At 38.5% G+C, this 288,358-nt stretch overlaps 6 protein-coding genes and 2 long non-coding RNA genes across 12 annotated transcripts; 6 read left to right on the top strand and 2 right to left on the bottom strand.

Moving 5' to 3' along the window:
- Positions 1-24,785: 24,785 nt before the first annotated feature.
- On the bottom strand, positions 24,786-36,642 carry LOC148425769 (uncharacterized). Its single transcript, XR_015865071.1, has 3 exons — positions 36,273-36,642; positions 32,882-33,104; positions 24,786-25,070 (listed from the first exon to the last, which is right to left on the bottom strand). It is a non-coding gene; the product is annotated as an uncharacterized LOC148425769 (long non-coding RNA).
- Positions 36,643-50,461: 13,819 nt separating this feature from the next.
- On the top strand, positions 50,462-51,208 carry LOC148425768 (hepcidin-like). The gene is made up of 3 exons (XM_088411191.1): positions 50,462-50,529; positions 50,606-50,674; positions 50,746-51,208. The coding sequence occupies exons 1-3, from the start codon at positions 50,470-50,472 to the stop codon at positions 50,848-50,850; spliced, it is 234 nt and encodes a 77-aa protein (XP_088267317.1). The 5' UTR covers positions 50,462-50,469; the 3' UTR covers positions 50,851-51,208.
- Positions 51,209-56,969: 5,761 nt separating this feature from the next.
- Positions 56,970-57,598, top strand: LOC148425767 (hepcidin-like). The gene is made up of 3 exons (XM_088411381.1): positions 56,970-57,102; positions 57,187-57,255; positions 57,332-57,598. Exons 1-3 carry the CDS (start codon positions 57,016-57,018, stop codon positions 57,431-57,433), a joined length of 258 nt encoding a protein of 85 aa, XP_088267507.1. The 5' UTR covers positions 56,970-57,015; the 3' UTR covers positions 57,434-57,598.
- An 11,287-nt stretch (positions 57,599-68,885) lies between these two features.
- Positions 68,886-71,969, top strand: LOC148425766 (uncharacterized). Of its 4 annotated transcripts, none has more exons than XM_088411330.1 (5): positions 68,886-69,003; positions 69,124-69,208; positions 71,034-71,102; positions 71,643-71,705; positions 71,790-71,969. In XM_088411330.1, the coding sequence occupies exons 2-5, from the start codon at positions 69,158-69,160 to the stop codon at positions 71,895-71,897; spliced, it is 291 nt and encodes a 96-aa protein (XP_088267456.1). In that variant the 5' UTR covers positions 68,886-69,003; positions 69,124-69,157; the 3' UTR covers positions 71,898-71,969. The 4 variants fall into 4 exon arrangements, with proteins under 4 accessions (XP_088267456.1, XP_088267458.1, XP_088267455.1 ...); XM_088411332.1 differs by having other exon boundaries at positions 68,933-69,003; positions 69,092-69,208; XM_088411329.1 differs by having other exon boundaries at positions 68,965-69,208.
- Positions 71,970-76,165: 4,196 nt separating this feature from the next.
- On the top strand, positions 76,166-78,427 carry LOC148425765 (hepcidin-like). The gene is made up of 3 exons (XM_088409444.1): positions 76,166-76,341; positions 76,422-76,487; positions 78,243-78,427. Exons 1-3 carry the CDS (start codon positions 76,252-76,254, stop codon positions 78,351-78,353), a joined length of 267 nt encoding a protein of 88 aa, XP_088265570.1. The 5' UTR covers positions 76,166-76,251; the 3' UTR covers positions 78,354-78,427.
- Positions 78,428-99,974: 21,547 nt separating this feature from the next.
- Positions 99,975-172,810, bottom strand: rspo2 (R-spondin 2). Of its 2 annotated transcripts, XM_088410737.1 has the most exons (7): positions 172,330-172,810; positions 171,926-172,099; positions 171,746-171,888; positions 141,001-141,189; positions 129,637-129,780; positions 129,203-129,391; positions 99,975-101,479 (listed from the first exon to the last, which is right to left on the bottom strand). In XM_088410737.1, exons 2-7 carry the CDS (start codon positions 172,003-172,005, stop codon positions 101,364-101,366), a joined length of 861 nt encoding a protein of 286 aa, XP_088266863.1. In that variant the 5' UTR covers positions 172,006-172,099; positions 172,330-172,810; the 3' UTR covers positions 99,975-101,363. The 2 variants fall into 2 exon arrangements, with proteins under 2 accessions (XP_088266863.1, XP_088266862.1); XM_088410736.1 differs by lacking the exon at positions 172,330-172,810 and having other exon boundaries at positions 171,746-171,986.
- A 1,130-nt stretch (positions 172,811-173,940) lies between these two features.
- Positions 173,941-182,432, top strand: LOC148425763 (uncharacterized). Its single transcript, XR_015865231.1, has 4 exons — positions 173,941-174,015; positions 174,384-174,458; positions 178,485-178,586; positions 182,042-182,432. It is a non-coding gene; the product is annotated as an uncharacterized LOC148425763 (long non-coding RNA).
- Positions 182,433-204,532: 22,100 nt separating this feature from the next.
- Positions 204,533-244,197, top strand: emc2 (ER membrane protein complex subunit 2). Its single transcript, XM_088410992.1, has 11 exons — positions 204,533-204,601; positions 205,167-205,280; positions 207,782-207,846; positions 210,877-210,962; positions 216,224-216,281; positions 220,587-220,672; positions 221,121-221,180; positions 235,039-235,120; positions 235,348-235,458; positions 238,598-238,702; positions 243,655-244,197. Exons 1-11 carry the CDS (start codon positions 204,562-204,564, stop codon positions 243,739-243,741), a joined length of 894 nt encoding a protein of 297 aa, XP_088267118.1. The 5' UTR covers positions 204,533-204,561; the 3' UTR covers positions 243,742-244,197.
- The last annotated feature ends 44,161 nt before the right edge of the window (positions 244,198-288,358 follow it).

Raw genomic sequence — 288,358 nt, 5'->3', positions numbered from 1 at the left:
GAATGCGTGCAAAGCGTGCAAAAACCTTAGGTAAAAACATCACGACTTTATACACATATTAAAAATGAGTAACATAATCTACTGTACAGTTAAATTAAATAACATAAATATCCAAAGGAAAAATGACATTTACCTTTGGGGCGACGTGACTTGAGCTGGTGGTGGGTGGAGGCGGGGGGAGCAGAGACGAACCCGCAGATTATTTTTTTTCTTAAACGGGAACTTTTTTCAATTGAGAACTTTTTTTAAACAATGACTTTTTGTGTAAACGAGAACTTTTTTAAAACGAGAACTTATTTTTAAATGGCAACTTATTTTAAACGAAAACATATCACCGGTGATTTCCTTCTCTTAAATCCATAATAGAAGAAGCCTCTCTATTTTGTTGTTGACCGAGGTCCGTCCCCTGGCAAGGAAAGTCATACCCTTAGAAGACTTGCTTGCTTTAATAGCTTCCTTGTTCTTGAGAATTGTACTGATTGTCGAGCGGTTACGGCCATACTCGCTAGCAAGGTTAACTATGTGTGTGCCTCCGTATTGTTTTATTATCTCCTGCTTCGTTTCTATTGTCATCATGCTCTTACTTCTTCCTTTACCGCCACTTGCAATTTTAGAAGCCATGTCTAACAGATAAAAGTTTGGAAATTTATCCCAACACACCGACCAGCTCGCGCCATCAAGCAACATAGGGAATTCGGCCAATAGCATATCGGCATTTCTGTGATTGACGTGACGCTGGCCAAGAGCATATCTGCATCTCCGTGACTGCCTTAATCGACCAAAAGCATATCGGCATAAAGTTGCAGCAAAGTTGCAGCAAAGCGAAAAAAATAGTGCGGACACATTGACCGTTGGGCACGTTGGATGGTTCGTTAGACGAAAGGTTTTTGCATAAGAGGGGGACAAAAAATGGCGCGGTCCACGTCGTAAGATGAAAAATACGTAAAACGGGGGTTCATAAACCGGGGGCCCACTGTGTGTGTGTGTGTGTGTGTGTGTGTGTGTATATATATATATATATATATATATATATATATATATATATATATATTAAGCGAACCAAATTATAAGGCGCACTGTCAGCTTTTGAAAAAATTTAAGGCTTTTAGGTGTGCCTTATGGTCCGGAAAATGCAGTATTCAAAAAGTAGCAACCCTGTTTCGACAGTACATCCTGCCATGATAATAGGGTGAAAACCTAAAATATCAGTAAAAAGCAGGAGAATAAATACTGACTGTTAAAAATCCATCCATCTACTTAGCTGTGTAACATTACGAGGTTCTCTGGCTTGCTGGGTAAGGCCTGCACTGGTTGCCAGTCAATTGCAGAGCAGACAAAGATGAACAACCATTCGTACTCACTAACACACCTAAGAGAAATTTGGAGCATCCAGTTGCTAACCAGTCTCCCACCAAGCTGCCCAATTAAAAAGAGTAAATTTGTATCGATTCAAACAATTAAGCATACGAATTAGAATATTTTGAAAAATGTGAAAAATGAAATGTTCGCATTTATAAATATTTTCAAATAACAATACCAATAGAATCACATTTTTAAACAATACTAGCAATTTCATATATATGTAGCAGTAACACTGTACAATGTATTTTGATTGGAAGCCCCCTTTATTTTTTAGATATTTGTAGTTGTTAACATTTTTTTTTTGTTTTGTTTTTTTGGGGGGCGTGTGGGTTTGAAAAACACATAAGATTAGTAAAATCAAAAACAGGTAAGATTATGGTCTGCTTTAAGGAATGACTTAGACAAGTTCTTCCTATCAACACAGCCCTGTCTGTCACAAAATAGGGACACTTTGGGATATTTTTTCCCTCCTAGTATTATCATTTGGAAATGATTGTATTCTGTCATTTTAGTGATTTAAAATTAGCAATCCTATCGGAACTTGATGCAACACTACTTTTTATTTTCTGACAACAGTTCAATTAAAATAAAAAAATAAAAAAACATGTTTAAATGCTAAAGGGCCGCAAGTTTCTATCCAAAAATGGTAGCCTAACATATACGGCAGAACAATGTAGTTGCACTTTTAAAAAGTAGAGGCAAAACAGTCATGATACTCATGCATTAGACTCTAATCAATTAAAAATATGTCTTACTATCTGAAATTCATCAGCGCTTAATCCAAACAACCTTATTCAACTTAAATTACGGCAGTTAGCTTCGGTGTGTCATGGCATGATGTAAAATAATATTAGGAAACAAAACAGCCACACACCGAAACATATTCATAAATACGCATGTGCCTGCAGATTAAAAAAAAAGAACTATTGCTGGGCAAATTTCCTCCCTCACACATTTCGTACCACCACATCACTGTAAAATGTGACAACACACAAGTAGTGGAAAAAAAGAACTGACACCACTCTGAACATGAACACACTTCTTTAGAAATGCCAAACAAGTGACCAGTCTGTCTTCTAGAAGTGCAGTGCATCATTGCAAATGGATGTACCACGACAACAGTGAGACAATACCAACCCTCACCACATGCAAGAATAGCACAAAGGATATTGAGGACATTCCTCAGACATCAGGCAAACAATCAGAGGAAGGCAGGGGATCATTTCATCTGTACATCACATTATGACACTGTTGTTGGTTGTAAATCTTGCAGCATCCCACTAGACATGGCCAAAAGGGCAACATGTTGCTATTAGCTGTGAACAGCTTTCCTGAACCAGGAAGTAGAGCAGGGTTATTGTATGACCAAAGGAAACAGAGTCTTCGTAAATGTTCTTTGCAAACTGGAAAACGGTCACAAGGGTCAGTGACAGTTTTTTGTTTGTTCTTGTTTTCTAACAAGTAGCACTGTATACCATTCCTCTTGACTGAACTTCAATTTATTTTATTATTGCAAGCATTTGTTTTACATGAGACTGTTGACCCCGATGAGGAGTATGTGTTGGGATTGTGGATAGGGTTGATTGCTGATTATTGTTTTCAGGTTTGTGCATACGGAGTGGGCGGGGCTCTATTTGAGTTCATCCGTGTCCAGCTCTAAGCGGTCACCTGATTCAATGTTGGAATTGGGATGTATTCACGGTTTGTGACCTGCTACTTGCTGCTGCTACTACTAAAGCTGCTACTGCTACTGCTAATGCTTAATACTACTGCTAATGCAAGCTGTTACATGACTGCATGCGAGTTAATGCAATAAACAAAGTCGAGTTGCATCCGCCATCCCTGTTCCAGATTGCGTGTTTTCTCTAGGACATTTTTTTTTCAGAAGCAGGTGTTTTGGGGAGCTTAACAGGCTTGCTGTTTATGACCCCAAGCAAGGGTTGAGTTACTCGGTGTGAAACTCTACCATCACAAATGACTATGCACAAGTATATTTCCATAGTGAGCAAGATAGTTGCAGATAAGATAGATAGTCACTAGACACTAACATTTTCACTGGTAGTACTGGTGCTACCAACATTTTTAGTTGGTCGCATTGCACGGATTTTGGTCACGCTCTTTAGGGGGGAGGTACAGCATGACCATGTTTGCTGGTATATAGTCATCTCCTTTTGCATACTGCATAATTTTGCGTAATACTGTGTGATTTCAAATAACATAAAGATAGTAACTCAAGATATGAAGTTTGCAAAATATTTCACTGTAACGAGACCTGTCACAAGAAGTGACTGGTCAATTATTTTACATAAAGGGTCTGTTTCATTGGAACTCAACTTTTAAACATGTTAGAATGTTAATTTATCACCCTTAGCGCCCCCTAAAAATTATTTTTCTTCATTGATGCATTTCTAAGTTACTTATGCTGCGCTTTCAGCAATGCCGAGCCTGAGCAGATAAAAAGCATCATCTGTTCTGTCATGACTGTTTGTAACATTACACTAAGGGGGAACTCTTGTATTGTAATTACATCCTCAAATGCAATCTTTCCTGACTTAAGGCCTAAATGTTAGATGAACATAATGTACACGTACAATGCAATGCCAATTTGCAAATTCAGGAAACAACTCATCAATAAATTTCCTTAAGATAAAGATGAATATCAACAGAATTTGAACTTATAGATTACTCCAATTATTATTGTTAATTTTTTTTTCTGTCTGAGCTTCTAAAGTCCAACTGCTTTCAAATGGTCTGCTCCTTTGGTTATTAAATTACATGTTTTTGAACCTTTTTGTGAGCGCCCGTCTGTTTGGGGTCCGCTACCCATTCGGGTTTCCAGGTATTCTTGATTCAGGAACTAGAGTACCCAGACAGGAGACGGAACATTTTTCCATAAGGTAAGTATATCTCAAACGTTTTACAGTAATTGGTAATAATGCACTGGAAGGGAAGTCACTGAGTGCTATGTTGGGGTTAGTTGTAAGTGCTAAAAGCAAGACCACATCAACATACACAAATGTTAGAAACTCATATTAGTTAGTCCACAAGCAAAAAACAATACAGGTTTGTTCCGCCGATGTAGCTCCACAGCATCTATAACAATAATAATAATTATAATAATAGCGAAAATCATCACATTAATAATAAGAAGAACCATGATCATAATCATCCTCGTCATCATCCTTATCTATTGATGCTGTTCCTTGAGGCCTTTTGGCTCTATGGTGTTCAACAAAAGTGTGTGTGTCGCCTGTCTCCGTTCCCAGTCCAGCATCCGTCGCTCTGCAAGCCAAGGCTCCGGACATTATGCGCACCATGATATTTAAAAATCTCGTACAGTGGTGGTTTCGTCCCCTTTTTCGATTGTATGTAAGTGTTGTTTCATTCTGATTCTCAACTCATTTCCTGTTTCCCCAATGTAGAGTTTGCGGTATGATTGCTTATATTACGTTTCTGGTTTTGGGGCCTATGCCCATATTGAAATTCATTTCCCTACCTCAATATGGATTGTGTGTGTGTGGCAAATAGGGTTAGGGTTAGGGAAATCAAGGAAATATCGGCATCGTCATTCTGCACCTACTATTATACTGTCCTTAATTAAGTCAGTGTGAATCAATGTGTCTTTCAAATTTCTTACGAGCCACGGCCACCATCATGATCTTATAAGCTGGCCGGTGCAGGAGAGCGATTGCCGGCTTCTTGATGATTTCTTTTGCTACTTTGTTCCAGTCGCTCTTCATCTGACTCTGTCCCTCCGTCGCTCCCTCTTCCCAGTTGCACTAAATCGCCCAGACGTTCTCCTCTCGCCTTTTGTTGGTACTTTTGTGATTTCGGTTGTACTTTGTCTTTTGGACTTTTTTTTTTGTTTCGGCGCTTGGCATGCGCTTTTTGTTAATAAACTCTCTTTGACTATAACCTCCTCGTGTGTCGGGTTGGGGTCCTAACCCGATCGGGTTCCACGGTTAACAGTTTGTTGATGTTTACTAATTGAAAAAATAATTGCTGACTATCGACTATTGAAATAATCATTACTGGCAGCCCTATTTTTTTTCTTTTTGTTTTATTGCCAACCTTATTATTTGCTCGGTTAAGAAATGTAGTCAGCTCAGGGAAGTGAACAGAATAAGAATTTCATTGTGTGGTATTACTATGCACATGACAATAAAAATTCTTGAATTTCTTGAATCTCATTTAAGAGTGCTTTAGTTTTTGTGGTAGTTGTTGTAAGAGTCATATATACCAAAGACACGTGTATTCTTTATTTTGATTCAGCGACATACCAACCAATGGCAGACGAAGGTCTGATTTAATATAGTTATTTACTATAGTTACTTGATTAGGGATTGTATAGATGCAGGACGTAACTATCCATCCATCCATTTTCTAGAGCCGCTTATCTCCACAGGGGTCACAGGCTTGCTGATCCCTATCTCAGCTGGCTTCGGTAGTAGGCGGGGGACATCCCGAACTGGTTGCCAGTCAATCGCAGGGCACACAGAGACGAATAACCATTCAAGCACCCAATCACACCTAAGGACAATTTAGTATGTCCATTCACCTGCCATGCATGTTCTTGGAGTGTGGGAGGAAGCTGGAGTGCCCGGAGAGAACCCACGTGGGCTCGGGGGGAGAACATGCACACTCCACACAGGAAGGCCAGTGCCAGGTGGATTTGAACCGGGACCTTTGAACTGTGAGGCGGACGTGCTATTCACTGCGTCACCGAGCCGCCCAGTAAACAATTACAGTATATGAACAATAAATCGTTATTGAGTAAAATATCATTTTAATTGCAAATGCCCAAAACATATTTTCTAATAAACTTTTCTTTCCAACAATCTTATGTTCATTTAATTGTCCAGATATGGTACCATCACAAAAAATAGAGACGTAAGTATGCTTACTTAACATAATCATTTTATGCAGATACAGTACATCCCATTACAGACCAAAGACAGACATGGACTGCCTATATCATTGTTTCTTGCAGTACAGTCATGTCACTGAGTGTTATGCAAAGCAATAAAATTTCAACTGTTCTTTGAAAGCCTGTTTTAGGTAGATGTATGTCTTTCTTCAAACTAATAAAAATGACAATGAGAATGAAAGAATCCCTAACAATGGCCTGAAGTGAACAGAGCAGCAATTTCACTGTGTGGTTTCGCGCTCTACACGTGACAATAATTCTCTACAGTCTAAATTGTTGTAATAATGAATGCTGAATGTAAAAAAAAAAAAAACTATGCATTACCTTTGAGGAGAACCTGATAGTTGAAAAGAAATAATCTGATGCAATCCCATTTACACACACGCAAATGTATATATATATATATATATATATATATATATATACAGTGGGCCCCCGTGTTACGAACTTAATCCGTTCAGCGGCTATGCTCGTAACTCGAATTGCTCGTATGACGGGCAATCCAAACCTATGTTAATTAGTGAATGCGTGCAACGCGAGCAAAAACCTTAGGTAAAAACATCACGACTCTCTTATACATATATTAAAATTAGTAACATAATCTACAGTACAGTTAAATTAAATAACATAAATATACAAAGGAAAAATGTCATTTACCTTTGGGGCGACGTGACTTGAGCTGGGTGGAGGCGGAGGGGAGCAGAAACGAACCCGCAGAATTTTTTTTTTTTTTTTTTTTTTTTTCTTAAACTAGAACTTTTTTCAAACGAGAACATATCACCGGCGATTTCCTTCTCTTTAATCGGTTAATAGAAGAAGCCTCTTCATTTTGTTATTGACCGAGGTCCGTCCCCTGGCAAGGAAAGTCTTGCACTTAGAAGATTGCCGAGTGGTTACGGCCATACTCACAAGCAAGGATAACTATGCGTGCGCCTCCTTTGTATTTTTTAATTATCTCCTGCTTCATTTCTATTGTAATCATCCTCTTACTTCTTCCTTTACCACCACTTGCAATTTTAGAAGCCATGTTTAACAGATAAAGTTTGCAAAGTCTTCACAACACACCGACCAGCTGTGCCATCAAGCTAGATGAATGCGTTCGGCCAATAGCATATTGGCATTTCTGTGATTGACGTGACGCCGGCCAAAAGCATAACTACATCTCCGTGACTGAGACCGGGACTGTGACTTTAATCGACCAATAGCATATCGGCATCTCTGTGACTGAGACCTTAACTGAGACAGTGACTGTGACATTATAAGATCAATAGCATATCGGCGTTACCGTGACATGCAAGAATAGTTATTTGTGTTGATGCAGCATAGTGAAAAAAATAGTATGGACACACTGACTGGCATGACGAAAGGTTTGAGCGTAAGAGGGGGACAAAAAAACGCAGCGGTCCAACCGGGGGCCCACTGTGTACATATATATATATATATATATATATATGGTGTTCCGTGACTTTCACACATACGCCTTCTGGGATGTCAGACTCATGTGCACATGTACTACTGGACTGAAGATAGCTTGTGTAGTCTATTTTCCGGAGCTTTTAAATGTGAATAAACCCGCATCAGCCAATAAAACTTATTATGCGTGATGCTGTCAAAACCTTAAAAAAATAAATAGCCATGAAATTTTATGAAGTCCAAATTACAAATTGCGGTTTAAAATAGGAAGAACATCATTGTATTTCTTTACTATTAATTGAATATGAACAAAATAAAATAACACAAACATATTAAAAATGAAACAATAAAGAAAGAAAAAGCTTGTAAACACCAAAACAGACAGCGGTCACAATCCATCAATCTTTTCAATGTCTCCCGATTTTTCTTGACCTCTTCATGCTGTCTATTTCTCTTGGCACTGAGATGTACAGCGTATCTACTCGGGTGTTCCCAAAAGTTTATATATAAGTATAAGTAATATATATATATATATATATATATATATATATATATATATATATATATATATATATATATATATACACACACGATTCCACGGTTGGGCTCGTAAAGCGAATATGGCAGGCAACCCAAACCTATGTTAAATAGCTAATGAAAATTTAGAACCCCAGGTAAAAACATCAAAAATGTACATACAAAAAAACATCATGAATAAAAAATATACAAAGGATTTATTTACCTTTGAATGGCATTTGGTATGCCCATATTCCCTCGTAAGGGTAGCCTAGGTCAGGCTAGCTTCATCTTTCTTGATTCTTGATCTCCAGCTTTGTTTCCATATAAATCATCTTCTTACTTCTCTCTTTGAAATCACTAGCAATCTTGGGACCCATGGCTAACCCTTTAAATTTGAATTGAGCAGTAAAAGTCACTATAAATACGGTATTGTATCTACTCACGATAGAATAAAACTTTACCATTCCATCATCTTTAAACAAATAAGGCCAACCAATAGCAGACCAGCATCTTGGTGAGGAGACGCCGACCAATAGCAAACCAGCATTGTAGTGACGCGTTGCATGGAGGCAGTTTGACGGGCAACAGAAAATAAGTGTAATTACCTAAAAACGCCTGCAGATGGAGACAAAACAACACAAATACAGCCAACACCCTAGAGTCATGAAAGTTGTTTTTGTCGTAAAGCAGGAAAAATGCCATAAAGATGGGACGAAAAAACTCAGTACTCTACATCGCAACATGAAAAAAACATAAGCCAGGGACACTGTAACCCAGGGTCCACTGTATATATATGAGTGGTGAGCCTTCTCTGCTGGCTTGACATAACCTGGCATCATAATCATAACTATATTTTTTTCTATATTTTCTATATATTTTTCTATATTTTATTATATATATATTTTCTATATTTTTCTATATTTTTTTCTTCTTTTCTTTTCTTTTTTTTTAACTAAACATTAAATAAGGGAAGTAATCAAAGTCTCAGTCGCTGTCAAAGTTGAGTCAACAAGGAATGACACCACTCCCTTTTAATTAAGACTTTTGGTCTGAAAAGACAAATGTCGGTCATGCAGGTTTGCATAAGTTTGCCTGCAAGGCAAATTTAAGGTTTGGGTGCTTGAACTAATATGTGCACAAATTACGTAGTATATGTACTGTACTGCACATAAAGAGACCTTTAAATGTCCACTTCACAAATGCCACACGATAATCAATCATGCTGGCTGAAGTTTACATTTTAAACAAATAAATGACTAAGAAAATGTGTGATGGTGATTAAAAAGGTCTTTTCTAGGAAACACATTCCCTTTCACTTATTTTCAAACAATCAAACAATGCATGCCTCAGATTCCCTACTTTTCCATTAGTGAATTACATATGGGACAACTTTCTATGTATATTGATATATTGATGTATTGCAAGTCTAAAATAGGGAAAATACCTTTCAGGGAAGTAATCTCGAGTTGGATTGATCTTGAGTCGTCCATTGCTTTTGGTTTGCTTATGATAAATAAATTCTCTATGTATTAATGAGGTAACTTCAGGAGCAATACCTTCTTCCTGTTTGTTTTAATAATTTACATAAGAAAAAATTAGTTTTCAGTCTCATCTGTCGCTATTCATCTAATATCCACTTAAAGTTGCAGGGCTTCTGTATACTAATCTTTGTTTTGGTACTTAACACACAATAAATCCCAGTCACAATGTGTGTTTACGGATGAGACATGAAGCTCCTCCCTTATCCCCTCCCACACATCCTCTACTGAACAGCACTTTTACCCATGTAAAAATGACATTGGAAAGAGCTTCAGGAAGTACATATCTATTGAGGACATGTTCATTTGTTTAATATTTTTAGCACCACAGGGAAGTGAGTATGTAAGGAACAATTCTAGATGACGGGGGACATTTTAAAAATGAGCCTAATTTAAGCAACCAAAGAAAGATATGCATGCAGACCAAATAATTAAGTACATGTGAGTTAGATCTACAGTAATAAAATTGAATACAGGCATGTGTTGATTAACAATGTCAGAGGGGGGGGTCGCCATTTTTAATACCTCATTCTTATATACTCTCAGTACGTAGCAAGCAAACACACAACAAGCATAATGGACACAGTTTTCTCGGACATACACCAGTTTTCTGACAGTATACGACAATGATAATTTGGAAACTTGCATACCTAATTGTGTTTCATTCAATTTTAATAGTTTGTGGTTGCGGGCAACCAGTTCAGAGTTTACCCCGCCTACGACTCGAAGGCATGGATGGATGGATGGATGAACAGATGCATGAATGGATAGATGGCCGGATGGCGTATTAGTTTACTGTATGTGCTGTGATTCAATAGAAAGTATTGACTTGAATGGGAACAGTATACAGTAGTATTTATTTATGGAATAAAGAATATAGCCCGGTGGTAAATCCTGCACAAGAGTGGACGGGTTTTGTTTTTGGCGCTAGCATGAGAAAGTGGTGTTTGATGCCAGAGGGACACGCAGAGGAAGGACTGAACGAACCTTAGCGTTAAACTCAGAGAGTTTGCCGAGTGACTCAGTGTTGAGCGTTGCCACGGAGGGTTTGACGATGAGTCAATAGATGGGACAGAAACATTATGGGTCAAGGTGGGCACCACCATTACATTGTGTATGATAATGTGTGTGAGAAAATATCCGGTTAGAAAAAAAAAAAAATACAAATGCAACTGCAAATGCAATTGAACTAATTTACCTAGCGATATCCAGGTTTATCTACAGTGGCAAAATGGTGGGACCCTTTATCTATATACCACACTTCGTAAATACATAGGGATGGGCCAAGACACCAATCCCACAAAACAACATGTCTCACGAGACAGACTCCACGAGAACATGACAAGATTTTTGCAAAATCTATTATGTAAAATAATGCCTAAAATAAATTGTACACTTTTAAAACATATGATCTTTATTTAACAAAAAAATGAACTATCATATTTTAACATATGCTCCGCTATGACAGCCGTCTCAACATCTTAAGGCACTTCCGTAAACACATGAAGCACGCCCTCTGTCTGTGATGTCACGTTGTCTTATCTGCCAATAATGTATCATCCATCCATCATCATTCAACTGAAAAAGTAAACTATTACATATTAAATGTATCTGACTGCTACCGCAAGCCAATATGTAGCACTCAAGCGGTGTGAGCCTGTGGCTAATTAATGCTAAGAACTGTGCTAAATGCTGGCAAACAATACAATAAAATGTTAGCGTAATGTTGTTTTCTCGTGCCTGATTTGGCTATTGAACGATTTTACACGCAATATTATTTATATCGGGTGCCACGACTCTCTGTGAGTAAAACTTTGTCAAGTAACCCAGTTTTGCAACCGTGCTTCTGACAGGACCTTCAAAAGAAAAGCATTCCAAGACCAGTTGTGTCTGTACATTATTTGCTAAGGTATGGTTACTTTTCAAGCATTGAATGGCCTTCTTACCACGTTTGGCTGCTATACTGTCATGCAAAAAGAAAAGAAAAAAAAAAGAATAAAAAAGATCTTGTCTCATCCCATCCCTATTATTTGGTTACTGCCCAGATACTGCACCTGAAAATTCCAATGAAATGAAAGTTCCTTCCTGAATCTTGGTGTTTTTGAAGTCATGACGACATTAAATACCATAGTTGAAGTCAAGGCAGTAAAGGTGTATATATTGTATATTAGATTTCTGTAAAAGTTAGATCTTCCCCGTTGATGGTGTAGATAGATAGATAGATAGATAGATAGATAGATACTTTATTCATCCCCGTAGGGAAATTCACATTACCAGCAGTATCCTCAAGTCGAGATATAAAATATGAGAAATAAAGTACACAAGATACACATAAGTCCAGTACAGAAGTATACTGTGTGTGTATGTGTGAGGGGGGGGTTAAATAAAGTCCCGAATCAATTTAACCAATGTCATCATAAGGATGGTAGCTTTGCAGTGGCTATCCAGAAAAAAACATTCCCCCTGCCTGAGGTCATACAGCCACTGAAATCTCTACCCAAAAGAAGTGGCTTAGAGCACAGGACACAACTCATCCAGACTGTGTGTTTTCATCCAAGACAGACGCTACTGATCTAGTCAATAATGAAAGAGTTAAGCCAATGGACTAAATTTCACAGTCTGGTGAACTTTGAATAGAAAGAGCTGTGGTTGGGCACTTCTTCTGGTAGTGTGACACACACAGAGCTGATGCAAAACCCTCTTCAGTACATGGATGTGAATCATTTTAAATAAAGTGACTGGTGAGATTTTGTTTGGAGTTGATGCAATATTTATAAAATAGAAGAATGCACCTATTCATTTTTTAAAACTCTAAATCATTTCCAAAAATAATGAGAGCAACAATGCCTTACTCAAGTTATGCAAATTGGCATTGACTTGTCTGGTTAGAATTGGATCAGTTGCATCAGTGGAAAGATGCTGTCATATTCATCCAAATCTAAATATAACTGCATGCTCTTAAGAGGACAGGGTCGATATCAAAATGCATCTAATGGTTCTCAAATGTTAAACAATGTTAACTTTTGTTATTTCCTTTCTTTTTTTTCTTTTGAGGGGGATTTAGGTAAGTGAGGATTTAATGTTGTTCGCTCACACAAGACTGGAAAAAATGACTGCCAAGTGATGACAAACAGGAGTCTTCGAGGAAAGAACCTGCAGGCAGCTGGCAGTACATGTATGACTGTACAAGCTCAACAGCTGAATGGAAAATGAAACTAAAGTTCATCCCCCAAACTAAACAGTGCCCAGACCATGACTAAATTGATACCCAGGAAGAATTTGTTACGAGATAATTTCTTTGGAAATATGGCATATATATATATATATATATATATATATATATATATATATATATATATATATATATATATATATATATATATATATATATATATATATATATATGTACAAGAAGACATTTCAAAATTGGCAGTCCACTGAAATAGGTAAAAAAAAAATGTCTTTGCCCAATTCACATTCCACATAGAAATATGAATCAGAATAAGGTACAAATAAGAGCACAAAATTTTAAAAACTATTTTCACATGACTTCTGTTTTATTTTTCTTAAAATGTAAAAAACAAAACAAAAATCATTGCGTAAAACCGATGTGATATACCTGGGATAAAACACCTAAAGAAAGACAGATAGAGAAATAAAAAATGTAACCATGACGACATCATTAGAGCTATAATAGTCAACTTGAAGAGAATTTTGTGGTTTCTTATGCACATGAAAATTATAATTGTTAATTGTATAACGAAAGGCCCATGGGGGATTCAGGCATAGCCACCCACGTTACCTGATGGAAGTGTTCAAAATTCACCCCACCCCACCCCTAATTACAAATAATATGGAGCTTACAGGATGGAAAAATAAAGACCATGGAAACCCAGCACGCCACTCACTCATTGCACATAACAGGAGTATGCATTGCAGTACACTGAAGTGATGGGGCCTAGCAGATGATCATTCTCCCAATTAATCTTACCGTTCTCTCTCTTCTCCAATTAACTGCTGCTTAGCATTAAATCAACTACTGTACACAATGAAATTAGAACAAGTGAATACATCCAAATCCCATTAGCTACACAGTATACACTTCTATTCATTTTACAATTTCTCATATCCATTCTTCCATCCATTATCTAACGCTCAATCGGGGTCTAGTTGCGGGGGCATCAGCTTCCCAGACCAGACTTCACTCTCTCCAGTCACTTTGTCCAGCTCCCCCGGGGGGAATCTCCAGGCATTCCCACACCACCTGAGTAACATAGTCTCACCAGCGTGTCCTGGGTCGTGTCCGGGGCCTCATCCAGGTGGGACACACATGGAGCATCTCCGCAGCGAGGCGCCCATGCGTCGGGATGTCTCACGACCCACAGCTTGTGACCATAGGTGACGGCAGGAACATAGATTGACCAGTAAATAGAGGGCTTCACTTTTCAGCTCAGCTCCTACAGTAGAGCGGTACAAAGCTTGCATCACACAGCACCGATTCGCCTGTCGATCTCCATCTCTATCCTGCCCTCATTCAAGAACAAGACCACAGGATACTAGAATTCCATTTGGACCAGGATCGTATCCTCAACACATAGAGGCCATTCCACCTTTTTTTCATTGAGGACCATGGTCTCAGATTGGGATTGAAAGATTAAATGCTTGAATGGATGTTTGTCTCTGTGTGCCCTGCAATTGGCTGGCAACCAGTTCAGGGGTGTCCTCCGTAAAAAGCTAGGATAGGCACCAGCAGGCCTGCGACCCGCCGAATTTATTTTGCAAGCATTGTAAACAGTGATGTTTAATCCCACCAAAACCCATAAGAAACCCCTACCACCCAATACTCACCCTTTAGTCAGCCGCCAGACACCCACAGCTAAAAAGTTATAAGATTTAGTTGCACTGAGAACCACTGGGGCTTTGTCCATGATTTAGATGGTTTCCTCCAGATCTTTCAGATCTTTTCACAAATTAGGGTCAGACTCAGCTTTTGATGTTTTAAAAACAGTCATACACCAAAATGCAATTTCTTGACTGTTATGTTTACAAAATATTGACCTTGCCAAAACCAAACTACTAGTCAACCAACTGCATAGCCGAAGTATCCTACTTTGTTCCGAACAATTGGTTCATACTTTCAACTAACATAAAAACTGAAGATTGAGTCCAAAGGCATTCCACAAGTGTAAACTGGAAATTCTGCTTCACGCCAAGCTTTTGCATGAGCAAAAGCCAATTTACAATGAACACAAAATACATTTTAATCCGCAATAAGTGACAAGTTGAAAAAAATTGCTGGAGGAGAAACAGAGTCACACAGTACTGTTATCCTGATATAAATGTAAAGGGTGGCTGCAATGTCACAGGAAAGACCAAATTAGCAGTGATTGGACCTCTGTGATAAGAAAAACAAACGGGAGGTTTTTTTTTTCTTTTTCTTTTTCCAGCGTTTGTCTTTTGACCTGTGCTCTCCGGGAGAGCAGCCACACCCCACAGGGACCTCACATTCAACAGAAACACGAACAAGCAGGAGGCTCTGTTTAGTTTAACAGCCATTTATTATGTCAGAAGATTTTATTCATACCTTTTATGTAACTGAGCAGAGTGTGTTGCTCATGGAATCATACCTGCCATTTAGGGCAGTTTTTAACTCACCCCATCTTCTGTCAGAGCTCGAAAGAATTACAGTGAAAGGTATTCAAAGTTAACACGCCTCCTCCTTCTTTGGTATGACAGACTAAAGATAGATTAAGGGATCATCTTAGATAGTGTGATTCACCAATCCTAGTGTGTTTGCAAGGCTCGAAATATCCCTTTTTGAGACAAGTCTCAATGACTTAATTTGAGGAAAAAACTTGCAAATTTTGAGAAGCAATTTTGCAGGTTAATACCTGGGAGCTGAAACCTTATGAAATAATAGTGCCTTTCTCCCCACGGAAACCAATTCAAGTATTTTCTGATATTCCCCGAGAGTTTGCATACTCCCCTCTTTCACACACAAAAATAATCTGCCTTGAACGTTCAACCAAGTTCTTCCAGGGTACCGCTGCACTAGAGTTTTCATGTACCCACCAGGAAGGATCGAGCCCGTGTTGTTTTGGAAGTGGGGTGGTGGTGTTTTGGGTAGGTGTGCGCTTTATTCACCATCAGCAGTTGCCATTACATGACTCAGTAGTTGCTGTCACTACTGTGCCCAGTTTAATATTGTTAAATAATGGAATAAGAGAAAATTGATTGGTGGATGGATGATCTAGAACTGGCTCTCCTGAGTATTTACGGAGACAAAGACATCCAATGCTAGTTTCCTTCTCCTCAAACCCACGTGGGTTCTCTCTACCCTTACCCTAAAAACAGGCATGGCAGGTGTAGTGGACATTCTAAATTGTCCTCTTGTGTGATTGGTTGTGTGAATGGTTGTTTGTCTTTGTGTGCCCTGCAATTGGCTGGCAAGCAGTTCAAAGTGCTCCCTGTCTTACTGCCTATTGACAACTGGGATAGCCACCAGCATGCCTGCGGCCTTAATGAGGATAAGCGACTCTAGAAAATGGATTGATGGATGGACAGACGAAAGTATTGTTTCATTGACTCTTCTCTGCATCACTACCCAGCTCCTTGCTGGCCACAAAGTTCACTTCCAAAGTCCCTCGAACAGAAGCTATTCTGTGGCTGTCAAGCCTGGTCTGGTGCCTCACCTAGGACCTGATTGGAATAGGTGACCCTTACAGAGGTATAGAGCCCTATACAACACACCTACTAGGATTATTGAAACGCACAAACCTGCTTACATAGATGCCTATTTGAGTCTTTGTAATTTCTAAGACTGTGTGAGTGGAAGAATGGGGGTGGGGTAAAGTTGTGATTTTGGCTGTGTGTGTTTGAGTGTGAAGATGTGTGTGTGCAGGCCTATGTGTGCATGTGAAAGTGAGAGAGTTCTCAGTGTGTGCGAAAAAGAAAAAGACGAGAGAAAGAGAGAGAGACAGAATGAAAGAGAGCATGCGTGAGTGTCAGCTGTGAGGGGTGACCTGTCCAGACATTCCTGGACTTTGTAGTTGGTGACTGTCACACTGGCTCCAGTTGCTCTGAATACCACTGGACACCAATCATGTTAAAGGCTCCCAGTGACAGGAAATAGTTGACGAAGAACAAGACAGGACAACTGATATGTTCACAATCAACCTTCAGTGCATTGTAATGCACATCTCCAAGCAAGTCTTACACATGCATGGCAAAATTCTCTAATTAAAAAAATATGCTAAATAAGAAATCCAAGCAGGTAAGAAATAAATTGTCCTACCTAATTTAAAAAGCTTATTATTCAACTGGATAGAGAAAGGCAATACTAAATTAAGTGGAACTGCATATAGTTTGACCAAGGACGGTGGCAATTTGCTTTGATTTCTTTTCAAAAGAAAGCACAGTAGTACATTTTTTGCCATGTAGTTACAGTAAATCTCTGACAGGAAGGATGTCAGTTTGAGGAAGAGCCCTTTGGAGAGCTCTCGCTCCCATAAAAGGCCCTCAAGGATTCATGCCCTACTCTAATCTTTTCCCTAAGCTGTATGCCAGTGCTGATCAATGCAAAGCAGCAGGAAACTGACACCATGAAAAGATAAATACAAAACATGAAATGGACATCATGTTTTGGCTGCACACTACTGACAGAGCACGACAACAAACAGGAAGCTGAAAACATCATCAATATACACTATGGCTAACTACAAGAAGCTCAAAGTGGCACTATTTGTCTGCTGGGTAACTGTTCCAAGAAAATGATTATTATTTAATTGTTTGAAACTCACATAATTGACGTGGCTTCTCAGAAGGTATCCTCTGTGGTTTGGTTAATCTCGCTATATACACATATTGTATAACAAACTCACATGTACACAAACAGTTTTTCTACCACTGACTATTTTTGTGAGTACAATGCAGTTCTCAGGCTCATTTCCCATTGACTTCAAAATGAATTTTGCACAGACTAGCCTTCTACAACGGATTGATAACAAATGGTGTGTACTGCAATTATTCAAGTCACATTGCAGTGGCAGCACTGCATAACTCAACAAGAAATTAACTGAAAAATTATATTTCAGCAAATAATGTGCAATTGATTGACTGTTAATTGTGCCATGGAGGCAAATTAAGTAGACTGCACGGCTACAATGACTTGAAGCACAGACAAAGACACAGTTTAAAGAAATTGTTACTAGACTAATCGAGTGGTGTGGTTTCATCCATTTACGAGCATGCCGCTAGGCGACCGTAGTGTCGCCAAATTATGATCTATCAGAAAGAAGTCCGATATGTCCAATCAGAAAGAACTTTCGCCTCTGACGTCACCAATATCTGCATCTTTGGCAGGAAAAGTAGTGCGATGACGCAAATCTCCATTTTAAACTTGTTACGTGCAACTGCAAAATCGGAGAATTGGGCAAATCTCCACTTTGGTTTTGAAAGATTTGGTTTTGATAAAAAATAAATAAAAAATGCTAACGTATAGAAAATAGGGCAATATATATATATATATATATATATATAATATATATATATATATAATAAAATGTATTTATTCCTTCCCTGCATACTTGTAACTTTGCTCTCAGGCCAAGCAGAAGGCTCAAGCTACATAGCTACGGCTAGTTAAAGCGAACTGTTTTGTTTCTGACAAGTTGTATCTTAAGTGTTTTGGATTTTCAGCGACAGACGTGGAAAGTAACACCACCCTATAACATTTGTTTAAAGCCCGTTGCAATAAAAGGCCAATGAACTTATTTTGACAACTAAAACAGGCACCCCACGAAGTAGTCAAGCTTTGCGAGAGGAACAAGACTGCATCATGCCGCTAAAAAGCAGCTTGCTGAGGAGGAGTCACACAAGGAAGATCGTGTGATGAAGGGGCACGATGGAAGGCGATCACGGACGCAGCCATTTTGCACATTGCAAAAGATCGAGAATCCATACGTATATACCCCATGAGCACGATCATGCCTCAACCCAGATGCAAAGTGGACAAGCAGCTTTCCCTGCCCAAAAAGTATTAAAAAAATAATAATAAAAAAATGGAAGCACCTCTTCCAAACAGTTTTGTATCCTGTGATACAGGTTGCAATGTTTACCTTTAACAAAGTTGAAAAAAGTGTTGTTTTCACTTTATTATACAATCTTCTACTAGGCTACTTTTGTTTTTGTACTTCAAATCTAAGACGTACGTATAGGCTAGCTAAATTAAAAGCAAAACTTGTTTTGAGCTTTCTTTGTCATTTTTACTTCTTAAGAAAAAAATATAAGAAGGAACAAAATCAGAAATCAATTTTTGGGGGAAAAATCTGAGATTTTACTTTCAAGCAAAATCGCCCAGCCCTCGCAGAAAGAAATCATAATACCTTAAAAACTCTCCAAATTTGTCTCAGTGCATGTTCTCTGTATCCTTATGCTCGAAAGTCCTCACTCCAAGCCAACGGCGGATGGCCATGGTAGGAGAATCTTGGGCTAATTTTCCCACCGCTGAGAGCTGCTCACTTCACTGTGCTGTACATGCAGGCAGAGATGACCCTAAGTGCAACTTGCTATGCTAGTGTGACACGTGACTATTGGATGTCCCAACCACTTTTCTTCCTTCTGAGCGTAATCTTTCTGTGAGCTCCACGGCAGTCCTCGACAGCCAGCGGGTCATGACTCATCTGAATTTTTGGTGATTCACTTCATGATCTACTCTGAGAATTGGGCTTGAAAAAATGTGACACTTTTGACAGGAAATTGAGTCACTAACTTAAAGAATTATAGACAAGAAAATTAACCTTGGTAGATTTACGTACATCACGTATCTACGAACACGTTGGGATATTTTATTTACATAATTCCTTTTGCATTGCAGTGTCTCTGCACCCTCACTGTATAGTGTTCTCCTTTTCTTATCAACAATTTTGGAAGGACATTATTTTTTGGCACTTCCGCATTTTTCGGTTCAATAGTGTAGTAGATGTCTTGGAAAGTATTTTTTCCCTTCTCTTAAATCAGGGGTTCTCAATTTTTTTGGACTCGTGGACCCCCTTTTTTGAAAGCAAATATTTGCAGAAATAAAACAAACAAAAAAAAACACTCAATTTGACAACAGCAATATACTGTTCATCCATACTGAGATCTACAAACTACTAAATTACTTGGGACATTTCAAAACGATTACACGTTTAAAAATATATTAAACTGGTTGAATTGATTGCTTTATTGAAGACATGAATATGTTCACAATTTAATATAAAATAAAATGAAATTAACACAAATATATATTTTTATTAATAACCCATATTATTTCGCGAACCCCCTGCAGTCACAACACGCACACCACTTTGAGAACCACTGTTTTAAGTCATATCTTTGAGCACAGAGTTCCCTCTGATGCTGCAGAAGCTCACCTCACATCTTAGTTTTTTTGTTTTTTTTTAAATTTTTGTTTCTGTGTTCAAGCATATAATATTTTCCTCCTATCAGCTTTTACAGATAATAGGTGACAGTAATGATGGGAAATATTTTTAAAATGATTAATTCTGTCTCATTTGTCTCAACAGGTGTATAGACATCTTACATTTACTGTAGATTATTTGCAGTTCAGATAGTCATTATATGTTTTGTAATAGTGGACTCTCATTTGCACAAGTATTTCCAGCCAATAACAAATGGGAATTTAAATGAGTACAGTAAACAGTTAAGCTTGCTAAACATAGCTGGCTAATTGGATGATTGAAAATGTCCCTGGCTAAATTGGGATTATTTCAAGGCCTGCATACCAAAGGATAGGGCCATGTCAAACACAAGCTTTGGCAAAATATGGAGGCCAGCCATGGTTGAGCTCCATCAGCAATTCACACAGCATGAACAAGGTAATCCCCTTGAGGTGGCCCTGGAACATTGGCTTCAGCTGCTGGTACAAGTTGCCAAAGAAGTCAACAGGAGGACAGCCAGGAATCTCTTATCTATACCGCTACAATTTAAGGCAGGCAAGGAACAGTGAGTAACATTGGAAAAAGTACACTCATTCACTATAATATTATTATGAAAGGCCTGGACGATATTTTTGATAGAGATGATTTCCATGGTTGAATAAGGGACAACCTTCACTAGTTGGGCTCACTAGTTGAAAAATGTCACATTAAAATAAGGAACGCTGTCTAAGAACTTGTTAGGACAAGGATGGAGATCAACTTTCTGTGGATGCACACGAGGCGCCATCGGCTCCAGGCACGGTGGGCTCCCGAGTACAGATGGCACTGTTCCCCACTTAACGCCAAATGCGCCTTGTAGGTGTGGCATTGATCACATGTTCATGTGACCATTCAAGATGGCAAGGTCGGGGGTGACAGAGGCTAAAAGTGATCTCTTCCATCGCCTTGCCCCGTTTTGGTTTGTCTTTTTATTCTAGAGACCTGACCTGTTAAAGGCAAATGCAATTTGGCCAAAGATCAGATCATTTATTCTCCGGGAGAGCCACAAAAATATACTCACACAACACGGCCTAATCAGGGTATAAAGAGTGGACGCGTCATAGACAATAGCAGTGCCACTGGCCCCAGTCCCTCCGATTTGAAGCGCCATTGGGACATAAGCACTGAAATTATCCAACCAGTTTAATACTTTGCCACACTCCAAAAATGCCCATATGCAATAGGCACCAGTGGCAAAATACCGTTCGCTGTTGTCAAGCGCATTATATATACTCTTATTTTGCATTTCTTGGTTGAAGACATGATCATCAAGCAATCAACATTGATTAGGATATTCATTCCTAAAAGATTGAGCATCATTACATATTATCATCATCTCACAAAAAGATTTGAAATGAAAGTACAGTAAACTGTACTTTCACCAGCTTAAGTAATGTGGAAATACACACAATATGACTGAATTTGGTTAAATATTGAGATGGTATCAAGTTATAATTTTCACTTTGCTTTTCTAAATTGGCTGTGGTCACGGTAAGACGATGAAGTATAACAATTAAAAATCGCTTTTTTTTTTTTTAAGTGTCATCAACATGCCTTAATAAGGAGTGCAACAGTGACTTAATGCAACACTGATTTTGTCTAGCAGGGAACAGCGTGGAACGTCTGAAACATAAACAACTGCCACATAGTGAGCTCCTGCTTCCCATAACTTTGTAACGAACCAGCACAACAAACAGAACATTGATTCATGCTAACAGTCACGAATGCTTGAAAGAATTATGTTATTACTGCATTTCTTCTCAGCTGCTATCCCCTTGCAAGTTGTTTAGTTAGTCCCTGTAATACATCATCATCAACCAATTGAAGAGCCTTTTAATAAGTGCATCATTTTGATGCATAATCAGCATCTGCTCTCTTTGCATACCACATTGTTCAAATGTGATATATATGTACAGTATATTGAAATGATATCAGAAAGCCTCAATTAAACAAATAGTAGCACAAAGCCAAAATGATGGGGTTAATAAAATGAATATCATTTAGCTATCAAGAAAAAATGATTATAAAACTCTGGGTCAAGATTTATGAAAGCCGGTGTGTGTTTTTGATTGGAAGAGAAGTACAAGCGATATGTCAAACATTTTGTGTAAAGAATATACAATCGATAATTTAAGCACCGACTGAGTCGAACACTTTTCAGTGGCAAGATAAGGGGAAAAAGATTTCCCATGTGTCAAGAGTAAAAAAGCAACACTTGAATGCACAAAACCAGTGATAAAATTGATTAATGATACCATATTTTTTTTGGACAATAAGCCTTTTTTCTTATGATTTGAGCCCTGCAGTTTATAGTGTAGTGTGGCTTATCTGCAGGTTTTTTATTATTTGCTGGCCACCAGATGACAATCTACCAGTAAAGTAAATGTGTGTATGCATTCAAAGTGTCAATTTCTGGAACAACTATGAAATAGAACAGAAAAGATGTAATTCAATGGCTATGCACAAAAAGAGTTAAAAACAAATGTATTAAAATATGATAAATACATCTAAATTTAAAAGATCTTGTATGACAGTTTTTCAGTTGTAAATTTGATATTAACTGCATACGTTTGTGTATATGTACGTATATGAATTATGTGCAGCTTATACGCCAGTGTGGTTTATAGTCCAAAAACTAGGGTATATATGTTCTGTAATAGGTTCAAGTCTGTACACTAAAAGAATCAGAAAACCATTTTTTCCTAACCTCCCGCCTGATAACCTCATCGGAATCAGGATGCAAGCAGAGCCCTCTTACTGCTACAATCACTCATCGAAGTGGAGCCCTTCTGTAAGACATCTTCTATCAGTCAATAATCAAAAGCTAATTCAAATAAATGCAGCCTAAAGGCGTAAACATTTTGCCGGGCCATTAACCCCGCAAATAGAATCGGACTCACGCAAACCCTCTAAAATCTGTCTTCCATCACATCATGTAGTGATGCATAACATGTCATCAGACAAGCACTCACCTTTGTACTTCTCTCTGACGCTTTCATAAGCCTGGATGAAGTCCTGCTCCTCAGCGTCCGGAGGCAGATAGGCTGGTTCATAGTACATGGCCATGCCAGCACTCACCCTCTCCCTCCTTCTCCTGCAACTCTACTTCTTCCTCTTACTTTGAATTAGTTTGTATCGAAGCTTTTGGAAGATTGCGAGGAAGTCCTTGCTGTCCTCTGTCAGCTCTCTCAGTGGTGTGTGAACTCTCCACAGCTGCCAACTTCATTCCACAACCGAGCTTCACCCCCCCCAGCCCCCCCACCCTCAAAAACACACACACACACACAAAAAAGGGTATAAATGTCCGGCCCCTCCTTTTAAAGATACACTGACTTGAAGTGCAGGCAATCGCTCACTACTTGTGCTTGCACAGTAGTCAGAGCAGAGTTCAAAAACTGACCTCACTGGTAACACTTCAACTCGACTGGAATGTCATGAATGCCAGAATCCACTCAGTAGACATATTATTAGGTACAACAGGACAATATATAGGTCGGATTCATATATAGATCAGATTCATATACAGATAAGAGTTGTATCAAATATTCTATGTACTTCAATAACACAAACACCTTGAATTAAGTGGACTTAAGTGAACATTGCCATATACGTAAGGATGCCCAGATCCCAATCAAGTGATTGGAAATCAGGCTCCATCACATCATTTTCAGCTGATCGGAATCAGAGGGAAAAGATTGGTGTTAGGAGAATCTCATTTTGTTTTATTGTTGTTGTTTTTTTTCTTTTTTCTTTTTAAAGGCTAGAAACATGCACCACCATTCCCATAGGAAACAAATATTAACGTGAAAAGATTCATGCATCGAACCCTTTCCCTCTTTTTTATTTCCCTATTAAAGGAAAAATCCCTGTTGCAATATCATTTTTTCTGCATTTGCGTTGCATTGAAATTTATAACAGTGCAAACAATCCTGCAGCAAAAGTTTAGTTTGGTTTATACTTGGCTCGCTGGCACATGTTTTGCAGCATTTTACACTCAGAGCGGCTTTCCCCCACAGTCAGAGAATATTCTCCCATACTATAGGTGGCAGTAAATGAAATCTACAGCATACAAACAACACTGCTCTATAACAGAGGTAGAGAATCCTAGTCGATTCAAACGATCTAAACATCCTCGTCTTCCCTCCCCAACGTGGTGCTCACCAGGAGTTGTTTACGGTATTTAGATCATGGTATTTATACCAGTGTTTGTAATGGTGAACTTTCATAAACAATAGTTCATCCGGCATGTTGTCCGCTCGTAAAGAAATTCTGGAAGGTAGGCTTGAAAAATATGGACTTTTCGCGGAGAGGCGCGGTTGACCAAATAACATCATTTTGACGCGTGGAGCCGCGCAGAGGTCGCAGACGAGTCAAACTTAAACCAATCTTAACACTTGAAGATGGGATAAAAGTAATAAAAATGAAAGATGTAAGACGCAAAGTGAAAGACATTATGCAAGAAATTCATGTACCGGGAAATATGAAAATGAATGCTTATTGTAGATTTGGCAATTTCTTTATTTTTCTTTTTTTTAATTGTTGGATGGTTTCGTTTTTAACTTCAGTCATTGTTGATTCCACAGCACATTTTTTTTTCTTCTGTAATTTCTGAGGAGATTGAAGAAATTTGACATGCCAGCAAAGATTCTCAACAACTTCTACAGATGTACAATCCAGAGTGTCCTCTCCACCTCCATCACAGTCAGGTACGGCAACTGTACAGCACAAGACAGGAAGGCTCTCAAGCGTGTGATCAAAACCTCGCAGAGCATTTTTGGAGCAGTGTTTGGAGAAGTCTTCCCCTCACTGCAGGACATTTACCACACCAGAGTTCTGTGGAGACACACAACCTATCAGGGACAATACTCGCCCACAACACAACTTGTTTGGACAACTTGTTAGGCAGACTCTACAGGAGCCTGAAGGCCAGGACTGCCAGGCTGGCAAACAGCTTCTACTCACAGGCCATGCGAATCCTGAACAAATCCCTCATGCACTAATCTGACTCATCACCAGTCATTTTACCGCAGGCTTGTGCCTGCTTGTGCACCTTAAAAACCTGCACAGTGCAGGAAAGCTGTTATATACAGTACATAATATTTTGCACTCTTCCTCATATGTATACAGTCTTTTCATTCAACCTACTCCATAATATGCTCAGAATGTAAGTTTATTCATTTATTAGTGGTTCACTATTACTGCCCTTATTGTTCCATTACTGTTTTTTTGTTTCTGTTTTATTGCCCACCTTATTATTTGCTCGATTATAGAATGCAGTCTGCTCTGGTAAGTTAACAGAATAAGAATTTTATTGTGTGGTATTACTATGCATATGACAATAAAACTCTTGAATCTTGAGTAACTGTACTGTTGTCCCTCCCATTTGCATTCATTTGGCTGTAGTCTTACATAGAACCGCGGTTATATCAGAAGTGCCGGGAAGTCTAATTAGAGTGAAGCTTGTAGCTGACCAAACACTTGAAATTCCAATTTATAGGGCGGTTCAGTGGAAGAGAGGTTAGCATGTCCACTTCACAGTTAAAGGACCCGAGTTCAAATCCAGCAGGCTCCGGCCTTCCTGTGTGGAGTTTGCAAGTTTTCTCCAAGTTTGCATGTTCTCTCCGGACACCGCCCTATAAATTGGAATTTCAAAAATTACAGTTGTACAAGGCCTGCAACCCTTGTGAGGATAAGCAGCTCTAAATAATGGATATCTAGATAATGGATGGATGGATTTCAATATATTACAAAAGAGATGTAAGTAACAGATTTACAACGCTTCCATTTGTGGTCACCGCTCTCTTGCTTGCTGTTTCATGAGCACAGCTCCCGCCACGACCATGGGAGTTGGGGTGGGAGTAGATTACAACTCCTGCCCTTATTGGTCGATGGTTGCGCCGGGAGCCAATGACTTGTCTTGTAGGAGTGCTTGAGAGCTGTGCTTCCATCGACCAGATTGCCCACCCTTGATATAGACCCTCACATCTGTCAATTTCCTCAGAATCCACTCAGTCTTTTTTGTATTTATCATTTGGTCTATCACAACACATACTTTGCCTGATTGTGACCTGATTTAAACTGATCGCATGTTTTTCACTTCTCTCGCCCCGTTCCCCCTTGCCGAACTGCACGGCTCCAGTTCTTCCTCTTGTCCCAGCAAGGCACCTTGCTCTCTTGGCACCTACTTTCTTAGCAACACTGCCATTGTAGAACTTTCCGCTGAATGAACCTCAATTTATTTTGTTTATGTGATCATTTGCTTCACCCGAGACTATTTACTCAGATGGGGCTCACGGTATGAGTTGTGATTGCCTACACTTGATTTCAGGTTTATGCATGTGGGGTGGGCGGGGCTCTATTTAAGCATGTCAATGTCCAGCTGCAAGCGGTCCACTGATTCGATCAATGTCGGGACCGGGGTGGATTGCCGGTTTGCGACCTGCTACCAACGTCAAATAACTACTGCTACCAATGTCAAATAACTACTGCTGCCAACGTCAAATAACTACTGCTACCAATGTCAAATAACTACTCCTACCAACGTCAAATAACTATTACTTTCACGTGTGATCGCAAAAACATCAAGGTAATAAACGTTCGACTTGCACCCACCGCCCTCGTTCCATTTACCCTTCCAGAGGGAGTTAGTCAGGCTGAACGCATCAGCTCGACTAAAACTGGAGAGCCATCAAGTTATCACAATTAATCACTACTGAGCTCATTTGGCTTAATAATGAGGAGTGCCTGGCCGAGTGCCATCCATTCATTAGAAGGAAACAGAAAAAAAAAAAAAAAACATATGTTTTTTACATGACAACTCTTGTCCGTGGCAAGGAAAGAGTTTTTTTTTTTTTTTTAAATAAAGCAGCAGTGTTAGTATTGTTTTAGTAAGTCACTATTCGTGTACAAGATAGAGTAATTTCAAATGAAAAGTGAGGATTGTAGAGCATGTGCTACTACTATATTATGCAAAAAAAAATCAATCGGCCCCAGTTGTTTTTCTTTCTTTCTTTCTTTCTTTCTTTCTTTCTTTCTTTCTTTCTTTCTTTCTTTCTTTCTTTCTTTCTTTCCTTTTAGAATTTATTGCTTCACTTTTTTAATATTGTATAATTATGTGTCACATGCATTGCAAATTTGAAGGTAACACGAATGTAAGAAGAAGCTTATTTTCTTATTATTATTCTCATGCGACAAAGCTGCCACCAGGTGGCAGACTGATTAACAATACAATCCAGTTTACAACGTCCCTGCCTTATGTTTTTTTCACGATATGATGTGGACCGCTATGTTTTTTTTTGTCCCTTCTTCACGTCATTTTTTTCGCCATACAACATAAAAAAAAAAACTTTTGCTTCTCAAACATGGCAGTCAGTGTGCACGGTGTCTACTAGGGGCAATGTGTTCATTCGACACTACATGCGTCACTGCTTACATCACTACAATGCTGGTCCGCTATTGGTCGACGTCACGATTCCTTAAGATACTGGTCTACTATTGGTTGGCATAACGGGTTGCTAAGATGCTGGTCTGCTATTGGTCGTCGCACAGGGTCACAAAGATGGCTGCCTAAACACTTGATCTTGTTTGAGAGTGCTTTCAATTTATTGCATATTTATTGTGCATTGTAGTGCTTAATTCAAACTTTAATTGGTTAGCCATGGGTCCCAAGATTGCTAGTGATGTTAAAGAGAGAAGTAAGAAGAGGATTTATATGGAAACGAAGCTTGAGATAATCAAGAAATATGAAGAAGGCTAAGAAAAGGCTACCTTCACCGGGAAATATGGCCATAACAAGCTCGTCACGTCAAAGATAAATAAATCCTTTATATACTGTAGTTTTAATTTATGATGTTATTCATTTGTATATTATAAGTAAGTAGCATTTACTAAACTATTTTCATACCAATTTTTAATATGTATATACAGGATTCATACATTAGAACTGCATGGTGCAATATAGCAGTCAAGTGTTTCCTCTAAGGTGTTTTTCAAGAGAGGGAATCAACATTCATTAAAATAATTAAAATTTCAAAGTGTGCTAATATTTTGAGCACAAACCACTAACTGATATAATTAGCTTTTTCTCATTGAGACTCACAGAGCAAATCACTCCTTTCCCTTCATTGTGCAAGAGATAAAAATGTTGCAAACATAAAGACACAATTTCTGGTTTTCAAAGACACTGTTCTTGCGTGTGCTTATTCATGTAGCCCATGCACCTGCATTTACACAAATACAGTACACAAAACATCCCTGCACTACATCCTCTGCTGACAAGCAGAAAAAGTAAAAAATAATAAATAAAGGCACTACCCAGCCTATCAAAAGCTGATAAAAGATAAAATCAATATTTTATCTTTGAAACAAAATAGTTAGGTTCAGTCAAAACTGTGCCATATAGGCACGTTTATTGTAGACTGTGGACAATAAGTCTTTTTTTTTTTTTCAAACACAGCGATTGGGCTTCAAAATGACTGACAAACACGCATGTGGCATCCTGAGCTGCAGGCAGCACTATCCAATCTGTATAGCAGAAGTGGCACATCAACCTCACTAGATGTACTAGATATTTCATAATTGTTAAAACTACAACATTGCTCAGTCTTAGTAAAAAACAAAACAAAAACAAAAACAAAACAACAATTTACTCAAGTCATGTAGGAAAGCAACAAGCAAACTGATAGAATTCCTCATTATTACTGATAGCATGTTTTTTCTCTATTTTATGTATTTCACTTGGATATGACCACACCCCACATCCCAACTCCACAGAGTATGTCATCATTACTGCCTGTTTTTCAATGTGTGCCTCAGACGAAGAATGATTGAAATAAAGGGGAAAGTGGAAATGTCATGGTTGTAAAGACCAGATGAAATAAAGACATTCTGTCTGCTCGACTATGCAACTGAGTATAAATCATTTTGTCTTAATGCACTGTAACACCAGCGGCACAATGGGCTCTCTGTGTGGTCAATGATATTTGAAGTGTGGAAAATGAGACACTTTTTCCAGAGGATGTGATGGTCTTTAGGAAAAACACGTTGAGCCAACGAACCCCTTTGACAAAGTGCCACCTATGGGTCAAATAGTTTACTGCAGTAAAAAATACAGTTGGTTCAACACAGCATGATCTGTTCTGGAAAATGCCAAGATATTCTCTTCTTCATTTCTAGACAAATGAGGAAAAGTCAGCTTGTACTGATTAGTGAAAATCATGGACAGAAGAATGTGTCCCCATATGAGAGATAGCAATGTAATTTCATTCATAAATATCCTTTTATTCTGGATTCAGATCCCCAATCTAAAAAATGAGAAATAGAGTTACTTTGTGCTAAAATGTCAATCTTATAAAACAGTGCTTATTGTCTCATAGGGTGAAAGACTTCCGATTTGTCTGGCATACACAGAAATGCCAGGGGCACTTCAAGCAACAAACAACACATAGATTTGCAATCAAACATATAACCATGTATGTGTAATGGGCAATTTGAACTATAAAACTCCTTTTCACCACCAAGTCACTCAAAGAACTTAACACTGACTCTTCTTTCACTGACTGATGAAGCAAAATCGGGAGCATCTGAGGGTTCAGTATCTTGCTCAATGACACTTCAACATGGTGACTAGAGCCAAGGATCAAATCCACAAGCTCGGGGTCGGGAGACCAGGCCTACTGCAACCAGGCCTACTGCCTGAAGTCAGCTGGGATAAGCACCAGCAAGCCTACGACCCGTGTGAAGATAAACAGATTAAAAAAAATGGATGGATAAATAAATGGATGAATAAATCGATAGCAATTGTCAAAAGAAAAAAAAAGCACCAAGCGTTCCTGATGGTCGAAATCAAAGATTATCGCCAGCACTAGTCTCAAATAAAGTAGAAGGCAAAATGTTACAACTACATCTGTGATAATATGTAAAGAAAATAAATGACTGAAGCCCTTTTTGTTGTTGTACGTCACTTTGTCACAATAAAAAAATTTAATGAAAAAAATCTAAATTAAAAAAATACTACTGGTTGAGGTTTTATCAGATTTTTTTTAATTAAAATGACATTAATTGTATCAATTAATAACATCTTAATTAGTTTCTCTTTTTGAGTCTCTTGATAGCACTATGTAAAACAGCAATGTACTGCATTGTGAAAATGAAAGTTAAGAATAGAATATTTAAATTTAAAAAAGGACAAGAGGTGATGGAAGATCAGAGGAAGAGCAGCACAGGATATGCATGAAGGCTGCTGTAGGTGTACAAGTTGTGCAAACTTCCTTTCAGTCTGGCAGGAAAACACCACATTCCAAAACAGACTACATCAAAGACATATTGTCTAAAAACTGGCAGCAACATTCTTTAAAATTAGTCAAAAAAAATATACACATGGGATATGTCTATGTAAAGTGATAAAAGCAAAAAACTGCAATAGCATATAGACATACTTTCCCCACTTGTTGCAAAGATGGCAGTCAATTTGAACATATAAATGCTTTCATGGCAAAAGCTACAAAAACAAACAGATGAGTGCAGTTTTCTCCAAGACAAAAAATTAAATAAAAATGAAGGCCACCCAGATTTAAAAAAATAAATAAAATAAAAAAATCAAGGATAAACATGAACCTTGTTTTTTGCTTGCTTGTTTGAGCTCAAAAACAAGCAGGGATTTCCAAATGACACTGTTCTGGTTCTGCTCCTGGTATCAGTAAAGTAAAGAGCTTTCAATGCTCAAGTCAAAATTATAATGCTATATGTGGCTATTGGAAATTTGTTCGGTAGCAATAAATAGCTATCAGCTTGCTAGTTCGCAGTTGTACAATGACACGACCAGCCATGCAACAAACTCAAAATTATGATAATGTTAAAACACAATAAGGTTCATTACATCACCGCTGTTCATCAATCACACAGCCACCGCAAAAAGAAATGTAATTCAGTCCAAATGCAGATGACCGGGAGATGGGGCTTCCATGTTGCATTGCTCCTCATACAAATTTTCCATCAAAAAAAACAAAACAAAACAAACACTAACACTTCTGACCGTACTTTGCATCCGTAATCAACGAAAACTGAAAGTTCTACGTGTTCGTTCAAATGTAGCACTTGATCGGTTGGCAGGCAGTCCATAAACTCAACTATTTGTATACAAACATTATAAAGATATTTGTTTTGTGTTGATATTTGTATACCCAGCCCTAATATTTGTCCATAACATGTCACCTAATAATGTCAGGTAGCGGGGGCGGCAGCCTCAGCGGGGAAGCCCAGACTTCACTCTCCCCAGCCATTTCGTCCAGCTCCTACGGGAGGATCCCCAGGCATTACCAGGCCAACTGAGAGACATCGTCTCTCCAGCATGTCCTGGAATGTCCCTGAAGCCTCCTTTTGGTGGGACATGCCCGGAACACCTCAAAACACACCAACAACATCCAGAGCAGGGCCTTGCCACCAAGCAATTTTTTGACGACCTCAGTGACTTTAGCCCCGGAGATGGGAGATCCCACCTCGCAGTTTCCAGACTCTACAGGATTGAGGAGGTCTTCTAAATATTCTGCTCACCAGTTCACAACGTCCTGGGTTGAAGTCAGCAGCGCCCTATCTCCAACATGCACAATTTTGATGGTACACTGCTTCCCCCTCCTGAGCCACCGGATGATGGACCAGAATTTCATCTAACCTGTCCGGAAGTCGTTTTCCACAGCCTCACCAAACTCCTCCCACACCCGAGTTTTTGCGTCGGCGACTGCCAAAGTCACACTCTGCTTGGCCAGTTAGTACCTATCAGCTGCCTCTGGATGGCATCCCTTACACAATGGTGGTGGTGCTGGTTCATGTTTGTGTTTTGCTTTGTACACGGCACTTATATTTTCAATTTATTTTGCCTCGTTTGTTTTTGCATCCTCGCCTGCCATGAACGATGCGAGTGTATCTAACAGCTGTAAACTGCTAAACGTAATATGGCCCTTCTACCCCTTAACATGCATAAGTAATGTGTTTTCAAGCTACACCTCAGCTGGTTTGGACATGACCCGAGCCTATTGTCTGAACAGTGCAAGAAAGGCTACAACTTGATACAGTCTTATTGCACTTGCTGTGTTATGATGTAAAAAATCATTCATTCAACTACCAAAACTCAACTACTTAAAACTACCATATGGACATGGCTCTTCGGCCCTGCTCATTGAGCAATTGTTGCTATTGTTGCATTATTTTCTTTTTTTGTACAAAAGTACCTTATATTTGTCTTGGGAAATTCTTGTATTTTTGGACTCTTGCATTTTCGTTCTGCTGCATTCATACATCTGCACTGCATTTTTGCACAGCTTTAATCCATGAAGACTCTCCCTTATCACTTAGCTTGGTTTAGCTTATTTTACTGCTGTACTTTTATTTTCAAGAAATGTGTGTTGGCACAGCAATAGAACTCGAAATATTGAAAACACACCTTTAAGCATAACTTGTAAGAAGAACTAGAAACTAAATGATTATCAAAGTCAAATAAACCAAAATAATAGGACTTAAGTTAAATCGTGATGTTACTTTAAAATATTGATCACAATTGTAACTAAAATCACCTGCAACATTTCTGGCATGTGAATAATTGCGGGAACCATGTGGCTCGAATAACAGCATTGTTTATAAAGTGGGTCTACCTGCGATGCGGATTACCGCCCTCTCGGCTGGATCCAAAACTTCTCCCGAGGCTGACTTGGAGCGTGTGGCCCATTGATGTTTGGATAAGTTCCAGGGGAGTGTGTCACCAGGACTGGGGACACCGCTCCCTTCTCTATTGCCCTCGTCCAGCAGGATACGATTCCTGCGTCTTTCTTTTGAGGTTGCCATCACCAACCCACAGGAACGATCAAAGAGAGACGACTGCAGGAAAAAGCAAATGGCACACATAGACACCGCTCAAGGTCCAAAACGCTACACAGTCATGTTATTTGTCACAGGCCTAGCGGGGTAAACTTCAAAACACAGCGGCGACAATCTGACTGAAACTAAATCAATCGCCATGAAAATAAACACTGTGTCTTTTTCAATGATTTTTCAGATTTTAGGAACAGCATTGGCATATTTGATTCAGAAAAATATCATTTGTTTAATTTTAATTTAACACTTTTCAAGTTTAATTTATCATTCATTAAAGGAAATTGTGTATTAATGTCCTGTCAAATAATTATTGTTGCTTTTGTTATTTTTTTGTTGTGACTGTTAGAGCTCTATAGAAGCCTGGTCATCAGGTGTGTCATTGAAGGAAGACAACAAATACATGCAGAATAGCGGCTCTCTAAGACCGGAGTTGCCTACTCCTGCACTAGCGGCTCTGTGATAAGTTTTGCTCGGCTTTTGGCAATGGTGTTGTTACACCTAGTTTAGGGGGTATGTAGCCCCCCTGAATGATATAGCTGCTCTTTTTGGATCTTACAAGGCAGCTTTCAAAATTCTTCAAAAACGGCAAATGCAAGTGCACATTTGTTTTTTTTGTTTTTTTTTTTGTTTTTTTTAAATAAAAATTATGTCCATGGTAGTAAAACAAATGTGCTTTCTGTATCATTTTATGGGGTACAGGTGATAACATTCACATGGGATTGGAAATGGATTACCATTGACAGGGCACTGTGTCCTGCTAGGAGAAATCAAAAAACAAGAAGTGTTGTTGTTTTTGTTTATTTCTCGCCTTTATTTATGTATTTTGTAGTGACGGGAAAAAAATGTCTGTCAAGTAATGCTTGCAGCTGCAAAGCGAAGTTTGGTTGGGTGTGTGGTTCAGTAACTTAAACAAAAACCTTTGAACCATTCTGAAGCACCATACCTTGTGACTGATTCATGAAGTGGTTTTCTGGTTTAAAACTTGCATTACTTTTACAATACATTACAATTGTATTGAGGAAAGTAATTACTAGAAAGCGTAGCAAGCCATGATAGAAAACCAAATTAGCATGTCACAACTTTTATAATACTTTTGTTACTGATGTATAACATTGAGGATATTTTTCTTCAAACATTTTGTCAAATACATTAAAATTGAATCCCTGCAGATTCAAAAGTGTGTTGGAGTAAACAGTCATTGTGCTGTCACTGATAAATGTCTTTCGACTCAAATTCCCTTAAAAATATCTGTAATTCTTTGATGCTTCCACTCAACAGGAGCTGATGATTGCACCTTTAATATGGTTTTGGATTCAACATTAAGTCCCGTTGGTACAATGTTTTGTTTTTTTAACGGGAAATGATGAATGTGGCTCACTTTGTGACAGCACGTCACTGTGCATCACACTGGATACAGTTTTGCATAATATTTGTACATGTATTATTTGGGGGTTTTCCTTTTTTAGTCATTAATGCTAAAAACGCATTTACTCTTTATGTTTTAAAAACAAAATGAAATAACACTACGTTTATAATCTGATATTAAAACTTTTACACAGTATCATCAGTTTTTCTGGGATGCTTGTAAAATGTACTCATGTACTGCATTTTTTCACATCTGTACATTATCCTGATCCTGAGGGCTGAGCAACCCCCACTTCATAAAATCTACTGACGCCTCTGGTCCCTGGTCTATCTTTTGGTTAAATATTTACTGGTTAATGGGTATCAGAAGGCATCAACAGTGCCTGCAGAGAAAAAAACTAAATCATTTGCATCAAGTAAAACTCATCCAGTTTTCCATATTGTGTGAAGACTCGGTAAATAACGGGGAGGCAAACAAATACATTAAAGTGTCCTACAAGTAATCTTGACAGGTAATTACAGTAAGAAAGTCAACACAGTCTTTCAAATTACAATCATACGTCTTTGAAATAACATCAAAACAAATGCTATAAACTTCTATAAGCAGAGATAAGATGAATTTTAAGGTTAGAGATGGAGTTAACTATCAAACTTATTATTTCATATTCATATTTCACATTACTCTTTCGGAAAGTGCCAAAGCTGTTGTAATAATGTTCCAGTGACATTTCATTGACCCAAAGGGACACACAACTGTGACTGTCAGTGATGTCCTATTCTTCAAGTAAAATCATCAATGTCAATGATAGATTATGACACAGCACAGTACTGGTATGTATTTTCGACACTCCAAACAAAGGATGCTCTGCACAGCCTATATTTTTTTATTTTTCTGACTACATACCATAGTGTTTGCAAAGTTGCTGAGCAGGCTCAGGTGATCTTGGACTGATATGACAAAAGGATCTAAATGACTTTGAAAGAGGAGATTGTTGGGAGGACGCAGGAAGAACAAAGTCTGCTCTACCTGGCTCATGTTTCAGTAGGAAAGCAAGAAATATATTAGAACGCCATACCACTGAGAGATAAATGACAGAGTGTTCTATATTCAACATCACAGAAAGAAAAATTTGTCCTTCATCATGACTGTGTATGTGCTGTAAATTCAAGTTGAAGGTATTTGACATCTCTATTCATGTACGTTTGTAATGTTTGCTTATTTGATGTGTGTGTGTGTGTGTGTGCGTGTGTGTGTGTGTGTGTGTGTGAATCTGATATGTGTTTAACATTCCAAATAAAGCATAAATAAAGGTATGAAAGCTGTGACAGTTGTACAAGAAAAGACGACCTCAACAAATACATTCTGCTTCAAATGCCTATTTCTTCTTAAAACAGTATTGTGTTGTAGTTTGTGGCGTACACCACTGCAAGCTAAAAAAACAAAACAAAAAAACAATAAACTGTATGCTGACTCGGTGTTTAGCTTTTGCTTTTTAGTTTTATTGCAAAATAATGTTGACAAGATTTTGGAAACGATGTTATTATAACAAAACTATTGCCTGAAAGTTCAAGGTTCTGCTGTAATCTTGAGGTCATAATAGAACAAAAAGGCAACTGTACTAAGAAAAAAAAACTTGCAGTGAGGATTACAAATAATGGTTATTATTTTGGATCTTCACCGGTGCACCTGCAGCGCCCTAATCCTAATACATTCGGGAGGCCAAACAATTTACATCTTACTTTTTATCAGTCAATCTGCAATGTCATAGCATTATTCCAGTGGGGGCATGCCATGCGTCGTCTTACCTTGCTACCCGGCTGTATTGCTGGCTCAGCAACGTCTGGGCCATGGATGCATTTTCTTCAGAATTATCCGCAGGCTTTGGGCGACACTCGTCTCAGTACTCAAACGTGCGCATAACGTTCAGCATGTGTGGCAAAGCGGCCACTCCTTCATAGGGTGGCATGAGACACTGGGAAGAAAATGAGGCTGGAGGTGTCTCCAGTCATAGTCGACCTTCGTCGTCATCACACAGTAGCCAGCGAAACCAATAAACAGTCCGGTTTTTGTATCCGTCCATTCTTCGGTTGGAACGGGAACCGTAATGCGGTGACATTCTCCTCGTTTTGTTCACTGCAGAGGTGAAACGAAAGCGGACAGTCTCGGGGGGCACGGGGAGCCATGGACTGATATGTCGATCGAGTGCATTGAACTCCCATCGACTGGGTGTGTTCGTGCACGCACGCGCGTGATCGACGCTGAAGTTTGATTGGTTGATCTATGGTACTGGTTCTAAACATTAGCTTGACACACACATTTGGCTACATATACAGTAACACGGATCATCTCAGTACTAAGTAAAGCAAAACACTTTCTGGACCACAAATCACTCTTCATTCGCTACAATTCACTAATATTACCATATTTAAGCTACTGTGCAGAGATCTGGGACAATACTTATAAATGTACATTACAACAAGTGTCTATACTGCAAAAAAGAGCCATAAGGATAATTCATAACACTGTTTACAGAGAACATACAAATCATCTATTCTTAAAATCAGAAACATTGAAACTTACTGATCTGGTTCATTTTCAAACAACACAAATCATGTATAAAGCAACAAATATTCACAGACTGTTTTTTCAAAGAGAAGGGGGATATAATCTGGGGGGATCTGAATTTTAAACATCTCTGTGCTGGTACAACATTAAAAACATTCTGTATTTCAATTTGTGGAGTGAAACTGTGGAACAGACTGACGGGGGAGCTGAAGCAATGTCCAAGCATGAGCAAGTTCCAACAGCGGTACAAACACATAGTATTCGCAAGGTATAAGGAAGAAGAAGTGTGTGACAACTATTAGAGTTTTCATATATTGTCTATCTACTTGTTTATTTATTTTATTTGTTCCTTATTTTGGGCACATTCATGTTATGAGTATGTGATTAAAAAAAAAAAACAGGATAGGAGTAGGAGTCCTCCTACTCCTTTTCGAACATGTTAAGCAATGTTGTTTCAACGGTTTTCATTTTTCGTTTGTTCTTTTATTTTGTTTTTTTGTTTTTGTTGTTTTGTATAATCACATGTTCGAAATAAAGCATTCATTCATCCATTCATTCATTCAATAGCAATTGTACAGTGAAATTTACCCTTTGCTTGCCTTGTCATTATTGCTAGTTGCAACAGGGATCTTGCTGACAAGGCTTCCAAAAGCTAGTGTATCCACTGCGGAAAATGCCAGTATACGTCCACAGCTTTTTAGGTATTGCACAAAGTGCACTTAACAATGATATTTTTCCTGTCTTTATCTCTGACGGATTGAAAGTAATGGTCGTATGTCCATCTTGTGTACATATTGTTCATATTCAACCTGCCGTTTCAACTCAGCTGTAGTAGATCATCATGTAAAAATTTTGCCCCGGACAGTTCTTCTCCAATCTCGCTGTGTTTTGTGCGAATTTGGGGGGAAAAAGCACCACTTTCAGTCTAAAAATTAACCATGGTCCTAACAATGCTGTTCTTCCACGTGCCACAAATATTGTATAGTTCACAGTGAGTTCAAATTTGACTGATCTGTATAGGTAAACTAAAATGTTTTGTTAGTGTGTGTGTGTGTGTGTGTGTGTGTGTGTGCATGTGTGTGTGTGTGTGTGTGCATCCGCATGTGTGTAATTAAATGCGTGTCTATGTGTTCTTTTTTTTTTAGGAATGGCTACAGTTTGTGTTAAAGCAAGGAAAATTTAGGTAATCATGGCTATGAATAAATTCTGTAAATGACATAAAAGTGTGCATTTTCTATGGAGCAGTACTGGAAATTGTCTCAAGAACAGGGTTTTTTTTTCATTTGTTTTGTTTTGTTTTTTTTAACCACAATTACAAAAGTTCCAGTAGAAGCATGTGCATGTTGGTCTTAGAAGGGTCATGAAAGAATCTCCAAACAGTAAAACAGTCAAAGTCAGATAAATTATGTGTATATTTAAGGAATGTGAGGCGGTCATTCACTGTTAGTTTTGAAATAATCCAGAGATTGGTCAGTGTTTCTACCACATTTGATCAGATTACTGCAGTAGCACACAGTTACGGTCATTGGAGACCCATAGATCTTGAATCAAGAGAATGAGCAAAACTGTATCAACATGATGTGATATGTGAAATCAGCACCAAAGCAAGTACCTACAAAAATACATTTTCATTGTAGGCTCTACATTGTCCATAAAGATTTGATAGTGTGTGTGAATCATAAATGTGGATTGCCCATCTCTTGGGGGGCTGAAGTACTCCTAAACAGAATCCCTGAAAAAGTTAGGGTCCTACAACGCCAACATTGCAGTGGAAGCAGACAAATCCAAAATTGGTTGAACACCTACAGCCTTACCCCGTTGCTAGATCAAGAAAGATTCATATCATCTTTGACAAACAAGGATAGCCTCTCAAAATGAAGATTCTATTATGTCCATTAACAGGCATCAATTACTATGGGCTAACGACAGCTTTATTTATGCTAATAGCAAACGCTGCAGTGTAATAATACTGTGTTTCATACATGGAAAGCTTGGTAAAGCAAGTTAGCAAATGGTGAGTGACCATCCATCCATCCATCCATCCATCCATCCATCCATCCATTTTCTATAGCTGCTTATCCTCAGTACCGTGGTTGGCTTTCCAGCTGTATCTATCCCAGCTGTTTACGGGCAGTTGGCGGGGGACACCCTGAAGTGGTTGCTAGCCAATTACAAGATGGTGAGGGACATTTGTTTTTATTTTGGCTCGAATGTATGCCTTCACTTCAATTCACTTCACAAAAATTTTATTTAAATAAATAAATAAGTGTGAATGTCCAGCAGGTGGAGAGGGCTTTCTTGATTAATCAATAAAGTGAATAGAAAGGGATAATCAATATATGATTATCAATTCTAATTCTAATAATTCTAATAATATATCAATAATATATTGATATATATATATATATATATATATATATATATATCATAGCTCAACCTTTTTAGAGTATACAATAAATGTTTTATTGTGCGTGTGTGTGTGTGCGTGCGTGCGTGCGTACGTTTAACTTCAGAAGACAGCAACTAGGAAAGTTGCAAAGGGTTACTTGAACAACACTTCCCTCTAGCGAATGTCTTCGTCGTGCAATGGAGTTGAGTTATGAGCCATAGGTTGTTGAGCGCAAGTTTATGCAAACAAGCGTACCAAGCGTAACTGGTAAGGTTACAATGTGTAAGATTTAGACAGTTTTTCATTAAAAAGGAATAATAATCATTATTCATTAAAAAAAAAAAACTTGCAAATAAATGTATTCTTAGCGACCAACAGTGTGTTTTAAAAATCACCGTAGGTCTAGTTATCATTAAATTATATTACATGGGGGGTGGCACTCCTCCAGAGGCTGCCATGTCTGTTATAGCTAAGGACAAGGTTATATGTAGCACCTCCTGCTGTCCGTAATGAAAAATTGTCTAAATCTTACACATTGTCTTTTTAAGGCAGGTGGTCACCTTTTTGAAACAGAGAGCTACTGTACTTCTTTGGTACTGAGTAATATAAAGGGGTACCAGTTTCATGTAAAGACCCTGATCATGTTATTGATTCCTCACAATAATTATGAAACAGCTGTAGTAAATCAATAAGTAAATAAGTAAAGATTTGCAAAACTGCTTTACAAAAACAAATGCTTTGACAGTACAAGCTTGTTGAGCTCAGTAAAACATTGAGTTGTACTTAGAATTGATTCGACAGCTATTTATACTGTATGAGTTTTGAGCAAGGTTCTTTATATGATGTGTATTTTATTTCACAAAACCCTGTGGATTTGATGACTGATTGCTAAGTAAGAGAGGACGTAGCAGGTATGCAATGGTAGTCTCGCATGAACGTATTGGCATGCATATGCATGCAGGCTAGTCTTAGTCAAGATGCCAGGGCTGATTTTTATTTTTTTTTATTTTTGTGCCTGTCTAGCCCTGGCCACACTGGTGATCCGAAACGAGATTGAGATGTTATCAACCATATTAAGTGGCTCAATAATCAATAATTAAGATGAATACAACCCACCAAGCCACAGACACACAGGCATGCAGCATTTTCGACATGCACACGCAGTCTTTTTTTTACCCACATGTTCACACATGTAACTGCATTGCCAAACCTTATACAGTTGAGTTTACCCGTAGGAGTAGTTGCTCACCATAAACCACATTCATGCAGCCTACCTCCCCATTAATGGTGCATACCCAGACACCACATGCCAGTTCACTTCTGCTCCATGAGCCACAGGCCGCAGCAGTAGGCGAAGAAACAGATGTGTACCAGCTGCTTGGATGCAAGCCCTAGATACACTGCTACTGTATCGCACCACTCAACCATACTTAAACACAAACTCATGCACATTGTTTAACTTGAATGTCTGTGTAAGTAAAGTTGTCTTTAAAGCAAGTTGATGATGGAAGAACAGCTGACGTTGTATAAAAGATTGTAAAGACAGATATTGTGAAAGTAATTTAATATGCATATGCAAATGTTTTTGTGTTAATATGCAACTGGTTCTTATACTAAATTGAACCAAATTAGTACGTCATACGCATTAGTCAGTAAGTCAGATAACAACAACGATGCACACTAATTTGTGGCTTTATCACATCAACCGTTCATGTTTCAAGATTGTAAAACAATGTAAACATGCTGACTGCAGCAATTAAGCAATGAACTTTATTTATTTTGCCATTTTCCGTTGTAAAAGTTTGCACTGTGGCTATTATTAATTTGCCAGCTTGTTTATTTTTCACGTGCTTTATAATTTGAAAACACATTTTGCCATTTGCTTTTGACTAAAAATAACATCACATGTACTCAGGAGTGTGCTGGCGGCCTCTGACTGACAGGGATTATGCTGAAAGTAAAACATCAACAACAACTGTATACAAAAAAATAAATAAAGCCTACTTACCTACAGTAGATGGGAAAAATTAAAATGGTCAAATTTCATTTCATTGTCACCCCACGTCGTGGCACCTTCCTCTAAGGTTTAATGACTTTATGTTATGACAAAATATTTTTTATATTAATTTTTCAAACTAAAAATAATTTGAAAAATGTAAATCTCAGTTTCTGTAAAAAGAAATCCCCTGCATTTGACCGTGTGTGGCGGTAATAACTATTACAGTTGCAAATATTTTAATAATTAGTTTTGTCACACACTCAGTTTCCCTAATGTTTATTTGACCACTGCTTCACCATGTTTTTCTGGTCTTCATAACTTGCAATGACTGATGAGTGGATTTATTTCCTGCCTCCACAAGAGGGTACTGCTGTTTCATTTTAGAATTGAGCAAGCTTCAGCACGAATGCCGCAAACCGGGTGCAGGAAAAAGCACGTCACATCCTTATCATCATATCAGCAGAATGCCGTGATGGTTCAGTGACAGTGAGCATAGATATGCTCCATAATGTTTCAATTACTTGCAAGTGATGTGAGACATGCTATAGGGAAATTCTCAAAATACTCATGTTTGATCTTGTCAAACTGAAAATGAATGGTGATTAACGATAATGATGATTTTTTTTCAAGTACATTTGTCCCACAGGGTACATTACCGTGAGATATGTACTTGAAAGGAAACTTTAGTGGCATTGATGAATCTTACGTGCTTAAAAGTGTCTCATGAGACATGAGGTCATGAAAATAGCCTGATATTGTTGAGCAACCTCCCACTGCCACTGACACCCATGTTATAATTGTTGCAATAGGGTAGATGTCAATGAGAAATATTATAATAAACCAAACGTCCAACTGTTTTAAAATAAAGTACTTAGGTTGTAATACGTATTCATTCGTTTTCTGAACATAGTTCTTCTCATCATAGAAAAGTCATTTAAGTCAACTTTCAGCAAATGTTTTTCAACCTGCCAACCTTTTTCTTATTCAACCTACTAAACCATCTGAATCATTTGATGCTCAAAAACAAAACTAAATGAATGAAGAATAATACATGTAAATTGATCTGTAACATCAACAGTAGTATTTTGACCCAAAGAAAAGCTTATAAAACAGTGTGATGATTTTTCTAATCAATAATTTGATTTAGAAAAAAAAATCTAGTTGAAAGCGATTTAAAGTTTAGAACTCCTGTGCTTTGACAGCGGCACTGCACCACCTGGTGTCGTAGATTTGCATTACACTACACACTGCAAACGCAAAGTCTTCCTTATTTACAGTATTGTTCTTGCTTTCCAATATGAGCCATAACATGCAGATCCATGTGAACACAATCTGGAAGAGCTAACTTTGAAAAGCTCAATTTTGCTTTCATTAAAACAACCACACATCATATTAGAAAGGGTTTTTTTTTTTTTTTAATAGTCTATTGTACGGCAATGGTTCTCAAATTGGGATCTACTGACTCCCAGGGCCTGACTGCAGCCGTCCGTGGAATAATTTGGGTTTTTAATTAAAAAAAAATAAAACATAAAAAAACATTTGTGTTAATTTTATTTAACATTAAATTGTGAAAGTATTCATGAGCCTTTTTTTTTTGTTTTTGTCCTGCAAACATTTGCAATGGGGGTCCTTGGAAAATGTGTTTTCACAAAGTTGTCCCTGACTTCAAAAAGTTTGAGAAGGCCTGTTCCATGATGCAGATGCAACAAAATCAAGCTTATGAAAAGATAAAAGATAACCAATACTATTATAGAGTAAAATAATAATAATGACAACAAGCATGGCACTTGCTACAGGATTAGGATAATTGTTCCAGTGGAAACTCGGTAACTCACATGGACAGTGGGGGAGACAGGGTGAAAAAGAGTGGAACTTCCTGGGTTGTTAGGCTGGGAGCTGGGCAAGGAGAAACACAGACAGACTAAATTCATAGATTAAATGTTGCAATTGGTAACTAATCTCTCCGAATGTGCAAACGTTATGATTCCTTTGTAGTTGTGGTTCACTGGGAAACGTGTACATATCAAAAACTGAACATGAAGCAAGATCCTTCCAGTAAGGCATGGCAGAGAGTGGGAAAAGTGCTTAAGACTTTTGGAGCATTTCTTCAAAAGGGAAAACTTGTAGCTTGTATTTTGAATAAATTTGTCACACCACCCCAGGACCTGTTCTGACAAACCTCATACATAATATTTTTAACAATAATCTGATTTATTACTGCCCTGAATGGATTGTTTTCAAAGTTTGTTTCAAAGTACATTATATTTGTTTTACTTGTGTGGTCATGTGATGTGGCACCAGGTTAAAGGTGAATGTGCTAAGTTTTCTTTGCATTTAGCCCTGAAAGACCAGTGGGCACCCAGGGACCAAATTCAGATCTTGTGTCAGTATTTTGTTGATTGGAACTGGCAGGAGATTAACGTTAACATGTATTTGAACCGGGCCAAAAGGTACATTCGAAGGAAACCAATTTGCATTTGATGAGTGAATGAAAGAACTGAAATATTTTGCTCTTGAGCAAGGGCTGCAGCAATGATCACTAGTTGAATATCAATGTAATTTGTTCTCACAAGCTAACTACCGTATTTCTCCGTGTACAAGTCAACCCCCCCACCCCCCTTTTTACTTAAATTTGGGTGAATTCTACAAAAAAACGCAAGTGCAGTAGGACTCCGGTTTACGAGGATAATCCGTTCAGCGGTTGGGCTCGTAAGGCGAATTCACCATATGGCCTCATCCAAGCCTATGTTAATTCACTAATGCATGTAAAACCCCAGGTAAAAACATCAAAATTGTAGATACATATTAAAAAATGGTATCAAAATAGTATAGTAGGTGCTACGTATGTATAATATCCATGTATACAATTAAAAAACATCATAAATAAAAAATATAGAAAGGATTTATTTACCTTTATGTGACGAGCTTGTTATAGCCATAATCCCTATTAAGAGTAGCCTAGGCTAGGCTATCTTAGCATTCTTCGTACTTCTTGATTATCTCCAGCTTCGTTTCCATTACAAATCATCGTCTTACTTCTCCCTTTAACGTCACCAGCAATCTTGGGACCCATGGCTAACCCATTCAAGTCTGAATTAAGCAGTAAAATGCACAATAAATACGTTATTTTAAGCACTCAGACGGCATCCAGTCCGTAGCATGCCGCAGTTTCGACCGTGACACAGACCAATAGTAGATCAGTATCTTAGGGTGTCTTGATGCAGACCAATAGCAGACCAGCATCTGATTGACGCGTTGCAGCGCAGGCAGTTTGACGGGACCAGCAAATAAGAGCAATGACCTAAAAATGCCTGAAGATGGAGACAAAACAACATAAATACGGCCAACAACTAATGTTGGAACAATAAAACAATTTGAAGTTTCAATTCTTTATTTTTTACAAACATTTATTTTTGCCAAATAGATTCTCCCATTTAAATCTCAGAAGTCCTCTTCTTCCTGCTTGTCGTTTACGCAAACATCTTTGTTACCCTTCCACGGGTAGTCATCTTTGGACACGTCCACTATGTTTCGAATGGACGTCTTCGGAGATGATTTGCTCATCTTACTTGGGATGTTCTTTACCCAAGTGACAACCGTTGTAAGATCAGAGAAGTGGATGGTTGCCCTCCCTTTTCTCCCCCCACTTGCGGTCATTCATGCCAGTTTATTACAGCACACATTCAAAGGCTGAAGGAGACAAGTCAACTTGTCTTTTCCTTTTAGTAATGCGTCAAAGCCCACCAAACAAATTATCCACCCAGTCTCGTTGTTGACAACAAAGAGACAATAAGGCGGCGCTTGGCGAAAGTGCATTTGAAAATGAAAATCCGCTAAAACTGATTCATACAATATTAAACTAGAGGTATGTTTGATAGAGGTCTGTTTTCTAATTTATGTGGGTAAAACTTGATCCCCCCCCACCCCCAATATGTAGGTTGAAAACGAAAGAAAAAAACTCGACTTGTACATGGGGAAATGCATTCATTGTTTCTCAGTCCATTACTTTCTAGCATTGTGATCATTTTTGTTTCTTGTTCAACTGTCTTTTGTGTAAAATTATGGAGACTGTTTTTGTTTAATATTTCAACCTCAGTTCTGGACTGAGAATTTCTTTGGTCTCCACCTACTTATTTTTACTATTTGGTTCGACATTCCAAGACTCCCACCACTAAACACAACTACCGTATATTTAATATTATCCAAAACTGTTTGGTGTGTGGTGTTGCTGTGATTACAGCGCTGTGAAAATCATGTGAATCATTATAATGTTTATCATGTGTTCTGTATGAAATCATTAGCATTGTTTTGAGTAAGACACCCGTTTCTTTTCCTCAACAGTCAAAGAGTACAAAGCTTGACAACACAGATGGAGAAAAAACTTCAGCCATATTACAGTACACAGTATATACAGTATTCTCTCATCTTTGAAATGTACATTTTTATTATAAAGGAAGAATAATCATCATATGTAATGCCACATACACACAAATCTTTCCGTATGGTGAATGGCGCCGATCTTAACCACTTGGCTACTGCTGCCCCTTCTCTCGAGTGTGGACATTACTGCGGACTGTCGATGATAACTTCCAAGAGGAAATTGTCATTTTTTTGAGAACATTCAAATGTCCAACAAGATTACTATTTAGTTGAAATTGTGAGTCCGTTTAATGCCAGGATTTCATGAACAAAATCAACCAAATGGGAAACTTTATATTGTGCATATGAAGGTTCTTTCAAATGCTCACATTTAAAATTAAGCGCACGCCCCTTCTTCAAATCCCAAAGTGAGTTCTTTGGAATGGATGGGACAGAGTAAATTAAATACCATTTGGTCATCAGGTTGGTTGCGGTTCCTATCGTACAGTTAACTTGAAATTGTAATTTTAAGAGGTTTATATTTTGTTTTTCACTGTAGAAAATGTCATCTTTTTTTCTTCTGCGTGTGTCTATATAAAGATTTATGGTTTAGTGTTTTATCAGAATTGAAAAAAGTCACTTCTGCTTAAAAGTCATTTCTGAAGTGTTTAGACCAAGTGTCAAGGAGTAGATGTATATTTTGTAAGGTGGCCTCCACAGGCTCAGTTTGCATTGTCAGATGTCACAAAGTCTCAAAAATTTAAGATGCTAAACCCTGCAAGCGCTTTCACTGCTTTGACAGTTACTTTGTAGTAACTGGAAGTCTTTGAGTAAATATTACGCCAACACTATGGCCGCTCAGATTAGGATCTGTTTAACATTCTTTTTCGACCTGTTCAAAAGCAAGCCTACCTTCAGCGTTTCCGGTTCAACCCCACTTTGAAACCTCTTGACTTTGCCATTTCCCTGATACAGTAGAGGGAGCGTTTATTTATCAGGATTCTTTGAAGAAGGGGCCTGGAGAAAGCTCACCCAGTCTGCGTTCCCATTTGCCATTCTGATTCTAAATGTAATATGGCATGTTTGACAAAGTGAATGAAGGGAATAACACCGGTTGTCAGGTAGAAAAGAGCCAGGCTAAAAGGCCACAGCAATCAGGAACATTTGGTCGGGCGTTAGGCATGACTTCAATAAAATACCTCCAGTCCCACTTTTAAAAGCATTAGCCCTGGGTAAATTAAAAAGTAGAGTGCAATTAAAAGAAATCACTGTGTAAATGTTAGCATGTGGAAGTTGTTCTTTTTCCTTTCCCCCTTTTTCCCTCTTCTATGCTCAACAAAGAATGCCCCAGAGGCAGAGTGGCGCAGCTGCTGAATATTACCGCATCCATGTGTTTTAAATAAGACCCCATTATAATCCAAATCATAAAAAACTCAGTGGCTTCCTTTAAAGGGATCCTTCAAGAAGCATTTAAATTCATGTTAACCAATATTGGACCAAAGAGTTTGTGATTCATGGTCAAATAATAATTTGGAAAACAAAATTAAAGACTAGAATCACACCAAATATATGTTTTTAAAGCATTTGATTTAAAATGGAATTCAATGCAACAATTTCACACTACATATTTGCTGTCTTTGACGACATTACAGAAGTCAGGAAATCCCTCAATTGCATAAAGCAGCACACGTTCCCAAAAGATATTGATTGATCATCTGCAGAATGCTGAGTCGGAAGGTAAGGTGCCCCTTCCAATCGGTTCAAAGCTCCAAACTCTGTTTGTTTTCGGAACGTCGATGTTGATGTGTATCCAAATAGTTCAGTGGTCTCACAGATAATCTCTGGCCTCAATAGAGGAGCACATTGTCTGAATGTGTTGTAAACTACTTTCCCATAGTTCTTTTCTTCCAAACGTGGTTTCCAGACTTACTAACATTTCGTCCCGAGGGAAGAAGCATGAGAATTAACATGGAATGGTCTGTCATACAATTTTCAAACAAACATGAGGGAATAAACAGCTGATTTATGGAGCTCACTAACAACCTGTAGTTTTCAAAGAACCGCTCAAGTGCGCTTCAACTTAAGTCATTTTCAAAGAAACCAGACGACCAAATTGCAGATTCATTTTGTGGGACTCACTGATCCACAGCATTCTACACTCAACCCTTTAGTTAAAAGTCACCGAGGGTGTCGCCTCACACCAGGACAGATGAGTTTCCATGGGAGGAATGAGGATGTCTGGCCAAATCCACTTTTCCACCTTATTAAAATGGATATTTCCAAGTTGTCAGAGGGTGAAGTCTGGGTTTTGCAGACTCTCGCTGACAGTAGGCTTCCTCTCACCACTAGTTAGGTATCTCCTGCGGCTCTCTCTCTTCCACTGTGCGGTATAGTGGGTTCCCTATTGGTCCTAAGCCAGCGGTTGGGCAAAATGTTCACATTTTGCTTAGCAGCAAACACCAATTTACCATGACTCCACAATGTTTTGAGTTGGCGGGGCAATCCCCAAATTAACCATTGACTATTTGAAAAAAAAAAATTGCTGTATAATTTGTCACCCCATCATGTAAGTGCTTGTTCATGGTATAACTGGGTGTAAAACTGCTTTGCTTAATCAGCAGTGATCTTCATCACTCCGACCACTAGTCTGGGATAGAGTGGACATTGAGAAATTAAGCCTACTAAAGCTCAGCTTCAATTTCGTTTCCAAGGAAATTGAGATTCAATAATATTACATTATATTTGTGGTATGGGCACCGCAGGGATGTATGGTTAGCAGATCTGCCTTGCAGTTGAGAGGTTCTGGGTTTTAATCTGAGCCAAAGCCCTCCTGTCTGGAGTTACCGTGCTTATGTGAGTTTTCTCCTTGAAATTTGGCAACCTCCCACATTTCTATGGTGGGTCAACTGAAGATTCTGAATTGCTGATGTAAGTGTGATTGGTTTCTAATTCACATGTGCGTTGCCATTCACCAACAAGTAATTCTGGATGTAGAAGGCCTCTCTTTCTACAAGTTACCTGGGAACAGGTTCACGCACCTGCAAGACAAGCAAGAAATGGATGATTCCTCCATTTATTGTATTGGTTTATTCGAATGGTTGATTAATCAGACAAAATCCTAGTTTTGAGATGGCTAGAGTCTATTCTCTTGTCTTTTTAACCTCCCAGGCCAACTGCATCCAAGTGGACCACAGCAGCTACGTTAATATAACTGCTTCATTCCATCAGATTGCTTGGTGCTCAGTCATTCCTTTTGAAACACCCAAGGTACCATTCTCAAAGTAATACACTAAACAGAACAAATCTGCATATAGGGTTAGGGAATGAACGTCAACCAAGGTGGGTAAGTCTTCTTTAAAACTAGATTGACCAAAAATATCTGCCTCGAAGCTCCAATCGAACCATGATTGTACCACCATTTACTACACGAACCTTTCTTGCAGATTCCCCCATTGTTGCAATGGCAGCTAGCAAAAGTGAACCCCGCCAGCTGGACCTTACAAGTTTAATATCACAATCAATTTAAAAGGGTGACAGACAAAAAGTAATATCCAATCATTGCAAAGTGGACCCGACATACCACGGCAGTACTTTTTCCGCACTTAAACAGAAAACAACTGTATGCAAAGACTGTCTTGACACACAGCTCTCTACAAAGACTCATGTACCATCATTCATAAACACTTGTGAATATATGCAATCATCCATGTAATGCTAAGTAATCCAAGATATCCTTTGTGTAATTAATGCAATGAGGTGATTAATGTATGAAATTATTTTAAGCGTACCAATTTTGTCATTTTTATTTGATATTCTCGGATTCAAATCTCTCTCTCTCCGGCATGCCCGGGATCCTCATGAGAATAAGCAGTTGACAAAATGGATGGCTGGACTGATGGATTATTATGCAATTTAAACAATATATGAATTTTAAATAAATACTGTACTCTCATCATTATTAATGTAGCATAATTATCCATTATTAGTATGAAATATCTAAACCTGAGAAATTAAATTTAAACAAATAGGCTTTCTTACACTAATGTACATGGATCTTCCAATGTTAATTTAGTAGGTTCCTGTTAAATTCATCTAAAACAAAAACTACATGGAAATTTGTTATATAAAACTTAAAAGATAGGTTTAACTATTACTGTGAGGCGAGAGGGAGGGTACACCCCGGATTGGTGGCCATCCAATTGCAGTGTACATATAGACAAAAAAAACATTCATTGACATGTATTTATATATGGCCAACTTACATACTTATTGTAATAGGAGTTTTTTATTTTATTTTTTTTTTAACTTTGGAGGACATTGGAGAAGCTGTTGAAAATCCACAAAGCCTGGTTCACCATGACACTCTAATATTAATACATATATACACAAACAACATAAAAAACTTTTTGATCATAACATCCTTTAATCTAAACTGGAAGTACATTTTTGCCATGCACAGCACAGAAAGCAGAAAAATCCCCTCTCTTGTTCCAGCTATCAGTCGAAGAAAGACGCAAAGTCCATTTGAGAAGCTGGTAAATTTTGCCAGGCATGATGAAATAATCACCTTGGTAACTCTATATATAGCAGGTACAGTATATAGCAGCTTTTGGTTTGCTTTTGACAGTACTAACTCAACAGCGCTAGAGAAATAAAAATACTTGACAAGTACCACATATCTGTTGCAGTGATGATCATGCTTGCCTTGATTTTTATTCAGGAGGGTTGCACCTTCTCATCTAATAATAGGGTAAGAACCTGAAATAAATTTCTTGTTAAATCCAACTCTCTTTATAAGATGTGGTTTCAAACTGGATGAATCATAGGATCCTGACCAGCATTTGGTGGAAGCAAGAGATGCTGCTGCTGCTGAAACCCCTGCGGACCAATTGGAGGTATAAAGAATATTTTGATTCGTCAGGCTGGAAGAATGACAATATGGTCATGGCTTGTATTGTTCACACAGGTGGCAGGCAAGAGCAGGCAGAAACGCCACGGCGGATGCAGTTTTTGCTGTAACTGCTGTGGTCATTTGGGTTTCTGCGGCCTCTGCTGTGAATGGAGTTTCTAGGAATCATCCACATGATTGGATCAACTTAAAAGTTTTCCTTTTCTAATTTTTGTTCTGCCGGTAAACCATTACATTTGGTAGAGATGATCGTTGCCCACTTTTGATTGTTTGATTGATTTATCTGTTGTGTAGAATGTAAGTCTGCTTGGGGAAGTGATCAAAATAAGAATTTTACTGTGTAGTGTTGCTATGCATATGACAATACATATTCATGAATCTTGAATGCTGATATGATCAGTGATTTTATGCTAAGGCATATGTGTCAAACTCAAGGACCACGAAATGCTGATTCGATTTTTGCAAATTGTCTGCTTCTTTAAAAACATTTGTAGGAGAAAATAAAAACACTTTTTGCTCCCATCGTCTCTTTTGAACTGTTTTTACCCGCCCCTGATTTCAACTCTGGTCATCGTGAATTTATATTTATGATAAATAAATGAATGAAGCTTGGTTGCCATTCAAAGCATGATTGTTCTTTGCCCACAACTACATTTCCTGCATTTACTGCATACAAAATTCAAGTCAGACACTTGACACATGGTTAACTGCCCACTTCTTCTCACCATCATACATGTTAATGAAACAGAATTAATTCTAAGTGACATACAATATGCATAACGCAAGCCCCCATATCAATTTCATGCATTTATGCAAAAGTGGGTGGTCCCAAACCTCCCATGACTTCATTCATCTTTATCATATTTTCAAAAGGTTGGTGCAAATCAAAGATTTCTAAGAAAACAGTGACAATAAAGTATACAGTACAGGCCTACAGTAATAATTACGGCATGTTTTTCATTTTTAAGTAATCAAGAAGTAATAAGTCAATTCCAATGCCCAAGCTTCTCACCCTTTTGCTGAGGGAGAGCACATTAGGAAAACATGAGAGAGAACCCCACCCTGACTGAACTTCCGACTGAGAACCATGGTCTCAGATTTGGAGTTACCGATCTTCATCCCAACTGCTTCACACTTGGCTCCTTAAACCTTTTTGGTGAACGTTAAAGATGGCAGCCAGCAGAAGCTAACAGTACCTTATCATTCTCAAAAACCAGAGATGCAACGTTTGGACCATCTAATTAGAACCCATCAGCGCTTCAGATGCGCCTCGAAATTCATAAAGATCAGTGGTTCTCAATCTTTTTTCAGTGATGTGCCCCCTGTGAAATATGTTTTCAGTCAAGTACCCCTTAACCAATGCAAAGCATGTGTGGGTTAGTGGGAGTGTTCACAAAAACTAATAGTTATAAATAAATATTTGTTCACAGAAAAATATTCAATTTAAAGTGTCCTTTTTTGAAATCACATTACAGATCTGCTCACAAAATAAACAATTAACTTAATTATTAATACACGTTTGTCCACAAAAATAATCAGCAAAGTGTCAGACCTGTTCTCAAAAAGAAATAATTCTAAATAAATATTTGTCCACTGATAAATATTAAGCGTAAAGCATCCTTTCCGATTAGAGATCTTTTCACAAAAACAAATCAACTTCACTATTAATAAACTTTTTTTCATAAAAAAAATAAATAAATAAAAAATAAATAAAAACATAAAGTGTCAGACCTGTTCACAAAAATAAATAATTATGAATACATATTTTTCCACAGATAAGTCAAATTAAAGCGTTAACTTGAGAAACAACATGACAAGTTGGGTCGAACCATTCTAGTATGGGGGAGAATCCGAAGTTTTAAAATAAAGAAATTGAATTATCAACTGAAAATATAATTTATTTTATGAATGTATATTTTCCAGAAACATTTAATGAATTCAAACATTATTTTTAAAGGATTTTTGCATGTTTATCTAAAATCTTAAGTACCCCCTTGGAGTTCCTTCAAGTACCCCATTTGAGAACCACTGATATAGATAAAGAACAAAATCGTTGACGAAGGGTAGGCTCAGCGGAGTCACACTCTCATTGACTCGACGATCCTGCCGAGGGTGTAGAGCTGGTCCACTATTCCACAGTCGAAACCACACTGCTCCTCTCGAATCTGAGGTTCGACTTCCTGATAGATTCTCCTCTCCAGCTCACCTGAATAGACCATACCAGGGTCGCTGAAGCGCGTGATTCCTGTATATTTGGAACCAGGCGTGAGCCCATATTGGATTCTGACAGCGTGATCACCATGAGCAAAAATATCACGGTCACCCTATATAAAATTATAACTCAATTTTATTTCATTGCAGACAATCAATTTAGTTTTAAACAAAATTAAAAATACTTGGTACATTTAGACATGTGTACCAATATTAGTGTGAATAAATAAATGAATAAACAAACAAATAGTGTTGTTGCTTTTTTTAATATTCTTAGCAAGTTAGGTGCCCCGTCACTGGAAAGCTACTTTTAAGACAAAGGCCTCCTCCTTGTCCTCTGTATATGCCAAGAAGGTAGAACAAACAAACAAACAAACAAAAACGATTGCCATGTAATTATTTTCAAAGATGCCGCTTGTTGAGTCAACAACATATATATACTACTTATATATATATATATATATATATTATATGTAAAATTTGAGCCCCTGCGGGTTATAGTCCGGTGCATCTTCTGTGTTTTTTGTTTTTTGTTTTTTTTTGCTAGCCACCAGGAGGCAGTCCACCAGTAAACTAAATCTGTCATTTTGTGGAACAACTATGAGATTAGAGCTGAAAAGATGTGAATCAATACCTATATTCAAAAAGTTTTAAATATACAGTGATCCCTCGTTTTTCATGGTTAATGGGGATTGGTATCCCCTGGGAAAAGTATAAACCACAAAGTAGCGCACCCACTTTTCAAATTAAAAAAAAGATTTTTTTAATTGATTTTTTTTTTTTATGTGAAAAGCCTTCATGCTATACATATTATTTAAGACAAATATTACTGTAGTACACATATTTACCTCAAATTGTGAATGTATTGATGACTCTTTAATAAAGAAATAAATTCAATCATTTTAATATATTTTAAAAATGTGATAACTTTGAAAATTGTCAAATAGAGCCACGTAATCCATTTTATCATCAAAGAGCTTTATTATTTAGTCACTAAATATTTGGCAGCAACCCATTATGAGGAAGCATGCAATTTGCAATTTTTATTTTGTAAACATAAGTGTGGCTGAAAAGTATCTTTGTTGTCAAATTGAATATGGTAGTTTAAATGTTTTTTTTTAATTGGTTATGTTTGCACAAACATTTGCAATGGGGGTCCTTGGAAAATATGTTTTCCAAAAAGGGTTCCCTGATTCCAAAAAGTTTCAGAACCCATGGTTTAGGCCAAAGGAATTAGAAAATAGAGAGAAAAAAATAGTACAAAACAATATTACTCTGTAACCACAGATTTATGGCATAGCCAGAAATTTAAATTTGTTTTAGTTCGTAGTATAGCGTTGTCAAATGTGTTTTATTGCGTGTTTATGTGTTTTATTATGTGTTGTTGCAAAATATTTTTAAGACATTTTTTTTTTCAGTATAACCAGCAGCATGCTTCATTTTAGTTCTTCTAAATTGGTGAAGTGATAGGATGCAACCATTTTCTTCTCTAACAGGGGTCTGGGGTGAGACTAAATTCATGACTGATGATAAAAACTTTATACACACTATGGAGACAACCTCATCTAATCTCATGAATGAAGTATTGCTAAAATCATTGCAACCATTGCAAAAAGGTATTTTGTAGCACCTGCCTCCGTTTTCTGCAATAAGACAATTTGTACAAATAGACAATACCATAATGTTTGAAAACTTACAGTACCATATGGGCCTGGATGTTATTTCTCTGGAACTTAAGCTACTAGAAAAATTTATTTAATAGCTTCACTAGCAACTAGGCTGACATACACATGATTATTTTGGTAAATTAAGGAAAGGGAAAAGAGACCAGACCAAAGTCGGAACAGATAAGGGTCAATGAACAAGGCTGAGAAAAACTGTTTAATGGGTATGCACATCCTGATTTATTCGGCTCAAGTATTGATAATAAAAGTGAATAACATGTGGGAAGGAGCCAAAGCAAACATGCCAGGAAAATCCAGAATTGGTCAACCAATATTTGTTTTCATGACTCAATACAACATCAAAACATGGTGGATACTAAAAGGACTATCTTCACATTGAATTTAACCCACATGTTGACATGTTCATGTTTATTGCTCTAGTTTACAAGGGAGCTCACATTCAATTGTTTCAAATTAAAGAGAAGCATGGTTCCCAGGTGTAAAATAGCTTGAGAATCAAACACTGTCATAGGAATATTATCAAGACACATTTCTTGCAATGGAGACGTTTGACAGACCTATCAACTTTTGACTAGAACTTAGGGTGGGGTATCCATCGATTGGTTGGAGGGGGTCATGTTCCGTGCATGGGGGAATTTTTTTAACGTCATCTTACATGAATTTCGGAGTGTGCAAAATGGATGATGTTGCAATGTTTCATGGGGGGGGCTGCCAATGTACCAGGGTGCCCTCTAAACTGTGTGTACTCAAACAGCGTCCGTTGGCTCAGGGTTAAAAGCAGAGGGGGGCAATTCGTCGGTAATGACGGTGCTTTCCATCACACCGACATTTAGCTGATGGAACGCCAAATGACAAAAACATTTGAAAAACAACTGACTAAGCTCAACAGAACAGTCAATTTCATCAGTCATTGTAATTGTCACCCGCTGAGACCGTTTGCAATGGTTTATCATCCTGTCATATTTCAGAGAAATGTTCAAACTACCAACATTCTCGGTAGCATGAAAATGTAATCACAGTCACAATTGCCAGCAAGTGTACATACTGTACATGCACACAGGAAAACTAGCTGAGTACTCGAGCATTGGTATACAGCAAATACAATGGCGGGCTATGATTTCCACACGTACGCCTTCTGTGATGTCAGACTCTCGAATAAATAGCCCCCATGCGCACACGTACGCATTACTGGGCTACCACTACTAGGCTATTTTCCGGAGCTTTTAAACATCAATAAACCCACATCAGCCATTAAAACTTGCCATTATACGTGATGCTGTCAAAACTTAAAAAAAAATAAAAATAAATATCCACAAAATTTTATGAAGTCCAAATTACAAATCACAGTTTCATATAAGAAGAACACCATTTTATTTCTTAACTAATGATTGAAGAATAGACATTTAGCTAAAATACTGTAAAAATAAATAAATAAATAAAATCATAACATTAAAAATAAAAATATGCATTATAATAATTATAGGGCAGCACAGTGGCAGACTATTTAGCATGTATGCCTCACGGTACAGAAGTCAACGGAAGGCCTACATTCTTCCTGTGTGGAGTTTGTAGGTTCTCCCTGTGCCGCCGTGGGTTTTCTACAGGTTCTAGTTTCCTTTAGCATTCACAAAAACATGAATGGCAGCTATATTGAACACTCCAAATCATCCATTTATCCCCTTTCTTAGCCACTTATGCTCCACTTATCCAGAGAGGACATGCGAACTCCACAAAAAAGCCGGAGCCTGAATTGAACCCACAAACTACATTCTGAGGCGGACATGCTAATCACTCTTCCACTGTGCCTCCTACCTGAACAAAAGATTTACATATTTGGATATAAATTTGAATTTGCTCTCACCAAAAGCAAAAAGACACGCCAGCGCAAAAATGAAAGAATTTACCTCGGCCAAATAGGCCTGGCAAGGGCAGCAGTTTCCTTGTGTTGTGGACGGCCTAACGCGTGCGCTGTGTTGTGGCTTGTTGATAATCCTTGTGTGACTGGAATGCTGTTCTGCATTATACTTGACTGGTGAGACTGCATTTGTGTGAAAGTGTTCTCTATGGAGTCCGTACTGCACAGCGCTTTTGTTGCTTACTTGTTTATGTCTACAAAAGCCAAATTGTTCGCACACTCAGACACTTAACATATTTAATCACATGGCCCTCATGGGAGCCGGTTGGTGGGCAGCTAAAACTGTATTTACCGTAGAAATATTGAGAGCACAAACCCCAGAAAAATCCCCTGTCTTGTTCCAATCATCAGTTAAAGCAGGATTCAAAGTCCATTCCACAAGCAGGTAAATGCTGCCAGAGATGATGAAAGAGTCACCTTGATAACTATTTATATAGCAGCTTTGATCCTTGTGACAAGATTAACTCCATAGAGCTAAAGAAGCTGCACATATTCAACAAAAACCTCTGCGAAACTATGAAGAGTTTTAGTTTGACTGTGGCAGTGATCGTCATGTTTGCCTTTCTTTTTTTTCAGGAGGGCTACACTTTCTCTGATGATAAGGTAAAAATATCGCAGCATATTTCTTGTCAGAGCCAATTCTTTTTTTTTTCCTAAGACATTTCATACTAGATGTTTAAATCCTAGGGTCCTGATCGTCAAATGGTGGAAGCAAGAGATGACACAGCTGAGGAGATGTTAGTGGACCAATGGAAGGTATACAATGTAATAATTCTAAAGGCAGGATGAGTGATGATGCAAAACAGTGCTCATGGATGTGTTGTTCACACAGATGGAAGGTAACAACAGGCAGAAACGTTACAGTGGACCTTGCCGCTATTGCTGTAACTGCTGCACTTATTTCAACTCTTGCGGGTTCTGCTGCTCATTCTGATTCTAGAAATCATCTGCATTGTCACCTCAGTGAAAAAGATTTGTGTTAATTTTTGTTTTGCCTCTAGACAATTTCATAACATAGTTGATCATGCTTAGAGGTCTGAACTTGAGGACCCGCACCAAAAAAAAATCTGAATGCAAATAAACAGTATAATGTCTCAAATTGTTGTTTGAGTGTAAATTTAAAATATACAAATGACAGACATTCATTTTGTGACCATTTAATGAGGACACTTTCATAGAAGTGGCAGGGAGAGCAGACACTTGTCAGCCAACCAAGTTAATCATTATTAATTGATTAGACCGAGATGTTTAAAAGCTCACAATTTATAGAGCACAACCACACCAGAGCACAACCATAGCAGGATACAAAGTACTATACATAAATTAATAAACAGAACTATGGGAAACAAACTATACATTAATAACAACATAAAGCAAGGATGTCCAAAATTTTTGCAAGGAAGGCCCATTTTGGTGAGGTGAAAATATGTGGGGGCCGGCCTTTCAGTCCCATTTGCTTTAAGTTTTGTACTGCGCTTGTTTCCAGTCACTTTGTTGTGCTTTGCAAATTTCTTGGCAGTAGGGCTGTTGTAGTAATGGCAATATTGCAATGTTGAAATGCCGCAATATTATCGTCATCATGTTACATAAATAAAAGTAGCACACCTGTGTTAAACTAAATTATGTAAAAAAATTCATATTGTTGTATTGTAGTTGGATATCATTTTGTTCTTATCTGGAATTGCACTTAATATTGATTTTATCGAATACAGCCAGTGTCTTTGTAAATTTGGCAGACACCATTGTTTCACGTTTCAGTTAAAAAGCTATGCAAATTTGCCCAGCAAGCGATAGCCCTCTATGTAAACTTTATTTTTCTTTGATAGTTTGACGAGTTTTAGAATTTGGCTGGAAAGGGACACATAAGAGTCATGCTTTGAAAACTTTGAGATTGGTTTCGATTGGTTCGAGGAGTTAAGCGGGCTATGAGCATATTTCTAAAAGTACCCAAGAGCGTGGCCGCAGGTCAGATGTCACCTTCTAATGAAATATAAAATAGCTTGTTTGTAAATTTGTATTTTTTACTGTGTCCGACAGCACTGATGGGCTAAAAATGATTAATTTGTCGGATTCCGGAGGTTGCAGGCCCGTGGAACCTATGAACCGGGGCCAAACCTGTCCAGACATAAAAAGTGTAAATACAGTAAAACCCTAAAATGATGTAAAAACTCATGCTGTGTCGAAAGCTAAAAAAAAAAGAAAAAAATGTGTTAAAACGAGTTTTAAAAGTGGACGGATAGAGGGGCTGACTACCCTTTTGCAGGAGATCAAGCGAGGCACCGGCAACGGAAACAGCTTCATTCTGTCTGCCTTCACTTGTTGCTAGTTGCACGGCACATCATAGCAAACCCGCCTCCCACACTCGACCCACACCAGTTTGCATAGAGTAAACAGATCCAACTGAGGTTGCAATCGACATAAGCTTTTCACACTGTGCTGAGCCATTTGGAACACCAGGGGAGCTCACTGAGGAACTGCTGCTGCTGATCTTCTACTGAACCATCCACTGCAAGTGTCTGTGTTTGTGGACTGACTGCAGGGGGTCCATTAAATAATTTGGGTGTTTTGGAACTGATGTTTATCTTTTAACACTTTTAGATTTGTCCCTTGCTTTGCTTAATCTTTGTTTTTTGGCGAGGCCTTCATTTGGGAGAAGTTGTTGTCAGCGCGCACGTGTTGTTTCTTTTCTTTGTGTGATATGGTCCAATGTGTCTATGAGTTGTGTTTTCTTTGTTGGAATGTTGTCATTTATGCTAATATGCCCCAAATTAGTCGTTTGTTGGTCCAACTTCCTCCAACATGCTAGTTTCTATCTTCAGTATGCTAGTTAGTGTTGCCTTGTATGTTTTTAGCTCGTTAGCAATTTCTTTTGTGCTAAGTATTTCCTTTTGGTAAATGTTAGCATATGCAAATGTTTTACATTGATAATGTTATTCTTTTGCATCTAATCAACTTTTTGTATTGAAAGTAATATAATTTGGAATTCTGTTATATGATTTATTTAATGTATGCAAATTGTGTACGCTTAGTAAGATACACATTTTCTGCATATGAGTTATGTTTGGTGTATTTTCTTTTCTATATAAATGAGTGAGATCTTTAGTACTGAATAAATTACAGAGTTAAACTAATTTGCTGTTCGCTGTCTGTCTACCGAAATAGAAGCCATCGCAACATAAAATATATTTGTATTCCTTTTATTTTATATTTTGAGTATTCATGACTCTTTAATAAAACAATCATTTTAGCCAGTTTACTGTATATTGCATTTTATGTCTACAATTGTTTGACACAATAATTGGCAACAACCTTTTGGAGGGAATTGACCCGTTTTTTTATAAACGGGGGAGGGGGGGGGCAATTTGCAATTTTCATTTTGCAAACTTCGGTATAGCTGGAAAGTACCAAATATACTATTTTTTTTGGAAAATTTACTTCCTAAAAGAGGTCCCTGACTCCTTCCAGTTTGAGAACCCCCGCATTACAGCCAACAGGAAAATCATTCAAAGAGTGACCAAAGCTACCCAGAAAAACACTGGATGCTCTCTTTCCTTCCTGCTCACAATCAAAATCCCAACCTAAGAACTATGAGGTTGATATGCTTTGACAGTGTTGGGCAGTGTTGTTGCCACTCTAACTGTAGCTCATTACACTCATTACACACCCAGTGCAAGGTTGGCGAAGCCTAAAACCTGTACAAATCATTTAATCTTTGTTGTATTGTTTTGTAAACCTTTAAAGATAAGATACAAAATCTTTTTTTTCTTGTTTTTTAATCCTTTTATCAATTAGCTTCACGCCATAGGGATGCATTGTTTATGCTGTAGGCAAAAACAGTTAGTGCCTTTCACAAATTCAATGTTAATATTCAAATTCAAGATCAGTTGGCTAGGTTAGAGACATGTTTCAAAAATAGATTGTTTCTGTGGGGCTAACCTTAACAGGTAGGCAACATCATTTTTATTATGTATCTTGATACAATGACCAGAACTGCAGAAATTATAGACTATTATCAGTGATGGGAAGTAAAAAAGTACAAATACTTCATTACTATACTTAAGTAAATTTTGCCTGTATTTTCTACTTTCAGAAGTATTTTTTCTCCTGACAACTCTACTTTTACTACCTACATTTCCAACACAAATATTGTACTTTTTACTTGCTACATTTTAAAAAATGCTTGTTACTGTTTTTATTTTATTTTATTTTTTTTTAACAATTCACAATTAAAGACCTTGTTACTTTTCCTTCAGCATCTTTGCGCAAACTATGTAAACTGCGATGCGAGGTCGGACACTTATGGCAAGCCTTTTGAGCATTTATTCGATATCAAGGATATCAGCCATTTGCATTTTTCACTAGTTTGGTCTTTGCCGGCACTAGTTGGACGTACATCCAAACTAGTTATTAGCTTTGTCTTACTAGTTGTACAAAAACGCCGACTAGTGGCTAATTTTCAACAAGTAGTGGCACTTTTGTCCAACAAGTGTTGATTGGTTGTCCAACTAGTGAAATCAAGAAACACACTTGTAGTGCCAATTGCCCAGCTAGTTCGCTTTTTGATGCACATGTGGCACACTAGATTGAACTAGTCATGTTCAAAGTCTTACTAGTTAACTAGTAAGACATAAAAGCGTCAACATGTTAACTAGTCAAACACAATTTGTTCCTACATGTTAACTAGTGACCTCTGATTTCCTCCACTAGTTTACTAGTGACAGCCGGAACACCCACTAGTGACACTAGTGACAGACAAATTACTGACAAGTTAACTAGTGTGCTCCCCTACATCCCTTGATATCGAACTAGTGAGTGTCAAATGTTTTACTAGTTAACTACTGACGTGCCAAATATCCACTTGTTATACAAGTGGGACAGTTTGACCTCACTAGTTATACTAGTGAGACCCAAAATGCTCACTAGTACAACTAGTGGATGCCAATACACTCGTTTGTCAACTAGTCAAAGGGTATTTTTAGTTCAACTAGCTAACAAGTGATGCCCAAATGTTCACTAGTAGAACAACTGGACACATTTTGCTCACTAGTTGCACTAGTTACACCAAATGCTAATCAGGGGGCGGGAAAGTAAAAAATGATGACAACTCCTATTGGCTCTTAGATAAGTGCTCCACCCAGCAAAGAATTAACCCTGTAAAGCCTGAGTCTGCGTTTCCACAGTTGTTTACTGTCCTGGGCTAAATATCAATACAATATATTAGATCATGTGTCACTTTACTGGTTTATTTTTTTGTTGTTGATTTTTTGAAATTCTGAAACTCAAGACTATCCAACTTCATTTGTTAAGCACTTTAAAAAACCACAGCTGACCAAAGTGCTATACAGAAAGATAAAAACATTGTAAAAACAGACACAACGACTCAAAGACATAAAAGTTAAATCTGATAAGACAAAATGTGTGCAGAAGCTCAGAGAGGTAGAGAGGGACAAGACCGTTCAGGGATTTAAAAGTAAATAAAAGGATTTTAAAATGAATCCTAAAATGTACAGGAGGAAATGTGCTCATGTTTGCATGTGCCTGTTAAAAGACGTGCTTCAGCGTTCTGGACCATCTGCAGACGGGAGATGGCCGAGGCACTGACCCCCACATAACGGGCATTACAGTAGTATGAACAATAACTACGTAGATCTCTGCCGGAGCAAATACTTTTATGAGTTTCAGAGACTTATTATTTACTGTTCTACTGTATATAAGCCATCCATTAGTGGAAGACCAACATTTTAGTCACACAGGGTTCTTCTTGAGACCCACTCACCTGAATGTCTTTTCTCTTCTGTCTCACAAAACTAAAATAAATGCGCTATTATCAGGCTTCTGCTGTAAACTGTGTTGTAAATGCAGGTCTGGTAGAACTGGAGAATGTTTCGCAGAGCAATGGTGTCAGCGGTGTACTTGTTGACATCCGCACCTTGTCTTTCATTATCTTTACCATGAAAACCAACAAAATAAATACAGTAAAATACAAAAACAGAGCCCTGGCTCCTTACTTTTGAACAGAACCAATTAACGTGCCTACAGGTTTCTACGGTCTTTATTGAAATCTGATTTTTTTTTTTGACAGCATGTGTGATCTCTGTTAGATGTTGGAAGAAATTTTAATTGTTGTTTCACCAATTCTTTTCAGACTTTTCATGTCTAGACCAATTTAAAATACTTATGTAAAAATATTTAAATACACAAGAACTATATACAACAAATTTAACAACGATTAAAAAGGGTATATTAAAAATATTAGAGACAAATCTCTCAAATCATATCGGATATGATGATGACAAATGCTGTGCTTCTCCTCCTGATGTTCTTAAGTAACAGCATTATGTTGCTGAAGATGCCATCTTAAGGTCCAAAGTGAAGCAATTCCTGTGCAGCGGCGTCTTTCAGCAGTTGTCTCCACACTAAAAACGGCGCAACTGTTATTTCTAACGCACAGTCACAGTCACAACAAAGTTGTACTCCATGGATAAGAGCAAGGAAATACAATAATAACATACAAAAGCAACAAACAGTAATAAGAATATTATGTTCCAAAAATTGCACTTTTATATTGCTTTTTAACGGCTACGGACGTCAGAGCCAGCGGCAGATTTCATAAAGTTCTGCCAACATGAGGCTTCTCTTGGCGCCTACTGAGGACGTCAAAACGGGACACGCAAAACTCTGCAATCTTGAGAGAAAGTTTATTGGCAGAAAAATACAAAACGAGCATTACCTCTGAAAAATAATCGTGAAACTACATTTTGTACGACAATATTCCTTACGAATAAAAACAAAACGAACAACATATCTGAAAAATAATCGTAAAACGACATTTTGTCCGACAAGATTACTTAGAAATAAAAAACTAAATGAACAACATATCTGAAAAATAATCGTAAAACCACATTTTGTACGACAATATTACTTACAAATAAAACAAAAAGAGCTTTACTTCTAAAAGGGATTTTCTCCGGCTTCGTCTGTCTTTGGTTGCCACAAACAGTATCATGATTGGCTGTTGTCCTTACCGATGCATCCTGGGTAAAATAGGAGGAGCGACAACTCGTCCTATCGCCGTTTGAGTATTTATTCGTTCTTAGGCTTGATATCAAGCTAGTGAGCACTTGTAGGCGCTTGATATCAAGCTAGTGGGCGCCTTAGGCTTGATATCAGCTAGTGGGCGTTCTTAGCCTTGATATCAAGCCAGTGAGCGCTTGTAGGCTTGATATCAAGCTAGTGAGCGCTTGTAAGCGCTTGATATCAAGCTAGTGGGTGTTCTTACACTTGATATCAAGCTAGTGAGCGCTTGTAAGCGCTTGATATCAAGCTAGTGGGCGTTGTTAGGCTTGATATCAAGCTAGTGGGCGTTCTTAGGCTTGATATCAAACTAGTGGGCGTTCTTAGCCTTGATATCAAGCTAGTGAGCGCCTGTAAGCGCTTGATATCAAGCTAGTGGGCGTTCTTAGGCTTGATATCAAACTAGTGGGCGTTCTTAGCCTTGATATCAAGCTAGTGAGCGCTTGTAGGCTTGATATCAAGCTAGTGAGCGCTTGTAAGAGCTTGATATCAAGCTAGTGGGTGTTCTTAGGCTTGATATCAAGCTAGTGGGCGTTCTTAGGCTTGATATCAAACTAGTGGGCGTTCTTAGGCTTGATATCAAGCTAGTGGGCTCTTGTAGTGCATACTTGTTAACAAGTAAGCTCCAGTTGCCCACTTTTGAGCTTACATGTTCACAAGTAAGCAAAAAAATGCTCACTAGTTCACTTGTTTGACCTTATTTTAACGTCACCAGTAAAGTAGTGGGCATTTTTTTAGCTTACGTGTTTACAAGTAAGCACAAAAAATGCTCAGTAGTTCACTAGTTTGACTTTATTTTAGCTTCACTAGTGAACTCGTGGGCAATTTTTGAGCTTACATGTTTACAAGTAGGCGCTCAAAGTGCTTACTAGTTAACAAGTAAGCTTAAAGTGGGCAACTGAAGCTTACTTGTTAACTAGTAAGCACTATAAGCGCCACTAGCTTGATATCAAGCCTCGAGCATGTAAAGCCTGATAAAAAAATAAATAAAAATAAAAATATGCTCATAAGACTTGTCATAGTGGTGTCTACTGCTATCGTGTGGTCAGAATTTGTTTGAACTGTACGGTATGGTAATAGGCATGGGGGCAAGAGCACCATTTTTTTTTTCATTTTATGTTCATTTTAAAAGCCTAGCCACAGACTTCACTATTACTTGATGGGAAATGTGGCCCAGGGCAGATCCGTCGTGGGCCTATTTTCAAAAACTTTAAAAATATTTTCAAAACCAAAGCAGCTAGCGACCAATAACCCAAAACGGGCACCTACCTTAGGCATACAGGAGTCTCCATGAGCAGCGGCATAAAAAATTAAAAGTCATTCCCTAAGAAAATACATATTAGTTATTTTTTATGTAAGTATGACAAAACATAAAATGACTATAGTGCATTTTCAACCTATGTTTTAAACAGCAAATTAATCACTCAATTTTCACACCAGAAACGTTATATTTGAGGAAAGCATGCAGAAACATCTTAACTTTACTCAAGAAAAGCAGCATTTGCATTTTTCTATTTACAATCACAACTTATTTAGGTTGAATTCCGGTGTCAATATCGCCACAGCACGTCTTTCTGGCTATCTGGCCCACGCCCTTCAACAATCACTTTAGCCTGCTGGTAGGCCCGGGTCAGGTTCGTGGACTTGTACATGTTCCAGTCACTCGCCATCTCCTTCCTGCTCTCCTCGACCCTGCTCCTCCTGCCGGGCAGTTGCTCCAAGTCATTGTTCTTCCTCGCTTCTGAAGCCCGGGAAGGTTAGCACCAAAACAGTTAAAGAGGGACCTGCTGATGTGGAGCAAGATGGCGTTGGTCAGCCTGTGCCCCTCCCGGCACCTGTATCCCTGCCAGGTTGGGTGTGAGGCCGTCAGGAACTTGAGCAGGTCCCCGAACCTGCCCCTGTGGCGCATAGCAAGGGAGAGGAACTGGACCCTGCACTCCTTTTTGTCCTCCCCGCACATCAGCGAGTTCCACAACGACATCCCGAAGGACGCCATTGGGGCCATGGGGAGAGATGGCTGTCTCCTCAACCAGCTCAACCAGGGCGTCGAACATCACAGAGGGTGGGTCGCCCCTTTTGAGCTCCATGTCAAACTCCAACTTCTCTCGCTTGCAGCACTGAGCCACAGACGAGTTGGTTTGGACCTTCCTGGCCAGGTAGGTGGCGTGCAGATGGCAGTGAGGAGCAACTAGTCCATTGACTGGTCCGGCTAGTCGCCGGACAGTTCCCTGGCAAGCTCGGCTAAGATCACCTCATCATCCCCCTTCTCCTCTACCTTGGCGCGGTCCAGGAGATCAACCCAACGAGGTTCAGCAAGTGCAGGCACTGGGCAAGCCTGTAGCTCACCATGAAGTTCTGCACGCTGGTCCAGTAGTTGGTGCTGCACATTGTGTGGCACTTGCCAAAAGAGTGCTCAGTCAGATCAGTTGGCCTTTCGCCCGCACACATACTCAACTCCGGCGATCTTGAGGAGGATAATGTCCCTGCAGGAGGTGGACAGGGCATTGTATGATTTAATGCAGTATGGAGGAAGGGAGTAACTACCTACTACAATATTTAGCTTTACAAACTTTTTTTTTTATCTACCTTTTTTTTTCCTTTTCTAATTTTCCAGCCATGGCTACCTAAAAAACATGTTTCTGTTTCAGAAAGAGGTATATTATTGGTCTGTCTTATAAAATGATTATTTTTTTAACATTTAAATGTAACATAAAACACGTAAAATAAAAACAAAAACATGTTTTACTAAGGACGCAGAAATAGCTCTATTAACGTATTAAATGTTTTGGCCAAAAGCGGGCAATTGGCTTAAAAAGACCTTATTATTTGAAAGTAAAGTTACGCTGTTGTGTCGATATAAACTCCGACATGCCTGCCAGCACAAAACAAACAGTTATTTAAGTTGAAAGTTCTTGGACATAAATGCGTAAATCGGAATTGTTATACATATGAACAAATATTCGTCGAGATTATTGGTTATAAGAAAAAAAAAACTGGCAGTTATCATTCAGTTTACGTAAATAATTCAACATAAAGATACGCTTTTTGCACAACGTTTTTAAAGTGCACACATAGTGCTATTTTAGATAATAATTACCTTGAATCTCGACCGAATCCGTCTAGAAACTCCTGTCGATTTAGTCCTGTTTCCCTTGAAATTCGGCATGAGAATGTAGCATGTATGCGCAATGTATGCAAGAGTTGTACCGTAAAGTAATACTCAAGTCTGTGGCCTAGTACATAAAAAAGTCAGCTCGTAACAGATAAATGCATGTAATTTTGATATTTTCTTTGTAAATACATGCGTTCAAACAGTTGTACAGTAAATTCACTACTTTCATTTCAAATGGTCCGGGAGCTTAAGGGTTAAAGCTTCACGACATGCCATCTGAATAGTGACCAATGAACATTTTTGTCCCGCCTGCTCATTTGCATGCAGTCCACTCGTGATACAAGTTGGCGTTTAGTCACACCAGTGGAATTAACCGCAACATGTTACGGTGTAGATGTTCTCTAGTAAGGGACAAACGCCCACTAGTTGCACTAGTCAGGTTTTTATTTGACCTTAGTAGTTAGGTAGTGTTTTAAAAATCGATCACTAGTAAACTAGTAAGGCATATAATGTCGACTAGTAACACTAGTTGGGATTTTCACAACCTTACTAGCTGACTAGTGAGGCTCAAAACGTTAACTAGTTCACTGGTAAACCTGAAGATATTCACTAGTTGTACTAGTTGGCTTCATTTTGACCTTACTTGTTTACTAGTGAAACACATGTTTTCTTACCAGTAACACTAGTTGAGGCCAGAGTTACTCACTAGTTTACTAGTGACATGGATTTTCATCTCACTAGTGAACTAGTGGAAGGCATTTTGTCTCACTAGTCACACCCAGATATGAACTTGTGCAAGATTTGATCAAATATGTTTGACATTTTCCCTACATGTAGGGCTTTTGTTTTCACTAATTGACCCTTATGCAGTACTACTGAGCAATAATGCACAACTAGTACAACAAATGTTTAACATGTAGGCATTTTAGTTGTACTTGTTAATGTATTGGGCAAACTAGCTGTCATTTACACAGTGCTAGTTTAACAACATTTCTTACAAGTTGGAGCGTGTGCACCACTAGTGAACTTGTAATGTGTTGTAAGATGCAAACATGTGCATTGGTCAAATTTGATTTTTTCAACTAGTTAACAACTTGCGTGCGCATGCCACCTAGTGCCAAATAGCGTCAAACATGCTCATTCAAAGTCCGTACAAGTTCAGTATTGAGCCTGACAAGTGAGACAAAATACCTTCCACTAGTTCGCTAGTGAGATGACAATCTGTGTCACTAGTAAACTAGTGAGTAACTCTGGCAATAAGTAGTGTTACTAGTAAGAAAATGTGTTTCACTAGAAAACAAGTAAGGTCAAAATGAGACCAACTAGTCCAACTAGTGGATATATTCAATTTACTAGTGAACCAGTTCACATTTTGAGCCTCACTAGTTAGCATGTAAGGCCAAAAGCGGTTGCAAGTAGTCAAGCAATCTGTGTTTCAGCATTCACAAGTTAACATGTAACCCGTAAATGGCAGCCTAGTTAGCTAGCTGCAATTCTTCAGAACAGCTTGTAAGCTAGTGTCCAACATGCAAATAAAGTGGGTGGGCTAATAACAAAATCTAAATCCTGACTGGAGGATTGTAATTGTGTAGCCAATGGAATTTCAGAATGCAACATGTCTGCCCCACCTCCTCATTATTTTTGTGTAACTAGTTAACTAGTGAGCAGATTGGCATCCACTAGTTGTACTAGTGAGCATTTTGGGTCTCACTAGTATAACTAGTGAGATCAAACTGTCACACTAGTATAACAAGTGGATATTTGGCACGTCACTAGTTAACTAGTAAGACATTTGACACTCACTAGTTTGATATCACGGGATGTAGAGAGCACACTAGTTAACTTGTCAGTCATTAGTCTGTCACTAGTGTCACTAGTGAGTGTTCCAGCTCTCACTAGTGAGCTTGTGCTGCAAATCATAGGTCACTAGTTAACATGTTAGAATAAGCCACAGTTGACTTGTTAACATGTGACTGAAAATGAGTGACAAGGTAGAGTTTTTGTGCAACTTGTGTGACAAAGTGCACATCTAGTGTGGCTGAATGTCCAACTAGTGCTGGCAAAGACCGAGCTAGTGAAAAATGCAAATGGCTGATATCCATGATATCGAATAAATGCTCAAAAGGCTTGCCATAATGGCTGATATCCATGATATCGAATAAATGCTCAAAAGGCTTGCCATAGACACTCGTACACCACGTTCATATTTGACCAATCAGCCTGGCTGCCACTGAATTTACAAGAAAAAAAAAAACACGCAGGGATGTCCCACAACTGTCAGAGCTACATAACCTGGAGACCTGAGAAGATAGCAGCAGGTAAATAGCCTTTGCTAGAAACTAGCGTCGAATAAGACACGAACAAATAATCTGAATAAGCAAAGACTCATGAGGCTTAAATCCACAGCCATTCACTCTTACTCATGGCCTTATTTGAAGGATTTTTCACGTTCATTGGGGAAACCAAAACGTAATGGGATGGTTGCCTTCAAAATCTCTGTCGAATCTCAGAAAGCACGATAAGGTAAGTTTACGCCGCCACCGTTATAACTTTGGTTATTCGCTAGCCATCTTAGATATGTTGGCAACGTGGCTAACGTTAGTTAGCTACGCTAATAAAGATAATGCTTATGGCGTCAGTTAACATTTTTTTTTTTTTACAAAGGGCTAGGCCTATATACTTGTTGGTTTTATCTTCTACCAAGATAAGAAACCCCGTTTAGCAGGGGTAATCCATTTTAAACACAATTATGGGTATTTTTCTCTTATAATTTGATTGATTTAATCAGTGTGCCTGGGTGCCATTAACTTGGAGATGGCACCATAGAAATCCCTGAGTTGATCACTCAGGTTAAACCAGTGGTTCTTAACCTGGTTTTGATCGATCCCTAGGGGTTCAGTGGCACATCCGCCGCAGAGGTATTTTTTATTTTTTTTGCCTCAGCCGCAGAGGTCCACTCCTCAGTCTAGTGTGCAGTTATTGGACACAGTCATTGAAAGCGTCCTGCTCTGAGATTTCCTACCGGTCCTACTGAGCTAGCGCAGCATTGTCACCACAATAATAATTGTCAGCACAGTCTCGGCCTCTGCGAGTTTTGCGACAGCACCGTCGAGAATATAAATGTAAGGATTGGGTGGATGAGCAAATGAAACTGGTAGGGTTCCAAAAAGGTTAAGAACCACAGGGTTAAACCAAACAGAACAGAACAGAACATGTCGTTTCGCTAAATTGAAGAATTGATAGCATATGAATATTAGGCATCAATGAAGTCGTCTGCAGACAACTTTCACACATCCCAAAGGCAGAAACATGAAAATCATTTTGATCACATTTTATTGTATTATTATTATTATTATTATTATTATTATTATTATTATTATTATTGTTATTGTTATTGTTATTATTGTTATTATTATTATTATTTTATTTGTAAGTTTATTACTCTGTTTTGCAAATAAGGAGAGTGGCTTTTGAAAGGAATTGAGTACTTCAACTTGATTTGTAGTTTTACATTTTTTGATATGATTTTTGTGGAAAATAGCACAGTAGCTCCTTACAAATCAATTACCATTTGCTAAAATAATAACACAACAACAAGTCATCAGATTGACCAATGAATACATTTTGTATAAATAGTGAGAAAGTATTGCAAAGGTCATTAATTAGGAAAAACTGCAACTTAGTGACTCTGATGTAATATATAAAAAAAACAACACAGACTCACACACAAAACCTTATGATCACATGACACTCAATCAAACCAGTCAGTCGGTAGCCAGTCAACATTTGTGCTATAAAAACAGAAATGCAACTTTCAAACACATCAAGTTTTCAAGTTTTCACAGTAACACTTTCATCAGGCCTGGCAACATTTAACTGATTGCTTAATGGACTCTCAACTGGTTACTGGAACCTAGAGGGAATTTTTCAGTTAAAAAAAAAAAAAAAGGATAAACAAATAAGAAAAAAATCCTTCTATTGTTGGTGTCACCAGTTTGGAAATGATGCAAAGTCCAATCTAGAAGCAAGTACATACTGCCAGGTATGATATAAGAATGACCTTGATAACTACATATATAGCAGCATTTGGTCCATTTGATAGGTTTAGCTCAACATTGGTAAAGAAACGACACAATTGACAAACAAGACAACACTCTGGAACACGATGACGACCTTCAGCATGTCTGTTACAACGATCATCATGCTTTCTTTTCTTTTTATTCATGGGGGTTACACCTTCTCTGTAGACAGTAGGGTAAGCAAATGAAATAAATATATTTCTTATTTGATCCAATTTTTTTTTTTCTTAGATATTTCTTAGATATAGATATTTGTACGATATTTACAGGATCCTGACCAGTATATGTTGAAAGCAAGAGAGGAAGTAATTCCAGAGATCAGAGCGGACCAGAGGAAGGTACAGTAGATAATTTGATTAAGCAGGCAGTGATACATTCTAACACTGCTTCAGGCTTGTGCTATTCATCAAGCATACTTGTTTAATTTTTCACTGTATAGGTAGATTTAGTTAGATAGTTGTTCACTGAACTGTTTTTCTAATGACATTTTTATGCTGAATTACGTTAAAGTTGCATTTTTAGTTTATTCATTTAAAACTATTCATTAGTTATTGTAGCTTTTTTAATTGAATTTGCTCTTAAAACTTAAACTTAACATAAAATATTGCTTTGTTTTGAATTCATTACTTTTATAAGTGTTATATCTTCATACCTTTTAATGTTTTCTTCATTTTTCATTTTTTCTTTTTTTTCTTTTTTCTTTTCATCATTTTTCTTCATCACATTTTTTCAATAATGCGAAGATCCATAAATACACAAAATTATTGTTTCTCTCTGAGCACCATGCATAATGACAAAGTAGATGACAGAAGTCAGAAAACACTACTAGAACTAATATTTGTGAGAAAATTCTTAACAAATCTGCATTTCACAAATAGGCGCAGGAGAGGGGAGATTTTGAAGTCTTGAAATCATTTGAGATGCAATCAAAAGAATCAAAGGTAGGTCAAGAAACAGGTAATTGAAAGACAGAAATAGAATGAGTGATTTTGAACCACCATACTAATTTCCTTTATTTTGCACAGATTGACGAAGATGCCAGGCGCGAACGCATCAGAAATGAAAGACCTTGCCACTTGTGCTGTGGCTGTTGTGGTCGTCCGGCTACTTGGTGTGGTTATTGCTGTCATTGATCCCAGCAATTTGGACATCTTTATGTATTTTCACAATAAAACCAGACACAAAAATTGTTCTTCACTGAGAAATGTATTATTCTCATTCTTTACTGGCATTTGTTTTTGGGGGGGTATGCTCCATAACATGGACAGCATAACATGATGTAGCCCCCTCTTTAGCCTTTCATTTTTTTGTGCATTTTGCCTCAACAGAGGTTGTGGATGACCTGGAGCCGGCATCATTAATGACTTTATACACACACGCGCGCATGCACGCACACACACACACACACACACACACACACATATACACACACACACACATATATATATATATATATATATATATATATATATATATATATATATATATATATATATATATATATATATATATATGGCTTTATTGAAAGTATAAACATTGAACACAATTTTCATCAAAAATAAACACAACCTGAAGAAAAATAATCAATATATATTAATGACCTTAAAGGAGCAGTATGTAAGACTGAGACCGCTTTTCAGTACGGACAGCAGGAGGTGCTGCAGGTGCTGCAGTTACCATTGTCTGTTTTAAAAAAACATGCCACCCCCTATGTAATATAATTGAATAACTAGACCTATGATTATATTTAAAACATATTGTTGCTCATTTATGTTGGTCATCAATTTATTCCTATGGTTATATCTTACACACTGTCCCTTTACATTCAGTTATAAGTTCAAAGGAATAAAAAGACATTCACAACTTATCTAGTCCCGCCCCTTTGGTTTTTACTACGAGACAAAATGATATAATACAATAATAAATTGGAACAATCATCTGACCCAATATTAAAATGCAGAAACTATAAGAAATTTCTGTTAGTGATAGAATGAGTTTGAGCATGAAGTTGTTGTACAGTTATTAAGGTTTACATTTGTCTGTATCTTTGTAACATTGCATATTTAACATCTTTTTAAACATAGTAAAAGATTCACACTTGTTCAATTTGTTTTTATAATTATTCCATTTTTGAACACCTTTTACTGAAACACAAATTTACTTAATGTTGGTTCTTGTCTTTATCTTTGTAAATACACCTTGGCCTCTTAGGGCGTAACAACTCTCCCTAATTTTGAATCGCTTTTTGTACATCATGGCAAGACTGATTATTGTAAACTTTGTACATGATTTGTGCCGTTTTAAATTCGACTAGTTCATAGAATATAAAAAGAATAAAATTGATAATTAATTGGTTTGTTGGCTCTGTAGAATTTAAATGGTTAACAATTTGTATAGCATTTTTTGGGGAGTTTAAATACGTGGACACTACAAAAACGCAACAGCTGGAAGGGAAGAATCGGCAGGGGAAGCTGATTGGTAGACACACGGGAGAGGTAAACACAGACGGGTGGGCAAAATCAAACTAACGAAGGCTGACGCGAGAGGAACAGAAACAGAAACCACACAAGCAGAAAAGAACAGAATCCCCCAAAATAAACCCACAACCAAAACCCTACATAACATGACACACATAAATGTAAAATGTTTCATGATGTTATATATAATACTTTTTAATAATTTCATATCCATGTTGAAACAGTTGTTTTTTATTGGTTAGTGCTTTCACCGTATTTATAATTTTAGTATCATCTATAGCATTTAAAATATTTCGTCGAAGAGCTAGTCGTAATGAATTTATCAGCTTCATATCTTTTCACTTGGCTCTGGGATTTCATTTGCTGGAGTGTTACCAACATTGATCAAATATTCATTAAATTTGTTATGTCATTTATTTTTTCAATAATAATATTCTTGTCTTTTGTATAATATTCAGGATAGTTTTTTTTAGCGTGATTGTTTAAAATATGATTTAGTATTTTCCATGTTTCTTGTGTATTACTTCTGGTTTGTTCCTATAGTACCTGCTAATATTGTGTTTTGCTTGTTCTTAGAATATTAACTAATTTACTTTTATATTTCTTAAAATTAAGTTCAGCATCTTTTGTTCTCACATTTTAGAACAGTATTTTTTTTTCTTTTTACATGCATTCTTAATACCCTATGCCATCCATGGTTTATTTAAGATAGGATGTTGTCACTTTACTGTTCTTATTGGACAGTGTTTCCCATATTGTGGTTGAAATTGACAAAAAATCTTGGTAAGCAAGATTGGGGTGTACATTTGTGTATATCTCCAACCAATTTTGTTTTCCCAGTTCCGTCTGTAAGGCGGTAACGGCACGATATGTTCTATGCCTTATTTTTAATGGATACTTTTTTGTTTTACTTTTCTGTCAAAACATTTTTTGAATGACTGAAAAATTGGCCTGGTGATCACTTATATGATTTATAAGTAGTCCACTTCGTAATTCATTATCAATTTTATTTGTAACTCCGTTATTTATCGGTGTGATTTTGCCTAGTATACTGTTATTCTGCTACTTTATATAGTACTGTATACTGTTTACAAAACAAATGTACACTCACATTTACATTTGGGCAGGTTAACATTTTCGATCAACCTAAAATGAATGTCTTGGGGATGTGAGAGTATGCAAAATACCAGCAGAGAGATAATGCAAAATATTTAAAGCCTGAGTCAGGTCAGTGTCAGTGTGTATACTCCTCTACGCTAATCTTGAAATCACGTTGTCAGGTGGGTCACTAAAAATGTCCTTTAGAGACTGATTGTTGTGCAATCCTGATTGATTTGGCTCATGTACCCATTTATAAGGGAAAAACACACACAAAAGAGAACCAAAAATATTTGCTTGGAAAGACCCATCCATTTTTTTGTCTTCATGATTCAATAAAATATAAACACATGGAGGATATCATTAGGATTTTCTTCACATGGAGTTTAACATGTCGACATCAAAATCTTCTTAGCCTGATTTTTTTGCGAAAGTTTGGAAGTGATATAAAATACAACATCATACAATTTAAATGAACCTATCACTGCTCCCAGAAGTAAAATAGCTCAAGAATCAATAACGTGCCGGTCCATGTCCATTGTCCCAGACGTGCAAGATCAAACAGGTAATGGAAATTAAAAATAAATAAATAAATAAATAAATAGCATGTCAAGTATCCAAACAAAAAAGGTTTTTACAACTCTCTTGAGGCGCTTTTTGAGACCTGTCATAGCCATTCATTATTTGGGATGTTTATTTTGAAATCGGCCTTTGAAACAGGGTGTTGGCATTAATGTGAGATGATGTATCTTCATTTGGTAGGTCTTTTATGAAAGAGTGAATCACATACATAAATATACGTGATGTGTTTTGAGAAAAAAAAATATTATATGTCTGGGACATTAACTTTGAGTTAGTGAGAAAAACGTTGATTTTCTTCAATAATGTCCATTTTAAGGGCAATTAAAAAATAACCTCCTCAAGTGTATGAAAAGAGATTAGTAGATGATGCACAGTGCCACTATGGACTTTTTTTTATTTCGTCAAACTAGTTAGTGCTTCTCTTTGAAGTTGCCATCAAATGACGTGGAGTCCCTTGTCTCGAATGTCATTTCATACATGAGTTACATAAATTGACAAAGCGACAACTGAAATTGGGAAACACCAATAATATCACCATTTAGCACGACATCGAACAGAATCCAGACAGCCAAACAGAGGTGCCAACATCATTGCTGTACAATGCATACTGTACAAACGCGCTGTCCCTCACCACATGACAGGCACAACGTCAGCAAATAATGCAAATGTAATTTCAGTTCTGGGGTGTCTATTTCTACCTTTAATTGAATGTTTTTCATTCGTGCATTCAAGCAGTTCTGTCATGACGATGTTCATGTTTTGTTCATGAGCGGGCCACACCCATCATGGAGAAAAAAAAGTCAAAAAGGTAAGGTGAGTTTTGAAATGTCTTTTGAGTGATTGTGTAGTCTAATGCAGTCTTTCTCAAACAGAGGGGCGCGAGACTTTGCCAGGGATGACGGCCCACCACTGCATTTACCTACTATAGATGGCACGTCATGACAAATCAGTCTGGGACATACAAATTCCCAATTTTATGCCTTTTTATTTGGGATGAAATGTAAATCACCTGTAAGGAATGAAATATGAAACTTGAAGATGAAAAGACGATGGTGTCTCCCTGAGCATTTATGCAATAAATTGTATTTACATTTGTGAAACGAACAGCAAACCAACCTGAAAAATCCCCTCTCTGTTGTTCCAGTCACCAGTTGAGAAAGGATGCAAAGTCCATTCTGGAATCAGGTAAATGTTGCCAGGTATGATGAAAGCGTTACTGTGATAACTGTGTATAGTATATATAGCTGCCTTTGGTACGCTTGACAGAATAGCTTGAGAGCGAAAGAAACTGAATCCAATTGACAAACACCTCATAAATCTCTGGAAAACCATGAAGACTTTCAGTATGTCTGTTGCAGTGATCATCATGCTTTCCTTCCTTTTTATTCAGGAGGGTCGCACATTCTCTGTTGAGAACAAGGTAAGAACAAGACATGAACACATTTGGTCAATCCAATTACTTTTTGAAGACATTGTTTTTACTGGAAATTTAAATTATAGGATGACCAGTACATGGCAGAAACAAGAGACGAAGCAGCTGCTGAGAACACAGCAGACCCGTGGAAGGTATAATATATTATTTTGATAAATCAAGCAGGATCAGCCATAAATTAAATTGGTGCTCAAGGCTTGTGGTGTTCATTATGAGCACTGTATTAAAGGGGCTGTAACATGACAAGTCAACTTTGGGGAGCCTTTAACCATGTTCCAATATTGATTTCTCACCCTAAACACTCCCACCGTATTATTGTCCTTCACTGATGCATTTCGAAGCATCTTTCTTGCTTATCCTGTGATGTCACCCCAGCCCTACCTGTGCGGATGAAAATGGCTTGAAGTTTGCTTAAGGTGACAGGAGTGAACTTAACTAACCCACAGCTCCTTGCACCGTCTGTGCAGGTGAAAATTCACGCCGACCTTATCCACTTCTTTTAGTTTTGTTCTGGTCGCCGCCTAGTAAACAGCAAGGTGGCCAAAAAAAATGTGTGTTTGGGACACACAGCCGGACAATTAGTGTCAGTAGTAAATACCGGTAATTCACTCACGTGAGGAACTATTGTTACGAATACTGGGTTCCCACGGGGACTGGTTTTATAGAAGAATGTGTGTTAGTGAGAGAAGTACATATTGATGCACCTTTGCATTTTAATGTCAGTAAAACAGCTGTTTTTGACCCCGTTATTCATGCTGTTGAGAGTAGTCTTAATCAGCCACGACCCTCGTGAGGACGAGCGGTCAGGATGAGGGATGGATGCATGTTACGTGGCCCGACGCTTTCGCTGCAAGATGGCGCAGTAGCTACGCGGTAAGAGGAAACATGCCGTTTTACTTCCTGGTTAGAAAGATCGGCACCATAAAACTCATATTCAATGAGAAATTAAATTGCCAAACATAATTTATATTTACACATTACATTGTGGAGAGATCTTAAATATGTTATGGCCCCTTTAATACAGTATTCCAACTTTTAATAGTGGATGTTTAGGCATTTTATGCTGTGCTATGCAATCATTTCAAATTTAATTTATCCATCCAAAACCATTCAGTGGTTGCAGTGGCTTTTTTGTTTTATACTTTCAACTTAAAATGTTTCGTTTCAAATGAAGAAAAATCTTTATAGAGTAGCCATTTCATCTTTAATTTAATATCACTCTCTTTCTTTTGTTCTTTCTTTCTTTTTTTAAATTTAATGGTGGGTCATATGAATCCACAAGTTGTTTCCCCTTGAGCACCATGCATGGTGACAAGGTAGTGGATAACAGCAGTCAGAATAAAAATACTACAATGAATTGGGACTGATAAAAATTAAATGGTTTTAGTCGATCAGGCGTTAAGAAATAAACATGGGGAATGAATGTGAGTGACTCAAACTTTGCATTTCAAGGGGTGTGCTAATATGCATACAATGGCTAAAGACTATTTGTTCAAAACACCAGTCAGGTGGAAATGCAAAGTACTGTACATCGCAGAAACCGAGGTAGGTAGCCAGTGATCAAGAAATGCTTAACTATAAATGCCAGTATTTCCTTGCACATACTACCCTGGAACCACATTTTTATATTAATACAGGAGGGTTGTGCTTGGCCTATTACTAGACTAGGTGCAGAACTTTAGCAATGTCTCATCTGTTTTGTCAGAGAATCTTAACACATTTGAATTTCATAAATAGGAACAGGTTAGAAAAGTTGTTGAATTTTTGAACAACAACAAAAATAAGATGAAAACAGAAGAACCAAAGTGGATTGAAATACAGATAATGGCGAGACTGTAATGGAATGAGTGATTTTGAATTATGCTGATTCCAGTTTTTTTTGCACGCAGAATCCCTCTGATGCTAAGCCTGAACACATTAGCAATGAGAGACGCTGCCGCGTTTGCTGTGGCTGCTGTCAGAATCCGCCCACATGGTGTGGTCTCTGCTGTGAATGGTGATTCCAGCAATTTGTCATGCTGTGCCGTCATCAGTATTTTTTTTTTTTTTATCACAATAAACCAAGATCTAAAAATTGTTCGTCAATAATTTTCATCACAGAGAAACTGATTATTTTTATTCTTGATTGACCTCTCTCAGGTGAGCTCTAGCCAGTCTCAGCCATGTATTAGTACTGTAAGTGCAATATAAACCAGGGGTGTCCAACTCATTTTAACTAGAGCACAGGTGTCGAATTCAAGGCCCGGGGGCCAAATCCGGCCCGCCACGTCATTTTATGTGGCCCGCAAAAGCAAATCATGTAAGTTTCCATGACCCTTGCTAAACTCAGTTCCAAAACTTTAGCTTGTCGTATATAATGAAAAATAATGTTGAGATTTTTTGGTTTGTTCTGTTACAGTAATGTAAACAATAAATGAACAAACTAAAATGCTTTACTTCTGATTTCAAAACAACTAAGCCATCAATTTGTTGTGTACAGTAATAATACTGTGAGACAGTTTAAAATCGACTTGGTTTCCTCATCATATCGGCCCAATGAAGGAAGTTCTCGCTACAAAATGGCCCGCGACAAAAATGAGTTTGACATCCCTGAGCTAGAGGCATTGAGCAAAATCTATCCTCAAATAGGCCGGACAGGTAAAATCATACAAATACATCAAAAGCTGTTAGTCTCAATAATATGTAGATATTTTGCTATATGTGCCAGCCTGGTTCCAATTCAATGGGATCAATTCTATTTTTTTTTTTATTTCATATATTATTAAAAAAAACTATATGAAATTAAAAAATAAACAAAATAACAAAAAAATAGATAGTCAAATAACTTCCTTATTTGTCTCCTGTATCCTAATATAGCACTTTTCCTTTATTTAATCAATTCAATGCCATAGACTAGAATTGTAATAACAATAATAAATAAATCATATAAAAAATAAATCAAAATTCTGGTCAAATACGTCTTTTCATGGAGAGGAGATGACACACTTTACCTAATATGAGGCAATTGAGCACTGCAGTGATAACTGTGACCATTAGATGGCAGTGTTTTCACAATTATAACACACCTTCGTGCATGTGTAAGAATGAAGAATGGAAGTCAATCTTTCAATGGTAGCACCCATATTTACATAAACACAGCACACAGTATTCTGTTGGTTTTGTGGTGAGTGAAAAAACTTTACTTTGCCCATCACTGACTATTATTAATAGCAATTGTACAGTGAAATTAGTGTTAGCTTAATTTATCTTTAGGGGTGTGCCAAAAAAATCAATTTTATTTGGATTTGCCATTCTTATTTACAACTATTTAAATCATACAAATGGTCATTAAATAAATATTTAAATAAAACCGAAATCGATATTCTTCCTGTCGGCTTCCGTCCTAAACGTTGTGTCATGACATCACTACGCATTTTTTTCATTTGTGTGTTCATGTTATATATATATATATATATATATATATATATATATATATATATATATATATATATATATATATATATATATATATATATATATATATATATAAATAGAAGAATAGAATAGAATAGAATAGAAAAGAATAGAAAAGAATAGAAAAGAATAGAAGAATTCTATAGAATTCTATAATAGTATAATAATTCTATAATAATAATTCTTCTATAATAGAAGAAGCCTCTCCATTTTGTTGTCGAGCGAGGTCCGTCCCCCGGCAAGGAAAGTCTTGCCCTTAGAAGATTGCCGAGCGGTTCCGTCCATACTCAGAGCAAGGTTAACTATGCGTGTGCCTCCTTCGTATTTTTCATTATCTCCTGTCATCATCCTCTTACTTCTTCCTTTACCGCCACTTGCAATTTTAGAAGCCATGTCTAACAGATAATGTTTGCAACATTTTCTTCACAACATTCATTCCTTCCTTCCATTTTTCACTCATTTTCTCTCCTTCCTTCCTTCCCGACCAGCTGTGCCATCAAGCTAGATAAAGGCGTTCGGCCAATAGCATATCGGCATTTCTGTGATTGACGTGACGCTGGCCAATAGCATCTCCGTGACTGACTCCGTGACTGACACCGTGACTGAGACACTGACTGTGACATTGTAAGAGCAATAGCGTTCGACGATGCCGTGATTAGCGTCATCTTCCAAATTAATTGACGTGGCAAAGCCTAAATAAATGTCTGAACACAATGGCCGGCATGTCATATTGTTCGTAAGACGGATGGTTTGTGCACAAGTGCGGAAGGAAAATGCCCCAAATAAATATTGTGATCGTAAAACTTCTTTGCTGGGAGTGCAGGTGCTGTAGTCCCTCAATTTGGACACTGGGTGGCACCCACGTATATTGATGACAGATGACGTTGGAAGGTTACGAAAAAAAGTCGTAATGTCATGTGTGAAACTGTCCATTGTGAATTTCTTTGGGAAGATCAAAGTATGTAGTATAGTAGCACGACAAAGCTAGATGGCCATGTTAATGTGAACGCTAGTGAAGTGCTCAACATTCTGTCACTGAAGCAATTAGCAAGCTATTGGCCACTGGTTGCTTATGCTTGAATGTTGCAGTGCTCATCTACGCATTGCTTGAAAAGTAATACATTTTGTGCACTGTAATGTATTTTGTTTTCCTGTCACAGGGACTGCAGAGGAGGACTGAGAGATGTAGTTGTTATCAGGAGCAGTGTGGCTAACAACAGCTCGGGATGACATGCCTGTTAACCGTTCTATTTATTTTCTTTCATAAAAAAGCGATCAGACAGGCAGAACCATGAATTAGCGAAGTCTTTAGTAAACACAAGGGCATTGCAGTATTATGGACAGCAAACTAATGGGTTCGGTCCTATACATATTTGTAATTCTTGACAAAATACCCTTGAGGGTGGATTAAACTGCATCGAGGGCCAAATCCTGGCCCCAGGCCGTACGTTTGACACCTCTTAAACAGACAAACACATATTTATGTTCATTTATGTTATCCTGTTTTCTTCAATTAACATAATGATTTGGGGATTCAGGAAGAAGAAATAAAGAGAAAACCAGCCTGAGTGGGGTCAGCAAATACCCTCCTCCCCAGTCCATGTTGATATTTAAATCTCTGATATACATTGTCACACCCCCTGCTTTGTTTCCTACTTGACGAAATAAAAACATTAATTTGGCTAATTACTATGGTCCCCAAACATATATTTGCATCTCATGTACAATGGATTAACAAACACATCCTTAACTGCATGGCCACTATTTGTAGAGAGAAACAATATCATACAGGGTTTGGAGAAGATAATCAAAACATAGGGTTACTTGTGGGCCTGGATGTTGTTTCCGAGAGGCAAAATTACTGAATAATCACTGGGAATATTTCATATGATGACTTTAGTAGCAATTAGCCTGTCATACATGCGGTCGTTTGGTAAAAATAAAGTTGGTAAGGACCAAAAATGAGCTAGGAAAGACACATAAATTCAAGTACAAACAAGGACAGATGGGATCAGTGACCAAGACAGGGTAAGACTGGTCGATTGCCATTTACATGATCCTGACTTGTTTGGAGTGAGTATTGATAGAAATGAAACACACCATGGAAATTCGAGCCAAAACAAATATGTCAGGAAGTTAGGATTTACACCTTAATTCACATAATCCCTTTCAAATTTTGTGGCACTGCTAGGTTCATATTTTACAAAAAATACAATTTGGGTTGTAGGTTCATCTGAAAGTTCTGCACCTGTCCTGAAATTGAAAAAAAAAGTGCTCTATTCTGCTCTGGGAAATTGCCAATCCTTTACCACTTTTTTCTAACATTTTTCTCACTCAATAACGGTGTGAAGCTATCAGATCGGACCACTTTGTTTATACAGCACATCTAAAAGACACCCAACAGTTTAACAAACGTGCTGTCATTTACAGCAGCCTGTTGAGCCTGGAAAGGGTTCTCCCTTTTTGGTTTCCCTCAGATTCGGTGAGAGCTTTATCAATATCAATAAAGTTGACTTATTCTTTTAAAAAATAATTTACAGAATAACTGCTGTGATAATGATGGTGGAACTACCGTATTTTCCACACTTTAAGGCACACCTAAAAGCCTTAATTTTTTTTAAAAAGCTGATGGTGCGCCTTATAATCAGGTGCGCCTTATATATGGATCAATATTGAGGTTGGGATTCGTAGATGGGGAATGAACTGATAAAGTAAGTTTTGCCTATTTCTTTTGTGTTCTTTTCTTCTGTGTTTACAGTTGAACAAGGTAGGTCATATTGACATTGAGTTGTTATGCTATTGAGAGTTTAGAGTTATTATTTGAGTAATTACTTTGAGTATTACTATATTGTGATTGAAAAAGTTTTAAAATATGTCATTAATTGAGGGTGCGCTTATAATCTGGTGCGCCTTATATATGGAAAAAAGTTTTCAAATGTGTCATTAATTGGGGGTGCGCCTTATAATCCGGTGCGCCTTATAGTGTGGAAAATACGGCAATCAAACAGTGAAATTAATTTCAAATAAGTAACAAAAATAAGTCTTAAATTCAACTTGTCTCAAACTATGTGAATGCTGAGCAGAAATCCATCTGATTTTGCAAACAAACAAACACATATAAAATAATAAAGTAGCCCAGAAATCATCAACATGCATAAGATTTTTGCCTGCCTTACATTTTTTTTAGGTAGACACTTAATTGATCCTATAGGTTGACATTAGAGCCTATCTTCTATCGGTTGAGCAGGAGATAACTATAATTTGCTCCTCTGTCTCACCTGTGTTCTGGTCATCCATGGTTGAATCTACTCATGGAAAAAAAAAGGACATTCCTTTTTTTCTGTAGCAAATAATGATTTCAACTTTCCTCACTAGCCTGTCCAAGTGATTTAATGCTGCCTCACCAAAAAAGGACAGCGTAAAACAAGTCATTTGTAATTACATTCTAATGAAACATCTGGAGCAGTTTCACTACCAATGTCACGACCGTGACTAGGACAAACTCATAAAGGCCCCGAGACTCACAGAACCAAAGAAACATGGAAAGGACAAAAAGGTTTATTACAAAAAGTGCACACAACACGTGGAAAACAACTAAGAATATGAAAGTTCAAAGGATTACAAAGGGAGCAAAAGTACAATCAAAAGTGACAGAGCAAAACTGCATGTACTTAACTAATAACGGGGAGCGAGGCAAGCAGGTGGACGTCGGCAGAACCACAAAGTACAAACAAAATAATTATCCGGAAACTTGGAACAAACTCGGACAAAGTGACACCTAAAAGCTTCTTGCTTGAATAAGGCACTCGAGAAATGCGGGACAGGCATCAGATGAATAGTACAATATTCTGGCGATGTATATCTGCACACCTGAATATTCCTCGAGATGCCAGGTGTGCTGCCGGCAGCTCCACCCCCTAATCTGCAGACAGGTCACAGGATTAGGAACACAGAATGTGACACAATATTTATTAGCTGCAGGTTTAGCTTAGGCCATCAGTGCATAATTTCTCGGGTTGTTGAGGAGATGATTAAGACGTTGTTGTCTCCTCTACCCCCCTCTCTTCTTCCTCACTTATACATCCCACAATTGCTGATGATCACTGGTGAACAGACAAATTGCTCACAGCCACTGTTGTGGTTCAGTCCTACAGACAATGTAAGTTTTCTACAGTAAGTTTAACGAGGTCTGAGACAAAGCCAGTTTAGGTCATCTTGGTACTCAGTTGGGTTAGAATTTGCTTGGGACTTACTGTAGATAGGCGAGATAGTAATATTGAACATATTGGCGTAATCAGACAACATGATTCTCACTGGTGCGCTCCATCTTGGTCAGAGAGGCATCTTTTGCAGCAGGTACAGAATGGCATCATTTACTATGTTCAGATGAAAGGCAAACTGCAGGGGTCAAGTGCATGGTTTGAGGTGGAGTATTGGCAGTTGCTCCAGAGTCTTCATTGATGTGTGAAATAAGGTTGAGTTCATTAGCATATGGATTTGTAGGCTTAGGGGTAGGGCTGCAAAATCAATCAAATTTTAATCACAATCACTATATTGGCTGCTATGATTAATTAAGGTCCCCAGCGATATTAACATTTAAAAAGTCAAGCACTTTTTCTGATTACAAGTCAAATCAAGTACTTTGTCATCCTACCACCACGGGGCAATGTTTCCCACATGTTTGCATGACAAAAGCCTCAGCTTTTCTCAAGCTAATACAGTGAAACCCCGGTTTACGATGTCCCTGGCTTGCGTTTTTTTTCACTTCATGTTGTCGACCACGGTGTTTATTTGTCCGCTCTTCATGCCATTTTTTTTTGCATTACGACAAAAACTCCTCCTCAAACATGGCGGTCTGTGCATGCGTGACTAAGAGTCGCTCCGCGCTCATACGTGTATACACGCATTACCGCTTACGTCACTAGAATGCTGGTCTGCTATTGGCTGACGTCACGACTCCATAAGATACTGGTCTGTTTTGATACCAATTTTTAACATTTATATACAATACAATCTGTTTTTACCTGGTTTTACATGCATTTGCTGTTTAACATAGGTTTGGATTGCCCGCTATACTGCCAATTCGTGTTACGATCCCAACCGCGGAATGCATTAAGCTCATAAACTGGGGGCCTACTGTATAATATTTACCAGTGTGAAATGGCATTGAGTTTCTCACCTGATTCCTCATATATGCAGTGGTAGCTGTCATTTGAGACCCATTTTGAAAAATTCAAATGGAATAAATTTGGTTTGAAATGATCGAAAATGACTCCTAATTGATTAAAAATAGCTTAAAATTAAATATTTTTCTTGGGTCTAAGTAGGCTTATTTTTTTCATTGGTTTGCACTCAGCAAGTAAGTTAGCTATGTTGCCCTATGTGCCAAGTTTTTGCAATGTCTTATGGTGTGAATTTCTTTTGAATATGATTGATTTTATTTATTTATCTTTTTAGTCTATTACAAATATTTGTAAGTATCAAGCCTTGAGGCCTTGTTTAAATACTGTTTGTTGAAAAAAAAGGAGGGGGGGCAATAGATAGACATGTTTGATCAAACATGATGAATAATCTTGATTTCAACACTGACCAAAATAATCGTGATTATTTTTTTGGCCATAATCATGCAGCCCTGCATGTTGAACCCACCCCATTGTGCACCATCGAACCTCCCTATCCGCATGCACGGGCCACCCACACAACGGAGGCACAGACTTGGTCTGCGACCGGACAATTCCTAGTTAGTGTTCTTATTGTTTGTAGTAGGAAGTTGCTAGCTCCACTTTGATTCTATTACATTTCATTCAAAATAATCTTTACGGCGATCTGATCAGTTTGATTATTAATGGTCAATATTTTACATTTGATGCAAAATCTGTGATTAGCTATTATGTTATAATGTGCCAAATGATCAATGGTGTCACTAATCAGTTACAAAATGTATGTTGTGCGAATGGGGCAACCTTATTATTTATTTCCATGAATGTGACTGTTCAATTTATAGGTATAGGAATGTTTGCTGGAGAAACAGTTGCTAATTTGCAGTATTTACTTGGTGCTCTGTTTACGTTGACCATGTAATAATTACAGTAAGTTTTTGCATAGATGAGTTCTGTCTCAGGGCGCCACAATGGAACAGGTTAAAATGTTTGCCTCACTGTTGAGAGGCCCCAGGTTCACTTCCAGCTCGCATGACATGAGAGGAGGATGAGAAAGGGATTTTTAATGCCATGTAGGATGATATTTCAGATGGCAGTGATGAGGAGGACTTGCAACATTGAAGTGTATAACAGACAAGACCGAATGTGGAGAAGACAAAGACATTAGTTGAAAAGTCCAAAAGCACCTTTCTTTTTTGGAAATTACATTGGAAATTACAAATTACAATTTTAATTACATTTCTTCTTAAAAAACAACAAGATATTTCATCCATTCAATTAAACAAGTCTTAAAAATGAAAAATGTTCCCCTTTTTCCGAGTACAATTAACAAAATGCTTGTCGTGACAAAGGCCTTAACACACATAGTAATCTCTCTTGGCATATTCCTCTATGTTTACACAGTGGTGAACTTTGTATGACAACAACTTCTTTTAAAGGTTTGCCATTAAAGGTTTTCTGATGTCAACACTTTAATCCTTGGTTGAATTATTTAAATTTGAACGAAAAATACTACTACTCACTACTACTTCTACTACTACTAATAATAATAATAATAGTAATAATAATAATAATAACATTGATGATGAATTAAATGTTGTTGTATTTCTTGTTTGGTTTCAGTTTTATCCTTGCACAAGGCTAAGTTCAAATGTTCTGGTTTATTTCCAAAATGTAGCAGTCATAGAACACATGCGCCCTTGTTGTAGCTTGCTCTCAGAAGCAATGTCTGTGTCGTAAAGGCAATAAAACTTGATTTAAATGTTCAAGGTCGAGTTTGCTTTTTGCCATGGACAAGATGGCCCGGAATCAAAACCAGAGAAAGTCCCTTGTCAGTGCCAAACTTAAGTCAAGAAGTGATGCAAATCTAATTTAAGAAGTAAAGATTGCCGGCACGAGTTGTCTTTATACAGATAAACAGCATTTGCTGTAGATATTCGAAGCTGAGATGCATAAGAATTATTACTATTATTATTTTAAAAAGGCTTATTGAGCAACAAGCGTTCAATATCGTCACTTATTTTCTTTCAGTGAAGCTGTGCTTTTATTCTATGCTATCATTATAGCTTGCAGTTCTCAGTAAAGTCCATTGAATCATTCATTTCAATATATTTGGAAGTCATCTATGAATAGTGATTCAGGATTTTCGATGCAAGTCTGAGTTTAGTTGACTATGTTAATGGTTTCTCACAATAATCTGAATTCCGAACAGGACCCAGGTATTCTGTGAGAGATCACCGGAGTGCTACAATTAAAGATTTAAATAAATAACTGTTGTCTCATATATTTAGTATAATACTTTTCACATATTTTAAACATACTGGTACCCACATACACATAAGGTGGGGGGGTTCTACATCACAATTTCACACCTTGTTGGGGGTCTTCAGTCCCCATTAACTGTGAAAAAAGAGGGAAGACTCTATACAACATTAGTACAAGTAGAGACACAAAATTAATTCTGGGATGGATTTCAAGACATGATTTTTACATATCTTGAGTCGGCTGCCCTATATATATATATATATATATATATATATATATATATATATATATATATATATATATATATATATATATATATATAAATTATCTAATTTGGTCCAAGCCAAAAAACTACAATCACTTTTGAGTGAGACAGCATTCAAAAGCATTCTTTGAGGAGGAGAGCAAATGGCAGAAAACAATACTATACGATATATCCATCCATCCATCCATTCATTTTCCCTAACCGTTTACCCTCACTAGTGTGACTGGTTTGCTGGTGCCTATCCCAGCTGTCTACGGGCAATAGACGGGGGACAACCTGAACAGGTTGCCAGCCAATCTCAGGGCATATAAGGATGAACAACCAATCATACACCCAATCACACCTACGGGCAATTTAGAGTGTCAAATACACCTACCATGCATTTTTTTGGAATGCGAGAAGAAGAGTACCCAGAGAGAACACACTCGGCCTCGGGGAGAAAATACAAAGTCCAACCAAGAAGACTGGAATGAGCTGGAATGGAAATCGTGATTCTAAGGTGTGAGGCGAATGTGCCACCCCTGTATGAACTACACAGCAGAAAACAATACAAAGTAAATTGCAGAAAACGTAAATACTGTATACATTTTCTTAAAGCTCGAAATCACTTGCCGGTATTCTGAGCTACCTCTGTATACAGTTAGTGTCCTTGTAGGACAGAAGTATTCCTGAAGTATTCTGCATGTGTACTCATAGTATACTTTTAATTTCCTACTTTTTACTTTCAATTTACTATTAACAAGTACTTTTTGGTACACTGGTTCCAGACTATACTTTATAGTTGGACTCGAATGCAGTGTTCTCTCACTACATTGAGGTTTGGTTCTTGTGGCTTCACTCCATTGCGGATTTTCATTGATGACCATAAACCTTTTTGTTTTGTAGTTTTATGTTGCTATTTTTCTAGAAAATGTTCCAGTCAAAAAAGTATATACATATTATTTATGAAAAAAATAGTAAAACTTTCTACTTCTTGTACATGGATTTTCATTTATAATACAATAGACCCCTGGGTTACGGTAAGTTTTTTCATCCCCTTGTTAAGGCATTTTTCCCACTTTATGGCATCAACAACAATTTTCTCACACAGCCAAAAAATTCCAAACTTGGCAGTCTGTGTGTGTGCGTTTGCCTGTGCGAGTCACCCGCCTCACACAATGCTGATACATTACTATATGCGTCACTGCATATGTCAATAAGAGCAAAATAGTACCTCAGACCAATCAAGATTGACTTTTCTTTGCCGGCAAAGGGAGGGCTTGGCTCTCACTTTCATGTTTGCCAAAACCTTCGGTGGTCCAGCCATCCCCGCCTGTGTTCTTATTCTTTCAGAAAAGCATTGCACTTTAAAAGACATAACAAAAAGAGCCAGACGGGTGCCGCCAACAGTTGGGCCAAGGTTTCAGTTTACACTTTCCTGCATCAACAGCTTTATCTAAGGACTGGGACGAGATGAACAAGGACTGCATAGATGGATAGCAATGCATGCTATTCTAGACAAGAAATAAACACATAATGATAATGATCTAATATATGATTTCCTTCATAAGTGCTTAATTCAAACTTTAATTCATTAGCCATGATTACCATGGAAACAAAGCTAGAGATAATCAAGAAATAAGAAAGCACGCGCATCGTGACCCTTGCTAGGGAATATGGCCGTAATGTCTGATGAATTAAATTTCTTATTAAGTATAACATAATTAGCATTGATACTTTTTTATATCTGCCCTCTCCACCCCCGTCTACCTCCACCACCAGCTCAAGTCTCGTCACTCCAAATGTCTCATCACACCAAATGTAAATAAAATAAAATTTTCCCTTTATATTTTTCTTATTTATCAAGTCATTTAATAATTATATATATATATATATATATATATATATATATATATATATATATATATATATATATATATATATATATATATATCTTATTTAATATCTTATTTATATGCATACATATTATATATAAATAGTTTACGGGCTAGTATACTATTTTATTTCTAATTTTTAATACGTATATAAAACTTTTATATACAAACTCCCTCTTTTACGAACTTTTCGACTTAAGAGCGTGGACCGCGGCATTTTTGGCCCCCTCTTAAGCACTAACCTTTCGTCTTACGAACAATCCGACATGTCGGTCAATGTGATGGTACAATTATTTTCGCTTTGCTGCATCAATGAAGTTAATTGTTCACGCTTGTCATGGTCACGCTGAATGCTATTGCTCTTAAAATGTCACAGTCACTGTCTCAGTCATGGTGTCAGTCACAGAGTCAGTCACGGAGATCCTGATATGCTATTGGCCGGCGTCATGTCAATCACAGAAATGCCGATATGTTATTGGCCGAACGCCTTTATCTAGCTTGATGGCACAGCTGGTCGGGATGGAAGGAAGGAGAGAAAATGAGTGAAAAACAGAAGGAAGGAATGTTGTGAAGACTTTGCAAACATTATCTGTTAGACATGGCTTCTAAAATTGCAAGTGGCGGTAAAGAAAGAAGTAAGAGGATGATGACAATAGAAAACAAGCAGGAGAAAATAAAAAAATACGAAGGAGGCGCATGCATAGTTAACCTTGCTCGTGAGTATGGCCGTAACCGCTCGGCAATTTTCTAAGGGCAAGACTTTCCTTGCCGGGGGACGGACCTCGGTCGACAACAACATGGAGAGGCTTCTTCTATTATGGATTAAAGAGAAGGTAATTGCCGGTGATATGTTCTAGTTTGAGAAAAGTTCTTGTTTAAGAAAATAAATCAATAAATTCTGCCAGTTGGTCTCTGCTCCCCACCGCCTCCACCCAGCTCAAGTCACGTCACCTCAAAGGTAAATGTAATTTTTCCTTTGTATTTTTGTTATTTAATTTAACCGTACAGTAGATTATGTTACAAATTTGTAATATGTGTATAAAGTCGTGATGATTTTACCTAAGGTTTTTGCACGCGTTGCATGCATTCACTAACTAACATAGGTTTGGATTGCCCGTCATACTAGCAATTCGAGTTACAAGCGTAGCCGCTGAACGGATTAAGTTCGTAACACGGGGGCCCACTGTATAAGGTTTTTACCTGGGGTTTTGCATGCATTAACTAATGACCATAGGTCTCCGTTGCCTACCATACGACAATTTCACCTCACAATTCCAACTCCGTAATGAATTAATGTCGTATGGCGGGGGTCCACTGAAACTAGCAGCAAGTGCTCATCAATTGAGTCATAACCTAGAAAAAAAATATTATAACCATATCTATTGCAGGTTAATCACACAATTTTTCTTGATATTTTTCCTATTCCTCCTACATCACACCAGACCAAAAAAAAGATACATTTTACGTGTTTTTCTAACAAAAAAAAAACAAAATAGGCAAAAAAAATAATCCGTATAAAATCAATCTGTACTTTGTGAAATTTGGTTTCTGTGTTTATTTTTGGGTACGTAATACCCACAATAAACAAGGGGAACATTTCTACATCACACTAGACAAAAAACAATAAATTATACATGTTTTTCTAACAAACTAAAAAAGGGAACAAAAGCAAAAAAATAAGTTCAATATCTTCTTTGTGGATTTTGGTTCCAGCATGTATTTTTGGTTATGCAATACCCACCATAAACAAGGGGAACACTGTACTTAGCAACCTTCAAGACATATCGATGACCAATTTGCTTTCCAGCAAACTAGTTCTGCTAGTTCATGGTATGAGTTCTTTTGTGCGATTTACGACTCAGCATGACTGGATTGTTCACAACAATTATAAAGACCACAAAGGTCAAATAAGTGGTCGAGAGTTAATTTGAACCAGAATTGGTTTGGGAACACACAGAGATACATGTTAGTTAAGAATGATGATGCAACATTAAGAGAGGCCAACATATTCCAATTGACACCATGAAGAATGGCAACGGCGTGGTTGCTATTTAAGATGGTGTCATTGCTATTTCGTTTACTCTTACTGACATAGAAGTCCATGTATAAATATACACACTCTTGTACAGTGTCCAAATACACAAGCTACTCAACAAGGAGCCTAACAGACTAGCTAATATTACACTTATATGTCCTTGCAGGGGGTGAGCAACATGCCAGCCACAATTCGCGCCTAAGCGGATGCCCGTTTTCCGCCCCCATAAGAGGAGAATTTCTGGCAAACCACACAAGGTGATAGTAGATGGAAAGGGTAATGTTTAGCGTTTTCTTAACTCACACCAACACATAAACGCACACATGCACACGCACAAACCCACACACTGACTCATAACCACATGAGCACACAAAACTGAATGCAGCCAGGCAGCAATTAGTGGCCTGTTCATTGTTACCGCCAGTAAACTCCAAAAATTGAGTAGCTAGTGTTTGGGGGAAAAAATAAACGGTTAGGGGAAGAAACAAAAAAGTATGTTTGTTGATGGTTATTAATACTCAGAGGTGACTGAGATTTTTTTGTCTAGGGCTGCCCAAACTTTTTTGTCCCAAGATCTACTTTTCCAGCAGGCCAACCTCGCACTATCGACCGGGAGGGGGCCATGACCTTTGATAACCTAATAATCTATAGTGGGCGGCCAATACAGCTCAACACCAATATGATAAATTAATAGCGGTTCTTTTTTTTTTTTTTTTTTTAAGTGGTATCGCTAAACAATGGAGGTATAGTCATGATAAGGGTAAACTTTTTTTTCCCCAGAGCAGCTCCTGATGTAAAACAAGACAGTGCTGTTTTTTTTTTTTTTTTCAACTGACGTTCTTTCTGGCTTTTATATCATGTCATGCAGTCGACAAACACCACCACTGCGAGTGACTGGTCAACTGCGGTCAATACTTTGAGCACCCTGATTTAATTTTTCCTGATTTGGTAGGCCATTTCACTAGACATCACAAAATAGAGTGGTATGTTCTCCATGAATCAGAAGTGATTACCATTCATATGACTTTAAACAAAATTCACACACGTTTTTATTATATTCTCTTTTATTTTAGAAGCCAGTTTGCAGTGCAATTTTGTGTTCATTATTTAGCTTTTTAAATATTTGTCATGTTTTTCATGTATAAGGGAGGATTTGGCTCTCTGAGTATATCGGGATTTCAGAGAACTGCATCATAACAACATAAATCAGTTATTACATTCCATTTGTTAGTTACATCCTCCTAAAAATGCTAATTTTGCTCCTACCATTGCAGCTTCTCACTGGTGTTAGGGTGGACCAAGCATTCTGGATGTAAAAATATTACTTTCTAAAACAATCACAAGCTGTTTAATCGTCTGCATCACATCTTTCCAGGGTCAAACTGTTGCTATTGTAAAATATTCAGTAATTTGACAGGCCTGAGTTTCATAAAGTCTGTTAGTCTTTCCCAGTCAACAACGAGCTATTTCAATCTCAAATGACAGAGGTGCAATGGAAATGTTAATCAGATTACAGATGAGCCTGATTTGCCAATCAATTTTACATTCCTACCACTAACGCAACACAATTACTTTTAATGAAAATAGACGACCCGCGTGGCAAAACACAAGAATATATTAAGGAAATACTGTATACCGTTTGTGAAAACACACCTTACCGAGTTTTATTTCTGCCTACACCTGAATGCTGAGTTTTGAGCAAGTAACACTGCAGGCAGTATTTTTTTTTTTTTAGAGAACCTATAATGAATGTAGTAGTTGAAGTCCTGAAATAGAACTTTGGAATTGATTTAGGTTAGTGTTCCCCTTGACCACAGTTGTTTCAGACTCTCAACCAACAAATGAGTCATCACTCTTGTACAGTTAATCATTTAAACCGGCACCAGGCAAGAGCTTAGTGTAAACCAGAGACTTCACCGCAGGTCAAACTCAGCTGTAAAAGCTGTGAGCTATCCGCCTCCTACACTCCTCCGCAGAGACACAATCAACGCCACTAACCCGAGGTCAAGACCTTCTTGACAGCTGCGTTGATTAAACACGCGTGTACAACCCACACAATGACCAAGAAACTCCAATGTGCTGAGGTTGATGACTTTGCTGACTAGCCAGCGATTCAGTCCCAGCAATTTAGGGTTACGATACCAAGGCTTCTGAGCTCTATTTCCACCCACCTGAGTTAGAATTCCACGTGGCTTTTGCCTCGCTTCCTGTTTTGTGCTCATGAATGTATGAACGGATATTTCCTCTTCAGACCCTCCAAGTGAAGGCAAATGTTCCTGATTCATTGCTCCACATAATCTAACTTCGAATGAATGGTGGGAGGCAAAACATTCCGGAACAGTGAGACCCCCACGCCACCTCCTACTGTACTCATAGCCAGTAAAATGCGCTTACCTAAAATGCAACACTTAGCTTGAGTAAACAACCCGCTGCGAACCTGTGCCATGCCCACCTCGAGAAGCCACAAGTGTCAGCCATGGCGCAAATACATCCTTTCCTGGCCCTTAGTGAGCACATTATATCCTCTTCAACTGGTCTTAATACACTTTAATAAGACCTGTTTTCGATTATTTCTCCCTGGAAACCGGTAGTAACACGGCTACTCGGCACATATAAAATTGAATGAATGGAGTACAATTGCCAAATAGTCAGGAGGGGGAAAAAGAAAACTTGCGGATTTGTCCACACCAGCTGGATTTGGAGCCCAATATAATACTTAGTGCCCATGGCTCTGAAAGTACCACTATGAGGAAATATATGCCCAGCCCGTAATGTTTTTAAGATGTGTATGATTCAGCTCAGGTCATAAAGCACTCACATGTCACATCCTGTGTGGAAGCCGAGTGTGAAGCGGCTGGGGCTCTATTTCCCTCATGGGAACACGGACAATGGTTAATGTGTTGTATTTGGAACCAACATTTTCAGACAAACATGGGCCAACAACTTATTACGCCCATGGGAGAACAAACTATACCAGTTGAGTGAGAAACGCCTTGACTTGTACAGATGGTTATAAAAATCCATGTCCCCAATGCACCTGCTATTACCAAGCTGAGCTGCAGGTACACTTCCACACACACATAAAACTGAATGATATACACACCCCTGCAAAATTATTGGAACAGTCTTAGGCCAGTTTCTTGATTTTTGCTGTGCACTTAAAATGTTTCCGTTTGGCATCAAGAAATTGACATGTACATATAAAAATAAATAAAAAGTGCCTGAGACTTTAGACTGAGACTTTATTTAAATCTGTGTATGATACATAATTTAAAAAAAAACATTTTCAGTTTGTAACAAAACTGTACAGGTGATATAGTTGACCAAAAGCACTGGAACAGACTCTTAAAGCCATCATTATTTTCAATTTAAACCCTTTTGCATACTTTAAACCCTAACCCCAAGGAATATGAACCAGCAGGTCTCTGATCATTCGAGTATGCTAGTCTTATATTTTGGCTTGAAATGGTGAGTTCTAGTATGGATACATGGTGAATCTAACTGGCAAACGTCCTAAAGGCGCTTCTCATAAAGGAAAAAGAAGCAGTATACAGCAGCCTACCACATATACGTGAGGCGACTGCAGGCTAGGCTCACGACAGCAACAAAGTTGTCCAAGCCATAACAAAGCTCTTTCCCAAATTAAATTTGAGAAATACCCCCCATTTAATCAAACTTGGGCCGTTCGGTCCCTTTACCACCAATCTCCCAGGAGCCATTTAATGGGGTACATCTTCGAGGAGCTGTCCAGGATACAGCCTAACCAGATGCCCGAGCCACCTAACTGGCTCCTCTCAATATGGACAAGCAGCGGCTTTGAACCCCTCCCAGAAGACTGAGCTTCTTGCCCAATCTCTAAGAGAGAGCCTGGCCATACTAGTGAAAAATCCCCGGACACCCAGGGGTTGTAGAAGCCTTATCTTTTCCATAATTTGCTAAGGGTAACTCTTGTTCTCATTAAAGTAAACTTTGTCCATAATTGTTGATTTCCATTTGGTATATCTGTGCTTTTCATTTATTTTCTCTTATGGTCTTTTTACTTGACTTAAAAGGTGTCTTTTTCAAATACTACAATGTTATACTTTCACTTCCGTATTCTGGATGCTGTTGCTGATGTCACTAACCTTGGTTTGGGGCCTTTCTTAACAAACCTCACAACATTTGTCAGCTGCTATTTTTGTGTATCGGGCGATTTTAACGTGTGAGTTACTTTCTGTTAACATTTCAAAGGGCTCTTGAATGAGTTACCATCACTTTTGTAAACAGACTTTTTTTTTCTGCTTTCCATATTTGTTCAACTTATAAGTTAGAAATGTCACAGTCCTGGAGGGCCGGTATCCTGCCCGTTTTCATGACTTCCCTTCCAAAAGCACCTGGTTCAAATGATCAGGATAATTTTTAAGCTCACGCAGAGCTTGGTGATGAGCTAATCATTTGAATCAGGCGTTCTGGGGAGAGGAACCTGGAAAACACGAAGGACTCCGGCGGTCAAGGACAGGAGCTTGACATCTCTTCTCTGAGTAGTACTATTGCAGTCTTCACTTCATCTGAAATAGCGCAAAGACATTTTTTTTTTTTTAAATAATCTGCAATAGGACACACACAGGCAACCGAGCACACGTCAGTTACATATTCCAATAATTATGCGCGCATAGAAAATGGTGGGTTAGAAAAAAAGGTGCAACCTTAAAAGTGGTGTTTCAGAACTGGTGTAAATACCTCAAAAATTAAATCTGAATTAGATTGTATATTTTATGTCTCACAATCTTCTTTTAGTGTCAAAACCAGTGCAGTTTGAGTCTACAAAACCTATTAAACAAAATGGACAACATCTGGCAATTCTATTCATTGATATTAGGTCAATTTTATTATTACTATTGTTTATTTATTTATTTATTCATTTAGAATTCTGACATTTTGGCCGAATCCCTCAACCAATGTCATTCCAGATTTCCTTCAACTCTAAGGCCAAAAGGTGATTCATTAAAAGAGGAAATGACCAAACATGAAACATTCAGTATTAATTTAGTTGTCATTGGAACTAATGTGTCACTTGTGCCTTTACTTCTAATTTACTGTGAAATACATAGCGTGGCAAAGTAGAGGGCAACTCCCCGTTTTCTTATCCCACCATCCTCCACTGCACGCTCTCGAAGCGTGGCGCCAAGCGTAACTTGTTGTAAAGCAAAGACTGCTATCGTGGCAGAGACCACTTCCTGCTAGTGGTTGCACTTGTCGAGCCTTTGAAAGCGGCTGTATTGAAAAGGCTCAACACAACTAATGAAAACTCTCCAAGTCAAATTAAAAGAGTGCTTAACATATACACATTCAGATGTGGTTTACGACTCCCTTTGATATTTGGCTGATTGCTAACCAGCTTATCAAGTGTCCCTTTTCTATTGCATGTGCCAATAAAGTAGGCCTTTTCATACGGGATGCATTTGTAATTGCCTATTTGTAGCCTGTTTATTTTTGTAAATACTGTAAACTATGTAATTTGTGCTTTAGCGGTGGTCTTCTGTTTGTCGCAGATTTCCTTCATGAGCCTTTAATGTTTGCCCACTTCAGAAAAGTGATCGTATGGGGCAGGACGTGAAATCAGGGGATAGCGCTCATTAACCTATGACAGGCAGCAGATGACTTTAAAAGTCACTTTTGCATGATGCAAACACATCTCTTTCTGTGATATTCATCGTTTGTTTATGCAGCTCTTGAAAGACAAAAAAAGTGAGATGGTTATGAGGAAATGTAATATTGAGGCTCAGGTCAGCACATTGAGCTAGCGTTCCGCACATCTGCCTCACAGTCTTGCGCTTTCAAGATTCTAATCTTGGCTCTGACCTTCCTGTATGCACATTACATGTTCTTCCTATGCTTGTGTAGGCTTTTCTGGGCTTGCTTACTTACTCCCACATTCCAAAAGTACACATATGAGGTTCATTGAAGACTCTAAATTATCCATTTGTGTGTGAATATGCATGTGAATTATTGTTTGTCTACAGGTAATGTGAATTGCAGCTGACAGACATGCAATCCATGGTGTCCCCCGCATCTTGTCCAAACTCACCTGGGATACGCAATTTTATTCATGGCCTTAATGAGAACAAGTTATATAGAAAAGAAACGGATGGATATTGAGATATTGAGCAACGAATCTAGAAGGGGCCGGGGGGCAAAATGGTGACAAATCCAATTAATTTACCCATTTTAGCAATAATTAATATACAGTATTATATATACCGTATTTTTACTATAAATTTACCCATTTTAGCAATAATTAATATACAGTATTATATATACCGTATTTTTACTACAAGCCACGACTTTTTCCTCAGGATTTGGGCCCTGCGGCTTAGAGTGTAGTGCGGCTTATCTGTTGTCTTCTTTTTTTTTTTTTTCTTAGATACACAAGCACATACACAAGCAAATGTGTGTATCTGTTCGAACTATGAAATAGAACTGAAAAAATGTTAATCAATGGCTGTGCTCAAAGCTTTCTAAAAATATACTATTAAAAAAGTATATACCGGTATATGTGGAAATTGAATAAGAGAAAATATAAACTTTTGGGTAATTTTTTGACATGTAAATTTTATTTATGTATTTATGATTGTATTTATGAATTATGTGCAATGTGTTTTCATGTTCAGTATGATAATCCATCAAACAAAGGGAGATAAAAAAAGAAAAAAAAGATGCTATTGAAGAATTGATGTCGATTTTGAACTGCTATTTAAGTAATAGTATTCTGTTAGTGTTGAAAATATCCATCCATCCATTTTCTATAGATATGTCGGGACTAAACATGCAGGCATGTTCAGTCTGTTACAGAGTGGATGTTGCTGTTGGCAGACAATCCCCCCCCCCCCCCCCCCCAAAAAAAAAGATAAACTTCCATATCCCATATTTTTGCGTATATTCCTCACCTGGGGCTTATACGTCCAGTGAGGCTTATATATCTGCGGCTTGTATATCAGTGTGGCTTATAGTCCGGAAAATACGGCGTGTGTGCGTGTGTGTGTGTGTGTGTGTGTGTGTGTGTGTGTATACATATATATATATATATATATATATATATATATATATATATATACACACAAACAAAAGAGCTATATTGTTGAGAGATGCCTGTGACGATTTCCTGCATGCCAGACAGACAATATAACTATAAATGCACTTGTCACAGACGATGAACTACTGCAGTACACATATTAACTTAAATCTTAAATGATTAAACCTCATACAGTAACTGAACAGTTACCCCTTTCCATCCTTTGAAGTCTCGCTGCAGTCGCGTAATATTAGCACCGCCCAGAAGTCTAATTAAAGTCAAATCTGTTGTCATGCTCTGTTGGTTTTTGGTTGTGGATGTATTTTTTTTTTTTTTTGGGGGGGGGGGGGGGGTGTCCTGTTCTTTTCTGTTTGTGTAGTTCCTGTTTCAGCTCCTCTCATGTCACCCCGCTTTCGTCAGATTTGATCTACCCGTCTGTGTTTACCTGTCACTCATGTCTTCACCAATCTGCTTCTTCTGCCCATTGTTTCCTTCACAGCTGTTGCACGTCCGAGTAATTAGTGTGTGTGTGTAGGTGTGCGTGTGTGTGTGTTTGTATTTAAGCTCAGTTTTTGTTACAGCTAGTTGTCGGATCATAGTCACGTATCATCAGTCTCACGTCTCATCGCAAGTCCTTTGTAACCATGCCAGCCTGCCTGTTAGTGTTTCCTGTTCACCCGCGTCCCTGTATGTTTTGGAGTTTTCGCCATGCTGTTTTCCCTGCTTTTTGTTCTTGTCTGCCAGTCAGTCACCTTTACACGGTCCAGTGAATGCGTTTGCTCCTCTGCCTTGGGTCTGGCCAAAAGCGTGTGTGTGCTTCATGAGTGACCCAATGCGTCCAGGTCTGTGTAACAACGCCCCTCTTGAAATCAAGTTTGAGTGTCATGCAGGACTGCAAACTTGATTTCAAGAGGGAGATTGGCCGTTCTATAAGACACACGATTGGCTCCTGGCGCGACTAATTAGCCGCGAAAAATGAGGGACCACTGTAAATGTCTGATCAAGCCGCTCTTGCACTTCTGAGTCACTGTTCTAAAGCAGTTGAGGGAAGTAAAATGTTAACCACCCTCACATCATGTTTTTTTTAAGCCTCTGATCTGGCTGCTTTGCTGGTTGAAGTTTCCCAGTGAAAGTTTTGTTTGAGTGAAAACAAATTAGCCTTAACTAACAGTGTGCATTGCATTAGCTTCTGAAATAAGGGAACTTTCATATAAATTCATTTCATTTTGTGAGGATCATAACCATTTACTATGTGGAATGTGCAGCCCATAAAAAGCAGGATGAAACCTTTCACTTGAAAATTTAAATCATGAATGTGTATCACTGAATGTTCACATCACTGCAACACTATTTAGACCAATTTGTCCAAGTTCAATTCTTTGGCTTGATGCATCTCTGGTGTTTTGTTGGTATGACAGGATGAATTCCACAAATGTTTTTGAAATCACACAATGGTGAAGGGGTAAAAAAAAGTTGCGTGTAGCCATGTGAGGTTATAGACAATAACAAACAAGTGTCATACTGTCACATGAAATGTTTAATAAAACACAATGTACACAGATGCAGTCCTATGACCATACACTTGCTGGCGTCTAATTATTAACCTTCGAATATACAAAAGCAGAGTTGTATATATAATTTTTGCTTATTCTTTGAAACAGTGAAATCAGTAGATGTAGTTGAATGGATGGAATACAATAATACGCGTGACATTAGACAACACATTCGTGCAGATATGCACATTATGTCAAACTCAAAGAATATTAAAGCATATAAGAGTAACAATATGAGCCAAAAAGTAATTGTCACTGAAAAAAAAAAAAATCAAACTAAATTGAATCAATAAATAAATCAAATATATATATCATGTAAATGAAATAGCTATGTTATGGCTATGTTATTGTTTTTAATCGTTTCAACCTGCAACTTGGTATTACAGCCTCTTATCTCTACAATATTTAGAATAGTGAACAGGTCAATACTGAAAATACAGCAATAAGCTTTCATAATTAGAGAAACTATGTACACGAGTGTCTCTTGCCATGCTAGTCAATCAACTAAATTTCTTAATTTTTTTTCTTATGCACACTATACAGTCAGAGGATACAGCATACTGAACGTAAACAGTTTGTGCTGAGAATAAAATATTTAGCAACTATGCATGGTAATTTATTCAATATTACTCTCAAAAATGTACAGAACATAAAGGCCGCACATAGAAACAGTCCATATCCATTCATACAGAAATTTGAGGGTAGCTTTGACATAAATATAGAAACTGAAAACAATCTCTTTCAGCTCAAGGTGCCATCTTCTTGGTCGTCGGCCGACCTGTTCCTCGGACTAGTCTCCTACGTCTTTTATTCCCCCATTCCTAGATTCCTCTCCTCCTTCAGGCTGTTTACTGAACCTCCTTGCCTACGTCCCCCTGAACAATATAGCTCGTCACCTCTATTACTACCTTTCGCTTACGCCTCTCTCTGTTGGGCTTATTGGCCTTTACAGTGTCTGGTTTCCCCCTCCATCTTTGATCACCCTAGACAGTTATTGACAATGTTATTAAGGGGAAATGAGTTCAGTAATGTCAACTGGAAAGGTCCACAAGGCAAGGCATGGGGCGGGGCTGCGGATATTGAATCACCTAGCTGAACAGTGCAGTCAAGGGGAAGCAGCAAGAGGCCGGTGCGTGAAGTATGTTTTTAGTGTGTTTATAGTGATATAATATAGCGGACACACATTTTGCAGTTACCGAACCTGGAAATGTCCTGGTGGGTGAGGGTGGGATTTTAGTGGAGGTCTGAAAGGCAGGCGAGGTTGACGGTGTTTTTTTAATGTTTGTCAGTCAGAGCATGGTTGCAGCTAGCAGCTTTGTGTAGGTTCTTTAACAGTGAGTCCATCTTTTAAGTCTTCACTGGCTGGAGCGTGCAGAGGCCAAGTGGTCGCTGTGCTGGTTCTGGGCCCAAAATCGCAGCCTCTGCTTGGCCTTCTTCTTTGATTCTTTGGATCGATGCTTCCCCGAGCCACCTGAAGGCAAAAGAGGAACACGTTTCATTCCATCGATCAGCTCCTTTTTTTTTTTTTTAAACCACTACACAAGTTAATAGGTTTGAAGCCTTGTTCATTTCATTGGCTTTATATTCCTTTTTGGCTTAAAACACACACACATGCATACACACACTAGAACAACACCAAACAACATATTAACTGACACTTGTGTTACTTGTGGTTATCGTGCTGCCAAACAAGCCAGTTTGTGGATTGTCTTGTTCAATCGTCTGCCAAGATTCACAGCACCGTCTATTCCAAGTGTTTTCAATGGACTCTTTCGGAAGCTATTTCCTCATTAAGATACAATACCTAATACACATGAAGCTTTACACAAGTTGGATATGTTGCAAGCGCCAATTTTTGGGTCTGAGCAATGAGAGAAAAAGGGGAGAAAAGTGCATAAACTTGTGAAACTCAACTCTTCCCAACTTTGTCCCTCAGCCCGAGGTTAATCCATCCCAGGTTTCCACACTGAGACAAGACATGCTGGAATCTGACGTGCTGCGTTCATGGAAGCATGTGCGGTGAAGGTTTTGCACCCTCAACTCTCTGTGACAGGGAAAACGCTGGCTACTAAACCACAAAGCAGGAATCTGGCTTCCAAGGCCAAAAATAAGATAACGAGGTGTATAGTGCATGTGTGCCTGAGATTTACGTAAGACCGAGTGAGTGTGAGGGAATTTAAGGTAAACGATAATCTTGCTGGGGTGGGGGGGGGGACTTGGATGATGAGACCCAATCTGTGTTCTGTAGAAACCATAGAATGCTCCACGCCATGATTCACATGGGAGTCGGGTGGAGTGCGGGAGGGATTCTTGAGAAAAATAAATACATTTTTGGAAAGCCCTCAATGGCTTCTGGCTCTCATTATTGTACTTGTTCAGCTCCTTCTCACGAAAAAAAAAAAGGTAACAGTGTGTATGGCATTATCTGTAATTGCCTTCTCATATGTGCTTACACTTGGCCTTTCAAACACCCCCCCAGAACACACCCTGCGCCCATTCCTGGCGTGAAATTTGCACTTGTTTAAGCTGACACGCATGAGAAGGTGAGATATTGCTCTACTAATAGGCTCTCTCGATGAATAATACAGATGCATGCAAACATCAAACCATCTCTGAGCTATTTCCTGCAATTAATCTCAATTGGTTATTTTGAGCCACATTGCCAATTTAAGCCATGACCATAAAGCTTCTCACACACAGCTTACTCTGTGAGAACAACTTTCACATCACTTCCATCGAAATTGTATGCACTGGCGTGGAAGAATGTGTGCGGAAAACTTTGTGCACTTGCTTAACTGATGCCACTTTAGATTTTGAGCTTGGCTTACAGCACGAGAATGTTTGTTAAAGCGAACCTGGACCTGAAAGACATTTGGCTTACGCCAGAGTTTTCCTAGCCTTTTAAAGAGGCAATTTTCATTCAAAACACTGTTGCTAGGTGCCTGATAAACAACACTTTCAGTGAATCAAGTCAACGTAAATTATATTTGACAGCTATAAAGAAACTGGTGCACCATTAAACTCCTGCAACATGGAAAGCTCGAATACTTGGACACGAGGTTACATTTAAGCATTTACAACAACTGTTTGAAATGTAAATAAAGGTTAAAAGTTAAAAAATAGTTCTGATGTTTGGGGCTGGGAACTTTCACAATGAATGAATGCTTGCTTATACTTGTGTTTAATATCCACATCAAGCTTCTGCCTTACACAGGTGTCATGGCAAACTCATTTTATCAAACGATGAAAATTTACTCTAGGCCCAGCTTTGAAACTTTTGCTCATCTGTTTCCCCCCTCGTACATTATAGTGTCTTAGTCCTTAAACGACTTGACAAATCTATTGTCATGGAGTACAATTTTCACTGGGAAGACACCTTAAAACATTCTGATTAGTGGAAGAAAAAAGTCACAAAAGCGTTTACAGAATAAATTTGCTTCACGATCTTAGTTTAACCTTACTACCCTTTGCAGTAAATTCCTACAGTACGTCCAGTCTGATGTATGTGATTATTGTGTGACGTTTATTTGTCCAAACTCTGCAAAGTGGCTTAGTGACATACTGTACGTTCATTGGACGTTTACTCTAACTTCTCAGTGTTGGCAGCTAGAGGGCAACCAATCTCCACACAAGACACTTTCTAAACATTCTGATACAATCAGAGATAATCTGTTATAGGTTTTCAAGCGCTGTTTCATTTTTCCTAAAGACACCGCGCATCCTGTAGACTTCCGTTCTCTAATATTAAATGTGTTTAAGATGATTATTGAGGTTCACAGAACGTTTCATGTACATGAATCTAAATTATCAACCTATGTTGATCATTCCTCACAGACCTTCTACCATTCACAAATCCTGTGGAATGTGGCACGATTTTCTCCTGAGAGGCACAAAAAGTTCATAACGATTTCCTGTCTTCATTTTTACCTTGTCAGTGGAACATAAAGGACTGGATTAAAGGAGAATGGCTTTTATCAGAAAATGATGATCCCTCACATGCTATGTATTTCCACTCTGGCTGTATTTACACACCACAGCAGAAGCATAACTCATCATAGTTTAGTTTTCCTTTACAGATACAATCTTTTTCTGCCAACTTGACATTTGTATTTAAGCTGGAAATGAATGTAAATCAAACAAACAAACAAAAAAAAAACTCAAGTGGAAATCAAAATGTTTTGTATTCAAAATCAGAAGCAGAGCTTGTGGTGGGACAATTGTTTATTGCTGTCAGAAACGACCTTTCGTGGAATTCTTTTATGATTTTGTGCCTGTGTATGTGTGTGCTTGAAACAAACACATGCCTGTCATTCCTTGTATCCCACTGAGCACAATATCCTATGTCATCTACATAAACTTGAAAACTACTTTGGCGAAATATTCAGTTTTTTCTTCCCCTTTCGAAGGTTACAGCAATAACCAAGATAAATGCATGGGGTAAAACAAGTTGCTGGTAATTACAAAATCTTAAAAAACTGTTATGGCACTGCTGATTAATGCACTACAAGAGAAACAAAAGAAACAAGTATGAGTTTAGCAATTGTTTCTCACCTTTGGCAAAAAACAAACAGACAAAACAAAATGTGATGAAATTGTCAAACAACTGCCTTCCAAGGATATGAATTTTTTCAGATCACTGGCTTTTGCTCAAGGAAAAAAATGGTGAGTGTGTGAAGGGATAGGGTGACTAATCCACACAGACACAACTTGAAAATGAGCATGTTCACAATTTTACAGTGAAAATATCCATGGTTATGTTTATCAATGTGAATAAATAAACGGTTGGGTTTTGAAAATGGGGTTGAAGCTGCAGTACATTGCTTCTGTTGCCCCCTAGGCAGGGATTCTGCATTACAACAACAAAGCTGACAGCTTGATCTGACTTCACCTAGGCAAGGTAGCCACTGAGCCATCCATGAGTTGTGAAGGGGCCTGTTCTAAAAATAGATCAACAGTGATGGGACACAAAGTGTGAAATTTGGTGGAGGATATATTATGGTGTAGGCTTGCTTTTCAGGACTTGAGCTTGGCCTTCTCGATCAACATCCTGTGTGTGACGTCACCAATGCACTAACCATTACCAATGCACCAATTAAAATGGTCAAACATTCCTACAGTATAAACACACTCCTCAACCTTGTGGACCATCTTCCCAAAAGAATTGAAGGCGTAATAGCTGCAAAAGAAACTTGGTTTCAGTGAAAGGATCTTTGAATGTTTCAGGGTACCAAACGATTTTGTACAATTCCATGCTCCCAAGCTTGTGGAAACAGTTTGGAGTGGGGTCCCTTGCTCTTCCAACATGACGGTACACTAGTGCACAAAGCAAGGTCCATAAATATATGGATGGAGAATTTGGTGTGGGTGAACTTGACTGGTCAGCACCTGGTCAAAAATTCCTACAGTATAAACACACTCCAAACTTGTGGACCACCTTCTCAGAAGAAATGAAGCTATAATAGCTGCAAAATGTGGATCGACATCATATATATATATATATATATATATATATATATATATATATATATATATATATATATATATATATATATATATATATATATATATATATATATAATATATATATTTAAAGAATAATAATATGGCATTATTACAGTTATTGTTTAATGCATTGATTGCCTCTTCTACATTAGTATGTCCTACTGCATTTGAGTGCACCAAACATCTCATCACCACGTTAGCAGCGAGTTGAGACTTGCTGTGCTGTATCATACAATGACAGTGTACACGATGTGGTTACTTAGTGTCCGAAATCAGCAAATTCATGATTGGTGTTGATGTTGGTAGTTTAGTAATGTGATTGCAATAATTTAGGATAAAGTCATGTGTACAATGTGTACAATTCAAGCTCATCAAAATATAACCACCGCTCTCAGGGAAAACTTCAAAATAAAAGCTTGCTAAGATGACTGCAATGACATCCATATATTATTTGGTGTGTTTATTAAGAAGATGGCCTACATGCATTTAGGGCCATGTCACACTACGTTGTTGCAGTTAGCTTGGCATATTGATGCCCATTAAATAAACATATATAGAATTGAAAAAAATAATCCTTCCATATTTTTTTTTTAGGTATCTGCTTCATTTCACATCTAGTTGCTGAAATCCTCCCTTAAATGTGATGATAGCTTACCATGACTAATCGTCCTCCTCTTCCTCCGACAGGGAATGAACAAAACCAACTGAATGTAGTCTTCACAGAACGCACACATTTTTTTCATCGATTCATCCATTAACCATGTGCGGCCTGAATTATAGTTACTGTTCCGTATGGATCACGGCATGAATCTAAAGAAACATGACACTTGTGAACACAAGTGAACTGTTGTTCAAAAACCATCAGAGGGTGGTTGATTCTCAGTTTAGTGATTCCATGTGTTTACATGATTTGCAAAGTCCAAAATCTACCAAGCAAACAATGATTCAAAAATGCATATTTAAAGACTTGCTATTAAAGGCAATATGCACATTTATTTATGTTTCACAAAAATGTATCAAAGTGGTAGCCCTTTGCATTAATCATCCATCCATCCATCCATTTTCTAGAGCCGCTTAGCCTGACATGGGTCGCAGGCGCCTATCTCAGCTGGCTTTGGGCAGTAGGCGGGGGACACCTTGAACTGGTTGCCAGCCAATCGCAGGGCACACAGAGACGGACAATCATTCATGCACCCAATCACACCAAAGGACAATTTAGTATGTTCAATTCACCTGCTATGCGTATTTTTGGAGTGTGGGAGGAAACCAGAGTGCCCTGAGAGAACTCACACAGGCTCAGGGAGAATATGCAAACTCCACACAGGAGGGATGGAGCCAGGTAGATTTGAAGTCGGGTTCCTTGAACTGTGAGGCAGACGTGCTATTCACTATGCCACCGAGCCGTCTTGCATTAATCAATACCCAAGAAATAGCTCAGTTTAAGAAATGTTGGTGACCTATTCCCGAGTCTCCATCTCTGCACCATATGATTCTGGAGCATTATCATAATAATTTATTACTTTGTATTTAAGGAAAACTGGTGAGAACCTTTCAAGAACTTGAAGATTTCAAGTACCTTTGTGCAACATTTACAGATGACTCTCTGGACACTCAGCCGTTAGAAAGGAAAATTAAGGTTTCCGTCACGTATTGTCATTGACTGATGTCACTGTCATTTACTGATGATCCCATACACAACACATAGAACCAACAAGTCCATTAAATATAGTGAAAACCACAAACACCTTCTTCGAATTCTGTGAGATTGCAAATATCTTGGTTTGGCTATGTTACAAAGTAATCAGTTGTACAATACGCTTACACTTAAAGAATGACATGGATTCTCAAGTATCACTAATTCCTCTGTTTATTTTAAACGTAAAACCTTGCTGTGTTAAAATCAATCAAACAAAAGAAAACATAAAATATCCAGTCTTTTGAAAGGCTATTTTTAGCGGAGGCTTCACAAAGAAACAGTTATCTTTGAAGAGCCAAAAGTCCTATCAATAACGTGCAGACAGAACTGTGAGTAATTTCAGGAATTTTCCAATAAATTCTCGATGAGAATTGCTAAATATGACTGCAACTGATTAGTGACAAATACAAACGTAATGACTAAAGGCGTAGGCCTAACGATTTTATCCACTAACAGCGCTGGCTGCGCCGCATGAATCGAAGGCCTAATCTTACCTCCACTGCTTGTGGTTTGAGAGAAATCAATGTCTGACCTCAAGAAGGCATTAAGACATACCGTAAATGGGATCCTGTTCTGCTGTGAAAAAAACAAAACAAAACAGAAGAAAACACCCTCTCCTGTTGGCCAAGCGCCCCTCGCAGCACAAGCTGCTCATTAATATCCTACACAGCACAAAGGGAGGGGTGGACATGTTGTAAATCAACAAATTTGAAGTGGTGGGCTTAAGGAAGGTAAATTCATATTCATATTTAACAGGTCTTGCATAGGCTGTATGGAGTGCAGGCCATCATTTGTGAGGGGGAAAGAAGGGAACTACTGGCGCCAGTGAGATTTGATTTCAGTGGGAGGAATTGGATTATCAGCCATTAAGGGCCTCCTCACACATACATTTGTAACATTGTGAAGGGAAAAGGAGACATAGCCAGGCGGTGTTCTCTTTACTTCCACACCAGTGGCTGTCTGGGAAAAGGTTACACACCGTATACGCTGACACATCTCCCAAACTGCTACTCGCGTTGCATGTGATTTATAGGTGGCACTCAGCCTGAAGACATCAGGTGAGCTAAAGTTCAATTAGGTGTAGTCCAAGGCCCAAGGACTCAAAAAGGTTCAATGTTTTGCTTCATTTTAGAATTGAATATTAAATACAGATAAAGCATGCCAAAAAATGCAGTACAGTATTTTTGCAATACTTAGGCAAACGAATGCTGGGAAAAAGAAATGAGCCTCATGACAGGGAGCGCAATCATTTACAAGACGCTCATCTTGCCAACCTTCTGACAAGAGCTTCTCTGCTCAGTGTCACTAAACTCTAACAAGGTTACTGTGTGCCACACTCTTTCATTCGCCCTTACACTTTGTGTTTCTATTCCCCCTCCCATGCTCTGCTTCCTATCACTGGGCTGCCGGGCTAAAGTGATTTAAAACATTCACATTCCAATTCAAAAAGCTAATGTTGGGATTAGTTTGGTCATTATTTTCTCATCTAAAACCTGGTTCAGGATATGTGGAGGGATTAATGCATGTTAGCTCACCCATTCACTCTTTGATGCTTGTTCTTACTGACAAAAAGTTAAAGTGAAAACCGACTTGGAGATTAACATCTCTAAGCGGAAAAGTCCTGGCTAAACATGCATGAATGACAAGGTGATTAATATGGCCTATAGTCAGTAAGGACAGCATGATTTTTCCCCTCTTAGAGGGTTCATCAAAGCAGCAAGAATCTGCCGCAAATGGTCCAGCGGGGCCAAAGAACAGAGGATGACCCTGCATATTAAAGTATCCATCAGTCTGCCTAAAGTTTAACGTGACACTTTATTGCATTTCACAATATGTTAACTGTTCCCTTGTGCTGTTTGGGTTACCGCTTTTGGCTCCAGTGTGTAAAGGTGGATTAACAAGTATGATTATGTTCGGAAGAGCCAAAGGTTCTCTGCTATGACTTCCCTTACATACTTGTATTGTCCTTCGCAGACTCATTGGAAACATTCCTTCCAACAGTACAAGGGAAACTGTAATTCAGTGATTTGTTAAATCAGAACATTAATCTTGAAAACACTGTGACATGCTTCTCCATCCTTCCAACACGCACTTTGGAGGATAGATTGTAACTATGGTATTGTAATTTCAAAACTAAATTCAATCACGTTCATAGAACCTGTACTTTAGGTATTAAGGATCTTTGTCTGGATATTTACTGTGTGCAAGTAAAACGAACAATCACATATTACACAAAGGAATAATTTGAAAAAAAAAATCTCTTCAGGTTTATTTGTGTACTGACTAAAACTAGAATTGGCTCGGCTCGACTAGATGACTAGAATTTCAAAATGGCAGTCGTTTTTTTTCTAGCACATCATTTTTTTTCTATGTTCAAAGAAATACAGTTAAAACACTAAATTAACATAAACACAGTAAAAGTCAAAAACACTAAATCTCCTGAGTCTCATGGTGAATAAAAAGCCATAGAATGAAGTGGGTTTTTCAGATGTTTTCAATAATAGACTGGAGGTCCTTCCAAAGAAAGGGATCAGTGACCTAAAAAAAAAAAAAATCTCAATGAACTTTCAACACATTCTTAAATCATTTCACCCACTTTGCACCTGTTGCTGTCACTCAGGAGGGATGTCATTAATCGTCGTTGACTATTTCATTATGTAAATTAGTCGACTGTGTCATTGTCATTGTCGACTAATCACTTTTATTTATTTTACACGTCACTTGGTCATTTCAGTTAACATGAGTTTACTTACATCAAGAAGTTACACAGGAAGTGTTTGATTGCATCATTTCCTTAGCCGCCCCCAGAAGCAAAAACACATTTGCTTGGTGAGGAAGTGTTCTGAAAACATGGCTGAGGAGCAGCAGCAGCAGGAGCAGCAAAGTATTGCACGAGAAAACACTCTTAAAGGGAGCATTTCACCAACAACAAACTTGCAAAGTCCATGACATGCAGGCTGTGTCAACTTGAACACGTCTCCCATGGGAGAACGACCACAATGCATGCACATTTAAAACCAAAGCACCCAGGATCCACTGCCATTGTATCCTCTCTGGAAACTATGAGGTAAGCCCTACTGTAGTTACGCATACCGTATTTTTCGGACTGTAAGCCACGACTTTTTCCTCATGTTTTGAGCCCTGCGTCTTATAGTCCAGTGCGGCTTATCTGTATTTTCTGTGTGTGTGTTTTTTGCTAGCCACCAGCAAGCAAATGTGTGTATCTGTTGGAGGTGTCAATCTACGGAACAACTATCAAATAAAATTGAAAAATTGTGAATCAATGGCTGTGCTCAAATATAGTTAAAACAATGTTATTAGTAATATATACTGTATGTGTCGAAATTTAAGAAAAGAATGTATATAATTTTGGGTAAATTTGTGATGTGTAAATTTTATATACAGTAAACAGTATATGTGATTTTATTTATGTATTTATAATTGTATTTGAATTATGTAGAATGTTCACGAAAATAAACTATCAAACAAAGGGAGACAAAAAAAAGATGCTATTGAAGTAGTGATTTCGATTTTGAACTGCTATTTAACTAACAGATATTCATCCATCCATTTTCTATAAATATGTAATATGCAGGCATGTTCAGTCTGTTCAAGAGAGGATGTTGCTGCTGGCAGACAATTACAAAAAATGTAAATAACTAAAATATATTATATACTTCATATACCATTTTTTTGAAGATCGGATGTTATTATCTCCGGCTTATAGTCCAATGCGGCTTATCCGTGACAAAAGTCATTTTTTTTGCACATATTTGGCTGCTGCGGCTTATATACCAGTGTGCCTTATAGTCCGGAAAATGCGGTACTATAACAAATAGATTACATAATTGTATGTTTTACTTAGCTATGTATAGGTTTGTGGCTGTATAACTTGTTGAGCAGTTAATTCGACGCTATCATGCTTGCTTTCATTTCATTCCAATGATTAAAATGGCCGAGACTCTTAAAGCGGTTATGATGTCTCCAGCTGATTGTGTTTAGAGCAGTAAGATATGGATGGATCTGCTTCAATTAAAGAATGCAGAAGCTTATTCAATTTGTCTAATAACTGTTGTGAGGAGGAAAAAAACAACAACAGCGCCATTTGCAACTATATATACTGTTTAGATGGCATGTACATTTAATTTAAATATTAGTGTGGATATGCACAGGTAAGGGCGGTAAAGAGGAGGTTGATTAAGTAGCCTAATGTAAGTTTAGCTTGAATGTCGTTAAAGCAGTATGTACACTATGGACAATGTATAAAGCATGTGCAATATATACGGGATAAGACAAAGAGTAGTTAAAAGAGTGCAATGAATTTAAATAAATACAGGAGTACAGTGTGCAATGTATATATAATACAGGAGTAAAGTGGCAGTGACATTGTTTATGTAAGGGGGGTGAGGGGCAGCGGGAGGCAGAGTTCAGTAGGGAGACAACACTGGGGAAAAAAAATCTGACTGAGTCTGTTGGTTATATGGGAGTAGCTAGAAGGGTCAATGGACAGGATAGAAGGAGTCCTTCAGGGTTGGTGCTGTGTGCTTGATGCAGACAGTGTTTCTCTGGACATCCTCAATAGATGGCAGTGGTCATCCTTGGACTGTTTTCCCCACCCTTTGCAGTGCCTTACGGCCAGTGACGGAACAATACCCCATACGAGACTGTGATACAATTTGTTAGGATGCTCTCGATCAAAAGCTGACCAGGCGATCAGCAGAACATTTACCCTTTTTTATTGTCCTCAAGAAGAAGAAGTTTTATTGAAAACGGAGGTGTTGTTGTCCATGATAAACTGTCTGAGATGAAGGTTCCCATAAACTTGAAACTGGGGACACTTTCCACAGCTATCCAATTAATGAGGATGGGGTCTCGCTTTTTTTTTATCAGAAGTTATCTACTTTGCTTTAGTGGTGTTAAGGAGCAAGTTATTGTCAGTGCAGCATGTAGCTGAGTGCTCAAACTTTGCCATGTGGTCTGACGCTGCATCGAGTGTTCTCCGTAGCTCATGGATGAGGCGAAGCTCACTGATAAAATGGTTGTCATTTTGCAATCCAATGTCCAAAAAAGATGTTCTGCGCAAACAGACTCAAAATGAGAAAGAATATCACTGCTAGCTTGCAAAATCTGAAGAGATACTGAGCCTTGTGTTGTTCATCTGTTGCCATTTTAACCTGTCTGTCCTCACAAAGTGGTGGTGGAGTATAACCCAGCTGTGTTCAGGCAATAGGGCACAACCCGAACTGGTTGCCAGCCAAATCGCAAGGCACACAGAGACAACTAACCATTCACACTAGCAAACGCAACTGAGGGCAATTGTGGACGTCCGATATAGCATACCTACCATGCATGTTTTGGGGAATTTGGAATGAGGAAACCTAGCTACCCGGGGACATCTCAGGTGGGCACAGGGAGAGCCTGCAAACCACACAGGAAAGCCGGAACCAGAAGCGAGCCCGGGATTTCAGAATTGTGATAGGGACATGCCGACCACTCTTTCACCGTGCCGCCCTCATTAAAAAAAAATATTGATAATATTTAAAAAAAACAACAACAAAAAGAATCCATTTCAACAGTAGGGTGGTGGAATCTCGAAGATAGGATCAACTGAGGGCAAAAACTGGACTGGTCAGGCAAAAACTGGACTGGTCGTCATTCACCACATGGATGGACCATAATTTAAAGTGTTTCATCAACCTAGCAGGAATGTATGGAAGAGGACCAGAGCCACTGGAGAAAAAAGCGTGGGAAAAACATGGAGCAAACGCCACCTTGGAAAGTCCAAACAATGATTACAGTAAAGCTCAGAGCCATTGATTGGATGATTGACATGCCTGCCACATGCGCCATAATTAGTTTGCACAGAACCCTTTATGCTCAAATTAAAATGAGTTTCAGGAAGTATTGATTGAATGGAGACTAATAATAACTGTCTGTATAATTTCAGACCCTGAGAAATACAAATTTGAAAAGGGTTCCATCCCTTGATAGTAATATTTCAAATGCATTATTTGAGCTGCTAATTCATGATGAAAACAAATACTGTATCTTCAATGTTTCCTTTTTCTGTCAACTGAGTGTACGCAAAGTCATAAGTGCATGATGGTTTTTTTTTTTTTTTTTCACTTTTAATGGTTTCTTTCTTTTTAGATAAGGACTTGTATCATAAGTATAAATGAGCCAGGCAGTGAACAGCCATTAATGGCAGGCCCGCTCAGCCTGATGCGCCTGGAAACCAAAAGGGCTCCCGAGACGAGCAAGGCCCCCTTTGTGGTTTGCTATCTCTCGACTGACTCATCGACACATCTGGACTTAAGTACATGTGGCGCTCATGCTGCACGGGCACACGAGTAAATGAGGGATAATTAGACTTAGTTGACTTTAATGAATGGCTTAATGTTGTGTTTCATTTTATGTGATAAAAATATAAAGCTCAGCACTTATCAAAGGGAGCGTTGCGGCAATGCTCCTGAAGGCGTGTTGCTCTTGTGGTCTGATAGATTTGTAATTGTTGTATGGATGGGGTCAAAGCAAAATGAGCTGAAGATAGCACATGAGGGAACGGTTAAAATGTGACCATAGATTTAAAGATTAGGAACACACTAGGATACTCGGTAACAAATTGATTATTCCATCGAAGAAAAAAAAAAAGAACTCTGCCATTACTCTAATACTAAAGCTGTAGCAGTCCATTTGGATTTCTTATATATTGAAAGTCTTTGATCATCCAATAATTCTGACATATTTTGTACTGCTTCATAACTATCTGTATTATTTGCACATTTGTAATAGTATTACCACACTCAACACCTCTCAAGCTGTCATGTTAAGGTGTCTCATGACCTAGTGAGTTTACTTTCTGAGTCAGGGTTATAGTGGACTTTTGTGTAAAAAGACTTTGCTTTTCTCCAATTTCCGTGTCTTGTCTACTCCTGGGTCCAAGTCTTTCTCCTCACATGACAGTATGTTCTGACCATTTATGGGCCCAGTAGACTATGACCAAAGTATAACATTTCTTCGGAACCTTTTCCACAGCCTTCCACACAATGGTGTTGCAGCCAATTTTCCTTGATTTACCGCAGACATCACCAACTGCGCCAACCCATCCATCCATCTCCAATCAGTGAGTGATAGTCACAACGGCTGCTGCTTTCTTTTCACCATTCCCATCTTCACTTTGTGTCAGCACCAGGCTTCAACCACACTTCAGTGTCGCGTGTCCTGTGGCCGTCACCCGTGTCTGTTTCCGGGGTATGGGGCTTCTGGCTGATTTCGGTTGAACTCTTTCTTTCTCGTTGACCCAGGCACTTGGTGGCCCTGTTTCATGTCTTACTTTGTGGTCTGCCCTGTGGCATTGTCAGTGCCAGGCTCCCACCCTGCTCCAATATAACACCTTCTTGCCATCTTAACCTCTTAATTTTCAAAGGGCAAGACTTTGCGGCCGAGTCCTGCTGAACTGTTCTTTTGTGTTTGATCAGGGCATCAAGTGGTCCTGTATCTAATTTCAACCCATCCGGTAAGTGCCAGTGATGAAAGTCCCCGAATGACTTTGACACCTCAGACCTGTAACTTTTCTTTGACCTGTTCATGTTTTCCAACGCATTTCCAGTAGTTGTGTTTCCCTGTTTTGGGTGATGCCCATCCATCCTCCCATTTCTGTTTGCTTCCGATGAATGTCCTGCGAGCGCTGTGGTCCCTGATCCTGTATGCAGGGGTTGGTTCCCTGTGTTACCAGTGCCCTTGTGTCGTGTCTTCCAGTTTTCTAGCATGACAGCTCCAGCAGCTGTAATTCTTTGCTCTCTGGCACCAAGTAAGCACACCAAATGGTGGCCGTGAAGGGAAAGTACTTTTGGGATATAAGTAGTTCTGACTATTTTGTTACATAATGTACAGTATCTGCTGCTATGGGGGTGCTATGGTTCTTTAGTAGTTACCTGTATATACTGTATATTATGTCTGACAGTATTTAAAATCTTAAGTTCTCAGCGACACATTATTAGAACATTAAATAAACCTCTCGACCTATCTTGTTAAGCTATTGCATATTGACAGAAACAATCCACAGATGATGCAGTCAGCATCTCCGTTCACACAGCACTCATGCACTTGGAGTGCAAGGACATGCAAGGAATGCTCTTCGTTGATTACAGTTCAGTGACACAGTCATCCCTGATAAACTGACGGACAAGCTCCTTGCACTTGGTCTGGCACCCCACCTCTGCAACTGGTTGCTGAACTTGTTCACTGGCAGACCCCAATCAGTCAAAGTCCATAAACGCACATCCAGCACCAGGACTTTACGCACAGGGACACCCCAGGGCTGTGTGCTGAGCCCCCTGCTTTACACACTCTTTCACCTATAACTGTGTTGCCCCCCCAAAACAACACCTGCATAATTAAGTATGCGGAGGACACTACAGTCATCTGGCTGATCACTGGTGGGGCTGAGAGAGAATACAGGAACAAGGTGGCAGACCTTGTTGCCTGGCGTCGCAGCAACAATCTCCACCTCAACACGGACAAAACCAAAGAACTGATCAGAAAACCAAAGTGGCAGGTGAAGCCACACAAACCACTATTCATCAATGGGACTGAGGTGGAAAGGCTGAAAGCCTTCAAATTTCTCTGCACCTACGTCAGCGAGGATCTCACATGGTCCCACAACACTAACCTGGTCCCACAACCCTTGACAGATCATCAAGAAGTCCCAACAGAGACTGTACTGACTGAAAAAATTTGCCGTGTCAGCAAAGACTCTTGACAACTTCTACAAATACACAATCCAAAATGTCCCCTCCACCTCCATCACAGTCTGGTACGGCAACTGCACGGCAAAAGAAAGGAAGGCTCTCCAGTGTGTGATCAAGACCTCACCTGCAAGACATTTACCACATCAGGGTTCTGCGGAGAACACGGAGCATCATCAAGGATGGGACACACCCACAAAATGACCTGTTTGAAATACAGCCATCAGGCAGACGCTACAGGAGCCCGAGGGCAAAGACTCCCAGACTGGTAAACACCTTCAACCCACATGCAGTCCGGATTTCTCAACAAATCCCTCACAAACTAAACTGCCTCGTACAGCATGCATAAGCAATACCTTGCACTGTATGTATGTATATATATATATATATATATATATATATATATATATATATATATATATATATATATATATATATATATATATATATCACTACATTATTAGCACCATTGTCTCTGTTTGTTGTTTATTGATATTTATTGCTCAATTATGGAATGCAGTCTGCTGCTCAGGAAAGTGAACAGAATACGAATTTCATTGTATGGTAAAACTATAGATATGACAATAAATCTCGTGAATCTTGCAAAATTATTCAAGTTTGTATTTTCTGAGTTGACTTTCCCAAGTCAATTTCTGAGCCTAGTGTTAAGATAAGTTCTTGTTTTAGGCTTTCTACTTGTTCAGTTCTGCATCCTGTCTGCTACGCGGTACAAATCTTCCTCCTCACGTAATTTTTTATTTGAAATATCTGAATTACACCTAGGATTTGATTACTTCAACAATGCTATGCACTCTTTCACTGTGATATCGCTTTCTAAGGTATTGCCATTTTGCACCGTGACAGTATTTTGCCAAATTCATGTCACTAAAAACTTCACAAAGAATGCAGCCATCCTAATTCCTCGGATATTATTAAAACCTTCAGCAGCTGAATATAATTACCATTTCAACAATAGTGACAGACATAAAACAGTGAACATGGGTGTTCCCATTATGCAGTGGCCTTCATGCCAAAGTGTCGCTTATACATGTTTGCACACATTGATTCCCTAAGTCCACCGGGACGGCATACCTCTCGTTTCTGTGGGCCTTGTAACACAATGGAGCACAATATAGGAGGAACTTGTTCAGCCGGATTCATTCTAATTTCAGCACAAGGCCTTTCATCCCTCCTTTTCTCTGCTGGGAAAATTCATGAGGATATCCATCACATGTTTGGACCTGGAGCACAACTGTCCCAAAACAGGAACAGACCTTAACAAGAGAGGAGCCAAACTAAGTAAGGCAGGCTTAGGGACTAAAACCAAGACAGGGGCCAACAGGATCATGCGAAAACCCTTCAGCAATAGCCGGTGATGAGGCAATCCATGCAGGCTGATGCTTTTTGTTTACACTGATCGTTGTACTAACTCTGGAAGGCAATATTCAGTCTCCTTTGGTGATCCAATGTATATTGTTTGATAAAAATAGCTCATTAGTTCATAGAGTTGTGGAAGAAAGGAGAGCGCGTGTTTGATGTATTGTATTAGCAGAGCTGCTGCTGCACATGGTAAAAGGAAAAGCCCATCCAGGAAGAGTCTGATCCTCTTTAAGGCCTGTGCTGCATCAAACACTTGTCAAACACCAGGCAGATGGACAGCTGAGTGGCAATGACGGATCAGATCACAGAAACAGGCCAACAAGAATCACTGCTGCTCAGCTCATTTATCCAGACGGGGCTCTTACAACTCTTGTCAATAATCCCCCTTGCTTCTCACTCAAAACACAAACAGAGGGCTTTGGGCCATATGGCAGACATTTTCTCATTGATTTTAGATGTGTATGATTTCAGTGCAATTTCAAAGGTCATTTCAAGGTCTCACCTCGCTGAGGTTTGTGTATCCCAAAATGCAGCAGCATCTGTCAGTTTCAGTGCAGGAAAGCAGAAAGAATCAAATCAAAGAGAGACCGAAGCTTCAACTAATCCAGGAAAGATGTCCAAGGTCCATTGGGATCATGGACCAGAACCTTGCCACCCCACATGAATGGATATTTGTTTTTAAGTGTATGGTACCCTGGCAAAGTGCACTTTCTTGGCAGAAATCAACCAGTTATCAATTAGGTCTTGTCGTTTGCTTATGGCCTAATTATGGTGTCTCAACTTTTTTCTTAAGGGAATATCTAGAAAAATTACATGACGTGAGGGCCACTGGTATTCTATACCTTTCATCTATTTAACAAGCTAAAATCAATCCATCACTTTTCTGAAAAATACAAGCATATTACTGGGGTTAGGTGAAATCCTTGATGGCTCTAAAAACACTTGACTCAAAAAACAAATAAATAAAAATTGGGTCAAAAAAGACTGGCCAGACCTAGTTATTCGTTTGACCCAGAGAAAATATAATCTGACTTCATTCCATCAAAATAACTCTTTCAAAAAAGTAATAAAATAAAATAAAAAAAGGGTTCAAAAGGGATTGACCCCAGTACTCTGTACTTTTTGACCCAACTTTCTGGTTCATTTTGTTCAAAATACCTCCATTATTTTGGGATTGTTTTGTAAAGTACGACACATTTCATGGGTTTTTTTGGGAAAAAAAAAATGCAGTCAACTTTACAAGTAGTTGAATTGGTCCCTTTATGGGGATTGGGTTATTTTGGACCTGTTTGTGTCATCACCTTTCAAGTTGTGTGGTATATAAAATGATATCATTTAAAATCATTTTCCACCATTAAAGTCTCATTTTAACACACACACACACATATGTGCCATCGTTGAAGGTTCCTTTGTTCAACCCCAAATAAAATTCAACTGTTTTAGTAAACTTCCTTAAATAGTCACCTCTTACAGCACAGGCTATGGTCCACGGAAAGCCTTGATGGCATCAGAGAGATTGCATTGTTCAAAATTATCAGCCAGAAGGCATTGCATTGCATAGACAAGCAAACACCATCTTAAATCATGTAGCATCAACAAAAACCTGATGATTGCAGGTTGGCCTATGTTTTTTGTCACCAGAAAATATGTATAAGTCACCTTTTTAAGATGAAATTGTTCATTTGTGACATCGCCACAGTGTTCGTCTTTACTGTGATAGTGGGAGAATGCGTAGGGCTCTGATGCAAGCTCTCTCCTTAGCACCATAAATTCTACTTTTAGTTGTAGTGTAGTCCCCCCCGCCCCACCACACACACACAGACAAACTCAAGAAGAAAATCACAAAGATGTGCATACAAACACAGAGAGCTGATCTACGTATACTTGTCTTTTTGTTGTGTCTTTAAGACTCCACCCTGGCTCATTGCTCATGCACAAGATTGGGTCAGAAGCCAAAGTCTCGCTCTGAATCACTAGATGTAATTAAAAGCTGTAATGTCCCTATAAAACTGACGGCCAGATATAGAGATAGACAGCGAAAGAGGGTGGAAAGAGGAGGAGAGCTGAGAATGAGATTCTTGTGGCTGAATCTGAATTGCTGCAACTGTGCACCAGATGTTTTCGGGTCCCTTGTTCAGAGATTTCCTTCTTCTCTCCTCAAGTCAGATCACTGGAAGCAGACAGCATGCAGGGCAGCTCTCAACTAAATGCACCACATCCTCCTTCGTGACACGCGTGTTTGTTCCTCAGGCAGCCACGCTGAGTGAAATGTAACAAGCAAGCCAATGTTATTCCTATCTTAGACAGGAAAGTAGTGGAAACGACAAAAAAAAAAGTGCTGCTAATGTGGCAACTTATTGTCCCCGTGATATTGATTTTAGTCTTTTTTTTGTTTGTATGAGAATATATGCATATGATTCCTCATATGCACGGTGTGGAACATAATGAAGGTTTTGTGGTCGACTTGAGAATTGTCAGCCGCACTATAGTGGAGGTCTGGCAAGCTTGAGTTGTCTAAATATCAGGTGAAAAACCCTGACACTGCGCCTACTTAAAACAAGGCTTCGATCGACATACAGTCAGGTGACAAATTAGAGCAAGCAGCTAGAACAGCTTCAATGTGTTTTGGCTTTGATTCTAAAAGATTCCATGAACTCCACAGGAGCAATACAAAACCATAATTCTGAGGATATTTCCTTATTTGGTTGAGGAGAGAAGTCTCTCCAAAGTTGATCCAAAATGTCCCAATTAAATTAACTTCAAATGGTTTCAATTGACCGTTAAACCATGAAGCTGTTCACGTTTAATTTAAAACCATCTGCATTTGTTTCTGCTCTCATTTATTCATAGTTTGCCATTCATCGTCCATTAGCGGAGACTTTTGGTTTTCGGATGTGCTTTTTATTTTTATTTTTCTTTGCGATGCCAATTAATTGTGCTCAAATTACCATTCAACTCACAGAGTACACATGATTAATAAATGTATGTAATTTTGGTTAAAACAACTTTAAATTTTATGTATTACTTGCGCCCTGGGCCATAAAATTGCATCAACATATTGATGGGTGTTGGCAAACTGCTCATTTTTTATTTATCCATTTTTTTACCGAAGCATCTCTGAATAATAGCTAATGGTTGAATTCCTCTAGTTAAACAACAATATTATATTACAATCATTACTGATATTGCACAGAATACAAAGGAATTTTATGGTTACTGTAGAAAGTGGCCGGTAAAAATATTTTATCTTCCAATTTCGTCAGACGATGATGCGTAGGGCAGGACTGATCTTGCGGGCTTGAGTTTGATTATATGTCACAGGGTGTAAAAACAACATAAACTGCCCATCAAATGGAATACTCTCCAAGGTCTGTTTCCCAGCCTTAAACATGTCATGGGTAATATCAGCCCATATACTTCTCAGCAGGGGGAAATAGCTCCCATTTGCAGAGCATGGGATCATGGGAAACATTCAACATGTTCAGTGCATTTCTTGGTGTCTTCTCTCTGACTTTTTGCTACTTTTTCGTTTTTTTGATTTGCTTATTACTTATTGGTGTGAATGGCAAAAAGGAATATCCTTTTCGAAATCATAAATGACACAAGCAGTCCAAGTACATTAAGTAAACATCATTCATATTGCATTTATCAGAAAGTGTCATTTCAATATATAGCTACCATTTGTCGCAAAGAATAATCTTATTTACTACGTTTATGGCATGAGTCTGTGAAAGGCACTTGAGCAGAACCATAACTCAATTTAGGTGTGAAGGGTGTGAAAAACCCCTCTCCTGTCATCCTGCCTTGAAACGACCAGATGATAATAATCTAGAGTGAGGCGTCAGGATCAGTGCTAACCTTTTCACCTGCCATCTTTCATCCTTCTTACCCCAAATCTTTGAATAACCTCTACGTTTATGGCTTATGCCTTTGGAATGAAGATGGGCGCTTCATAGAAAGCCACTGAGATAACGGGGTGTTACATACAGAATATTGCATTTCTAAAGACAGTTGATTCCCAAAGACAGGAACTTACAGTATGCAAGCGGAAGAATTTAGTACGTTGAGAAGTAAATCAGAGTTTCTTGCAAGACTACAGAAGGGTTTAGAGTAACTCATATGTAACAATATGAGCTTTGGAACTGGACAGTTATGGATTGAGCAGTGCTGAGGACAAAATACATTACTAATAGATGGAGAGATGCTATTCTGCATCCTGATTGCTGTTGAGGTGCCCCTGATCAAGGCAGCAAGAATAACATAACTTACTGTATGCAAAGCAGAAAGACATGCAATTCTTTTTTTTCTGAGCCAAGTTCCTAAATTTTACAAGACATTTTACAACTCTAACTTTCAAGGCGTGAATATGATTAAAATGGTAAAAAACTACACTGAAATGGCTTGTATTCACATCTATCCTGACCTGACCATAAATAGCTCATATTCACAACTATCCTGACCTGACCAGAGAGGATACTTTTGAGTACTTCTAACTAAATCCTGATTAGGTCAGGGCTGCTTCAGTCATAACAGGCCAATATGTGAGCCATACATAATCACTTTGGCAACTGGCAATTAGTGTTCTTTTGCTGTTCTGGGAAAAGCGTCTCTCGGCTCCTGCTGGCAGGATGAACTGTTCCAAATTGTCTCTGATATTAGCCTGGCCAGATTTAACACTTTATCACAACCTATCATTTCAATGTTGCAAAAAGCAGAGCAATATTCATCATTCATAAACATGCCCTCCCAACTAAGTCTCAACGTTATATAAATTAGATTAAAAAAAAAAAAAAAATATATATATATATATATATATATATATATATATATATATATATATATATATATATATATATATATATATATTCAGATAGGTTTCAGTAGTAGTGTTGATTGCTGAATCATGTGCAGACCAGCTGAAAAGTGGAATTCTCGACTTTATTGGCATTTAAAGTGTGACAATGTGATGCAAACCTGTTGATATACTGTTGTACTTTTATTTTGAAGGTCTGACGCCAATAGGACTGCCACCTTCAACATGTCCTGCAAGGCTGTGGTGTCCTTGAGGAAGAAACTGATACTCTTAACTGCTCCCAGGGCGATTGAGTAGCCCTTTGCTCTACTCTGTGCCCCAAACTGTGTGTTTGCTGTGATGGGTCAAATGCATAGGTCAAATTTCATGTCTTTGTGTGTGTGCGTGGATGATAAATTTAGATGGCTCGTCATCTGCTGGCGAGAAGATGTTTACGTAGATAGGGGCATATTTTCCCATGTGCCTAGGTCAGGAAAAGCGCACTGCTGTGCGCTTTTTTTGGCCGCGCACTAATTGCCACATTCATACCTTCAAGAAATGTACTCACAATGGGTGGCGCAACCTACAAATAAGGGCATTCCTAATTTCTTGCTCCTCGACAGTGAATGCATTCCGCTATTGAGGAAACTGTCCATGGAGTCTGTGCTGAAGTCTAGCTCTTCCCGAGGGCCAAAAATCAAATTGCATGTTTTGAGTCATTTCACAGCCGCGGACAGTGAGGTGATGACTATCTCTGGTTGACTCGGCCCATTTGTGCTGACATGTGGGCCGGCAGTTGCTCATACCTGCCCCACATACACTCAACGAGTACCCAAAGGCAAAAACACAGGTTCTTTCAAAATAGCCTGCGGATAAGCCGCACACACCTCACTGACGATAACTTCCAAACCCACAACACAAGCTACAGTCAGAGCAACTTTCACAGTGCATTTCTATGGTACTTACTCGTGAAAACTCCAAACAATCGGCTTTAGTAATATTAACTTAGTCCTTTCGACGTGAAGTGGCTCCAAAACATTACCTGGCGACTCCACAAGACTAAAACCATGCAAGATATTTTTTGAGTGATAGAATGCTTTATTCAGATCACTGAGAATGGAGGGAAAGCAACAAAAACAGCACAGCTCGGCCACATCGGGAACATGAACGGCACTTAACATGACATGACCACTCAAACATTAACTGCAGCATACACACCACCTTTGGCGCATCACAAATGCATATGTATAAATAATCAAGAAAAAAATATTCTTAATCGGAATAATAACTAAGGTGCTTCTGATTAGATTAAATGATTCAAGGTTCAATGTGTTTATTGTCATGTGCACAGTGTAGAAACAAGTTTCTCTGTTCTTACTTTGCTAGTGCTGTGATCCCTAGCTATGTATTTCGCGGTTCAAGCTTCGCGGCTTCAATACATTGCAGACTTTGCGAAAATGCTCTATATATGTTGACCGTCATATAATGATAATGCCGTAGATCTAGTGTTTGCAATAATTTACTTCACAGCTTTGCAGCCTGCGCCGACCCAGCCTACAGTAATTGCTGTGTGTTGTAAAAGTATAAAAAGTTCATGCCCAAAAGAGACATGTTTTTTTTTCAGCCTCTATACCATTGTTTTCCTACTTTACGGAATTCACTTATCGGTGTAGGGTCCCGGTCCCAATTAACCGAGTCTTCAAATCGAGTGCATTCGCTATTAACTTTTAGCCCCGTTGTTTGCGATCCTCAGTTGACCACCATTGACACATTGATCGCGATCGCTGTTGAGCAAACTTGAGTCTTCTTTTTTTATTTTCATTGCTCAGAAAAACAATGTCTTCCTTACATTGTTTTTCAGGAGCAGACATTTTTGAAGCAGATGGCTCCCAGACAGTAATGGCCAGTGGGGGGAAGTTTGGGGTGCACAGCACTGCAGATTCACCCCAGACCCAGACTAGCTTCAGACAGATATGGGCATGGATCCCACCAGTCAAACAAATGCTCAGTGTCTGGATCTGGATTTACATTATTTCTTGTGCCAGACTAATACAAAGACTAGAAAGTAAATAAACAACTGCTTCGTCTCTGACATGTCCAATGGGCTTCAACATGGTCAAAAAATGTTTTTCTACGTTGCCCTCTGCAGGAGTGATGAGGTAGTAATCAGTCTTGCGGACTTCACTGTCTACATTGTAACTACATGGAAAGTGTGACAGGAGGTAGTTAAAATGCAAGAATATAGCTACCCCTTTATGTGTAACTACAAAGAACTCGTTACTCTACTTACAAACTTAAACTGACAAGCGGCCAGAGAGCATGTTGTTTGCATAAATAATACAGCCTGTAAACTGCATTTACTGCTCAATGCAATGTGATAAAATTGAAAGGCTCCTTCCTAGTTTCCCAACTTTTCAAAGACATATATTTCAATAGCAATAATGACCACAAAAGAGACAAACAAATCAGAACATAAGAAATCATTCCAAACAGAACAAAAACCACTCCACCATCTTACTAAAAGATCCCCATCCGTCGTAATCCAGTTTTCTCACTGTTTTATGCATAGCATATGTCAAAATGCCTGTGACACAGTTCAAGGCTGACATCCATGCAGTTTATCATTTGCATGCAATACTTTTTATGGAAGCAAAAGCGTGTACAAATGAGCATTGTGACTCAATCAAATATGTGACCAATTTGTGGTTGCGACATGCCCACGTTACTCAGAAAAACGACTGATGGCAACAATGCAAAGCATCTCTGATGTTTTATCAGCTGCCAATCTTAGATGTGTTGAGGAATATACAGCCTCAATTTATGTTGGTCTTTATTTTAGGAACTGGAAGTGTGCTGTGTTCGACACATTTTGTGGATGATGGCCTCATTTGAGGGTTTTATACAACGCAGCTTTATACACAATCACACACACCTTCATACCTCTGGTGGCTGTAAGATCATGCAACGTCACTTACTAGGAGGTTTAACAGAATTAAAACAACACTAAATTAATAACTTAATACTCGTCATTTCTGGAGCTATTGCATGTAAATTCTAAAAATCTAAATGAAAAAAATATTCAACTTTGGAATTATGTTTAATAATGGACAATGATAGGACAATGATACTGAAACCAAATAGTATGAAATGATATTGAATTTAATGAATGTGTGTGCCAATAAATTTATCATTGGGGAATTAATTAGAATTTTTTATGGGGCTGATCATTTCAAATCTGTAATTGGAATGACTTGGGAATCTGTTTTGTTGAATGCGTCTTGAGAATGAATACATTTTTTGGTGAGGATAGAAACTACATGTGGTAAAATGTCAAATTTTTGGTAAATTATTGGCATGTGGATTGATTGCACTGAAAGTTTTGAATTTCAAATAAGGAAGATGTGAACCTGTTTTGTTGAAAGAGTCAGCAGAAATAAATGCTTGTTTTTTCTGTGGGGGTATGGTGTTCACACATTAACCTTCAATGACAATAAACGTGAAATGCATCTTTTTTCGCACAAATCAGTCCCGCCCAGAGTGTAGGCCACAAGGTCACCCGACATCACCAAGGAGATGGAAAACTTTTCCTCCAGGAGGACCACTTAGGGGAAATATTTCCACCATAAGCTAATTCCCTGAGGCCAAATGACCATCATAAAGCCATTGTCGCCGTCCGGCACTTTTGTAATTTCTTGTTAAATCCACCTCCATGGTGAGTGACACTGCAGAACGTCACAGCTACCAGTAGTACTGACCAATGTACAATACACATGATCTCGCAACTCTTACAGTAACTATTACTGTTACTGCACGGCACAACACATACTACTTGAGCAACGGATAAAGGAATGGTACAATTATTTAGCCATTTTTAGCAATGAACACAAAATTTTATGCATAATTACTTTGCTAACTCATTTATTTTTCATGTACAAATAATACCCTAGGAAACTATTATATTCCACTTCCTCTCAACTGAAAATAGCAGATGCTCAAGATTACCTGAGCACATGTAATGCCATTTTCAGTCAGTAAGAGGTAAGATGTGCTTTTAAAGTCATAATTGTACATAAAAATTGTTATACATACATAAATTAAAGACAAATATGTCACTATAGCATTAGAATTCCAATAGCGATCTAAGATTGCTGAAGCGTGCCAACTATTTAATGCCCATCCAATGAAATAATGATTTCAGATAATTAAGTGTGGCAACAAATTTATGTATTCTCTTCTTCCAACCAGTTACTGTATCTCTAGATGCTCACTGTAACATGCTGGCATCAAGGTGAAGTATTTTGGTGATAAGCAATGTTTTATTTTCATTTGCTATTTTCTGTTCTGGTAAATGATTTTTGACTTCTAAAGCACTTTTCTACCCTAAGGTATTCAAAGCGCTTTAAAATGACTACTGCTGCATATAGGACAGGTACACATTTGCACCAGCCCTATTAGAAATTTGTACTCATATATTTTTTTTTCCTCCTTGTTTAACCAGGTAAGGCAATTCAAAGAAGCATTTCACTTGTAATGCCCAACTGAAGGAAATTTGGGTTTCTGTGCCTTGCCCAAGAAGATTTCAACAGGACAGTCAGAGCCATGAGGAGTGGTGACCCTTAGGTCACTGAACAACTACTTCTACCAATCTAGCCACAGCTGCCACCTTAATACCTCGTTCTCAGCCATTACTTTAAAGTTCTGACAAGCAGATCAAACATGCATAATTTATTTTGAGTAGTTTATCTAACTAAAGCCCAAAAGGCTGTATTGTTATACAGGTGGAAAGTTACAATCACCTCTTCCAGGTACTCCTTAAATTAGCGTTATACAGCTGGTTGGAGTACAATAAATTGAAGAACATCAAAAGTTTATTCAAATGCAGCTTGACAGTTGGATGAAAATAACGCATGATTGATACCATACATCTTCCACATTAAGGATGAACCCCTTTCTTTAGGCAGAGTGAAGACTCAAGACACTGTTATTGTGGCAACACCAGCTGAGAACAGTTAATGAATCCCAGCAGTGTGAGTGATGTACGCTGTTTACACTGACCTGCAACTTATATGGAACACATCAGCCATGGTTTACACCACTTTTAACATTTACTGTAAAAACAAGTTGCCTCTTGACATTATTCGCACTTTAGTTCCCTTGCTTGTGTTTAGTTCCTCAGAGTGATTAGATCATTCCAGACATAAGGAAAAGAATATGATCAGGACACATTGTTCCTGTACGTCTCGACTGATCTTGAATACAGCCATTCATCAATAATGTGCGGTGTAATTCAGCTGCTTAGAAATGCAAGCTTGGGTGATCAGATAAGCATTCCCTAAGTGATATATACTTACATCTGCTGCTTTGTTTTAATTCCTCTCTCTGTTTAATCCACATCGGGTTATATAATCCTCTGCTTAACAAACACTTTTGTCTATACCATCCAGAGAATTATGCAGATGAAAATGTTCATTTTTAGATTATTTTCCACATTTGACTACTATAAATCCCTCTTATACATTCAAAGCCTATATTTCAAGTAGGTCTGGAGATTTTTTTTTTTTTTTTTTATGCGTCTGGTCAAACTGGCTGCACAATGTCACCCATCACCTGCATTTCAGGCTTCTGGTGCAATATGACAAAAAATGTAAGGGTTGTGGAAAGTTATTCTTATCCAACGTCAAGTCGATGACTTTCGGTCTCTTTTACTTATTCATCCCATTCACCTTCGTAGAAAATGTAGGCTCCCATTTTCTTCGTTGTATTTATTTAAAGGAAAGAGTGTTGAGTTTCATTGGCTTTTGTCAAGTGGGGATTTTCACAAGCAGTTAAGCAGTGGGGAATTAATAACACATGCCAGAATCTGAAATGTACTTCTATTAAAGCATGTCACAAGGTTAGGAACTGCTGGGATGTACATACAATGACAATTTTACACACAGTTTTAAACCTACACAATGACGATGTTACTCTGTAAGTAATCAATCTGAGAGATTTACAGTGACCACGTTGGTAAGTAACAGTAGCCTTGAGAGGAATGAACACAGGGAGCCTGTCGCTCGTCTTTAAGAATTGAATGAACATAGTTCTGCAGTTCAAAAGGGACAATAACATTTCATCAGCACCTTTAAGTCAGAGATAATTTACTGCCGTAACCATGCACGCAAAAGAGGATTTTAATCAAAGATAGTAGTGAAGTCGCTTGAAAAGGTCAAGCATGCAAGGTAAAGGCATTGGGAGGTATGTGGGGGTTGGGGAAAAATTTCCTTGACAAACAGAACAGGCTTTGAGAAATAAATGTGCGGTGGAATCACAGTTTCCAGCAGCAGCAGCAGCTTCTGTATCATTGAAATATGAGAAACCAACAGTGTTTATTGAGGTTTATTAACTCCTCCGACACTTCACTTAATTATGCTTGCGTTCATTGTGCAGGAGTACTTTCCTTTATCTGTGATGCAATCGGCTTTCTTTACATGACAGCCACTTCTCTTACAATGTCTTACTTATTTAGTAAATATTTGCACTTGTCTTATCCTAATGCTAAGTTTACAAGCAAGTACGATTGTTTTGAGTACATTAAGGTTAAGTACATTTGTTTTTTGAAAGCACTGTAAACTGAAGTCGTCACACTAAAGGGTGCATTGAGCCGTTAAAAATGATGACTACAGATTTGACTTCTCATTCAGTGACTTGACACGCTCACTGTGTGCACCACAAATATCTCTCTAACTGACGGTGGAAACAGAGGCGCCCATTGAAGTATCCTGCAAGATCGTCCTTAAGAAGGGAGGTGGGAGAGTAAGGGGAAAATATACCTCGGAAAAAAAGTGTGCAGAAGCCCGCCATGGAAAGTGACTGATATTAAATTCACTGAAACGCCACAGAAAGCCTCTATCGCACAGAAAAAAAACAAAAAAAAACAATTTGGTATGTCGAAGTTACATGAGACAGGTGGAATTTTGAGAGTGTGGACAAGGTCTGTGCCTGGGATTGGAAGTAACCTATTTATGTTTGCTGTGTAAACTTTCAGTTGAATGTCGTTGCTGTATAGAAGTATGTCGAAGCTGTGTGACATCCTACCTTTTCTGCAGTGTCTCATGGCCATCTTGCACCTGCGGGACTCAGCAATGGTGGGACACGGAATTGTGTCTTTCGGGGGTTTTTTAACAATGTGCCGTGTCCGGGTCTCCAGACCCCACCTATAGCCGCAGGTTTTGTTTCTTCTGGTGCAAGCTCCCCATTCACTCCACTGTCCGACCTCACAGCCCTCTGTGGATACACACAGTGATGTGCAGGGAAACCACAACAAAATATCATTCAGAAGCAATCCACAGACCCCAAGTCAAGCTTTAGCAGTCGATGGAGCTTTCCTACGATTTTATAAACTTGCTTGTGGTCAATTTGTATGTTTTTTTTAGATAAGAAAATAGAATCCTATACTGTATATTTGGAACTTCTATGTGAACATGTGCATGTGTTTTTATTTTTTTTATTTTTTATGTTTGTGTAGTTACCTCCACACTCCATGGTATCCTCCAGTGGGGCAAAACCCTCGGGACACTTGTCAAAGCATCGGCCTTTGTGGAGGTAAAAACCTGACTTGCATTTGGTGCAGAAATCTTTACTGAAGCAAGACTCACAGTTCTCTATCCTGCACCCTGGAGAGAGAAGGAGACACATCAGGGCCCATCTGATCGGCCCTCTCATCTGGAGTTGATCGAGAGCTTTGGGGTTTGGAGAGGGGGGTTCGTAACAGGATTACATAGTCTATGCCTCAAAAAAAGCTGCCAGTGCCCTGTGAATCATTTCCCACCAATGCACGGTGAATCGAGTTATTTTTCTTCCTTTGAGAGAGCAAACAAAGTTTAGAAATATGAAGAATTGCCGATGAGGTCCTGCATGTAACAGTACTTTAGTTAAATGCTCTAGGTCTGTACCTAGGTCAAGTATCCATTAAGCAGAGCACTACAGAACAGTATTGTTCAGACCGCAACAGTATAATTCGAAACTGTAAACATTGATCTGGCTTGAATTTCCTCCATAGGGGAATGTGAGCCAGATTATCATGAATACAGAAAATACAGCAACATCAAACCAACAAATACAACAACATTAAACCAACAAAACAGGGTAAGCTACATAACACTGCAAACGGGTCACCAATCCGTTTTGTCGTGGTAAACATACATTTCAGTTCTCGCTCAATTCCTGTTATTGCATATAAGAGATCATTCCCTTTCCGCTATCTGCCAAACAGAAGATTATGGTGCGTCCCTTCATACATTTGGAAGTGTAGCACTTAGGTTTAGAGTTTAGGCCAGTGTCCTTGATTGGTATAACACGTATCAGTTCTTTTTATTCCTCGAAAATGTAAGAAGTGGTGTTCTATACTGAAATTAATAGTATAGTGTCAATGAAAGAAAGCTTAACAGGAAATTCACAATTTTGAACAACAGTATCTCACAGTTGGATGATAACATGCCTTAGAGTTATGAATAGGATATGATGTGCCACTGCGGTGCCAACCGTGGTAGTTTCTATAACGTGTGTCCAATTTTAAACTAAGTCGGCCTGCTGAGTGGATCTTTTAGCATTTACAGACACATACAGTATGGGATATTGTGGAGATGGGAGAAATGTGCACAGTTTGACTAAAGACAGTGATGTATTTAGTCACAAAACCCAGTACCACATGAAAAACACACGTGTTTTTGTCTGTGCAGTCTGCAGGTCATGTGGTGAAGAAGATGATTGCAAGACAGTGCATGGTGAGTCCATTATTTGTCAACAAACACATAAGCAGCTTTGTGTTGCTGTCTTGTCATACTTCACTTCATGTTTTTTTTTTTTTTATGCCACAAGAAGTGGTTATGTCAAAAGAGGCAGTGAACTTCAATGTGTTAAATGGAACCATTAAGGCGTGACACTAAGACAAGTTCTTTTCATCTTTTAACAGTGGCACCCAAAAAGGTGGTGCACCTTACCAAAATTGACCTTCAGAACCTTCTAATGCTTGGTAGAAACAAAGCTTATAATTTACAGCCATCCATTTAGACTTCTCAGATTTCTGAGATACAGTGTCACCTGGTCCTTGAGTCATGTAAATCAGTGCAACTGGCAATAAGTTTAGAGATTCGCAATTGATAATACATTGTGACCATAATTTTCCATTTGTGAAAGTGACAGATGCAAACGGTTGCACTTTTATCTGTGACCCTTACAGGGCCCAGGAAAGGGAAGCTTCTCACCATCGCACCCCTTAATTACACCATTTCCAGCTAACCATCAGGCCTCCTCCTCGACATTCCTCCAAAACGAGGGGGTCCCTCCCCGCATTACTTTGAACCCTAAAGTATGGCCTCAGCCCACTCACTCTGGTCTCACGATTTCCAGTCTAAACAAACCACGGACACACATGCGCAAACATACAAAGCAATCAGATATGGTTTGAGATACACCAACTGTGTGATAAAGGTTTTTTAACATGCAGAAAAAGTGATGCAACACTAAACATTGTGTCAATCAATAATCATAACGGTTTGTTAATACTGAATTATAAACTCAAAATAGTTCCACATATAAAGTGACTTTTTTCAATCCAAACTCAAATCTGGCTGCCAGAATTCAGTAGGAATGAGAAAAAGGAAAAGGAAATTTAAAAAAAAAAATACATCTCTCCTCTGCTACTCATCAACTCCTGCCAGAATGAAACTACGTCAGGCAGGTTTGATACAAACAGTGCACAATTCAGGGACCATTTGGGAAGCTAATAAATCACAAAGCAAATTAGAAAGCACAACAGTCTTTTACCCTTCGCATCTCCCAGGCCTGTCATCACCAGAGAGACTTTCAGCTCCCTAAAACAAAAAGGAGGAATAATAATAAGGGAGAGAACATCTGGCAGTACTCTCCAGCACTCACTGCCTGTTGTGCAATCTTCAGGTATTGGAGTCAACACAAGCTGGAGGACCAGTACTAAGCAAGATTAAACAATAACAAACTGATATGTAATAAATAAACAAACAACTGTTTAAGCCATACAAAACAAAATGCTTGAACAGATTTTTTCTAAGTAAAAAGATAAGATGAATGATGTGGATGGCGCATAGATGGGATTTACAATGCAGAGAGGTAGAGCTTGAGGGTCAAAGGTCATCAGAGAATGGAATGAGGAGGGAAAACATCATTATGACAGACAGTTCAGTTATCAGGCAAAAGGCTATCTAGGACAGTGTAGGCCATCTATGGCACTGGAAAATCTCCCACAATGACCACCAGCGAGTCTGCTGGCCAACTCAGTGGATTGCTCAGCAGCTCCACAAACAGATACAGGGGAGCGGGTTCATTCTCCCAGTAGGATTAACCTCTGGACCACCTTTAAAGGCTTCATCTAGGTGGCTCTGGGAAACTAATGAGAAATAATGAGGTCATCAGATCTCACTGATGGCCCGGTGTTCCTAGGACTTAAACATATTATCATCATTATCTTCCAGCCGGGTTCTGCTTGTGAGTTGTAGCATGAAGGCAGGAAGACGTTGGCACTGTGAGAGGAAATTCAAAATCTGTCGAGGCAATGCGATGACTGCAATGTCAACGGCGCTGCACGACTTTCGAATTCCGGTGCAATTTAACTTGAGACGTGAGTCATCAGGAGTTACTGCTCACACGGTCGTACATTTTTGGCAGAAGCCTGGGTCTGAGGAGGAAGTGTACCAATTGTATTTAAGGACATGCAAAACCGCATGTCAGCTTCAGTCAAATTGTGTTCAATTTCAGGCCAACAACGTCAAGTGTAATCATGCAGTTTATTTATAAGAATATGCACTGCTCAGAGAAAGGGCACTAACATACCCTGGAAAAGATTGATTTATCTCTCGAGTTCCAAACTGGGACTTTTACATATCTGAGCAGGATATGGTTTGTCACACCACTCACCTCAGACTCCTCCTGAAAGCCAACTAGACTTGATGTTGCATAGCAGGAGTGTCCATTTCCTAAAAAACCTGGCAATGTGAAAGGGAAAACAAGCCCTATTTTTTTCCATTCATTGCATCCAAGCTGAGTAGAACAGCTCTGACCTACTCTCTAGACCTGAGGTTTGGCTGACATGGAAGCTTTGGCTTGCTCACTGCCACTCAGCCATGACATGCCGAGCTATGGATGGCAAGAGTTCACGGCAACGGCCAGAGCTGCCATGTTCCTCCCAACTCATTCCATCTTGTTTTTTTCTGCATGGATGCACCTCTGCATGCCAACGTCAAACTAGGTGAAAAAAGGTGGCCTTCTTGTCAATCAAAATATCCACAAAAGGGAGAGACGATAGCAGGCTCCGCTTGTCTGCACATGCTAAGAAATAGTCAATGATATACCAAGATGTGCTTTGGTACCTATATAGCCAGCTGCAGCACACGCAGAAACATGACTGAGGTTCAGACAGTGGTCAAGCTCATGACATTTTTATAGTCACATAACAATATGTGTGTTCAATGTTTAAAAAAAAAACTTGCAACTGGCCGTCTGGCTTTTATGTCCTGGGAGTAAGGTCTGACTTGCTGGGATCATTGTTTTATCTGCCAAATCTGAAAATGTGGTTAGTAAAGCTGTGATGATTAAACGTCCCTTGGTGTAAAGTAATGAAGCCAAAAGCAACTGGTCGCTTTGTTGGTCAGGAAATGCAGTCGAAATACTCACAAAGTTCAGAATTCGACTGCAAAAAGAGAATAAGAAAGATTGAGGAAAAAAAAAAATCATTGTTGCCGAACCTGGGAAACCTGTATTTTACACTTTTTCTGATGCCCTGTGATGCATGGCTGTAGCTGTAGATTATATAGATTATAATGTCAATTACTCTGAAAGGGGTATTAAAAAACATGTTTTATTTTCATCGCTTTATTCAGAGAACAGGGCTTTTTTTTCTAATTGACACTGCAAAAAATATATATATATTTATGATTTGGTTTCTGGGTTGGTCCGAAGCATGTCAGAAAATATTGACCATTGCTGTCCAAAGTAAGAGCAGATGTTTGCAATTGTCTTGAATTGACAAATCAAGGATAATCAGTCTGTTTTCATACAAGTCCATGAGAATCTGACAATAACCAATCAAGAGGCTGAAATTCCTTTGGATAAGTCTAGATCAGTAAATAATTAATGAATAATCAAAAATAATTACTGATTATTTTAATATTAGATTACTTGTGGATTAATCAAGGTTTGCATCACTGCAAATTGCCGTATTTAAAAAAATCACAAAAACTGTGTGACACGCTGAAAAAAAAAACATATTTACATGTCATGACAATGGCAGCAAAAATAGAAATGACATATGGTATGAGTGGCACTACAATTTCACAGAAAGACCCATTTATTATCACTGTTTAAAATGTTGGCAATGCCATGCCCTGATCAGGGTGGATGTTGCTGGAAGTGAGAAAGAAACAGAATTAACACACTGTCACACTGTAGAACAGTACATTTGAACAGAAAACACTACATTATTGAAACCATGCTTCCTAGATGTTGACAATTCTGTGCCCTGATCAGGCTGGATGCTGGTTGTCAGTGAACATATCTGAGGTTTTTTGTGTGGTTACTGAACACTGCGGAGGGGTAACGGCAACTGTTTTCATGGCCAGCCTATATGTGTGTGAATAGCAGGAAGGGGGGGGGGGGGGGGGGGGGGGGGATTCCTGGAAATTGCACTCATGCTGACCCTCTCAACACATTGTCTAATGTTAAGAAAAAAAAAAGAATCAATAAGATTTTCATTGCTGTCTTTCTATCAGCCAAAGAATTTGTTTGCGATGACAAAATATACTTTGGTTTGACAAAATAATCTATGTAAAATGAAGGCATTATGAAATGTGACACAAATTCAAATGTACATATATAAAGCAAGTTCCTATGTGATGCTAAAGGACACTTATTTTTTCTTCTTACGGACCATGACTCGATGCTACAGTATTAGGCATCAAAGTAATTTAGCAGGAATGTGTATTGGGCCTTTTGGAATGCAAATCAAATCGGTTTGGATTCAGCTTTTTAAAATAAGTGTTTTACAAATAGTCATGTGCTTTTCATCTAGTATCCAATGAAACTTGGAAAGCTCAATACAAGTACAGAGTGAAATGTGGGTAGTTGGCAGAATGCAGTCATTGTTAACATTCGTTACTTGTTTTTTGGTAACCAGGGTACCAAACTGTTCACAATAAAGTAATCTAAAGCAACCATCCACTGTGTTTGTTATCGTGACCAATGGAAGCCCGTATAATTCAAAAGGACACTTTAGCAGATGACCAGATGTAAATGGACAGAATGAGTTACATTCCAGAACAATCCAAACATCCTCAATTCAGTCATACAGTTGACCAACCATGGTCTTGACTTGAGTTTGCTCTACAATATATGAATAATAGAGCCTTGTGAAAATAATGCTCTATATTATAAAGGCCTCTCTTCAATTGAAGACAGCTACGGTAGTAGCTGAAAAAAGTGACAAAAAAAATCGCACACCACTACAAGACAAATGACGACTCTTCAACAATCAGAATCAACGAAGCAAAAAAGATGGAAAGAAAAGAAGGAATTATACAGTTACAAGTGCCATGAGGAGCTTATTAGAAGACAAAATGGGTTGAGAAGCACAGGTGAAAAAAAAAAACAAACAAGCAAAAGAAGACACGGCCAACAAGAAAACAAGGCATACTGTGAGACAAAGCCAAACAACAAAAATACAGACCAGTATCATGAGGTAAATGTAAACAGGCCCCAACAAAAACTTTGGAACCGTAATGCCAAATTGTTTTTTTCCCTGTTGACCAAAAACATTTGGGTTTCACATCTGGAGGTTGACTTGGCTGTCTAAAATATTTAATGTTTCTCCTTCTGAACTTTAATGTTTTGGCGGAAGATTTTAGGTCACATTACGATAAATGATGAATGATCATTGATGATGCATATTTATTTCAACTGACAGCCACAAGATGACTTCTGAGTTCATTATTGTGCTGCCTTCATATGATATACTGTATCATCAATAAAGATCGGTGAGCCCATCTCAGAAGAAGCATTTCCAATTCATTTCTTCAGTTCTGTTCATCAGAAAATGCAAGAACTAACAAATAGGGCGTTGATAACTGCAACATGCACCGCAGATGCAAATATTCTGCGGAAATGTATTTCAGTTTAGAGGAAATTTCCCCTATGCTGCCATTCAGATCACAATCACGATTATTATGTTTAATTTGCTCTCTGTTGCCAGAAAAATCCAAATTGAAATCATTTTGCTTTGTGTTTATGAAGTCTATTTTAAAGAATTTTTTTTGTTGACTGTGACACATTTCCTCTCCTCAGAAGATAATCATTTAGATTGAGAAAGGATTTTTAGGCATTTTGAAATCAGTATGGTTGGGAGAAAACATGGAAAAACCTTTCAACGGTTCCAACATGTTCACGTTATTTTGCCAAAGGTTTTGGCACCTTCCATTTGGACTTGATTTTAGTCTGCCAGGAGTTTGGCTCAGAAAACCCTAGGTTCAAGATCCTCTCTGTTTTCATAAGAAACAGCCAACACCTCCTACCCCATGTAAACCCATAAAAGATCTCTCTCACACAGTTGCTCAATCTCACTCTCCCATTCTCTCTTTCTCACAATAAAATTGTAATTAGAATAGGCTGCTACATCAGGAGGTAAGAGAGACATTCCATTAATTGGACTTAGGAGTCTCTGATTGGCTGGTGATTATTCTAGGGCAGGGGTGTCAAACTCATTCTTATCGAGGGCCACGTTGCAGTTACAGTTTCTGTCAGAGGGCCGGGATGACTGTGATAAAATACATTTTGGGTGTATTTGTCACACTTCCTACTAGTTTTGAAATCAGAGAGAGGGTGAGGGCAAAAAGCGCTTGCTTTTTCCCCAAAACAATTTCAAATTGACTTAGAAATGTGATATTTTGACCGGAAACTTGAATTGGAATGGGCATTTTGCGGGCCGCGTGAGATGATGTGGTGGGCCGGATCTGGCCCCCGGGCCATGAGTTTGACACCTGTGTTCTAGGGTGTCCCATGCTTTTTCGCCTCAAGTCATATGTACCTCAAATGAGGATAAGTCCTATTAGATGATGGATGGATGGATGGATGGATGGATGGATGGATGGATGGATGGATGGATGGATGGATGGATGGATGGATGGATGGATGGATGGAAGGATGGATGCATTTTCCAGTTTCAAGTTTAGCAATGATTAATGATATTTCAAATATTGTCTGTTTTGGAGGGTTTATACAACTAAGATTTGGAAAGAAGCAAAGCTTAAAAAATTATTTTATTATTTTTATTGATCGTTCATATTAACAGTGTAGTGAATGTTCAAATAAAATGGACACTGTAGTCCATGTACTTGTCCTTGTGTTCTTTATAATTGAAAAAAAGTTTATTTTTGTTAAATAAATATCTTATTCTAAAGTTACCATATTAAAACAGTATCAATCTTTAAGGTTAATGCTTGATCACACTGTATTCACAACACAATTGATGGTGTGGAATCTGGAAAATTCAGCTATAATTGGCGAGATGTTCAAAGTGTAACATGAAAATGACTGCCAATAAATAATACAGTCTGGTGAAAGTCTCAAATTCGCAGGCTTGCAAAAATATTGCCAAGAGATGTCGACTTCATGCCAGAATACTTTAAGGCCATCGTTTCTGTGGCTCAAACAGCATACAATGACAAAACGACACTTTTTTTTTTTCCTTCTCACTGTTGTGAATACTACATCTGGACATACATACATACATACACACACACGCACACACACACACACACACACACACACACACACACACATATATATATATATATATATATATATATATATATATATATATATATATATATATATATACATATATATATATATATTATACCGTAAATTCCGGACTATAAGCCGCTACTTTTTTCCCAAACTTTCAACCCTTCGGCTTATTCAGTGATGCGGCCAATTTATGTAATTTTTCTAACGGCCGCTAGGGGCGCTCGAGTAGAAAAGGTAAGATTAAGACCGATGGAATATATGCGTCGAGGAAGAATGAAACTTCCTGTCTTGTGCATAAATTAAATTAACGTGAACATACCCTCATCATGGAAAATGCAAAAAAAAGGCATATGACGCAGGACAAACTCCATTCCAGCAGTGATTCCTGGGGGCACAACGAAGTATTTGCAGCCACTTGACATTCGCGTGAATCGTGCATTTAAAGTGGCGCTCCGTGTTGAATGGGAGAATTGAATGACTATCGGCGAGAAATCTTTCACTAAAACTGGCCGCATGCAAAAGGCAACTTTTTCACAAGTCTGCCAGTGGTTCCTGACAGCGTGGGGCAGCGTAAAAAAAAATCACCATCACCAACGGCTTCCGAAAAGCCAGTCTGCTGCGTGACGGAAAGGAGGGCACAGTGACAGCGAGAGAGAGGCTGAGGGAGTGTGTGACGACGTTTATATGACACTGTTTCATTCCGACACTGAGGAAGATGACTTCAATGGCTTCAATTCAAAGGAGGAAGATGAAGACGGCTTACCGTGATTTTTACCAGTATGTTCTTTTACCAGACCTGTTTTACCAGACCTGTTATACTGTGTTGCTAGCGTGTTGCTACCATGATGCTAGCGTGTTGCAACCGTTTTACTACCCTGTCAGAGGCACCGTTTGGGAAGAAAGTTATACTATTATTGTTAAGTTATATTATTAAAACTTTGAAAACTCTCTCTGTTGTACCGTCTTTCTTTGTAAATATGTTTACATGTTTTAATGTGGGCACATGCGGCTTGTATGCAGGTGCGGCTTGTGTATGTACAAAATCGGTTTTCCTCTAAAATGTAGTGGGTTGCGGCTTATAATCAGGTGCGCTCTATAGTCCGGAAATTACGGTATATATATATATATATATATATATATATATATATATATATATATATATATATATACCATATTTTTCGAACTATAAACCGCGACTTTTTCCTCTTGATTTGAGCCTTGCGGCTTATAGTCCAGTGCGGCTTATCTGCTGTTTTTTTCCCACCGGTCAAGCAAATGTGTGTATCTGCTCAAGGAGTCGGTTTATGGAACAACTATTAAATAGAATTGCAAAGATGGGAATGGCTGTGCTCCCCAAAAAGAGTTTTCAAATCTATAATTAAAAATAATTTCAAAAAATGTCAAAATGTAATTATTAAGATTATTAAGATTATTCTGCCCTTCCAAAGTGCAGTACCACCTTTGTTGTTGGAGATTTTTACATAGACTGAGAGCATCCTCTTCTGGTCACTTTGAAATATTATTTTTCTCAGTAGATGTGAGTTATCCAATGTGGAAGCACTGAAGACGACAGGTTAATGTTCGAGGATTGCTGATCTTATTTTGTTTTGCCTTGCACATTAATTATCCGTAAGTACACAAGTTGTCAAAATTGACACTGTTCATCTGTTTTGTTTTTCGTTAGAGACATTGAAAATATTATTTTTTCGTTGTTCAACTTGCTTGTTAGCTCGAGAGTTGCTATGTATCATTAGCAGATTACGTGTTTTTTTTTTTTTCTAGTTTTACGGCGACCTAAAGAGGGTAATGGTCAATAGACATTGTTCAAATAAAGCAGAGCAAAAGGAAAGGCAGTCTGGTTGTTTGAAACGTCGTTATCCAGCTGTCTAGCTGGTGAAAAACACGACGCTTCGGAGTGAGGACGGCATAAAGACCTTGTATAAAAGTTTCTGTTTGATATACAGTATTCAGTATATATGATTGTATTTATATTATTATGATTGTATAGAATATTTAGGTGCAGTGTGTGCAATGTTCACTAAATGAATCCATCAATTAAACAATGGAAGACAGAATGCTGTTAAAGAGAGGGTGTTGCAGTTGGTAGACAATTTTGAAAAATATATATAAAAAAAAATAATAAAACTTTCATGTACCATCTTTTTGCATAAATATTTGATGTCATGACCTGCGGTTTATAGTCCAGTGCGGCTTATCCGTGGCAAAGATGTTTTATTTTCAGTCAATTTTTTTGCTGCTGCGGCTTATATACCAGTGTGGCTTATGGTCCGGAGAATCTGATGTGTGTATTTAATTATATATATATATATATATATATATATATATATATATATATATATATATATATATATATATATATATATATATATATATATATATATATAATTATATATATATATATATATATATATATTCTTTTTTTTTTTCCAAAACTTTTTTTCAAGTGTCCTCCTTTCTTTGTGGAGGCGGGCTTCAATGTCACATTCTAGCTTGGGCCCATTCCCTGCAAGAGAGATGCCATTCCATATTCCTAGAACCTGCTATTTTAGCTGGGGATCAAACTGCCAAGGACCCCCCCCTCTCGGCCACCACCCTGCTATCTTTGCATCCAACCTGCTTGGCCCTTTCCACAGGTGGTAATCCCATGGGAATGAGGACACGCATTGCATCTTTGAGCTGTTGGTGGTTGGGCAACGTGACTATACTGCTGTTCATGAATAGGTTGATGTTTGCCAATAAGCCCCACCTCTGCGCCAGGTTCCAGGAGTGGGCTGTGGTGACCCACATCTGGACAGTTTAAAATCAGTTATACTTATGTCCACTAAATTTATACAACTAGTGAACCATTTAGGTAAAAATCAACACCCTTTACAAAGGAAATGTTTTGCATTTGTACGTGAGGCAAAAGGTAATCAAAGATACAATTTTTTTTAAACTTTTTTCCTGAGTGTGTATGAGATTACTTGGGTGATGTCTGAAAAAGATGTGGCGATAAATGCACAGTAGGCATGTATGACACAACAAAATGGACAGCTCTTACTTACTGGAACACATGTTGAGTTCGGGGCTGCGCATGCCATAGTAACCAGCTGGACAGTCATGAAGACATTCACCATATTGTCTCATCCTTTCTCGTCGCAGAAACAGGAACAGTCTGGGCTGGCAGTTTACACAGCCATTGTCTCTGGAGCACACTGAGCAGCCTTTGCAGATGGGGTATGCTCCATAGCTCGCTGTGGAATATAAAGGAAAGGCAATCACCAAATGAGAGGGAAAAAACTGAAGACCTTAAATCACACAAACAAACAATCATCCATCCATCATCGACAAGTTATGATGGGTCAGGGGGTGGGCAGACTTTGTTCTCCCCGGCCACTTTGTCCTGCACATCCTGGTCGATGCCCAGGGATACCCAGGCCAGCTAAGAGACATAGTCTCTCCAGTGTGTACAGTGTCATCCCCAGGGCCTCTTCCCAGTGGGACGTGTAGAAAACACCTCACCAGACAGGTATGCAGTGGGCATCCGAACCAGATACCCAAGCAACCTCAGCTGGCTTATCTCATCGTGGAGGAGCATCGGTTCGACTCTGTGCCCCTCCCGGATGACCAATCTTCTCACCCTATTACAGTGTGGGAGGAAGCCAGAGTTTCCGGAGAGCCAGAGGCTCGGGGAGAACGTGCAAATCCCACACAGGAAGGCCGGAGCCAGCTGCAATTGAATTTGAGATTCTGAACTGTGACGCAAACATATTAACCACTTCTCCATTGAGCTGCCCCGGTTAGGAACATACGTAGATCAATAAATAGAGAGCATTGCCTTTGGGCTCAGCTTCTTCTTCACTTCAACAGACCAGTGCAGAGTCCGGATCACAGTAAATGCTGAACCAATCAGCCTGTTGATCTCCCACTCCATCCTGTCCTCACTCATGCACAAGACCCTGAGACACTTGAACTCCTCCACTTGACCCAAAGTGGGTCAGAGATGAGATCGGTCTCTGTTAGTAATGAGATTCTGCTCTACTGTTTTCTAACTGAGGACCATGGTTTCAGATTTAGAGCTGTTGATCTTTATCGTAGCCACTTCACACTCAGATGTGAACTGGTGAGGGTTGGATATCATGGGCTGAAGAAGCAATAGTGCAACAATATCTGCAAAAAGCAAAGAGGCAATGCTGAGATCAAGCAATCGCTCAACCGTAATTCATATAGAACTTTTCATGCAAAAAAATGCGAGGACAAGCACCTGTAACCACATACACACAGGATAAAAATAACACAGAGGCATATGGTATTTATTGTGCATTTCAGTGCTTATTTATATTCAAAGTTTATTTGGAGATGAAGAGATTGCTAGTGATGTTAAAGACATAAGTAAGAAGGTGGTTAATATTATTATTAGGGAGATAATCAAGAAATACGAAGAAGGCTAAGCTAGCCTTGGCTAGGCTACCCACACTAGTGAATATGGCCACAAGCTTGTCACTTCACTTAAAAGTAAATAAATCCTTTATATATTGTTTTTATTTATGATGTCATGTGTGATATACATGCATACAACTAAATAAGTATGACTTAATATACTATCCCGATCCGAACTTTTTATATATGTATGCGCAATTTTGAAGTTTTTACCGAGGGTTTTACACGCATTAGCTAATTAACATAGGTTTGTATTACCCGCCCTACTGTGAAATCGCGTTACGATCCCAACTGTGGAACAGATTAATCTCGTAAACCAGGGGCCCACTGTACATGCTGACCAACCAAGAATCGAGGCAGAATAATCCAGGGTCTAATTAAAACATAATTAAAAAAAAAAAAAAAAAAAAAGTATTTTGAAGAATGTGTATAATCATTCAACTTTGGTGTTTATTTTATATATATATTTTTTACTTATATCTTGCTTTTACTTGCTATTATATCAGTGCATTGGCTACATAAACCAAAAGTGAATATTTAGCGATGAAAGAAACAGAAAATGTTAAATACAATAACACGAGCTTATACCGTATATTCAAATATGCATGACCAGACCAGAGCAGAGCAGAGTACAACACAAACATACAATTCAGGAATGTGTCACTCAAGCAAACCTTTTGTCTTCAAATAAGCTTTGATTAATTATGAATGTGATAATTATGGTGAGAGCTGGCTTCCATGATGTTTCAGTTAAGAAACTTGTCAAAAGCCCAAAAAGCCGCACTGACTTGTTTCAGCTGAAGTTGCTTGTTGATGACAAAAAGTCCAACATAAAGCGAGCCGCTTTCCTCAATATGACTTTCTGTTCAATGTCTTCTACATTGCAAAAAATCCTTAGGCAAATCTTGCTTTTTCAAATATAGGAAATGTCAGTTGATCCTCGCTAAAGCTTAAATATACCAAGGAGTGACCACACAAGTGCTGATCCAACTAAACACTCTCCAACGATACTTAAAAAAATAAACACTATACACACACACATGCATACAAAAATGGACAATCCTTAAAAGACAGATCAGAGCATGCCTGATATTTTGGTCATGGATCATCATATTAGATTTCGCTGGGGAGATTCACACAGATGAAAGTGAGATCTAAGATGGCCCAGGATGAGCATTGGTTTACAGCCAGTCAGTCATTTAAAGCTGCTATGGTCTCAATATTTAAAAATCATTTATTTTTGTGTGCTCAGAGAAGGTTTTGGGGGCTATGCTTATTGCCAATATACACAAATATTTGTATTATCTGTCAATATAATGGTCTTCACGGATGAGGCTTAGGAAATCAGTGTAATTCAAAGTTTAATGTTGAATTTGGCCCCCTGATTTTGAAATGCACCGCTCAATCAGACCCAAAAAAAACACTTTAGAGTAACTGGTTAACCAAGGTTTTCAAGATTTAGTTAAAACAAAGCAATGCTGATTGTCGTGTGTGTGCTCCTATCTATTGTGAAGCAAATGAAGGGGTGGGGTCTAATATGTCTAATGTGAAGGAGTGTTCAGGTAGCAAAGAGATAAACTTGTTGCACTGCATTGTAAACCATGTTGATTGGTTGTTCTGGTCCAAAATCAGAAATGATGATTGTCATTATGTGGAAATTTTCCTCAGTGACAATGTTATGTAGTAGAATAGGAAACCTCTCTAAAATGTCCAGATTGAAGATCTTCTATTTTATAGCTCAATTTTTGGATTTCATCAAATTGTGCAGACAAATCACTATTTTTTGGCTAGCGAGACTTTTTTTTTTTTTGTTTACTGCAGTTCATTCTGCTCTCTTACCCTTCCTTTTTTTTCGCATTGTAAGAATAACAGTGAATTTACATTCGTGCATAGTAAATGACTGCATTGACAGAAAATGAAAGACATCTTGGCCAAAGCAATGAGCTATGTGGCTGGAAAGCAAATTCTCAAGATTCTATTGAGGGGGTGCAACCCTTTAAGTGCATATGTGTAGTATCAGTAGAATCATTACAATAATTGTGTGAAGATGAAAGAATGTTATTCCTCTTTTTATTTTGCCCATTTTTTGACGCGTTCAACTCATTTCCAGTTCATTTGATTTACACCGTTCCAGTATCATATTATTCTAATTAATCATGCAACAATTGCTTCCATTTTTCCCATTCTAAATGTTTACAGATTTCCCACAATTCACTGTTTTCCAAGCACAAAATAACATTGAGTCATTTAACATTTCAAATTTACAGCTTTCACGTTTCATGTTTTCAGTATTTAGCTCATTCATTCAGTATTTAGCTCATTCAATGGATCATTCTCATCATCCAGTAATTTATACATTCCAATATTTTCCCATAATTCTATATTTTTCACCCTTTATTATTTCACAATTCATGTTCAATGGGAGGATTCCCCATTCTTTCCCAATGGGAGATTTAACATTTCATATTTTGAGCTTTCCGATTTCTCATTCATAATATTTAACTCTTTCATTTCACCTCATGGATCATTCCATCATTCCAATAATTCATGAATATGAATACTTCCCATAATTCCATATTTTTCACCAATAATAATTCATAATGCATTACCAATGGCATATTTAACATTTCCTCATTTCACATACATTATTCATTTAATTCCTTTCACTTTTTCATCATTACTAATATTCACATATTCCAATAATTCATAACTATTTTAATACTACCCATAATTCCTCATTCACTCCCACTGTTCTCCCCAAAATTTTGTAAACTTATTTCTTCGCCATACCTCATCTGATTTACACCATTCCAACTGTAATTGATTCCTGTCATTCCATGAATTCCATGTTCCCCTTACCACAATTCAAAATTTACCCAGAATTCCACTTTTTTCAGTTTTTCCCTTCTATCTTCTACTTTATTTGTCCCATTCAAACTGTTCCAACATTGTAATTTTCATACTTCACAGATTTAAGCCATTCAATTATTCCACGTCATTCCACCATTCAACTCCTCTCCCTTCAGCATTTTTGCCTTCACACGCACTTTCTTCAGGAATTGCACATTTTCTAGTCGAAAGATAAAATGAAAGGCTACAGCCATTCAAGCTCACTGTCTGGTCAGACAACAAGGAAATAATGGAATAGATTTTTTTTTCTTTGCATTGCTTTGTAAATTTAAGTAATGTGAAATGTTTGATACCAGATCCCATGTCCTGGACTGAGTTTGTAACAGTAAATGAGGAAAAAAGGAATAAGAATGGCTGGATAGAGTGTAGACAACCTCTAATGCTGATCTTGGGAGATTAGCTTGTATTTTTCTGTGGAAAGGTTTTGAGGTTCAGGCCACAGGTATGTCAGAAAGCAGGCTATATTTCACAGTGTCTGGAGCTGCATGGTCCCTGCGAGCAATACCAGCCAGTGCACACAAATGCACCAGCAGGTTTCAGCATTGTAAAATGAAAGCCAGTTGTGAATCTGATGTTGGAGATCGAAGAACCAAATTGAAATAAACCCAATTTAATTGGTAATCTAAAAACAGAAAATACCGATTTCAAACCAGTGAGATAAAATGATAGTCCGCTGATGCAATATGTAGAATGCACTCAGTAGAATGCACCCTTAAAGGCATTAGCAATATAAGCTTAGTCCTTGGATGGACGGCGGCTCCGAAACATCACCGTGCGACTAAAACAAGAGCACAAAACCACAAAAGATATATGTTCAATGGATTAATCAACATAGCATGACACAACTGCAGTAACTATGGTCGATTGGTTTAATCATTGAGGATATAGGGGAGCAACAACTTAACTCAAAAACATCGGGAGGGTGAACAGCTGAAGCTATCACACAGGTATAAATAATAGAGTAAATTGAATCTTAAGCCAAACAATAACAGAATTGCTTTGTGGAAATTAGTAGTTTGAAAGAAGAATGACATGAATGAAACAAGAATGAAAGAAGTTTGCTTTTAGCGCTGTTGTTTGCACTTTTTTTCCATCACTATATAAAAGTGGTGCATAATTACTGTTATTAGGATAACTGACCTAATTTGGTAGGTGCATGTCCTTAATTGTACATTGCACTGTGGCCTTTTGATATCTCATGGTACAGTACACCAATTGAAGTCCATCTTTTCAAATATCTTATGCATTTTGAAATGAATCTCCGTGTCTTGACTACATGAATAAAGAAAGAGGTTTTTGTGAGATTAAGTGTGTGAGGTTTACAAAACAGAATTTGTTCAAAACTGGATTGAGGTATACACACTATTTAAAAAGCCACTCCCTGCATTCAATAAACTGTGTCGTTTTTTGTTTCAGCCACAGAATACATTATATGTGAAGCAAAACAAGTCCCCATTTCCCACTTCTAACATTCTAAGTGAAAATCCCCTCTGAGCAGTGTTTTATAAAAGACAGAGTCCATGCAAACATCAGTGAAAGACCCCTAGTGCAGAGTTCTTACTCAGTGTGACAGGACTGCAAGGCAAATAACTTGTGTAAGGCGGTCTTCAGGAACCACATTAAAACATTTTCAAATATCCTCTGCCTCACCCATCAAAAGTCTATTTTGACAGCGAGATGATGTATTAATGTGGTGTACTACACAGAGATTGTATTTGACAGGATTTATAGAAGAAATGTGATTCAATGTGCACAATACGTTTGAAATAAACAGTATTTTAAGTCTTATTTGCCTTCTTTAACTGTCAAAAATGAAGACAAAAAAAACAACTGGAAAGCACTTGTCAAATTAGCTGTTAATAAAGTATCATTATGTTCTGTGTTGTTTCTGTCAAGGTTGTTATTGTCGATGTAGAATTGTTCTGTTGATTAGTTCTGTGAGTTTTAGCATATTTTACTGTAAGTTTATTTTAAAGTTGTGTATTCAGCTGTCGACTTTGTTTGTCTTTCATCTTTATATTAAATGATTATTTTTCTGAGTGCAATCTGCCACCCTGCATTTTGGGTCCACCACCTCACCAATCAAGTCAAGTTGTGATACAAAGCTATCTTCAATAATATGGAGTCCTATCTAAAAGAACTTAAACATATATAAACATATTTAACACATATTAAACTGGTTGACTTGATCGTTTATTGATGAGTCCTGAATAAATTCACTATTTAATATAAAGTCAAATGGACACACACACACACACACACACATACACACACACATATATTATTATAAACGACTAAATGTTGTTACTGAATTCATAATGTTCTCTCAACAGTCTCATTTACCAATGACTGTTTATATACTTTGTCTTTTTCTTACTACACCAGTTGTTTCTTATTCAGGCAATTCCAAAATGTTGTACTAGCTATGGACAGTTTTTGTTTCCGATGGATGGATGTCTGATTGATTTTCACTTTTCTCCCTCTTTTACAATCGCTTGTGTTTTCACCCAACAACATAACAACTGTTATTTATATGTCTGTTATACCAAGTTGCACAACTGCATATATGGATTGTTTTACAGGTAAACACAAAACTGAACCCGAGTGGAGACATTTGATGCTCAGTATGGTTTGGACGATCAATGTCTAATAATATACAGAACGTGCTGTAAAAGACTACATACCTGCTCTAATGCTTTTGCTCACATGAAATGTGGCTGCATTACAACAAACATTCTTCTAAATTGTGTATACAATTCAAATGTAAAAATAGTGGAATAGGTATGTTAATTTTGTTTTATACATATCTTTTGATGCCATTTTTCCCAGTTTTTAATTCATAACACGTCAGAATGAGTCCATGACATGATTTTAGGTCAACATGTAAGTGGTTTATTGTTTGCATGCAATTGCCTTTGAAAGGCAAAAACTAGGAGAAATAGCCTGTTTGAATTTGCTGCGCAAAATGGATTGTAGTGATGTATACAAGCATGGGCCAACTTTCCACATTCTTCTTGGTAGCAACTTTTTGGTTACTACATGCCAACTCATTTCAGTTCAAAAATGATTGAAGCTGACTCGCAAAGCATCTCAAATATTGTATCAGCTGCCGATCTCAAGAGTTAAGGAACAAACTGCTTCGATTTTATTTATTTTTTTTATTGGGGGGGGGGGGGGCGCTCATTATGGATTACGGAACCAGAGTGGCATTGTTCAGGCACATTTCGTGTAGGATTGCTTTGTCGATATAAAGGGTTAGTTCACATATGCTAAAAATACCTTTCCAAGTCATATGCGATACAGACATCGCACGAACATTCATCAGTTTCCTCTGGCAGCTGTGTGATAGTGCTGCATTACCACGGAAATATATTGGTATTCATTTAAAAAAACAAAAAAAAGCGAATTAAAAAAAAAAATCAGTTTGATCAAGAGAGTGATGGGGCCATGCAGCATTGCACCTACTAACTAGTTGAAGATGGCCCGAACCACACCAAAAAAAATTAACATAATGGTAAATAGACTTTCTCTTATATAACGCTTTTATACCTGACTTGTGAAAAGATGCATATGAAGTCATGCAACAGGCAGCAGCAGAAAAGTTACACTTATCGTATTTCTCGGAGTAGAAGTCATTTTTTACCCCTATATTGGGGGGGGGGGGGGTAAACTTATAACTGCATAACTCAAAACTCAAATTTTTTTCCACATCTGAGTTTGAATTTTATAAATTTACTCTTCTCCATCCCGTTAATTAGACTTTCACTGAATTTCCAAGTTGTCATCAATTAGAAAACATGTTCTGAATCATCCTCTTTTAACCATGTAGTTCACCTTTTTTGTTCAAAGTTAAGGTCTGAGGTTAGTTCAACGGTGTTGTTTTCTTACAATGGTAGACTATAGTTTATAATCTCATGTCCCAGGTCAAACCACATCAAGGGTTGCTGAAGAAGGTGGTCTTTCTGACCCAGCATAGATTATTCGGTAGCAACTCTTGAGCAAGAGCATCCATGTGTGTGAAAAGACAAGAAACCGTGGTCTACAGAAGTGAATCACATTTCAATCTTTGAAACCATGCTTTGATAGAAAAGCATTCATTGGCTGAAGGCAAAACCGAAATCTATTTCAGAAATGTCAAACTGAACTTTTATTTGTTTGTGTTTTTTCAGTGGCAAATAGTACAGTTTGTGACTTAGTTTTAAAGCCAAACTATCTGTAAATGCCATTGGCCACAAATGCCTTTTTTTTTATTGATCTTTTGTTTTATGACAGGTTCCTGTCAAAAGGCAAATGCCATCAGTCAGCATGTGCTTTTATCCTTGCAATCGTGATCCACTAAATATATTGTGTTTGGACAAAGCAGGTGTAGGAGCACTTTATTACACTGAAGAATTGAAGCACAGTAGGAGTTTATCTGATGACTAACGATGCCAGACTGTGTCTCTCTGGGTAGAAGCAAACATGTGGTTTGTTTCTTGCCAACTCTTAGCTTCTCTTGCCCATACATCTTTATTCAATCTTTCTTATAGAAAGGAAAACAGATGTTGCAGTGATTTGCCTGAGCTTAAGCCCCACTAGACCTATAAATCAGCTATGGAGTCAATACAAAAAACACATTTTCATCAATAAAGATGATACATTTCAAACCTAAGTTATTGCTGTATGAAATTGTATATTTCCAATGTGGAAATGTGGCCAAAACACCTTTAGGCCGGTCCAAAGCTCATGGTAGATACATATGGAAATTGTTAGTTCAGATGTGCAGTAAATTTTACAAAATACAATCAATTCATCAAAAAATTAGATTTGATTTGTAACTTCATTTATCTAGCACAGCAAAGATTAAGGGCCTGATATACTCAAAATCCCAAATAGCAACAGGTGTACAGCTGTGTTTGAAAAGACGCTTTCCATTTCAGGTGAAATGGCTCTATATAGCATTTTATGCATGTTTTGCCAATTGGTCAATGATGGCGATGATCTACAAAATGAGACAATACAGCGAACAACATTTTTCACATCAGATACGTTATTTGCTGCCATCCTTATCCAAGTTTTCTAATCATATAGAGTAGTCAGATTTCATATATATATATATATATATAATATATATATATATATACAGTGGGCCCCCGGGTTACGAACTTAATCCGTTCAGCGGCTACGCTCGTATCTCGAATTGCTCGTATCTCGAATTGCTCGTATAGCGGGCAATCCAAACCCATGTTAATTCGTGAATGCGTGCAACGCGCGCAGAAGCCTTAGGTAAAATCATCACGCTGTATACATATATTAATATTAAGTGACATAATCTACTGTACAGTTGCATTGAATAACAAATACAAAGGAATAATGACTTTTACCTTTGAAAAGGCGTGACTTGTGCTGTGATAAGCAGAGATGAGCAGAGATGAATGCTTGAAGTCAATACGGTAAATCAGATATGCTATTGGTCTTACAGTGTCAAAGTAACTTTTTCAGTCAGGGTTTTCTCTACTTCCTTCCATCCCAACCAGCTGTGCCATCAAGCTAGATAAAGGCGTTCGGCCAATAGCATATCGGCACTTCTGTGATTGACGTGTGACGCCGGCCAATAGCATCTCCGTGAGTGAGACCGGGTGACCTTAATCGACCAATAGCATATTGGCGTCTCCTTGACTGACTGATAATTATTCGCACTTTTTTTTTTAAACGGTTGGAATGTATCGACATCTTATTGATTAAAACACATTTAAACCTGTGACGATTTTTTGTTCTGCAATCGGCACACTTAATTTCATGTCAGATGTTTTACCCGACGTGAATTGAGCTGGGTGGAGGCGGAGGGGAGGTTGTGTGTGTTGTATTTACTAGGCACCACACTTATGGCTTGTTCGAGCGTCAGTTCACCGTTGGTTACAACTCACAGAATTGCAAGTATGGCGCTGTCCCAAAGCATGTTGGGAGGTCGCCGACTAACATGACATGCAGTTTTGTCAAGCAACCATTATATGGCACTGTTATACCAGCCTTAACAGGTTTCAGAGATTAACCTCTTGAGTTAATACGGCAACGCATATAGGCTATTGGTCTTACAGTGTTACAGTAACTTTTTCAGTCATGGTGCAAATCACGGCGATACTAAAACATCATCCTCTTATTTCTTCCTTTACCGCTGCTAGTAATTTTAGAAGCTATGTCTAACAGATAAAGTTTGCAAAGTCTTCAAAACATTCCGTTTTTCACTCATTTTGTCTACTTCCTTCCATCCTGTCCCATCAAGCTAGATAAAGGCGTTCGGCCAATAGCATATCGGCATTTCTGTGATTGACGTGTGACGCCGGCCAATAGCATCTCCGTGAGTGAGACCGGGTGACCTTAATCGACCAATAGCATATTGGCGTCTCCTTGACTGACTGATAATTATTCGCACTTTTTTTTTAAACGGTTGGAATGTATTGACAATTAATTAAAAAAAAAACACACATTTAAACCAATGACAATTCTTTGTCCTGCAATCGGCACATTTAATTTCATGTCAGCTGTTTTTCCCTTTAGCTGTACAAACACTACACTTAAATGGTAATATATTTAGACACCGTGAGTGAGACAGTCAGTGTGAGATTGTAAGACCAATAGCGTTCACGTTACCGCCATAAGTATCTGTTAATGATTGTAAATGACGCATTTGCTGAATATGTTGATGCAGTTAGGCGAGAACATTTCTACATACTCAATGGCTGGTTTGTCGGATTGCTCGCAAGACGAGAGGTATGCTCGTAAGCGGAGGACAAAAATCTCCCTGATCCACGCTCGTAAGGCGAAAGGCGAATTGTTCGCAAATCAGGGTGCTCGTAAGCCGGGGGCTGACTGTATATATATATACTGAATGTTAATTGGTGTTTTGGGGAAACGACTTAGTGTTCAATTAATATATTTTTTCTAATGTATATCTGAGCTGTGGGTCATGACCAAAAGAACAAAATCCAAGATACAAGCAGCCGGAATGGATTTCATCAGCAGGGTGTGTCACTTAGGGTGAGAAGCTCAGTCATCTGGGAGGGATTCTCAGTAGAGCTATTGCTCCTCCGCATTCAGAGGAGCCAGCTGAGGTGGCTTTGGGAACTGCTTATGATACTGCCTTGACACCTCCCTGGTGAAGTGTTTTGAGCATGTCCCACCGGATGTCTCTCGGATGACCTGGGAATGCTGGGTAGCCTCCCGAAGTGGCTCGGGAGAAGGAAGCTTTCCTTCTGCCACCACGACCCAACTCCGGATGAAGCAGTAGATGATGGATAGATGGATGGATGAATTTTAATCTGAGAATAATCTACAATTTTTGCTACAATGGCTGAGCCAGTCCCTATCCTTGGTGAATTCAACAAAACAAGTTGAATAGATTGGTCCTTCTTCTGATCGAATAAGTTGTTGAGTTTCTTTGGGTTTTGTTGTTGTTGTTTTTTTTTTGTTTGTTAAACTCCACTGATCGGTCATCAGCTCCAAAATCCAAATCATGCAAAGTTTAAATGGAAGTGTTACAAGAAATCGCAAATGAGCATATTACCAAGTTACAGACAAAAAAAAAAGAACAACACTATTACTTCGACAATTTTTTATGAAGCTATCAATCACAAAAAAAATCATTTGGTTTAACTTGCCCTCAATTCATGGTACTTGTATGAGAGTATCTATCAATCTAGTAGAACACTGCATTATAAAATGTGACAGCTGACCTGAAAAATGGCACTCAGAAAGGCCAGCAACAATTGCTACAGTGAAAAAGCGAAGAATACCTAGGGTTTTAGAATTGTTATTCCAATGTTTCCTGTATGTGCTTTCCAAATTGTAGTTTTGCATCAGTTATATGTAACCCCAAAGAATTTGATTTTACTTACTCTTTGTGTTTTGAGTGTAACCAACAATTGACTTTTACTTTGTTTTAAATTTTTCTGGGTTCAAAGATTATAAATTTTGTGTTAGAATAATTGTATACTCTATATGTTATCTCATATTTGTTTCTGCAACATGTACATTGATAGACATGGATATGTTCTGGTCTCCTGCAGCTATAAGTAGAAATCCTGCACCATGACCCAATCACAGGTTCCGCAACCTAATCACAAGGCGGAACAGAATGGGGTCTCTTGCCGTTCCTCGTAAAGAAGATAGCAGTCATTACATGGACTGATAGTGTATATGGACTTGCACCTACATCACCCACTATCATAAACTGACAAAATGCCATTTCTGCCTTAATGTCTCCCCTAACCTTTCAGCACAGTCAGAAGTTTTGTAACTAGGGCCAACCCTGATGAATAAAAGAGGGGTGGACAGAAAGTGTATCCAAAATGGGATGAAATCTGTAAAGGTGCACATCTGTCTGCTCTCCTTGTGAGTAAAAGCCCCTGCAGCTTTCATTATTATTACTAGTATAGGTCAGGACCAAGCACAGAGCCTTTAAGGACCTTGTGTGTTATCTTCAGCTGGTCTGATAATCCATTATTAAACTGTACATACTGATCTCTGTCATCCAAGTAACTTTTTATCTATTTCAATGCCTTCAATGCCTCTATTTCAATCTTCAATGCCCATCAGTACAGTATCAGCTATAGCAGTGGTGACCAAGTGCTTGAGAGTCACAATCCAGCCTGTCTTCGAGCTTTCCCTTCAACCAACACACCTAATTTAAACCAGGGTCATGATCAGGAATCTGCAAAGCAAGCCGATGAGCTAATCATTTGAATTAGGTGCGGCTGGATTGTGGCTCTCGAGGACTGAACTTGCCCCCTTGAGCTATACCAGAAGTGTCGAACTCCAGTCCTCGAGGGCCGGAATCCTGCATGTTTTCTGGTTTTCTCTCCTGCAGGTCTTTGCAAACACTTCTTTTTTTAAAATACTATTTAATTCTTGAAAACCATGGAAAAATCTGAAAACAGCGAAACATAAGTGAGTTATCTTCCTTGTCTAGTCTCCAACACATTATCAGTGACTAATGAATGGCTCTGGTAAATAAAAGGTTTCAGAAGAAATAGGGGAAGATTTGTATTTTAAATATTTCATTACATCCCGCATGATCCTTAAAATCTGCTCAAGCTGTGTGAGAAACATGTTTCCCTTCACGGGAGAAAGAAGAAATAGCTGGGCGGAGTGGCTCTGATTAGGCCACATGTTGGTAATTCACAACACATAAAACTCACACCTAATTATCACACCTGTAGCTCAACATGCTCTAAGGCTAGTAATTCACTCATTCATATATGTGAGTGTGTCTTTACTGAGGATTTGCATGAACGTCACACAAGAATGAATAGCTCACAGGAGAATATCACGAAACGGACGAGCAACGGTCTGATTATTTGCACTCAACCTTGCCTTACCATGTTTCTCACCCAAATTGCTGATCTGCACCATTTGTCATCACGTTGACAAAACGCACCCAAACTCACATCTGAATACCAAAAGGTGTTGGATGTGGATCTTTCCTATATATCAAAAAGTATAAGTTCCAGATGTTAGATATATGTCTTTTGACCAGGTGAATCACAAAATCAGATTGTGAATCGTTTAAAAAAAAAAAAAAATATATATATATATATATATATATATATATATATATATATATATATATATATATATATATATATATATATATATATATCCATAGAAGTGCCTTAAAAGTGTTTTATTGTTCGTTGGATAGTGCCAGCAGTAGTAGCCAAATCCACTGAGGAACTCAACGTTTCTTAGGCCATCATATAATTGAACAGGAAGATAAAACTTCTGAAATACTTTAATACAAAAGTAATTGGACAACTCAGTCGCAAAAGTTAATTTTAAGCTCCAAAGTTTTGTCTTGATTAAAATCTATTTAATGGCTTTAAAGCAGTGGCGATCCATGACTTTCACACGTACACCTTTTGTGCTGTCAGACTCTTGAATAAAAACCATGCGCACACGTACGCATTACTGGGTTACACAGGCTATTTTCTGGAGCTTTAAAACACCAATAACGCATCAGCTATTAAATCTTGTCATTATACGTGATGCTGTCAAAACTTTAAAAAAATAATAATTTATAATAAATATCCACGAAATTTTATTAAGTCCAAATTTCAAATCGCAATTCAATATAAGGAGAACATCACTTTATTTGTTCACTATTAATTGCATATGAATGAAATAAAATAGCACAAACATATTAAAATGAAACAATAAATAAAGAAAAGGCTTGCACTCACCAAAACAAACGGCGGTCACGATCTAGTCAGATCAGTCTTTTCAATATTTCCCGATTTTTCTTGACCTCTTCATGCTCTCTTTCACTGGGCACCGTGATGTACACCGTGTTGTATCCACTTGGGATTTCCAAAACTTTATTTTTAAAAGCACCGTAGCACATGTCCATTTTTTTTTCATGTTGTAAGTACTTCAGAGGTTGGGTTGAGTTACCATTGTAAATTTAAATTACCAAATTAAATTTGTGATGCAAAAATCATGGAAGAATGTGCAAAGTTTTGAAGGCAACAACAAAACAACTTCTTAAACACAACAATCACAACACGATCTTGCCGGCAACAACCATCTTCTATCACACAGCAAGGTTCAACAGCTTCTCCAAACTTCTCCCTCATTAGCCATTTAAAAAGACACAACCTAGCACTCCACTTCTCCCACCAGGACCAGGACTGAGATTTGAGGTGATCGTCAAAGGTCAAAAGTGGAGTGCCCTGCAGGAGACAGATGGCACTGTTTTGGTCTCAGTTTCACACAAGGTCTTTCACAAAAATAAACTAAACATCAAAGATTGTGTCATCAAAAAGACACTGGACCCCAAACATTTTTAGGAGTGGCTTGAGTGGCACAGTAACTCACTAATAATGAGAAATGGCACATGCATGTACTGTCTATGTATTAGTGTATTATTACACCATATGTTCTTATTTGGGTCTTCAAATGATGCTTGCGAGTTTGGGAATTTGGCAAAGGATCTTAGCTGTTCCCAGTATTGCATGCTTCTGCATGGAAATGTTGGATGCTGGTTGTTTTCTATTGATCTTGTTTTTAGGGTCAGTTCTTGTTCTGCCATGATTGGCAACTCCATACTGACTTTCAGTCCAGTCTTTTTTGGTATGTATCACAAATTCACGGAGGTTCAATGGTTTTACATGCACATTAACATCAACAACAATAGAGCTCATCAATTATCCATGCTGCCGTGAAACATGGCTACTGCCGTAAACAAATTGTGGTAATAAATACTAAGGATTCCAGCATATCTTAGAGGACCTTGCTAGAATGACTATTTTAAATCAAATGACAATTTATTTTCTCAATGTCTGTGCCTTCTTCACTTCTGCAGTAGAACATGCCATGTAGTGGTCTGTCTTTCAGTTACAGTCCATCTGGCTCCTTCTTGCTACTGGTGCCTTCTCATTTTGTAATTTACTATAGTCTGAGACAATCAATATGTTGGTCGTCCCTAGCCACCATGTTCTTGTTGTATTCTTATACACCAGTTTATTGCTCCTGGGTAGTGTTTGTGACGCTTTCTAGCCCTCTGGTTTCAGGCCATTAAAGAGCCCTTTCCCTTGCACAGGGATGACTGGTACTACAGTGGACCCCTGGATTACGGTGTCCCTGGCTTAAGTTTGTTCACGTTACGAAGTGGAATACTATGTTTTTTGGTCCCCTCTTCATGGCATTTTTCCCGCTTGACAACATCAACAATTACACAATTCAAATTTGGCAGCCAGTGTTTGTGCGTATGACTCTTGTGAGTCGAACCACACTCATATACACGTGTCACAGCATGCGTCACTAAAATGCTGGTCTGCTATTGGCCGGCGTCACTAAGATGCTGGTTTGCCATTGGTCGGTGTCACGATGTCACTAAGATGCCGACATACTAAAGACTTGATCTTGTGTGAGTGCTTACAATATCGTAATTATTGTGCATTTTAGTGCTTATTTCAAACATTAATTGCTTATCCATGGGTCCCAAAATTGCTAATGAAATTAAAGGGAAAAGTATGAAGATGATTAGTATGGAAATGAAGCTGGAGATAATCAAGAAATACGAAGAAGTTTAGGCTAGGCTACCATCGCTAGGAAGTATGGCCGTAACTAGCTCAAGTCACATCACTCAAAGGTAAATAATATTTAAGTTTTCTCAAATATTTTTCTTTATTTATGATGTTATTTAATTATGTTCATGTATATTATTTCCAAATAGAAGTTACTATACTATTTTGTTACAAATTGGTAATATGTATATAAAATTTTGATGTTTTTACCTGGGGTTGTATATGCATTAGCTAATACTAAGGATTCCAGCATATCTTGGTACTAACAAAGACCAAGCACTGCCTTTGTATTGTATTGTGTGTGTGAGATCTACGTATGGAGACTCCAGCCATACGACGATTTCACTTTGCCCAACTCCAAAACAGATCCGAACAGATACGAACAGCCATTCGTATGGCTGGGGTCCACTGTATTTTTATGCATACGTCAACCTTCTACTGGATGTGTAATGAGTGACATTTATAAAGGCAAATCCATATGTCCAGTTATGTTGGTGAGAGTATTTTAAAAGTAATGCAATATTAGTGTAATGCCTTACATTTCAAATACAGTACTGTTGTAATGTAACATTACTTTGAAATTACAGTAAGTAATAAGTTATGCATTACAGTATTAAAGTAACTTGCTCAACACTACCAACTATATACCGTATACATACATAACATGCAATGTACTCATGTATGTCATTGATGTGTATTAAATGTACTGTATTTCACGTCAAAATAGTTCTACATTTATTCAAGTATTCTATATAGGTTCTTCTTTCAAGATGGACCATACTAAGTAGCACTGAAAACTAATGCCTTAAACCCAACATGAACATCTCTGTTTGATAAACACATAAATCGTATCCAGACATCAAGCAGGTGCCTTGTGCTATATCATTTGGCTTCACTGTTATTTCATCACCACAAAACTGCTTTTTAATGGCTGGCATTACCCGGGCATTGTACCAATAAATGTATTACGTTGGCACTACAAACACAGCCCTTAGGACTTTTTTCCCCATCTTTTTTCTTCATCTATGCCATGTGGGAATAGACTCCTAGAATGGATGTCATAAGACAGAAGTGATCCAAAAAGTCCGAATGGATCACATAAATCAAAATGAAAACAAATGATGTGCAAAGTTAATTTCCTTTCAAAGAACGTTATGTGATTCTGTAAGTAGGAATGTAGAGGGCTGCCACTATAAATAATTCTGTTTAAAATGTATAAGGTCTGCGCACACAAAGCATGTTCTTGTAAGAATCTTGTTTCGAAAAAGATGGAACAACACAATACAATTTTTTAAAACAAAGACAAGTTAATATACGTATATCATCAAGGTTCAGATTAGAATTCAATTCAGATTAGAATGTGTGGGTAAGAACAATTCATGAGAGGGTGCGTGTATGATGCAAAATGTATTAATTTAAGATTTAAGCGTGCTTCAACGTGGATGAAAGTGGCCGGAATGATAAACCCAAACAGGCAATGCTACTTTTGCACAATGCTAATTGTACACATATACGGTATCATTTGCAGATGTTACACGAAAATCCTAGTTATGCCTTGGCCAGTGAAATCATTTAAAAATATAATGATGATCATGTGTTCATTTAATTGATTTCTACAATGAGTCAGTGGGTCCAGTGCACGCATTGTTTTCATATTTAAGAATGAAATCTGATGACATCCACCATTTGACTGAATTGGTCTGCCTGCCCCCGATCAAATTCACTAAAGTCACTTGAGATCACATGTTCCTAAACAGGCACACTGATCAAGATGCTCTCGTTTTTACATCAAATCTAGGAAAATGGAGCCCATTACGGCTGTCTTTTGCATGAGGTGACTCAGTGTGTTTGTTTTGTTTTGTTTGGTTGTTTTTTCTTACAAAGGTCTAACTGAATCAGATACAAACTGTGCCCCTCTTGTGCCTTCAGACCACAGTTGATTATTCTCACATCATCACAAGTAAGAGTAGACAGTCCTTGTTACTCATGCATATGGATGTATGCACGCACTTGCTAACTATCCCCATATTGTCAGCTGCACTTCTCTCCTCCTCATTACCACAACAAAGCAGTATTCCATTAGAAACTAAACAGCCAGTAAACACGTAAACTGTGCGACCCGTCTCTGAAGATAGCCAAACCATGTAACTTCTGCTTGTAACAGCTGTTTACTTAACAAGGACTGCTTCTTGTGCAAGCTGGCTCCAATCCAAATAAAAAACACACAGTGAAAAGGTCAGTTTTAGCACATGTGTATATAGTGGCATAATAATTAAATTTCATTAATATTGAATAACGTATTTGTTAATTTATTGTCACACATATGTCGTGTCATCCTTGAGTGTTTAGACAGTGTGCTGCAGAACTACTTCAAAGCTTCTTTTTATATTTCCATCTGTGGACCTCATCTGGAGGGATTGGCTAATGTCAGATACTGAGGCTGTTTTAATGGAAAGTCACCACAGAAAACAAAACAAAGGTGAGGTGATTAGGGATTGTGGGCATCATACATTACTTTAGTGCTTATTGGGTCATCCTACAGATCTCGTCAGGTGTTTCCATTAGTTTACCATGCAGCCATTGTTTATTTTAATTGCACAATTTAACTGCTGCACGAGCACTATCCTGGGCTATATACACAGCCCTTGACAAACAGATTATACCATAAAATAACTTTGGATCGATTTGAGTTTCTGGCTACCTAAAAAAAAAATCTTCGCCCAACTCTCCTCGCACATTTTATGTTCACCAGATGGTTATGGTCTTTGCTTGTCGTTTGGGTTCCAGCTGACAGCGAGGGCAGCAACTCGAATCTGGGTACCTCATGGATGACCAATATTCTTACCCTATCTATAAAGGACAGTCTGAACACCCAGTGGAGGAAATTTGTTTCAGCAGGTTGTATCCAGGGTCTTTGACCTCTCCCAGGGGTTGTGAGCCCATGGGAAAAGCCTTTTCAGGCTGTACCTTGACAGGACCCATGGGTGCAGGCCCAGCCACCAGGCACTTTGCGCGAGGTATGTGAGTCCTGTTTTGTTTCGTCTCTCATTTTGCACCTTCTTGCCATGGGTGACCTAGCCAAAGGCACAAATCTCTATGTACAATTGCCTCACAATATTGCATGCGCACAACAAATGGATGTTGCTTCTCTCCATTTTAAAAATGTATTTCGTAACAAATTAAATGCTGATATCATACCAACATGAAAACTGAAGACAATTTGATATTTTAGTATTAATTTCTAGCAAGAAAGATGCAGAAGACTAAGGGTCACCAACCTTTTTGAAACCGAGAGCCACTTTTAATACGAAGGGCTACCAATTTAAAAAGACACCGATCATGTTCATGATTGTTCACAATAATTAAGGAACAGCTGTAGTAAATATGTCAATCAAGTGTAATATGGAATGTAAATGTAATACATGTATAATTGTTTGTAAAACTCATAGAAAATCATGTCCTATCTCCTGTAAGCTATTTCCAGAACAGGCTTGCAGACTACTCGTGGTCTTTGGGGGCTATCTGGTGCCCGTGGGCACCACCTTGGTGACCCCTGTCATAGACATACATGATTTGCTGTAGAACGCCACATAAAATAATGTGGTGGTAAAGATCTGTTCTAAAGGCCTTGAGTTTGATACTGGTCTGTGTATTCAACAGACTGATACAAGTCTCATCAATTGACTCCCACAGATAGGGCCTTTTCATAACAACTTTTGTTCGCAATGTGCCTTTTATTCTGACCACTTAAAGGTATAGCAAATGACCCTCCAAGACCTCTTTACATCTGACAAGCACGCTACGTTTCCCCTTTCTGTTACCCGCCCACCCCCACTTACTCTCTGAGAGACAATGAGCTCTGCATCAAGGCCCAGTAATGACTCCCAGCCTTAGTCCTGATTAGAAACATGCCGGGTGCTTCTGCACTCCGCAGGCAGCCATGAGGCCACCTCACAACACAAGGCACAAGAGCTTTGAGATCAGAGCTTGAATAAACGTGTAAACCTCTCCCACTATTTCATTCAATTCTCATGTATACCGAGTAGTCCAACACTAATTCCGCATAAAAGCTACCATATGCAGTGCTGTGAAAAACGATTTGCCCTCTTTCTGCTTTCTGTGTTTTTTACATATTTGTCATTCACAAGGGCTTAAATTCATGAAATCAGTCCTCAAATAGGGGACTGCAGTGATAGCAATAAAATAAGTATTGGCATCTTATTTATTTATTTGTTAATTTCAGGAACTTTGATGCGTTTGGTTATTTTTTCCATTTTAGACTGACTTGTAGAAATGCTATAAAAAGTAGTTTTCTATTTTTATGTTGCTTTTTTTCTTTAGTGTGTTGAAAAAGGATACAGTTTTATTTTATTTATAGATAAAAATCTTATTTACGGTCAGCATGGCGAGTGAGGGGGGGCGAAAGATTTTCTCTCTCCTGGGGATGGGGCTGTGCAAAATATAACTAAGATGTTAGTATTACACTGGAACGACCCAGGGAAATGTAAAATGCAGCTTCTAAATGATGAGTTTATTGACGAAGGGTTGAAAAAAAATAAAAACTTCCTGAGCCTAAGTGAAAAAGGAAAATGAACCTGAACCTAAAAGCGAGCTGTGCCACGTTTAACATTATTTAACAGCAATAACAGAAATCAAATGTTTGCACGTTGGTGATGATAGTTTCACAAAACCTTAAAGGAATTTTGGATACACTTCTTAACGGATTTTTTTTTTTTTTTTTTTTAGACTTTTCAATATTTGTGTTTGTTGCATGAACTGCCTATTTTAGGTCACACCACAGCATGCCAATTGGATTTGAAGCCACACTTTGACTTGGCCACTTAAATACCTTAATTTTGTTCTTATTGAGCCATCCCGACGTGGATTTACTGGTGTTTTTTGGATCATTGTCTTCATGTATGAGCCAACGCTGCTTGAGTTTGAGGACACAAACTAGAAGCCGGACGTTCCCTATCTGGATCTTCTGGTAAAAAGCAGGAAAAAAAAAAAAATAAATAAATAAATATATATATATATATATATATATATATATATATATATATATATATATATATATATATATATATATATATATATATATATATCACAGCATGTTTCCTAGTCCTTTTATTTATTTGCAAGTTTTTGAAATTTCAAATAATTTAATTTATTTATTTTTAATGAAAAACGGTCTAAATCTTACACATTGTCTCTTTAAATGATGTGCCACCTTTGTGTCAGATGTAACAGGATGCAGGCTTTTCAAAAAGTTCTATTTTTGAGTTGTCAGTCCACAAAGTTTTTTCCAAATGTCTTGGGGATCATCAAGATGCATTTTGGCAAATGTGAGATGAGCCTTGGGTTCTTTTGTGACAGCAGTGGTTATTGTCGCACTCTTGGCGTAATCTCCGTTGGTCGATCACTTCTAGGATGGTTTGCCACTGTTCCCATTTTTTTTTCAAATTGTGGATAATGAGTCTGACAGGGGTTTGCTGAAGCCCTACAGCCTTGGAAAAGCCGCTCTTACCTTTTCTCGACTGATAGATATCAATCACTTTTTTTCCAAATGTTCTTGAAATTTTTGAGAATCGTAGCATGATGCATTTGTTTTGGGGATTTTGTAGCCTACTTTACTTTGTCTAAAATTGTATTTACGTGATTTTTTGATTCAACAAATGTGTTCAAAAACCAGATATGGTGTGGCCAGTGAAAATGAACTCAGCTGTTGCTAATATTAACCTTAAACTCCCTCTTAATCATGACACCCTCTTAAGAGATAATACCATACAGACCCTATAGCATCAGTGTCAAACTCTAGTGCTTGAGGACCCTAGACTGCTGTTTTGCAGTTTTTTTTTTATTCAAATAATTAGCTCATCAGCAAAACTCTGTAGGATCTTTAAAATTATCCTAATCATTTGAATCAGGTGTGTTTGCGAGAGAAGCATAGAAATCATATGACACAGACCCTCAGACTAAAGTTTTCATACCAAAGTCTTGGACTAGAGTATCCTGGTGAGCTTGTGTACTTTATTTATTTGTTTATTTATGTATTTATTTATTTATATTCCAGGATTTAGATTGGTTACAGCTTACACCGCCGGTCAAGGCACGCAGATAGAAATTATACATTGAATGGCATTATTTGACAAATTTGACACAGTTCCACATGAAGATCTCCTATTTTAGAGAGTGAGTGGGCATCAGTGGGGGTTACAGCACCCTTACCTTACCTAATCGCCATATTTGGTTCACAAAATTACAGGCAAGCTCTGCAGAGAAAAGCTTTATTGCATCTGACCAACTTACTTCCTCCCAATAACAAAAGCATTGCATGCTGAGCTGTATTTTGATGTGGTGTGTCAGCATAATTAGAGGTCCCATAAAGTCAGAGAGATGGGGGCGAAAGAGTCATGTCCATCTGTCAAGTGTTAGGGAGGTGGGCACGAGATTTAACAAGTCGGGTCCTATTGCTCACTGTTTTTAGGGCAGAAACTACTCCACTGATATCATTGTTTTCACACAGAGCCAAAGTATGTCTGGGTGTGCATTTGTACAAAAACTGCTAAAATAAAATAGAGGGAACACTTGGACTTACAGTGCTGTTTAAGAATTCCCTTTATTTTTTTGACCAGTTTATGTGTGTGTGTTTCTGCTCATTGATACAATGTCTCAAGGGACCTCATGAAGTTTAGAATGACCATGCCTTGCAGTTCGATGAGAAATTGGTAGTTATTCTCACTCACACAGAACACAATACAACATATGACAGAACTGCAGATCGCAGGCACTGCATTATCTAGAAACGTTCAACACTGAAGTAAAAAGTTACAAATGCTGGCAACTAGGATGAATCACAGTGAAACTGTATCGTTTTGGGTATTGTGCTTTTTGTTTCTTTCATGTCTTCAGTTTGGGTTGGTTTGAGGGTTTTTTTGTTGTTGTTCTTATTTGTTAGTGTTTCAGTCCACCTTGTGTCAGTGTCTTGTTAGTATGATCGGGTCCACCTGTCCTCATCAACCTGTTTCCCTTGTGTCTGCCAATCAGCTACCTGCTCCAATTGTGTCTTTCTCAAGTCTTCATTGTTGTCTCGTCTGTTTTGAGTGTATTTATTTTCCTGTTTCATTTCTCTTTTTATCTGGCTATTAATTTTGTTGTTCTATTATGTTAGTTCTGTGAGTTTTATTCCTGTGAGTTTTATTAACAGACTGAACATGCCAGCATGTTTAGTCGCAACATATTTAAGTGAAAGTCCATTTATCATTATTTTAGTGAACATAAAAACACATTGCACATAATCCATATATACAATCACAAATACATAAATAAACTCAAATATTCTGTGTGCTGTATATAAAATTTACATGTCACAAATTTACCCCCTATTTTATACATTCTCTCATTCAATTTAGACATGTTTTTAAAAATATATTTTTCAAACTCTTTTTGAGCACAGCCATTGATTCACATCTTTTCAGTTCTATTTCATAGTTACACTGTTAGTCCAATAATTGCATGAAACACTGCTTCTGCCCTCTCTCAATGTGTGTTTAAATGTGTGCAATATTTTAAAAATCTGATTAAAGACCTCAAAATTTGAGAATTATATACTCTACAGTAAAGGTGTCGAACTCCAGTCCTCGAGGGCCGGCATTCTTCATGTTTTCCGGTTTTCTTTCCCCAACACACCTGATTCAAATGATTAGCTCATTAGCAAGCTCTGCAGGAGCTTCAAAATGATCCCAATCATTTGAATCAGGTCTTTTTGAGGGAAAAGGTTTGAAAACGTGCAGGATATCGGCCCTCGAGGACTGGAGTTCGACACCTGTGTGTATTGGGTGTATTTACTGTGTATAGGGTATTGCTATATTGTGGATGTCTGGAATGTATGCCCCACAATGGGGGAAGGATTACTGTAAAACATTGAATAATTTAAGAGTCTTCAATTAACCTTACTTTCATGTTTTATGGAACGTGGGAAGAGTACCCAGAGAATGCTCCACACAGAGAGGTTCCAATGCAGACTTCAACCATGACCACTTGATGGTGAGGCATATGTGCCTTTTATTCTGACTACTACATAGATCACTTGTCAAACTTGACTCAAACACATTTTCCTTTTGCGTTACCCACCCACCCCAAGAATGGAACTTCATCTAATGAATATGAGACAGACAAGCTAACCGCTACTCAACCATAAAGCCCATATATGGTTGTTCCTTCCTGGAGTTGTCAGGCCACTAATAGTAAACTCATAATTGGCAATATTTTTTTCTGAATAAAAGCCAGACTACAGCTGCATCTCATTGTTTCCAGTAAAGAAGAAAAAAAAAGTATTTTTCTTGATAGTTGTCTTGGCTAGTAAACAGATTTATTTAAGTTCTCAGTTTGGTCCAGGTGTGTATTTAGTAAACAGCAAAATGGTGTGAATTGGACAATTTACACAATTCCCAGATCAGAATAATTTAGGGTTGCACACTGGCAGCCTATTGTGTCCGCACCATTATATTTGCACAGCTCGTCCCTGGATTCTTTTAGAGTTGTGTATTAGTAATGTGAGAGGAAAGTAATCTGGAAGTGCCTTTTACTCCAAGCCTGAGGGCTTCGGGCAGCTCTCCTACCGTGAAGCCCTTGTATGAGTCTTTCTTTTTTTTTTTTTAAATACGTCTTTTGTGTTGTTGTTTTATGTGTTAGTAATGATCCACGCATTAGAAATTTTACAGCCCAATAAACTTGAGACATTGGGACCAAATTGGCTGGTCATACTTCGTAGCTTTATGAGGAAACATATTGAGGTGTAATTGCCTCGAGGGAGCATGCGCTTGAGGTAACAAGTATACAGTAGGTGAGGTTTAAGCAGATCTTCCTTGCATTTAACTGGGGCATTAAACTTCTAGTCTGCAGTTACAGAATTTCCTATCGCCAGATTTACATGTGAGCCACATAAGCTTTTGCATAATGCGTTCATTTCAGATTTCCGAAAAATATGGTTTTACAATGTGGTAAAATGTCACTTAAAACAAAAACATCTGTTTGGCTCATAGCATAGCCAGCATATGAGATCCTGTCATGATAATGATTGAGAGTGAAAGAGAAAATCCTGTTGTGTACTGTACAATACCCTCCCAAAAAAGGAAAGAAAGATAATTATATGTACTGCTTTCATCTTTTCCATAAACACTTCTTGAGCATAACAATAAGTGCACCTAAGCAATCCAATGAAATCCAAAACAAGTAGCCTCCCGGTAGCTAAAAACGATAATGCAAAAATTACCAATATCCCTCATTTCAACGCAAAAAAGAAAAAATAACTGAACTGTTGTTTAGTATGGTAATAGTACTTGGCAGTGATGTAGAACTGCACTGCATAATACGTAAAGATGTGCACAATATAATGGGGGGTTAGCTACATAAGAGAGAAATACTTCATATGCCGCATAAAATTTAGTAGTTTGACATAGAATAATATTATTTTATGTCATATTATATCGGGTAGAACATTATTTAGTTAAAATCTCAGTAACAGTGTAAGACAGAGGAGAAAAACTTTATTTTCACAAAAGTAGGTAAAGACTTGATACAGAAGTCATATTAGATTTTCTTAGGTTGCGTGTACGCTAAATTGTGGCCATTAAAGCCTTCTTACTTGAATGTGGGGCAACTGCCAAAGATACAAATATGAATCCTCCATTTGCTCCCCCTACATGAATACAGTAAGTATTTTGTCCATTTGATTTGATTAGGCAATTATTCATGAATAGTTCATACCACTGCATACTTTGCCTCTGCCGGGACTTTCAGCAGTGTAATATGGCATGAGCAGACTGAAGGAGCCTTTCACCAGTTTCATCTGATACGCTCTAACTCCAAGCAGGAGCTGACGCTACGGACAAGGTTGACATGTGGAGGTTACTAGGTCAAACAAGGAGCTAGTCTTTTGACAGAGTTTGGAGGCAGGGTCAGACTAATGTGATTTATCAATACAGCACAGAAATGACTCATTGTCCGTCATTTTGACTGTGATAATTCACGAGATAGGCGGTGTTCATCATTGCCTAATGAGTGAGGAGGTGTTGGGAGAAGGTGAACAATAGGGAGCTTTAAAAAAGAGAGCGCATCATTGTTCTGTGCTTGATACACAGATTTGAGCACCGAGAACATGCACCTGCAAGGTAACCTTATATTTGTCAGTTCTGCAACTGCGTCCTTCTCTTGCTTTGCACACGCACACAAACACACACACACACAAACACACACACACACACATTTGGATTAATGTCGGGGCCTGAGAAAAATAAAAGACGAGTTCTGTTGCCGGAGCTCGGGCTCAGGTCAAGACTTGGCTCACTGTAATCCCTCTCAGGTGATGCTGTTTACATTCAGCTTGTTCCAGCTGATCTGCTTAAATATGCCTTCCTCATCCCCAAACCCCCACAACCTCCAACACACACCCCCTTTTCTCACCAGCAAAGATGATGAGAGTTAGGGAGGGCAGCTGCTTTTCCTCACCCATCAAAACCTCAGATCATTTTTCAGCCTTTCTGCGTAGCCATCAATATGTCAGTCAGCTGGTGCCACACAAGAATAAAGTCAACAAACCTTGACACTTTTATGGAAAGAAGAAGGTCAGGATGCAGAGCTCACATCACCTGGATTAGACGAGCATCATGTGAGAGAGTAGTGTCAACAGACGTGCTATGTGAAGGGCTGCCTTCCCTTTTTCCAAAAGCTACAGTGGCAATGTGGGTTATAAAGCAGCCATTGGAGCGTTTCCTCTCTCATCAACATATTATATTGCACAGAAGTGCTGGGTTCCAACATTAACACTGCCGACCACAAACTGGGGATTTTGTGTAAGCTTTCATCACACATAGGCCTGATTTTCAGGGCCAGGATGGAGAGAAAATGTCTGACATTTTATATTTGACGTATGTATGGTATGTCTACAACCTCTTCTTATCAGTACTTATATGGACATAACCTCATAATAAAACATACAGGGGTAAAACGCTTAAGTATATCAAGTTGACGCTGTTTCCAAGGCTAATGCTTGTCTAATGGCTGCCATTATTATTCTTTGTCGAAATAGGGACATAATCAGCTTCGCGTCATCCCTATTTTCTGTGGATTTTGGCATCAAAACACATTACTGTTACAATATGTCATGCATTTCTGACTCTGTGCCCTACACCCTGCTGGGGCACAGTTGTTTCATCTAAACACTTTCATCCTTTTAAACATCTGGAGATGCAGTTCAGTAACACATCACTGTGAATTGACCATAAAATTATTGCAAATTAGCTGCAGACGTTTGAGTCTTCACATTCTGGGCTGCAGATTTGAAGGGGTTAACAGTATCACATGCTGACTTTTCAACACTGGCCGTTTAAACATCTGGGTGTCTATGTTGCCCCTGGCAGTGCTACTCAAGTGTGATTTTATGTAGTCACCAGGTGGCATCATTAGCCAGGGAATAGAAATAACAAGTGCAGCCATTGTGTAGCCAATGAGCCCTTAACCGAGGGGCAGAATAATGGCACGAGGTCATTTACATTGCAAAAAAAAAACCACACTAAAAAACAAAAAAAATCATGGTCAAGCACACAATACTGAATATGTGATGTGCTATCTACATTTGGGACATCCACTCATCCATTCTCTGTAACACTCATCCTCACTTGGGTGATGTGTGTGCTGGAGCTCAATCTAAGAGTTAGGTCCACCCTGAATTGGTCATAAGCCAATTGCAGAGCACATTTGGACAAAGAAGCATTCACACATAAAGACAATTTAGCATTTCCGGTTAATATCTGAAAATGAAACTATAAAGTCTAAAGTCACCATTCCTATAACAGCTGGAATACATTGTGCTTATCTGAATCTTTTTTTTTCCGTGTTGTTTTTTAATTCAATACCTACCTAAAGAGATGTCTGGTGATGATTTGATACTGTATACCACATGCAAAACAAAGGCTGTCATGTAATGCACTAGGCAATCTTCAAAACAATTTTAATCAAAAACATCCCTATCATAGTCTTGACAATTTAATTTAGAACATTCAGCTGGTCTCCTTGAAATCCTCACAAAACAGTCAGTACAGTACAGCCTTTACACTTCACTTGGCTATGCTGACACATGCATGTGTCACATCAGTGGCAAAACATTTTCATGCGTGTTCCAAAAGGCATGAGTATTGTTATTGTTACACATAAAACAGTTGTGCTCCGCAAGAACAGTGTGGCCAAATTGAGTTTCAAGCGTGTCTGGGACTCAACACTGCTGAACGATTTGGATAGCTCCAGGTACATGCCAGACAGGCTGTGTATAAACCTGTCAGAAGAACATGGACTACAAAAATACTTGAGAGTTTTTAGCCTGGACAATGATCCCTTGCACACATCTGTGTGTTGCTGTGATAACAGCAAAAAAAAAAAGTTGGCAAAACCTAAACTTTTGAGTTGACTTTCTTTATTTCTACCACAGAACCAAAGTAGTTGTATCTGTCTTGACCTCTTCTTCAGTGCATCGCCCCTCACAAATACAGACGTGCATGGCACCCGAAAGAAGGAAAAACATGATGGCGATTCTAGAATATAACTGTATAGTATTATCAGGCTGAGAGGTCCCAAAGTTTTTTTTTCACAGGGCCCCAAATCCCTGGCGGCACCCCCACACATACACAAGTAGCAAGTTAAGCAACCGTGTGCTGCCATCCATCCATTAGGATGTTTGAACAGGACAAAAATACAAGCATGACTCCTAGACGCTATCTAACAGTCATTCAAGACAGAAGAACAGAGAGAGAAAGACAAACAGAAGGGCGAAAAAACGTGTGTGTGTGCCAGTACCCCGCAGTGCTTGACTGATTATTTGCAGATGGACAGTGGAGGGCTTTCAGAGTGTGGAGGTTCCCCCTGGCACGCAGTGCATATGATTAAATCTGTGATTGCCATACAATTTAGAAGCAACCCCCTCCCCTGACTTTAAATGAGTTCTCTTGAACATTAACACACAGCGGGAAGCGGCTGTCAAAAAGTTGGTGTGAAAAAAAAAACGACAAAAACTGCCCTAGGCAACACCCATTGGGCGCCCAAAGGATCCAATGAGTTATGTCACAAGTCTAAAGAGGACTTGTCTGGGGCCAACACTCCTAATCCCACTGTCTCCTCCTTCATTGAGAGTATAGATTAGTGTTTACAAAGAGGCTGATCCCCTCCTCAACTGCGCCTCTACTGAGCAATTGTTATGTGGGTTTCCTACCAACTGTTCAAAGTGGTTATGAGATCAATTAAAACCAGCTTAGGGGGCTTCAGTGGAGATGTGCAATTCATATGCCGGGGTGAAGAGATTTCATATTCATTCAATAGCTCTCACCATAAGAGCTCCCTCAGTCAAATGAGTTATGTGAAGCAATGCACATCAGCATCTTTTTGGACATAATCACTTTCAGTCCACATGGAGCATACCTTGAATTTGCCGTTCATTGATGTCGTATTCTTTAAACACTATAATAATGGTTTCACTTAACATTTTTTCCATTTCAATTTTAGCCGCTACCTATGTCCAGGGTATTTTCTGCATACTTTACACATACAGGCAGTGAAAAACGACCCAACCTCCTCATCTGTGGAATTACTTTTTTGTAAGCCTGTATTATGTTGAAAGATTGATGGTTGGAACAAGATGGTTTACTTTATCCAACTTTTCATTTCATATAAGGATTTACTTTTTACTCAAGAAAGGGCCAAATCAAAAAGAGGAAAGTTATTTTTTTTTATTTGTTTTTTTGTTTTTGTTTTTTTCACTCAGAAATTTGACAATGTTACAAGCCAGACTTTTTGAGTAAATTTTACCCGAACTCATAACCTTCCGGTTGGGAGACAGCTTCTCTACCACTTGAGCCATAAAGTTCATACGAGGTGCTAGTATATTACTGTTGTCTTCAAAAGGAAGTACAATAATTCTGCCTGACACCAGCAATATACTACATACACATAAGAGTGCCATGGCTCAGAGGGTAAGGTGGCAGCCTTCTGACCTGAGGTTGTTCCTCAACACTGAGGAAATTTTCGTTTTATTATATTTGATAAATTGACTTCAAAACTCTCCTTGTGACATGTACCTAGATGTATGAGAAACAACTTTTTTAAAGTAAAGATCTCCCCATTTTTTACAATGCATACATGCTTATTGTCTATGCCAAAACGCACCTCAGCACTGCCAGAATGAGAAATACATTCATTGCTTGCATGGGTTAAAGTTCTGTGATGCAACTTTAAAAGACGCATGTAAAATAACCACAGGTCTGCATTGTGAAACTAAGACTTAATTGCGTATGTGTTGGACCCTATAAAATGTCACTATCTGGATGATGCAGTGTAAAGCCGTAACTTTTACCTCTTTTGTTCCTCCTCCAGCGTTGTGACGGCGCCTGACAGTGGCTGTACTCCATACAGTTCAATACTATCAGCGCAAATGAGAAGAGTCGAAACTGCATCTGGACGGCGAATAAGTTGTCCGGACCCCGATTTAAAGAAAAAAAAAAAAAAAAAAAGAGGAAGAGGGGTGGGGGTGCCAGCGGGTTTGTGATGATGTCTTTGACTCTTTAAATGTTCTCCTGGAGTTCCTTTGAGTCCACTTGCAAATTTGTCAAACATCAGCCGAGATGCGACAGAGTATCAAGTCGCCAATTGGGATCATTTTATGGAGCGAGATGATCCTCCGCTGAGTGTGAGTGTCCTCGTTGGTGCGCTGTGGAGATGATCGCAAAGGAGATTATTGTGATGAAAGTGTAACGAAATCAACACCTAGCCCGAACAATGGCGTATGAGGTGATAGAATTTGCATGTAAAGTCACCGAAAGAACGAGTCAGTTGTGTGTTGATTTGTAGAAACGATGACAAGTAGACCAACCGAAAACAAAACGCCCCTTCCCTTCGCGCAGCGTGCGTAAAAGTAATCAAAACGTGCAGCCAAACTACCTTGCATCAGACGAAATGTTCCTCCGTTCCGGTTTCGCTTTTATTTTAGATTCCCCTGGAGTGCAAGTGCAGCTCGAGATCACGCAGCATCACTCCTTGTGTGACAAAACTTGGATTTCCAAGAAGAGAGTAGAGGTCCGGCCGGAATGCGTTGCAGCGTACTCAAAGTGAATGAAAAGCTGAATTCTCACCCTTTCTGTGTAATTCTTAGATTCCGTTCACTTGGTTTACTTTAAAATCTATCCCGTATAAAAGTGGACACAAAATAACGCGTGGTTGAATTTGGACGGAGTGAGAGCCGCAAATGCGTGGCCGGCGTACGTGTGAGTTTCCGCGCGCTGCTGAGGTTGAGCGATGACTGACTCCAGATTGGTCCTGATGCTTTCTGCCTCCTTCCTCATATAGAGCTGTGCTGATGTCACGCGTTGTGTTTCTTCTTATTTATGATGCTGAAGATGACATGTCGCGTATACGCTCCCCTCCAGCCACCCCACCCCCTTGTCTTGCACGCTCACTCGTGGGTGCGAGCCTGCTTCTGGGTGCGAGTGGGCGTAAACGAGCTTTTTGAGGCTGTTGGTGTAAAACAGCCTCAGGGCAAAAGAAAAAAAGTAGTTTGGGGGGCTGTCTCGATTTGGCATACCTACTGCGGGAGTCGGCCTAATTTAAAATGTTCCTGTTCAATCAGACATATGTCAAAGAAGATCCCACTTCCTCAATGCTGCCAATGCTTCCCACGGAACTCCCAAGTTTAGCCGCGGATCAAAAATGAAATAATGACATACGTTTCAGGCTAAAATGTGCTCCACTGACGATAGTCCAGTTAAATAATTAGAAGCTGGAGGTTAAAAGAAAAAAAAAACGAAGGATGTGCCTAATGTGCGTAATAAGATGAGTCTGCCAGTCTCGCCACGTCGTTTTATTGCGCGCCAAGGACTTAATCCGCCACCCGTTCCCGAAATTAATGTAAATCGTTAGAGAGGCTCAAGTACAGTCGTAGCGCGTGTATAAATCATTCAGTAATTTAGGGGTTTTCTTGAGTTCAAGCATTTAAGGCTGACCCGTGCAACCTCATAAATGGATGCAACCTCGGCCGGTCAGCTTCTCCTTCTGTCAGACTTACCACCTTGCTGAGGGAAAGACACGACGCTGTCTGGCACTCACCCGCGCTCCCCAGTGACATTCAAGCTCTGGCAACTTGACAACTTTGAAGCTCTTTCAAGGAAAAAAATGTGACTCACGTATTTTGCACTTGTGTAATGGAAGGTAATGACCTTAACGTTTGCGTGGCTTAAAAAAAGCCATTTAAGTTTTCATGCCTTAAAAACACATGCCGGTTGGATAGATAAACATTTGGGCCATGGTGGCATCCTATTTGAGCAAACCCAGCAATTACAGTCCTCTGGAAAACTGACGGACGCAGGTAAGGATTGCTTTACCCAATTCAGCCACTAGGTGTGGCACTTAATCTTTCATGTATTTCAAGGATTGAAACGCATTATCAGTACCCTCACGTCATCACTCCGTTCATTACGTAGACTATCGTGCCAAATAAACAAAATTCGTCAGGGGATGTTGCATGACATGACATATTGTCAAGTAAATTTAAAGGAGAAAATTGTGACTGGTTGCACTTAAAACAAGGAAACCTGTGATTTGAGATTTCTCTCCTCAGGCCATAAAACAAAAGTAAGTTTCTATTTCATCACTGGGACTAATGAAAATAACTTGAAACCCTCGAACAGTATATTAAAATAAGACCCGTAGATGTTTCCTAGCCAAAACCCACAGTGACCTTTGTCCTATCTTTATTTATTTATTCAGAGAGCACTGACAGACATTCCGGTTAGGAGGCCTGTTAGCTGCAGGCAGTGTGATTAGTTTGGGTTCCTCACTAAAATAACATCTGAAAGTGCTTTGTTAGGGTGAATGTGATAATTTATGCCTTCGGCACTTTTTATTTTCATGATGTGTCACTGGAAAGGGGGACGGCAAACCAATCACTTTATTCTCCTCTTACCTTCTTTTCTCTGCAACCTCCCTCCCTCTCATTGCAGTGTACAGATAAAAGGAGATGACGTCAGCATTTGGAAGACCTGGCTCCAAGCCCTCAATGCCATAACAGCAATGAGGTAAGCTGTTGTATACTTTCAACAGAAAAAACAACAATTTGTGTGGCCATTAAATCTGTGAATATCTGTGGGAACAAAGTACTTGGGATATTTTGTCTGACACTGGATTAGAAAATCACATTAACACATTTCTTTGCAAAAAGAGGTATTGTTTGGAACAACCTGCCCAACAACTCATAGGGATGTACAGAGGTTAGCTGGGCGATAATATAGATATATTGCAATACAAAGTGAAGCAATACCCGTATTAAAATACGACGTTCGGTTTTCAATATATTGCCTATTGGATTTGAAACACATTATTTTCATAACATTTTGTTATATTTATTTATTTTAATCAATCGGCTCCAGAGTGGGTTTCGTATCATGATTTGTTTCATATTGTGAATTTTGTTTTACATTAAATCACTCCAACCGCTTCAAAAACACGTTACATTTTACAGTACATTACCTTAAGAGTGAGGTGATGTTCCAAAGCAAAAGTGGTGGCAGAGGAGGCGGGTAAAGAGGAGAAAAAGATAACTTTATGATATGAGTAGAGTGTTTTCTTTATTTCTGACATTTTAGTCATATCTCGCACAGTGTTCGTCATTCGTAGTAAACTACTGTATGAGTTACAGAGAAGCGCAATAATATCTGAGCAGCCAATAATGAACAGTAGAATCTCGTGCTGCGTTTAATCCAAATGGAAAATAAGATTTCAAGTTTTGTTTTGTTTTATTTTGTTTTGTTTCTTTAAAATGCTAAGTCATTTTTGTTATATGAGAAAAAGAAAAACTGTACTGACCATTTCTTGAGGTTTTACTGTATTTGCTAAACTATAACAATTGATGTCACCTTGGTTTTTGTCAGATTTTTTTTTTCATGACAAGTAACGTCATAACCGACGAATGATGTCACAGATCTGTTTTGTTAATGGTGGAAGAGCACTGTCACCAGTATTTTATGCCGGCACGTGAGGCAGTGCTACCTATGTATTCCTGCCACATCAGTGCCATCTGCAAGAGTATTCTCAACTGTTGGAGACATCTTACCTCAATCAAGGGTGTGCTTGAAAAAAAAATAAAAATGGATGTGCTTTATTTGAAAAAGAATGTTTGATGTGTGTTCATAGATGTCAATGATGTGTGGCTTAAGAATAAAAAAAAAAGGAGTTTTAGTTTTTTTCAGCATACATACATACATACACACATACATACACAGTGGGCCCCCGTGTTACAAGATTAATCAGTTCTGCGGTTGGGCTCGTAAGATGAATTCACCATATGGCGGGCAATCCAAACCTACAGTAAATAGCTAAGGCGTTTAGAACTCCGGGTAAAAACATCAAAATTGGTTTTACATATTAAAAATTGATACCAAAATAGTATAGTAAGTGCTAAGTGTATATAATATACATGTATATAATCAGAAAACATCATAAATAAATTTTTTTAAAATGATTTATTTACCTTGCCGCTTGTTATGCCCATATTCCCTAGTAGCTTGAATTAAGCAGTAAAATGCACTATAAATACGGTTTTGTAACCACTCGCGATAGAACAAAGCTTTACCATGCCGCCATTCTGAAACAAGTGAGGCTGACTAATAGCAGACCAGCATCTCCGTCATGTGACGGCAACAGAATAAGTGCAATTACCTAATTTTTTTAAATACACTGCCCAATATATTGCAATACACCTTTGCTGTATCTCAATACATCGCAATACCTAGCACTGGTAAGAAGTCTGTTTAAAGATGAAATGCTGGGAGACATTTTTGGTGAAGGTGGTCCTCAAAACCAGGTCCAGTTAGTCCATCTCCATTGCAGAATCCCCATCTCTACAGCAGCATTGCCCTGGGGGTGACCCACTTCAGATCTTATGCTCCGGCCAGTGAGGGCAAGCCCAACGGCAGAATCCAATTTTTCATCGCCATCTCACCCCCTTTCCAAGCAGGGAGAACAGACAGGAAAGAAGATGAAAAAAGCTTCAATTCGATAGGCAGTTCAATTAAATGAACAAGTAGAATAATAAGTGGTTATTCACGTTTTAAACTATTCTACTGGTGTATCTCTATCTTTCATATGTAGGCCTATGGCATTCCGGGGCCCTGGCGCCAAATAGTTCATGCAAACCTCTTTTAGGCTCTTGTGACGCAAGTATTGTGACGAAACAAACCTTAAAAGTAAGTTAACGAGATAATAAGGTGCTGGGATGTGTAATATTTATATGAACATAGTCTTGAAATCGCACCAAGTGTACTGAAAGCCAATAAAAGTTGGCTACTGTCGGTGTAATATGATCGAACTTTCTCGTACTGACCGCAGACTTTTAATGGTATACCTGGGAAGACTAGAGAGCAATACGTTTACAGTGGTCAAGGCGTGACGTAATAAATCCTATTTTAAGGTCTCTGCATCACTGGGTGATAGAACAGAGTGAATATTAGTGATATTCTGAAGGTGATTCCTACAGTAATAACCCTGACAGTATGTGCATTTGAGAAGAGGGAGTAGAGTACAACGCCAAGGTTTTTTGCTGAGTCACTTTGGGTAATATTACATTTATCAAGCTTTAGAATGATGTTCTTAAACAGGTGCTGATGATGCCGATCATCATATGAATCAAGAACAAGATAAATAATTTAAAACAAAAAAAATCCACCATCATTGACACGCATAAACCAAACAAATAAAATAATTTTGAAAGGGTAAGTAACAACAAACTTTGAAAATGCAGTTGCATCAGTGTGTACACCCATTCATAATTATAGGGAGTTTGAATGTCTCACTTTCGGTTGTAGGTGCCAAGAGTAGTTTTAAGAGAAATTAATGTAACAATTTTATCCTAGTGACATTGCCACCTAAAATTCAACTGTGCTACAATCATACAGGTGCTTTCTTTTCAATAACGGGAAGACTAATAGCTATAGTCTACATATTCCATCGTTTCATCCATCCAACCATCCAGCCATTCATTTTTCATAACCACTCTTCCACCTTTTCAGTAACATGATTGATATTTGTTGATAAATACTTTTTTTTGGAGTCGTGGGTAACAACCAAACAGACACACACTTTTAATGTAGAGTCATACAGAAGGTGTAATTTATATATGATATGATATTATTACCATTTAGTGCTTTAACTGCATGTATGGTGAGGCACATTAAACGGAAGTGAACCCAAACATTTTCATTGCAATAATATATTCTATGCATTCTCACTAGTATACAGTAATCTGATTAAAAGTATGTTTGTGGAACATGAATTAGGCACCAAAATCCACCCGCTTTTATCTATATAGGATGAGCCATTTTGCTGTTGGCTGAAAATGAAATTGCAGGTGGCTCAATGCGAACCTCACATGACCCACCCTGGAGAACAGTTGAACCGTGACCTCAGCCTTAAGCAACTTCATTGTCGTTTTTAGACAGCAGCAAGTAGCAAAATGGCCGCCGTCAGAGATGGATGAACACAGGTGTATTTTGTCACTTAACGCATGGCATATTACACAATTGGGACAATCAGAATACCGTGTTTAGATTTCTGGGACTGCAGAGAACACACTGTATTGTTAAAGAAACTATGTGTACGTTTTAGCGATATCTACTGTAGTTGTCAACTAAATGAATGTAATGGTTTTGAAGCATTACGTAGTCTTACTGAGACCACACTTTACAAGCTCACTACCGCTACACAATCTTTACCTTAAGGTATTTGTAGCACAAAAATGGTAGTGAAACATGTCAACCTGTGTAATATAATTAAAAATTACAAGACCTTTAATTATATCTTAAAACATGCATGAATGTATTGAAATTTGAAGCAGGTTTTTTTGGGTTGACGTCCTTTTGAAAAGGCAGGACGATAAAAGAATTGCCAGTTTTAGGGAAACTGCGCTAGAAGAAGACAGAGGAAGCGAGTAGTAGAAGACTGAGTTATGAGAAGGTCAGATGTAGGGAAAGGCGGGGGTGGTGGAGGCGACATTAAAAAGATTGTGACCGTCTGGCTAATAGTTCTTTATGGCTCCCTCATGTCCTCAGAATGGGCAGAATGACTGGCAGAGATTGTGACCGCTAGTAACTGTACATCACTTCTGTGTGCCCCTTGAGCTGACATCCAACTCAAGGGGACCGCCACCGATGGTAAGTGTACCACTTAAACACCATAAAACCAATAGACTAAACAGCCATTCATCACTGCAGCTCTCACACACAAAGTGCATCAGACACAAGACTTTTAACTGTCTCACTCAATGACTGAATATGCACATTAAAACCTCATCAGGTATTACTGTTGCAAGAAAGCCTGACCGCTCAAACCTCCGCTGCAGAATGAAAGGTCCAGAAATAAGACAATCATTGGTGAGCTGGCTTTGTTGATCTAATCGAATCAGTAATTTGAAACAAGTGTACGACTGCAGTGCGTGTGCGGTGGTGGTGTGGGGTTGGTGGAGCACAATGATTAGGAAACATTTATCTTTGAGCAACTAAAGGTTTCCTGACCTGCCCAACTTAGTGTCTGGAAGAAAACAAATCATCAAATTAGACCATTTGGAGATCAAATCCATGTTTTTCTTGTTGATCGTGGGAAATGTGAATAAGCAACAAATGTGCAAGCAGTTAAGTGCTGACATTTTCCTTGTGTGTGTAATGTGTGCATTCTGTTGGTAAGCTCTGGGTGGCTGTGGGCTGACAGGGACCTTGAGCAGCTGGCCCAGATGGCAGGCAGTAAATGTTTTCTATACAGTGTGTAAGTAAATGATTTGTTGCCTTAAGGACACAAGGATATAACGGAGCGCTTTGTGTTGTTTGTAGCCTCTATTATCTAATTACAAAATCTCCTGTAATCGGGGTGCACTTATTCTCTATTCTTTTTTTAATGTACGCAAACTGGGTTAAGGGTGCTGTGAATGTGACTCAAACAATTGGAAGGTTGGTTGAACACATCAAATTTCCGACACTTAAAAGCTGAAGAGATACAAGTTGAACATTTAAGATGTCTATTGAGAATGAAGCCTGTCTCCTAAAGCAACAAGCCATCAATCTGTTCTGACAGACATGCCTGTTTTCACCAATGGTTGGAGCTGTGTTCAGGAAAATATCACATCTCAAGTTCAGAGTGTGTGCCTAATTATGATCTTCTGGATAGTTGCAGTACTTGGAACTGTCTACATACCACTAGAAATCACAAGGTCAACATCAAAAACACAATTTAATGGGATGACTGGACCCTGAGCTACACATTTGCAATAAGTCTAAGTGCAGGGGACTCTGGACATTGAGTAATGTTCACCAAAAGCCAACGTGAGGGTCCACTTTATTTACGTTTCTGAGCTGAGTCATTGTGCTCCAGTCTTATTTTATGGTTGCTCAAGTTCTACCTTGTCATTAGGCCTTTGAAGAGCAACAGAGGGATGAAAGCATTCACACTGTTAAACCTGCTCTTACTAGCTTATTTCATGTAAAGAGCTTTTTGTTGATGGTTCATCAGCATTTGCAGCCTTGTTCCTCTTAAGATGAACATTTAAGAATCTTTGACCTGAGTTCATGTTGACCGAGCCATTTAAATCATGGGATCGGGGATTGGATAGTAGCCTCTAGCAAAGGTCTAGGAGCAAACAATCTATGGCGTTTCTTCCAGTCTTATAGTCAGATCCTTGTTTTTGCTATAGATCCACTTTCTTAGTGCTTATGAAAATCAATATTTAGTGGAGAAATAAGTATTTTTATTTATTTATTTTTTTTTACACTTCACCTTGGTCAAAAATTCTGTAAATGTGAGACTGACTTCACACGTTTGACTCACATAAACTGCAGGCATATCTAGATAATTCTATGTCATTGTGATGATTGAGCTGTGACTTACTGTTTACGGAGAGCGTGAAACAGCAACAGCATGACAACAAGGACCAAACATGGCAAGTTGGCCACACTTGGGAAAGTCTCAAGTAAGTTTAAAGCCATATATTCTTTAAATCTCAAAATAGTTCCAGCTCACCTTTGTTTTGGGCAGGTCAAGTCATATTTAATCATCTCAAAAAGCAATCATCATAAGGGAAGGTCAGTAAGGTACCAGAAAATAGTTGAAATTGTGTCCAGTTTGTTCAAGACAACATATGTTTGCAAGATAGTTCAATAAATCATTCCCAAATTACAGACTGCTGCCTTTGTAAAATGCGATGGGGTATTAATTTTTATTTGAAAGGGTCTTTTTTTTTTTTTTTTTGTGAGCCAAACACGATGGCTGAAGGCTTTGACTCATTGGAACATTTCATGCTAACATGCACGTGAATCACACACCTTGGAACCAATGCACCTTACTGTACGTATTTTATACGTACTACTGCAATATACATACACAAAATGTATACAGTACAGTAATTAGTAGTTGTTGCATGCTGATAAGACACAAATAATTTAATTGCATTTGTCTTTTTAATATATAGTATACAATATGTGTGCATGTGTGCAAAGTAATGAGTGACAAAAGAGGGAATCTAATGTATTACTTAATTAACAATTTTCAAGCTTGATGTTAATATTCAGACATAAGCTAGATCTGAAAACACAGTACGTTATCTTTGAGTGAACATGTAATATGTAAAACAGGAAAGGGATGTGAGATGGAAGTTACTCATTCATCACATTCATTCCATACCTTCACAATACGAAAAAAAAAGGTAATTTGCACTTATTTGAGCAACTGATGACATACATAAATTTAAATTTACTTTCATCTTGACATTACTGTTTGTGTAAACAATTCAGAGTTGTACAGTATGTGGTTCATGACATCTTGCTACTTGTTTTTAAGCACATACACATACACACTTTGTTTACATCCACTTGTACATTAAATCTAGAGATTCCTCTTGATGCCGTGCACATGTAGCAAAATATTTGATTTCAAAATTGTTAATTCGCTACATCCTGTGTGTACTCAACACTGGGTTATGGGATGTTGTGGTGACAAAAAAAAGGTAGCAAGTAGACAAGGCAAAAGTCTAGCATGTATTCAAAACATGTATTTTTTTTCCTACCAAAAGATGAAGCAAAAACAAACACCAAAAAACATGGCACTTTGGACTAATCGAAATATAAATCATAAATTAACAAAAGTTCACACATCAGGATTTAAAATTGCAAACCATAATTATGAATGAGCAAAGGAGAACATGATAGGAACAGCGGGGAAAAATTAACTGGCAATGACTGAAATCCATTTCAAAGCGTTCCGATGCAAAAAAGGTGGTCAGCACCGTTTCTTGATGTTGTTGGTGTATGGCTTTTGCTTTGCATGGTAGGGTTGCTGCTGACACTTATAGTTGCAATGAGGAACTTGTTAACTTGTGTTAACTGACAACGGTACATTATTTGATATCCTACAGTTTATTTTGAAGCATTGGCTGGCTTTCTCACAATATTTGGCTTATTTTACGATAATGCAGGAGCTTGTCAGGTAGGGCATTCTTCTTATGTCTCATTTCACTTCTGGGCCAACAAGCTATTAAAATATATTAATAATAATAAAAAAATAAATAAATAAAGCCCCACAGTCACAATGTCACATTTTCCGCTCACTTTGTTTTGCATTCCAGGCTAGGTTCTTCTTTCCACCATGAGGGAGCGGACTCACTGGCCGTGCACCTGCCGGCAATTAGTTATCAAGGGCTTTTTAAGTGCAGTCGGAACAGGAGAACGACGCCAGGTTATTCCTTTGCCGCTCTGTGAGAAGTCCCAGTGAAAATGCCAGCAGTCTATTCCCGGGTTGTTTCCTTCCTATTGTATTTTGCTTGGTATTGGTCTTTTTAACACAGTTGCTGACCAAGTGGTGATCCTGGCCCCATGATTGCTAATGAAAGACTGAGTCTTTTAAAGATGCTTCTTTTATACCCTATAGTGACATTCACCTGTTTCCAATTAACCTGAATGGTAGTGGAATGTTCCAAAAAAGTGTTCTTTGAGCATTCGTCAAAATTCCTTGTCTTTTGTTGCCCCTGTCACAGGTTTTTTTTTTTTTTTTTTTAATGTTGCAGGTATTTTTGAAATGTTCAAATATTTGCATAAAACAATAAAGTTGATCATTTTAAGCACAAAAGTTGCCTTTGTAGTCTAAGCAGTTGAATACAAGGTGAAGATAATTATCAAATCATTGTATATTGTTTTTATTTCCATTTTTACACAACATCCCAACTTCATGGTAAATTTTGGATGTACTAAAATACCGTGACCTGGAAAGTCAAAACATCTCAATACAACTATACATAATTGTCATATTGGAAAGACTGGCATTCTTTAAAAAGGTGGCTTCTCTTGTGGCTTTCAAAACAGCTAGACTCCTTCAATTACTACATCTAGATCTCACAGACATTTCCTGTCCCCTTTCCTTCTCACTGACCTCCAACACTCTCACACACCTACCACATTTCATACAAGGGTCCCAATAAATATTCAAACTACAGCTGCACATTGCCTACAATTCCTGCAGCAATCAAATCGCTAGTTTCAAACCAAGCCTATCACTTAACCCTTGGGAAAATAAAAAGAATCACAAATATCACATACACAAACATAATACAGTATGTAACCAATGTGTTCAACCCAAATAGTTACATAACCCATTACAAAATAATTCACCCAACTAATGACTGTGTAGTGGTTCGTTAATCACATCTGGTTAAAGTTCTTTAAAATGACTCAGGCCAGTGAGTATGTAGAAGCACTTGGAACATTCCCGCCATAAATCTGACACCCAATGACTTCAATGATCACTCTCTTTAGTTGTATTTATACTGTATAAATCTCCTTTTTTATGGCTATACATTGTACCTCTCGAAAACTGCCTGAAAATGAGACAGTTGACATTGCTTTCAAAATATTTAGTTGTAAAATTAAACACCAGATATGCCGTAGATGGGGCATGCGGTTATGTCAGTGTATGCCTACACAGAGGCCAACAAATTTATATAGCCCTTGGTAATGGAATGGATGGGTGTTACCGGTCCAGCGGGGCAGGCCACAGTAACAATTAAATTTTTACCTGTTTAGGCAGAAGTGACGGATAAAGGAGGACAATGTGAGCTGCGTCCTTCCCAGATTTCGTCTGAGCGTTTTTTAAACGCAACACATACACAAAACTTTACTTATAAATATTTCTGTCTTTTCATTCACATCAGTCAGTCCTTCTTTCGGTAAATCTGTCTTTTATCAATCAATGACCATGTCCCTTTTACAAACCTCTTCTTTCACAATATCCAGTAATAACATTACATTTACATATTGTCTAAATATTCTTTTTACAAAAGTACACATTAATGACATCAACTATCTTCTTATTTGGCATTCCACACAATCTATTCTCTGTGTCTAATACAGTGGGCAGAAATGAAAAAGAACAATTTTGTTATGTTGCAACACCAACAGAAAAAGAACATTTCACAATTAGTTTATCGGCGCGCATCGAAGGAGGCCTCACGAAACAAAAATGGGCAACAAAAAGGAAGACAACGTGAGCTGCTTCCTTCCCAAATTTCGTCTGAGAAGCGGCAGCAAAGTCGTGCTCTTTCCCCTGACCCGGAACCATTCACCACTACTTCCGGTATTCTCTTTTCTCTAAAATAATACAACGTAAATCACAACAACATAAATATAGTGGCAGTTCAAATAACAAATATAAATTACATTTATAACTATTTCAAAATTAGACTTCACAAATATATATGTGACAACACTAACCCCAGGGTGTCACATTGGCGTATTAAGTATATAAAAAAATGCAGTGTGCATTTGATTTCACATGATCAGGATTTTTGGGGCTGATCACGATTGATAAATAAAGAATCAACAATTCGACCAAATGATGTGGTAATATGTATTTCATATTTATCAAAACATTTTTGTCATGGTTTACCAAGATTTGCCATCCCCAAACCGTACAGATAAATACAATGACCTCTAGAAAGCATTCAACTAGACAGACATTGAGTGAGAATTTACTCAAAACAATGAAACAACAAAAACAACGAGACAGAAATAAGATGATTATAGAGAATTACTTTACAGTGCAGAGTAAACACTGAAAATAAGGAAACCATACTATAGCCAACATTCCTATGATTATGAAATTAACAGTCCACTACTGCAAATAAAAGTCATAACATTTCCCCTTCATACATCATATAATTTGGGTTATCTATTAATGACATCATTGATCCCTCAGCAAATTATGACATTATAGCTGATCACTGATTTTACATAATATCGAAAATACCGTCTCGTCACGTTCTGATGGCGTCCCTCGCATTTATTACATTAATCAAGGTCTGACACGGTCAGACAAGGTCTGTCACATACTGTACTGTCATTGGGCCGCTTAGCTACATGTTTCTGGTTTTACAAGATTTAAATACTTGGATTAAGATTCCCTGCCAGATTCAGCTTTATAGACCCTGCAGATTATTAATTATTTTTTCTTATGCTCTATTATGTAGTCATGTCATTGAACATAGTGTGATTGCAACATTAACAGAACAGAGGCCAAAAACAGAAAGCTAGTTTGGTCAATATGACTAACATTAGCTGCCCCACAGCTGGTTAAGTCAGGGCATCAAAACATGTGGGAACTGATGTGTGACAACAAAATAGCTACAATGGATCATTATTGGGGACTTAACAAGAACAGAAAACATGCCAGCTGTCAAATGACTCAGATTTTGGTTGTGATGGGTAACACATGTTTGACTATTACAAAATGACACTATTAACAGCAGGGAGATGTTTCATGTCAAGGTCACTCTTTCATACAGTCTCAGATGCTGCCATTGTAAATGAAACGCCGAGCGGTCCTCACACCGGGGTCAGTGCATAAATATATGGATGCCAAATTTAAAGAACATTTACGTGTTAGAGACCAACCTTCTATTTTAATTTGTTCTCATCCACTGATTTTCAGCTGCCATCCGGAGAGTGTTTTTTTGCTTTCGGTTAACATCTACGCACAGAGATGCACCTGTTACTGACGACATAGCATACTGTAACAAATAAAGGCTGCACACATAAAGCAAAATTGTCCTTTGTTGTTTGTTTAAAAAAAAAAAAAATCTACTTAATATTTATTGTAGTTCTTTACTGGATTGTATGATGTCTGAATATTTCTGTTATCCAGAACCTGTTTTGCAAATACTCTTAAAATGACCAATCACAATTAGTGACACTCTATGATCGCTAATTTATAATGGTTATATTGTATTTTTTTTAAACTATCAACCAATTAAAATGATTACATTTGAATAGTTCTTGTTGCTGACTCTGATTCAAGCCATGTAATTAAATTATTGCTGAGCAGTGGTACCGGGTGTTTTGTTTGGCAATTTAGTAAAGTGGGGGCACATGTCAGTCAAGTCCAGGTCAAATACGATGATCAAAACAAACATGATCTGGTTTCCTCACTGGGGAGTCCAAGCTCACCCCAACCCCTCTAAATGGGAGCTCTAAAGCATAAGCCCCAAACACATAATGCCCCAAACTGCCCTAGGCCTTGGCCTGTACAAAAAAAAAAAATCCTGTAATCTAATTTATAAGAAGTCTGGTAATGCTTTACTCCCAGGAAGAACTTTGTGTATTAGTGCTGGGATGTTTTATGTCATTGTTTCAGGCAAGGCTGTAGCAGCGACCCCTGTCAGACCCCACAGAAAAAAATATTAAAGACTGAAAAATAGCATCTCGTCAGAGGGAGTCAGGGAATGGTTAAGAAACTACACTATTGACATTCATGTGCCCTTAAGTCGAGCAGACAGGCCTTGATGACTGGTTTTATTTTACAAAACCATGATCCTTTTCCTTAGGGGAGGGTAGATAATTTTCATTTCGACCCCTTAAACACTCTCGAGCTTTTGACTTCAGGCTAGGGGACTTCGGCGAGTCTCAATACCAACCTCACACATAGAAAAAAGGGTCAGACATTAGGATCTAATTCTGTTAAAAAAAAAGAACTATTTGGAGCAGCCATATCTGAAAATAATCCCCCCTCAGTATGCCTGGCCCGAAATTAATGCATTGATAAACACTAACATATGATATTGTTTTTGAGTCGCAGTAGTTCAAGCCATTTGGAGCAACCCCACTTTTAGCTTGGGTTGCAATTGATTTTACTGGAAAAATAAAATAATCATACTGTCTTTTCTTAAATGAGTAAAATGTGAGATGGAAAGATTTTCAGATTAACTTCCAAATGCACAAGACAATCTCTTAAACTGGTTGTAAGTGGGTGAAACTAACTAAGATCTTGTCATTATATACATAATTAGTGTAAACTAATGTTAGAATTCAACAATGGATGCACATATGGTTCAAACTGGTAGGTCTGACAAAGAATATTTGTAGATGTAGTACTTTATTGGCTGAAATACCTTTACATTAACACTTTCAGTGCCAAGCACAATCTAAAAGGCAACCCTTAAGATTGCCAGACGATTTTTAGCGTTGACGCATCTTTTTCATCTATTTTGGACAAAATGAGAAAAATCCTTGTACATACACTTTTTGACACAAATTTACTTCTTTTTAGTAGCATCTGAAACATATCACCAGTCCTCCCCGTCGATAAAACATGAACAAAAACAGTGAGACTGTGTTTTTAATGGCAAAAATACAGTTTGCGTGTGTATATAACATTACAACATTGCTCGATTAGCATATAATCAAGAGGAGCACTGGTCACGAGTGTCATCTATCCATTCATTACAAAATATAAAACTGGCAGACGACCTAAGTATTTTACATGACGAAAATTCTCATCGAGAGCACTGAAAAAAATAATTTCTTGTGGACAATATTTTAAGCAACAGGCACAGGCTTGATAAACAGTTCAAACCAAGACCGACATCTCCGTGAGGAGACGCCGACCAATAGCAGACCAGCACAGTGTTGTCACGCGTTGCATGGAAGCAGTTAGGCGGCAATAGTCCATGAGTGCAATGACCTAAAAAGGCCAACAGATGGAGGCAAAACAACAGAAATACAGCCAACCTTTTAGTGTCATGACAGTTGTTTTTATCGCAAAGCCGGGAATATACGGTAAAGAGGGGGAAAAAAAAAAAACTCTATTTCACGTCTCAATATGAAAATAATGTAAGCCAGAGGTGCTGTAACACAGGGATCCACTGTATTTGCTATGGTGCAGGGAGCTTTGGATGTTGGATGTCCTGAAAACAATATGCCACCTCAATTTTATTTCATTTCAACTTAATTTGCCTAAAAGGAAAATAGATGGATGTATACATCTTTCTAACAGTTTATATCTTCATCAAAGTCATCTCTCATCCATCAGTTTGTCAACCAACCTTCCATCAATCTATCTCCATCAATCCAAATTTCCTGCTATACGTATATAGCAGGAAAGATTTAAATTCAAATTTTCAAATCTAAAACTAAGCTATGCTACCTTAGCTTTAGTATGTCCAATATACCTTCCATGCATATTTTTGGAGTGTGGGAAGGCTGAGTCCTAGGAGAGAACCCACACAGGCACGGGGAGAACATCTAAACTTCACACAGGGAGGCCGGAATTGCACTTGGGTCCCTAAACCGTGAGGTGAACATGCTGATCACTGTCTGTCTGTCAGATCACCTCTCCATTCTTTTTTTTCTTTTTTTTTTTTTTAACTGATAGACCCCAGCCGGAACGAGGAGCCACAAATAGGTATCAACAATGTATACACACACTTGGTTGGGGCAAAAAAAAATGATTCACGTAGGAATCTTGATTCTCATTTAACACAATTTAAATAATTTAAAATGCCACTAAATCAATATCGAACAAAAATATGACAATACGCTTCCTGACGGCTTCCATACTTCACTGGAGCTGTGCTGTGCCATGATGTCAAACACTTGGTTCTGAAAAGTCTGTGCGGCAGGCTTCACAAAAACAAACAATGGAGAAAATTAAACCAACCCCTTCTCATTGAAAGCAACCTTGTCACTTTTTGCAAACTTGTGTGACCCACAAAAGCCAAACAATAGTAAATGTAAATGCAACATTTCTCCCCGCTGCTAACAAATGGAATTTGACTGTCACGGATCTGGTAACTTTTCCCTATTGCAGGTCCCAATCATTTCTGTCACCTTCTTACAAAATATAAAAGATGGCAACGTCAGAAATCGCTTTCAGACATTACTTTTTATTTTTCCTCTCTTCCTTCTCCCAGACGACTTTCCTCATTTAATACAGTTTTATTCCACCGGGATTAAATATTAATTCAGAATAGGAAGCAAAGGGTCTGTAATCAACACAATACAAAAATTAAGCAGGCCTATAAAATAAAATAAAAAAATGAAATAAAACAAAACAATGTATGCAAACTCCAAATTCCAAGCAATACAAAAAAAAATACTAATCACATAAATGAATGAAACTACTGTCTGTACTAAATAATGTTAGAATTGTAACTGATAATGCATCTGATATGCCCAGAGATGAACAAACTGGCAGGGTTCATGCTTTACCCATTTTCTTTGCCCATTTAAGCTGCTCACATGAAAAAAAAAATATTTTCATGTTTTGTTTGTCATAAATACACTGAGAAATGTTAAGATTTTTTATTTGCACAACAGTTTTTCACATATTTTGTTAAGCAATTTTCTGTGAAATGACAATGTATATTTTTCTACCATTTTTTTTATTTTTGTTTCGACTTTTTTCTATACAAAAAGCTATCAAATTTATTGCTAGCTTCAAAAAGAAGCAATTGTCTGCATGTTATTTTTGTGGGAAAGGGCATGTCAAAACTATCGATGTCAAATCAAAGAAAGTAAGAAAAGACACTTTGTCTCCCAATTATTTTGTCTTGCACACAAGACTCTAGTATTATGATTCTGAGTGCATCTATGGATTGAAAAAGAAATTATTTATAATTGAATCGTTTAGAATGGAAAATTGTTTCGGAAAAAAACATTTATTCTAAATCGAATCGGAGACCCACACAATTGGACACACACACACACACACACACACACACACAAAGGAGAATACTCCCCCAGCCGCTTATGGTTCACCCAAGGTTCAGATTTTTCAAACAGTCAACCTCTAAACAATTGTCTGGAATCCCCCATTTGAAAATAAGGCAACATGTTTACCTGTGAGAGATGTTAGGAACATCTTACAGCACTTAAAACTCGCCCTCTTCTAGGAAGAAAACTGATGGCTAATTGACTTTAAACAGGTGGTCTTTAAAGTTTAGTGAGGAGCACAACCTGCGGAGCACTGGAAGCAGTTAAACCTGCTAATATCTAATCCTTTAGATGTGTAGGGTCAAGATTTGGGTATTTGTGCCTGTGTTTGCTTGTGTGTGTATGTTTGGTTGTGGTAGGCAATAAACAGTTATCTGTGGAGCTAACAACCTATTCACGAAGTCCAAACTGCTTAGTCAAGGGCTCTAGGTAGATACTTTGTGTATTATGCTCTCTAAGCAAGGTCATTAATTGTCACTTTACTGTCAACAATTTATTCTCATCGGCATAAAAATTGTATGTGGAAAATTCTAAATCTTCACATTGTGTATAAGTGATCCTAGCTGCTTAGTTACAGTATCATGTGGCCTCGTGTAGGATGACCCATGGAAATCAGGACCGAGTTGAGAGACCCAGAGAAGGTATGGTACATCAACCTTATTTCGTATGATGAATTATTTATATAGAAATTGATTGGGGCAGCTTGGTGGCGCACTGGTTAAACATGACCACCTCACACTTAAGCAACCTGAGTTTAAATCCAGCTAGCTCCAGTCTTCCTGTGTGGAGTTTGCATGTTCTGCCGAAGCCCTGATAGGTTCTATCCTAGCAGGAGTATTGGGCACTCCAAATTGTCCTTAGATGTGATTGGGTGTGAATGGTTGTTCGTCTCTGCTATTAGCTGGCAACCAGTTCAGTGCTACAGATAATGGAAGGATGGATGGACATGTAGGGCATGGTGGTTGGGTCTGCATCTGTATTTGGACTCTTTTTCACTTAGGAGATCCCAAGCACGTGGGCATACTTCTTGTCCCCCTTGTTCAGGGTCTACATGTTTGGGTTGACCCTGGAAGACAAGACAGTAGCTTAGCTTCAAATTCTGACTTGGATGATAGGACCCGGCAGTTCTTTGTGCCTGTGCACCAAACACCAGTGCCTCTTTTTTAAGTCTGAAGTGCGTTCCTACAGGGGACTCCCAATTTGGGCAGTTGAATATTAGAGGAATGACCTCTGTGCCTCCTTTGCTCAGAACCTGAGTGGTGTTCTTTAACTTCTTGATCCGTTATAATGAACACCTTGTTCAAATATAAGGGTGTGCAGATGTGAGCTTGGCACCAAGAAACCCTAGGTCACAATTTGATGATTAAATTTGCGGTAAGGCCAACAAATTTGAGGACATATGTCTTGGCCACTCACTTAAAAGGACGGGTAGTGCTGGTAGCCTTTAAAAGGACGAGCAGTGCTGGTGGCCTGTTGGCTCTGATGATGGGGGGGCTGGGCTATTCTGATTGTCCTCCCTCTATAACATAGAGCAAGCATCGATGACAAATAGTTATTGGATGGTACCTCTTTTACTGAAGTGGGACCAGCATTTTTGTTCTAACTTAAGTGGAATCACACTCCTTAACTGATGCTTGGTGGCTTCGGCATCTGATTGTGATGCCTCCTGTACACCTCTCTTGTTATGTTTTGTTAGCATGTGCTACTGGGAGAAGGCTCTGGAGATGACCCAGGATACACTGGAGTTTCTTCCAACTGGTCTCCAGATCCCACTGAGAGAGGTGGACAAGGCGGCTAAGAAGAGGGAAATCTGGGCTTTCTGACCTAAATTGATGCCCCTGCAAAATACCCCAGCTCAGCGGGGCAGGGGTTGATAAAAGGTTTAGGGTTAACCCTGACCAAAAACACCCACTGTTCAGAAACAGCTGCTATGTTGCTCTCCTGCTGATGGAGAATGATACAAATAAAAGTGTATATTATTTGTAAGAGTTGGAAATATCTGCTCTAGAAACAGGTTCTTGTTTAGAAAAAGAAATAAAAAATCCATTCCAAAAAATGCCAAATTCTCTGTTGTGTACTTGTAGTTATTGATTGGAGTCTTTCTGTGGTTAATTCACATTTCTACAGTGCGCTACTAAGCCTAATTCATCAGACCTTTAGGATCAGTGGCAAATGACAGTTCTTTTAGTATTTGCCAACACACCTAAAGGGTTCAAAGAGAGAAGAAAAATAGTGCTCTTTTATTTTACCTACCCTACATGCATAGACTGCGATGGAAGAATAATGCGGTTAGGATGATTTACCAACTAATCAAAGTTTCAGATACACTTTAACAAATGTAACAAAAGTGATCATCAGTAATGAAAGAGGCACCATTAAATCCATGTGGAAGTCTTTTGCATTCTTAAGCTTGCGTATGTGTTCATGAACCTGAAAAGATCCTGGGGATAATAGGGTGTAAGATGCTTACGATTGTCAATGCTTGCACCTTTCCTATTCTCTACTAAATACCATTTCAAATCAAACACATTCACCCTCAAAACTTTGAAGATAACCATTTATGTGCTTGCTAAACTACGCAAATTGCAAAGAGTTCTGCTAGAACAGATCCCATCTATCTGATTATTTTTAAAAAATGCACATACCCCAGCAATGACAACGTTTATCATTCTAAAACTGATAAGGTTGACTACCCTAATTACTGTCATGTGGGACTTAGACCACCAGATACAAATTGTGAATGGCATTGACAAGCCTTTCATCGAGATTTAAATGTTTCTGCTGTAGGTATAGATGATCTGTACTTATAAATACATGCAGCACTTTGGCATCTGACAATAATTCTAGATTTGGTGGTAAAGAAAAATGTACATACAGCAAACTTGGCTCCATCCATTTTGAAAGGTTCAGTGAACTGAGAGAGCAGGCTTGAAAACAATACGCATATCTTGCTATTACAGTAATCAGTAAATAGATGGGTGCCACTCTTCTCAAGGGTTCATCAAGACAAGAGCATCCCAGTGGAGTATCGCTTTACATCAATCGCTGCATGGCCTGTGAAACCTCTATTTACCTCTGTTACCACAAGGTTTTTACAAGCCTTTGTGAGAATCTTGAAAAGAAACTAAATGTCCCAGCTTGAAATGGGTCAATTTGTGGAAAATGTTTGCAGACCATTACAGGTAATGTATTAAAGGTGCTGTTAAATACTTTTGGAACCACCCTCCTTGCAAGGCCTTCTTGTTAAGTCAATAAGGTCAAGCAAAGGGCATTTGCACTACCACATGACATGTATTGTTTAAAGGAAGTAAGACGGTAAACAATATTGGTGATCGGGTCATTGCTAAAATACAGTTTATAAGAGTGGCTGTACATTTACAAAGCACATCTACTTTAATGGGACTGAGGGACTTTGTTGCCTCCCTTTTAGCATTTAGTGAATTTCCAATCTCTTTTGAATAGATTTTACCAGCCTCTGATTTCAAACCTCGGGAAATGTATGACAAAAACACTTAATATAAGTGTACTTTCAGTGCTACATGTGACCAACAACAGAGGCCTCCATAGGATGCATATAATTTGTCTTGGAGGAACATGGTTAAGAGATTACATTGCCCTTTTAGAACCCACTTAACACCCAGTCAGAAACCCAAGAAAGACCATATGAGATGACACATGCGGCGACTCTGTGGAACCCAGGAGCAAACCCAAGTAGAACCCATAATGGGTAAACACAAGCGTGGTATGCATGGGTCACATATAGTTCAAACAGCTCAAACACAGTTAAGGCCTACTCAGAACCCACCTAAGACCCAGTAAAACAAAACCCATGTGAGTGATTTTTAAAAGGTAAAGTTTAAATATATATTTTTAATAACTATTTGTCAGAAATGATCAATGGAGTAATAATTGCCTCCATTTATATCCATTACATTTGAACAATTATGCACAATTATTTTGTTATTCAAGTGTAATTAGCTTGAAATGTGCTTCTTTGCAAATTAGAACCAAATGAAGGAAATCATTGTAAACGGCTACTTTTTCTTATTTCTGCAACAGAAAAAAACTGATAAAGCCTCTGTGAATCAGCAGAACAATGACTGTAGAGAACGTTGGACTACACGCTAGAACCCAATGGAAAACTTGTCATGCTAACACCAAATTCCAAGCACAGTGGCATAAATTAAGAAGTGTATCTTTGGGACCACGGATCCATATATGTTATCCACAACACCCTCATAGCCCATGTCAGACATACTGAAGTTGTCATGTCTATGTGGCATGGGAAAGGTGGAATCAAAAAAATGCAGGAACTGCATTTGGCTGTGGCGCAAACAATGATGATTTAATAAAAACTGAGGCAGGATCAAACAGGAACAACAATGAAATGGAATTGAAATGGAAACAAACTCATGGAAGGCAACTGGGAATGAAGACAGGAAGGTTGAGGCTATTCGGGGAAGATGATGTACTCGGACGGAATGACAGCAAGACAGCACGAAAAAGACAATGACCCAACAAGAACTGAAATGAAACTGGAGACTAAATAGCCACACAACTAACAAGAGGACACAAGACAGCCGGACAGGGATCAATTGGCAGAGGGAGCTGATTGGTCAACACACAGGGCCAGGTTGACAAGGACAGGTGGATGAAATCAAACTAATGAGAAGACAGACAGGAAGGCAGACCGGAGGGGAACAGTGACATAGAAACGTAAACAAAACCCCACAACTACAAAAGCCCAAAACCCGTGATAACAACAAAATCCCAACTGAACATGACAGAAGTTGACTGTGACACACAGCATATGTGGGGGGGAACACACAAAAGAACAGCTTTTCCATTGTAACAAAATAAAAAATGTCCCTGCCTTACGTTTTTTTTTTCACCTTACGACGTGGCCCGCGATGTTTTGATCATCCCTTCTTTATGCCATTTTATTCGCCTTATGACACCTCAAACATGGCGGTCAGTGTGCGCACATGTCTACTAGGGGCAACGCGGTCATACGTGACTACACGTGTCGCTGTTTATGTCACTGCAATGCTGGTCTGCTATTGGTCAGTGTCACGACTCCCTAAGATACTGATCTACGGGGGTCACAAAGATGCTGGTCTGCTATTGGTCGATGGACAAGGTCACAAAGAGGGCTGCCGAAAGACTTGATCTCGTTTGAGTGTGCTTTCAGTTTTTAATTCAAACTTTACTTTGTTAGTCATTGGTCCCAAGATGCTAATGACGTTAAAAAGGAAAGTAAGAAGATGATTTATATGGAAACAAAGCTGGAAATAATCAAGAAATATGAAGAAGGCTAAGCTAGGCTACCCTCACTAGTGAATATTGCCATAACCAGCTCGTCGCTTCACATGTAAATAAATCCTTTATACATATGTTTTTTTAATTTATGAAGTTATTTAATTGTATGCATGTATATTTTATAGTAGTAGCACTTACTATATACTATTTTGATATGCCTTTTTAATATGTATGTACAATTTTGACGTTTTTACCTGGGATTTTGCACGCATTAGCTAATTAACATAGGTTTGGATTGGCCCCCCATGGCGAATTCACATTACGATCCCAACCGTGGAATGGATTAATCTCATAAACCGGGTGCCTGCTATTCTTTCAGACATGTACCGTAGCTTGTTCATTATCAGCAACTATATTATTTATGATAGATCTATCCATTCAACTTTTTATTTTATGCTTGTTAATGGTCAATGTGTGCTGCATTGGTGTGGCCCCCAGTCCTTTCAACACTATTCTACTTATACACAGTGTGGCTTTCACTGGTGGCCACACCATGGCTTTTCCAGCACTTACCTTACATTTCCAAGGCACATTTTAGCTGAGTAACCAGCAACAATAAATTTATTGTGCTCAGGGATACTCAATCTTTATTCTTAACATCCAATCCGTGCATTAGGTGACGATATAAATAAGTAGCTCTTTTCGTACTTGGCCACATTGTAACCAGACCTATGCCATGGATTTTCATTCCTTCATTTAAGTGACTGAGTTTCCCACGCTAAATGACTTTTTGGACCCTCACCTCTCCCATGTAGGAGGCTGACAGACAGGGGGCCTGGAGGATGGGACCACCAAAGCGAAGTGCAGAGTCTCACTAAGAAAATGCTTTTCACCCCCTTCCTTTTTTAAAAAGCCTCCTGTTTAGAGTTAGTATCATATATCTTGTTACAAAGCTTCAACTTCAATTTGAGAGATGGACAAATTTTCACAGAAAAAAAAGAAATATATATATATATATATATATATATATATATATATATATATATATATATATATATATATATATATATATATATATATATATAAACACACACTATTAAAGTTGCTAATACGGCAGTGTATTTTAATTTTTCTCCCTCCATACATAATAGACATCCATTATCTACAGATTTATATCAGCAGTGAAGGCGAGACATCCGTCTCCGGGTGTTTTCCGGCAGCATGAAAGTCCAAATTGTAGTTGAATTTTATTAAAATGGGTAATTTGTAGACAGATTTAGACTGTTTGTGTGTGTTTGTATTGAACTGCTAGCCAGCGCACCTATTGCAAAATAACCCTGTCGGAGTTCCTCGGCCTTAACATCATTCACACAAGGATTTTTGTAAAAGGCTGTAGTGTAACTCAACAACACTATGATGTGACGCTTCAACGTGAAATCAAACAGAGGCCAGATGCACATACTGCTCTATTGAATACGACACAAAAAATCTGTCTGCAACATGGTGGTAGCATTAAAACCACTTTCCCACGGTATATGCTTATTTTAAGAAGGATTAAATGTAAATCAAATGTGATAAAAAATAAACCTGAATGATGATCAACATGGTCATTGAAAAGCTACTCTCCATGCTGCATAATGCAAGCGGAGCATTAGTGTTTTTTATCTATTACATTGAGAAAAAGAAATCTAAAGAAAACTGCTGTCAAAATTTGATTTTCTTGATATATAACATCCATGTTAAAAACCTTCTTATTACAAGTCACACCAAATGGCAAATCATCAATCAATTTGTTATTCTGATAATTTGACATTAAAATATCACACACACATGCACCTTCTGTTTGCTGAGGTGAACAGAGTAAGAATTTCACTGTGTGGTTTCGTGCTATACATGTGACAATTATTCTCTACACCCTACATTCACACATCCGCACAGATAGCAACAATATAACACTGCTTCAGGAAATGAATTTTAAGCTTAATGGGATTTTTGTCACTGTCTACGGGCCCCCAAAATTGTGTTAATTGTGTTAATAACTAAATGTTCACAGAATTTGTACATGGCACAGAAATCCTGAAAATGAGTTGAGGGTTTTGGGAAGCAATTCGGACATTTCTGTGTGTTGCCATAAAACAACCACGGGGTAAAACAAGAGCCATGGGAAATGCAGTAAAGAAGTATGTCATCACCCAGGCCAACTTACATTGTGTTTTTCTGGCCAATACTCAAACGGCATCTGTCCAGTTCTGCATAAAAGCAACGCCGATGCAATTGTAGAAGCAACTGAATCTTTAAGTTGGTGTAAGGCAGGATGATGCATATTCAGTACACTTTCAGATTTATGCTTAACTAAAAGTTGTATTTAAATGCATACCCTTTATTGTTTGAAAGGTCGCTGATTTCATTGTGTTTTCATTGGCAAGAAAGACAGAGGGAATACCATTTTCTTTTCCGTTCCAACCAAGATATAATTGGATCAACACTTTCCTCTGAAAATAGAATCCCAAAAGGATTTCAAGATTTACTGTGACTTGAGGTTACAACAGTTAACTCTAGTGGTACCATGACTTAAGAATGGAATTTATTTTGTGAAAAGGCCTAAAACTCATTTTACTTGGAACTCAGTCTCTTAATGAAACAACACCTTTTATTTGAATATTAGAAAAAACATTAATCATTCAATAATTGCTTCTTTGACATTAGGCTGTGACAAAAAGGTGAAAAAAGTGAAATGCTTTGAATACTTTTTTTTTTAATGATTTGTTTGCTTTCATCTTTGACAATTTGAAGTTGGTCACAAACTTAACACAGATGCAGCTCATCCATTCACAACACTTTCCAAACTTGAGTTAAAATGTATCAAATTCAAATACTTTTTATTTATTGATTTACTTATAATGGTTGCATATCTGACAGCCATGTTTTTGATTGATTCATCCATTTTGAAAATGCCCCAAGTGTGTTACATGGAGGACCCCCCCCCCCCCCCCCAACACCACCACACACACACAACACACACATTCCTCATTTCTAATGAGAAGTCAGTAAAGGCCCTAATTATCAGCTGTCTCTAAAAATTACCCTGACTTATTATCCTGTGGGCGGCACGGTAAAAGGGTGGTTAGTGTTTCCGTCTCACAGTTCAGAGGTCCCGAGTTCAATTTTAGTTCGCTCATGTCTTCTTTTGTGGAGTTTGCATTTTCTCCCCTTGTCTGTGTGGATTTTCTCTGGGCACTCTGGCTTCTTCCCACATTCCAAAAAGATGCACAGTAGGTATATTGGACACACTCAATTGTCCCGAGATGTGATTGAGAGAGTGAATGGTAGGTTGTCCCTGTGTGCCCTGCATTTGGCTGGGAACCAGTTGTCCCCTTAAGACTGCTGGGATTGGCACCAGCCAGCAGTGACCCAGCGGCTATAGACTTCCCGGACTTTAGGGTGTCCCCCACCTACTGCCCAAAGAAAGATGGGATGGGCACCGGCAAGCCTGTGACCCTTGTGAGGATGAGCTGCTCTAGAAAATGGATGGATAATCCCTGTGTTGTTTTGCATCTTAACAGTCAATTAGTGGGCCTTCTCTAACAAAATGATGGATTTTTTTTTACCACATATTTGTTCTTACTCTGGCCTCTATTCTTGTACAATGCTGTTTGAATTGTTCACATTTTTCTTCACAGACTGTGTGGGTAGTCATTGTTATATGATACTTTCTTTGCCCCAACTATATTATTCAGGCATGGAATCGGTATAATGTGGATTGATGTATTAAGAACATACATGTGGTGGTAAGCTTTTTTGCCTCGCAGCAAGTTTGAGATTTGAGACTATGTCAGATCCTTTCTATGAAGTTTGAATATTGTCCCTCTGTGGGTTCTCCCACTGATTCTGTCTACGGACTTGAGTATTACTTGATGTTAGATTTTAAATTTGAGTCATCTACAGGTAAACTAAGAGAATGCAATGATTTTGAAGAATGCACATTACGTACTTCACAGGCTTAGTAACACTGCTCTATGTTCATGAAGGTATACTCCTTTGGGTATCCGTAGCATAAAGATGGTAGTAGTAGATCTCAGCCTCCTGTTGGATATGGCCTGACCTAAATAACATGAATAGTGAAAACTAGACCAAAAATTGTACAGTATATTAAAAAAAAAAAATGATAGAACATTTATTGCATGCTATTGAAATTTGTGATTTTGAATGATTGCATTGTCAGGAAACATTATATCATTTAAAATAATTGTTCAAAAGTGTTGTTCAACGTATCATTCTTCCCAAGGAATATCACAGTTCCACAGAACAGAGAACTACGTCATTCACAGTAGTAGTAGAAGTAGAGAAGTAGAGAAGTAGTTAAGTTAAAAAGAACATGAAAACAAAAAGCAACAGTAAATTTACCTCCGCTTACCCTTTTCCTTGGACATAGTTTAAGAAAATAGTGTAAACCCGTGGCTGAAAAGTAGCGGATGGAAATCAGTTTATGGTTGTCAAAATCTTTTGTGAACTTTTCTTCCAAATAGCCATGTGTTTTTTAATAAATATTGAAGAGACAATTTAAGGCCAAATATCATCTGGTAGTACTCCACTAATGCAACTGTGTGCTAATGACCAATGTGCTGCTACCATGACATGGATCTCTTTGTTGATCTTGGCACCAAAGTAGCAGCGAAAAGAGCAAGACAGTCAGGAAAGCCAACTGTGGTGTTTCATCAATTCTTTTCAAAGTAGCAGAGAAAAGAGCAAGACAGTAAGGGAAGCCAACAGTGATGTTCCATCAATTCATGTTCAGGGCCGCCCATTTGGGATATGGGAGAGGTCAAAGGTGCACAAGAAGGCGTCTGTAAGCGTGCTGAAGTCATCTGTACAGAGTTATTCGCGGTGAGGTGAAAGCAACTTGGTCAGACAAGGGACCAATCAGATTCCAAAGTAAACATCATGGGGCTGGCTCCAGAGGGCTTAGTCCAAACATGGTTGCTAATTGCATTCGTCTTCATTTTCCCCAACTCACAGTATAACACTGATGAAAATGAAACCTAGATGGAACAGGAACTGTTTGAAAACCACAGAGAGCACCTCAGTCTTACCTCAGTTTTCAGTCTACAGCAGTTCGTTTTAGAGCATGCCAACTCTGATTGCTTCTGTCAGGAATCAAAATATAAAGCCTGTGAAGTTATTCTCCTGGACCATTTTTTCATACACTCGGACTGCTGTGGTAATTAAAAAAAAATATAAACAGAGTGATTGAAAAGTACAAAAACTGTGTTTTAAATACATTTTTTCATATGGTATAACATTTTTCTCCTTTTTGTGAGTGTTTTATGATGTATGGGAATTACATCTATGTTCTTGTTCCCTTTTCAGATTGACAAGCAGGGCAAAAACGTTTTTGGTGAGCCACCAATTCTGAAAGTACTCCCACTGAAAAGATGAGTGAGGCCTGTAATTTTTATCATAGGTACAGTTCACACTTTGAGAGACAAAATGGGAAAAAATAATCCAGAGAATCACAGTTTGATTTTTAATGAATTAATTGGTAAATTCCTCAGTAAAATAAGTATCTGGTCACCTACAAACAAGCAAGATTTTTGGTTCTCACAGACCTGTAACTTCTTCTTTAAGAAGCTCCTCTGTCCTCCACTCGTTACTTGTATTGATGGCACCTATTTGAACTCATCAGTATAAATGACACTTGTCCACAACCTCAAAGAGTCACATTCCAAACTCGACTATGGCCAAGACCAAATAGCTGTCAAAGGACATTAGAAACAAAATTATAAACTTGCAGTAGGTGGGGAAGACTGAATGTGCAATAGGTAAGTAGCTTGGTGTGAAGAAATCAACTGTGGGAGCAATTATAAGATTATTATAATTAATAGTCTTAATTAATTATAAGACCACCAATAATCTCACTCGATCTAGGACTCCATGCAAGATCTCACCCCGTAGGGGACAAAATGATAACAAGAATGATGAGCAAAAATCCGAGTACCCCATGGGGGGGACCTAGTGAAAGACCTGCGGAGAGCCGGTTAGGCTGGGACCATAGTAACAAGGACATTAGTAGACATAAGTAACACACTACGCCTCCAGGGACTCAAATCATGCAGTGCCAGACGTGTCCCCCTGCTGAAGCCAGTACATGCCCAAGCCCGTTTGAAGTTTGCTAGAAGAGGATTGGGAGACTGTAATATGGTCATATGAAACCTAAATAAAACTTTTTGGTATAAACTCAACTTGTCATGTTTGGAGGGGAAAGAATGCTGAGTTGCATCCAAACAATATCATATGTACTGTGAAGTATAGGTGTGGAAACATTATGCTCTGGAGCTGTTTTTCTGCAAAGGGACCAGGATGACTGATCCGTGTAAAGGACAGAATGAATGGGGCCATGTACTGTGAGATTCTGAATAAAAAACACTCCATCAGCAAGGGCATTGAAGATGAAACATCGGTGGGTCCTTCAGCATGACAACAATCACAAACACACACTACTCTGGCAACGAAGGAGTGGCTTCATAAGTAGCATTTCAAGGTCCTGGAATGGCCTAGCCAGTGTCCAGATCTCTACCCCATAGAAAAACTTTGGAGGGAGTTGAAAATCCGTGTTGCCCAGCGACAGCTCCAAAACATCACTCCTCTAGAGGCAATCTGCATATTTGAATGGTTTTGACCGAAAGAACAAGATCCAGAGTACAAGTGGCCAAAATGAGTTTCCTCTGAAGGATGTCCGGGCTCTCCCTTAGAGATGAGGTGAGAAACATGCTCATCTGTGAGGGGCTGAGTGTGGAGCAAATGCACCTCTGCGTGGAGAGAAGCCAGAGGTGGTTCGGGCATCTGGTTAGGAGGCCCCTCTGAGGCATCCCTGGTGAGGTTTTTTGGGCATGTTCCACTGGGAAGAGGCCCTGGGGACAACTCGGGACACACCAGAGAGACTATTAGGTCACGTCTGCTTGGTCAAATTCATAGCTTTCTATATGAATTACTGCGCCACTTATACATTGTGCAATTTCATGTGCCATTATCATGATGGTGATATTTAAGATTCGACAATAAGTTGAGCAGCTCTAATTTAGATTATTCCTCCTCTAAATGCCTAGAAAATAAAAAGAAAGCATTATCATGAATCAATTTTATATAGCTGTTTTCGGGATGCTCAAAGATACAGTACAATGGATACATTAGTCATGCACTAACACATTCATACGCCAATGGTAGTTGTCCAGTGTTAGTTAAACTAATATGTTTAGTTGAATTAACTTCCTCTGGAATGGTAAATGGAACAGGGACGAGGATGCAACTCGACTTTTTATTTCCTTAATTAGTATGCATTCATTCATGTAGCAGCTTATCACTAGCACAAGTGGTGGTATTATAGCAATAGCTGCAGTAGCAGCAGCAGGTTGCAAAGCATCAGTTCATCCCGGTTCCAACATTGACCGAAGCAAGTGACCGCTTGCAGTTGGACACTGACATGCTTAAATAGAGCCCCGCCCACCCTGAACTCACATACCTGAAATCAGTTATTTGTAATCAGCCTACCCATACCACAAACTTCATCTAATAGTTTCTGATAAAAAAAAAAAAAATGATCACAAAAACAAAACAAATTTAAGTTCAGTCAGCAGAAAGTTCTATAGTAGTAAGCTACATTATATAGCCATCACTGCTGTGGGGCAGGCTGATAGAAGTGTGGGTGCTGTTTTGCACCTACAGCCTGCCTGCCTGACCAACAATTGGAGACAAGGTGGGTGAAATGTCTTGCCCAAGGATACAATGACACATGACTTGGACAGAAGGGGATTCAAACAGCCAAACCTTTGGTTACTGGATGACCTGCTAATCCGCCTAAGCCATGGCCACTAGTAGCTCTCTGTTTGATTCTATCTTTTAATTGTATTGCTGTAAATAATAAAACAGTCTCAAATGTTTATTAATTTAACAACAACAACAAAAAAAACACACTTCTGTCTCCTTAATTGTCTTCTTCTGAATCGTTTTCCTGGGTCTCACAAGCAAATTCAGTCAACTTTGCTGATGAACCCTTCCCTCATCCGACTTTTTGGGTTTTTCTGTGACCATAGGAGCTGAACTTTTATTAGCTTGAAATTTATACCTACCTTCCAATGAGCTTTTGGACTCTCTTAACTTTTTGTGTGTCATCACTGTCCACAGCTCTGAATTGTAGTCAGGGGTGAACTGACTGACATTTTACTTAGATTGTTCAATTGGTGCAGTAAATTTAACATACCTTGCGATTTAAAGATTTCAACTACAGTGGTACCTCGGTACTCGACCATAATCCGTTCTGAGGTGGTGGTCGAGCACCGATTTGTTCGAACACCGAAAGCAATTTTCCCATAAGAAATAATGGAAAGTATGTGTGCACAAGTAAATGTGCACAAGCAGTACATGATAAAGATAAAGATAAATAAAGCATTATAAACCATTTTGTATAATTTACTTACGTTTTGGAGAGTGGTTGATGGCATACAGGAATGGATGTGGAGAGGACGGGAGGGAGTTACTCCTTCCATGATGACACTAGCTAACTGCGACGCGAGGTACACCGCGTTCATATTTTGCTATAATTTCCTTCTTCGGTTCAATAGTGGTCCTCATTGTTTTCCTCTTTGCCTTCCCCTTATCACTGTCTTTCTTTGGACCCATTATTAAGGGCTAGAGCAACACGAAAAAGTTTAAATCCGGGAAGAAATACTCGAACAAACGTCTTACTCCGCTGGCGGTCTGAGTTGAACTGGCGCTTACCCGCTGGCCGAGAAGGGCCGAGGAGCGCGTTCGGGTCGGCTCGGCTCGGCTCGGCTCGGCTAGTCGAGCACCGAAAATCTGTTTGAGGTCCGATGCATTATCTACTTGAATTTTTTGGTCGAGCACCGATTTGGTCGAGTATAGAGGCGGTCGAGTACCGAGGTACCACTGTAGTTGTGAAAAAAGAATTAATGAAAGGATAACACATTGCTTGCTTATTCAATTAGGGCTGCATTGCATCCCATTTCAGCAGCAAACAGTTTATATGTCACATTCTGGAAGATAAGCACACTTCCATTCAATATTAATAATTTATCCTCACATCGTGGGTGTGCTGGAGCCTATTCCAGCAGTCTTAGGGCAATAGGTCAGGGTACACTTTGACCAGTTTGCCAGTCAATTGCAAGGCTAACATACATTTCACAACTTTAGCCAACACACACAGTTTGAAAATTGGTGACAAACGCTCTCCTCTAAATGTGCAATACACTGTTTCGTTTGGAAATCACCTTGAGAGTCATGTCTTCAACAAATTTAAATTTTTTGGACATGTGCCACTTTCTGGAAAACCTTTATTCACATTTACAATTCTTGCCTATCATTCTAGCCTGTACGATTACCTCCAGACCTATTTAATGAAGAAAAAAAATAGCAACACTGTCAAAATGAAGTCAGCTAAAACATGAAAAAATCTGCAACGGAAAGTAAAGAGAAATGTTGCCCTTTTGGGGAGTGCACACGGGTTAACCTGCATTGCAGAAGAAAGACTGAAATGTTTTGGTTTTCCTCTGCTCTGCAATTCGCTGGAAACCAGTTGATATTGCACGCAACCTATATTACCAAAAACAGCCGGATGCCAACATGTTCAGGGTGTGCCCCACCTAACGAACGACAACAGCAGGTTTATGCTTGCGGTGTGAGAAAAAGCGGTTAATATAATGGATGGATGGATAAGTACACGATAACTTCAAATTTAACTTTTAAAATGGCGCAAATATTGTATATCTTGAGACTCATGTTGTGATGTCACGCCCACTTGAAGTCACATGACCATGGCAGTTTAGCTGCTAAAGAAAAGATGGCGTCGGTTTCGGATATGTACGATGTTGGCTGGGAAGGTAAGGCAAATATAAATTGTCGCAGAATTTGTATACGCTAGTACAACTATAATGTGGTACTCTTTGTATGAGATGGTCGTTAATATCATGCTCTAAAGTGTCAACCTACCAAAAGTAGTTTGCGACGAGTGATTACAAGTTCGGATTTGGCGTCGTTATCCTTGAATTAAAACATCGTTTTCACTTGCGTATTGTTTTTTTATTGATCGTTTCATTTTTTTGTGAGTTACATGGTGTAATTGATTAAAGGATTTCAGTCGCTTATGGTTTGTGGAACGTCAGCCTTCTCTTTATGCGACGGTTACTGTTTTCTTTTTCAGCCACAGCTATGGAGTTGGTAACGTTAACAATTCTTATAAATCCCGGTCTAGTAATCATTACAGTAATATAATGAGTTGAAATATAATGTAACTGTTATGTTGAATATCCGTGTTCGCGCATGTCTGTTTTACTTCAACTGCATGTTGCCCACTGTGTGAAAGGCACAACACATGAGCAATGCTTGTTTATCAATATACGCCGCTAATTCGAGTGGTGCGATTTATTTTATGCACTGTATCTTCAGAAATGCGGGACAAGTTGCGCAAATGGAGAGAGGACAACAGCAGAAACAGTGAACAAATTGTGGATGTTGGCGAGGAGCTCATCGGTGAACATTCATCTAAATTGGGGGATGACAGTAAGTCCACTGTTGAAACGTATTGCTGATTGGAAGTAGACAACTTTAGCAAGGCAATTCCCTGTCATTTAGATTCCGTTTTGCATTTTCTTTAAGGCAGTTCACTGAATTATTGAAGATGTATGAGCAAGATACATTCACTAATTTTTGTTGCTGTGATAGAATTAAGCAAAAAAGCATAGCAGATATTGGCTTTTGAAAGCTGTCAAACAGTATTCCCACAAAACCCGGCTACGGCTCTTTTAACTCGTACACTGCCATTGAAAAGTGTACTTGTCAATAAGAGTGTGTCAAAAAACAAAAGAAAACCAAAAACGATTCACATAAGAATAAGGATTCTCATTTACTACAATCAGAATAAAATCAAAATTTACCAACATTGATATTTAAAGATTTAAAAAAAAAAAATCAAAACAAATCCGCTTCCTGTCGGTTCCCGTACTCTGAGGCGAACTTCGTCATGACATCACCACACAGCCTGTTCTCGAAGTTGAACTTAAATGACGGAGGAATTAAATCGGTCCCATCCTTGTTGAAGGCAAAGATTTACGCTCTTACATTGTGATCGAAAGCAAGTGATTTATTGAGCCAGTGGAGCCAAGAGACGATATACTATCCCGCTTTACTACTATACGATATACTATTCCAGATTCGTCTTATTTTATACTATAAAACCTATACATTTTAATTCCAGCTTTTAAGAGTAGAAGTTGTCCACATGGTATTTCATGAAAACATGCATGTTCCTTACAAATCGAAAGTAAAAAACAAACAAAAAAAGCCACTTTATCTCCTTTTATTATTCTGTCTTTCAAAGCAAACAGAAGTACTTCTCACTACTTGGCACAGAGGACGTTTTCGGCCAATAGTCTAAACGAGCAAAATGGCAGAAAGCGTCTGTAAAAGCCATTGCTCAAATTCTATTGTACTCCGAAATTTCGCTAAAATTTCCTATATTTATTGCCTTTTTAAGTATTGTGCGAAAGCAGCCATTGAGCCCAGTAAAGGGTTAAAGAAAAATAACTGGTAGTAACTAATAAGTCACTCTAGTGCTAGGCTGGTTTTAATTATGTGCCCATAATAATCCTGTTCATCAAAGTGAAATGTACATTCTAGAAACATTCTGTACAGTTATTTAAAATAGACAAATGAAATACCTAATTTGGCTAGGTGATCAGTTCCCGAGTGAACTGTATACCTTTATATTATATGCAGCTAATAAGTTAAACTCATTTTAATTGTGTGAACCTAATATTTCTGTTCATCAAAGTGAAAATTACATTTCAAAAACATTTTTCAAGTGAAACTTGATTCAGGGGTAAAATCATAAATAGTATCGAAAGTACGATATCTTTACAGAAAATTCACAATTCCATTTATTTCCCAAAAAAATAAAATAAAATCCATTCCAATTTTTTTTTTAACTAGCTGTTATTTGTATCTGCACTCTTGTGGCCGTTTTACAATTGTGAATTAAAAAATGAAACGTCTGACAGATGCCTATTCTCTGCTAATTGTATAAGTAAATGTATAGAAATAGAAAATGACAATAGCACGCGGCCCTAAATTTCATGTAATTTCATAGGAAAATGCTATAATGGGATATATTGTATAGGTCTTTCTTTAAAATGATCTGTCTTTGGTTGTGAACATTTTTTAAGGAATTGGAAATTTTACATATCAAAAGTACCAGTATTGGTACTTGAAAATGGTGAGGACGTTGCATTGAACATCCCTATTATTATTATTATTATTATTTTTAATCATATTTTAATCCTTGGCAAAATGTTCAGACAGCAATAATGTGTACTGGTTTCAAATAAATTTGAATAAAAACTGAAAAAAAAACATTCATAGCTTGTCAAAAAAATAGCTATTCATATCTTGTGCATAACTTTATTAACATCCACACAAATAAGTTGTGTTTTAAACTATCCGTGCCCCATTCAGCTAATCGTGCCAAACACCAATTCAAGGATCGAGCTAATTTTACATTTTTCAATCTTTAAAATCACACTTAAATGGGCTCTTTGCTGCGATCAAAGGTTTCCAATTGCTGAGCAATCTGCAAAACAGCAGATCTAGAGAACAATTGCTGACTAAAGTACATGATCTATATTCATGTTTACAGACTCGTGTTCTTCTAATGAAGAATGTTTGATTTGCACTATTGAATTTTTTTTTTTTTTTTTTAGGGCAAGTGACAAAGTTTGATTTGAAGTTGATTTTAAGTACTCCGAGCGAATAATGATATGAAAAATGAGTTTTCTCCATGGGGATAAACTAAAAAGTGAGTGATTGAACAAGCAGATGTGCTGTCAGTTGCATTTTTAGGGGTTCACTTAGAGCAATCCTAGAAAATGTGTGTCGTGTGAGTTTATTTGCTTATTTGTGGATGACTTTGGCTAAAACCTTTCAGCTAATCAAAGAAGGTAATGCACCAAGATGAAGACTAGAAGTGGTGTTAACACAGCTTCTCTGTTTGTCTGTCTTCTGTCCAGTATGGATTATTTATGAGCAGGTGATGATTGCAGCGTTGGACTGCAGTCGGGATGACTTGGCTCTGGTAAGTTTTCATGATGTCTCTTATACACGCAAAAGCTTCACAAACAAAAATTCTCTCTCTGGCAGCCATTTCCCACCTGCAGCATGATATTTGCCAAATGTGTAAGGGATGGGACGATATATGACGAGATGTCTCACGAAACAAGAGTTTGTAATATAAAATAATGCTTAACAAATTTTCCTGTTTTCAAAAGGTTTCTTTTTTACTGAGCAGATCGCAACAAAATTCAAGCGCTAGTGCGCATTACCCCCACAGTGATAAAGTTGGCATACTTTATTACTTTATAAAGTTAACATACATAAAAACAAAACAACACCTTATATTCTGATGTCCGGCGAAACCCTGGTGGTATATTACAGTTCAGACACATTAGCACAAATAGCAGCACTTTGTAGCACCATGCCCTTCGTCCACAAAATGCAAAGGAGCGCAGGTAACAACGTTGAGGTGGTCCGTATCTTTTAAAGCGAACACTATCCAACTAATTGTGCTGTGTTCATCATCCCATCGCCACTGGGTTCAGCTGCCACGGATGTTTTCTGCTTGTTGATACCTAACCAAAAGTACAATAAGTTCGTAAGCCGTGACAGATACTTTTTTTTTAATTAGAAAAAAAATGCAAAACAAAGTTTAGGAAAGGGGATGTGTTGGTAGAGGGGGACAACTCACCTTGTGAGACCTGAAACCGCTTTAAGCAATAGATACTGCACAAAGTTAAAACAGGAAGTCCCATGCTAATCTTTCTTCACTAGAGCTTTCAGGAATAAAGTGGCTTTGCTCCTGAACAAAATTACAAATATGTTTGCCGATATTAATATAGCTTGTAACAATTGATTTTAGTTACAGATGTCAAGCTCCAGTAGGCTACTCCACCGTTAGCATCCTGCATGTTTTCAGTTTTTCTGTCTCCAACACAGCGTATTTAAATGATTAGGTCATCAACATTTTAAAGTTGCCATGAACAATTAGAAAAATATGACTTCTGAATCATATGCAGTGGAAAAACAGAATTCACTCTTGGTATGTTTGGCTTAGGCCTACAAAAATTGGGTTGACTCTAGCTCCCGCGAGACGTATAAAACAACCCCATTGCAAGCTGCAGCCGGCCTCCCCCAATTTTGGCCATTGAGTGCACTTTTACAATTGCCATAGTTTTGAGCCTTTGTCTTCAACTGTTCATCAAATTGACTTCAGGTTTGGGCTGTACCTGACCTGAGATCGCAACAGTGAAAAAAAAAAAAATCTCCTGATTTTTTTTATCTTATACGATGGTTGTAGGGCATAACATTTTCCTTCATTCTTCCTTTTCCACAAAAGTCGAAGCGCCAAATGTTTCACCTGCAAATTTTCCCCCCAAAAATCCAAACCTTCACATGTATATAATTTTATTTAAAGATGGTGAAGATCAGAACTTGAGCAAACTTTATTTTGGTCAAATGGTTTTGCCATGGCAAAACACAGTTTTCAATGAAAAATTAGGAAGATTTAGAAGTTCTTACTGTGTGAAAACATGACACTTTTCAAAGACATCAGCCCTGGCAAATAAATGATTACTGTATTATACAGGGTTTTTGTGGGGCTGGAAAAAACTCCTCACTAGCGCCCCTACAAATTGTAATAGAAGCAACCCCTGTTCAAGATTTTACTCTTGCCAAAATTGGAAGGCTTACACTACTGTTTCATGGAGTGCATTTTTTTCTCCAGAATATTTTTCACTTGTGTGGGCAGGCATTCCAGGCAACCATGGCAGTATAAACAAATGACAATTTACAGGAGCTGAGACCTCATAAAAAAAGAAAAAAAAAGTAGTTTGTCAGCATGAAGGAGAGGATCCGCACAACTTAGCTTGTTTGCTGCTACAGCGCTGGGATTTACATATTAGTCCATACAGCTGTGAAGCATGCTAGTTAAAGCGTTGAAGAAATTACCTAAGAGAATAGGGTCAACAGATTGATGAAGACTCAAAGCTTGCCCCCCCCGCCCCCAAATAAATTTCAGAGGTGGTTTGTGTGACCTGTAACATGGCACTGATTGGTGGCCTCTTCGAAAGAAAACCTAGCTTTGACGATTCCGAGGAGCGCAATCCAAAACATTATATCGCTCAGCCCTAGCAATGGCAATGATGATTTAGGAGAAGCCAGACCCCGCTACTGAATGAATGTAGCGGAAACACTGGACTGTTTTCAAAATTCGTAATGAGTCCACTGTGCAATACATTTCAGCATGCCTGTAGACATGTCAATATGGAGTTCCTGTTCTGTAGAATGTCTCAAAATCCACTAGATTTGCATCAGGAACCATCTCAATATGGATTGCTGCATTGTGACCAGACTTGCCATTTTGACCTCATTTTCACCACATGCGCACTGGCTATTTCAACTGAAGGTCATAAGACCTATGACCCTTCTCATGACAAACTAAAGCCCTTTCAAATAAAGTTCTCTTGAGTATTTGTGACCAATAAGACCTGTATGGGTAATGGTGCTTTTGCAAGTTGTAGACAGAATCACTTCATTCCCTGTGAATAAACTCTTAAATGACTGATTTAGGACAAGTCTCTCCTGCTTTGTTTTCCCAAGCAGCATGCTCTTACTTTTTCTTATAGTTTAAGTAAACATTAGCCTACTTTGATAAGATTAAAAGAAAAATACCTTTTTTTTTTTTTTAGTTTTTTTTGCCTGACTCCATTGTGTCAGTTTTTGTGTTGCAAGTCTCAAAAAAGCTCTTACATTTTATTAAAACCTTAAAAAAAGTCATTATACGAAATCCTTAAGATATTCTTCTTAATATGTACATATGAAGCAAAGGGTTACACGAGACACCAAGCCAAATGGGCAACCTGGGTAGAGAATAATCCCGAAGATATATTTTGGGTCGTTTGGGTTGGACAGTCTCTTATGAAAAAAAATAGGCTAAAATCTCAAAATTGCACTTTTTTTTTTCCCTTTTGCGCGCACGACTGGAGCATAAAATAGTTCAGGAGATACAGCCAACTATAATTGGTGTCTCTGTCTGCCCACATCCTTGCAGACCTGTCTACATGAACTGAGGAAGCAGTTTCCAGATAGCCACAGAGTGAAGCGATTATCGGGCATGAGGCTGGAAGCTTTGGAAAGGTAAGCATGGAGCACCAAACCCTTGAGCAGAAATGAAGACAAAAACATAATTTTTGTGAAATATACTTTAGGTAAGCTTTAGATAAGAAACAGTTGGCAGATTTTGAAACAATAGTCTGAGTCTGTGTATGTTCAGAAAGGTTTGAGGGTTTGCTGTATTTATGTTGGATCACTCAGCATTCATTTACTGAATTAACATGGAGAATGCTTTGACTGGATACTTTAGCCCTGTATAGCCCTTGAGCAGTTCGGGATTCCCGAGAAGGAAGTGGTCAAATCCCACTGTTATTCTCAGGGTCCCTCAATCTCTGTTTTGGTTTTTGCTGACGATTTTGTTGCTGGTACAAATGTGTGTGTCTTGGCTCTGTAAATGTTTACGTCACTTTTTGTGTTTCCCCTTCTTTCTGTGGATTCTTGTGTTAACAGACTTTTAAAGACATTTTAATTAGTTTTTAATCAGATTAAGGTATTAGAATACTTGTTAATTTAAAGGAATAAAAAAAAGAGTTCAAGGAAAGCTTCTAGCAATAATTCAAAAACAATCCCCACACGCCACAAAATTAGCGGCTCGCATCCATGTGCCATCTGAAATACTCCCAAGTGTGGCTGAGTAATTAAGTGAGTGTGACACAGGCAGCCATTCTCAATGTGGGGCTGTTCAGTGCTAATAGAAACCAGAGTTACTTCTGTCTGCTGTTGTATGTGCAGTGGAACACTGTCTGATCACTTACAGGACACTGCCTTTGACAGCCAAAATATCCTTGTTTTGGATTTGGAATTTCACTGAACTGGTTGTTGTGTGCCTCACTGAATATGATAGGTAGACAGTGGCGAGAAACAGTATGTGAACTCTTTGTCATTTCTTGGATTTCTGCATGAATTGGCCATAAAATGTGTTCCGATTTTAATGTATGTCCAAACAATACAATCGTATATTCTTGTAAAGTAATACTACACACACACACACACACACACACACACACACACACACACACACACACACACGCACACACACATAAAAAGACCCTTTTGATTTTGTTTATTTCCGCCCCATTGCATTGCTCAACGTGAAGGGCAAGATATTCTTTGGAGTGATCACAAAAATAATGGCCGAGTACCTGCTCAAAAATGGGTACGTCTGTCCAGAAGGCAAAAATACCAGGCTTCTCGGGGTGCCTGAAACATACCAACATGATCTGGCACCAGATTCAAAGAGCAAAACTGGAGAAAAGGGACCTCCATGCAGCCTTTTTGGATCTTGCGAATGCCTTCGGCTCTGTGTCTCACAAGCTCTTCTGAACTGCCTTCATATTTTTAACGTCCCGGAGACACTCACTACACTGGTCAAGCATTACTTTCAGGACCTGCAGTTCGGTTTCCCTACGCCTGAATTTACCACCTCATGGCAGCATCTGGAGGCCGGCATCATGGCGGGATGTAGCATATCTCACTTAGTCTTCACCCTGGCAATGGAAGTCATTATCTGAGCCTCAAAATGGGTTGTTGGAAGACAAAAGATTGGCTCCTGCCAGGGCCTCCCTCCCCTCAGAGCTTGGACGACATTACTATGCTTACTACCACCGTCCCATGCACCAGGAGGTTACTCAGAAAACTCGAGAACATCAGTTGGGCCTGCATGGAGATTAAACCATCTAAGTCACGCAGCATCTCAGTGGTGAAGGGAGTTCTGGCTTACCTCCAGCTCTTCATCGTAGATGACCCAATTCCCACTGTATCTGAGCACCCAGTCAAAAGCCTAGGAAGGCACTATGATGCAAGCCTGAAAGATAACAAAACAAGTTTAGCAGCTCTTCAATGACATCAATGCAAGCCTACTGGCTATTGACAATACCCAACTTCCGGGGAAGCTTAAGTCCTGGTGTTTCCACTTTGGTTCACTTCCCCGGGTGTTATGGCCCTTGGCAATATATAAGGTGCCTGTCTCAAAGGTAGAGAAGCTGGAGAGAAAAGTCACGGTCTATATCAAGAAATGGCTTGGACTCCTGTGCTGCCTCACCACTATAAGTCTCTATGGAGACAGTGCCCTCAAATTGCCCCTTACCAGACTTATGAAGGAGTTCAAGTGTGCTACAATACGACTGCATATGACCTTGGACGAATCCAGAGATCTGGTGGTTAGGAAAAACACATTGGCTACTGGCGAAAGTGGAAACCAGCAAGAGCAGTGGAGGCAGCAGCAGCTCTCAGACATGCTGACATTGTGGGGATTCTTGAGCAAGGAAGAGGAGGCCTTGGGCTAACAGCCAGCCCGCCAGCCTGGAGAAATGCCACTGGACCAGTACAAAGGAAGATGGTTGTGGAGGAAGCGCGGCATCAGGAGGAGGCAACAAGACGGGCCAAGGCCATCAATGGCCCTTGGCAAACAAGGTCTTTGGACGCAATGGGAGAATGTTGAAAGGAGGGAACTGAACTGGAGAGATGTATTGACAATGGCTGCGAGGAGCTTGAGCTTCACCATCAAAGCCACCTACGACGTCCTTCAACACCAACTAATCTCCACCAGTGGTCCGGCAAAGATCCTGCACGTGTCCTGTGCACCAATCCAGCCTCCCTAAGACACATACTCACAGGGTGCAAAACTAATCTCACCCAAGGACAGTACACTTGGCACCACAACCAAGTGTTGAAGAGCCTTGCTTCCACTCTGGAGGGAAAGCGAACTAACGTCAACACCTTACCAACATCTAAGACCTCTTGGGGAACTGCCTTTGTCCATAAAGGGGCCACAGCTGCCAGGAGCATCACTGCAGCATCAGATAGAAGGCAGCTGTCCCCAGCATGCGACTGGAAGATGTTGGCAAACAGCTGGTGTTCCCCTCAGATCGGCACTAACACCTTGAGCCCTGACCTGGTGCTCTGGAACCCTTCTTTGAAGAACGTATACATAATTGAATTCACTGTACCGTGGGAGGACTCCATAGAGGAGGCATACGAGCGAAAAAACGTGCGGTATTTCAAAGTGGCTGCTGAAGCTCGAAATCGCGGCTGGAATGCTGACATCCGGCCTGTAAAAGTGGGGTGGTGAGGCTTTGTGGGAACATCTTACACAAGACTTTAGAGGGACTTAGGAGTCATAGGACAGAGCCAGCGCACAGCCGTCAAAGCCGTGTCAGAAGCAGCTGAAAGAACCAGTCAGTGGCTATGGCTGAAGAGGAATGACCCCAGTTGGGCCCCCAAGTAGCTTTACAACAAGACAACTGCTAATTGAGCTTGGGACGTAAGCGCAGGTCTGATAACCCTGCAGCCTCTGGTGAGGGTGTATAGTAAAGGCCAAAACACCCCATGACCCAGTGGAACACTACTGATGATGCGTACCCTTAAATTTATCCCTTCAAGATCGTCACCAACCTTTCACCAAGTCCACCAATTGCATGTGCCTGCACAGGAATATTAGCATCCAATTCCGATTCTGGAAAAAAAAAATTGGACACAAGCTGTAAATATTCAAATCATGGGGTGGAAAAAGTACGTGAACTTTAACATTTAGTAACTGATTGCCCCTCCTTTTGCAGTAATAACCTCAACCAAACATTTTCTGTAGTTGCAGATCAGAGGTCATGCCACGGCATCTCAGTGCGGTTGAGGTTCGGACTCTGACGTGCAATTTTTTTCAGTTTAAACCGTTCTGTTGTTGATGTACTTGTATGTTTGGGGTTGTTGTCTTGTTGCATCACCCATCCTCGTTTGAACTTCATTTGGTGGACTGATGGTCTAATGTTTTTCTGCAAAATGTCCATTGATGACAAAAATCCGTGTAGGCCCTGGGGCTCCAAAACAGCCCCAAACCATGATGCTCCCTCCAATATATTTCACAGTTGGGATGATGTTCTGATGCTGGTGTGTCGTGCCATTTTTCCACCACACATAGAGTTGTGTGTTCTTGCAAAATAACTTGATTTTTGTTTCATCGGTCCAAAGAATATTGTCCCAGAACTGCTGTGGAACATCAAGGTGGTCTTTTGCAAACTTCAGACGTGCCGCAATATTCTTTTGTCAGCAGAGGTTTCTTCCGTGGTGTCCTCCCATGAAATTCATTCTTGTTCAAACATTTACGTATTGTAGAGGTATGAACAGAAATGTTTGCATGTGCAAGATAGGTTGTAAGACTTTGGTTGATGCTCGAGGATTCCTTCTCACCTCACTGACCATTCTGCGCAGTCCTTTTGCTGTCACACTAGTTGAACTCCATGGTGGATGACACCTGACTCAAATTAGCTCCTGTACAAGTCATTGACATAGGGCACAGGTGTCAAACTCCAGTCCTTGAGAGCCAGTACCCTGCATGTTTTCAAACCTTTCTAAAACACACCTGATTCAAATGATTAGGATCATTTTCAAGCCCCTGCAGACCTTGCTAATAAGCTAATCATTTGAATCAGGAGTGAGAAAACCAGAAAACATGCAGGATACTGGCCCTTGAGGAGTGGAGTTCGGCACCTATGACCTTGGGTAGGGGTTCACATACTTTTTCCACCCTGTGATGTGAATGTTTACATCTTGTGTCCTCCAACAAACAAAGCATAAACAAAACGTAAACAAAAATCGCAAAACATTTTTTTGTAGAGTACCGTATTACTTCAGGAGAATGATGATTGTATTTTTGTGACTTACATTAAAAACACATTTTATGGCCAATTTATGCAGAAATCCAGGAAGTGCCAAAGAGTTCACATACTTTTTCTCACCACTGTAGTATACATGTATAAGCACACATTACTGCATTTAGCTCTGAATGTAATTTGATGTTTAAAACATCAACTTTGATCTTAAGCAATTATAGTATATTTGATTCATCCACTAGTTTTGAGTATCAGTGTTCACATGTAGTATGGTAGTGTTGGTCAAGAAATAGTGGCCAAATCAACAACTTGGCTGCTGATCTAAGCAAATTTTAACGGCGCAATATAACCTTGTTTAAAGGTGAATCAAAGTGGGCACAACCTAACAGAAACATTAAAAACAGAGGGCTTTGTTTGCATGGATTTCATGACTCATTGTGAAATGATACAAGATTCTTACAAGGTTGGCTGTGTAACCAGCAATCTAGATTTAAATGAGTGTTTATTTCATACTTAAGATCACCGCTGATTACTGTATAGCCTTACTGTAATCATAGAAACATGCATGCTGTACACAGAAACTTGATTCGACCAAACTGTTTGATTTCCCCACCATCTAATTTGACAAGATTGGAAATGCATTGTGTGAAAACTGAGATTTGATTTTCTCTCATTTTGAAGGTATGATGAGGCCAACAAGCAATATGATTCCATTCTTCAAGATGACCCCACAAATACGGTAAGACTCTTGATTGCCAACCAGGCTTCAGTGACTATTTAGGGTGCCTCGAGCGAGACAGCATAGTTTCACTTAGACAAATAACGTATTTATTACATACCCGGGCTGCAGAATTAGTCGAATTTTAATCGCGATCACGATATTATCTATGATATTAACATTTGAAAAGCCGACTATGTAGTACATGTCAAATCGAGCACTTTCAGTCATCTTACAACCAGGGGGCAAACACAAGTTAAGACTCCATTAATCTTAAGAAATAGCAAGCGAGCAAATCCTGCAAGAAGGAGGGGCAGCTTGGTTTATGCTTGACGCATCCCGCGAGTTCAATGTGGCGGCATTGATCAAAATGACGTATTTTTGGCAACCACACCCGTTCGCGCAGTGTCTGCGCTGGTCCTAGATTTCAGGTTTCAATTCCACCTTAAAATTTAGATGACAATGTTTCCCACATGTTTGCATCACAAAAGCCTCTGCTCTTCTCACGCCCTAATATACCGTACTCGCTGTCAATTGAGACCCATTTTGAAAAATCAAATCAGCAAAAAAATTTGAACAAATTCAGTTCGTAATGAGCAAAAATGGCATTTTATCTGATAAGTCCATACCCACTTCGAGTGATTCTTGTACTGTTAGCAGGCTCCTGTTAGCACCGGAGTGAAATGGCATTGAGTTTCTCATCAGATTCCTAATATCTACGATCTTGCTAGCTGTCAAATGAGACCCATTTTGGAAAATCCTATTGGCATAAATTGGGTTTGAAATGACCAAATATTATGTTTTCACAGCTAAGTCCATACTTTCTTGGAGTGATTCTAGTACTTTTGTACTTTTTTTTTTTTTTCCTCGCAAAAAAACTTTAAGGCTGTAGCTGTTGTTACAGGCCTGTTGTTGTAGTATGTGCTTGGTTCAAAGGAGGCTTCAATTTTTTTTTTTGTTGGTTTGCACTCAGCAAGTTATCTTTGTGTTAATATTTTTAACTATCAAGCCTTGAAGCCTTGTTTATATACACTGCTTGTTTAAAAAAAAAAAGTGCAATTAATAGACGTTTGACCAAACATGATGAATAATTGTGATTACAATACTGACCAAAATAACTTTGATGATTTGGCCATAATTGTGCAGCCCTATTACAGTACATACACGTTTTTGTTTTTCTCTCTATGCCACATATAGTATGGAATGGGCCATAACCGAAAATGAGAAATTCATGGTTGGAAATTGAAACGCTGGGGATTTCGTTGCCTCATGATACCCAGTTCACATAGGAAATGGACCGTATAAGCACAGGGACTGTCCTGCACAGGCCTGTACATGATTGGTAAACATGAAATAAAACTGCATACTCAGGCTCTGAATATTATTCTTTATCACTAATTGAACACCTGCTTAAATGGGATTAATTTAATTTGAGTCGTAAATGCCATTGTTATATCGAACAAATACATGTTTATTCTTTATTTTTATCTTTGTTCTTTGACATACCAACCTCTAGAATGGAAGACAAAAGTCTAGTTAATTAGTTCGATATTGTAAACATAAATGACTAGATGAACCATATTGTAATGAAATAAATATAAATTTCACCACCATCATTTTTTTCGATGTCTCAGCTTCTATAGATTGGTAGGAAACCCACACCATTTATACATTTGCAGTTATCTGTTTACTGCATGTTTACTGCATTGAATCACTTTTTTTCTGTTAGTTTGAAATGTATGACTGTTTGAAAGCTCCATGTATACAGTTAGCGGCTAGAGCTAATACTGAAGCGTTCTACCATTTCATGAAATGACTGTGTAATTGATGTTCAGTTTGTTAGTCCTTTAACAGCATTTAAAACTGATTGTGTTTTGATGAAACAATGTTTTAAAGCAGGCGTCTCCAAACTCAATCCTTGAGGGCCGCTGTCCTGCATGTTTTCCAGGTTTCTTTCCCCGATACACCCGATTCAAATGATCAGGTCATGATCAAGCTGAGCAAAAGCCTGATGATGAGTCTGATCATTTGAAGAAACCTGGAAAACAAGAGTGAATGTTAAAGACATGCCAACATGTACACAAAGGTGCAAATCAATCATTGGCTTAAGAAGAATAGAAAGGCAAGGCTGGACCTTGCCAGGAAGTACTTCGACAAACCTCAAAATCGTTATATTTACATTAAGTTTCGGTTATGCGGGAAAGGCACATGTCAAAGAAATTTTGGGTATTCCAGAATCATCTTTTCAAAAGTGCATGGTAAACTACTTTTGATATAAATACCACCCTTGTGAACGCAAGCTATCGCTCAGTACTGGGGTTGGGATGGAACACAAAAGATAATTGGTCCTCTGTTTGGTGGTGTTAACCATCGACTGTTCCCCACCATCCTTTGCCTTTGTGACAGTGGTGCTGCATGATAAGCTTCATTGTCCAGTCACTTATCATGGGCAAGAACTATGGCATGCAATTTCTCCTGCAGGTTCAGGAGTTAGCTGGGAATGGGCCTGAGAAATGACGGAAAATTGGTGACCACAAGGAAGACTTGCAAAGCATGCCAGCATGCAAAGCAGAGATTGGAAAGTGAGCTGTTGTAATTACAGGCTGTGGAGTATATGTGGTACCCATTAACCAAAATTGTTGAATCAACAAAAATTGCTCAAGGTTTTTTTATTTCTTTTAACCAGAACAGTATCCATTTTTTATCCATACCATTGCTTTTTAACTTTCATTGTCCGTGGCAAAAACCTAGTGAAATTGCAGGGTCTTGTAAATTTGAGTGGCATTTCAATTCCAGGTTGAGGGGATTAAAAAACCTGCTTGCTCCCACATGCCTCATGTACACTTCCCATGTACCTATGTATTGAGCGCTCCATTAAAGGGACAGTAGGAGTATACAAAGGAGTTTTACAAGAGTAATTCTGATCCGGACATAAATTAGGATTTGTTTGCCCACTTTTTCATTTCTGCTCAAATCCCCTTTTCGATTTTTGCACAGCCCTAATAGCTGTTTTGTCAAGTGGAGTTACTTTAATATTTAGAGAGCCTTCAGGTGAAAATGTATGGAAAATGCAATAAGGTTCATGCTACAGTGATATCATATCATGAAAGGAAGACATTTAAGTAGAAGGATCCACAGGTGATTTTTCTAATCCCAAAACATTTATTGAAACAAAAGGTAACAACAATGATAGTTACGCCCCAACAAGAAATTTAAATGTCTCAATATCGCCATGTGCCCTTGAGCATCAATTACAGTTTGACAATCACGTCTCATGCTGTTCATATTTTTATGGAATAATCAATTTTAAAAAGACTCAATTGTGACAGACGTACTTCTAACAAGCTTTTTCATGATGTCAAAAGGAAAGGTGATTTGACAGCAGTAAAGACGCCCCTGTTCCAGCTTTTTGGTCTTCAAATTCCGAATGAATAATATTTGCCAGAAAAGGTGAATATTTACTAAAATAAAGTATCTTGTCTTGTTGTGTAAGCAATTGAATATAGGTTGAAAAGAATGTGTCAATCATTATATTCTGCTTTTATTTGTTTTACATATTACAACTTCATTGGAATTGAGTAAGCCAGTTGGGACTGTGTGTGCCTTTGCAGGTCCATATAAAAGTGGATTGTTTTTGCCATGACTTAAGCATTGCTCCCACTAGCTTTGGCAGTGAATGAAGCAGAGGAAGCCCCCCTTGTTGAAGTGCCAGTCCATGAATAAAGTAAGATGTGGCAGGGGAGAGCTTCCTGTTATTTTTTTGTTTAACTCCCAAACATAAGGAGGAGGGTAACGTAGGTAAAACAATGGAAAAGTCAGAGCAGTGGAAGTAATAATTTGATTCAGATTGATGAGAATTTAATCCACCTTTAAGTCAATTCCGCAAGTGGAATCAAGTGGAAAGCATTTTCATGCTGATGTAAATTGGACAACATAAGTCCTATATGCTTGCCATGCCAGCAGGCATTTGGGTTTAGGGTCGTGTACTATTTCCCCCAAATGGTTCTGTGATGATTCTTTGATTGTAAAATCATTTATCAGACAATGCCAATTTGTCCTTGAATCTCTTGGTTGGCTTCTTCATTTTAAGACTGTGTTGTTTTTTAAATAAATACACTTTAAAATGTTAATCTGTTTTTTCCCTAACTGTCTTCATGACTGTTGACTGGTGATGATGTAATTCAGATGATGACGATGTAATTCATCGTTCTGAGACGAATACTGTAAATTATTCTGTAAAGAACACAGAACTCATACAACCAATCATCGACACAGCCTTTAAGACAAATACTCTGAGCTAAATCCTGTTAACGTTTTATTCTTCAGGCTGCAAGAAAACGCAAGATTTCTATCTTGAAGGCCCAGGGTAGGAGCCCTGAAGCAATCCGGGAGCTCAATGAGTACTTAGAGCAGTAAGTCCCCTCAAATCATTCATATAGTTGTAAGTATACGGTATAGGGCATGCTTCTCTGGATGTGTATGTATGTGTGTGTGTGTGTGTATATATATATATATATATATATATATATATATATATATATATATATATATATATATATATATATATACGTACATACAGTGTATATATATATATATATATATATATATATATATATATATATATATATATATATATATATATATACTGTATGTATGTTGTTATTATATGTATGCATGTTCAGTCTGTTAAAGAGAGAATGTTGCTGTTGGCAGACAATTAAAAAAAAAAAAAAAAACCTAAAAAAAAATGATAAACTTCACATACCATCTTTTTGCCTAAAGATCTGCGTGAAGATCTGTTATTACCTGCGGCTTATTGTCCAGTATGGCTGACACACAGTGGTCTCTCTGTGTTCACAGGTTTGTTGGTGATCAGGAAGCCTGGCATGAGTTGTCAGAACTCTACATAAATGAACATGAGTAAGTACATCTGCTTTTTACAGAAGTAATTTTTGATATACTTGTGATTTCAATTAGAAAGCACAAACAAGCGTTTTCATCACCGTGCCATAGGCCCACACTTCACCATCATGGAAAAAATAGTACATTTAGAATAAATGGAAGTAATTGCCATACAAGGATGGAGCTACATGGGCCCCTCTTGGATAACGGTCGTTACATTAGCTGCGAAATAATGGTTGACAGTGCTCTCATTTCACTGCGTCCCTGCATCCTCAACATATAATTGTTGCGGGGGAAGCATACTTTCAAATCAACCTATGTCCACCAGATGCATCTTTTTTTTTTTTTTTTTTTTTTTTTTTTAACATCAAAATATTAATCATCGTCCATCTACTCTTTTACTCCGCAAAACTTGACTACTTACCGAACATTTTTGACAGCTTCGTCTGCAATGTTTGATTTGATTGCGTGAAAGAAAATAATGTCAATGGAGAAAAAAAAGATGACTGCTTTGTTTACATAGAATGCTGGGAACGCCGTGAGGTAAAGATAATCGAGTTGATGACACGTAGATCATTGTCACAACCTTTTTTCCCGGAGTAACTTCAAAATAAAAGTGTGTCAATGCTGTTCGTTTCATACATTGCTTGATATCCCACATTTTATTTCAAAGAACAACTGATCTGCACTTCCCCAATAAAAATTTCATCATTAAAAAACAAATTCACAGGGCTGGGTATTGGGTATTCGCGATTTATTGCGATACAGCCAAGGTATATTGCGATACGTATTGCTGTATATTGGGCAATCTTTGGTTTAAAAAAAATAAATAAATAAATTATATATATATATATATATATATATATATATATATATATATATATATATATATATATATATATATATATATATGTTGTATATGTATATTGGCGAAGACGTTGCTATTTTTGTTATTTGACAACTTCTCGCTACAGAGCAAGCATTCAGGCAATCCTTCTGCATTGGCAACGAATGCAAATGATTCGGTCCAGGAAATGTTGAACTGTCTGTTCTCCTCTGTTATTTTTCTCTTTTCCCCTTTGGGATCCATTGCTCATGGCCGCCGGTTTGTTTACAACTGCCACTTGCCTAGCATCCCGCCCTGCTAGCTAACGTAAACGTGTGTCTCAGGCTATGACGTAATTCTTCGTTGACAGAAATGTTGAAATGTAATATTTATTTTACTAATTTTTACAACATTGGAAAATGTTAAGAATGTTTTTGTCATGTTTGTCCCCCTACAGAAACCACATTAAAACAAAAAAAATATTTTTCTCCCCTATCTTTTTCCATTTTCAATCATTTTTGAAAAAGCTCCAGGGAGCCACTAGGACACCACTAAAGAGCCGCATGCGGCTCGAGAGCCGCGGGTTGCCGACCCCTGTTCTAGACCATAGGTGTCGAACTCCAGTCCTCAAGGGCCGTATCCTGCACGTTTTTCGGTTTTCTTTACCCAATTAGCAAGCTCTGCAGGAGCTTTAAAATGATCCGTATCATTTTAATCAGGTGTTTTTGATAGAAAAGGTTTGAAAACATGTAGGATGCCGACCCTCAAGGACTGGACTTCGACACCTGTGATCTAGACTGTGTTAATATGTCCCCCAGCAGTTGGGAATACTCTTTCAGATGGCTGTGTCACTCATATCCGTAGATTCAAACTGCCACAAGAGAATGACTCCTTCAGCTTACTCAGGCTTGCAGCGCTCCTTGCTTCTCCTTTCGGGCAGGATATAGACATTTACTGGGCAGTAACTACAGCACGAGTTCTATTTACTTTTTTTTTTTTTTTTTTTGCCTGCTAGCCCAGATGTTCAATGAGACATATGGAAGAATGCGGTGCCTGCCAATCCACTGTATAATAGTAAAACATTGTGAAAAATCCAACCAATGCTTCAAAAAAAACGTTACCATAACGTACAATGTACAAAACAAACGGCCTTGGTACGTTTAATTTGTTAAATTCAACGGTATTCGGTATCCTTGATAAACTTTACGTCCCAGAGTGAACAGCATTGAGTGTAAACATTGTTCTTTTGAGTTTTTTTTTTTTCCCTCCCCCCATGTAGTGCGATGTGGGCGACCAACAATTACTAGGCGGTCAACCGTGGTCGACTCATTGAGCACCCCTGATTCAAGGGATAAAATACGAAATAGGTGAGCCACATTAGATAGGTGGTTCACTTCAGGTTTAATTCACAATACCGATGCTAGATATGAAACTTTAGAAGGCATTAAATGAGGATATTGGAGGAATGTAAGGCTTTCTCAGCCAGGGGTTTGAATTGCCCTGCCTATGTTTGTTGTGTATTATAACTTTAATAGGATTACAGTTTTAAGTTGCCACCTACATACGTACGTGTCCTCATTGACACATTTGTTACCAAGGTGAGTGGCTAGATGGACAACAGCATTTGAACAAGCACTAATATGTGTCCCCTTGAAGTATTATTTGTAGTTTTACTCTGTGTGCGGTTGCATGTGTTGGCTCAGTGATGTCTTGGTTGCTCTGGTGTGTGGAATGTGCAGCATGGTAATATGCCTTTTAATTGAAGATTTCAAGCTTTTGTAGGGGAGGCTTTATAGCTATCTTAGCTGGAGGACCAGGGGTGAGCGGATTATCTCCTAGTTTATCCAAACACAAAAATTTCCCTTCCACCCTTTATCTCCAGGAGTGTCAATTTCTTTTTCATTGTTTTCTTTATTGTGGTTTTGAAAACTCCTCACTTCCCATCCTCTTGTTCCGGATGGCATGGCATTATCATCCCTTTTTTTCCAGACAGACAGAAAGAGAGGGAACTTGCTTGCTCAGGAGAGGATGGTGGCACATATTTTCCTCTGAGGGGGAAAAAAACAACAAAAAAACCAAAAGACTAATGCAAATAAGATAAATAAACCCTCTCACAATAACCTGGAAATGTATACATTATTTTCAGCGTTGACGTGTTCAACTTAAGCGAGTACATCACATTTGAAGAGTACAGTTATCCATTACTCAGTCAATATTACACATTTTCGAAATGTGGTATATTATTCTGTTTGTGAATTCTTAACTCTTAATTCTTGACCTCTGTTTGAGGGTCAACTCTTGCTTTTAGAGTATCGGTTTAAATAGGGTTGAATTTAGGGTAAGGGTTAGGGGCTAGGATATCCATTATGTCAATATGTGCCCCCACAAGTATAGCTATGTGTGTTTGTGTGTGTGTGCACGTGCATGGACTTGTTGCAGCCATGAAATTCTAAGTTAATTATTATTTGGCAAAAAACAAATATGTTTATCTGTTTGAACATTAAATATGTTGTCTTTGTAGTGTATTCAATTGAATATGGGTTGATTATCTTTGCCAAGCTAAGCCTGGCCCTTTTGAAGTGACAGTATGTAACATTTAGACCGTTAATCATTTTGAAAATCCACTATAAAATTCAATAAGGTGTAAATAAATGTGTTCTATCCAACCAGCACATATTTTTTATATATATTTGTAGGTCTAGTAATCGCTATTTATATTACTTGGGGAGTGCCACCCACCCAGATGGGGGCAGTCATTTTTCTTGTTTCTTCAAAAAGCGAAGGAGGAGGACTTTGGCCAATGTAATTCAAATCATGTTTTAGATGCCAGTTTGTTTTCGGGTGTGCAGCCGAGCAGGTTTCTGGTGTGTATGTCAATCGTGAATAAAAAAGGGTGAAAAAATGGAAATAGGTGGTTTGTTTGCCAATCATAAATAAAAGGAGACGCAGCACAAGTTTCATGACATGCACAAGGATCAATGATCAGTTTCGGAGTTAGAATGAAAGGTTATTGTACACTTTTGTACTCACGCACGAAACATAAAAAAAACCCACCAGCAAAGACATTTGAGATACAAGAATAATTCACCTTAGGCCGTTGATTCTTTCTATCACTGCATGCGTTTTGTTGATAATCCTCGTGTGCCTGGATCGCTGTCCTGCATTCTAAGACTGGTAAGAGTTATTTTCATTTTCTTTAAGTTGGCGGACACCCGGGGTAACTAACCAGTGTTGACATATTTGCCAAAGTTTTTAGGTTCCTGGCTACTATGCACTGATGGCGGATTTTATTTGAATTTGCTCGCGTGGTGTATGCTTTTAAATTATGGTCTCTCCAAGACGTCGTAGTGCCGCATGCTCCTTTCACAACACCAGTAAACGGCGACCAAATAATCTATAGTGCCACTTTAATACAAACCGGATTCGGTCGAAGTTGGGAAATTGTGTAAAATGTAAATAAAAACAAAATACAGCAATTTGAAAATCCTTCTCAACCCATATTCATTTGAATACACTACATACAGAGTATAATACATACAGAATAAATACATACAGTTTTTGGAGCAACATATGCTGCCATCCAAGCGATGTCCTTTTTATGGATGCCGCTGCTTATTTCAGCAAGATAACGCCAAGCCACATTCTGCATGTGTTACAACAGCATGGCTTTGAAGTAAAAGAGTCCATGTTCTCCCCTGGCCTGCTTACAGACCAGACCTGTCTCCCATTGAAAATGTGTGGCGCATTATGAAGCGTAAAATATGACAGAGAAGACCCTGAACTGTTGAACAACTGAAGCGGTTCATCAAGCAAAATGGGAAAGAATTCCGCATGAGAAGCTTAGAGAATTAGTCTTCTCTCTTCCAAAACGTTTATTGAGTGTTATTAAAAGTAAAGGTGATGTAACGAAGTGGTAAACATGCCCTTTCCCAACTTCTTCTGGATGTGTTGCTGCCAAAAAATTCTATTATTTGGCAAAAAACAATTAAGTTTATCAGTTTGAATTGTATTCAATTGAACATGCGTTGAGAAGGATTTTCAAATTGTTGTATTTTTTATTTAACATTTAACACAATTTCCCAACTTCAACCGAATCCAGTTTGTACAACTTACACTGTGGGGAATTGAAATGGAGGAAAAGGAACAGTTGAAAGGGGGCCAGGGAGGGTAGTGCTTGATGATGGAGAAAAAAATTATTCCGCTCATCACATTCTGGTATGGAGTGTTGTAATGGAGTCTTGTTAAAGGAAATACAGATTGTGCCCAAAAAAGAGACTGTTAACCTCCATACTACGGCTAGGAGATCATTGGCATTGAAAAGAAAGGTAGGCAGGGTTTTATTAAACACGTGTCATTTGTTAATTATATAAATCGAATCAAGTAGTTGCATTTTTAAATCATTGTTCCCTTGAATCAATCATATAGCACACATCAAAATATATCCAATAGACTCTATACAGCAGATAGAGATGTATACCAGTTTGATGTTAATGACTTGTTTCTTTCAGCCAAATTTGGATAGTACGTGTTGCATATACAAAAAAAAAAAACAACATGACAAAAGCTAAAGGTGTAATTTATTGAATCAACTTTTAATCCCATTTATAATTACATCCTTACTTCCTTGATTGTATCGTACCCTATGTATCAAGAAAAGTGTGGAGAGTGACATTGAATAGAATGCCATTGAAAATAACTACCGTATTTTCTGGACGATAAGCCACACCAGTATATAAGCCACAGCAGCAAAGTATGAGCCAAAAAAAAGAATTTTGTCACGGATAAGCCGAACTGGAAAATAAGCCGCAGGTAATAAAATGAGATATGGTGCGTGGAAGTTGATTCGGTTTTTTATTATTTAATTTTTTTTGTAATTGCCAACAGCAACATCCTCTCTTTAACAGACTGAACATGCCTGCATATTTAGTTCCAACATATTTATAGAAAATGGGTGGATGGGTATTTTCAACACGAACAGAATACGAATTCAATACTTCAATAGCATCTTTATCTACCTTTGTTTGATAGATTATTTTAGTGAACATAAAAACACATTGCAAATTTAAACTGCACAAATCTACCCCAAAATTGTATACATTCTCTGATTAAATTTATATATATATATATATATATATATATATAAAATATTGTTTTAACTCTTTTTGAGCATAGCCATTGATTGACATCTTTCCGTTCTATTTGTTAGTTGTTCCATAAATTGACACCTCGAACAGATACCCACATTTGCTTGTTGGTGACTAGCAAAATAATAATATTAATAATGATAATAATAATAATAATAATAATAAATAAAACACAGATAAGACACTGGACTATAAGGTGCAGGGCTCAAAACGAGGAAAAAGTTGCGGTTTAAAGCCTGAAAAATGCGGTCGTCTGAAATAGACGCATTCAGGATTTTTGGGGCTGATCTTTGAGCAAATTTAAAAACTGGTCATAAATCTTATCACAAGATGAAGCATTATATCTATAAAAGTATATATTAAAGAACATAATTTCCTGCATATAGCCTGATAAGCTGTTTATGGATTATCAACAAAAATCTAAAATATTTTAGCCACTTTTGCCGTCAATTACCTTAATAAGACATTCATTGTACATGTGAAAGTTCATTCAGGTATAACAAAACAGATTATTATTATTATTATTATTATTATTATTATTATTGTACCACAAACAGTACTGTATAATCTAAATGCATTTTTTAAAATTAAATAAATAGGGTAAATGTATGGGTAACTGTTCTATTCACCTCCAAAAGAATTACTAGGCTTACTGTCTTGCTTATTATCTCTGGTGTTGCGTGAGCTTCAGGGCAGCCATGGAGAGTAGCTGGTTGAGATGGCTTAGCAAAAATATGAAGAGGTAAGAGTCTGGCCCTGTTACAAACTTCTTATTGGGGCTAATGGAACAGACTCCGTTGTAAGCCAGGACCACTGCACAAGCACATCTGAAAGTATTTATGGTGAGGAAGTGGTAATTGTAAGCAGCCCCCAACTTTCTGAGCCCTCTGATGTCCTTTTTTTGTGAAACCCCCTCCCTCTGTTTTTTTTTTTTTCATTCTCTGTTCCCACCTTCCTTTCCTCTGCCTATGCTGTTAATCTTTCAGCCAGTTACTACGGCAGGCTTGAAATAGCTGTTGTGACAGTTAAATCTGGGAAGTCCTACTTATACCTTATTTCACACTATAATGTAAAGCATGAATGAAATGGCACGTCTCAGTCAAGGTTTATTTTTTGCAGTTCTTTGCTATTGTATTCATTGATGTCCTTGAAGAAATTCAGCTCAAACTCCAATAAATAGATTTGTACGTCACAATAATAACTTTCTTGCTGCAATATCTGTAAATACTAATACTGAAATGATACCACGGCCGCCCTTCACAAGCTGGGGCTACACAATGTAATTTACCACCACTGGTGTATATGACAAAGACTCAAATATCAGTAAAACACTGTGAAGTAATAGATGGCAGCTTAATCAAATCAAATTTTGTTTTAGTGTAATTTGCATATATCTCAGATGATAGGGGGCATTTAAAGTCTTTTAATTTTCTCACTTCTTTTGATCTTGAGAAATTTTGCAATACTTAGTGTCCCGGCTTAATTGGGAATATTCATGAGTGAAATTGATGGGTGTTTGATGTGATGCTTTCGTGACATGGCTGCACACTGTATGTTCAAAACTTTTAATCCCATTATTTTTTTCTTTTGTGTTTTTTTTTTTTTATTCACCATATGTGGAGTGTCTCAGGTTTTTAGTCTGACGACAGGTAGTTTTCCTCTTTTCCTTGTCAATAAAAACAGGTGGATTCAACTTGATGATGATTCAAATTGATGTCATTCAAGTATTTCTTTATTTGATAATGCTGTTTCTCATGTCATGTACCAGAGCTCAGAAGGGAAATCGACACGGTTAGAGTTAGTATTTTAGTTACATTGACACCTTGACGGCAGCCATATTTGGTCCTTATTGCCTCTTGAAGGGTGTGCCCTTGACGCAGATTCGTTGATAGGTAAGTCTGGATGCTCTTAGCTGTTGCAGGCAGCACCAGCTTGCATAAAATTCCAATCTATGAATGCCGCAATACAAAGTGTATAGGTGTCCCAATAATGAGTAAAAAACAAGACAAGCACTTTGTTTGTATGCCTAATCCTATTCACTCTTTCAGTGTTATGGACGAGAATTTTTGTCATGTAAAATACTTGACAACAATCATGACAAAAATTCTTAACTACGTTTTTTTTTTTTTTTTTTTTTTTTTAATAAAGGATTAATGACACTCATGGCCAACACTCTTCTTAATATCATTACAATCAAGCACTGTTGTAATAGTTATATACGTATATCCATATTCAAACTATTATTTGGCCATCAAAAACACATTTTCACTGTTTTTGTTTGTTTTATCACAGGGAAGGACTGTTGAGTTGTTTCAGATGTTACCAAAAGTATTTGTGTTAAAGTCACTATGCAGAAAACACATCTTCACACATAAAAAGCTTATTTTCTCCTTTAGTCCTAAATAGCTAGAATAAGGAAGAATTAGGGCTGCACAATGATGGCCAAAATAATAATCACGATTATTTTGGTCAATATTACGTTTACGGTTATTGCTGATTACTTATTATTTATACTTAAAAACAATAATAATACACTAAAATAAATAAAGTAAATAATTTTGGCAAAAACTTGCCGAGTGCAGACCATTGAAAAAACTGAAGCCTACATAGAACCAATCATATACTACAACAGACCCTTTAAGGTCCTACAACAGCCTTAAAGTTTTTTTCAAGAAAACTAGAGCAAAAGTACTAGAATCACTTGAAGTACGGTATACTAGGGGCTGAGAAAGGCAGAAGCTTTTGGCATGCAAACATGAGGTGAACATTGTCATCTAAAGGCTTTTAAGGTAGAATTGAAACCCGATATCTCCGGAGCGCGCCAGTGAAACCAACTTCAGCGTTGTCATCGCGTCCCGCTCTCGACTTCTCGCCTCTTTTCTTGCTCACCGGCGACCACCAATAAGCAACAGTTCAATTCCGACATGTTTTCTGTCCAGCGCTTTCACGGGGTACGGACATTTTAGAAGGTGTGTGTTGCGGAAAATCTGGCTAGCGCGGACACCGCATGAAGTGGCGTGGTTGCCGAAAAGACGTCATCTTAACACGTGGAGCTGCATCAAACTTGTGGTGCTCGTCAAGCATAAACCAAGCTGGGGACGCGCTTGCAGGATTTGCTCGCTTGCTATTTCTTAAGCTTAATGATGTCTTAATCTTGCCTTTGCCCCCTGGTGGTAGGATGACTGAAAGTGCTTGATTTGACTTGTGCTGGTAGGCAGCTTTTTAGATTTTAATGTCGCCGATTTTCATCTTAATTAATCGTGGCAGCCAATATCGTGATCGCGATTAAAATTAGAAAATCGTGCAGCCTGAGGTTGAACCTTACTTTCTTTTTCTTGGTAAAGAACGAAATCCAATTTTTCAGTTGGTACGACCAATGTCCACATAGTCATAGAATACAACATTCTGTTAGCCTTGAAAGATACGTCAGAATGCTTGAAACCAGCTAGCACACGGGGTTGCCCTCTCAGATAACGCTAGGCACTGAAATAGTTAATTCAGAACATAAATTCATCGCAGAAAAGTATTTGCATAGCATGTTTAAGAATGTTCTGTATAATATGGGCCTAATTAATACTAAGTGAATGGCAAAACTGAAGAGGTGTGATGAGAAAGGATGCTGTCGAAGTCTTTACAGGTTAGACAGCGAATTGGCAGCGGGGCATACAAATTTGCTGATCAAGCCACTGATGTTTGTGGGCGACATCTGCGTCTTAAGAAGCCTTTAAAGTCAAGTGTTTTAGTCAATTTTCTTCAATGTTATTCACTCCAAGTTTTTGTTGAAGGCTACAAAAGCTTTCAATATTCGTCTTTTCTACGTCTTTTCTAAATCACAGGTCCTTTGTGGCTCAAATATCCACAATTGGCCAGTTCTTCTTGACTTCCGTTCCTTTTTAGCAATGGCCACAACAATCTGGTATGTCCCTCATATGTAAACATGAATATTATGGTTCTCTTGTAACATTAAAAGAAAACGTTTTTAGATGTTGTATGTTCATAGCGTGCTAGTAAAGTGTGAAATCACCTTCAAGTTAACCCTTGTGGCATGCAGGTACATATTATGTACATTTTCACATTGTTTGCATTTTCAATCAAAGAGAGCGCATAAACACTTGGGAGCTCAAATTTGCCCTGGGTTTGAAAACATGTAAATGTTCAAAATGGCATTGTGCTGTGATTTATATCTTGTTGCGTTTGAGAGCCAACCACATACTTTATTCAAAACATGCAACCTACATTATTTGGACGTATAGACATCCATTATAATTCATAATTTTTCATATATCATAAACCTGGTGTATTTCACTGCATTTCCCGGAATTTTGGTATTTGTCTCTTCAGTGCCGTAGAGTCAACTGTATGCTAAGTTTTTTTGAGTGTTTACACCACTACACCAGCTGGTGGCGACAAAGCCCAAATTATAATTTTGCCTGCTAACCACAGACTGCAGAATTGCAGTCTGACTGCAGTCCCGTGACGCTTGACGGTGATTGCTGGTATTGCACGTCGTGTGGCGCACACTGCACGTGTGGATGCGCATGCACACGCGGATGCGCGTGCATGCGCGCGTAGACGCTCATGCACGCGCACGGCAATTGTTTTGTATTGCATTGCCGAAACTTCTGCAAAGCAATGCAAAAGATTTGTCGCTCGCGTACCTTGCTATTGCAAAATCTAGTGTTATGAACTTGAATTTGCGTATGTACTTCATAGCACAGCAAAAGTATTTGTGGGCGTGTTCATCCGGGCGCTAAAAAAAATCATGTGGTGTCCATCAGACTAAGTGGCCGGCCGCTTTGTGCTTCAGACACTGCCCAAACCCGGGGCAACTTCGTACGCCATTGCACGCATCAGTAACCCCGTCACCGCATTCAATGTATTTTTTTTATCAACGGAATTATTAACCACATAGTCGCAATGACTAATTTACAAGAGCAGAGAACGCTGGACCACGATCACCGCACAGCCACTCCGTGCAAACTGCGGACTTCTCATTTTAGCTGAAATGTAAAAATCAAAAGACGAGTCTTAAAAAAAAAAAACCCTGTGGGACAAGGAACTGAGTCCGATGTTGTCTTGATGACGATATCTGTCTTCAAGTTAGACCTGAGTTAGACCTGATCAACAGAGCCCTGCGCTTTGATGACATGTTGCACCGGCCATAACTTCATCATCTGAGCAAGCTTGTACCGATCCAGGATGTGTGGATCAAGTGGTAGAGCCGCCTGCAGATTATGTTTTACCCCGGCAGGGACATCTACATGGACGAGCAGCTGGTCTCGTTTTGGAGCCGCTGCTCGTTCAAACAATACCTACCAAGCAAGCCTGCCAAGTAGGGGCTGAAAGTGTGGGCAGCGTGTAATGTCCTCACCTCCTACGTGCTGAATTTGGAGGTATACACCGGGAAGGCTCCAGGGGCTCAGCGCGAACCAAATGTTGGCATGAGAGTGGTGTTGTGACTATGCAATAATCTAGACGGCCACATGGTGACAATAGATATATATATATATATATAATCTATTGTCATTTTTTTTTTTACATTGTTCTCCCTGGCTGCAGAGCTTGGAAAAAAAAGTTTGTGTTTGTATAAATACAATACAATTAGTTCTCTTCATACAACCAGTTTTTTATGACTTTTTATTGTTCTAAGGCTGGGGTAAATAAATAACTTACAATGTACATATGTATGGATAGGCCTGTTTCCACTGAACATTTTGAGTGGTTGGAAGTAAAAAAAAAAAAATCTTCATAAATGACTGAGTTATCACACTTTTATTTCACGTCCAAATAAAGTACCCTTGACATGAATTTTGTGAGGTTTTGGGGGAAAATGCTCCTGTCAAAAAAATTGGCACGTATTGTTACCACTTTTTGACTAATTCAAAGCTCCAATGAGGCCATATGAAATATTCACCTGGGAATTTAAAGTATTTATATAAATATATACAGTTCATTTGTGTTTGTAGTTACTTTTCGGACTTGTACTGTCCTAAAGGGCGGGAGGAATAAATAAATACATTATACACTGCATACGTATGAATAGGTCTGATGCCACTGAACATTTTGACTGGTTGGAAGTCAAAAAATATTCATAAATGACTGAGTTATCATACTTCAAGTTCACGTCCAAATAATGTACAGTGACATGAAGTGTGTGAGGTTTCTGGGGAAACTGCTACTGTCAAAAGAATTGATGTGGATTGAAAAAAAAAAATTTCACTATTTTTTGACTACCGTAATTTCCGGACTATAGAGCGCACCTGATTATAAGCCGCAACCCACTACATTTTAGAGGAAAACCAATTTTGTACATACACAAGCCGCACCTGCATACAAGCCGCATGTGCCCACATTAAAACATGTAAACATATTTACAAAGAAAGACGGTACACAGAGAGAGTTTTCAAAGTTTTAATTATATAACCTAACAATAATAATATAACTTTCTTCCCAAACGGTGCCTGTGACAGGGCAGTAAAATGGTAGCAACATGGTAGCAACATGCTAGCAACATGGTAGGAACACGCTAGCGGCATGGTAGCAACACGCTAGTAACACAGTATAACAGGTCTGGTAAAACAGGTCTGGTAAAAGAACATACTGGTTAAAATCACGGTAAGCCGTCTTCATCTTCCTCCTTTGAACTGAAGCCATCAAAGTCATCTTTCTCAGTGTCGGAATGAAACTGTTATATAGACGTCGTCACACACTCCCTTGTCATCCAATTCTCCCATCCAACACGGAGCGCCACTTTAAATGCACGATTCACACTAATGTCAAGCGGCTGCAAATACTTCGTTGTGGCCCCAGGAATCACAGCTGGAATGGAGTTTGTCCTGCGTAATATGCCTTTCTTTTTGCATTTTCCATGATGAGGGTATTCACGCTAATTTAATTTATGCACAAGACAGGAAGTTGCAGTCTTCCTCGACGCATATATTCCACCGGTCTTAATGTTACCTTTTCTACTCGAGCGCCCCTAGCGGCCATTAGAAAAATTAAATAAATTGGCCGCATCACTGAATAACCCGCAGGGTTGAAAGTTTTGGAAATAAATACCGGTTTATAGTCCGGAATTTACGGTAATTCAAAGATCTAATTAGACCATATGAAATATTCACCTAGAAATTGTATGTATATATAGATACAGTTCGGTTAGTTTTCTTTATAGTCACTTTTAGGACTTGTACTGTCCTAAGGGGTGGGAGGAGGAATAAATAAATGAAAAACTATATGTGTATGGATAGGTCTGATGCCACTGAACATTTTGAGTGGTTGTAAGTCAAAAAATATTCATGAATGACTGCGTTATCACACTTCAAGTTCACGTACAAATAATGTACACTGACATGTAATGTGTCACCAAAAAAAACGCACGCCACAAGGTTAAATGTGTTTTTTCCTAGATGGTAAATAATTACTGAAGTTATCTAGACAGTGTCTTAGTGCACGGATAAGGTATCAAAGACACATTGAATGTTTGGAAAAGCAATATATAAAAGTGATGCATTATTCATCATTATTATTATTTCTATAACAAATGCCTATGTCTATGTCAAGATAACATTGGTCATTTCAGTTTGTATCTGTATGTTGTTGCTTCACAATTTAAGTTTGAGCCTGGAAGCGGGTTCCTCCCAGCTGCAGTCCCTTCTGAATGTTTCTAATTTTTCCCAAATAGGGGTTTTGGAGTTTTTCCTTCCTCTTCTGGGAAATTTGTTCAGGGAAGGCTGTTGTGTATTTATGATGTTTTGGATGATGCTATCTGTGATTTCTCTTAACCTGTGAAGCCCTTTGAGACTGTGGTGATTTGGGGCCATATAAATAAGTTTGACTTGACTTTAAAAATCTAAAAATTGTCAGACCCACAGCTACTGTCTATCAATTGTGCTAATATCTTTCACAGTTATGGAAAAGCTGCATTTTGCCTTGAGGAGCTGATGATGAGCAATCCTCACAATCACTTGTATTGTGAGCAGTATGCTGAGGTAGGTAATCATTTGGACATCTGTCATGAAACAAAGGCAAACTTTGGAATAAAGATTGCATTTCTGTGAGGATCGTTTCCTCACCAACACCAAGGGGGCGGATGTTTTTGCTTTGTTTCAAACAATAATGCCCCCTGAAAGAATTGTTTACTCTCTGTCACACTGCCGTTACTATATAATGATACAACTACTATGCACAGCTTATTTTAACAATGTTTTCCTCACAGGTGAAGTATACTCAGGGAGGCCTGGAAAACCTAGAGCTGTCTCGAAAGTATTTTGCCCAGGCTCTGAGGCTGAACAACAGAAACATGAGAGCATTGTTTGGTCTGTATATGGTGAGTACTTCTTTGCATGGGGAGAAAATGAGATAGAAAACAGGACATAAGAAACAAAAATAGCCTTTTTTGTAGCTTTGTGGTTTGTCAGTGTTGAGGCTAGCCACTAGGTCTGCCAAGTACCATGCAAGTTAATGTATCCACCGGTGTATGTGTGGACATCTTTTTAGAGGGGAAGAAGGGGCTCTCAGACAGGTCACCTCATTGCTGACTCAGATGGTGAACGCAAGCATTGGAAAGTCTTCCCCAGTGGAACTCTTTATGTAATAATACCCCCTTGTCGGGAACTGTTTTATGATGATGACGACTTAAGTAAATAAAGTAGTCATGGTTTGAAAGAGAAAGCAGGAACCTCTGGGAAAATGATCCAACCAGGTGGCACTTTGATTGTAGTTTTGTCCGAACAGCCTACTGGTAATTTCATTTGTTTAAACCGGATGTTGTTTGCTATAGCCAATGCATCATCTGAAAGTGAGACCTGACATAAGAACACAAACGAATGGGTGCTTGGAATTAGAGGTGCACATGGGAAGCAGGTCTAACACAGAAAGCCCTTCTGTTTTCCTTGTGCAGCACTGGCATTCTTCACATAATCCAAACAATTTAAAGCTGCACACTTCTGAAACTGTCAGAAGACTCAGCAACAAGTATTAGGAATAGAGTTGGGCTAAATGGAGACATTTGCTTCCTTTAAAATGTACGTTTGCCCGAAGACAGAGCAGACCTCATAATTTCCTGACAAGTTATTCGGCAACATTTTGGTCTTAACTGAGTATTTAGGGTGAAAAATTATTTCAGTGCTTTTGTCACAATGTCTTGCTGGTCCACGTCTTTGACAGGTGCAAGAAGGTCAATGAAAGTGCACGGAACATTCACTAGCTTGTACCAACTTCAACAATTCCACAGACAAACTGGTAGGACTGACCACAGTTCAGCTGCGGCTAAGTTATTTACAACACGTGTGGGGATTCCCCACCATAATAGTGTGCACTTTGTCATATAGGGATAGCCTGTCTGGGTTGACCTCATCTAAATTGAGCTTTCCGTTGAGTTAAAAAAAAAAAAAAAGAACAGATCTACGCAACCCAAAGCCATTTTATTAAAAAAACAAATCAAAAACAAACAAAAAAAACATTGGTATGTACCGTAATTACAATTTTAGCATTCTGGTTTAGGGCTTTAAGCGGCAAACCAGGTAAACCATTTTGGTGAGCTGTGTGGAAATGATGGCAGGCACATTGGAGGGGAGCTGTCAAGTGATGCAGACAGTGGTTCACTTTAGAACTGAACAAGTTGGAGGGGGGGTATTTTACTGACATTGCATTTTCAAATGTATCATTTTTTTTTCTATTTCAAATCAGGCTTAAGTGCAATAATCACAAAGTAACAATTAAAAACATGACAGAACATGTCATGATACCAAGAAAACATGAAAAGCTTTTGCTCTAATAATGCAAACACACACAAAAAAAATCTCTGACAGAGGCTATCTTGTTTAATCGTTTTTAAAATGTTTCAACTCAGGCAAGACCTATGGAGGATCGAAAGTGCCAAAATTCAGTCAATAAATGTACCAGTCATTGATTAAAGTGTTATTAAATAATGAAATGCTTCATTAATTGTCATTAATGAAATGTTTCATTTTCATCAATGAAATGGTTCATTAATTGTTTCATTAATTCCATGAATGTTTCATTCATTAAATCTTTTATTTAATTAAAGAAGTGTATTATTTCATTAATGTCACTTTTAATTAAGTAATGACATATGTTATTAATGAAACATTTCATGAAATACACTTAATTAATGAAGCATTTAATTAGTTCAATTAATGTTACATTAATTAAATCCTTTATTTAATCAAGGAAACATTTATTTCCCTAATGGCACTTAATGAATTAATGAAACATTTAATCGATGACACTTTTAATTAATTAATGAAACATTTACATAAATTATGACCATTTTAATGGTGAATGTAAACGTCATCATGGAAGCATTCTGATCACATTTTTTAATCAGGAAAATGTTTATGAAGTGAAAAAAAAATGTTAAGGGTCAGAAAGTATATTCATCCTTCTCAGTGTGTTTCATTACTTTGCAATTGGACATAGCATTTCCTTAAATCTTTTTTTTCTTTTGTAAAAATAGGGAAAAAAAAACTGTTCCTCAACAAAATATTGTTTGATATTATTTAAAAAATCTCAAAACCCTGTACGTTGTGATAATAGAAATATGCTGCTAGTTATTTTACTTTTGACCTTGAGCTCTTCATCACGACTGATGTTGTCCATGAGGTTATTGTTGTTCTTGCATTTGCTCAGTTGCTGATGTAGCTGTCAATTTATGTTTCGATATGTAATCTTTCTGGTTTCATACTTGGGTCTTTCTCAACGCTGCACCTGTCATTAGAAATTAGTATGATTTGCAAAGCTCATTTGCCCTTGGTTAAAGTGCTGCTTCTTAGGAAGGCAGTTTTATTTGAGACCATGAAAGAGCGAAATAACATTCATGCAGCCTATTCCATCTGCTGCGCACAGAGTTACAAATCTGTGACATCCTCTAAATGCATATTGGACTATGTTAGTGCCTTGCGTGAAAGAAATTGCGTCTGGGAGTACGGATGACAGTGCCGTAGACTTTTTTTGTTTGTTTTCTTAAACTAGTTGCGTGCAGGTAAGTTTGACCATGCCACAGAAGGATCCCCCTGATTGGTGAGCCCGTGCACAGGAGCCGTTTAAAAATAAATGAATAAAACACAGCTTTGACGATCCTAAAATCGTGTTTTATGAGATTGTAATTTTGGTCACAAAATGATGTATTGCTCAGCCCTAATTCACATTATGCCTAATATTTTATGTGACAAAATACAGTATGTTGCATGCAAAGTTTTCTCTGACATCCGGTCGCATGAATCGATGTTGTGCAAATAAGGCATGTAAAATTCTCCTGTATTTCCTTGCCATTAACTCATTTTCCAATCTCAGGCAAGGCTTTCTTTTTTTCCCCCTTTCAAATTGCTGTTAGTGAGGTTGATTAAGAAGATGGAAAACTTTATTACAAAGTATTATGCTGCAATTTATTCTAAGTTTTATTGATATGACATCCTTTGTTCTCTTGTTCTTTTTTCTCCATCTAGTCTGCAAGTCACATAGCTGCCAGTCCAAAGGTTAGTGCCAAGGTGAAAAAGGACAACATAAAGTATTCTGCCTGGGCTGGCAATCAAATAAACAGAGCCTATAAGGTTAGTGACATCAAGGGTGTATACCTTACTTGCATCATTATTCGTTATCTGCCGTGATAAGAAAGGGGAATCAAGAATCGGGGCAGTGTGGAAATGAAGATCGTGATCTTCCGATCATGAATCTTGGTCAGTAACTTTTGCAATCCCTTTGACAAATGCCTCCCGAGCTGTTAAAAAATAAAAAATAAAATCTCTGCACTGCCCTCCTTGACAAAAAAAAGCCTACAGCACCAACCCCACCCCATTGACAATTGGTTTCCTATGAGGAAACTCCGACATCCCCCCAGGTGGCATGATCAATGAGCTCTGCAATGGACCGCAACGAACACAAAAATATTCCCTCTTTTTTTTTTTTTTTTTTTTTAAAGGCCCATACTTGTGTTTTTCTTTCCAAAGCTATGAAAACACAGCTGTCATTACGTTAGGACTTCACGGCATTAAGTGCAAAGACCGGCTATATTGTGACTGAATCCTGTTCACAGCCACTGTTTTGTAGAACCAAAAAGTATCCCTCACAACACATTTTATAATTTGTCCAGCTTGTTGAACCTAAACTAAGTTGCCAATCACTGAAGAGATCCAGAATTCCTATTGGGCGTGCTTTTAACATCTAGCTTCATTGTGTGAGCAATCACAGAGTTGTTGCAGCCATTGCTCTGTAGGCTCCCTGTTCCTTACGGTTGGGTTTGGTCTGTGTGGTACTTGCAAGAATAAGTCTTGTATTTATTTTATTGTTTGTTTATTTGCAACACAGAACAAAAGCATACGTAGATAGTTGTAAATGTCTCTGCACAGTTTGATGCTCACAGCTTGACAGCATTCCTACAGATCACATTTTAACAAGTCTCCTGATTTAAATTGCCCGTTCAGCTACCAGATTTTTCTCTTTGACCCTTTTTTTTCCTCCCTCAGTTTGTCCTATTTATATCCAATGTGCCTTTTGGTCTAGAAAATATGATACCTTTCGTTTCAAATGTCACCTTCCAAAAATTGCCAATCTCTACATTGCCATATAGATAGTACGTAGAGCTGAAAAGCGAGGCAGTCAATATTTATGAATGTTGATTTATTTCTTTAGCTTTTAATTTGATTGAAGGTGAAGTAAAGGTCTGGAAAGGCACTTCAAAAGAAAATTGAAACAGTTTGTTGAAGTCAATGGGTCGCCGGCTTGACACAGTTATTGCAAGTAATGCAACTAAATAATTGTTATTCATTTTATATTAATAGTCTGTGTTTCAATAGTTTTTCTCTCTTGAAAAGTGGGTGGCTTCGGTTAAAAGATGCGACTTGTTTAACACAATCAGATGTAAGTATCATGAAATAAAAGCTGGACTTCCTAACTCTTAACCTTACTTTTGTAAGAGACAGTATCTCCAAATGTCTAAGTTCTGCTAAAACCGTAGTCACAAATATCTTCAGAGGGTTATAAAGGCCGGTGAAATTTAGTTTAATACATTGGCATGCTCACACACTCATCTAGTCATAATCAGTGAATGTTTCACTGTTATGTTGTGAAAATGTACGCATTTGACTTCATCCCCTACCTCAATTTTCCTGAATGACTGCAATGCAATTTTCATTTGAATAGCTAGCAAGTGGAGGGAGATTTCCTCCTGGGTAATTGATTGCAGATGAACGCAATTACAATAGTTTATTTATGTCGCCAAAAATGCTTGGATGCTTGTAGTTTCACAACCATCTAAAATGACTTGATACAGAACAGGGCCCAAATGTTGTAATAAATATCAGGAAACCATACACTGCAAAAGTGCCCAATTGTATTTTCTCGTTCCATCTCATACTTGAGTTCTGGTTGAAGTTGCAAATACTTGAGCCCCTTTTAAGAGGCAGTGGTCTCAGTGTTAAAACATGCTTTTTGTGTTCTTGATGAAACATGATTTCAAGTGTTCTGCCTCTCTGCTGCTTACGATCATTTTTAAATACATTTGCTCATGTAATATTTGGGCTCATATAGTATCAGTACACCTGTGTATATGCATGTGTATGTAAAAAATACTTCTTTTTTTTCCCCCCATGGCTGTTAGAAGCAAATTAAATGACAAGGTGGAAGTATTGTCTTTATTATTTCTTCCTCACTTCCCATATAAGGACAGCAGATCTTTTTAAATGGAGTCACAGTGTGGGCCTCTGTTAGACAGCTGCGGGCTGCTGCGGGTTTGTGCTTGCTGATTGATGACTCCTTTAGAGCATTTTTCGTGTCAGTCTTCCATATTTATTGGGCTTTGGTACCTGGTTTTTGTCATACTTCAATAAAATAAAGGTGGGCAGGTGATTGCACATGAGAGCAAACGTCTGCAGGAATTCAAATCGGCAGGGTCACATTTCTTAACGGAAAAAAAATGTCATTAGCTCTGCGCTCAATTGACGTTAAAGACCTAAGGCACGTGTGCTGTAGGCGACGGGGCATTAAAAGAAGTCCAACAGCCGAAAGGCTTTATAGTTTCAAAACCACTGCTACGTCATAATTCTTTAATATGAAGCTAAATATTGGTGCAGAGTTATCTTGTCTACTGTGCCTGTTTGAAAATAGTTGTCACACTTCAGGCTGGGGAGATAATTGACTCAGATCCGCAGTTATGCCGCATATGCATCGAGGCGATGAAATTCAATGATCATTACAACAAACCCTAAATCCAACTGAATGAGTCACACTTGGAAATTTTGGAGCCAGTTGTACACCTTAGCCAACTGCTCTGTTTATGATGAAGTTTTGCTAAAGAGAGGGAAAAAACCTAAGGCCATGGAAATTGTTAGTTCAGTGACAGTTCCTGTTTTCTAATGCTTGAGCATAACTAAGGGCTTAAATAAATGAATGAGTACTGTGAAGGCCAGGCATGGCCAAATGGAGGCACACAGCCCGAATGAGGTATATTGGTTGAACTCACCCAGCAGCAGGTGTTTAAAAAAAAAAAAACACACACACACACACACACAACACAGAATCTCCTCAGCTGCCGGCAGCAGCCAGTCAACAAGAATACTTAGGGCAAAGGGCACTTGACCATTGGGCCATTGGATGTTAAAATGGTTGTCTCCCAACCCATGAAGTCCGAGTTGGATCACCGGGCGTCTTGACCATGTCTAGCTATCCTTGAGCTAGATACTCAACCGTGAACCCCCATGTTTCTTTTAATGCCACGTCAGGAGGTAAATGAGTAGTCCAGTGTAAAGTGTCTTGAGAAAAACGCAATACATGAATTGCCATTTTCTTGTGTGCGCAGTTGGAAAGGAGCAGTGTTCTGGGTGATATTGGTGTCTGCAATTCATTACAAAGTTTCCTCATTAGATTACGTAATTCTTATTGGCTCAACAATGGGAAAGAATTGCAGCAATACACAGATTCATGTTGTTTTGAAAGTTTATCAGGCCACAAGAAAATCAATAGTCTATGGAAATGCATTTTTTCCCCTTTTTAAAACAAACTTTTGGGACTTGTAACATTTTGGCAAAACTTTTTTAATTTTCAAAGACAAATGATTTTCTTGTTAGTGTTAGGTTCCACAGGCCCTCCACCGAGCCAAATGGTTTTATACATGCAGTTAAAAAAAAAACTCTAACCACTTTAAATATTAAAGCAAAAAAGGAAAAGGAACATGATGTGCTTTTATTTGAAATGCTTTTCTTTGCTGGCCTAACAAATTTGAATGACTATTTATGTTCTCTAATATACTGTACGTATTTTCATAAATTGACATAATTATTGGTGTATGCCACTATGTTTGAAAGAAAAACCTATAATTAATGTCTGCTCAAGTAACTTGAAACTGACAAACACACAATAAATAAATATACTGGAAAAGTACCCTTGACAAACAGGCATTGCTTTTGAATTGTGGTTCAATAAAAAGTTTTAAAAATTTTAGCCCTGAAAACGGCTGGATAGGTGCTCTCTCTGACCCGATTTGAGCACCCCACACAGCAAATCAACTGCCTCCATCTAAGCCTGTCTCTTGCATCATCTTCTCACTCCAACTATCTTCATGTCCTTTTACATGACATCTATAAACCTCCTTTTTGGTCTTCCTCTTGACCTCCTGCCTGGCAATTCAAAATTCAGCATCGTTCTACCTATAAATTTGCTATCTCTTCTCTGGATGTGTCCAAACCCTGCGTTTGGTGTGAAGATAGCATAAGAACTAGTTTAGAACAGCCAGAAATTGTTGTTGTTCGCCTTCATAAAGTAATGCCATTAAATCAAAGTATTCATTAGGCTGTGGTTGGAAAACAGTGACTGGCAAAGCACCAAGTTCACAAATGTCAATATACAATTGCTTTGCTAGGTCCCAAATGACAAAACATGAGCAAGAAACGCATTGGATTGAACATGCATCACACTGCAGTCTTTGATTAGTGAGTAAATTGGATTTAATTGCCTGACCCTTTCCCTCTATCCCGGAGTTAAGGATGCCCGCAGGTTAAGGATGTTGACATAATCGTTTCCTATTCTTTGAGAACATGCCCAGTCAGCAGGACAAGTTTAATTGGGTTGAAAAAAACGATGCTCATCTACACTGTTTATGGATGAGTAATTATGTCTGCATTTTGAATTTCAATCTTCAGCCCTATTAAGACAGTGCAGAAATTTGTGTGCGCAAAGACTGGAGGCCTTGAAAGAGGAGTCGAGGACTGATTCTTCTTTGAAACTAACACACAAAGCACAAATAAAATAGCATTTATGCAACTTTCCTATTAGAGTGTCTACATGACCTTAACGGATTGCCTAACAAGTAGCCCAAGTAAAATGATGACATATAGTTAAATTAGAACAGGGATGTTTCTGATGTTATTAAAGTGTGCACACGTGCGCTTTTGTTCATGTTTCTAATTGCATGTGTGAGGTTTTGTTTTATTAAGGCCCATTAACTTGAATACCCTCTTTCCGGCCATTTTCTTCCTATTCTGGTTCTTTTGTACCTTCTTCTGACATGCAGCTGGCTGGTCGTGGGTCCAAGGAGAGCAAGTGTTCTGTAAAGGCAGTGGAAGAGATGCTGGAATCTATGCAGATAACCATGTCCTAGATGTCCTCCACCAAGACCTTCCCTCTTCATCCTTTGGATGGCCACATGCTCTTGGAGCCATATAGCAGCTCAAATAGACTTAAAGTGAAATTTAACCTCAGATTGGTTTGTTTTGTTCTTTGCCCCTTTCAAGTTTGGGTCTGGTAATTGGCTGAAACTGATATGAGACACTGGCAGCATGTTGCTTCCTCCCAAAACGAAAACATTTGTCCTTTTCATCTGGTATGTTGTGGCACAATTCCCAAGTAGTCTAACTTATTTTATAGTTTTACATTTCAGTTGTCTCAAGCTAACAGGCTACAACAACATAGACTAGACAGAGAAAAAAAAAAAGAATACACTCAAAGCTATTTATCGAGACTGTGTGGAGACCGCTCTACACTAATGGACATGTAAGAAAACTTGCCTTCCAGTCAAATCTAGCAAAATGTCTCAATAAAAGTTGAACTGATTACATTTTTTTTGGCTGTTGTAGTTGTTGTGTTTTCTGGTACAGTTCCTTTTATTGTAATGTTTTACAAGGGTGCAGCTCATTGATACTTACTTAACCTATCCTGCTATCCCCGACCAGGATGGGGAACATTGTGTGAACAGACGATTCCAAAATCTGAGGCAGCAGCTGCATCAACTTCAGCGCACTGTATAACCTCCATGTCATTTTATTTGGAATACTGGAGAGAACATTCTGCATTGAATTGGAAAGGAGAACAAAAACATTTTCAGGACAGTCACAATGTTTTCAGATGTTGCCTTTTTATACCAGTCTATAGAAATGGAGCCAATTGATTTTAGATAGAGATTTCCACGTTGAGAAGTTTGATCATGCACTACCGCCCGTACATTTTCTTTACCGTTTAGTCTCAGATTGCATCTGATCTGGATTCTGGAGTCAATCCTTGGAAAAGGGGCGGGTCAGACCCGCGACCGGTAGCCATCCCATTGCAGGATAGGTACAAACAACCATTCACACTCAAATCCACATGTAACGACCACAATAAACCTGACTTGCATGTTTTTAGATTGTGGGCAAAAGCCAACGCACCCTGAAAAAAGACATGCAGAGAACATGCAAAGTCATGGGAAGGCCTGAGCCCAAATCAAACTCACAATCTCAGTGTTACTTGTATGAGGCGGATGTGCTAACCACTTGCACACCATGCTGACCTGGTCCTATCCATTTTTCCATAGAAAGTGCAGATTATGACCATCAACCTTAAAATGATGACAACTTGTTGATGCTTTGCTTTGAACCTATTCATGAAATGTTGGCAATGGGCCACAGTGAAACTCACTACTACTACAAACCTACTGAGACAATAGTGCCATCTGTAGTCCGATGGGAGAAAAAAAATTCAAAAACAAGTGATAGCATTCAAACAGAAAAAAAAGTGGTGTTTTCTTCTTTGAAACATTAGTGTGCGTTGATCGTTAGTTCCAACTTGTCTTTAGCTCTGGTTAAATGAACAAAAAGGGGTTTAGTAACATTTATCACAGCTCTGGCCTGTCATTTCTTTGCTATTTTATGTGCTTCTCCGAACATTTTGTTTATAATGTGGAAGAAAAAATGTCTTTGGCCCTGCAGTGGGATATTGTCAAGTTTGAATGCATCACTTCCTTGTCTGCACTGAAACAGTTGCCAACACCTGAAGGTTAGAGATGAACTAGAACTAGAAGAAAAAAACTTTTAAGCATCGTATACCAGTGGCTCATCTTATTTTGGTAAAACGATTCACTGTTAATGGCCCCTATAATACCGGACTCCCTGATCATTTCTCTTCTGAGGATTTAAACCTGTCCTCTGCCACTTTTTGCTGACCAGGTTACCTGATGAGCCCTGGGATAATATATGGACACGTTCAATTTCTATCCTTTAGCAGTATCAAAGGTGATGATTGTGGCATTCGGGTGCACGCAACGTTACTTGCCAATTATGGAACGGCAAATTTCAAGTTAAGTCTTGGTTTCTGAGAAATCATGGAGACATACTTTTCTGTGCCTGACAGGTCATTTTGTCAGTCATTTTGAAGCCTGCTATATGGCAGATTCCTCTTCCGTTAAGATGCATACATGAGGCGGTGTATTCATTCTACTACTATATGAGGATAATGAATACATACAGTATGATAGAGATCTTTTTGTGCCTCCACTGTTAAAAAGTCTGTCACATGTGGTCGAATATCTCACAAAAGCAATATTATGATTTAAAACACAGCGTTAACTTATGGGAAATTTACTTAGGATTTTGATACTCTCATTCATCATCCTGTAATCGTAGCTTGTGAAGGCTAAGTGGTTCTAGTTTTCATCTATTGCCATCGTTAATTCATTGGAGCAACATTTCCAAATCTTAGGGTCAGTATCTAAAATGGGTCATTATTTTTATTGTATTACCGACTGAAATATTATAAGCTCTTTTACTGAAATGAAGGCAGATGTTATGGGCAAAAGTACATTTTTACTGTCCTACTTATGAGGAATTGAATTCATATTTTGTATATTTCAGTCTCAGGTAGGTATCACATTTCAAATTTGGGTCATGAGTGACAGAAGTGGATGGCACGGTGGCAGACTGGTTAGCACAGCCGCCTCACAGTTCAGAGGTCATGGGCTCTGGCCGTTCTGTGTGGAGTTTGCATGTTCTCCCCGTGCCTGCATAGGTGTCCCCGGGCATTCTGGCTTCCTTCCACAGTCCAAAAACATCCAACGTAGGTACATTGCCTGCTCTAAACTGTCCTTAGGTGTGGGTGGGAGTGTAAATGGTTGTTTGTATGCCCTCCGGTTGGCTGGAAAGCAGTCCAGCGTGTCTCTTGCGTGCTGCCCAAAGACAACTACGACCTTGATGAGGATAAGCGCCTAAAGAAACTGGATGTGTGGAGTTAAAGAAGTTTACGAAAACCTTCATTCTTCGAAAATAGCTACAAAAATGAGCATTTATATCTTCAAAATGTTCAATAAAGTACCTTGACGCTGTATAACAAATAAGATTTTTTTGTAATTATTTAATTTTTTATTAAAATGACTAAAATCACAACTGCAGAAAATAGATCCATCAATTTCCAACAGCGCTTTTATCCTCATTTGGGCATTGCTATAGTCTATCTCAGTTGACTATAGGTGGGAGGCGGCTTACACACTGGCCTGGGTGTCCAATTGCAGGGAACATAAACAAACTTAGAAAGGCAACCCTTTATACTTGCATTCCCACCAAAGAACAATTTGGAGTTGTCCATTAATCTAACATTCTGAAATGTGGGAGGAAACAGGAGTAAACGGAGAGAACCCATGTGAACTGCATTTTGTGTAATCCAATAGAAGCATAGTAAAAAATAACAAAAATAATAATAATGGCTGCTTCTAAATCACGGTCAGAGATGTATCATTTTGACCTTTCCTGTGCTTTGCATTTTGAGATAAGGGGGAAAAAAAAACAAAAAAAAACCCTGTTGAATATTGTGCCAAGCTATCAAGTTATTACGAGGTGTTTCGTTGTTACCTTATTCATGAACACTGATCTGTTTCTTTAACCCACCATTAAATAAATATAAATGCAAACCATTTGATCTTGGAAGACATTTTTTATTTCACTCAAGACTTGCCAAACCACTTGGTGTGTTTATTAAAGTTCAATTTCAAAGGTGCAAACTGTGGGCATGGCATTTTGTGACAGCTTCGGGAGCATTTTAGTGTTAGTCTGTTTCAGCAACGTAAACGATATGGAATCAATGCAAAGAATGTACTCCTTTTAGCCTTTTGACCAGGAGGCAACAATCTTTAATAAGAAGCCAGCCAGGGGAAATACGAGACCTTTGTAGTTGTTCCTTTCTGCCAGAATCCTTGGCCATGCACATGTCTGCGAGCGCTTCGCAGTTCTCATCTTGTCTGCGAACTTTGTCACTGTGTAGGACATGATTCACATCTGAGAAAAGGCAAGTTGCTGGCTCCAAAACACAGCTGTTGCTTCCAGCCAAGACTTTCCAAACCACAAATTCCCATCTCCGAGGATCTTCTCAGCCAAAATGCTCGGCCTTATCCCACATCGCCTGGAGCCTAATTATAAAAGGAGGGAAAAACCAGAATTGGCTACTGATTGAGCTTCCTGGGTGAATGTTAATGGCAACCACAAAGGGATATTTTATACCCTGAGAGGGATTCAACTAAAGATGGGACAATGAAGATGTAGAGAAGTTTTGGGGTTGCCTTGGCGACATCTCATATGCCGATGTATTTACGCCTTTATACTTCGGTTGCCATCATCTCATTGCAGCTGGAAACAATGCAATAAGATTCTTTTACATTGCATATGCACTGATGTGTGAACACGTCCTTCTCAGGATTTGGATTAGCCACACACCACACTATCGAAGGTGGACTGCAGCCAAGATCATTCAAGTACTGCGCTTAAGTGCAATTTAAAGTACTTATCTTGCGCCTCGCTTCATTGTTACACATTCTGCGTGCGAGTCTATTGACATTCGGATTACTTCACCTTGGCTAGATTCTTCCTGCCATTTGCTCACCTGTGACACTGACAAAGCAGCAAGCCGCCTGGACCTCCACTGCCTGCCTCTGCAACCCTTGTGTTTTGTTCTTGCTCTCTCCACCAGCCACATTGCAACCATTTTGTTCATTAGCCTGTATAATTAAGGTGTCTAAATTTACTGCCTGTGCAGGTACAGTCCTCATCAAACCTGTTTCAGGGTTCCTTACATTTTTGTTACCTCCAGTGAGCTGCTTGACTCCAGTACCACTTTTGCTGCCTAGAAATGTACAGCTCGTTCTAGCTAGTTGCAAACACTAATTCATGCCCTTTAGCTTGAATGCCACTGGTTACGCTAATAATGACAATGTTAACTTGTAACAATATGATAACAGAAGAATAGGACAACCAAGCTTCTGCAGGACACCACTTTATCTGGCATTGACTCATAGGTCCTCCATAAGTGGTCTCCAGTTATCCCCAGAAAGAAGAGGAACTCAACTTCAAAGCATCATCTCATGACAGATGGAAACCTAAAATATACTGTCTAGTATATATTCGATACTGGTGCTTCTCAATTATATTTTGCAAAGCCCCCCCCCCTCGGAAAGAGAAAACATTTCGCGCCACGCCAACCATAACTAAGATTGTTATCAATAAAAAGTGTATAAGTATACCTAAAACTATCCTTTTTAACATTGACAAAAGAAAAAAGCAATATAAATCAACTTTCAACAACTGATGGCATTTTTTTTACAGCATTTATACAGGTTAAAGGTTTGTCTAAGCCACAGGTGTCAAACTCCAGTCCTCGAGGTCCGGTATCCTACATGTTTTTGTAAGTTTTCTGTCAAACACACCTGGTTCAGATGAATAGGATAATTTCTAAGGTCCTGTAGAGCTTGCTAATGAGCTAATCATTTGAATCAGGTGTGTTGGGGAAAGAAAAACGGAAAACATGCAGGATATCAGCCCTTGGAGTTTGACACCTATGGTCTAAGCAGAAGAAGAAAAAAAACTAAAAACGAGTGCATCAAAGTGCCAGGAAAAATAAAAAAAATGCCAATCCCTATTTTATTCCAATTGCACTTCAGATGGCAAAAACAAATGTTTTTTTCCTGGGGTCATCTAAGCCCATGGGGGTGGCCCGCCCCGCTTCTTGAGAAACACTGCTCCACACAGGTAAACATCACCAGCATTTACATCCTCAGTAGCAATGATACTGGCTGAACTTCCTACAAAATGACTGGATACTGTGCATTATGGCAGCATCAGAAAAGTGAGTCAATTCAAATGCTGTTTGTCACCCAAGAAGAATGTAAACCACTTCAAATCTCGAAATAAAGTATTGAAGCCCTTGAGGAATCTAGTAGTGACAATCCCAAGTAGGCAATTTAAATTCTGCGTGCCTTAAAATTCATACTATGATGTAAATCGAAAGCTTGTTAGAACCATTACATGTACTTGTATAACATTGTACATATTTAGTCAGCATAAGCAAATGCTCAACATGCCATAGTTTAAAAAAATACTATGTGGTAAATTACATTCCCCTCCACTTAGATACAAAGTTGGCCAATTGACCCAATGCTCTTGCTCCTTTGCTTTCATTATATACTGTAGGTTTGGCACAAAGAAAGTCATCAAAACATTCACCACTGTAACTGTGGTCTCGTGTACAGAAAGAGAAATGCCTATTGCAGTGGTTGCAACCAGTTCCTTCATTATCACACATTCGACAGTTTCAAACGTATTCAGATAATATTACCACAACAAATTCACGTGGTATACATGATATCTCACACTGGTTTGGATTGTCGCACTGATGTATCGTTGCATTGAGACGCCACAACAAGCAAAACAACATCTGTATCATGGTTTATGTATCATATTTTGCAAGACACAGGAAAGGTTACCTTCTCTGTGTAAATTGAGATTGCGGTTCATCTTAATATTCTCAATTACCATTGCCCATGCCTATTAAACTCCGACATATTGGATGGCAGTGCAACACAGATCTGTGCAAGTAATACTAGATGTAGAACATCATACATTTGTTGATCCTGGTCAGAAGTATTACTGTACTACCTAAACTCTTGTGAACAGAAAGAAAAATTACAAGTTTCTTAGACCAGTGGTATTCAAAATGGGAACATCATCCCCACAGAGCTTGACCATTGCACCCTTAAGACCTCTTGTTTTATGTTGCTATTTGCAGTGTTATTTCATTGTACAGCACTTTGGCTGACCATGGGCTTTTTAAATGTGCTTTATGAATAAAAATTTGACTCGGATTGCTATCTACATAGCAATGGATGCGTTTGTAAGACGGAGAATTTTTTGATTATTCAGGGGGTATGTCTACATTTTTATTGACTGACCACAAATCAGCTTTTTATGTATATTTAGATTGCGACAACAATATTATTACTAGTAATAATAAAGAGTTCAATGTGCTTCCTTTTACACTTTGAGCGCGTGTCCCTTCACAGGTCTCTCCATGTGTCTTCTACTCTGTAATGAATACAGTTCCATTTTTTTTTTCAAATGTTCATTTTACAGAAAGAAAGAAAAAAGTTCCATCTGGTGGAGCATTGCTCTTAAATTGACTTTGACAGACAGACTTTAAAACAGCTGACTTTGATACATTTCATTGCCAGAACCCTTGAAAGAGATAGGGCAAAGGGCTGGACTAAATGGTATAGAGTCAAATAAGCTGACTTATATTTTCTTGCCTTTTTCCTCTCCTGAGTGAGACGAGATTAATGAGTCCAGCCCCGTCCAGCAGATGCAATCCCACAGACACCGCCATCATTCAAACTGTCAGCTCTATCAATGGCACTTTAGCTCGGTGTCGTTTGAATAAATAACACCTCTTGATGACACACTCAATCTCATTACATGCACAGTTTTTTTTTTTTTTTTTTTAATTATACCACCAGTGACATCATCGTGACAACAAATCCTTTGGACAATACAAGGCATTAGTTTAGTCCAGCATACTGTGTGAGGTTCATAGGCAGTGTAATGGTTCACAAAGCTCACTTTAAACCTATGCCATTGCTATCACTTAATTTTAAATTGCCCTATGACTGACAACCAGTCTATAATGTAGGCTTTAGGCTCTTGGGGCCTCCTTTACATAGGGTGCGTGCGCAAAAAGAGAGAGAGAGAAAAAAACTTTCCACAATCTGGTTCAAATGTATTAAGTGTAAAATGACCATGTGTGATGATCCATAGTTACTCCTTGGCAGGATTAAATATGTTTGTTTTTTGTTTTTTATTCCTCTTGCTTTAGAGCAGTGGTTCTCAAAGTAGGGTCCGGGGACCCCTAGAGGTACTGTGAAATAATTTGGGTGTTTTGAAACTGATTTAGCTTATCTTTAAACAGTTACAGATTTGTGCCTTGTTTGGCTTAGTCTTTGTTTTTTGGCGCCGCCTCTGGCTGCTGTTGATAGTGCATTTTGTGGGAGCAAGTGCTGTTGGTGTGCACGCATTGTTCCTTTTCTTTGTAAGATATGGCCCCAGACTGCCTGTGAGTTGGAATGTTATCATCATTTATGCTTATATGCCCAAAATTAGTCACTTGTTGGTCCAACTTGTGACTGTAGATAGCAAATGTTAATTTTTACCTTCCGCATGTTAGCTAGTGTTGCCTTGTATGTGTCTAGCTTGTTAGCGTTTGTACTAGGTATTTCCTTTTGGTAAATGTTAGCATATGCGAATGTTTTCCATTGATAATCATACTCGTTTGCATTTAATTGACGTTTTGTACTGAAAGGAATATCCACGTAATTCAGTTATATGATTGATTTCATTAGACAATGTGTGTGCATTTCATAAGAGATATAATATTTGCAATGGGACTTACCTGAGGTATGTTTGGTGTATTTTCATTTCATACCAGTTTTATAACATCACTGAGTGTGAGCTGTACTACTGACACTCATTTGCTGTCTGCCGACCTAAATAGAAGCCATTGTAACATCTAGAAAGGACAGAACATTGGGTTATTAATAAAAAAAATCTATATTTGTGTTCATTTCATTTTATATTCACTTATAGTAACTTGTGTAATTTCCCTTCTTGACCCTTCAATGAAGCAGTCAGTTCAACCAGTTTAATATATTTTTAAAAATGTGATAGTTTTTACATTTGTCAAAATGCTTTTACTGTCTCTAATTGCTTGCTAATGAGGCGATGAAGCAAAGCTAAAGTGACATTTTATATTGCTGTTATTGACTAAATTATTGAAGATTGACCCAGTTCTTTATATAAAGACAGGCAATTCGCAATTTTTTGTTTTCTAAACTTCAGCATAGCTGAAAAGTATCAAATATACTTGTTGTCAAATTGAAAATGTTGCTGAATAAAAAGGCACCCATGTTTGACCTCTATGACTTTTTTTTTTTCATTTGCTTTGTTTCCGCAAACATTTACAACGGTGGTCCTTGGTAAATTTGCGTTCCTAAAGGAGTCCCTGACTCCAGAAAGTTTGAGAATGGATTGTTTCTATGACAAAAATGCCACAGTGTGTGGTGTACGGTTATACCAATCAGTCTAGAGGGAAGGACACATTTCATAGATAAGAATAAAAATCTAAATGTTTATTTGTCTTCTCAAAGATTCATCTGCATCATTTGCTCTGGCACCTTGATGAAGACAAAAAAGCTAAACTCTTCAGGACAACATTTGGTTTGAAATGTTCATCTAAACTCTCCAAGTCATATTTGAAGAAATTGAGATGATAATAGTGTTTTCAATGAAAAAAAAACCACAAGTTGTCAATAAACAGGGACAATATAAAATGGCTGCCTCGTGGCTTCAGCCATGCGGGGCCAATTGCTAGGGTTTTCAATATATGTGGTCAATACCGGAACTCTGTGTCCACCTAACTCAGGAATAGAATGTACGATGCCACCATGTCTTCAGTTCTGGACCAAAAAGAATAACCACTACTTTCAGAACTCCATTAAAAGGGGTTGACTCCAATACACAGCAAAAATAGACTTTTGGGTTTCGTGCATGTGATCTTTTCAGGAGGTGGCCTTGTGTTTTCAAGTTAGCTTAAAAACAACATAAGCTTTTGTACATGAGGCCCCCTGGATTTTCAAAATGATGGTGGCTCTCACGGTATGTGTTTGTGTCATTTCATTTAACTGATAAAGCATTGCACTTTTAGCCTCCAGCTGTCACAATATTTTGGAATCTGCATTCTATAATCTACTTTTGTGAGAACTTTTACGCAGCATCCCGACAGTGATGACATAAGAACGTATTTCACCGTAAAACTGTAAAACATCTAATGCATTTTTTAAAAATTGATGTCACATTTTTTTATGTCACCTCTACTATAGTTTGGATGAAGCAAATCCAACATTTAGTTGCAGCACAGTGTTGTATGAGCAGCTTCAACATGTCCTTTTTCTGATATAAATGCTTTGGCTGAGGACAGAAAGTTTTTGCATATTATAATCTGGTTTGTTTGCATCGACAATGCCAAGTTTCCCTGGGGGAAATTATATTGTATTGTTACTCTCTCTGAATGGAATTTGATATTTAACACATTGAGTTATGGGTTCCAACTGTGAGACGAGTTTGTTTTATCTCCCAAGTCCTTGATTGACTGACAAAACCAAAAGTCCAGCACTAACCTCAAATGCCCTTGACTGGAGTTACTTTCAACACTGAGGCTTGACAGTTAATTTGCAAGTATTTAGAGCACTGTGATCATACTGGAGCAATGAGGAGACTGTTATTTCACCAATTATGTTTGAAGCCCCTGTTCAATAAAGAGACATGTTGCTGTTGTGGTAGGGTCAGCAAACATAACCTTAAATTTACATGTCTAACAGCAGTCCAACAAAAATTAAATTACTGTGTCACTTTGAAGTTCAAAGGCCCCAAAAGTTGTACATTTTGGAGTTGGAACCATTCTATGAGTGTGATGTCATCATAGAGCCTGAACTGTCTGCCTCTTTTTCTTCAGGTAGTGTCGTTTGGGCTTTCTTTTTTCTTAGATGTTAAATTCACATTGATTTTTACAAGGAGCCAGTGTGGGGAAGCTTTTTTGCAAAGACATTGATATGCATCTTCTGTGACTGTTGTTGTCCATTTGAATCCATCAGTTTGTACAGTAAGTTGAATATTCTTAATTCTTTCAGTGCCAAGCGTGATGTGAAAAGGCAACACCGAGAGTGCCAGCATTTTAACGTTTTCCTTCTGTCAGGTTCATCTATTTGGCATTTGTAGAAAAACACTACTCAATGAAAAAGCAAAGACACATTTTTTTGCTTATTTATTCTGGCCACTCAACAGTTCTCTTAATACTTCCTCCGTGGGTATTGGGAAAGGTAGACTGGGCCTCCAGTTGGCATCACGCACCACCTGCAGATCTGACAAGGAAGTGCTGGCCACAAGTGTCATTCATCCATTCAATTAAAAAAAAAAAAACAACCTAGCTGATAAGAATTCTTGTTACTAAACTCTCTCTGATGAAAATTCTCGTCCATGGCACCGAAAGACTTATAGTCCCTTTGGCTGAATGTGAGTAGGAATGGCTGTTTGTTTTTCCATGTGATTGTATGTTGATTTGTTCAGGGTGTTTTCTGCCATTTGCTCAAAGTCCACTGGGACTGGCTGCAGCGTGGTGAGACTGATAACACCGTTTGATTAGGAGAGTGGTGAGACTGATAACACCGTTTGATTAGGAGAAACCACTCCAAGGTCTTTGTTGTCTTCTCTTAAATTGATAGGCACTTAGAGAACACATTGCATCTGAAGAGAACTCAGTGACATCATGTATTTAGTGAATAAAGTGTGGTGCTGGGAAGTGCTCGAGATGTGTGACCTTTTTTTTTTAGTGCCTGGCTCATCTGAACACACTCTGACTGACTAAACAGAACGGCACTGAAGTGGTCTGGTTTGAGGGGCCTGTTAAGCAGCAAGGGTCCTATGTTAGGAAGCTGTGGGGTGCATGGAGAATGAACACGGTCTAGAAGTTAAAATGAAATGGGAAATGATTGTATTCTGTATACGAAAATTGCATTTGTGACATTTAAAACCCAAAGAAGACAGTAAATCTTGGTGTCCTCATCAGCAATCTCACATCTCACAAACAATCATCAAAGCAATCATCTGTGTCATATGCAGGTGCTATTTTTTTCTGAAACAAAGATTCTCCACACAAGTTCTTTATATTTGTGATAACAAGATCTATAGACTGTGTGTTATACGTCTCTAAACAGTCAAATTGACTGTGTGATTGAGACATAGTGATGACAGTGAGGACAATGGGGAGTCACCATGGGTTTTATGTTGGTTTTTTTACTCTTCCCAAAATGTCTTTGCTGCTATTGAATAGCAGTACAAAAAACATTTCATCATTGTTTGCAGTTATGTGAACTCATGACCATTGATTTTGGCTGAACACTGAGACAAAATTTATTTCAAAATAAAATTTAAATGTATTATGATTTTCAGGTTCAGATTCAAGCCATCTCCCGCAGTTATTATCTAAGTCAGCACTGCAGTCAACTTGAGGATGGAGTGATTTGTCAAAACAGTGTAATGGTCACGTAGATACAGTATGTTTTTAAGCAGTTAAATGAATACTGATTAGCATGGTGCTCAACTTTTGTGTGCTTCAGTTTGTATAAAAAAATGACCTCATCCTCAACTAATCAATGAGTGTATTTAGTTTCCTGTTTCCTTTCAGTTCTTGTCAGGTCATTGCCACTGTCAAGGCGTCGTAATCTATGTTGCTACTAGTCCCTCGTCATCCTTCTGGTGTTTTCTCACATTTATAGTCTTTTGTAGAAAGTAAATTTGGGGATTTTTTTGGTTTGTTAACTTTTTGCAGTCTTTGACCTATTTTATGTCTTCTTTATATTAAATTTGTATTTTCGAGCACACCCCACCTGTCTGCCTCCCTGTTTCTGGGTCCAATCAATTTCCCACCATGTTCAGGTGTGACAGGTGCCTTGAATAAGTGCCTCATCCATTTAATATGCAGGCTATGGGAATTTTATATAAAGGAAATTTGTCTTTTGTGCCTCTTAAAAAAATACTGACAAAGCCATAAAAGAAAATTGCTTTATTCTTCCAATCCATTCATAGTAAAGTATTCATAATGTATTTGTTCGGTTTTCAGTCTGTTTGATTAGGTTCACTGGACTACGTGTGGTCTTTTTCATAATTGTTAATGAGCATTCCATCAGTATGGCCCTCAGCTAGTAGTCAGTGTTTTTATTTGGCTCCCCTGTCCATTTGACTTTGACAACCCTGCTGTAAATGTAGTGGCAGAACTTGATTTGAAACATCTTTCTCTCATCAGAGGCTTTGCAGGTGCTCACAATTTAATTGCACAAAATCAAATGTAAATATTTGACTTCGTTTGCAGCATAGTTAAAAAAAATTCAAAAAGAAAAATCAAATCAAATTGCACCTTTGCAGCAGCTTTGCAGTTGACTTTCATTGGGCATGTAAATAGAGCCCATAGTCTGCCAAACTTTTCCTGGGTCATCCCTGTGACCGGTTCCTGATGAAATGTGCCTTGAACATCTGTGTTGATTAAAATCATTTTGACCACTTGTCTCTGTGATTTTGTTCTTTGGGTCATGATTGACAGCCATCAGTGTGGGGAGGACCACTATTCTTCAAGTAAATCAAGAGCTTTATCTTTTGGCTCAGCTCCTTCCCTCCAATAGACCGATACAGTTTGCATCGCTGCAGATGCTGAACCAATCCACCTCCCCATCTCCTATTCCATTCTTCTCTCAATTTCTAATCAGGATCCTAAGTTATTTGAACTTCTTCTGTTGGGGCAGAATCTCATTCCTGACTCGGAGAGGGTACTCCATCCTTCTCCGAATGAAGGCGATGTTCTCAGATTTGGAGGAGCCGATTCTCCTCTCATCCGCTTCACATTTGGTTGTGAACCCGCGAGAGTCATACATGAACTTATTTCCAAGAGATGGGAGAGCCCACTTCAGTCCTCAGACTTGGCTATCTCAAAGTAAGGCATGCTGGTCAAATGTAGGTCTATGAAATATTCCCTTGACCAACTCAGAAGATCCCAAGTACAAGTTCAGCTGCACCGGTGCGCTGCTTTCCCATCCTGAGACCACTTGGCTTGCCAGTACCTGTCAGTTGCATCTGGATTCTAACAGGCCAATAATGTCTTATAGGACTTCTTCAGATTGATGGATTACCCTCGATTAATCCTGATGATTCAAGTGCTTTGGTGATATCCAGAGTCAGTGTGATATCATCTGCCCTTACCCAAGCTTCCATTGGCCTATCTTTATCAAAGAACATGTTAAGGATTTTTTTTTCCTAGTATCTGTTTGTATGTACATGCATGTTTGCACACACTGTTTCTATATGAATGTCTTTGTGTTTTCTATCTATGATTGCCAAAATTCCTATTTATGTATGGATTCTACTAGCTTTGAGGGAAATTCATATCATTCATTGCCTTACCCATGCTTTTTATTGTTTGTGTGATGGCAGGGTCCATGTTTTGACTCTCCCTGTGCAATTGAACAGGAACAATTCCTCAGTTCATATAATGGGATGAAGTAAAGTTTTAGTTTGATGGACATAGCTGAATGGTGAAGTGCTCGAAGACTGCCTTTACAATCCCTATAAACAATAAATGGTAGCTCTGTTTAATGAGGATTGAGTGTCCCACCCTTTGCTCATCTTTCTTTCTGTCCTAAAGGGAAATCTGATGACAATTGATCTGGGACTCTGGGGGCCTTTCTGAAATAAAAAAATCTTGCTAGGGTCCAACTAATGGATCTATAAAGTACAATGGAGAGGGTGAGAATACCTGCTGGGTCTTGGCAGAGAAACTCCACTATTGATCACAGCAGGGCTTTCATCCTGGAGCCAACCAGAATCTTCTTTCAAACCGCTGAGGCTAAATTCCACACGTGCATGTTTGTTTCTATAACTTTTAAAGCAGGGAGTAAGGGGAGTGCTAAAAATGAGGATGATATTCATTCCCACCAGGATACTGATCTATGGCTAGGGTCAGCCCAAAACAAATTAAATGACTTGTAAACATTTGGAAGGACATGAATGCTTGAGCTAGTGCATATTGGCCGAAACTCAAATTTTGTTATCTGACAAGTACCCGATGGACTGTTTTTTTGGTTTTCTTGCTGCTTTATGAGTTGTAAAACTTCAATATCAAACCAAGTACTCTGTGCTGTATTCTTTTTTTGACATCACAACTGATGAGTATAATATAGATGTAACTGTTTTCGGTCAGCCACTTTTTCCTGTTTTTTTGTTGTTGTTTTTGTTACAAAAACACACATTAACTCTTTCCCTCCTCTGCTGAATAATTGCCTCATCCGGATTTTGGATTATTGTTCCCATTTATCACACAAACTTTCCATGTTTCAGACCATCAAATCTGTAGAACCAAAACAATCAAAGTGCATATTAAATCCAGTTGTGAATGATTATTCAGGAAAAGAAATAATCTAATTCCTATGTGAAACGGTAATTTCCCTCTGAATATAATAACTGGTTGTGCCACACTTGGCAGCAATAACTGAAATTAAACATTTGTGATAACTGGTCACGAGTCTTTGGTCTTGCTCTGAAGGAATTTTGGCCCACTTTCTTTGCAGGATTGTATTAGCAGTCATTCTGGAAGGTTTTAAGCATAAACTGTCCTTTTAAGGTCACATATACCATAGCATCTCAACTGGACCCTCCTAACCTTTAATTTACATTTATTTTTTCAGTCATTCAGTGGTGGGTGAGCCTGGTATGCTTCTGGGTTTTGTCTTGTTGCAGACAGAAAGAGAACATGAGCGTTGAACAGCACAAAAAATAGTTCGGATGTTTGCCTTGCAGGAATTTTGGTAGATGGCATATTTCATTGTTTCATTAAGAACATGTCCAGATCTTGAAGTACAAAAACAGCCCCGGACCATTACACTGCCACCACGGTTTGCCTTGGAATGTTCTTTTTATTAACTGTTGTGTCATTTTTATACTATAGGCTACACATCTTCCAAAAGGTGAACATTTAGTATTTCCACAGAAAAGTTCTTCAGAGGTTTTGCTGGTCATCGCAATGTTTCTTGACAAATGTGGAACAAACTTTTGTGTGTTTGAGTGCGTGGGTGCGTGAGTGTGTGCGTGTGCGTGTGTGTGTGTGTGCTTGCATGTTAGCTTCTTGCCTTGGTAGTTGGAAGGGTGCCATTTTGCCAGTGTCTTACTACTGTTTGAGTCTTGAAGACTGAATAAAACTGAGGCGAGCGAGGCCTGCAGTTCTTGATGTTGTCAACCCCTTTCACACTTAACAGTCCAGGGGTTCCTGGTCGCGGGGGTTTCAAGTCTGAAGTTCCCCATGAATGATCTACAAGATTGCATTCATACCGAAGGACAGTGGAAGGTCTATATCAGGTTCAGGCAACCTAGAACATACAAGAAACAGCAAACCAGAAGTAACCAAGTAGCTTTTTCCCACAAAGAAAGCTTGCAGGAAACTGCACCTTGTCAGACTCCTTCCGGTCTGGTTACACAACCTATTTGCTCCTCATTTATTCATTTGGGAAATCCTTCTTTCTGGAAAAGTCTACAATCTTTTTTTTAATCTGTTATGTACAGTGGACCCCCGTGTTATAACGTCCCTGACTTACGTTGGTCATGTTGTGACGTGGAATAGCTTTTTTCATCCCCTCTTTATAACATTTTCCCGGTTTTGCAACTGTCATGACCCTAAGGGCTTGGCAGTATTGGTTTTGTTTCATCTCCATCTGCAGGCGTTTTAGGTCATTACACTTATTTTCAGTTCCCTTCCCTGCAATGTGTCACTACAATTCTGATATTGGTCGGCGTCTCCTCACGGAGATGCTGGTCTGCTATTGGTCGGCCTCACTCATTTCAAAATGGTGGAACGGAAAAGCTTTGTTCGATTGAGAGTGGTTACAAAACCATATTTATCGTGCATTTTAATGCTGAACTCAAAGTTGAAAGGGTTAGCCATGGGTACGAAGACTGCTAGTGATGTTAAAGAGAGAAGTAATAACCCTTATTAGGGAATATATGCATAACAAGTGCCACTCAAAGGTAAATAAATCCTTTCTATATTTTTTATTTATGATGTTTTCTGATTGTATACATGTATATTATATATACGTAGCCCTTACTATACTATTTTGGTACCAATTTTTAATATGTATGTATAATTTTGAAGTTTTTACCTGGGCTTCTGCGATTAAAACATCAGATACAGGTCTCATAGGGACCAAAGAACTGGTTCACGTCAAACTGCTGTGGCAACGTAGCCTTTGTTACCGTCACTTATTAAGTACTTCCCTCGTCCCACCCATGCAGACTTGACACATGCCCTCATTCTTCTCGCAGTCAGCGGTGCAGTGAGACAAAGTCATGAAAGGGACGTGACAGCCGCACAGTGAGAGGTAGGATTAAATTGAACCAGGCATCCTACTTCTGGCTCATATTTAAGACATTGAATCGTTATTGTGCCAAAGGTGATATATAATCACATACTTATGTAAAGTTAACTGTAAAAACTTTAAAATACTATGATAGAGGCCCTTGAAAACAATACTTGAGGTGAAATATTAAAATAGGCAAAAAGATCTGAAACATTTCAATGTCCGTTCATCCGTCTGCTGTATTCCAAGAGAGGATTTTGCACTTTTCATGGCGCTGATTTTCAACTCAAAATCCAAAAGTACACAAACTAACACAAACACGTTTGAAGTGATGGAATAGGAAGTGTTAGATCAAGACAAGCAAACATATAACTGGTATATCGAGAGGACATCTAAATTGCCATGATGACTTTGGGTACGTTCATTACCACAATGGTAATACAATGGACCCCCATTTTACAGCATCCCTGTACATTTTTTTCATGTTGTGGTGCAGAGTTTTTTCTGCCCCTTTTCATGGTATTTTCCCGGCTTTGTGACAAAAACGACTGTCATGACCCTAGGGGGTTGGCTGTATTTGTGTTGTTTTGCCTCCATCTGCTGGTGTATTAAGGTAGTTGCACTTATTTACTATTGCCGTCAAACTGCCTCCATGCAACGCATCACCACAATGCTGGTCTGCTGTTGGTCGGCGTCGCCTCACAGAGATGCCGGTCTGCTATTGTTCTGCCTCACTCGTTTCAAAATGGCGGAACAGAAAATGGCTTGTTCGATTGTGAGTGGTTACAAAAGTGTATTCATAGTGCATTTTACTGCTTAATTCAAAGTTGAATGGGTTAGCCATGGGTCCTAAGATTGCTAGTGAAGTTAAAGAGAGAAGCAAGAAGATGATTTATATGGAAATGAAGCTGGAGATAATCAAGAAATACGAAGCTAGCCTAGCCTAGGCTACCTTTACTCGGGAATATGGGCATAACAAGGGCCACTCAAAGGAAAATAAATCATTTCTGTATGTTATTCATGATTTTTTCCTAATTGTTTACATGTATGTTTTTATATATATATATATATATATATATATATATATATACATATATATATATATATATATATATATATATATATATATATATATATATATATATATATACACAGTGGGCCCCGTGTTACGAACTTAATCCGTTCAGCGGCTACGCTCGTAACTTGACCTGCTCGTATGACGGGCAATCTAACCCTATGTTAATTAGTGAATGCGTGCAGCGCATGCAAAAACCTTAGGAAAAAACATCACGACTTTATACACATATTAAAAATGAGTAACATAATCTACTGTAAAGTTAAATTAAATAACATATACAAAGGAGAAATGACATTTACCTTTGGGGCGACGTGACTTGAGCTGGGTGGAGGCGGAGGGGAGCAGAGACCAACCCACAGAATTTATTTATTTATTTTCTTAAACAAGAACTTTTCTCAAACTAGAACATATCACTGGCGATTTCCTTCTCTTTAATCCATAATAGAAGAAGCCTAGAAACAGTGACTGTGACTTTGTAAGAGCAATAGCATAACAGCATTACCGCGTTACCGCGTTAAGCGTGAGCAGTTGATTTTGCTGATGTTACATAGCGAGGACAGTTCTTCATACAAATTGACTGTCAATGCCTCGGGAAATCATAGTTAAAATCATCAAGAATTAACGCACATATCAAAAATTAGTATCGTAATCTACTGTACAGTTAAATTAATGAACATGAATATACAAAGGATAAATGACATTTTCCTCGGGGGCGACGTGACTTGAGCTGAGTGGAGACGGAGGTGAGCAGAGACCAACCCGCAGAATTTATTGATTTATTTTCTTAAACAAGAACTTTTCTCAAACTAAAACATATCACCGGCGATTTCCTTCTCTTTAATCCAAAATAGAAGAAGCCTCTCCATTTTGTTGTCGAGCGAGGTCCGTCCCCCGGCAAGGAAAGTCTTGCCCTTAGAAGATTGCCGAGCGGTTCTGTCCATACTCACGAGCAAAGTTAACTATGCGTGCGCCTCCTTCTATTTTTTTTTTATTATCTCCTGCTTGGTTTCTATTGTCATTATCCTCCTACTTCTTCCTTTACCGCCACTTGCAATTTTAGAAGCCATGTCTAACAGATAAAGTTTGCAAAGTCTTCACAACATTCCTTCCTTCCGTTTTTGACTGATTTTCTCTCCTTCCTTCCGTCCCGACCAGCTGTGCCATCAAGCTAGATAAAGGCGTTCGGCCAATAGCGTATGGGCATTTCTGTGATTGACGTGACGCCGGCCAATAGCATCTCCGTGACTGACTCCAAGACTGACACCGTGACTGAGACAGTGACTGTGACATTGTAAGAGCAATAGCGTTCGGCGATGCCGCGATAAGCGTCAACTTTCAAATTAGTTGACGTAGCAAAGCTAAAAAAAAATGTCCAAACACACTGGCCGGCATGTCATATTGTTCGCAAGACGGAAGGTTTGTGCGTAAGTAGGGGATAAAAAACTCTGCGGTCCACGCTCGTAAGTCAAAATGTTCGTAAAAGAGGGTGCTCGTAAACCGGGGGCCGACTATATATATATATATATATATATATATATATATATATATATATATATATATATACATACGTAGCGCCTACTATACTATTTTGGTACCAATTTTTAATATGTATGTACAATTTTGATGTTTTTACCTGCGGTTTTAAATGCATTAGCTATTCAACATAGGTTTGGATTGCCCGCCAGACGGCAAATTCGCCTTACGAGCCCAATCGCGGGACGAATTAATCTTGTGACGAGGCGGCTCACTGTATTTCATTTTGTATGTATTTTTGTTTTTAATGGTCATTGTTTATATGTGTGACTCATTACTTTTACTTAGCCTTTTGTCATATTGCTCTGTCAAACCTATGTTATTTACTGGGAGTCCTTGTTTTACAATGAAATTCCATTTGGCTGCAGTAATAAAACCAGAGGTTTAATGAAAGTCTGTCAATAATGTACACAAAAATAGTCCAAATGCAACAGTTAGATTAAATATCAGTAAGAAAATGCCACAAATATTACACATCCATACATGCATCATTACCTGAACCACGAGATTTGCGGATGTGCTGGAGAATATTCCAGTTACCTTCTTGGGATCGTGAGCCGGATACACCCTGAATTGATTACCAGCCAATCGAAGAAACGCATAGACGAACAGCCATTCATACACACAATTACAATCAAACGAAAATCAATTAAGTCATGATTGCATAGTTTCAGAGACAGTTTCTTTCATCTCCATCCAAGCATTCCATGCCAATGTAAATTTTCTTAAACTGGTATGAGTAAGAATTTTTCTACCATTGTCCTTGTTGCATTTGTAAAATATGTCTCAGCTATGTGATCATTTAGTACTCATCCAATATTAGTGCTTGTATTATTCTCTTTAAAATACCAGAGATATTACATACTTAAATTCTCAGTCATATGTTGGAGACTCATCTAAAGCTCAGTTACATTTTGTTATTCCTGTAGCTTCAACTTTAATATCCTGCTTTCAACAAATCCAGATTTATGGAGCAGCCATTCGAACATCCATGAGAGGTTTATGAACCCCAGTAAAATGTTATTCTGTTCAGTCTTCCAAATGATCAAACCACAAAACCTCCAATTGTGGCACTGACAGTCAGTTTTGACCTTTTTTTTCTGCTGTGGCCTGCTCCCATGGCTTGCAGTCAAAACCCGGAAGACAGACCTCCAGTACAAACCTTTGCTCATATGGGAGCGCAACCTCAGCCAAGCACTTTTTATTCCACAACAATCTGGCAAATACGGATACGGCCCATTGTCTTTTATTGGTTTGGGCCCTTTGAACTCTTGCCTTGAACACAGCATCTCCCATTCTAACCATGAATTACATTGGGTCAGACATTTTTTGGGGATTTCTATGTGGCCTTTGCTTTTCTATTTCCATCCATGTTCTAAAGCCGCTTGTCCTATTTGTCTGCAGTTAAATGAAAATTAACCTTTCCAGACATTTTTCTATCAATATTAAATTTAAAGGAATTAATAAATGGAGGCTATTACTGTATGATTTGGTTAGATTGGTTTATGCTTTCTGCTGGAGTCGCGCAGGTCCATCCAAGTATCAATAGAATCAATACCATAGTAAGAATAGTATCAATCACCAAGAGCTTATATGGATTCTTTACATTTATTTATTTCAGTTTTTTGTGTTCCTTTTTTTGCTGTTTGGGGATTGAATGAATAAATAAATGAATCAATCAAGCTGTTTTCAGAATGAAATGATATCATAATAAAAAATGATTAAATGATTGAGTTTTGGAACATTCAATTATTTTTTATTAAACATACAGGGTCTCCACAATGCAAGTATTTTCAAATAGTCATGACAATGAATAACACTTTACATTACGGATCACATGCTTTCTCTGAGCTTTTCCATCTACAGTACCAGCTGTGTATTGTATTTAAGCATATTATATAATCATATATTTAAAATGAATCAATTGGAGTTCAATAAATAAATACAAAGTTAAGTTGTAACTATTTATTTATTTAAATAAATAAATTATTTGAATAAATAAAGAACATGTCCAGTTATTTGGACACGAGCGTTCAAATTTATTTATCTTGCATGGTTTGACAAGCAGTGTGAAGTGAAAGGGAAACTAAAACAATGGTGCATACACTAGTCAGTCCAACCACAACGAATCGAATCAAAACAAGCCAGGCGAATATATCTAGACTAGAGCAACTTCAGTTGCTGAATATTTCTTTAATACTTTCTTAATACTGTTCCAAAAAAAGCCAGGCATAAATCCATTGCTTTTCCATTGTGGGGTTGTTATATATTGGTAGTTAAGTAAAACAATGTTTACCAATTTCTCCCTTATACAGTCCCACTATCCTAAACACAGTATTCTAATGAATACTACGTTTATGGGTTGTTAGACTATCAATTAAGCAGCATGCGTTTAAAACAGGTAGGCTGTTCGTATGCCTCAAATGCAATGCAATATTAAGAATACTGTTTCGACTATTGGGGAGTATAAACCATATTATTCAAAGATGTCAATCCCACATGATTGTAAACTACTTGTTTGCATTGTTGCCAAACGTCTCCCCCAATCTTTCAAGGCAGGAATAAGTTTGTACCTAGGGACCTCTTGAACGAATATAAAGAGAGGGTGCGGAGAGGGTGTTTCAGAGCAAAGTAGAATCGTACTTGTGTAGTCTTTTAACCATTCTCCTCATGCATGAGAAAGAAAAAAAAATACTTTGTCCTTCTTTGTGTATAGTTTCTCACAAATGTCTAACAGATGAACCTGACAAAAAATACTTGACTCATACCAGTGAGGACACATCATTTGTTTAAAAGGCAACTAACTTGCCGTCGCTTTAGTCACATAGTGAAACCTGGTGAAAATACAAGACAAAGACAAGGAGGCAGCAGCATAAATATTCTCAGAGATCATCCATTCAGAGCAGGCCAAGGCATCACAACACTCCTGGTAGAACAACAGTAAATTCTTTAAAACATGGAGTGACCAGAAGCACCAAAAGAATGAGAATTGGTATTGACAACCCAGCAAGATAAACGTTGCTTGGAGAAAGCAGAGCTCTTGGAAGGGGTCGCATGAGCAACAAAAAGCTGAGAAGATGAATGGATAGGCTCGGTAGCACCCACGTAGATGCACAGAGCCTGCGTAGCACACAGGAGCTCAGCAGATTCCCTTATGTCACCGGACAGTTGTGTTGTATACCTGCTGTTCAATGACGATTATAAGAACTCTATTCGATTCTATACAATTCTACTGTAAAACGAGCAAATGGAGTGCTAAAGCAGCATTGGCGACGGTTGGAATACAGCTCTATGAGTGGCACTAAAGAAACAGAACCAATAATAAAACATTAATAATGGCAATCATACTACTAACTGCACAGTGAGGATAAATGTTTCCATTTATCTATCCATGAAGCTTTGTGACGGGTTGGCGAAATCGGCTCTGTGTTGGCAGGTACAGTACCTCTCATGGTGGCAAGGGAGACATGAAAAAGAGCGGAGCTTCTTAACCAGCCAGGCGGGCTGTTGGGCAAGGAGAAACACAGAGAAAGATGGGCAGTCTATCTTATATGCTGTATATCTCGTTTGTAGTACTGATTAAATGGTAAAAGTGACCAAATAAAAAGCTGATGAATTTATGTTTCCTCCTGATGTCATCCCGGTTGCATGGAAGGGGGGAAAACTGGAAATGGCATGCAAAAGGAGACTTCAGCAGAGAACCAAACTTTGAATGTACACATCTTGAATATCAAAGAGATAATTCAGAGATGAAAGCATGAAGTGACACTATTGTTAATTTACTCACTGTGCATTGAAACATTTTGTACTGAGTCATTGTTACTGTATTATACAAGCTCTAATTGTGGCATTATTTTAAGCACTCTACACCCACTTCAGGTTCTTAGTGATACACTACCACAAGTAAAATTGTTTAGCTAAGGTTGTGCATGATGCAAATGCAACCTTTTGAAGCTTTTAACCAAGTTAAAATGTGATTTCCTTGCCAAAACCAGCCCCAAAGTGTTGTTTTTTATTTTATTTTATTTTGTATTTATTTATTTTTTTTTATTCACACATCTCTGATCATTACTGTTCTCTCAGTAGCTGACCTTACAGATCAGAGAAAACACAGGTAACTCAGACTCACGACATTAGTTACATCAACAATTAAGTACTGCCCCTGTACCGCCCTTTCATACTCATACTCGATACACATCCTCAATCTCTAGCGGTCAGTGATGCGCTGAGATGTCAGGAAAGGGGCTTGGCAACCACACAGTAGCACTGTCTTCCAGGTTACAATTATAGTCACCAAAATAACTCACCGTTCACAAGAAATTGAATCACCATTATGCCAAAGGTGATATATAATCATATACATGTCTATTGTTAACTGTGGAAAGTTTAAAATAGCATAATCGATGCCCTTTAAAACCTTATGAGCTGAAAATTAGTCCTACTCTGGCCCTCAACACACCGCAGTGTGCTCGCTGTGGTATTCATGTCATTTCATGATGTCTTCATAAAGGCGGTTTACTCTCTGCCATCAAAGCAGCAGGGTTGGGTAAATGGTCCATGAGAAATTTTCCCTCAAAATTTGTTTGCTGCTTTTTGACAGCCCCTCTTTGCTCACAAGACTTTCATCTTTGCTAACTGTCTTTTTGTCAGATTTGATCAGGACCACCATTTTTGAGCTATGATAGCTTGTGGCTTTTTGTGCAAGACGTATTCCAGAAAGAGCGACTAACAGCAACAAGGGGTGTTGAAAGAAGAATGCAAGAAAAGAAGAAGAAAAACAACCCCATATTGCTTATCTGAAAACGGAAACAAGAAAAAGAAAGTCCCAAACCAAGAAAAACAGCGCCATACACTTCTTTAGTGTATAACTGTATCTTGCCTTATGAAAGGGGAAAGTACCATCACGTACTGCAGAACAACAGCAACCCTCCAGACATGAATTGCCCCCAGAAGCAAAAGGGGCCTTATCTCATACTAAAGCTGCAAAAGAACAAACACTGACAAGGTCACGATGCCAGAGTCCACCCAAGAACATCACAATGAGAAGTGAGAGATGTTGAAACAGATGGTTTTCATATTGGCTTTGGGGCATGAAGTTGATGGCTGCTCTGTTGCATTAACGCAGCACACTGAGCTGTTGGAGGAATTCAATTTCATCGCTCCCAAATTACTCACAATTTGCACCTCAGCATCATTTCACATGGCTCGAGAGCTGAACTGCCAGGGGAGTCATCATCCATCCTTTTGCCCTTCAATGAATAATTAGTGGGTTTCAGTGTCCTCTGGAGGTCTATTAAAATGTAATGTACATTTAAATATGAAGCAGTGGCTGGAAACGCAAGAAAAGGATGCATATCCCACGAGAAACAGTTGTAGAAAAAAATGACAATCCAAGAAGCTTTTGTCCTGTTGGAACATTTTCTGTAAGTGGTTTGTAACAAGATAGGTGTTTCGTTGATGTTTTGAAAGTTATTTGATATAAGGAGAGAAAAAAATCCGCAGTGAATTTAAAACTGTAAATGGTGGAGGGTAAATTTATCAGTCCAATCTGTCAATTGATTGAATTTGGTTTATTTTATCTCCTTAACGACACAGTATTTATCCAAGTACAATTTTTTTTTTCTCTCATTTTCACGCCCCATATTAGAGGGCTCGACTTACAACCGCATAACTCAAAAACAGACTACAATTTTTCAACATACCTGTGTTTGAATAACATTATTTCAAATGTGAAATAAGTAATCAAAAATCATGTTATTTACTATTCTATATACCTCTAATTTGATAAAGTATGAATCCGTTTTAGAGTGATTGCACAGAACATCACAAAATGCACTTTCGTTAAAGCGCCACCTTGTTACCTCTTTGTTGTCAGCAACGAGGCTGCATGGGCAATTTTTTTCAGTGGACTTTGACGCATTATGAAATGGAAAAGACGGCTTGATTTGTCTCCTTTAGCCGTTGGACGTTTGCTTGAACAAGCCGGCATGGAGGTCGGCAGGTGAGGAGGAACAACAAAGGACAACGGTTCTCGCTCTGATCTAACAACAGACATGACTTGGGTGAAGAGAGCTTGGGATAATCTCCCAAGTTAAATGATCAGCAAATGTTTTCCGAAGATTTCAAACAAATTGGACATGTATGAAGATGACAACCGGTGGAAGAGTGACGAGGATTTTTGTGCAAATGACTAGTAGGAAGGAGAGGAAGTCTGTGAGTTAAATGGGAGGAGCTATTTGATGTGTCAGATAGTGATGATGACTTTTAGGGCTTTTTGACAAATTCTGTCAAAAATAAATACATAAATAGAAAAAAAATTGAATTTTCAAATAATTTTATTGTTGCAACATTAGTTTCAGCATTTGCGTCTATACGCACATGTACATTGCCTTGCACTTGTCTTGTTTCCACCCCACCCCCTCCCCTCCATAACCACAACACTGTCACGTCTTTTGCCTTTTTAGTTTGTGTTGATTTGCAGACTCTCTCCTTCCCCCGCATTGGGCGGGGCCATCGGACACTCACACCTGTTGTGCATCTCGTCAGAGGGCTTTATAAGCTGGCTGGCAATCACAAGCCTTTGCCGGGTTATTCCTTCGCCAAGCTTGCTTGCTGTTCCGTGATTCCCAGCGCTCTTGTCCTCACGTCCTCCCTTCCCGAGTCCTTTTGGTTTGTACTTTGTGCGTGTTATGTTTTTCAGTTTGTGAACCATTTCTGTTGCTACTTTGTTTGCAGCCGTTTCCCGTGAACTCACGCCCTCCGTGCTGCCCTTTGTTCCCATGGACTTTTGATCCAGACGTTCTCGTCTCGCTTTGTGTTGGTACTTTGTGACTTTGATTTGCTACTTTGCCTTCGGACAGTTCTTGTGTTTTTCTCACGCCTTGTGCGCTCTTTTTGTTAATAAACTCTGTATCACCACCTCTCGTGCCTGGTTGGGGTCCATCCCCATTTGGGATCCGCGTTATTCGTGACAAACACTATGTTATTCAATATACGATTAAGAAATGCTTGTAGAAGTACCTTAATTTCGTTGTTTTGATAACACACAATGTGTTATAATATGACAGCATGATCTATGTAACCATTAAAGTCAGGGGTAGACGTATAACCATGTCATAAAAAGTGACGAAAAGGGCACACCATCAACAATTTTACAAGGAATCTATAGTTGGCTGCCACTGTGTTTAATTACCACCTGCTCACAGTAATATAACATGTTTCCAAATTATAATACGTGACTGCCTTCTCTACCTGTAAATGTACTGCAGAAAAAGTTCACTCACATGCAAATAAAAACAATGGAAAATACAATTTCATCACTGAAAATATGCAACAAACAAGTGGATTTATCATTTAGTCCTTACAAAAGGTAGGTGGTAAGTTATTGTCACTTGGGAAGGGGATACAATTTATGAATGAATAAATAACATTTTAATAGCTATACTGTCAATATTGTTGGGGTACACCAACACTTCAAACATTGTACAATTAATAGAAAATGACACCAAAAAAAAGTCTGCTCAGTAAACAAAACCTAATGACTTGGAAAACATACCGCATCTTTGTTTTCCCATGTATTGTGGTCAGTCACTATGTTGATGTGTTGTGCTTATTTGTTTTATTACCAAGTGAAATGGACCCAAACCAGGAGGGAAATGCTTTCAAACCCATCGAAAGATTCAAATGGCCATACCATAATTATTGTTTAAATTCATTTGGAAACACTATAGAAGCATGTTTCAATATGGGACCATATTCTTTCTTGCAACATTATGTGTTAACTGCTGTTCCTGTGTTCTCTTTATCGGAAACCACTCTACAAAGTTCAAAGATGTTTGGATAGTTGGGTGTGTGCTTTTTTTTCTTCTTTTACACGTTTTTCAAAGATGCGGCCCTAAGTTTGTTTTTTTTTTAAATATCATGTAACCAATGTGATCATTTTGACAGAAGATGAGACGGATGCACCTGATTTTCAACGTAAAACTCAGAAGAGGCTTTCGATTAAAAAAAACAAACAAAAAAAAGCATGTTCTAACAGATTGGCACTTAAGACTTTCCATCTACTGTATATGTTCCCTCCATGCTGCAGGATAGCACTGCTCCAACATGCAGAGGGTTGTATGTATCTGTTAATTCCATTGAGCTGCAGCTCATTTGCTAACATGGTGACAAGTGCAGTACTGTATCTGCTAACTCTTATGTCTGTACCCATAAAATATAAATACATAATCACAGGTGAAATAGCTCAAACAAGTTGAAACCAAGCAAAAAAAGGTGTGAGGTGTTTGGCAAGACATCAATTGGACATGCATCATTGTCCTGCATTGGTGCTGGACAGCACTTCTCATCTCAGCAATTCTCCATAAATGAACACATGTGCCCTCGAAAGATCTGTCTAGATTTAGCATGGTAAATGTTTGTTATTTTAAACATAAAACGGTACTATATATTTAATTTAAAAAAAAAAACAGTTTTTATAATGTAGTTTCTCTAATATATAATAGAATGCAATTTCCCCCCAAAAGATTTTAAAATGATAAGTTTTGGAGCTGTAATTTCAATACGGTGATACGTTGATATTTTTGCTCAAGTTTATCATCCAAGTCAGAATCCGATATTCAAGTTTATCATCCTGTCAGAATCCGATATCGTCCCATGCCTAGCGGGAACACTGGCTGGCATGGGACTACTCTCACCTTCTCAGGCTAAAAATTCCTCCTGCCTGTGGGTTTGCCTCTCTTTTTGAGGAGGGCCACTACCTTTTAAAGACTAAAACGCCCTGTTCGGGCAGCTGTCAAAAAGAAAAATCAATGAAAGAAAGCTTTGTGACAGCGGCAGTTTAAATACATGTAATAACCTTCTGGAAATCTCGTTTATAATATTATTTGTACATGTGGTGTGGATTGTAAATGCATGCACATTTCAAGTGCAGTGGGATGTTTCACTTCCATGGGGCGTTTGACTTACTAAAGCCTCTGAAGCATGTAAGAGTAAAAGCCTTGCGCTAATTGTAGAATATGCAGAAGGCAAGGTTTGGCAGGAGATGCTCATAGTTTAGTTGTACTCCAACAGATTGAACCATATCTACTCAGCAGGCTATCGCTTGAAATCTACAAAACATGAAAATTATGCATTGAGGTAAAAATCAAAAGCTGCTCCCACTTTTTCAATTTCACTTAGTGATGTAATTTCATAAGAAAACACTCAGTGTTCCAGCTCATCAACATGTCAACACAATGCTCTATAGTGCATTCATCTAGACTGCAGGATGTTGGAATATCTCACCTCTTTGACAGATATTCCTCAACATACGTCAGAGCTCTCCTCCCTTTCACATCACACGTTCATCCTAGTAGAAGGTTATATTTCATTTGAGTGTAATACGTCAGGAGTTAAATACAGTCTCTCGATAGCTACTTTATGAGGCTTCTGCCAGAGCAGGATTGCTCTTTGGCTTTAGGAATGAAAGGACCACTGCTGCTGCCAAAAATAATCACGAGTTAAGAGTCAATGGCAACAGTAGGATACCCAGTCTCCACAATCCACAAGCCCTTATTGTAATCCTCTGTTCCTTCTGTTTTGGAGGTCATGTTCTCTTTTCTTGAAGAGGCTGTCAGCTTTGGAACATTCCGACAATCTGACAAATATGGCTATGCTTCTGTGCTGTGAAAAATGGACCAAGGCAATCCTTTAATTTTTACAAGACTGTGGACATTCACGGTTTTGAGAATCAGCAAATAGTAAGTAAGATATGAGGCGAAACGTTGCAGTGGGATACACCAATCTGTGATTTACTAAACAGCCCCTTTTTATATGTGGTGGGCACACCAAACTGAATGTATGTGATGTGTGTGCCTACATTGATGGTCCTGGTAATGTACAGTAAATGTTGAGTCATGTGTAATTTATTGACAGCTATAAGAGGTCAACACATCGATATTACGACGAATAAACAACAGAATATGATGGATTCAACTAATGGGAAGTCACTCAACAAAGTTGGTTATGTGAAAATACAGTTTTCTCCCTTTAAATTTTAAACACTGTTCAAATTTTAGAAGAACAAATCGGATGTAGGAGAAGACAATCGAACATAAAGCTACAATTTAAAAAATGTTTTTCGTTACATAAAATCTTGGCAATCCATCTCCATATCATCCTGTCGCTGACGGAATATTTTGGAAGATTTTGATGGTGTTTGTCATATCAATATCTCAAATGCAATGTACACATATCCTAGACAAAGCAAATGTACATTCTCTCTCTCTCTCTCTCTCTCTCTCTCTCTCTCTCTTATATATATATATATATATATATATATATATATCACCGATTCTGTGTGCATACTGTACCTATAGGTGGCAATATTGTCAGGTGTAGCATTCCCATTGTGGACAATGTATTGATACATTTCTCAACCAATTTTGTGGTGTTTAATTTTTTTTTTTAATCAATCCCAGAACATGTTATCAAAAAAAGTAGCTATAAAAAAAAAGTTTGGTATGGCTCATGGCTGTTAAATTGTGTTCTTGTGTTGTGTCTGCTTATGTGTGCGTGTGTGTGTGCGTGCATGTAGGTCTGTTTGGAGGCATATGCAATACATATATTCTTCTGAGTGCGTCCTTAATATGCTCATGATAAAATATCTGTTATATTAGGGAGCTGATCCAGGCAGATTTATTCAAATGACACAATAATTTCTAACAATAGTCAATGAAAGCTGCTTGAACCCATAGCTTTGGGCCACCATTTGAAAGCTGTAAAAAGGATTAGAGCTGCGGTTTTTATTCACATTTCAAATGTTGGCAGCAGTTTCATTCACTTCTCCATTTTGGCAGAAAATATTTAAATACAGCAAAAGCTGTACCGTTGCATGCCTACACATTCATACAAGCAAAGGGAATACCAATTATTTGAATGTGTTTATTGAAAGGGACAGGTGGGGAGAGCAAGATTAATGGTTCCAGTTTCATCTTGCCAAATCAGTTTCCAATAAAGCTCAAAGAGATATTAGTGTGTGAGCATTACTGTGAGTGATTTGATGGATGAGTGGGTCCAAAAGCCTGCAGGTTATTCTTTTGCAGTACTGATATCCAATTCAAACTGTTCTATTAGTTGACAATTGTTTATACAGGCACCAAAATCTCCCAAGTACCGCTCATGTGGAATACGCTCCGGTTTAGTGTTCAAACCTGCTGGAATATATCTTCGGACGGTGGAGTGAAACAGTGGATATCCGTGGGCCATTTGCTGGGCTACTTAAATTTATTGTAGGCTCATTACAACGCACTCCTGATATCCATCTATGAGCAGTATGACAGTAAGCCATGAACATCTACAAGTAGATAGATATTGTGCACATTAAAAGCCAACGCCCTTATACACATTTGCATTAATACACAAATAACAAATGCAGATATCTACGATGGACGGCATGACAATTGAAGAGTGGATGCCTCCCAGTTCAGAGTCCTGAGTTCAATTCTGTATATTCTTGTGTGTGTGTGTATATATATATATATATATATATATATATATATATATATATATATGGCTCTGGCCTTAATGTATGGAGTTTGCACGTTCTCTCCTAGCCCGCTTCCTTCCACATTCAAAAAACATGCATGGCAGGTGAATTGGACATACTAAATTGCCCTTAGGTGTGATAGGGTGTGTGGATGGTTGTTAGTCTCGTTGTAGCCAGCGACCTCAGGGTGTCCCCTGCCTAGTGCCTGAAATCAGTCAGCTGGGACAGGCATCAGCAAGCCTGCGACCCTTATGTGGATAAGCTGCTGTCGATAATAGATGGATGGAAAAGTTATATCTTGTCATTTACGAGGCTTAAAATTTTTATACATACAGCTAATTCAATGTACTGTACTAAACCGAGCATGGATATCGGCAGGTCGGAGGAGCGAAGGGCAACCTTCCACAATCTCACAATAGCTGTTACTTGGGTGAAGAAACCTTGGAATAATATGCCAGGTAAATCTTTTCCAAAGACCTCCATTTCACGACTGACCATGGAAGAATAACGAGGATGTTTGAACGAATGACGAGGAGGAAGATAATGTTCTGAGGTTAAGTGGGAGGAGGTATTTGGCCTGTCAGATATTAAGATGAATTTTAGGGCTTTTCAATTAATATTCAGCTGTGCCAGAAAAAAGAAGCATTGATACTTCAAATCATTTAATTGTTGCAACATTAGTTTCAGCATTTTCGTACATTTCCTTGCTGACTGCCTTGTCTGCCAGTCTTGTCTCCCTGTCCCACCATTACAGGGGTAGACTGAGGGGAAAAAAAAAAAAAAAAAAAAAAAAAAAAAAAAATATATATATATATATATATATATATATATATATATGTAGAGAGAGAGAGAGAGAGAGAGAGAGAGCGAGAGTATGCATTTTCTGTTATATTATTTTGTCCGTTTCATATAACTCCCTTCCATTGCAAGTTTTTATTGCTGATAGGGCCTCATCTTGTGTTTTTGATTGCAAATTCTGCTGTCTTCCTTTTATCAAGGATGCCTGGCTCTATTTGCTTTTTGGAGGGCCAGCAAATGGGTCAGGCACAGGTTAGCGTTCAACAATCTTCACTGCAGGATACCCTGATGTTTTTGGGGTTCAGAAGGAGGGCAACCAGTCATGGCAGCTGTCTTAGAAACACTGATAGGGCAGGCCTGAGGGAGGTATGATGGATGGAAACCATTATCGATATTGGGCCCCTTCATGCCTGAGTGAAAGATGGCTGAACGGAGAAATTTGCCAGATAAATACCGGATGACCTGCTACCAGACGGCCTTGACAGCACTCTTGGTATCACTATTTTAGGAGCATCTTAGAGGGCATGTTGTTTTTTTCTCAATACAATGTGAAGTCCATGGTGGTAGCCTGTGGTTGGATGCCAGTCAACTCATCATTGGAGCAAAGGCCTTCACTGTGAGAGACGATATCACCATAGCCTGTTGGCTGACAGCTTCGGGGCCCTTATTGAAAAATCAATGTCCATTTGTGCGTCTAGCTCACCTGGCTGCCTGCCAGCTCGGCTGAAGTCACCTAATGAAGCCTGATCCCGTTACCTAATTCCTGATTCACTGAGTCAAAGTGACTTTGTGGATGAAGTCATACGCCCATCAGGGACCTCAGGGGCGAGTTCAAAACAAACCGTGCAACTTGTTGTTATTTTAGATTTAGTTTGCATGCTTCTGTGAGGACTGTAATCCAGGCCATGTGGGCATGGTGTAAGTCTTGGTATAGCAGAGGCAATGTCGTTAAGACGCGTTGGCAGCAAAATATATCACTTACTGTTGGTGTGCAGGGCTAAAAATGTAACAAACGTTATTCCCTTTATACCTCTAACTTCTAGATGTCACATTTGAGCTTCTCGGCTCTCATGTTAACATTCATCTTGTAATTACAGTATTCAAAGAATCCAATATTGTGGAAGCGAGACAACGTGACAACCCAAATAACATGGATTTGTCATGTCAGCCAAAGTCAAAGTGATTGAAACCCAAATGAAATGGGTCGAGCTACATCAATCTTTCCAGATCAGAGCTTCTTAACATCTCATGAGTCACTGTGCAAACATATAACAATCTAATGCCAGCCTCGGTCAGTGCTCTCTCATTTGACCAACACTGACCATAGCCATGGACAGTGACTCACAGTTTTGTTTTGTTTTTGTTTGTTTTTTCCAATAAAATTACAAGTGTTTTATGCAATTTATGAGGACAAGGATCAGGTGAACATTGATTGATTGAGGGACTTGAATGCGGCAGAACAAAAAAAAGAGATTTGGTCTATAGTGATGCGTTTGAAAAAAAAAATGACGCTGCTGTCACTGCAATGCTGTTTTAGCAGTGGAAAGCCTGCTCAACCCCTCAGTCTAATAGCTTACCACAAATGAGTCATCCCAGGACGGATACCTAAAACTAAAATGCTGCCTGTATCCTTGACGAACTGTGGTCATCTTTTCAACCCTTGTGGATAAACCTCCATGATATCACAGCTGGGACTGAGGCTTTTCTTCCAGTCACTCTGCTCGGTTTACCATTAAATGGATCGAAACGTCACAATGCCATTGTGTATTGTGATTTCTTTTTAGTACATGGAAGAAGTGTGTTCTAATTGTGTCTGAGAAAACTTTGCTTTGTGTAAACAACCGGCCACACTGACTGATCATTATGTTAAATGTCAGCTGGCTTTCAAGTTGTGGCCGAGGCAGCTGAGCAGTAAAGCCACCCTTCTTCGGTGGATTACGGCTCCCTGTGAAGTTTCATCTGTCTATGGATGAACGGGCGGCAGCAACAGCAGGCTGTAATCCTCTGGGCCACAACAGCAGTTCCTGATCCAAGGTGGAATGAAACATCTCACAGTAAAACCCCAATCAAATGAAAATTCCCATCGAGCAGGCTGGGGCAGCAAGCTGCTGATTGTGAAGATGATGATGATGATGACAGCGATACAAGAGGATGCAAGTCAAGGCCTACTCCTCAGTCTAGGTTCTGCGCTTTTCACCAACCTTGGTGTAGAAAAGGGCATTTTTGATGGAGGGGTAAAGAAGAACATTATTGATGTGCCTTTACAAAAGTGTGAGTCATGTTGGGAATTGGAAGAGGAGTGGCCAAGAGTGAGGTCAGATGATTAGGAGAATGAAATGATGAGGGAGAAGTCTCCTGACGGAGGGGGAGGAGTGAGTGGAAATTGAGAGTTATTATCACAGACAGTGCTCTCCAAGCATTCATTAGCACTGCCATGTTCTGTAGTTTGAGTTGCTGTCGGTTTGTGCTTCGATTTTAGTTAGGCGTTGTTTTCTTGTCCGTTGCATCATTTTCTCGTTTATTTGTCATATCAATATCTCAAATGCAAAGTACACATATCCTTCCTTATTCCTTACATCCCCACTTCCCTGCATTTGGGTCCTCATTCTCCACACCAGTGATAGGTAATTGAGGCTTCCTGAAGCATGTCAACAATGTCACTTTGTTGATCATTGGCACGCCTGATAGATCTTACTTGTATTGCACTCAACCTATAAACAATATTTACGCGTATCTGTTATTTTGTATCATTTCTGAAATAAACAGTCAATAACATGAATGTCTCAATGTAAATAACAATGAAATTGTCATGATTGTTAACCAATGTTGCTCAGATAGGATGCATGTCTTTACAGTTAGTACTTAAAAATATGTTTTTGTGTGCATTTATACTTAAAAAAAAATACATTGTGTTTTATAATTGCCTCATTCAATGCGTGGAAGAATGATGTTAAAGAAAAAAAGTTTAAACAATAATTCCATAAATGAAGCATGTCAAATTTAGTTTCAAAGATCACTCCTCTTGGGATCTAAAACCATGATAAGAATAGAAATATATTTCCTGTTGCAACGCACTGACCATTAAAATCAACATCCACTGTGAGACACACACTGTAACAAGCACCAACATTGCAGACAATTAAGCATCATTGTAACCAAACCCACTGATACTCCTCACTAACACCCTCAAGCTCTGGAGGTGCAGGGCCCACGACTGCCCTCTTTCCAAGCTCTGGTGGTGCATGCCACAACAGCCTTCCATCTGACGTCTGGCGACGCAGGCCCTGCCGCCGCCTTCCGCTCAAGCTCCAGTGGTGCAAATCAGGTGGCCATCCTTCGTTCAAGCTCGAGTGGCTCAAGCATTGCGGCCATCCTCCCTCCAAGTTTTGGTTGTGCAAATCCTGCAATTGCCCTTCATAAAAGTTCCGCAACGCAAGTTTTGCGCCCACTCTCTATTCAAGTTCCAGCGGTGAACTTCCTACTGCCGCCCTCCATACAAGGTCCGCGAGTGAAACTTCATGCAGCTGCCCTCTATCCATGCTTCGGAAGCACACTTACAGCGGCCACCCTCTGAGGCGCACAACTGCATCCAGGTACTGCATCCAGGGCCTGTTTCTGTGTTGCGTCCAGGACACCCGACTAACTGGCCCCACTGAGCATCTCTAATTTGGCACCCGGGACATAGTCCCGACTGGCCTCTCCGAGTGTCTCTCGTGTGGGATCCAGAACTGACTGGGCCCACTGAGCGACTCTGGTCTGGCATATAGGACACCCACCTGACTTGCTGTCATAATCCGGCCTTCTTCCTGTTCTCCGCTGCACTTGGCCCCTCAGACTCTACACCCACACCCTCTCATGATGAGCGCGGTGACATAGTTTGTCTGTAAACCCTGTTTGTCCCTGGCCCGACCCAGACATTTCACTTGGCCTGCTTCCTTTTACATGAATATGAACCCAAGGAAAGGGTAACCTCCAATATGCATGTGATATTTCTTTTTCAAATTTCTGTTGGTACTGGAAACACCCAGCGGTGCCACTGTCTTACCCCGCACAACCCATCCCTGTCACTACCCCAGCTCAGTCGTATGGGTGCTTCACAGAGAAGACTGTGTGCAATGCAATTTGGTTGATTAAAAGAAAACATTAAAGCTGTACCTTATTGAATTTGACGGCACGTACGGATTTGGATCTCACTGGCCACTCTGTTTTATTGGCTGGGATGAAGGCAATCACGTCATTCCCTATCGTCCGCCGCCCCCGCCACTACCTAAAACTCACTACACCAACCTCCCCACCTTTGAGCTCCGCCTCTCCATCTCATCCTGCCCTAGACAAACCTTGGCAGTAGATCGTCTTGGCAGGACAGGTATTTGTTTAGACCTCCTGTCTGTCTCTTTTCTGAATCCCCTTTCTAACCTTGGCCAACGCAACAGAGAATGAGGCACATTACATAGGGTTGAAAAGAGAGTGACAAAGACTCCCATTGGCATAACAAGAGTGGTCTCATTTTCTATGTGTCAATTAGGAGACTGATAGGTCATTAATCTCTTAAACAAATGGCTTTGAGGAAGTCACCCCATCCATTGTTGTATGAGATGACTCATACATTGTCCAAGTCGCATCATCTTTATTTGAGACTGTGGCATGTTTTTCAGAGGTCTAGAGGACAGGACAGTTTGTATATGTGTCTCCCCTTCAAAGAATATGTGCCAGTCTTCTAAATTTAGGCCCTTCAGACACCTTTTACTTGTTATATCCAGTTCATTAGTCATATAGCTAGGGTTGCTCTGCCTGGGTGTGTATGGGAGCAGCAACAACTTCAGAGCACTACTGTATTTACATGACATCACCACAAACGCTTTGGTTACGTATGCAGTCTGAAATCTAAATAAATCACACAAGTCGTGATGTAATGTATCAGCATCATTAGAGCCACTGAATTACCCTTTTTAAACCACGGCCAAGTGCATTGCTTATGCTTCGGATAAAATATATAGCAAAGAGAGAAAGGCAGGAGGAATAGATTCCTGAATCCAATGTTGGCCTGGCTTTTTAAACAACCGATCAATACATTAGGGAATAACTTCATTAGTATGGTGTCACAGGCAATGGTTTTTTTTTTGTTTTTTTTTTACTACTAGGAGCACGGGATGACCAGTGGTAGATGCAGTTGAATGTCTGCAATAATCTCTGTTGATTTTACATATCAACAGCACCCAAAAGTGTAAAACAACCAGATTATATGGATAAACCAAACTTTGTAACTTCAGTTTGCATCAACATCTGTAACCTTACATTTTTTTTTTTTTTTACTTCTTTCTAGATTTTTCCATAGGGCAGCACGGTGGCAGACTGTTAAATTCCTTCTCGCTCTGGCTTTCCTGTGTGGAGTTTGCATGTTTTTTACCCATGCTTGCATGGGCCTTTTCCGGGCATTCTGGTCTCCTCCCACATTCCAAAAACATGCATGGTAGGTATGTTGAACACTCTAAATTGCCCTTGGGTGTGATTGTGAGGGTGAAGGGTTGGTTGTTTCTGTGTGCCCTGCTTGTTGGGTGACAACTAGTTGAGGGTGTCCCCTCCTACTGCCCAAAGGCGGATGGGATACACACCAGCCAGCCAGCAACCCTGGTGAGGATAAGCGGCCATAAAAAAAAATGGTTGGATGGATTCATCCATCAACCATGGTCTCCAAAACTCTGAAGAAATCTTCAGAAGGTATAGCAGCAAGGAGCAGCCCCCTTTCAGGCTCTTAACTCTCCAATGGATAGAATAACACTGCCAGCCATTATTTTCTACAATTTGCATTTGTCAGCCCATTGCTTATTTTCAAATGTAGGGATGCACCAAACAACAATACAAGTGCACAGGACTTTTGATATGCATTCAGATTTATTATACTACACCTGAGAAAAATCGATCCATCCATCCATCCATCCATCCATCCATCCATCCAACCTCTGTACAATTTGTCCAAATTAGACTAAACAGTATACAGTGAACTTATAGCTTGCTTACCATAGTACAATACGGTGCTCAAATCACTTTACAGAGTTTTACAGAGTCTTGCCAGGCCAGTTGGGAGAAAATCGGGATTCAATATCTTGCTCAACGAGACTTTGTCATAGTTACCAGACTCAGGGATGGACCCACAACCTTCCTGTTGGGAGGGAAACACTCCACCACTGAGCCACGTCGGCCATCAGGAGCTCACACGTTTACTTGAAGGTATCCCAAATGTTTGGGTGAGGATCAATTAGACTCTCTTGGATGTTTATGGACTATATTAGAAAGACAGATTACCCGCACAAATTTCACACAAGCAAGAAAAGTACTCTATACACTTAGGCCGAAAAAACAAACCAAGGACCTGGTTGACGTGAAACCACAAGCATGCTATGGTGTTGTACATACAGTACAGCATTCAAAGCTCAAACCCAAAAGTTTGAAGAATGAAAAGTTTTCAAAAGGTGTTGAGCATACCTAATAATTCTTAGGGACATGAACTAACTCACTAAATATGGTGGTGGTGTATGGAGCAAAAATTACCCAGCATTTTTAGTCATTCTTGAAATGCGATACAAATGGGATTTGTTTTGGCAACATTATTGTACTAACTGCTTTGTGACTGATTGAAAATCAGTCCAGGGTTTAGCCTTTCACCTTTCACCTCCTGCTCCCTGTGACCCTGAACAATATAAGGAGTGTAGAAAATTGGATGGATGGAACATTTTCTTACATGGAACGCTTTAACAATTTCGGAAACAAACAATGTAACATATACTCGTAAAACACTTCTTTTGATTGTCAAGGAAGTGATATGATGGTGATACATTATCTCTAACCGGAGACAAAACACTTTAACATCTCCAACTTATTTCTGCAGCGGAGGATTGTCTGTGCAATCCTTTAGCCTGGGTGACATGTATGGCTGCATGTGTTGCATGTTTTTAGCTCATATATGTGTATTTACACAATTGGTTTGAGAGTCATCCTTGTTACATTTAAAATCAAGTTTCTCTCGACATCTCTGCAAGGAGAAGCACAGGATGGATATCGGAAAGGGGAAATATAAGTACTATGGCGATAAGAATTCCAGAAACAGTGGTAAGTGACATCGATGGGACAAAGAAGAGAAAAACATTTCGTTCAAGGTTATGATGATCCGAATGTACCACCTTCCATCGGTACACTAAACCGCTCTGAAACATGAGATGTGAACAGAGACCTGTGCGCTACAATTTCCCGTAAAGAGCCTCATTCATGACAGAAAATCCAGAGAGGCTGGGGCAAAGAGGTTAACAGGATATTACTGTGTTAAGAAATAAAATCCGGGGTCAATGACAATTGTTGAAACAAACTAAAGGATTGGAAGAAACTAATGTAATATACAAAGAGGCAAGAAAACACAGGAGCGGTTACTGGAGGAGTAATAAAGATTTGAAACTAAGATCTTTGGAGGTACACACATACTTTAAAAGCTCTCATCATCCCAGACTCCTGGAGTTCTGAGAAGGCAAAGCACTGAATGAATTATTCAGGTCCTGGTTGGATGATCTCCTGTGGGACACTCACTCTCCTTGTGCAATACAGCACCACTTGACGGTAAATGCTCACTGGGACAAACGGGAGGTCCTTAAAAAAAGACATGCACTTAACTCACACTACAACCCCCTCCACTAACCTCTTGTCCTGACCTCAGCCAAGATCAATACACAGCAGGAGCCAGATGTTGCACAATACCACAGTGGAAAGAAAGGGGTCTTTAGATGAGTTTGTGCATGCTCGCATTAAAATTTCCCAAGTAATTTCAGGTAACCACGCAGTTGAAGGGGCCTGACCGAGTAGCTTGCATTAACATTTGGATTTGGGGGGAGAAATATATTTATCAAAAAGTGACAGGAAGCATGTAACAGCCTTTACGTAGAGAAATATAAAGTCATGCTCATAGAGCAGGAACAATACGTTGGTTTGAAACTTATGTTGTGTAATGCTGCCATCTTCAGGTTGACTCTAGTTAGTGAAATTTACAAACGAGATCTATAAAAGTTGGTTATAATGTTCGCGTCGTTTAAATCGTAGTTTAATTCGTACGCAAGATTTTAATAAATAAATATTATTTTACATTTGGTTGTATATCACAGAGTAGAATCTTCTTTTTTTCTTATGCTTCCTTTAATAGCCCTGTAAGCATCAACTATTCATGTATTGACACACAATTAAAAGAACCACGACTTCTATTACTACTACTGCTAATAATGATGATAATAATAATAATAATAATAATAATACTAATAATACTACTACTACTACTACTAATAATAATTATTATTATAATTATTATTATCATTATTATTATTATCATTATCATTATTAGTATTATTATTATTATTAATATTATTTTTGCTGTTGTTGTTGTTGTTGTTGTTGTTGTTGCTGCTGCTGCTGCTGTTGTTATGTGTGGCAATTTAATATGGAAATGTGTTGAAAATGAAAAAACAAACAAACATCCGGACAAAATATTATGTTGGTCTCAGTACTATTTTTTTCCTACTCCCTTCACTAATGGATTAAGTGTATGAATATTGCTATATTCAACTTTCAACGTTCTTTACAAAACATGATAGATACAGTAACTATGCATGGTATTCAATCCATGTAATGGTGATACTTAAATCATTAAATCTAGCATATGTGACCATTCAAACTGGTTCAAAAGTGTCCGTCTGTCAGATGTGTAAGTATCGACAATGGCAGCAGTTACACTGGGCATTATACTAGCCCTGGGACTGCCTTTAACATCCATCCATCCATCCATTCAAATGCTAAAAACCTTCACTTTTGTAAGTTATCGAACATGTTCCCAGTTTCAAGTTCCATCCAGTTGCAATGTTAGACATATGCTTCTCAACTGATTGTTTGCAAACATCACTGCAGGCAAGAGGCAAGAGAAATGTAATAAAATCAGGTCTGCATTGCCTGTTTTTGGACACAGCACAGTATTTTGCACTTAAATCATTTACTCTGCAAAGAGACCTATTTTACAGTCCAAACCCTCCTATGTTGTTCTTCATGTATCAGCTAAACTGAACTCATCATTCCATTCCATTATTCGGAAAAAGCTATACATACATTTTATTGTGAGATCTACAGTACATATATACATATGTACTGCAGTGGCTCTATCTGTTTTTTGTTTTTTTTTCAATACTAGCTCAAACTGATGCTGACCATTTTCTATGATAGCTCTTTGTGATAATGACATTCATGATTTTGCAAAGGTCAGCATGGAAATTGGCTGCTGGATGGTAAATTAGTCTGTGGCTGGATGGAATTGCATGCATCTTTGCATGCATTCATGGTTGTTGGCAAAAGCTTGGTGGTTTGTCGAGGAATTTGAGAACTTTTGGACTTATTCCCATGCAATTTGGTGCTCATCTGAGCCTAATAGCTTTGTCAGCTCCCTGACTTTTCTAAGCTGTTTTGTATTCTAAGCCGTATAGCAGAACACGTTAAAGTAATTGATAAATGATTTTGTGAGTGATTGTTATTTAATTTATTGACCACCTAATATCTCCTATAGTACCGCATCAAAATTGTGCTCATACATTTGAATGAACTAATTAGCACAACTAGATTTCACCATTCACCTTTAGTTGGCAGACATGAAGTTGTGCTCATAAGTTTACAAACCTTTAGCCCAGGGGTCATCAACCTTTGATAATCAAAGAGACATTTTGACTTGCCTTCCATAGAAATATGATAATAATAGTAATCCATCCATTACTGTATTGGAAGTGCTTATCCTCATGAGGGCCACAGACATTTTGGAGTCCATCCCAGATGTTCAGGCAGTAGGCGGGGTTCTGGTTGCCAGCCAATCGCAGGACACATTGAGTCAAACAACCATTCACACGCAGAAACACAAATAAGGGCAATTTAGAATGTCCAATTTACTTACCCTGCTGGTTTTTGGAATGTGGGAGGAAACCCAAGTACCCGAGAGAACCCACACAACCGCGGGGAACATGAAAACTCCACACATCAAGGCCGGAGATGGAAGCGAATCCACAGCCTCTACATTGTGAAGGAGACATCCTAACAAATTTGCTATTGTGCCGCTGTAATGAAAAAAATAATTCTAGTAGTAGTAGTATTCAGAGGTGGGTAGTCCACGGGTATGTCGATACTTTTAACCTTTGGTCAGCAGGTGTGTATGAGTTTCGGTTGAAGCCATGACTAAGAATAGGAGCAAGTATGAATACATCTCCGCTAAAGTCAGCTGTGTTATAGCTGTGAATGACAAGTAGTGAATTGAACCAGATTATTCATTCAATTGAAAATGTTTCTTCACTGCTTGATGGTGCTGCAAAGTGACTGTTGTCAGAGACAATTTATCACATTGACTGCATGCAGGCTGATTGCTGTTAGTACGATGAAGATGCAGCAATGTAGCAGATAATCATGGAAGTCAGTTTGGAAAAAGGGGCGTGATGGGTATCTGACATAACTTCTATCCCGACAATTACGACGACGGATGAAAATCGCAATTTTTATTTCCATTTTTTTTAAGCGTCCCCGTCACTCGTCGGTCTTTTGGCAAAACGGGCGTCTGTCGGCAACGGTCTGATGGACAATTCTTCAGTGCTGATGAAATGCCCACAACTGCACTACGTAATGTCCTTTCAGTAAATATAATTTGGACATACATGTTGTTCAAGATGTTTTTACAATGTGGTGATGTTGGTTGTTTGTCATGTTAAAAATGAAGTTCTGATACTGTATATCACTCTAACATACTATTTCACTTGTCAAACAACAAGCAACCAATTATCATTTACCATAATTAGAAGTAAATAGATTGGCATCGTGGTGGAAGCAAGCATTCAGGGCAGGCCATGCATGATAAATCACTGCATTAGCATTGTGACATAAATTAAATCAAAGGAGCCCTGTGACGGCAGCAATGAGGTGATCAAGAGGTGAAGTGAGTTTGTCATTTGTTTATATATTGCGATTAAGCTAAGGACAGCTAAGGTCTCAAACAGTCCATTAAACATCCTCCGTGCGCAAGATCAGAAAGACTGTGGGAGATATAATCTACATTGCTTCCCTGCAACAGTTGAGTGGTTTTACTATAAGATTGATCTAACCGGTCACCTCATTTCCTTTTTCATCTACCTTTACCAAAACACTGAGTCTGTCTGAGAAAATAGTGAAAAGACGCCACGTACAACACAGGAAATAGATCCGCAAAAGTTGTTCTTTGGTCTGGTCATGACAGGCTGTCTTTGCCTGCTGTGAAATTGTGCAGCTTCAATAAATAACAGTAGAAAATGGAAATGCCAAGATAAAATAAAGGAATGGTGTGACTCTCAAGTCGCACAACTCTTCGGAAAAAGAACCTCTGTCCTGGATGACCTCACACAAAGTGCCAGGTTACCTAGACGGTCCACCGTTCAGAAGCATAAGATAGGTAAGGTGGAAGGTGGCTGTAACTAGCCTTTTCAATGACTTTTTGATGAATTTTACAGTGTTTATTCAAAAAGAAGAAGCAGTCTTGAGAGAGGACAAGTTTGAAGTCTTACCAAAGCTAAGGTAATGATTTGTTTTTCTTGTTTTATCTTCGCATTTTGTGCAAAATGTAATTTTGATCATTTCAAACCCAATTTATTCCAATTTTTGCCAATCGGATTTTCCAGAATGGGCCTCATTTGACAGCTGGCAAGGTACATATTAGGAAACTGGTGATCAACTCAACGCCATTTCACTCTGGTGTTGATGGGAGCCTGCTAAAAGTACCAGAATCCCTCAAAGTGAGTATAACATGTCATTTTCAGTCATTTCAAACGAAAATTAATAAAATGTCTGCCAATTGGACTTCCCAAAATGGATCTCAATTGACAGCTAGTACGGTATACTATGCGCTGGGAAAAGCAGAGGCTTTTGTCATGCAAACGTGGAGGAAACATTGCCATCTACAGTAAAAGCTATTGAGGTGGGATTGAAACCTGAAATTTCAGGCCTGTGACGCCAACTTCAGTGTCGTCATTGTGTCCCACTATTGATGCACGAACGCAAAGTACAAAAAGAAGATGCACTTTGTACTCGGTGCGACGCAGTCAGAGGATATTCTCCCATACTATAGTGGCAGTAAATGGAGTCTACAGCATACAAACAAGAATATAACAGAGGTAGAGATTCCTAGTAGATTGAAATGATCAAAATTTTTCAAAGCTTTTTTGAACAAACTCCTCATGTCTCCTCAGTCTGTGTACTCGCAAGGAGTTGTTTACAATATTTAGGTCACAGTAGTTGTTCAGCCAGATCATGAAGGTGTTTTTCCCGGGAAACTTCCGTAGGCAATAGTTTGTCCGCCATGTTTTCTGCCTGTCGCTTTCATGCGTTAAAGAAATTCCGGAAGGTACGCGTTGCGGAGAATCTGGTCCGCACGGACACCACGCGAAGGGCCTTGGTTGCCAAAATGACGTCATTTAGATGTGTGGAGTCGCGCGGAACTTGCAGACACTTCAAGCTTATAACAAGCTGCTGACCGTTTTGCAGGATTTGCAAGATTTACCGTTCATGTCCTCACCTAGCAGACGAAACAGGTGCGTTTGATTCAAGGTCGAAGATTTTCAATCATCCTTTATTTGACGAGTATGAAAAGAACACATGAATGTAGTGCAACTTGTGGATATAACACAAGCTAAATGAGAAGCAATCGCTAATGGCCCACTTGCTAGGTGGCGAGACAAAATGCAGGAATAACGGAG

The sequence above is a fragment of the Hippichthys cyanospilos genome, chromosome 3 (genome assembly GCF_059441005.1).
Source record: "Hippichthys cyanospilos isolate Australia breed blue-spotted pipefish chromosome 3, RoL_Hcya_1.0, whole genome shotgun sequence".
Lineage (NCBI taxonomy): Eukaryota > Metazoa > Chordata > Actinopteri > Syngnathiformes > Syngnathidae > Hippichthys > Hippichthys cyanospilos.
The sequence above is the reverse complement of the archived record's forward strand: the minus strand, read 5'-3'. Positions and strand labels throughout refer to the sequence as shown.

Excerpts from the sequence above, each read along its gene's own strand:
- LOC148425768 (XM_088411191.1), top strand. The coding sequence starts at position 50,470 with ATGATCATGCTTGCCTTGATTTTTATTCAGGAGGGTTGCACCTTCTCA. Across the intron at positions 50,530-50,605 it reads CCTTCTCATCTAATAATAGG|GATCCTGACCAGCATTTGGT; the intron begins GTAAGAACCTGA and ends GATGAATCATAG. Across the intron at positions 50,675-50,745 it reads CCCCTGCGGACCAATTGGAG|GTGGCAGGCAAGAGCAGGCA; the intron begins GTATAAAGAATA and ends TTGTTCACACAG.
- LOC148425767 (XM_088411381.1), top strand. The coding sequence starts at position 57,016 with ATGAAGAGTTTTAGTTTGACTGTGGCAGTGATCGTCATGTTTGCCTTT. Across the intron at positions 57,103-57,186 it reads ACACTTTCTCTGATGATAAG|GGTCCTGATCGTCAAATGGT; the intron begins GTAAAAATATCG and ends TTTAAATCCTAG. Across the intron at positions 57,256-57,331 it reads TGTTAGTGGACCAATGGAAG|ATGGAAGGTAACAACAGGCA; the intron begins GTATACAATGTA and ends TTGTTCACACAG.
- LOC148425766 (XM_088411328.1), top strand. The coding sequence starts at position 70,851 with ATGACGACCTTCAGCATGTCTGTTACAACGATCATCATGCTTTCTTTT. Across the intron at positions 70,941-71,033 it reads CCTTCTCTGTAGACAGTAGG|GATCCTGACCAGTATATGTT; the intron begins GTAAGCAAATGA and ends CGATATTTACAG. Across the intron at positions 71,103-71,642 it reads TCAGAGCGGACCAGAGGAAG|GCGCAGGAGAGGGGAGATTT; the intron begins GTACAGTAGATA and ends TTTCACAAATAG.
- LOC148425765 (XM_088409444.1), top strand. The coding sequence starts at position 76,252 with ATGAAGACTTTCAGTATGTCTGTTGCAGTGATCATCATGCTTTCCTTC. Across the intron at positions 76,342-76,421 it reads CATTCTCTGTTGAGAACAAG|GATGACCAGTACATGGCAGA; the intron begins GTAAGAACAAGA and ends TTTAAATTATAG. Across the intron at positions 76,488-78,242 it reads ACACAGCAGACCCGTGGAAG|AATCCCTCTGATGCTAAGCC; the intron begins GTATAATATATT and ends TTTTGCACGCAG.
- rspo2 (XM_088410737.1), bottom strand. The coding sequence starts at position 172,005 with ATGTTTGACAAATTTGCAAGTGGACTCAAAGGAACTCCAGGAGAACAT. Across the intron at positions 129,781-141,000 it reads CGAACTCAACATGTGTTCCA|GGTGCAGGATAGAGAACTGT; the intron begins GTAAGTAAGAGC and ends TTCTCTCTCCAG. Across the intron at positions 101,480-129,202 it reads CATGAGACACTGCAGAAAAG|GTGGCTCGGGGAAGCATCGA; the intron begins GTAGGATGTCAC and ends TTTTGCCTTCAG.
- emc2 (XM_088410992.1), top strand. The coding sequence starts at position 204,562 with ATGGCGTCGGTTTCGGATATGTACGATGTTGGCTGGGAAG. Across the intron at positions 220,673-221,120 it reads CTCAATGAGTACTTAGAGCA|GTTTGTTGGTGATCAGGAAG; the intron begins GTAAGTCCCCTC and ends CTGTGTTCACAG. Across the intron at positions 235,459-238,597 it reads CATTGTTTGGTCTGTATATG|TCTGCAAGTCACATAGCTGC; the intron begins GTGAGTACTTCT and ends TTCTCCATCTAG.